Source organism: Lithobates pipiens, unplaced genomic scaffold, assembly GCF_037356315.1.
Source record: "Lithobates pipiens isolate NorthernLeopardFrog02 unplaced genomic scaffold, aLitPip1_a1.2 Scaffold_22, whole genome shotgun sequence".
Lineage (NCBI taxonomy): Eukaryota > Metazoa > Chordata > Amphibia > Anura > Ranidae > Lithobates > Lithobates pipiens.
In genome coordinates this window covers 67,124,384-67,412,741 of record NW_027507784.1, presented here as the reverse complement: position 1 = coordinate 67,412,741, position 288,358 = coordinate 67,124,384, and the positions used below count along the sequence as shown (strand labels likewise).

Below are 288,358 nucleotides of genomic sequence, written 5' to 3'. Positions count from 1 at the left end.
CCCTTCTTAGGGTCTTTTGGGGCAGCGGCAGCTTCCTAAGTTGGGGCATCAGTTCTGCAGGCAGGCAAAGCTGGTCTCTGAAGACAGGCTCTGACGGGACAGGTCCTGCCTCTGGGTGCTCCTGCGCAGCTCTGCCTTCTATACTAGGTAAGGAATCTGCTATGATTACAGGTTTATTTCAGCATAAATTTGGTCTATATATATATACATATATATATAAAAATATAATAATTAAGGAGATATTTAGGGTTAGAGTTGGGGATATATATGAAACTATACATAGGTTTGGATATATATATATATCATGTGCTGTATGTGTTCATGTATATGTGTATATAGCTATACATATATTTAGATTCTGGGGATAGGAGGCGGTTGTTGGGGAATATGTGTTTAGTCGGATTTATAAAGTTAAATGATGAATTATTTTGAGGCTTCATCTTTCCTCTGTCTGTTCTTTTAGAGCCTATTCAGTCGCCTTTTCCACCCTCACTTGCCTTCACAATTATGAGCCAGCCGCCGCTTGACCAAGACCCTCACGTTTCTTAGGTAAGGGCAAGTATATATATATATATATATATATATATATATATATATATATATATATAAAGGAATTGGACCAAAAGAGTGCCTTGTGCTGTTACTCTTGTTTCAGCCCTATACACCAGAGTACATCTAATCAGACTTCAGGCCATCAAAGTGGACGCTCACGTTCTAGTTCAAGACACAGTCGTTCGACTAGCTCCCATCATCAGTCGAAAGGAAAGTCATCTTCCAAAAGACATCGGTCTAGCAGCCCGTCCAGACAAGAGATTAAAGAATGCAGGGCATGTGGTGCAACCCCTTTACCAGATAAACGGATCTGCAAAAACTGCTTGCAGGGGTATGCGAGCCAGGAGAGGGCCGAGGTTGGACAAGTCACAGACCTCATCAACAGAGTAGTCACGGACTCTTTAGCTGAACTAATGCAGGCAAACTCCTCTCTGCAGGATGCTTCCAGCAGCCAGTTACAGTCTTCGGAATTGACCACTCCTGGCCCGTCTTCTGCAGCCCTAGCAGGCGCCACTTCAAACCCACCTCCCCTAGCAGGAGACAGGGGCGACTTGGAGGATTCAATTGATTAATTGGATCCCTCTGGCTTCAATTTTTCGCTAGTGCAACCTTTTGTCTTGGCGGTCAAGCAAGCCATTGGTTGGGAAGAAGTAGAAGAGCCCCCCAAAAAAGCAAAGACCCTTTTTCCATTTCTGAAGAAAAAACAAAACTTTTTCCCCTTTTTGGAGGAATTGAAAGAGCTAGTGGAGGGAGAATGGATTAGGATGGACAAACGTTTCTCCTTGAATAGGCTACAGAAGTTATACCCTCTGGCGGATTCAGAAGCAGTTCTCCTGGACACTCCTCCGGTAGTTGACGCTGCGGTAGTGCGGCTAGCAAAAAAACAGCACCCTTCCTATGGAGGATTCGGCATCCTTTAAAGATCCACTGGATAGGAGCATAGATGCTGACCTGAAAAAAGCCTATCAGTTGGCCGGGGGAGCCTGCAGGCCGGCGGTTGCCTTAACTCCAGTCTCTAATGCAGTCAAGGTGTAGACAGAAAATATTTAGGTAGCCATTTGGGAGGATGTACCGAAAGACGATATCATAAAAGCTTTGGATGAGCTCAAATTATCGGCGGATTTCATTGGAGAGGCTGCAATAGACTCCATGAGATATTCAGCCAGAGCGATGTTTCACACAGTCATGGCCAAGAGAGCATTGTGGCTGAAGCTGTGGGCGACTGACGCGGCTGATGCGGCATCCAAACAAAATTGGTGTAAAATCCCGTTCGACGGGAAGGCTCTCTTCGGGGAGAGGCTGGAGAAGGTGATCTCGAGAGTGACTGGAAGGAAATCGGGGTTACTTCCCCAGGATAGAAGAGTAAGGCGCTCTCGAGTGGTGTCATCCAAAATTTCAGTGGTCCAGAAATAAGAATTTCAACAACTTCCGGCAAAATAGGGACTCCAAGAAGAGTTGGAGAAGCACTCAGGCCACATTTTTGAAGGCGAGTAAGCAGAGAAGTCTCCCCAGCACCCAGGAGGGAGCAAAGTCCTTTTGACAAAAGGCCATCCCCACCAGTAGGGGCCAGGTTGAAGAAGTTTGCAGAAATCTGGTTACACAGATGCAGGGACCTGTGGGTGGTATCTACGGTCAGGTTATGACATTTTTGGACGTTTCAAAAACGGCCCCCACCAGACTCATTCAGTCAAACAAGGATTCCAACTTCGCCTCAAAAGGCGGAAGCTCTGCAAAGTTACCTTCAACTCCTACTCGTGTAACAGGCGGTGATACCAGTCCCTCCCTCCAAAAGATTCACAGGATTCTACTCTCCTCTCTTTCTTACCCCCAAAAAGAGTGGAGAGTGGAGACCGGTAGTGGATCTAAAGAGGTCAAATCGATTTATTCAGTTGGAATCTTTCAAGATGGAATTGTTACAGATGATCATCCAGACAGTTCAACCAGGAGACTGGATGATCTCGGTAGATTTGCAAGATGCGTATTTCCATGTACCCGTTCTGCTAGCCTTCCAAAAGTTTTTGAGAGTAGCAGTAGGATCAAAACACATCCAATTTCAGTGCCTTCCTTTTTGGTCTGTGTACATCGCCAAGGATATTCTTGAAAGTTTTAATCGCAGTTCTGGCACCGCTCAGGGAAAAAGGACTTTGAGTTTTCCATTTTTTGGACGACATCCTACTGCTAGCATACAGTCCAGATCAACTGGTGGAACACAAGCAGATTCTTCTATCCACCCTGAAAGAGTTTGGGTGGTTGATAAACACAGAAAAGAGTTTCCTGACTCCGACGCAAGTAATGGTTTATCTGGGTGCACTCTTCGACACCAGGGCAGGTACATTGCGCCTTCCCCCCCAGAAAGTGACGGCGATCGCCCAGAAGATGTGCCACGTGAGAACACTCTCTCACCTGTCAGTGTCAAATTGCTTAAGTCTGATAGGGACCATGTCAGCTTGTATACCGATGGTACCCTGATTCCATTGGCATTTGAGGACTTTTCAATGGGGCTTTTTGACACAATGGAAGAAGTCACTATATCAAAGGATAGCGATATCGACATCCATGAAGAGGGGCCTTTTGTGGTGGTCGAAAGAAGACATCATCTCAAGGTCTCATCTCCTACGGTGTCCCTCTTGGACCATTATTACCACCGATGCAAGCGTGAAGGGGTGGGGGGCACACTGCGGTCACCTGGAGGTACAAGGAAGATAGGATATCCCCACGGAGGGAATAGTCTCCAATGTCCTGGAGCTGGGGGCAGTTTATTTGGCACTGGTAAATCTGAAAGAATATCTACTGCAGAAACAGGTGCTAGTCCATCTGGACAACAGAGCAGCGGTAGCGTAAATACAACGACAGGGGGAACCCACAGATTCATGTTGTTGAGAGAAGTAGAGCCTATTATGTTGTGGGCAGAGAGGAATTTGGTGGATTTGAAGGCAGTCTATCTCCCGGGCCATCTGAATCAACAGGCGGATCATCTGGATCATCTATCTCACTGTTTTCAAGACAGCAACGATTGGCCTGTACATCCGGCAGTGTTCAGGTGGACCATGAATTTACAGAAGCCTCCAGAAATAGACCTGTTCACCTCTCCAACGAACGTGAAGTTGCCAAGATTCCTATCCCGCCTACCTCACCCCAGGGCAGAGGTGGTAGATGCCCTATCGAGCCCATGGCACTGCAAGACGGCATATGCATTACCTCCCAGACCCTTGATTACGAAGTTTCTGCTCAGATTAACGAGGGAACCAGTCAGGGTAGTGGCAATTCTTCTCTATTGGCCGAGGAGGCCATGGTTCCCGTGGGTGATGAGCCTCAGCTTATGCCCTCTGTTCAAGCTGCTCTCACAAGGAAAGTTTTTCAATCCAGCCCCACACAAGCTGAACCTACATGCCTGGATCTTGAACGGGAGAAATTCCAACCCCTAGGATGTTCGGCAAATGTAATGTCAACTCTATTAAAGGCTAGAAAGCCCTCTACAAATTACATTTATTCGAAGATATGGGATAAGTTCAAACAGTTTGCAGAACACAGACAGTCAGACCCAACTATGCCGTCCACCACAGTAATCTTAGAATTCTTACAATCAGGCTTGGACCTGAGACTCAGCCTAAGTTCACTAAAGGTCCAGGTGGCAGCAATTTTGGCGAGTACCCAGAAAAGATAGGCAGAGGATGCACTCATTGTACAGTTTTTCAAGGCAGTCAAGAAGATTTGTCCACCGCTAAAATGGTCCTTTCCGGCCTGGGATCTACCTCTAGTTCTAGAAGGTCTAATGGCTCAACTATTTATTCCATTAGATACCGCTTCACTTTGGAACCTGACCCTTAAAACTGTTTTCTTAGTAGCAATAACTTCAGGAAGAAGAGCCTCAGAATCGCAAGCTTTGGGGGCAGAAAAGGAACTCATAACCTTTTTCCCCAGACAGAGTAGAGCTATGGACAGTGCAAGGATTTATCCCTAAAGTTTCATCCCGTGCCACTTTCTCTGAAGCCTGGGCACTGCCAACTTTTACAGACCCACACTCTGGGGCACTACAAGAGTTGGACATTTCAAAAGTTTTAACACGTTACTTACAGGTCACAAGCCCCTTTAGAGCTTCCAATAGGCTATTTATACTACCATGGGGTAGGAATAAGGGGAAGGAAGCCACATCTATCGCTTTTTGGATCTCTAAATTAATTCAAAAGGTGTATAGGACGAGAGGGTTGGATCCGCCGGCGGTTAGAGCCCATTCTACAAGAGCAGTCTCATCTTCATGGGCGGCAAGGGCATGCGTATCCTTGGAAACTATTTGCAAAGCAGCCTCATGGACGTCTCCAAATACATTCATGCGTCATTACAGAATTGACCCAGGAGCACTCACTTCGGGGAGTTTGGAAGGACAATTGAGTCAGCTCTTGCATTTCCTTAAATAAAAGTTTTCCTTTGAAGCATTACCCACCCTTGTCTTAGCGATTTATTGTATCACTGGTATGCTGCCATGGAGGCACCAGGAAAATGGAAAATTGTTTCATACTTACCGTAATTTTCCTTTCCTGGTGCCTATCCATGGCAGCATACATGCCCTACCTTGGTATTCAATATAATTGGAGAATGCTAGGGGGGATATGGTGTTCATTTTTATAAGCTATTAACTATCCTGAAGGGAGGACTCCGGGGCTGAGTTATCACTGGTATGCTGCCATGGATAGGCACCAGGAAAGGAAAATTACAGTACGTATGAAACAATTTTCCATTTTATTAGCTTCTCTTAAATATTTTAATTTGATGTTTTCTTTATTAGATTTTTAAAATATTTTATTCCATTTTTTTTTATGTTTTCCTTATTTGATATTATTTTTTATTATAATATTATTTTTCATTTTTATTTGACATTATTTTATTTTTATTTGATGTTATTTCCATTTGTATTTAACTATTTTTAAATACAGGATTTAAAACAGAAAGGGAAACATGATTATTTTAATCTTCATCCCTTCATATAATAGAAAATGACTCACAAAAAGGAAAACTCTGTCTAACAAATGATATTGATTTTTTTTTAATGTTTTTCTTATTTAATATTATATTTATATTGAGGTTATTTTTGTAAAATTTTTATGTGTTTTTATATGTTCATTTTATGTTAATTTTTATATTTGTATTTGATTTTTTATGTCTTCCTTCTTTGGTATTATATTTATATTGAGGTTATTATTATTTTTTAATTTTTATTTGATGTTTTTAAAATATTTTTTATTTGATGTTTTTTTTTATAATTGTATTTTTTTTAATGTTTAACTTATTTGATTATATTAGTTATTTTATTTATTTTTTAACAAAAGTGATATTAATTTTTATTATATTGATGTTATTATTTTTCATTTTATGTTATTATTATTTTTTTATGTTATTTCTATTTGTGTTTTTTTTTTTTAAATATAGGATTTAAAATAGAAAGTAAGGCAAACATGATTATTTTAATCTTCATCCCTTTATATAGTACAAAATTACACACCAAAGGAAAGCTCTGTCTAACAAATGATATTGATTTTTAAAAATGTTTTTCTTATTTGATATTATATTTATATTGAGGTTATTTGTTAATATATATATTTTCATTTGATTTATTTTATATAATTGTATTTGATTTTTTAAATGTTTTCCTTATTTGATTATATGATTTATTTTTTTACCAAAAGTTATTTTTCATTATATTGATGTTATTATTTTCATTTTTATTTAAAAAAAATTATTTGACATTATTTTTTTTTAATGTTATTTCCATTTGTGTTTTTTTTTAATATACAGGATTTAAAATAGAAAGTAAGGCAAACCTGATCATTTTAATCTTCATCCCTTATATAGTACAAAATGACACACCAGAGGAAAGCTCTGTCTAACAAATGATATTGATTTTTAAAAATGTTTTTTTTTATTTGATATTATATTTATATTGAGTTTTTTTATATTGAGGTTATTATTATTTTTTTATTCGTTTTTTTTAATATTTTGTATTTGATATTTTTTTTATAATTGTATTTATTTTTTTTAAATGTTTTCCTTATTTGATTATATTATTTTTTTTTAAGAAAAGTGATAATAATTTTTATTATATTGATATTATTATTATTTTTTTACGTTATTTTATTTTTATTTGATGTTATTTCCATTTGTGTTCAATTTTTATTTTCAATATAGGATTTAAAATAGAACGTAAGGCAAACCTGATTATTTTAGTCTTTATCCCTGTATATAGTAGAAAATGACACACCAAAGAAAAGCTCTGTCTAACAAATTATATTGTTTTTTTTTATATTGAGGTTATTTTTTTTTGTGTGACTTTTAAAAACATTTTGATTTGATTTTTTTTATATATATTTGTATTTGATTTTTTTTAAATGTTTTCCTTCTTTGATATTACATTTATGTTAAGGATATTGTTATTTGTTTTATTAGATTTTTTAACATATATTTTATTTGATTTTTTTTAATTGTATTTGATTTTTTTTAAATGTTTTCCTTATTTGATTATATAATTTATTAGATTTTTTAAACAAAAGTGATATTATGTTTTATTATATTGATGGTATTATTATTTTTTCATTTTTATTATAATTTTTTTTATTTGACGTTATTTTATTTAAAAAAATTGTGTTTATATTATTTCCATTTGTGTTTGATTTTTTTAAATATAGAATTTAAAATAGAAAGTAAGGCAAACCTGATTATTTTTTTAATCTTTATCCCTTTATATAGTAAAAAATGACATACCAAAGGAAAGCTCTAACAAATGATATTGATTTTTTTTAAATGTTTTCTTATTTGATATTATATTTATATTGAGGTTTTTTTATGTGTTTTTTTAATATTTTGATTTGATTTTTTTATATTTGTATTTAATTTTTATTTTTAAAATGTCCTTCTTTGATATTATGTTTATATTGAGGTTATTATTTATTTTTTATTTGATTTGTTTTTATATATTTTATTAGATTTTTTTAAATAATTGTAAATAATTTTTTTTTAATGTTTCCCTTATTTGATTATATTATTTTTTTTAACATAAGTGGTAGTACTTTTTATTATATTATTTTTTAATTTTTAATCTTTATAGTAGAAAATGACACACCAAAGGAAAGCTCTAACAAATATTGATTTTTAAAAATGTTTTTCTTCTTTGATATTATATTTATCTTGAGGTTTTTTTTAAGTGTTTTTTTTTATATTTTGATTTGATGATTTTTTTTTATATTTGTATTTGATTTTTTTTTTATGTTTTCCTTCTTTGATATTATGTTTATATTGAGGTTATTATTATTATTTTTTTGTTTGATTTGTTTTTATATATTTTATTTGATTTTTTTAAATAATTGTAATTGATTTTTTTTAAATGTTTTCCTTATTTGATTATATATATATATATATATATATATATATATATATATATATATATATATATATATATATATATATATTTTAACAAAAAAGATATTAATCTTTATTATAGTGATGTTATTATCATTTTTATTCAAATATTTTTCTTTGACGTTATTTCATTTTTTTAATTTGTGTTTATGTTATTTCCATTTGTGTTTGTTTTTTTTTTAAATATACAATTTAAAATAGAAAGTAAGGCAAACCTGATTATTTTTTAATCTTCATCCCTTTATATAGTAGAAAATGACACACCAAAGGAAAGCACTGTCTAACAAATGATATTGATTTTTAAAAATGTTTTTCTTATTTGATATTATATTTATATTGAGGTGTTTTTTTATGTGTTTTTTTTAATATTTTGATTAGATTTTTTTTATATTTGTATTAGATTTTTTTTAATGTTTTCCTTCTTTGATATTATATTTATTATTTTTTTTACTTGTTTTTATATTTTTTAATCATTGTGATTGTTTTTTTTAATGATTTCCTTATTTGATTATATTACTATTTTTTTAACATAAATGATATTCATTTTGATTATATTATTTTTTAATTTTTATTAAAAAAATGTATTTGACGTTATTTTTGTTCATGTTTTTTTCCATTTGTGTTTGATTTTTTTAAGATAGAATTTAAAATAGAAAGTAAGGCAAACCTGATTATTTTTTAATATATTTATATAGTATAAAATGACACACCAAAGGAAAGCTCTGCTTAACAAATGATATTTATTTTTAATAATGTTTTTCTTATTTGATATTATATTTATATTGAGGTCTTTTTATGTTTTTTTTTTTATATTTTGATTTGATTTTTTTTTATATTTATATTTGATTTTTTTAAACGTTTTCCTTCTTTGATAATATATATATATATATATATATATTTTTTTTTTTTATTTGTTTCTATATATTATTTTTTTTTTTTTTATAATTGTGATTGATTTTTTTTATGATTTCCTTATTTGATTATATATATGTATTTTTAACATAAATGATATTTATTTTTATTATATTATTTTTTCATTTTTATTCAAATTTTTTTATTTGACGCTATTTTTGTTCATGTTTTTTTTCATTTGTGTTTGATTTTTTGTTAAATAGAATTTAAAATAGAAAGTAAGGCGAACCTGATTGTTTTTTAATCTTTATATAGTATAAAATGACACACCAAAGGAAAGCTTCTGTCTAACAAATCATAGGAATAGAATGTTGACATGGAGGAGTAATAGTCAGTGAAAGTAATGAAGGGAAGGGGTGTGTGTGTGAAGAGCAGGCAGGCAGCGAAGGGGTTAATATGAGTCCATAACATAAATACAATGTATCTGGTGACAGGGAATCCGAGGCGCGCTCCCGGGGATGAAGAGAACCTGTCCCGCCCTGTTTACAGGAAGACGAGAAACGTTCTTGGGAGAAAAGGGAAGGAGGAGGCGCGCTTCCGCGTCCCCCCGGGCGCACACACACACACGCGCACTCCCCTCAGCGGCGCGCTCCCGCCTCCTCCTCCTGCTGCGCGCGCACCCTCCCCCTGTGCCGCCGCTCGCGGAGGCTGCTGGGATCGCTCGCTGCCTTGGTAATGTCCGCCATGTTTGCCATGGCGCAGGGAGCGGATCGAGCCAACAAAAGCCGGATCTAGGCACGACCAACCGCCGCCCGGAGCGCCTTTATCCGCCCCTCAGCGCGCCCGGGGGCCCCATGAACCGGCAGGGGGATACAGACCGCGGATTGGGGGGGTCCTGCTGACCGACAATTTTAAGGGTTTTTTTTTTTTTATATATTTTTTTTTATTCCTCGGGCCCCCCCCCCCTCTCCGGCCACCATGAGTAAACTGTCCTTCCGAGCGCGGGCCCTGGATGCTACCAAGCCGCTGCCCATCTACCGGGGCAAGGACATGCCCGACCTCAATGACTGCGTGTCCATTAACCGGGCCGTGCCGCAGATGCCCACGGGGATGGAGAAGGAGGAGGAATCGGTAGGTAATCCCTTTGTCAGACATGGGCTATTCACGAAGGGACTTACGCCGGCCGGGCTGCGTAGGGCGCGCTGTGCGCTGCTCGGCCTACGTCACGCAGGGGAGGTGGACGGCGTAGTTGGCGGGAGCCGCCATGCTGTGGCGTGCGAGACCTACGTCACCGTGGAGCGGAGAGGCCGGCGTGAGCGTAAGCCGCGCTGTGAATAGCAAGTGTGCGCAGCTCAGCCCGGCGTGTTTGATAACAAGTGGAGAGCGGCATGGCTGCCTGTCAGTGTCTGTGGATGGATTGATGGAGTGTGTGTGTGCGCTCAGGAAATCTCAGCGATCTCATGGAGGAGAGGCCTTTACTACAGCTGGAGAGTGCAGCTCTGCATGGCAGCCAATCAGATTCTCACTTCAACTTCTTCTAATAAACTTTGACAGTAAATCCTGGACGCTGATTGGCTACCATGCAGCAGATGTTGCACTCTTCAGCTTTAATAAATTGGCTTATTATTATTGTTTTGATGTGTTTATGTTTTATGCTTAGGAGGTGGTTGTTGTTGTGTACCTACTAGTCTGTATAGACTACTGCATAATTGCAAGGATGCTAAAGCTGGACTTATTATTTTATTATTATACTACATGATTTATATTGTACCAACAAGTTTTTCTCAGCGCTATATACTATATTATCTGATTGGAAAATCTCCATAAAGCGGTATTAAACCCAAAACCAAGAATGTAATATATTGCAGCTTACCAATCATTCGCTCTGGTGGCTGCATTAGTTTTCTTTGGCTTTTTTTTTTTTTAATCTAGCACTCTGGAGGAATGAGCACAGGAAGGCACAGCATCCTTGTCAGTCTGGGAGGAGGGAATTGTTAGATGTAGTAGCAGATTTAACCACTCTCACTGACCAGGCCTTTTTTGGTTCTTTTCGTTTTCCAGGTTTAAATATTATTTATATATAATTTTTTTTTTTTTTTTATAACAGCGACCCTAGGGAATAAAATGGCAATCGTCACAATATTTTTTTATGTTGTATTTGAATAGCAGTTTTGAAGGTGTTTTTTTTTTTTTTTTTTTTTTTTTTTTTTTTTTTTTTTGTGGGGCGGAAAAAATACACTTTAACAAATTTAACCTTACTTTCATACAATAAGAATCAGTTCACACCATAGAAATGCAGTCTGGATGTATTCCATGCTTGTTTTTCATGCGGTCCAGTGCCTTTATTTATTTTTTCTACACTCTTTCTTAACCTTTATATAAGCACATGTGCGTTCTGGTTCATATTTTTTTTTTTTTTTTATGCGTTTTACAGCAGTTCAGGAAAAATGCGACGTGTTCTTTTTGTATTTTTTATTTTTTTTCCCCACAGAACTGCAAGCACTAGTGTGAACTGTGCCATTGAAAAGCATATAACCTACTTTCCAAATGCACTGCATGTGGTGTGAACTGTTCCTAAGCCCCAGAGATCAAATGCCTGACACTTCTCTCCTACATGTAAAAATCCTGTGTTTTAGTTATTTTTTTTATTAGCAAATTACTCGGAACCCCCCCAAACATATATATATATATATATATATATATATATATATATATATATATATATATATATATATATATATATATATATATATATATATATATATATATATATATATATTAGTTTTATTATATATCTTTTTCTTTTTGCAGAGACCCTAGAGCAGTGATGGTGAACCTTGGCACCCCAGATGTTTTGGAACTACATTTTCCATGATGCTCCACTACACTGCAGAGTGCAAGAGCATTGCAGGAAATGTAGTTCCTAAACATCTGGGGTGCCAAGGTTCGCCATCACCGCCCTAGAGAATAAAACGGAGATTGTTGCATTTTTTTTTTTTTTATGTCGCACAATATTTGTGCAGCGATTTTTGCAAACACAATTTTTGTTTTTTTTTGGAGGGGGGGGGGGAATAAAAAACAAAACAAATGCAATATATACCTCAATATTTTTTATGTAAAATGTGGAAGGTGATGTTTCGCTGAGTAAATGGATATCTTACATGCCACATTTTTTTAAATTGCGCACGCTTAGGGAATGGCAACGAACTACGGTAATCTCTATAGACTGCACTTTAAATGCCTTTGCAGGTTAGCCAGGGTGGGTTTGATTTAAATCACTAGAGTTAAGACTTGTTTTAAATCCATAATTTTAAAGAGCAACTGTCATCTCTGTCCCACAGTGGTTCCTCCTCTGACCCGCTGTTGACTCTCCGACAGTCCCATTCACTTTAATGGGACGGCTGGTGATGCGACAGTGACACAACAAGGTGAAGGATGTGGTGGCAGCAGGTGAGTGGATGCCCGCTAACAGGCGCTGCCATGATGGGTCTGAAATGACAGGTGCTCTTTAAAACGTAAGGACTTATTCTTGCTGGTAGTTAGAATTTTTAATATTTGCAAACAAAATGAAGGTTTCCTATTTGGAATAAGAAGCTGTCGGGTTAGTAAAACAGCGATATCAGAACCGATTCAATCATACAGTTTGTAGTGCACATAGATTTGCAAAACAATGGGAATATTCCTGAACTTTGTTTTATCTCACAGTTACTGTGAAAATTGTGTGAATGCAACAATGCAGTGCATGTTATCTCGGCTTGCAGAGCTTGGATTCATTGAATGAGTTTACCAAAAAATGTAAATATTGCAGAATATACAGCTTCATGCTACATAACTAAGCTCAATTTCATGCTGTATAAACAAAATATATGAATGTATCATCCTAAATAGAAAACTATCTTTAGAAAGCAAAAGCATTTTATTACAATACATTTGACAAAAAAATAAAAAATCTGATTTAACTCAAAATATATGCTGCTATTATTATTTATATATATATATATATATATATATATATATATATATATATATATATATATATATATATATATATATATATATTTTTTAGAATTGCTCACGTTCACAGCGATGCATCATTTGTGGTTTAAATATCGTTCATATATGCGTTCGCTTCTGCACGGAGGGATGGGCATGGGTTTCCCTTTTATTTTTTTTCAGTGTCGCATATATACTTTTTTTTATTTATTCCAAAGCATGTAAATGTCCCTTGTAAGAGAAATAAGGCTGACCCCCGATCTCTAATTTTACCTCCTATAAAAGCAAGAGTTCCTTCCCCCCCCCCCCTTTACTTTTTTAAGCAAAAGATTAAAAAAAAAAAAAAAGTTTACTTCCAGCTTGGTCCAGAAGTGATTGGTTGCTCTGGTCCTCCAAGGCCATAGAGGCGATCAAAGAGGATCTACTCTTTGATCGCCTCTGAAACTAGCTGGCGGCACCATCAGATTGTTTCTCGGGTGAACCAGTTCCTTACTGTGCATGTGCGAAGCATGTTGCACTCTGATTGGGGAACTCGGCCAGAAGTGGGAGTGGTTACCTGTCAAAACCAGATAAACATTCCCCCGCCCCCCCCCAAAAGGTGCCAAGTGGCAGTGAAGGGATGGTGGGAGCCAGACAAGCGGAGCTTCCTCTTTTGGTTGGATCTTCACTTTAAGAATTGGTGAGCTGCAATATAATGTTTGCTTTTTGGATTAATACCACTTGAAGGTGACCATACAATGTGATTCCACGTTCTCTTTTAAGGCCAGTTCACGCCAAATCACAGGGCCGAGGCCCACATTCCTGTGCTATCCCCTGCAGTGTGGATCTGGAAGCCCATTCTTTTTGAAGGGATTCAAATTGCATTGGAACGCATAAAAAAAAAATCATTGAATGCACTACTTTTGAAAGCACCATGCAATCTTGTGCCTACAGTCGCACTGCATTTGCAATCTGCGTTTGGGTTGCCGTTAATGTACTGGCACCCACAGCCTTTTGCAAAGACAGTGCGTTTTGAACATATTATGGGAAACTCGCAAAATGTGCCTTTGCCGCTCCGTGTTCTGGTGTGAAGTGGACCCCAATATCTACTATCAAGTATGCAGTGCAAAGACCTGTCTGATTTCATGGATCAAGGAGCAGCAAACACCTTTTGGACAGCAGCATTGTCTGTCTGGGGGGAGGGGAATGTTGGCTGTACTAGAAGATTTAGGCTGGGTTCACACTATTGCAAATTGGATGTGGCTTTCCTCGCATTCAATTCGCGTGTCAGGAGATTGGGACCGGCTCTCTGTTAGCAAATTACTCAAAACCCTCCAAATTATATATATCGGGGTACATCATTAATTCGGCGCATAGTGCCGCGCTCATGACTCCTGTGTGTGGCGACATTGCAGCTCAGCCATTCAAACGGCCGTAGCGCATGAACCCGGAATGATGACCAGGTGAGGATGGAAGAAGCCCTGTCAGTAGTGACCATCACAAGTAAGTCTGGCATAATGTCCGAATATGCGATGCATACTACCACATTATAGCTTTGACCTGCAGGGGAACAATATTTTATTCATTTTTTTTTCTTCCTCGGCACGTTCTCTTTCGGGCTCCATGCACACTGGAGCTCAGCCGTTTTATGGAGTTTGGGCTTTTTTTTTTTTCTAACAGCCCATAAACTCCACTCTATATTGTCCTATGTGTCCATGCACACATAGACGCTTTTTAGCTTTTCTCTGAATGCCATAAAATCGTGTTCAAAGTGCCGTTTTTTTCTGACTACAAAAAAAGCTAAAAACCGATTCAGTGTTCTATTTTTTTTGAATGCATTGTGGGATTTTTGTGTCCTTTGTGTGTTTTTTTATTAAAAAGGTCCATAAATGCTAACGTTAATAAATGCGCATAAACGCTAGCAAAAAGCGTTGTTAAAAGCGCGTTTTTCTGCCAGCAATCTGACATCCATAAAAAAACTTTTTTTTTTTTGAGCTTCAGTGTGCATGGAGACTTAGACAGTTAGTTTTTGTTCCTTTTGGGATAAAGATTTCACATGAATAAATAACAGCTCATTATTAGCACTCTTGTTTGTGGTAAATGGTTTGTCCCATGCATGTAATCTGATACATTCTGCAGGCTTGTTCTGTTGAGAAATAAGACTTGCTGGCCGGATCAGTAGGTGAAAATAAAGTCAAGAAATCCTACAAAAGAAGTGAATACAGCCATCGCATCCAAGAATTGATGAGCTGCAATCGAATAAAGATTTGCTTTTGGATTTAATACTGCGTTAAGATTTACCAAAACTATGTGATTGGAGGACGCATCGGAACAATCTATTCAGTTTGTATCACATCGGGCAGCTCCTTGCACTATATATTAGATCTAAGGTCCAGTTCACACCAGAACACGGTGTAGGAAAGGGGCGTTCCATGAGCGCTTTCCCCACACAGCGTTCAAATCACACTTCCTATACTGCAGGGACCAGTACATTAACGGCAACCCAAATGCAGATTGCAAAAGCAGTGCGTTTTGCAGGCACCAGATCTGATGGTACCACAGCACCATGCAGCTTGTTGGGGCACATTTTTCATAAGTAGTGCATGAAATACTTTTTGTGCATTCCAATGCAACTTGCATCACATGCACACACTGCCAGGGAACACGCACAGGAACGTGGACCGTATTCATGTGTTTTTTGGGTGTGATCTTCCCCTAAAGGAGATTGTACAGTCAAATAGTTTGGTCACCTTAAAGTGGTATTAAACCCAAAAGCAAACCCTCATTATATTGCAGCTTACCAATTTTTAGATTTGACGGCTGCATTTGTTTTCTTACTTAGGCTTTCTTTCCTCCTTTATTTTTTTTCCACTTGGTGATCTAGCCAGTAAGTCTGTTTTTTTTCAACAGAGTAAGCTGTCCTGCAGATGTAGCAGTTAGGGGGTTGAGAGACACTTCTCACTGACAAGGATGCTTACAATGATTAGCGTTATTCCCCCCCCCCCTCCCCCATTACTGATGGTGCTACTGAAAAAGAGAAAAGGCTAGAAAAAAAACATATGCAGCCACCAGATCTAGGGATCAGTAAGCTGCAATATATTCAATTTTTGGGGATTTAAATTGGGCAGGTCCTTGCACTACATAGTTGAAGGTAGATGTAAAGGAGAGTGTACAAATTGTATAGTATGTGGTACAGTACATTTACCAAAACTATTTCACTACATAGTTGATGGTAGATAGTATACAGTCACCGTATAATCAACTTTAGATTTACCAAAACTGTGTGAAATGAGGACCCACCTAATCTGCCCAAATAATTTATAAACAATAATTTTTAATTTTATCTAAAACAATTTTTTTTCTTTATTTATTTTTTTAATTCATTTTATTGCTATCACAAGAGATCAACAACATCATGGGCCATGACGGGTCCTCCCTATGAAGAGATCTGGGCTCGATTAGACCCCCAAATCTCTTCCCCCTTTGCCTCCATTGTAGCCGATGAGACACAGATTGGTCTGATCGACTGCTAAGAGGCAGGTAAACAGAGAGGCGGAGCCAAAAAGTGACAAAATTCTCATTGTTTCCAGGATCACAGAGAGGGAGGAACAATGTCGCTTCCTTTCTCTATATGCTGTGCAGCTGTTGGCGCCAGTCAGAGCGCTCCCGAACACTGCAATCGGATGGCAGAGCCCGGGAAAGTTGGCGGCATAAAGGGGAGAGGAGGGGGCAGACCACATTCTGCCACGCGCAGAAGTGATCGAGTGGCTCTACAGCCACTGCAAACCGAGGATGTCATATGATGGCTTTTGATAGGCAAGTGGTTAAAACAAGTAAATTTGTTTGGAAACTAGAGCGGCACGATTGTTAAAAAATCGCAATCTCGTTTCAAGTTAAAATCAGTATTTTTCTGTTAGAAAATTATTTGGAACCTCCAAACATTATAATATATTTTTCTAGCAGAGACCCTGAAGAATAAGATGGCGGTTGTTGCAATATTTTTTTATTACACAGTATTTGCGCAGAGGTCTTTCAAACGCTTTTATTTTGGGGGGGAAAAAATACACTTCAATGTATTAAAAAAATTAAAATGTGAAAGATGTTACACTGAGGATCGTGATCTTAATTCTAAACCAAATAAAATTGTGATTCTCATTTTTAGCCAGAATCGTGCAGCTCTATAGGAAAGTATATCTATTTAATAATGGCAGCAGCATAGGGACTCAGAATAGTCCATGTTGATTGAGAGAGTGAAGTTGCACTTTTAAAAATAAAATGTAAACATAAAGAAGAACAGCTTCCCTTTCTTTAGCCACTTAGGTCCCAGAGCTCTTTAGAATTTCTTTGTTTACATGTATAAAAATTTATTTTAGGCCTGAAGATTACATAAACCCCCCCAAACACTAGTTTCTGAAAACCGACACCCAAGAGAATAAGTTTTTATGGTTTTATTTATTTTATGTTTTCTTTTATTAAAGTGTTACTAAACCCACAACAGTAAAATCAGTCTGTATATGCAGTAAAACATGCTTGTTATACTCACTGTGGAACCTAAGAGGTTAATCCTACACATTGTGTAAAAAGGCTGTTTGATCCTGTCTTCTCTGATCCTCCTTTTTACTGTCCCCAAGCCATCCGCTGATAAGACAGAGCCTTTGGAATCACTCTGCAAATGCTCAGTTTGGTGTGTATTGCTAGAGGGGTTCCCCCCCCCCCCCCCATGTGATCAGCACTGTCCAGACAGTCAGGGGTCATGCAGCCTCATAGGACAATCATGGTAGAATGAAAACTCGTCCTACTACAAGCTTACTACTGAAACTATTGCACTTCCATGTTCTGTGGGGGATCAGATATAGTGAATGCAGGGTCCTGGGTTTAGTAACACTTTAAGATGAGGTTGCACCAATTATTGAGTTCCCGATGTGTCAAGTCTTAAAATTGTGCACTCCCGTGAAACGGCAGAAAAATTTGGTATCTTATATTTTCGATAGGCGCTGCTTTAAAGCCCCTGCAGATCATCAGTTTAGAGTTGAAAATGAATAACAACAGGCCTAGAAAACCAATTTTTTTTTTTTTTATTCTTTAGAAATTTTGCAGTCGTGGTGATTTACTTGGTAATGGGTTTCTCATTAAGGAGACATTGGAGGGGGCTTAAAGACCCTTGATGTCTCGCTAGCCCTCCAACGAATGGAGCATAGATTGCGTTTTTTAGCTTTTTCCTTAGCCAGTAATGCCGTGTACACATAACCAGACTTTCAACAGACTTCCGACGGACCTAACTAACAGACTTAGCCACACACAATCGCACCAAAGTACGACTGGACTCGAATAAGGAAGTTCATAGCCAATAGCTGCCCTAGCGTCGGTTTTCGTCTGTTGGACCAGCATACAGACGAACAGATTTTTTGACCGCACTGTAGTCCGTCAGAAAGATTTGAAACATGTTCTAAATCTAAAGTCCATCTGATTTTTCAACAGCAAAGGTCCGATGAAGCCCACACATGATCGCCTTGTCCGATGGATTCGTTCCGTCGGACCTTTGCTGTCAAAGTCCGGCCGTGTGTACACGGCATAAGTGATCCAGGTGACCTGGAAGTGATATTGTACACGTGGCTTCCGGGTCAGTAACGGGATCAGCGAATGGACGTCCGCTGGTCTCCCTCCCCTCTAAGTAGCGGTACCCAGCATGCCGGTCCTGAGTCTGCCAATGGGTGCGCAAGGCCTGGGATCCTTGGTGGGGTGATGCCCTGTTGTGGAAGTGTTTGGACCACTTGATCACTCCCCCTGAAAGCAAGACAGCAGTCAGTTTAGCAAACTTGCACGACTGGCCTCCTGTAGCAGCCAGGAGTGTTTTTAAAAGCCCCCTTACCCCATGATCACTTTAAAAAAAGCACTGGGACTGAAGTGATTAAGATGGGCATACACTATAAAGACTGTACATTCTCCTTTCATTTACCTAAACTCTGTAATACGAGGACAAGCCTACGCAATACATTCAATTGGTATCAAATCCGACATGTCCTTATACTACATAGTTGATGGTAGATTTAAAAGAGATTGTATCGTCCACTTGGATGCGATGGCTGCACTTTTCTTTTCTTCTTTTTTTTTTTTGAAACATATTTTTATTGAAAGTTTACACAAAAAAGTTCAGTAGGTTGGTTGACATTATTCATGATCATGACAACAGAAAAGAGAACATTCGAGTGACCTAACAGGTCAAGATGACATACAGTTTAGTCGTTAATAAGGGGGGAAAAAGAAAAGAGAAAAAAAAAGGGGGAAAGGGAGGGGGGGAATGGTACCCAGGGAGGGGCATACCCTCCTACAGCTAGGATTATGTAACCCAGTGAGAGAGACAAGCATTGGTAAGCGTGAAACCCTTACGTAGAAACAAAAACATGCGTACCCTTTAGGTATAATATCTTTTTTTTTTTTTTTTCTCCTTTTTTTTTTTTCCTGATGATTCTGCCAGGAACTTCCTGTTCTGGGGGATCAGCTGTACTGTATCTATGAGGAAGCAGCATTGTCACCAGGGTGGATAAAAATCGATTGTTTTTTATCATTTATTTTAATAATAATGCTTTTGGATTGTAAAGCTATTTAAAGGGGTTGTAAACCCTCATGTTTTTTCACCTTAATGCATCCTATGCATTAAGGTGAGAACTTGTGGCAGAGACTGGCCCCCCCCCCATTTTACTTACCTGAGACCTGTATTTCCCTAGGCGGAGACACGCTGGCCCTCTCTGCACAGGGTCCCGGTTCTTGATTGGATCGATTGATAGCGCAGCTGTCGGTGCCCGCTGCTGTCAATCAAATCCAATGACGTGGGGCCGAGTCTGGCATTCGTGTCTATGGATGCCGAATGCTGGACTTGGGAGCGTGCCCACAAGGTAACCCCACCCCCGGGAGAGTGCTTTTCCTAGGGGGTTATCTGGCAAAGAGGAGTTGCCGAGGGACCCCAGAAATTGAGGATCAGGGCCACTATGTGCAAAATGAGTGGAGTCCACAGTGGAGGCAAGTATGACCTGTTTACGATCACTTTGTTACATTAATAATTTTCTTTTATTCAGCATGAAATGGAGCTTAGTTGTGTAGCATGAAGTGGTATATTCTGTAATATTTACATTTTTGGTAAACTCCATTCAATGAATTAAAGCTCTGCAAGCTGAGATAACATGCACTGCATTGATGCATTCACACAATTTCACAGTAACCACGAGATAAAACAAAGTTCAGGAATATTCCTTTATCCCATTGTTTTGCAAATCTATGTACACTACAAACTGTGTGATTGAATAGGAAACCTTCATTTTGTTTGCAAATATTAAAGATTCTAACTACCAGCAGGAATAAGTCCTTACATTTTAAAGCTCACCTGTCCTTTCAAATCCATCATGGCAGCGCCTGTTAACGGGCATTCACTCGCCTGTCACTGCCGCATCACCAGTCATCCCATTAAAGTGAATGGGACTGTTGGTGAGTCAACAGCGGGTCAGAGGAGGAGCCACTGTGGGACAGAGATGACAGTTACTCTTTAAAAATTATGATTTAAATCAATCCCTTTTTTTTTTTTTTTTTTTTTTTTACCAGTGATTTAAATTAAAATGCACCCTGATTGTCACCCAAAGAAGGGAGTGTGTTAGGATTATATGATGATCTCGCCTCCGTAAGTAATATAGGGGGCAATATTAACTGAACTGTTCAGAGGAAATTACCAAGAATTCTGTCTGGATGAACACTTTTTTATATATATATATATATATATCTATCTGTAGAGGTCGACCGATATATCGGCCGATATTTGCCGTTTTTTAATTAATCGGCCGATTTGTGCTGATAAAAAGCCGATTTAGAACTACAGCGGGACTTTGAAATGACTTCTGTAGAAGTCAGTGTAAGTTGACTGAGTTGTCATAGAAACACTTTCCTCCTCTCTGGGCAGACTGCCAAGAAAAGAACAAAATGATACAATGTTTACACTTCTGAATGAATGAAGTCATCTCAGTGTGTAGAAGTTCTCAGTTTAACCATTTAAAGACTAAGGGTCCTTTCACACGGGGCGGATCAGTTCTGATCCGCCCCGTGGATATCCGTTTGCTCAGCGGGGATCACTCCGCCGATCCCCGCTGAGCAGGGAGATGACAGCTCCGTCTCTGCACACTGCGCAGGGACGGACCTGTCACAGCGCCGCTCTCCCCTATGGGAGATCGGATGACGACGGACCGCAGTGCCCGTCGTCATCCGATCCGATCCACAGACGGATGGAAAAATAGCTTTTTCCTCCGTTACACTTTTTCGGAGCGGGTCGGATGTCAGCGGACATGTCACCGCTGACATCCGACGCTCCATAGAGCTCTATGGAGCACCCGTTCAGGTCCGCCTGAAAAACTGACAGGCGGGCCTGAACGGGACGTCAGTGTGAAAGGACCCTAAATCTTTTCTGACACTTGTTGCTTACAAGTAAAAATCCTGTATTTTCTGCCAGAAAATCACTTAGACCCCCCAAAAACTATATATATATTTTTTAGCAGAGATCCTAGGGAATAAAATAGCGGTTGTTGCAATATTTTATGTCACACGGCATTTGCACAGAGGTCTTTCAAATGCATTTTTTGGGGAAAAAAATACACTATTTAAAAAATAAAAATAAAATAAAAACAGTAAAGTTAACCCATTTTTTTTTTTTTTTTTTTTTTTTTGTCCAAAAGTTTTGACCACCTGTTTTTATTTAATATATAGGTTTTTTTTTTTTTTTATCTAAATCATACATACAAGTAAACTGATTGGAGGTTTTTTTTGTTTAATAAATGTTTAAATGTAAGATATTTTCTGTATCACTTATGAAGACTGCTTTCACACTGGAGCGGGCAGGCGTTGATGGTAAAACGCACGTTTTAGCGGCTCTTTACCATAATTTTAGCGGTGCTATTTGGCTGCTAGTGGGGCACATATAACCCAGCTAGTGGCCAAGGAAGAGGTTAAATGCGCCCATGAAGCACCGCTGCCAAATCGCATTGCATGTGCTTCGGCAGTGGTGCCCATTCATATCAATGGGCAGGAGTGGTGGAGGAGCGGTATACACCACTCCAAACGTGCTGCTTGCAGGACTTTTTTTTTTTTTTTTTTTTTAAGATCCTGCCAGCGCATCGCCTCAGTGTGAAAGCACTCTGGCTCCCCTGCAGTCTGTGTGAAAGACATTTTGCAGGCACTTTACAGGCGCTATTTTTAGCCCAAAAGCGCCTGAAAAACGCCCCAGTGCTAAAGGTGTGTTAGATCAAGGGGGATTAAAAATAAATAAATAAAATAAAATCGGCCTAACATATCGGCCCCAAAAAATCGGCATCATATATCGGCTATCGGCCGCCATGATTTCTAAATATCGGCATCGGCCAGAGAAAAACCCATATCGGTCGACCTCTAATTATCTGGCAAAATATATATATATATATTTGTTTTGCTGTTCCCTACTGAGCATGCGCGAGTCGCGCTGCGCGTCTCTGCTGGTCCCCGCTGTGTCCTGGGAACTGTTTCCCAGAACACAACTGGGGGGGGGCAAGGCATCTGCGGGGGGTCTTGTCCTGGAAGTGGGTACAGATACCTGGATCATCCAGGTAACTGCCCCACCCTCCCCCCTGAAAGGTGCCGATTGTGGCACCGGAGGGGGGGAGGGATCAGATCAGATGAGCGGAACTTCCACTTCAGGGGTGGAGGACCGCTTGAAGGGATAATTCTTCTTTTTTTTTTTTTTTTTTTTTTCTTTTTTTTTATTGTGGGGAACCCCCAGGTCATCAGAACTCGTGTCCTTATTGGAAGATTTTCCCTCTTACTTTTCTGGGGACAGCCCAAAATTTGGGATTTACTTTAGTTTCGCTTTCAGTGATTAACAGGACAAATGGGGGATCATTTAATAATATAGCGTCAGGCAGTACTGGGCACTATTGCTAATAATGGCGTCCATTTTAGCCAATTAAAAGTTCAACAGGCGAATGAAAAAGAGAGAGCACTATTAGCGGCGAAAAAATAGTTTGTAAATTTGAAATCGGTGCTAATTACAATTCCGCGTATATGCAAATGCCAATTTCTACTAAATTATTATTATTATATAGCACTGCACTGTAACCATGATCCATGTATGTGAAAGAAACATTTTGATGTGGGATGTGCTCTACCTCGTGTGCATCTATTCATGTATATTGCAGTTAGTATTCCTAGTGTTTTTTTTGGTTTTTTCTTTCTCCTACTTTTGCTAATGAATGCAGTTATGAGTGATTATTACATGGTAATGTCTGCTATTCTGTAATGTTACATTATATATAGCAGGTTATTTACTAAAGGAAAATCCACTTTGCACTGCAACCCCATAGGCTTCTCTCCCTCTCTCCCTCTCTCCCTCTCTCCCTCTCTCCCTCTCTCCCTCTCTCCCTCTCTCCCTCTCTCCCTCTCTCCCTCTCTCCCTCTCTCCCTCTCTCCCTCTCTCCCTCTCTCCCTCTCTCCCTCTCTCCCTCTCTCCCTCTATAGACTAGCATGGAGCGCCCGTACAGGCACACCTAAGGGGTCGTAGTGTTAGAATATCCACAGACGGCAGTTTAAAACCTGACAGGCATTCTAATCCATCTCCAATCTTTTTTTTTTTTGTTTTACTTTAATGTTTTTATAGTTTAATATTTAGATTTGCTTTCCTCTCATACACAGAACAATCATTTTTTGCCTTGTGGAATATAATAGTAATTTTTGTTTCAGTTTTCAGAGGCTCCTTCACACTATCCTGCATTATGAAATGCTCCATTGTTTAGGACGGTGCGAATCATTGTTGACTTTTTTTTTTTTTTTGTTTACTTTTAAATCCAAGTCGCAAAATGACACTTCATTCAGGTCTTTGTATGGCAGCTTGTTGTGACTTGTGCGAAGTTGCACTACATGATAATGTAGACCTCATTTCAGCATTCTAGTGTTATTGGTGCACTAAGAAGACAATTGTTTTTGTTTTGTGCTTTTGTGTTGAGCCTGCGTTGCTTGATTGCAGATCAAAACCGACACATGGTGTGAACAAACCCGAAAGTTTTTTTTTTTTTATAGCGAGTGGTAATATCTTATGCGAATCAGCAACCATGCATACACCCGGGGAAGTGCAGAAGCTGTTTTGTGTTTTTGTATATGACCATTGCAATGTTTTCTAAAAGGTTTGTTTTAATGGTGCAACGAAATGTAAATTTGGTTCAGAAAATTCAGGATGCACTTGCCCTAAGCTGAAATTGATATTTTTATAAATGATCATATTTGACCTTTTAATTAATATCGTGAATTTAAATGTGAATTTATCGGCACCTTTTTGAAACTGGTATATTTGGCATTTTCAAATGCTGTTTGCATATTTGGCATCACCTCCCCATTGAAGAACACACAAACAAAGCATCCGTTGCGTTTTTTTTTTTTTTTTTTTTTTTTTTTTTTTTTTAGTCTATCTATGAAATGGAAATGAAAAAGGAAATTTTGGTACCGAAAATGCAGACTACATTTGGCTGAAACCCGAAACTTGACAGAATTTTTTTTTTTTTTTTAATTAATATCATGAATTTAAATTATTTTTGTATTTTATTGTTGGCCTTTATCGACACCTTTAGCAAAAGAAAAGCTGAAGAAAAATGCATCCCTTTTAAAGTCTTTGTCTTCACCGCACCAAAAACGCACAGCCTTGATGAAATGCATTGAAAACGCATCAACAACGCACCCGTGTTAGGTTTTTGATACAGTTTTAAGTCACATGACCTATGAAATGCACAGAAAAATCACGTGCGTTTTCTGTGCCTTTATCGGCCAAATGTCAAAAACACAATTTTTGGCTGCTGAGATTTTGGTGCATCTCTACTATGAAAAACGCACCATAAGCAAGGTAAAATTGCGGCAGAATTGTGTTTTCAGCAGCCATTATCTGCGTGGTGGTGGTGTGTGTGTGGTTTTTTTTTTTTTTTTTTTTTTTTTTTTTTTTTATCCCCTTTCGGCACAATGCCGAAAACCCTATTTTTGACCGCTGAAATTTCGGTGCATCACCAGTTTGTTTACAAACACTTTATAGACCGGCTTGGTGTTCCAAATTATAAAGGCACTAATATGTGGAGAGGAGCCATGTGAAAACCTTCTGGTATGGGTGGAGGGGGGAAGCACATCATTCTTTGCATTGCAGTTTTTATTAGGCCTCATTCATACAGGGCTGACACCCATAGAATGTGTACAAGCAGCTTCAGCTGTTTGGGATGAGCGGCTGTGTCCATCACCTATTTCCCATTTGTACAGGTCAGTGGCCTTGAAAACAGACTCTCTCAGCTGCATGGCTGTCAAATTGGGACATGAGGCTGTGTCCGTGCAGCCGCTGCATCTCTGTAGACATGAATGATCTGCCTGCATGCACCATGTGGTGCCCGATGCTGGCACTAAACATGGCACTCATTTATGGTCCATTGGTACAAGCACCTTCCTGAATGGGCTCTTTAGAGTGGCAATAACAGTCTTATGTTAGAATATGAATATTTAGTTCTGAATTGATAGAATTGGGCAGATTAGTAGAAGGTTGATTTTTTTTTTTTTTTTTTTTTTTTTTTTTTTTGCATAAGGTTAAAAGGTCACCTGCATTTTATTTATTATTATTATTATTATTCAGGATTTATATATCGCTAACAGTTTGCGCATCGCTTTACAACATGGGAGCAGACAGTACACTTACAATACAAATCGATACAGGAGGGATCAGAGGGCCCTGCTCATTAGAATTCTTCTAGATTGCAAGCTCTTTCATTTGCTGCCCACTCAACTCATTGACCTTTATACACTAGACGCATATACTGGGAAAAAAAGAGAAATGTGAGATCAGGCAGTTGTCAGAGCGGAAACCATCATGTTTAGGTTATTCTGAGACTCCCCCCAGACTCATGCTGAAGCGTAAGGGTCCTTTTTCGCAGGCGGTGTGCCCCGCAGACTCCGCTTTGCCCAGCGGGTGGATCGCTCCACTGAGCAGGCGGATGACAGATCCATTTCTGCTCACTGTGCTCAGACGGACCTGTCCGTCCCGCCTTCCTTTATGGGAAGATCGCATGAAAACTGACCGCTTGTCTGTTTATAATCCGATATACCAGATGGATGGAAAATAGGGTCTGGATTTCCTGAACCGGATCGGATAGCGGCCGGTGTCGGTGGACCGCTGACATCCACCACTCTATAGAGGTGAATGGTGCACCCAGTCATGTCTGCCTGAAAAACTGACAGGCGGACCTGATTGGAAAGCCTGTGTGAAAAGGCTCTAATGCCGCATACACATGGCCGGACTTTTCGACAGCATTTTCTGGCGGACAACTTGATCGTTTGTGGGCTCCATTGGACCTTTGCTGTCCAAAAATCTGACGGACTTTAGAAATAGAACATGTTTCAAATTTTTCCGCTGGAACTCCACCGGGCCCAGTTCCTATGGAGAAATCCACTCGTCTGTATGCTAGTCCGATGGATGAAAACTGACGCTAGGGCAGCTATTGGCTACTGGCTATGAACTTCCTTATTGTAGTCCGGTCGTACGTCATCGCGTTCAAATCCGTCGGACTTTGGTGTGATTGTGTGTGGCCAAGTCTGTTCATTCGGAAAGTCAGTCTGAACTCCGCTGAAAGACCGTCAGACCTAGTCTGCCGGGAAGGCCGGACGTGTTTACGCGGCATTAGGCCTCATTGATGCTTGCAGTATATTTGGTAGTAGTGAGATCCTGCATATAATGTGTGTAGGCATGTAACGCTGCGTACCTACAGTAGAGCGGCACGGTTATGGATAAAATGAGAATCGTGCTTTTTATTTAGTTCTTCTTTTACTCGCCATTACCGATGCCTACTGCAACTTTTTTTTGTTCATACTTCAGCTGTCAGGATTGGTACAAAGCATTAAAAACAAATTTTACACATTCAATTTTAAATAAAATAAAAAAGTTAATCGTTTTATAAAATAATAATGAATGGAAAAGGAGAATAAGGGGTTAATAAGGCTGATTAATAATAATGGGTTAAGGGGGTTATACAGAGTAACAATTTTAATGTATGTATGTGTGTGATTTTTTATTTTTATTTTTAATTTTTTTGACAGCTGTGAGCAGGGGAACTGCTCTGCACTTTTTACATGAGTCCTTGAAATGCTGGATCAAGATTGTGTGTGTGTGTGTGTGGGGGGGGGGGGGGCGGCTTGAATCGAGACCACAAAGTTTTAACAATACATTGTGCAGCTCCAACATACATGGACCCCTTTAGCTGCTGCTAAAGGCCAGAATGTAAATGCCAACAGCGTGTAGCCAGTGGTACCCACTGATTTACACACTATTGATGTTTACCCGTCGGCCCGGAGTGTGCAGAATGACCTAGGCCAATTCTTAATGACTTATTCAGAGCTGACATTTAAACCTCAATAGTGTGTAATCAGCGGAGGCGCAGCAGCTGGCTACCCATTGTTGATGTTTACTTGTCTGTCCTAAGCAGCAGAGGCTGCCAATAGAGTTCATGTACGCCTGTAAACATTGGCACCAATGTGTGTACAGTGTAACGTATGGTCCGACTACCGCCATGGACGCAGCTTTGTTCTATTATTTATTTTTACATTTTCTGAATGTAAAATTACATTGCCAGATGTAGACGTGTTTAATAGGTCTATAGCCTTCTATATTGCTACACAGAGAACTATAAACCGCATAGAAGATTATACGCTCTACGCAGCATTTTTGATTCCTGTTTGAAGGAGCCTTTAGATGTAAGCCTTTAAACAAAGCTAAAGATAGTGTAAATCTTCTGTACATTTGCCTATAGTTATAGATTTTATAATTGGTCACATTTGGCCTTTTTATATAGGATTTGGATTATTTTATCTTGAATGATAGGAGTGCAGGCTTACTTGTGACAAGTGTATAACTCCAAGACCACATTCACACCTGAGCGTTTTGTAGCTTGAAGCCTGAAGCTACAAAACGCTAGAGGAGGGAAAAAAAAATCTATTATTCTCAATGGAGATGGTTCACATCTCCACTCCATGTCGCCTGAAGCCGAACGCCTGAAGCTCAAACAAGTTCTGGACCCTTTTTTGTCGCTCGAATTGAGCAGAGTTGGGTGTTTTCTTCTTTTAACATTGGTGACCTTTTGCCCTGCACAAAATCGTGGTAAAAAACGCTGCAAATCGCGTTAAATTCACGCGATTTTCTGCTTGAGAACGCTATGCTCAGGTGTGAATGCAGCCCAAATGTAGCCTTAAGCCTGGTACACACGATGCCATTATCTGACGAATGATCGTCCAGTTTTGTTTTTTTGCATGCTAGTCTCCATATCACAAATTCTCGTACAACTGAATAAAAAAATTGGAACTGATGTAATATATTTGTATTGTATTTTTAGACGCAAATTGTACTGATTAAAGGAAAGTCGTATGTTTTGGTATCGTATGAGCAAAAATGTTTTGTGGTTGTCTCTGGATCATTTCGAAGAACTGTTGTGATCGGCTCTTGAAAGCTTGTGTGCTAATGATCAGATTATTGTACGATCACTTCAAATGTGGTATTTTTCATGCAATTTTCTGTTCCTGTATATTAGGCTTTTACTTCTGTTTGTTTGAGCCTGACGCTGTAGCTTGAGTGTAAAGTTTACCCGAGGCCTGTGTCAGCTGCCTGTCATCGCACACCCAGAAGATGGGAGACAATGGGATTGATTTACTAAAGTAGCCTCCTTTGCACATGATTGGGTATGGAAAGTGAACAGACTCGCTTTATTTACCAACATTAAAGGATAAGTTCATCTTTTTTGGAACATGTTGCACCCATATTGTAACAGTGTACGTGCTCCCCAGAACCCCCCCCCCCCCCCCCCCTGTCAGATGTGAGAAAAAAAAAAAAAAAACACGGCAGGGCTCCGCCTGTCCGGCCTTGTCGGTCATCCATGGAGTTCTGTGAACGTGAAAACTACAAAGCCTTTGCTGCTTTTGATTTGTAGTTCTCAATGAACTACCAGGGCACTGTTGAGCACTCTAGTTCATTGAGTTTTCCTGGCACTGTGTAACTGCTTGCCCTTTTAAGGGAAGGTGCAGACAGCTTACATAGCACCTGTGATCTGTTGATCATGGGTGCAATGCTATGCAGGCTTCTAGCAAAAAAAAAAAAAGATAAAAAAATTTATATATATATATATATATATATATATATATATATATATATATATATATATATATATATATATATATATATATATAATTTTTTATCTTTACCATGGTGAATTTATCCTTGAGCCCTGGTTCACACTGATGCTATGCGGGAAACGTGACGAATCCTGTGCATTTCCTTCACCGCATTAGTCGCACGGTGTCCATGCTATCTGTTGTGGATGTTGATGTTAAATTAACAACACTGCAAAACCACTCGCCAAATGCATTGTAATTGCCAAAATCGGTTCACATGGATGTGGACACCCATGCCATCCGATTTAATTTTATTTTTTTGTGCAGGAGGGATAAAAAAAGACTATACAAAATGTTTAGCTAAAATTGCACTGCACAGACCTCGCGTGTGATCCTAGATTTAAGGGTACTTGCACAGAGTACTGATGTATGAACATCAGACATTCCTGGCAGCAAAGAATGCAAGGATTGGCTGTGTAGCACTTGCACATATTTGTGCATGAATGTGTACACATGTATAAAAGTTCTTTAGCTTTATTCAAGGGAGTGTGGCGTATTTGTGCATAGTTGCATACACTTGTGTGTACAGACACACTGAAAACCATGGCCTGCATTTACATTCTTTTTTGGCACTTTTTGTTTACAAGTTTAAATCTATTTTTTTGCTAGAAAATTGCTTAGAACTCCCAAATGTTGTGTAGTGATGAAGAACCTTGGAACCCCAGATGTTTTGGAACTATGTTTCCATAATGCTCATGCACTTTGCAGTGTAGGTGAGCATCATGGGAAATGTAGTTCCAAAACATCTTGCCAAGGTTTGCCATCACTGCCCTAGGGAATAAAATGGCGATTGTTGCAATTTATTATGTCTCATACAGTATTTGTGCAGCGGTATTGCAAACGCAACTTTAAAAAAAAAAAAAAAAAAAAAACATACATTTTTTAATGAATGGGGGGAAAAAATGAATAAAAAAAAGTTACTCCAGTTTTTTGTATAATGTGAAACATGTTATGCTTAGTAAATACCTAACATTTTACGCTTTAAATTTTGCGCACGCTTGTGGAATGGCAAAAAACTACGGTACTCCATAGGCAACACTTTGAAAAACGGACTTTCTTGAATTCAAAAATAAGAAAACCGTGTGTGTGTGTGTGTGTGTGTGTGTGTGTGTGTATATATAAATTCTGAGTAATTTGCTATTAAAAATAAAAAATACAGGATTTTTACATGTAGGAGAGAAGTGTCAGGCATTTGATCTCTGGGTCTTAGGGACAGTCGCACCACATGCAATGCAGGGCATTTGGAAAGTAGGTTATATGCTTTTCAATGGCACAGTTCACACTAGTGCTTGCAGTTCCAGGAAAAAAAAAAAAACATGTTGCATTTTTACTAAACCGATGTAAAACGCATCAAAAATGAACCATGTGCTTTATATAAGGTTAAGAAAGGGAGTGTAGAAAAAAATAAATAAGGCACTGGACCGCATCAAAGACATGGAAGAAAAGCATGGAATACATCCAGACTGCGTTTCTATGGTGTGAACGTCGAGTAAATTGATACCCAACATGTCATGCTTCAAAATTGCACCCATTTGTGGCATATTGACCAACTTTGATCATTAAAAATTTCTGCAGGTTACCAGTTAGAGGAGTACTTGTGCACTCGCTCAAACGATCACGACGATACTTCACATGTGTGGTTTGAACACTGTTTACATATGTGGGCATGACTTGTCTATGCGTTCACTCCTGCGCGTGAGCATGGAGGGACGGGAGCTTAAATTTTTATTTTATACTATCCCTTTAAAAAAGAAAGTGTGCCACTGCCATCATTCCATCTCTTGACACGGATTGTCTCTGCCACTACCAACGACTCGGGTAAGCGGCGGAGACATAACATGGTGGTAGGGGGTGGGCACCTCTCCCGTCACCGATCAAAGTGATCTTGCAGCAAATCTGCCACGAAGACCATTTTTATTTGAAAGCGGACCATCCGCCGTTTAAGTATATGTCAGGGTTATGGCAGTTATCTTCTACCATAACAACGGTATTCAGTGTCAAATTACCAATTTTGTATAATGACAGAATGCGTTCCGGAAGTGGTTAGAGGCAGTAAACCGCTGCCTCTTTCTGTCCTACAAAGTAAAGGCAAAATGTGCTAGTATGCATTGCATACTAGCACATGTGAAACTTGCCTTCAAACAAAGCCCTTGTTGTAACCGCTCAAGGCCGCATCTATCTCCGCCCATCTTCCTTCCGGGTCCGTGGACTCTGGCCATGTGACTGGCTGGAGCCGCGTGACATCACTCCCACGCAGGAACCCCCAGGCACGACACAGGGCCCTGCATGGGTGGCCGTTCCTTTAGAGCACATGTGCTGATGACGTCATTGGCTGCATATACAGTAAATATCTCCTAAACTGCGCACGCTTAGGGGATATTTACAGTACCTATAGGTAAAACCAATAATCGATGGAAGTTTACTTCCCCTATCAGTAATGTGTTAAATCTCTGTGCTTGGGTTCAGCTGCATAATGTAACAAATTATTTGTCATAGACAAGTGCTATATTTGTATCATTTTGACGTTGTCATAATATTGCCCATATTTAAAGTTGTTGTAAACCCTTCCATATACCCAGCGAAGTGACACACAAACTAAACCAATCCTCCTGTACTTTTTAAAAAAAATTTCCGCAGTCCTCTCCCCTCTACAGCCATTTGAAGTGCTGCCTTTATAAAGCTTGTCTGAGAGTTTAGACAAAAAAAGGAGCAGAGAGTTGAAGTTACACAAACCGAAATGACACTTTTGGGGTTATTTACAAAAGGCAAATCCACTTTGCACTTGGAAGTGCAGTCGCTGTAGATCTGCTGGTTTTATCATCCAGTTGTGTGCAAGCTAAAATACAGTTGTTCATTTTCCATGCATGTCCCCCTAAGATCTACAGCAACTGCACTTGTAGTGCAAAGTGGATTTGCCTTTTGTAAATAACCCCCATTGTGCTCTTAAAGAGGAAGTAAACCCTGATGAGTTTACTTCCTCTTTGATTCCCTGCAAAGGTAAAGCATAGTGGACTACATAGTAGTCCATTATGTGTCACTTACCTGACACAGGAGCCAGCAAAGTCGCCGCTGTGCCCTGTAGTCTAGAGCATCCATATTCTCGGTGGGTCTCGCCGCTCCGCCGCTGTCATTCGGCGAAGCCGCAATGACGTCACTCCCGTGCATGCGCACGGCACTTGCGGCATATCGCCATTGACAGCGGCGCACTCAGTGCGCCTGCGCGCCGCCGTCTGCGGTGCATGCGCCGTAGACAGCAGTGCCTGTCTTTTGGCAAATATCTCCTAAACCGTGTAGGTTTAGGAGATATTCCTTGGGCCTACAGGTAAACCTTAATCTAGGCATACCTGTAGGTCAAAGTTGGTTGTAAGGGTTTACAACCACTTTAAATGAGACAAGTGCACACTATAGAGCAGCCATTCTCAACCGGGGTTCCTTCAGAGGTGGCTAGGGGTTCCTTGAGCTGTGGCTTATTTATCTCCTGTTTGATGGTGCCTACATAGATCTGAGCCAATGCCACTTGGAGGAGACAGTGGTATGACATCAATGATCTTTAGAACTCGGTAAGGGGGTATTCTTACCACCACTGTAAAAAAGGGCATTCTTCTCACTGAACACCAAATTAAGGGGCATTGTTCCCACTAACCCCCAATGAATGGGTTTTATTAGGGGTTCTCTGAGACCTGAAAATTATTTTAAGGGTTCCCGGGGTGTAAAAAGGTTGAGAGTCTGCTATAGAGGGATCTGCTTTGTTCATATTTCATGTCTGAGGTTTATATCCACTATAACATATTTCAAATGCTTTCTATACTTTTTGCTGCATTAGAACTTGAGCCATGTACTGCGTGTTTATGTAAAATATAAGGTGTTTGGAATGAGATGTTTGTAGGAGTTTCAGATCTTATTCTGTGTTGGTAACAAATGTCATGGGGGTTTATTTACTAAAGCCAAATCCACTTTGCACTGAAAGTGCACTTGGAAGTAAAGTTGCTGTGGGGGGGGGGGGGGGGGGAGAGAGAAACAGCATGATTTGGATGATTAAAATCTGCAGAGCTTCCATTAACTTCAGATCTACCCCTCAGATTTAGAGTGACTGCACTTCCAAGTGCCCTTGCAGTGCAAAGTGGGTTTACCTTTTGTAAATAACCCCCGTTATTTTCACTGTCAGGTCTGCCTGTTTTCATGTTGGAGATGAGACTTGTCTCCTGCATTGAGCGGTGTGAGGACCAGTGCTGGCTGCACTCATGCCGTGTGTTTTTATCCCTCACGTGTACGCCTGGGAGTGTGTCTGTCTCTCCTGTGTGTAATGGTACATGAGTAGTGACTGAACCCAGATACATTTCCTGAATGAATTCTAGCTCCGCCTCAGCAAGCCGTTATTGGTTAGGCAAGATTGTTTCTGTCACTGGTGATCCCGCCTTGTTATGTGACATAATCTGAGTTGATTGGCTTACGGCACAGTTTCCTTTCTTGCAGACTAGCTGGAGATCATTTTACTCTGTGTCAGCATGGGATCTCACATCAAAGCAAAGTGTGTGTGTGTGTGTGTGTGTGTGTGTGTGCGCGCCAATGCGTAGCTGCTAATCCATATCTCATCGGTTGCCACATTGATGGATTGTGTAAATAAAGACAACACACAGTTTGTGTGTGTGTGTGTGTGTTTGTTTTTTTTCTTTTAAATAATGTAATGAGGATTTTCAAAACGCGTTTGTAGCTGGACTGTCTGCCCTCATTTTGTAAAGCGCTGTGCAAAATGTTGGCGCTATATAAAGCCTGTATTATGATAATAATCATGATAATGTAGCTGGTACAGTTAAAACATGATTGCAGATGTTATAAAGTACTGCACAGACCAGTCTCTTGGTGAATACGTTTTACATGCTTTTTCCAAAAGCTTATATTCTACACCGTACAGCATTTTTATTGAGTTTTATGTTTCTAGAATATATAAATGAAGCCAATTCTGTGTTTTCATAGCTTAGTGAATTCTACTTATTTCTAAAGGTGAAACCTGATTGATATCTGTCCTCATTATTTTTTATTATTATATATATTTTTTCTTCATAAGTCTGCATTCTTTAAATAGCATCAAGCTGCATCTTGTTGCCTTATGTTTGGAGTTGTGAATAATTTATGTGCCGGTCTAGTGAAAAGGCTTCTTACAAAGAGAATGAGTCTACACACCAATTACTCTATGCAGGGACACACTATAAATACATCTTTGTTTACATAACAAAAGGATTATGGATTGCAGTTGCTGGAAAATGTTGGCATCATACACTGGGTGCTGTACAGAGCCTTGAAACCTTATGCGTCTGACTCTTGTTTTGATGAGTGTGTCATATTAATGGTGCTTTGAATGTAGTGTCTCTTCAGCTTGTAAAGTGATATTTTTGGAGCACTTTTATTTTATTTTTTTTGTTCCTCTTCTGATTAAAGGGGTTGTAAACCCTCCCTGGTTTTTCACCTTAAGGCCGGGTTCACACTGCTGCGGGGGGAGATCCGGATGTGATTCGCACCACACTGCAGTGCAAATCGCATCCGATCTCCGTAGCGATGCGAGTTCAGCCATACAGATAGTATGGCTGAATTCACATCGCTCCCGCAGCAAACTCGCACGGGACCCTTTTTTTGGTCCGCAACAGAATCGGATCGCATGGGTGTTCATACCATGCGATCCGATTCCTGTGCGAGTCGGCAGATCGCACTGCGATATGCGGACGGATCTGGGGGTGTCATTAACATATCATCGACACTCCCAGCCATTCTCATAGGGCAGTGTGAACTGCCGGCGGGAGTAATGCGATGCGGGAAAACGCCGCGGATTCGCGGCGTTCCCGCATCGCTGTGGTGTGAACCCAGCCTTATGTATGTGAAAAACCTTCTGTCATGCAGCTACCCTCCATTTTTTTACTTACCTGAGCCTGTAATTACCATGATGGTAATGATCACACCAGCTCCAGCTGGTGTCTCTTGCCCTGATTGGATAGATTGATAGCAGCGCAGCCATTGGATCCTGCTTCTGTTAATCAAATACATTGACATGGGCATCGGGCGCAGAGCCCAGTCTTGCTTTTTATTGTCTACGAACGCAGCAGTAGGACACAGGAACGTGCCTGTACAAGTGTCCGCAAAGGAGAGCGCTTCTCCAGGGCATTCTAGAAGAGGAGGAGCCAGGCGCACCGCGGAGGGACTCAAGAAGAGGAGGCTCAGGGCCACTCTGTGCATAACCAACTGCACAGCGGAGGTAAGTATGACATGTTTTTTTTTTTTTAAAGGGGGGGGGGTGAACCTTTACAAACCCTTTAAGGTGGAAAATGTTCTGTGATGCTGCAGCTCCCCATTTTACTTACCTGAACGCTGTCATCATCTGGCCGGGAATGTGCATACCAGCTCTTACTGGTGTCTCATGCCCTGATTGGAAAGGTTGATAGCTGCGCAGCCATTGGCTCCCGCTGCTGTCAGTCAAATCCAAGGCCGAGTCCTACATTCTTGCATTCTATGTGAATGGACACAGATGTAGGACTTGGGAGCTCGTCTGCACGAGTGTCCACCAAGGAGGAGCGCTTCTCTGACATGGACACTTTATTTAAAAAAAACAAAGCTTTTACAGTCCCTCTGTAATCTGTGTACAGATGAAGGTTCCAGATCTAATTTTATTTATTTTTTATGAGTCACACTTTAGCACTTGGTTGAGTCATGATATCCTTTTCCCTACTGCGGTTAAATTGCATGCTTTTTGTAGCGCAAACACGGTTTGAATTAAAGAGCAACTCCAGGTTGCAGTTGAAAGGAGTCAAACATCTGATACTAATTCTATCCAGTAATCACTGCAGCTGTGTTAAAGGAGTTATAAAGGCAGAAGGTTTTTTTTTTTCATCTTAAAGGGGTTGTAAACACTCACCTTAATGCATCCTATGTTTCTACTTCTCCCTTCAGCAGCATCATGGACATTCAAGTTTCTAAGATGATCTGATTGGCTGTGAGAGGTTTTGTTAGCATTAAAGCATAAAGCTGAACAAAGATGGTGTTTGGTTCTCTTTCTCCTGTTCAGCCAGCAGGCTGTATGAGGGGGAGGGGGGACACAAATTCCTCCCATCCACAAGTAAGGTGGAAGGAGGAAATCCTCCCACCACCCCCACCGGGGCATAGTTTTCTGACAGCAGCTGCTTGCCTTTTAACTCCTTAACCCCTTGAACTGCCACAGCTTTGTGCATCAAGCATGGTTGTGACACGCTCCCATTCCTTTGAATGGGTTGTTAATGGGCGATACTTCCTGCTGAATGCTACAGCAGGTATAATTTTTTGCCACACCGGTATAGTCCATAGCGTATGTACTCCCCACTTCCTCTGACAGCATAAGGTAGAACAATTTGGGGGAGGGGGTGCTAAAATGCAGCTCATGGTTTTTAGCCCCCCCAAGCACAAATGTATATGAGGTTGAAGCTGCTGATGCACCTTGCACTTCCTCTGACATAATCAGATGTAGCTGGCAGCTTGCACTGTCCGAGCAAAGGGAAGGAGGGTCCAATGGGTTGTTTACATGCTTAATGAAACTAGATGTCCCCTGATGACTCATTGAAAAATGTAGTGATGACATTTCTGCAAGCGCTTTTCTTCTGTCACTGACCCCATAGCTGTAATCTCTTCCCCCCCCCCATCACCAGCAGGATTTGTTTCCTTGTAGGTGGAACTAACTAAGCTATAAGAAGCCATCCCACCCATGTGCATTTACATCTTGAATGATTGATTGGTGTGTGGTTTTTTTTTTTTTTTTTTCTTGCTCTTTGTCCTGCTATTTCTTTTCCCTTTTTTCCTTCTCCCTTTCCTTAAACTTAAACAGATTTATACTTGCTTTGTGCAATGGAATTGCACAGAGCAGCCTCAAACCTCCTCTTCTCGGGTCCCCCGCTGGTGCTCCTGGCTCCTCCCACTTCTCGGTGTACCACCATAAGAAGCCGCTTCCCATTATGGCACACCTGCGGCCTCAATCCCAAGCTGTGCTGCATTGTCTGTTTATGAGCAAAGTCAAAGAGTGTGGAGAAGACGGCTACTATACACTGTGTGCACAATTATTAGGAAAGTTGTATTTTTGAGTATTAATTTCATTATTGAACAATTACAGTTCTTTAGATCAACCCAAAATGTTAATAAACCTCAAACCTGAATATTTAAGAAGGTTAAAGTGAGGTTTTGGCTTTCTTAGGCCTCATGCACACGAGACGCAGATGAAACCTCTGTCAAAAAAAAAGCTGAAACGCGCGTTTAGAAACGCGCGTTTTGCCGCGTTTGCATGTCGCGTTTAGACGCGTTTAGACGCGTTTAGACGCGTTTGCGTTTAGACGCGTTTATAAAGATAACATCATGTAGACCCTCCCCAAGCTCTCAAAGCATTTTTTTTAACTATTTCTGCTATTTTGATCAGAGTGAGCAGCAGCAGCATAGAGAGCAGTTGTACACTTGCATTTGCCGTGTCACTTGCCACGGCACCTGCCACAAGTTGTGGATTGTCCACTTGCCACGTCACTTGCCACAAGTTGGGGATTGTCCACTTGCCACATCACCTGCCACGTCACCTGCCACAAATTGTGGATTGTCCACTTGCCACGTCACTTGCCACATCACCTGCCACGAGATGTGGATTGTCCACTTTCCACGTCATCTGCCATGCCACCTGCCACAAGCTGTGGATTGTCCACTTGCCACGTCACCAGCCACATCACCTGCCACAAGTTGTGGATTGTCTACTTGCCGCGTCACTTGCCACATCACCTGCCACGTCACTTGCCACATCACCTGCCACAAGTTGTGGATTGTTCACTTGCCACGTCACCTGCCACGTCACCTGCCACAAGTTTTGGATTGTCCACTTGCCATGTCACTTGCCACGTCAGCTGCCACGTCACTTGCCACGAGATGTGGATTGTCCACTTTCCACGTCATCTGCCATGCCACCTGCCACAAGCTGTGGATTGTCCACTTGACACGTCACCAGCCACATCACCTGCCACAAGTTGTGGATTGTCCACTTGCCACGTGACTTGCCACATCACCTGCCACGTCACTTGCCACATCACCTGCCACAAGTTGTGGATTGTCTACTTGCCGCGTCACTTGCCACTTCACCTGTCACGTCACTTGCCACGTCACCTGCCACAAGTTGTGGATTGTTCACTTGCCACGTCACCTGCCACATCACCTGCCACAAGTTGTGGATTGTCCACTTGCCACGTCACTTGCCACAAGCTGTGGATTGTCCACTTGCCACATCACTTGCCACGTCACCTGCCACGTCACTTGCCACGTCACCTGCCACAAGTTTTGGATTGTCCACTTGCCACGTCAGCTGCCACATCACTTGCCACGTCACTTGCCACATCACCTGCCACGTCACCTGCCACAAGTTGTGGATTGTCCACTTGCCACATCACCTGCCACGTCACTTGCCACAAGATGTGGATTGTCCACTTGTCACATCACCTGCCACATCACTTGCCACATAACCTGCCACAAGTTGTGGATTGTCCACTTGCCACGTCACTTGCCACAAGATGTGGATTGTCCACTTTCCACGTCACCTGCCATGCCATCTGCCACAAGTTGTGGATTGTCCACTTACCACGTCACCAGCCACATCACCTGCCACAAGTTGTGGATCGTCCACTTGCCACGTCCCTTGCCACGTCCCCTGCCACGTCACCTGCCACAAGTGGATTGTCCACTTGCCACGTCACTTGCCACGTCACCTGCCACAAGTTATGGATTGTCCACTTGCCACGTCACATGCCAGTCACCTGCCACAAGTTGTTGATTTTCCACTTGCCACGTCACCTGCCAAGTCACTTGCCGCGTCACCTGCCACAAGTTGTGGATTGTCCACTTGCCACGTCACTTGCCACGTCACCTGCCACAAGTTATGGATTGTCCACTTGCCACGTCACATGCCAGTCACCTGCCACAAGTTGTTGATTTTCCACTTGCCACGTCACCTGCCAAGTCACTTGCCGCGTCACCTGCCACAAGTTGTGGATTGTCTACTTGCCGCGTCACTTGCCACTTCACCTGTCACGTCCCCTGCCACGTCACCTGCCACAAGTGGATTGTCCACTTGCCACGTCACTTGCCACGTCACCTGCCACAAGTTATGGATTGTCCACTTGCCACGTCACATGCCAGTCACCTGCCACAAGTTGTTGATTTTCCACTTGCCGCGTCACCTGCCAAGTCACTTGCCGCGTCACCTGCCAGGTCACTTGCCACGTCACCTGCCACAAGTTGTCTATTGTCCACTTTCCACGTCACTTGCCACTTCACCTGCCACGTCACTTGCCACAAGTTGTGGATTGTCCACTTGCCACATCACTTGCCACCTGCCATGTCACTTGCCACAAGTTGTGGATTGTCCACTTGCCACGTCACTTGCCACAAGTTGTGGATTGTCCACTTGCAATTGCAATTGTTTAAAATATTTTTCTAATGGTTTTTCATCATTTGCAATCATTTTTGAGATTTTTAATGTAAAAAAAAAGGTCACCTTTAAAAACGCATATAAACGCAAACGCGGCTAAACGCGGTTGCCGCGTTCAGCCGCGTTTAGCCGCGTTTAGCCCCGTTTTGCGTCTGAAACGCAGAAATTTTTGTCTCTGAACGCATTTTTTTGCTTCTGGAAAAACGTGATTAAACGCAACTGCATATAAACGCAAAAAAACGAGACTGTGTGCATGGACACATAGGATAACATTGAATGAGTTCAGGTGCAGTTGAAAAAACTGTCCAACTGCATCTGAACGCGCGTTTAACTGCGTCTCGTGTGCATGAGGCCTTAGGAGAATATCTGTGTGCAGAATTATTACGCAACTAAATGAAATCTGTTTAACCACTTCCAGCCCAAGGACGTCGTATGATATCTTTTGACTTTCAGTGGGAATATATGAATGGTGCTTGCAGCTACAGGCATCATCCAGATATCGTCTTTTACAGCTGGCGATTCTGTGCACCGTAAGAACAATCGTAGTGCCAGTTCAGGTGCTTCTACCAGCTCGCCTGTGCAATCAGCAAAACGGAGACCCAATCAGCCGCTGGACGTTGATCATAGAGCTTTCCTGTGATTGGATGGTCCCCATATCTGACCTTCAGAGGCCGGCGGAAGTAAACAATGCTGAGGGCTCGACTCGGCTCTCAGCTGTCACGCACCATTGCTATTACAAGGGATGTTTACATTCCTTGTAATAGGAATAAAAGTGTAAAAAAAAAAAAAAAATCCCCCACACACAGAAGCCAACGCATATGCAAATTGCGCCCACATATGTAAACGCCGTTCAAATCACACATGTGAGATATCGCTACGTGCTTTAGAGTGAGAGCAACAATTCTAGCCCAAGACCTCCTCTGTAACTAAACGGGTAACCTGTAAAAAAAGAAATAAAAACATCACCTATGGAGATTTTTTTAAGTACCAATGTTTGGCGCCATTCCACAAGTGTGTGCAATTTTAAAGTGTGACATGTTGGGTATCTATTTACTTAGTGTAACATCATCTTCTTCTTTTTATTTTTTTATTTATTTATTTTTTCTTCCCCTCCAAATAAAAAGTTTGAAAAATTGTTGCTCAAATACTGTGACCATAAAAACAGTGGAGTGCAAGCGATGAAGCATTGTTCTGCAACAATATCATGGTGGTCTTGAAAGATGTAGACTCTTTCCTGTACCACTGCTTGAAGAAAGTGTCTTCTAAATGCTGTCAGTAGGTTTGGGAGCTAATTTTTAGTCCATCTTTAACCCAAAAAACGTCCAGCTAGCTCATCTTTAATACCCGCACCCCACCTCCACCTTGCTAGCTTCTGAGTCAAAGTGGAGCTCTGTGCCCGTTACTGATCCAGCCACAGGCCCATCCATCTGCTCTGCCAAGAGTCGCTTTCATCTCATTAATGGTCCATAAAACTTTTGAAAAATCTGATTTCTTGTCCCAGACTTGATGTTTCAACTTATGTGTCTTGTTTTGTGGTGGTCTGGTTTTAGCCTTCGTTACCATGTCTCTGAACACCTGGTACTTCTGGGCCCTCCAAGTAGGTTGCAGTGTCTGTCTGCTGCAATTTCACATTCCTGCTATAAGTCGCTGATCGCTGGCATTACTAGTAAAAAAAAAAAAAAAAAAAAATTCCATAAAAATTTCCCATAGTTTGTAGATTCTATAACTTTTGCACAAATTAATCAATGTATGCTTATTGGGATTTTATTTACCAAAAATATGTAGCGGAATACATATTGGCTTAAATTGATGACGATTTTTACTTTTTTTTTTTTTTATTTAATGTCCTTTTCAGGGCTGGGTTTACGCCCCAAAATTGCACTCCAAATCCGTTCCAGATGTGTTTCTGCATGAGCGTTTTCATTATACTAGGACATCAATTCTATTTAGGTACAGCGTCGCATGACCGCACAATTGTCATTTTAAAGGAACACAGTGCCCTATTGCAAAAAAGGCCTGCTCATGAAGGTGGTAAACCTTTCCGGTGGTTAATTCTTCTCACATCTGTGGCAGGATGTTTGCGTCTCTTCTTCCTTCTTCTGGGCACAATGGTAGAGGTGGACAAATTGGCATACCTGTACGTCTCCTTTAAGAGCCGGGGATAGCGGGTGCGTGCGCCCACTCAATGTGGCCGGTGGACTTGATGTCTCCCGGCGATTGTGTCACGGAGCCTCAGAATGGGGAAGTGCCTATGTAAACAAGGCATTTCCCCGTTCTGGCTTGTTTCATGACAGGGATCAGTGATCGTTGTCATTTGACTTAAAGATCATTCCCCCACAGTTGGCACCACTCCCCAGGACACACTTAACCCCTTCATCACCCCCTAGTGGTTAACCTCTTCACTGCCAGTGTCATTTACACAGTAATCGGTGCATTTTATAGCACTGATGGCTGTATGACTGGTCCCCAAAAAGTGTCTGACATGTCTGCCATAATGTTGCAGTCCTGATTTAAAAATCACAGATCACCAAGTAGGATTTATACCCATCTACCAGGCAGGGGATAATACCTGGAGAGTCATAGATCTTATAGAGGTTGCAAACAGAAATGGGTCAGAGGCACTACTTCTCAGTCTAGATGTGGAAAAAGCCTTTGATAGGCTGAGCTGGCCTTTTCTGTTTGCAACACTCCACTGTGTTGGTATTAAAGGTACATAACTTCGTGCCATTGCTCACCTATTATTATAATAATAATAATACAGGTTTTATATAGCGGCAACAATTTGTGCGGTGCTTTACAGCATGAGGGCAAACATTACCGTTGCTTTACAATTTGGTACAAGAGGAATCAGAGGGCCCTGCTCGTCCCCCTTGGCCCTAGTTCAAACCCAGTTCCTCTCCCAAATTTCCGACTTGCCAATGGGACCCGACAAGGCTGCCCACTTTCCCCTCTCCTATACACCCTATGTAGTATTGAGCCCTTAGCGGCCCATATTAGAAAGAACCCAAACATGCATGGCTTCCTTGCCCGCATCAGGGGTTTTAAGATATCCCTGTTTGCGGACGATGATTTGCTTACCCTCACGCAACCCCACATCTCTCTCCCGAACCTACACATAGAGCTAGATCGATACAGCACCCTCTCAGGATACAAAATTAACAATTCAAAGACACAAGCCCCCCCCCCTTAATATACCCCACCAGACTCTGTCTGCCCTTTCACAGTCGTTCAACTACTCTTGGAAGACTTCTTCCTTAAAATAGCCTTATAGAGAGAGTGTTGTATGTGGGTGTGAAGTGGACCCCAAGGTAACTTCCCCCAATTATACACCTCCACCAGGAACTCCCTGGCCAAGTGGAAATCTATACGGTTATCTCTTTGGCCACCTTGCGACCATAAAGATGACGATTTTACCTAGACTTCTTTATCTCTTTGAGACACTACCCATCCCCAGCCACGTACTTTAAGAATCTTTAGGGAGACCTAATAATAATAATTTTATAAGAGGCATTGGATTGCTAGGTCAGTCTTGTATGCTCCACGTGATCAGGGTGGCCTTGCATTCCCCAACATAGCCAAGTACTATCTAGCAGCTCAACTACGCCCTGCAGCCTCTTGGTGTACCCTTCATGCTTACAATCGATGGACGCAAATTGGGAAGCTGTGGTTGGGCCCCCATCCACCCGAATTCCATGTTATGGAGCTCGGATACTCTGCTTGGCGGGTTACTGGGTCCAATGGCACTTCTACGAACACTATGGCGGCAGGCTAAATCAACATACCCGCTCATGGCCTCCCTGGCCACCTCATTCCTATTTACACCCAATGTTCTGGACAGCTTGACCTCGCACATGTCTCCCTTTTGGATGGATGGAGCCTTATTTCACTATGGTTAATTGGTGGATATCGGAACCAGAACCCTTAGATTCTTTCAGGATGCGACATGCCTTTATGCTTAAGTGGGTGCAGGCCCTGGGTGAGGATATACCCTTGAAGATGTGGCAGCTCATATGGTCACAGGCCTCCAAGAGCTCCATCTGTACGCTCTATAAAGAAAATCGATAAAAGATTTTACTGCACTGGTACCAAACCCAAGACTTGCTCCACTCCATATACCCCCTCTGGTGATTCCCGCTGCTGGTGCTATAATAAAGTAACAGGTGCTATATCATACCTATTGGACCTGCCCTCTAATCATCCCCTGTTGAACGGTGCATTTTTTACTCCGCTCCATCTTTGACTCTTGGGTGCCCTTCAACCCAAAAACATTTCTCCTGGGCCTCCCACCCCCCCTCTTTTTCCAGACTGTCTAAAAAGCTCTTAGCCCAGGTGCTGACGGCAGCGAGATGCTTGGTGGTCCTGAAATGGAAAAGGAGGGAACAAAGTTCAGGAATATTCCTTTATCCCATTGTTTTGCAAATATATGTACACTACAAATTGTGTGATTGAATCGGTTCTGATATCGCTGATTTACTAACCCGACAGCTTATTGTAAATAAAATGGTTTCCCATTTAGAATAAATAAATATTAAAAATTCTAACTACCAGCAAGAATAAGTCCTTACATTTAGAGAGCAGCTGTCATTTCAGACCCATCATGGCAGCGCCTGTTAGCGGGCATCCACTTACCTGCTGCCACCACGTCCTTCACCTTGTTGTGTCGCTGCCACATCACAAGCCGTCCCATTAAAGTGAATGGCACTGTCGGTGAGTTAACAGCGGGTCAGAGGAGGAGATAACTGTTACTCTTTAAAAATATGATTTATTTTACTAGTGATTTAAATCAAATCCTCCCAGATTAAATCCAGTAAGCATTCGAGTTCAGTAGTTAGACAATATGCATAAAAATTATGATTTGGTTAAAATCATCGCCTAATTGTGCACACAGTATAGATGGGCACAGCACTGGATCAAGTGAGGGCTCAAGTAAATATGCTACCTAGAGCTGCACAATTGTTAAAATATCAAGATCTCAATTCAACCCCCCCCCCCCCCCCCCCCATGCTAATAAGCTGTTTCCATCAGTGTAAGGCCCCTTTCACACGGGACGGATCAGTAATGATCCGCTCACCCAGCGGGGATCGCTCCGTTGTCCCCGCTGAGCCGGCGGCGGACAGGGTGGTCTCCGCACACTGTGCAGGGACTGCCCTGTCAGCTCTCCATTCTCCTCTATGGGGATCGGATGAGCACGGACCGTCTGTCCGTGTTCATCCGATCCGCTCTGCAGACGGATAGAAAAATAGGATTTTCCTCCGTCTGCAGAATCGGACAGTAGCGGAGGCTGACGATATCGGGTGTCTGCGGATGTTCATCCGCAGACACCCGCTATCCCATAGGGATGAATGTATGCCCGTATTTCATCCGCAAACGGATGGATGAAATACGGACATATCGTCCGCATGTGTGAAAGGGGCCTAAACCATACAGATCTGAGCTGTCAAACAACATTGTTGCTTTTTTTTAATATATCAACATTCCTAAGTTCTGAGAGATGGAGAAGACATACAATGTAGGTAGATAAGGGCTGTTTAACCACTTAAAGACCAAACCTTTTCTGACATTTGTTGCTTATACATTAATATCCATATTTTTTGCTAAACAATTACTTAGAACCCCCGTGTGTATGTATAAATTTTCTTTTTTTTCTTTTGAAGAGACCCTACAGAATAAAATGGTGGATGTGGCAATATTGCATGTCACACAGTGTTTGCGCAGTGATATTTCAAATGCAATTTTTTTTTATTTTTTTTAGGAAAAAATATACTTCGATAAATTTTTAGAAAAAGCTACACAGTAAAGTTAGCTTTTTTTTTTTTTTTTTTTTTTTTTTTTTTTTTTTTTTTTTTATAAAAATGTGTTAGATGTTAAGCCACGAGAATCGTGATCTTTTATTCTAGGCAAAAAAAATCTTAAATCTAATTTTATCCAGAATCTTGCAGCTTTACTGCTACCCAAACATTTCTTGCCTTAATACAAGGAATGCATTAGGGTTAAATGTTAGGCTTTAGAACCACTTTAACCACTACAGATCCGCGCTATTGCCAAATGACGGCATTAGCGCGGACCTACATTTCCGGGACTACGTCTATTGACGTCGTCCCGGATACGAGCGGCCTGCGCGCCCCCTGAGGGGTGCGCGCGGCGCGCTCTGTGATCGGCGAGTCCGTGAGACTCGCCTGATCACCGATCCGTGCAAGGGGTCGATCCCGACCCCTTATCACGTGATCAGCTGTCAGCCAATGACAGCTGATCATGTGATAGAACGGAGCCGGTAATCGGCTATTATTCCTGACAGCGCGATACAGCAATACAGCTGACCACCTGCCCCCTGCCAGTGCCCACCTGCCCACCGCCGTGCCATCCTGAATAAAAGTCAGTGCCCATAGTGCCCACAGTGCCACCTACAGTGCCACCTACAGTGCCATCCAGCAGTGCCATCCAGCAGTGCCACCCACAGTGCCCACAATCTGCTTCAAAGGTGCTGCGACCCAGTGCCACCCATCAGTGCCCAGCAGTGCCACCTATCAGTGCCACCTATCAGTGCCCATCAGTCCCATCTATCAGTGGTACCTATCAGTGCCCATCCGTGCCACTTATCCGTGCCACCCATCCATGCCATCTTATCTTTGCCCATCAGTGCCGCCTTATCTGTGCCCATCGGTGCCGCCTTAACTATGCCTATCAGTGCCCACCAGTGCAGCCCATCAGTGCCCACCAGTGCAGCCCATCAGTGCCCACCAATGCAGCCCATCAGTGCCCACCAATGCAGCCATCAGTGCCGCCTAATCAGCGCACTTCAATGAAGGAGAAAAATGACCCGTTTGCAAAATTTTATAACAAACTATTAAAACATGATTTTTTATTTTTTTATTTTTTTGCATCTTTTTTTGTTTGTTTAGCAAAAAATAAAACTCCGAGCTGTAACTAAATACCACCAAAAGAAAGCTCTATTTGTGGGAAAAAAATGATAAAAATTTCATTTGGGTACAGTGTTGTATGCCCGCGCAATTGTCATTCAAAGTGCGACAGCGCTGAAAGCTGAAAATTGGTCTGGGACTGAGGGGGGTTTAAGTGCCCAGTAAGCAAGTGGTTAAGGCCTGGTTCACACCTATGCATTTTATTTATTTTTTAGTGCATTTTCAGTTTTGCAAAAACAAACTGCAGTCCATTTACCATGGTTTCCTATGGAATTGGTTCACATCTGTGCATTTTATGGCAAGGGACAGGGACTTTTTTTTTTTTTTTTTTTTTTTTTTTTTTTTTTTCTGGTTTTTGGTTCCATAGATATCAATGGATGAAAAGCATCTATTGAAAAATACAAAATGCACCTGCAATATGCAAACTGCAACCTGCATAGGTGTGACTCGGGCCTTGCTGCTACCAGGTGAGAATTTGGGATAAACCATTTGCCTATTTTCTTGTGATTTGCCCTTCTAAATTATAAAATGTTTTCATGGTTTTAAAAATAATTTGTATTACAAAATGTTGGTTTTATTTGGGTGGTGTATTTTTTCCATTAGCATTGCGCTTATTTGAAAAACAGATATCCACATGTTGTTAAATGAGGATTAATTGTAGATATCTTATCATTTTCCCCACCCTGCTCCAGTACTCCTTCATCACTAAGCCCCTATAAAGTGGAAGGAGTAGGACAGTGATGGGGTTGAACAATGTGTCTGTTAGAAAAGTTTTAAATGTTTATTGTGTGACTATTAGAAAAACAATAGTCCTGAGACTGATTTTTTAAAAAGCTTACTTCTGAGCACATTATTGTATTAACTCATTGTATTGTTTTGTCTTAATTCACTCCATAGTAAGTTGTAGAATCATTAGATTTAACTAAATATGATAGCCTAAGAATGTACAGGAACATGAATAGCCAAAAATAAAGGTACCAGTTCGTACCATGACAACCGTATTTGTTTCCTCAGCCAATAGAAGCATAGAGGTGTGTTAGGAAATTCCCTTGTGATCAGTAAAAAAAACATCAGGTGTTCTGAGAAGCAGGAAAATTTATTTCTGATGTGGCCCACAACAGGGAGACATGCTTACAGCACGAAAGCTGAAGAAAAAGTCCCCACAAAAGAAAGTGTTCCGCCCTCACATATCCCACAAGAATAACATCTCTGTGCTTCTATTGGCTGAGGAAAACATAAATTAAGTTGTCATGGTACGAACTAGTACCTTTATTCAATGAGCTTATGTTTTCCTGTACATTCTTAGGCTATCATATTTAGTTAAATCTAATCATCCTACTTACTATGGAGTTAATTAGGACAAAACAATACAATGAGTTAATACAATAATGTGCTCAGAAGTAAGCTTTTTAACAAATCAGTCTCAGGACTATTGTTTTTCTAATAGTCACACAATAAACATTTAAAACTTTTCTAACAAGGTGTTATTCTTGTTGGGTATGGGGAGGAGTGAGACTTATTCTTTTGTTGAGACTTTTTTCTGCAGCTTGTCCTGTAAGCATGTCTCCCTGTTGTGGGCCACATCAGAAATAAATTGTTTGCTTCTCAATACATCTGGAGTTTTGACTGATCACAAGAGAAGATTCCTAACAGTGTCAGTCTTGCTTTGCGAGTTTGTACTACTTGTAGTAAAACAATTTGTTGGATATTTTAGGAAAGAAAAAGAATGGTAGTGCAGCCTATTTGTGTCTAAATCATAGTTTATTGCACGTAAAGATTTTTCGGTATTACTAAGCACTGTAGTTTTGTTGAACTCGCAGGCCTGCACACTGGCAAGTGACATTCAGGACATCCTGTATTACAAACGCAGGGGCCAGTTGTCTGCTTAGTAGTGTAGTCTGCCCATAGGGGTGAATTGGCAGGGAAAGGAATAGCAAGAAACGGACATTGCCACCACCATTGTCTACCAGAATGGACATAATGTAGACTCAAACTAAACCAGGTCCATTATATGATCAGGTGCCCGCTTAAAGTGGCACTTCACCCATAATAACATAAAAAATAATGTTCTTTATCAAGCAACATGCAGTATATTCCACATTAATAGTTACTCTATCAAAACAAGGGTGTGCTGTAGATGGCCTCCAGCGTTGCTCATGTTCCTTCTTGCTGGAGGCTACCCTTTTGCTTAAGCATATATATATATATATATATATATATATATATATATATATATATATATATATATATATATATATATAATTAATTATAATTTATTTGCACAATGTCAAGAATAAAGAACAGAGGCTATGCTGCTAGCCATTTATTTTTGTTACATATTACATTGCATGGATTGCTTCATGCTGGCCCCTTTTGCAGGTATAGCTATCAGGACTAAATTTTCACTGTAAGCAGAGTGGGTGGGAAAACTGGTCATTCACTACAGTAATCGCTGCCCTGATGCTTTATTCTACACCACTTTCATTCAGGGGGTGAAAAAAAACTATCTTTGCTAAGAGAGAAAGCATTACCAGTGCAACACTGACATGTATGTATTCTGCCCGGAGTTCACTTTTTAAAGTCTATCTAAGCATAATGTAATATATTGAAGCTTTCTGTATAGTAGAGAGGCAGAGCTGTGCACACTACTGATGTAACAATGATGCCTGGTGGGCGGGGAGCGGAGACGAGGGGGTGCTTCGACTGCACAGAGATGTGCAGTGTCTGTAGGAGGAGTTCTGCCCTCTCTGCTGCCAACTGCTGAGACAAGGTGAGAGTAGAAATGAAGGGCTGCTGCAGAAAAACTGCAGAAACTATCATTTCAGGTTATCCTATTCCATGCTTGCAGTGGTCATCCATTTGTCATTGCTAGTTTTTGTTACCATGGTAATGGCTTTGGAAGTGTTGTGGAACGTCTTCTTGGGGGACCCAATGTGCAGACAAGGCCATGCCAGTGGTGTATATAAACTGTTGGGGGGGGGGGGGGGGGTTGTCCAGAGAATTATTCTACTGTTTGTACATGATGCTAAAATAACTTGTGATTTAAAAAAAAAAAATCTATGCATGCATACATATATCCCACGATTATTGCTGTAATTGTTACTTTGCTTTAAGGAAAAAGTTCACCTTGTGTAACATGTTATGAACAGACCTGTCCTTGCACCCCTCTGATCCTCGCTGTGACACCCCTCACTAGCTTTGACAGTTTAAAAGAAAACAAACTCATTCACAGTCCTCTGTGAATGGGAAAACTACAAGTCCCAAGATCCTTTGCTGCTGTCGGCTTGTAGATTTCAATGACCGCTGTGGTAGTTCATTGGGGTCTTCATGTCGGATTGTATCTGCTTGCCCATATAATGTATGGGGCTCACAGATACACGGACAGGTCTGTAGAAGACATGCATGGCACCAGCGAGCTGCTGATTTCTGGTGCAGTGCTTTTAGAGGCTCCAGGAAAAAATAATCACTTTTTTTCTTTTTTTCGTTCTGCAAAATGTTCATCTATTTTTGTTAAAAGGTGAACTTATCCTTTTAACTTGACAAGACCGTACTAGGTTACATGGCTGCATATCTTTGCAACATAAGTCATTGTAATTGATATAATTTAAAAAGTGCCTTTTACCTTTTTCAATCTGCAGCTCTTTCATTTTCTTTAAAATACAAGATGGCTGCCTGGAGGTGTTCTGTATACCGAATGTGTACAGAACGCCCCCCAGGAAACATAATTTCCTGCCTGTGTGATTGGCTCACCGATATAAGTCAGATATTGGGCATCCCCTGCAACAAGTCATTTTTAGTGAGATGCTCCCAATAGGAAATTACGGGGGCCAGTTTACACCATAGAAACTAAGTCCGGATGCTTTTCTGCATGCATGTTTTTGCCGTGTTTTGCAGCATTCCAGTGCAGGAAAAATGCAGCTACTTTTTTGTTACCCATTTATTATATATATATATATATATATATATATATATATATATATATATATATATATATATATATATATATATATATATATTATAATTTATTTTTTTCTGGAACTGCAAGCACTAGGCTATTGACAACCATATAACTTTCCATGCGTGTTTTGATGCAGAAAAAAAACACGCTGGACTGCATGTCGTGTGAACTGGCCCTAAAGGGGTGCATACCTAGCAGCTTTCCTCATTGGTGCCCTGCAGGTGCAGTGTCTGATAATTATGAAACCACTCCCATTAGATTCACTTTCCCACATGGACACTGAGAAATGCACTTTGTTTTCTTTAGAATAACAAAAGGTAGGAATCTGCAACAAAGTGTGTTAAAATCCTTGTAATGTACATAGAGCACCCAGGGGGGAATGTTTTTTTGTTTTATAAAATAAAAATGATTTTGCTCTTTTTTAAATCAAAATCTGCCATAATTGGCACCATTGTGTAGTTAGGGGGACTTTTTTTTTTTTTTTTTTTTTTATGGATGTTCTTTGTCTATTGACCCACAAAAAATTGTATTGAGGACAACTTATTTTTTATTTTATTTTTTCCCCTTTTTATAAAGCTAATGTTTGTCATGTGAGTTTCAGGATTAATTTTTCTTCAGAGCATGTGGAGAAAACCTATTTGTGTCTAGTCTTTGTGTGGGAGTCGAGTTTATCGCTGGCAATTTCCACGCTTTTAATTTCTCCTGTTTTTATTTTTTTTTTATTTTTTATTTTTTCTCAGAGGCTTTGCCAGTGTTTCTCAAGGTGTCGAAAGTGACCGGTGTTTTCTTGTCCTTTTCATTCAGAAAGGAGCACATTCATTGGGTGAATTAGAGTGTTAAATTGAAGCCACCTGTAAGCCACAGTAGTGCACACAAGATGAAATGCTGCAGTGTTTTTAGGGTGTTTATGTACGTTCCTGCATGATTCTTTGCTTTCCATGTAAACATGAAGATGTATGTTACACTTTAAGTAATTGATTAACCTCTTGGCATCCGCGCTATAGCCGATTGACAGCCACAGCGTGGACCTGAATTTCCGGGAGGCCGTCATATGACAGCCTCCCATTTGCACGCCCCCCGCAGGGTGCGCTCTGTGATCACCAAGTCACTGAGACTCGGGTGATCACAGATCCGAGTAAGGGGGCTGATCCAGGCCCCTTACCTCATACGTGATCAGCCTTTAAGGCCCCTTTCACACATGCCTTCAGTTTGTTTCATCAGTTCAGTCATGTTTTTTTTTTTTTCAAAGAAAAAACGTATCCGTTTTTCCTTCAGTTTTTTTACATCCACTTGAGTCAAATTTTTGCTTTACATTAGAGCTGCACAATCCTTGATAAAATGAGAATCCCGATTTCTCGCATACAAAAAGAAAATTGGGCAACCTTTACTGTGAGGTTTTTTTTATTTTTTTTACTGGTTACATGGTTTGGAGAGGAGGTCTAGAATTATTGCTCTCCCTCTAACATTCGTGGCAATACCTCACATGTGTGGTTTGAACACAGTTTTCATGTGTGGGTGGGGTTTAAGTATGCGTTTGCTTCTGCGAGCAAGCACAGGGGCTCTTCATTTTATTTTTTTTTGTTTTTTTTTTTTTTATTATTATTGTTAATTTTACTTTGACATTTACTTGACAATTTGACACTTAAAAAATAAAATAAAAATAAAATTCTAATCACTTTTATTCCTATTGCAAGGAATGTAAACATCCCTTGTAATAGGAATATGGCATGATCTGTCCTCTTTACAGTGAGATATGGGGTCAATAAGACACCGAGGCACACCTCCAGCTCTGAAGCTCTCTTTGGCCCTCTTATGACTCACCCTCCCCCCCCTCTCCTGGCAAACTCTCACGAGAGCTGTGCATGATGTCATAAGCCTAGGCTTATTACCAGGCAAGAAAAATGTTTTACTATCCAAAGTTAAAACAACAAGAGCAGAAGATTTAATAGATGGAAAGATGAAAAAATGACAGGTTTCGCTTTAAGGGGTTAACCACTTCAATACCAGGCACTTGGGCACCTTCCTGCCCAAGCAAATTTTCAGCTTTCAGCGCTGTCGCAATTTGACAATTGTGCAGTCATGCTACCCTATACCCAAACAAATTTTTTACCATTTAGTTCCCACAAATAGAGCTTTCTTTTGGTGCTATTTTGATCACCTCTACGATTTTTTTTTTTTTTTTGTTACTTTTTGTGCAACAAATAAACACTGAAAATTTAGAAAAAACATTTCTTTTGTTTTGTTACATTTTTATGTAAATAAATAACTTTTTGTTCTTGAATGATGGGCACTGATATGGCTGCACAGATGGGCACTGGGTGGCACAGATGTACACTGATGGGTGGCATTGGGCATCACTTATTTGGACCATAATGTTGCCAGACAGTGCCCATTTGTGGGCACTGATTGGCATCTATTGTGAATTTTTTATTTTTTTTTCCCATATATGGATGGCCATTGGGTACATACTTGGCCATCCACATGTTACACCCTTCCCTGGTGGTCCTGGAGGCTTCCCCAGTGGTCCAGTGTGGGCATCCGCAGGGGGTCTGCGCTGATAAACAATCAGCGCAGACCCCCATCCTGTCAGGAGAGCCACCGATCGGTTCTCCTCTATTTGCGTCTGTCAGACATGAGTGAGGGAAAGCAGATCAATGGCCTCCTCCTGTTGTGATTGGACACGGCTGATCACAAGGTAAAGAGCCTCCGCCAGAGGCTCTTTACTGAGATTGGTGTAGCGGTGTCAGGCTGACGCAACGCACCACCGATCGCTGCGATGTGTGCCCCCATGAGCGAGCGGCAGCTGTTATCCTGCCGTACATCATATGACTCCCGGTCAGGATAACTGAACCACCGCCCGCCTGTCATTCTGCTATAGGCCGGTGGGAAGTGGTTAAACTGCCCTCTTCTACAGATCCAAGTTAATTTGTTTGATCTAAGTACCAAGAGATGCGTATTATCTCCATGATCTGTGTCCTTCTTCTTTTTTTATTTTTTATTTATTTATTTATTTATTTTTTTGACAGCTCTGGCCCTGCACTGTTTATAGAAGGGGGGGGGGGGGGGACTGACAATGTCAGGGTGGGCAAGTGATGGAGCCTGTCTGTACAGACTGCCCCCTCACTATATGTACATCTCTTCTCTCCCCTCTCCTTGCACACACTGACCGCTTCAAAAAGGGGCAAAAAAAAAAAGAAACTGGCAATTACACTTGGGCCTCATGTACACTAGTGCTGGTAAATGGACGTTTAGGAGCAGTTGGGTATTTTTTCCAACTGCTCCTGAACTCTCCTCTGTTATCTTATCAGTACATGTACACGGGGTCCTTTAGTCATTTAGAAGGCAGTTGAGTTTAGAGGCATTTTTTGGAACCCAAAAAATGCACTCAGAAGCTGTGTTTGGAGGCATTTCAAACAAGGCTAAACACAGTTACCCGTGTTTTTAGGCGGGTTTTCGTCTAGTAGCGTTTTTTAAGGGAAACCTTTTATTTATTACTTTTGAGCCTGGAAAATGCTAAAAACACACCAAAAACTCAATTATCACTGTATGCAAGCTTGATATCCCCTCATCAGCCAATTATGCTGTACAATACACAACTTGCATTACTTGACACTGAAGTTAAATAGGAATTTCCCTCACCCGTCGAGCATTGAGAATTTAAGCTGATGACCCCCCACATTGACCCTAATGTCTGGCTGTTTGCATGTCTTTATGACCCAACATGTTATAAAGTTTTGCAGCTAGCTAATGAGATTCATACAATTGTCTCTTCCTTCCCCCAGCCTGTAACCCTATATCAATCTGACGTATTATGAGGACTAGACGGGGTCTAACTTTTTCCAAGAGAACGTCAAAGGTGGCAATTGACGTGTGTAAAATTTTAAAAATGTCTCAGGGTAATTACACAGCTGAACATGGATATTAGAAAGTATCCTGTGGACATGCGTTGAGCCATCAATGGATGTGTCCAGTAGTGATGAACTCTGGTCTTCTCACACAATTTTCTACATCTTTGGAGCCTCAGCAAAAGCAACATTAGGCTCATTTCCTCACACATTTCCTCCCACTTGCTCATCATGGGATCCGTATTGACAAACCAACCAAAAAATAGCAGCTACAAGCACGCTGCTTTCTCAGCTGCTACACACACACTGTTCTCTCATAGAATGACTGAAATAGTTGATAAATATTTAGTTTTTAGTGCTTTCTAATCATTTGGGAGGGTCTCCTGAGTTTATCTTTAGCTAAACGAGGCTTTGTAAACCCTGCTAAATTTTGTTTTTTTAAACCTGGTTTACTAGCTGTGATGTTCCAGCGTTCAGAGCGTCCTGTGTACATGGCGCCTAAAAAGCTGACAGTGACGGTCGACGCCGGCAAGTGAGGGAGCCTGTCTGTGCAGACTGCCCCCTCACTGTGTGTGTGTATATGTGTGTGTATATATATATATATATATATATAATACTGCTCTCCTGCATTTCTCTGCAACTACCCCCCCGTGACTGGTTGCCCCTAAAAACAACCAGTGCAAAAAATTGCCATTTGTCAGTTAACATCCATTTTTTTCATCAGTTTTCAAAAGATGGATGTTGCCGGAAGTGGATGAAAATAAATATGATCATCCATTTTCGTCCTTTTTTATTTAGTTTTTTTTTAAATTTTTTCCTATTGGAATGCATTGATGTCCGTTTTTTCATTTCGTCAATGGATGAATGAAAAACAGACAAATGGGCCTAAAGTGTGATTGTCAGAAGACGCCGTACAAAAATCAAGTCCAGTTTTAGTAGTAATGATAGAAATACGAACACAAAAAAAAAAATTAAAGGAAGGTCTTGAGCAATAGGCTGTGTGTGTGTGTGTGTGTGTGTGTGTGTGTGTTTTTGTTTTTTTGTTAATTACTTTTTATTTAATTTTCACGACATACAAACAACAATAACTTGCATAGAGCAGAAACAACCACTAGTTACAGAGTAAACAAACTCGCCAGTATAAAACAACAAAAGGCACAGAAACGCCAAAAACAGCGAGTTAAAAAAAAAAAAAAAAAAAAAAAAAGGGGGGGGGGGGTGGGCCCAAAAGGGCAATAACGCAGCCCTAGCATAGCTTTGCCTAGACAGATGTGTACATTATATTGCTCTTCTGTCGGAGGTGTGTGTCATAGCGATTCAGTGTGGTGAACCCCTGCTCAATACTACAGGAGAACGTTTGCTAATGCGGTCTTGCCACGCCCCCCCCCCCCCCCCCCCCCCCCAACAGGAGAAACTGCAGTCTCTATGTACACGAAGAAAAGGCCGCCCATTGAGAAAATCCTTACATTAGCCCAAGGTTAAGCCCCATACACATTATTAGATATTTTGCAGAATTTTGTCTTCAGATTTACCATAACCATTAAAATATGTGGTCAAACCTTAGGAGTTTCAATTTGTATGCAGTCAGGCAGGCCCTTGCACTACATAATTTTGGTAAATCTGAAGACCACAAACTGCAAGCAATCTAAGTGTATATGGGGCTTTAGCCAGTACTCTTCCCACACTCTAGAAACTTTTTTTTTTTTCCCCTGAACCGTACGCGTTATAATTATATGTACTGTAAGTGGAAGGTAAATCCTGGCAGTGGATGAGGGGATCCTGCTTTTTCTGTGGTAGGGAACCCTCTTGCAGTAAGTGGATCTATTCTGGTCCGTTTCCTTGAACCTTTCCGCTTCATGTTCCGATGTAACCACCTTTTTTTTTTTTTTTTTTTTTTTTTTTCTGCTCTTTCTTTCAATACCATTTGGACAAGGGGATCCCTGCAGATGGGCTGATAAGCCCTGTTTTTATTCCTATGCTGTATTTTGCCAAAAAGTTTAAATAAAAAAAAAAAAAAAACCCCCAAAAAAACGCATTGCAGTATAGCAAACAATGGCCTGGTCACGAAGGGGGGTAAATCTTCTGGAGGTCAAGTGGTTGAATGACAATGTGAATTGTGTATGTAACAGCTGGAGAGTGTCCTAAAGCACATCAGACTGGTGCTGATCAGTAGTGTGGAACAAAAGAAAACTAGCTGTAGTTCTAAATGTGTCTGTGGGCAGCTTGGGGCACCTGCTTTGCTGGAAAAAATAGAAATTTGTGTATCACTTTTTTTTGATAACCAGTTTGATTTGTAACTGCCAGTTATAATATATTAGTAATGTTTACTGGCTCCTGCTAGTATCCAGGTCTGTTATGCTTGTTAATTGCACTGGTTCAGCTGTACATTGACATCTCTGTTGGTACTGAGCAGTCATTAGCAACCCATGGAGTGCAATCTGGCCGCGTCATACTGCACACTTGAATGGGATTAGATTTGAAAGCTGAACTACCAGCACACAACTCCATTCACAGCTGTAACGTGTGAGAGTTATTTTACTTGCCAAAGATTGTGTTCTGGTCCGTTTTATTTCTGAGGTTTGCACTGCACTACCAGACATCACAACCAACATGCTGACCTGATTGCAGTTGAATACAACTATGCTTTTCCCCCTTGCCTTCAGCCTATAATTGAACAGTGAAGAAGTGGGAGACTGGGCTCATCTCTTGCTCTGCTCCCTTCTCCTGTCGGTATGTTCCCTGTTAGCACATGATCACTATAGCACATCTAACTGGCTCCTTGCTCTGATGTAAAGGAAATTCTCAGGCCTTGTTCATATGGGGCATATCAATGTGAGAGCAATGTTTACCTGCACAGGTGTTCCATGCATCCCGTCACATTGGTGTCACTTGGGATGAAGTGGCTGTGGACACAGGCGCTGCTCCCAGTTTGACGTCTGTGGGTGCATTACCCTAAATGCGCATTGGTTGCTGTGCACCCACGCAGATGTACAGAGAAAAAGAAAAGCACTTGTTACCACGAGCCGCCGCAGCAGTGTATTTTTTTTTGCCCATAGACTCCTCTTTCACATGGACTGTCTGTTCAGGTCCGCCTGTCTGTGTTTTTTTTTTTTTTTTTTTTTATAGGTGGACCTGAACGGGCGCTCCATAGACCTCTATGGACCATCAGACATCAGTGATGACACGTCAGCTGACATCTGACCCGCTCCAATCCGAAAAAGTGTGACTGAGGGAAAAAAAAAACCTGCTTTTCCATCCATCGTCTGATTGGGTGACAATGGACTCTACGGTCCGTCCTCATATGATCCCCCATAGGGGAGAGCGGCGCTCTGGCAGGTCCGCCCCTGCACAGTGCGGAGACGGACCCTCCTCTTCCTGCTCGGCGGGGATCGATGGAGCGATTCCCCCACTGAACAGAGCGGGCTCCGTACATGGACAGATGCGTGTGAAGGAGTCCTTACATCCCAGTATCCCCCAACACAGCTATGCACGTGTAATCATACATCAGTATTCGTGTTTAGACATGTATAGGCATGTGTTTCAAAATACAGAATTAACATTTTCAAAAAAGGATCTTTTGTGTAAATGCTACTGCCTGCTTTTTACAGTGCCTAGAAAAAGTATTCAAACCCCTTTAAAAATTTTCACATTGTCATGTTACAACCAAAAAACTTTTACAAATATGTGGAAAGGTTTGTGAAATTACTGCGCATACCAATCATATGAAAAGCAGCTAACACTCAAAACAAGGTCAAGGAAATGTATAAAAGCAGTTTCAGGCTGCAAACCATCAAAAATGCAACGTATTATACAGTGCATGAAAACATGTGAAATAAAGTGCTGTATATAGAAAGTACAAAGCCCAATGGTTATGGTGTTACATTGGCCATTATGCCCTGTACACAAGGACATTCCGACAACAAAATCTGTCGGATTTTTCCTAAACTGGTGTTGCATAAACACGGTTGGACAAAGCTGTTGGAAAATCCGATTGTTCGGAACGTGATGATGTTCGTTCATTACGACGGGACTATGTTGAGGCTAGTAGTCAATAGCTTTGGTCTCGTAACTTGATCTGCGCATGCGTGGCACTTTGTCAGATCGGAATTCTCTACAAACGATTGGAAAAAGTCAGATCGGATTTTTTATTTTTTTTTGGAAAATGTTAGATCCTGCTCTCAAATGGATTTTTTTTTCCGATGGAGTCCACACACGATCGGATTTTCCGACAATATAATCCTATCGTCCTATCGGACCTTTTCTGTCTGAATTTCCCACCGTGTACAGGGCATTACAGCTGTTTCATCTCACTTTCAAAAGTATTCCCTTCACGAGTGGATCCATTTTTTATTTTTTATTTTTTTCCTTATTTGGCCTATTTGCCTTCTACAAACTCGCTGTATTGGTGATCTCACACATCACTGGCCATAGCCATTGGACTTTGCACTTTTTCTATATACAGCACTTTATTTCACACGTTTTCATGCACTGTATAAATATGTTGTATTTTTGATGGTTTACAGCGCAACACTGCTTTTATATATTTCCTTGACCGTGTTTGAGTCTTAGCTGTTTTTTATATGATTGGTAAGCGCAGTAATAGCACTCAAACAAGGTCAAGGCAATATATAAAGCACCAGTGTCGCGCTGTAAACCATTAAAGATGCAACATATTTATACAGTGCATGAAAACGTGAAATAAAGTGCTGTATATAAGAAAAAGTGCAAAGTCCAATGGCTATGGCCAGTGATGTGAGATCACCGATGCAGTGAGTTTGTAAAGGCAAATGAGATGTTTACCAAATTTTTTTCCCAAATGAGAGTAAAAAATGGATCTACTCTTGAAGGGAATACTTTTGAAAGTGAGATGAAACGGCTGTATAGGCCCATGTAACACCATAGCCATTGGACTTTGCACTTTTTCTATATAAATCACTTTATTTCACATGATTTCATCCACTGTATAATATGTAGAGCTGCATGATTAATCGTTAAAAAAAAAAAAAGCGATCTTGATTCACCCCCTCTGACAATCTCTTCCGCTGAGAGTAGGCGATTCTTTCATATAAACCAGTGGAGAGATTATCTGCTCACTCAGCTGTCAAAAGAAAGCATCCTGCCAAGTTTAGAACCTGAAACATTGTAACTAACACTTCTTAGATCAAAGGGATACAACTTCGAGTAAACACATAATCTGGGCAGTCTGCCAAGCTTTTAACCACTTAAAGTCTAAATCTTTTTCTGACACTTCTTTCTTAACCGGTTCTCGACCAGCGCACACCGATGTACGTCGGCAGAATGGCACGGGTAGGCATATTGGCGTACAGGTACGTCCAATCTTCAATGCCGCCCTGCCATCCGGACTCCCCGTGAGTCCGGTCGCGGGTCCCGCGGACTCGATCACCGCAGCCATACCCGCGATCATCTCACGGGACGGCTGAATGGAGGAAATGCTGTGTAAACAGTATTTCTCCATTCTGCCTAGCAACTAGTGACGCTGATCTCTGCTCCATGTGATTGGAGCAGAGATCAGTGTTCACTAAATGAAAGCCCAGCCCCCCACAGTTAGTAACACCCCTAGGAAAGCTTAACCCCTACACTGCCACCCACTGGTTAACTCCTTCACTGCCAGTGTCATTTACACAGGAATCGGTGCATTTATATAGCAGTGATTACTGTATAAATGACAATGGTCCCAAAAATGTCCGATGTGTCCGCCACAATGTTGGTCACAATAAAAATCGCTGATCACCACCATTACTAGTTAAAAAAAATAATAAAATAAATAAATTATTAATAAAAATGCTATAAAACTATCCCTATTTTGTAAACGCTATAACTTTTGCGCAAACCAATCAATAATCGCTTATTGCGATTTATTTATTTATTTATATTTTTTTTTTCCCCAAAAATATGCAGAAGAATACGTATTGGCCTAAACTGAGGGGAAAAAAATGTTTGTTTTTATATATATTTTTGGGGGATATTTATTATAACAAAAAGTAAAAAATAATGCGTTTTTTTTTTTTTTTCAAAATTGACGCTCTATTTTTGTTTATAGCGCAAAAAATAAAAACCGCAGAGGTGATCAAATACCAACAAAAGAAAGCTCTATTTGTGGGGGAAAAAAAAACGTCTATTTTATTTGGGAGCCACGTCGCACGACTGCACAATTGTCAGTTAAAGCGATGCAGTGCCGAATCGCAAAAAGTGGTCTGGTCTTTGACCAGCAAAATGGTCCGGCCTGTAAGTGGTTAAGTTAAAATATATATATCTCTCTCTCTCTCTCTCTCTCTCTATATCTATATCTATATCTATATCTATATCTATATCTATATCTATATCTAATGTATGTATATGTGTGTGTGTGTGTATCCATGTCTGCCAGGTTTGTGGTTGTGATATACTCTTTCCATTTTCGGATGATGGATTGAACAGTGAAGATGTTCAAAGCTTGGAATATTTTTTTCTTATATCCTAACCCTGCTTTAAACTTATTCACAACTTTTATCTCTGACCTGTCTGGTGTGTTCATTGGCTTTCATGATGCTGTTTGTTCACTAAGGTTCCCTAACAAACCTCTGAGGGCTGCATAGAACAGCTGTACTTCTGAAGGCAATTGGTTCCACTAGATCAGGGATATGCAATTAGTGGACCTCCAGCTGTTGCAAAACTACAAGTCCCATCATGCCTCTGCCTCTTGGTGTCATGCTGTTGGCTGTCAGAATCTTGCTATGCCTGATGGGACTTTTATTTCTGCAACAGCTGGAGGTCCACTAATTGCATATCCCTGCACTAGATTTTTAGTTAGGAGTATCAGAGTAAAGGGGTCTGTATACAAATGCATTCCACACTTTTCAGATATTTATTTGTAAAAAATTTGAGAAACTTTTATCGTTTTCCTTCCACTTCACAATGATGTGCCACTTGTGTGTGTTGGTCTATCACAGTGATTGGCGAACCTTGGCACCCCAGATGTTTTGGAACTACATTTCCCATGATGCTTTACTACACTGCAGAGTGCATGAGTATCATGGGAAATGTAGTTCCAAAACATCTGGGATGCCAAGGTTCGCCATCACTGGTCTATCACATAAAATCCCACTAAAATACATTCAAGTTTTTGGTTGTAACATGTATGAATGAAATAACAAATGTAGAAAATTTCAAGGGGTATGAATACTTTTTGAAGGCACTGTACAGTCACATAGCGGCATACAGTGTTTTCTGTAGTTTGTCTATGGGCAAAAATTCACTGCAGCTGTGGCTCCCGGGAACATCAAAAAGTGCTTTTTAGCTAATGCCCCATACACACAATGAAAAAATCGTGCTAACGATCGGCCAGTTTCCTCAATGTTTCACAGCAAGTCGGAATTGGGGATAGAAATGTACTAAAAATTCTCGTACGTCCCACAGGCGTGTGTGTGGTGTGTTTGTTGTTTTTTTGTGATTTCTGATCATGCGCAGTCTCTCGTATCATCTGATATTTCTTGTATGAGAATTGTACGAAAATGGTACACATTAACCACATCAATTTCGCCGATAGCGGGGTGCTTTTACCCCCGCTAGCGGCCGAGAAAGGGGTTAAAACCGCCTGCAATAGCATCGTCCTGCCAGTGCACTGCTCCGGTGGGAAAGCCCTCGGGGCTTTCAAATTGGAGACAAAGGAGCAGCAGTTTGAGGGCAGATTGCAGGCTCTATTATTAACGCTATAGCGCCTGCAAAACGCCCTCGAGGTGAAAGGGGTCTAAGAATTGGGTGGTCATGCTACGCTGTACATAAATGGCATTTTTAGCATTTTGTTCGCACAAATAGAGCTTTCTTTTGGTTGTATTTATTCACGACTCCATTTTTTATAAATCCAATAAAATCTAATTTTGTCATAAATTTAAGCCAAAATGTATTCTGCTACATGTTTTTGATAAAAAAAAATAATAAAATCCCGTTGCGTGTATAATTTGGTTTATGTGATCACGGACATATGTACGCAAATGATCATGTACAGTGCCTTGAATATATATATTTATTTTGAAAGCTGAAAATTGGCCTGGGCAGGAAGGGGGCAAAAGTGCCCAGTTGGCAAGTGGTTAAAGTGATTGTAAACGTAAATTTTATTTACAAACATGTCTATACTTACTTTTTCCATCAAATAGGGACAAAAAGCATGGGATTTAAAAAAAATATTTTTTTGGTGGCAGGTTCTCTTTAATAAGACATCTGGGGTCCAAAAAACCCTACATGTCTCCCTGTGCTCCACTAAATGTAATACACATCGCCCGGCACTACATTCTTTCCTGGCCTTGATGGCTGGGGAAACTTAACGGGGACCCGGAAGTGACATCATACACTTCTGGGTCAGTAACAAGAAGCGGAGGAGATCGGCTCCTTCCTCCCCTGTACCCGGAGGCACCCACTAAGCTGGAGAGCCCTCTTTTATATTAGAGGGGACCACTCACTCATGTTTTTTTTAATTTCACATTTCTTGGCTCTTTTATTTTTATTTTTTGGGGGTTTTTAAATAATACCTAATAATCATAAATGCAAAAAGACTCCAAGTAGATTTAAACTTGATTTTTGTTTGCTGTGCAAACGTATGTGAAATATATATTGTGCTGAAGAGTTATAGAAGTCTAAGAGGAAAACCAAAAGGTATATTTTGTTTGAAAAGAGGCTGGTCTGTTTTGGGGCACAGTGGGTGGCATGTTGGCATATTATGATTAACTTTTTTCTTTTTCTGGTTGTTTCTCCTGAAGCAATGAGCCTGAATACACAGTGATGCAGAATGGAGGCATACATGCAACTCCTGTGCTATCCATACACTCATAGATTCTCTACTGGGCAATTATAGGACTGCAAAATCAGATATATACCAAGACCCTACATACAGTTCTTGTTTGTAATGTGACAGAACATGGCGGGAAAGCGGAGCTTCGCCAAGTGATAGTATCTTCGTATTGAGCTGTTCAATAAAGTGTGCGCTGAACAGTAAGAACACGTTCATATCTTTATTGCAAGGTCTTATGTGTTAACACGTTCTCATTGTGATCTGGAGTTACTCCACTTTAGCCATTAGATTCTAACCGACTGTGAATGTTTACAGTGTTTGGAAATATCTCGATAACACATTGATGCATCAGCCCCGGTATTTTCTGTATCTTGGACGATCAAGAATTGACACGCCCGACTAGAGTGTTTTTGAATCGAATCAAAGTGGTTGATTTACCAAAAGCAAATGGGTTGTTTACTTTGCAAGAGAATTTTGCTTCAGACCGTGGTGAATGTAGTGCAGTTTCAATTTGCAAGGGGGAGCAAATAAATGAAAAAAAAAAAAACCTTTTTGCTTGCACGTGATTGGAAGATACAAGTCAGAAGAGCTCCTCCACTAAGCTCTGGGGAAAATTCCTTTGCAAAGTGAACAGTCTACTTGCCCTTTGTAAGTCAATGTATGAAAGCATGTATGTGTATGTAGAGGTTTTCTGTCCTGGCTAGCTGAATTGAGTGTTGGTGACATTTTCTTTCCCTTCTGGTCCTCCTGATGGATGCCATGGAAACTGAAAGCCAGTAAGAATCTCTAGAACGAGGACAGGGACCACAGTAAAACCTTATGGTTCCAACTCTTCCCAGCTTAAAGTAGAGCCCCCCCCCAAAAAATGTATCTTTTTATTTATTTTTATACTCTCCTCAAAATGTTTGTTGCTAAGGGGGGGGGGGGGGTCCCCTCGTAGTCTGCGCCCGGGCTCCTGACGTCGCTTCTCGCACAAGAAGGGAGACTAGCGGGGCTTCGATCCCTCGCATTGCTGGACCCTGGGACAGGTAAGTGTCCGCTCACTAAAAGTCAGCAGCTGCTGACTTTTAAAAAAATTTTTTTTTGTGGGAACCCCACTTTGATACAAAAACTAATGTTCAGGGCTGGAGAACTATTGAAACCACTTCAAAACCAGGGCAATTTAGGTGTGTGTGTGTGTGTGTAAAAAATGTTTTTATTTTTTTTGAGTGTGTTTAAAATTACACTTTGTTGAAAAAAAATAAAAAAGGCCCTGGAGAATAAACTGGTGAGTGATGCCATCTTTTATATCGTATATTTGCAGTTTTGCACAGCAGTTTATCGAGTGCTAATTTTGAGGAAAAAATTATTTTATTTTTAGTGAACACAATAGAATACCCAATTTTTTTCATTTGCACATGCTTGTGGAATGGTGACAAACTTCTGTACAGAAACTTTTCCATGGGCAACTCTTTAAAAGCCTTTACAGGTTACCAGTTTAGCGTTGCACAGGAGGTTTGAATGCTAGCTTACCCTCTGATGTTTGTAACTGTGCCCCACGTGTAGTGTGATTGGAGTGTGGGATCTGTTAGCCCTTGTACACACGGTCGGAGATTTCGACAACCAAATCCGTCGGATTTTGTCCGTCGGATCTCGTCCGAAACAGTTGCATACACACGGTCGAACTAAGTTGTCGAAAAAGCCGATCGTTCAGAACGTGATGACGTAATTTCGTTACGATGGGACTACGTTCAGGCTAGTAGCCAATAGCTTTGATGTAGGAATTTGATCTGAGCATGCGTGGCACTTGGTCCGATCAAAATTCTCTACACATGATCGGAGTATGTCCGATCGAACCAGTTGGTCGGAAAATATTTACAACAATTTGGAAAATTGGGTCCGACGGAATCAGTCCGATACATACCACACACAGTCGGATTATCTGACAACACGGTCCGATAGGACACATTCCGACGGATTCTCCGACCGTGTGTACAAGGGCTAAGAGTTTCACGTATGTGCAGGGGATGGGGATGTTTAAAATTGATTAAAAAAAAAATGTCTTGGTCATTGATGGACACAGGTCTCCATTATTGGCCATAGGGTTTATAGTATCACCTACAGGAGTAGGACACTAGCCAGGAAAAAAAAGCCACCTATGGGAAGTCCCAACTGGTATAAACCACCTCTATGCTATATAGGCCAGTGTTTCTCAACTCTAGTCCTCAAGACGCCCCAACAGGTCATGGTTTTCAGGATTTCCCTCAGATGAAATGGCTGTTGTAATTACTAAGGCAGTGAAACTGATCAAATCACCTGTGCAAAGTAATGGAAATCCTGAAAACAAGACCTGTTGGTTCGCCTTGAGGCCTGGAGTTGAGAAACACTGCTATAGACAAGCCAGTTATTTCTGCCTAGGGTTTCAGGAGTAAGTATCTAGTTCCCTGCTGGGTCCTGTGGTTCCAGAGCCTTGTTTCACAAGGGATGAACCACCTCTCTTGTGATGGCATAAGCTGTGACAGGTCCTGCCCTCCAAAGCAGCCGATAAACCAAACATCTGTTTGGCTGCTTTTTAAGCCATAACGGTGACTTATCCCAGGTGATACACAGATGAAGCAAATCTTCCTGTACCCAAAACTTCCTGTTGTACCCATTTACCCTCTGGGAAGCGTTCTCCCAAGGGGGTTGGATTGCAGGTGTGCTCCTGTGTGATTACAGATGGCGACTAGCCAGCGGGAGCCAATGGCTGCATTGCTATCAGCCAATGAAGAGCCCACAAGAGCTGGGGGAAAGCAACGCGGGATCGCGCCCATTGAGATTCGGGGCTCAGGGGGGCCAGAGAGTGCAAGGTGTTTTTTCACCTTAATGCATAGGATGCATTAAGATGTAAAAACGCAAAGCTTTACAACCCCTTTAAGCTAAAGATAGAAGCGGATTGGTTGCCATGCGCAGGTTCCAGTTATGATAAATTGCCTCCCACTGTATTTTATTTTTTTACTCTATAAAGAAACTTTTTTTTTTTTCTTATAAAAATTAATCCAGCTTATAAAAATACTAGAAGATTGCAAACTGCAGTACTGTTTAAATTTGTGATTGGCCTTCAATGTTGTCACAAGGCACAGTGCCACTCTGTGCCTTTAGCCTGTGGCAATGATGGCGAACCTTGGCACCCCAGATGCTTTAGAACTACATTTCCCATGATGCTCCACTACACTGCAGAGTGCATGAGCATCATGGGAAATGCAGTTCCAAAACATCTGGGGTGCCAAGGTTCGCCATCACTGGCCTATGGTCTTCAGTGTCTGACCGAGGAATCCTAGGCAATGTGCGTCGGGTGCCCACACATCATAAACAATAGGGCGCTTTTAATCGTCTGCTCAGAATAATCATTCCTGGTTGTGGTCATTGTAGTAGAATGGCTAGTAGGTAGATGGTTACGTATCCTAACACTGTCCTCTTCCAGTGCAATAGGCACACATTGGTGCATGGGAAGATGGCTTCCCCCAGTCTGGAATAAACCACATCATTCTGGCAGAACTGGAATATATTTTAAAAAGCAATTGAACTAAATTGAGTGGAAATTCAGGGTTTAAGCCACTTGCAGCGTTTGCTGGAAATTAGCATGCCGTGCATTGATTTTTACTTGCTGCTTGGAATTGTCATTTCATTTTTAGATGAATGGCCTGCCTAGCGTCCCCCAGCCCTGATCTTTGTAAACCTTTGTTTCACCTCTGTGGTGGAGCAGGCGATGCCTCCATCTAAAACACAATATAATGGCAGAATATTGCCTTCCCTGTGCAGTTTGAAAACCCAGATAAAATAACAGATGGACGGTTAATGTGTTAGAGACAAAAACAGTCGTTTAGATTTCATTAAGTCATAAAAACTCTGTGTACATAATTTAAACAGAAATTGTAGGAAGAAATGTTGCTGCCATTGGTGAGCGAGGTGGTGCTGAAATTGCTGGCTGCTCCGAGGCTATCAGGGTGGGGGAGGGAGCGGGTACGTGCCGTGCTTTAAGAGAAGATTATTTAACTGGCTGCCAGACCTGTGTGATGCGGCCTGCTTTTACACGGCTTTCAGAAAATTGCTGTATGTCACATCGGAGACTGCTTGTTTTTTTTCACAGATAAAAATGGGAAATTTTGTTTTAATTTTATATTGCTTTCTTGGTAGTATGTATCCATATAATCGCTCTGTGAGCCCCCCTATGGCTCTCTGGAATTGCTTAATTTAAATAAATATCTATGATGGGAATAGGCTGCTATCGCTGACCTATGAAAATGCCAGTTTTGTTGGCTGCCATGCTGACTGACCTCCAGTACTTGTCCAATGTCAAAACTCATCATTCTCATACTTGGGTCAGTGGACCTGCAAGTGGGTTCAATGAAATAAAAAAAACAAAAAAAACACGGTTGGAATTTTGGTCGGAAAATACTCTGATGGTTTTCCCGACGGAATTTTGCTCAAGCTGTCTTGGATACACACGGTCACACCATATTCCGACCGTCAAGAACGCGGAGACGTACAACACATACGACGGGACTAGAAAAAGGAAGTTCAATACTCAGTAGCCAATAGCTTCCGTCTCCTAGTTGAATCTGAGCATGCGTGAGTTTTTGTGCATCGGAATTGCATACACGCGATCGGAATTTCCGATAGAAAGTTTTTCCGTCAAGAAAAATTGAGAACATGCTCTCAAATTTTTGCTGGTGGAAATTCATAAGCATACACACGGTCACATTTTATGATGAAAAGCTCTCATCTGTCTTTTGCTGGCCGAAATTCCGATCATGTGTACGCGGCATGACAGATCACCGCCGCACCAACATCGCTTGTGTTGGTATGATCACTGTGTGCTGCACACACCGATTTGAAAGTTCATGCCGAACTACCGTGTTTTCAGTCTCCCTCTCTCCGCTTTCCGGAGATTTTCATACTTGCCTCGATGACCAACGAGCTCAGGAACCTATTCAGCGGTTGCTGTGGCTGACCACAGAGGTGGTCTAGCCCAGTGATGGCGAACCTTGGCACCCCAGAGGTTTTGGAACTACGGTTTCCATGATGCTCAACCACCCTGCAGAGTGCATGAGCATCATGGGAAATGTAGTTCCAAAACCAGGTTCACCATCACTGGTCTAGGATTGGAGCGATATCATGACATCCCTTTTTGGTTCTTGTTTCGATGTAAACCATGCCTTTTGATAGCAATAAAAGTGATTAAAGTAGAACTTTAGGCAAAACTTCCTTTTTTTTTTTGTCCTTTTTGATAGAGCAAGATAACCTGTCAGATTCTGTTTTGCCATCTGTGCCTCATTGGGGAGATTTACCTTCACTTCCTGTCCCATTGCCAAACCAGGAAGTCAGAAAAAATCCCTGCAAATTAAGGGAATTCTTTGGTGACCCCCAGGTCTCCAGAACTAGTGTCCCCATTGGAAGATTTATTATTCTGGGCACAATTTTTTATTTTTTTTTATTTTGCTGTCGGTGATAAAAGTAAACAGGACAAATGGGGAGGGAGAATCTCCCTAACAGGGGTGCTGACAGAAATAAAAACTGCCATATGTTCTAATCCATCTCCACTCTATCGAAATACTAAAAATAACGTTTAAAAAAGAAAAGATAAAAGCTCCCACTAAACCATGAACGTTGCAGCAAAAGCAATCATACTAGCACTAGACCTCCTCTGTAAGGGCCGGTTCACACTGCAGGCGAGGCGAGGCGACTCCGACTTGCCTCGCCGCGACCTCAGCGGCAACTTGCAGATGACTTCTGTATAGAAGTCAATGCAAGTCGCCCCGAGGTCGCCCAGAAGTAGTACAGGAACCTTTTTTCTGAGTCTGAGCGACTCGAGTCGCTCCTCTCAGAACGGTTCCATTGTACAGAACGGGGGCGACTTGCGAGAGCGAGGCGAGTCGTGTCGCCTCGCATCGCCCGCTGTGTGAACCGGCACTAACTCTAAACTGGTAACCTGTAAGAAAAGTTGAAAACGACGCCTGTAGAGTTTTTTTTTTTTTTTTTTTTTAGTACCGTAGTTTGGCGCCATTCCACGAACATGTGCAGTTTTAAATCATGACATGTTGGGTATCTATTTACTATTGACTAACATCTTTTATATTTTACCCAAAATGGGGTTATATATTGTGTGTTTTACATTAAAATTCATTAAAGTGTTCCCCCCAAAAAATAACACTTACAAAAAAACTCAAATGCCATGTGACATAAAAAATTGCTATGACCACATTTTTTACTCTATGGTCTCGGCTATAAAAAATATGTATAATGTTGGGGGGTTTTGAGTGATTTTTCTAGCACCAAAAATACAGATCTTTACATGTAGGAGAGAAGTGTCAGAACTGGCCTGGGTGGGAACTGGTTAATGGGGAACACAAGCATTTATATCTCTTGGGCTTAATGTATGAAAGTAAGGTTATGAATTACAATATTGCATGGCTGCCATTCAAATATCTGTTCCCCTTTCACACTTGTGCCACTTGTCCTGCGACTTGGGACTGCACTACTTTTTGGTCCGACTTTGATGCAAGTTACACAGGCATTCCCTGAAATCGCGTGGCTTTGAAGTCTCGGTAGTGTGGAAGAGGCCTTACTGTAACATTTGGATGTCTGTGAGGGCATCCAATACCCAGCATGCTGCAGAACCGTATTCAAGGATGATTGGGGATGGATTTTACAACCGCATCTCTGGACGATAACCATGTACCATGAAATAGCCATAGTAGCCAAGCAAATGGATATCTACTCGTTCAATGGAAGTACTTATACTTGTGATTTACCTTCCTGCAATGTCCAATTAGTTTGACCTGTTAAAGGATGAGTTCCTTTAAAAAAAAAAAAAAAAAAGTGTATTTTTATTTTTTTGTGCATGTAAAAGAATGGACTTTTTTTTTTTTTTTTTTTTTTTCTTGTGAGCCTGCAGAGCATTACACCCACGATCTGCAGATCACAGGTGCAGTTTAAAGGTCCTGCAGACTCTCGGTATAGCTGTCTGCCCATATCTCCCACACAGGCATAACGTTCCTGAAGAGCAGGAAGAATCAATGAACTGCGAGGGCGCTCGCCAATTTAGTTTGTCTTTTCATCCCATTTTCCATTGTAAGGGGAAGGGGTGGGCTCACAAATGTAAACCCATAACATCGGCTGAATGGGGGATAAAAAAAGCAACTAGATTTGGGTTGAATGGAGGTCTCCCATCCCCTCCAGCGATCAAATTCTATTGAACAAACTGATTGAAATGTATCCAGTCCCTTCTGAACCAGCTGAATTTAGAGCAGTCTGTGGCCAGCTTTAGGCCCCTATGAATTTTTTCAGTGTGTTTTCAGTTTTGCAGAAATTAGTCCATTTAACATGGTTTCTTATTGGTCAGGTTTTCCTCTGGTGCATTTTTTGGAAATGGTCGGACTTTTTGGTTGCATAGACTTCCATAGACGTCAATGAAAATGCAGCAGAAACTGTTCAGTGCTTGCGTTCTTGATGCATTTTTGCTGGTACAGAATACACAAGCGCAGAAGGAGGGATTCCTCCAACACTGACTTTGTTGATGGAGGTCGTGCGATGTTGTACCCAAACAATTCTCCCCCCCCCCCCCCCCACAAATAGCGCTTTCGTTTGGTGGTGTTTGATCAACTCTGCGTGTTTGTTTTTTGTTTGCGCTATAAACCAAAAAAACAAAATTTTTGTACTTTTTGCTATAATAAATATCCATGATTTTTATTTTATTTAAAAAAAGCTATTCCCCCCCCCCCCCCCCCCCTCCGTTTAGGCCGATTTATGTATTCTGCTACATATTTTTGGTAATAATCTCAAGCGTATATTGATTGCACAAAAGTTATAGCATCTACAAAATAGAGGAAATATTTATGGCATTTTTATTATTATTATTTATTATTTTTATTTTTTTTACTGGTAATGGCGGTGATCAGCTTTTTTTATTTATTTATTTTTTTTTATTTTTTTTGGGACTGCGACATTATGGCAGACACATCGGACGCTTTTTGGGACCATTGGCACTTATACTGCAATCAGTGCTATAAAAAAATGCACAGATTACTGTGTACTATAATGTCACTCTCAGGGAAGGGGTTAACAGTCGGGGGTGATCAAGGCGTTAACTGTGTATCCTAGGGAGTGATGGGGGAATGGGACTACCTGGGTGAGGAGAGCAATCGTTGTTCATGCTTAGTATGAACAACAGATCGCCCTCCTCACTCCTGACAGCATGGAGAACTGTCTTTTTACATTGACATATCTCTGTGTGAAGCAACCGCCCGGCACCCGTGATCATCATGGCCACCGGGCTGCCCACCGGCTCTGCCTCCGATGGCGCGTGTGCCCCCCCCTACTGGTCAAAAGGCAAACCGACGTACAGCTACGTTGGTTTGCCCAGGGGAGACAACCTGCTGCAGTATAACTGTGGTGGCTGGTCAGGAAGGGGTTAAACTACGGCTTTCTTAACCACTTGACCACTGGGCACTTAAACACCCTTAATAACCAGACCAATTTTCAGCTTTCGGTGCTCTCACATTTTGAATGACAATTACTCAGTCATGCAACACTGGACCTATATGAAATTTTTGTCCTTTTTTTTCACACAAATAGAGCTTTCTTTTGGTGGTATTTAATCACCGCTGGGTTTTTTTTTTTTTTGTGCTATAAAAGAAAAAATACCGAAAATTCTGTAAAAAAAAAAATGAATTTTTCTTTGTTTCTGTTAGAAAATTTAGCAGATTAGTAATTTTTTTTTCTTCATAAATTTTGGCCAAAATTTATACTACTACATATCTTTGGTAAAAATAAGTACAAATTGGTGGATATTATTTGGTCTTTGTGAAAGTTATAGAGTCCACAAGCTATGGTGCCAATATCTGAAAATTGATCACACCTGAAGTACTGACGGCCTATTTCAATTCTTGAGACCCTAACATGCCAGAAAAGTACAAATACCCCCCAAATGACCCCTTTTTGGAAAGAAGACATTCCAAGGTATTTAGTAAGAGGCATGATGAGTTTTTTGAAGTTGTCATTTTTTCCCACAATTCTTTGCAAAATCAAGATTTTTTTTTTACTTTTGTTTTTTTTTCACAAAATTGTCATATTATCAGGTTATTTCTCACACACAGCATATGCATACCACAAATTACACCCCAAAACACATTCTGCTATTACTCCCCAGTACGGCGATACCACATGTGTGAGACTTTTACACAGTGTGGCCACATACAGAGGCCCAACATGCAGGGAGCGCCATCAGGCGTTCTGGAGCACCCAGGACAATTCTGACATTTCTCTCCTACATGTAAAAATCATCATTTATTTGCTAGAAAATTACATAGAATCTCAAAACATTATATATGTTTTTTTAGCAAACACCCTGGAGAATACAATGGTGGTATTTGCGCAGTAATTTTTCGAATGCTTTTTTTTTTGGAAAAAAAACTGTTTTGTGCTTAAAACAAAAAAAAACACAGTAAAGTTAGCCCAATTTTTAGCCCATAATGTGAAAGATGAAGTTACGCTGAGTAAATAGATAACTAATGTCACTCTTCAAAATTGCACACGCTCGTGGAATGGCGCCAAACGTCGCTACTTAAAAATCCCCATAGGCGACGATTTAATTTTTTTTTACTGGTTATATGTTTTGAGTTACTGAGGAGGTCTAGGGCTAGAATTATTGCTCTCGCTCTAACTTTTCGCAGCGATACCTCACATGTGTGGTTTGAACACCGTTTTCATATGTGGGCGGGACTTGCGTATGCGTTCGCTTCTGCATGCGAGCACATGGGGACAGGGGCGCTTTAAATAAAAAAAAAAAAATGTTTTATTGTTCATTTTACTTTATTTTAGTTTGACATTTTTTTCCCCAAAAATAATTTTTTTGATCACTTTTATTCCTATTACAAGGAATGTAAACATCCCTTGTAATAGGAATATGGCATGACAGGTCCTCTTTACAGTGAGATATGGGGTCAATAAGACCCACATCTCACCTCTAAGCTGGGAAGCCTGAAAAAAAAGATTCTGGATTTGATCGTATTCGGTAGAAGCACCGGAGGGCGGCGGGAGGGGGAGGGGTGATGTCTATGGCTGGGTATTGCAGGGTATCACCGACTATGGCTGGGTATCTCAGAGTGTTGGCAGAGTGTTGGCAGAGTGTTGGCAGAGTGTTGGCAGAGTGTTGGCAGAGTGTTGGCAGAGTGTTGGCAGAGTGTTGGCAGAGTGTTGGCAGAGTGTATTGAGAGGTTAAATTCGGTGAGCAGCGATGTGGGCACTGCAGATGCAGCCCACATCGCTGCTGACACCGATCTCTTCCCCCTCCGCTGTACCGATCGGTACAGAGAGGGAGGAACCGGCGTCATAACATGACACCGGCTTGTTTACAAGTGATCACTCCGTCATTTGACGGAGCGATCACGTGGTAAACGGGCGCGATGAGCGGCCGTTTACCGTGATTCGTGATGCGCCGGGTCCACTGGACCCAGCGGTCACGGATGCTCTCGTGCGCGCGCGAGAGCAGAATTCTGGGAGGCCGTTAATTAACGGCCTCTCAGAGTTAAACAACCGCCCTGAAGCCGTTAATCGGCAATGGGCGGTTGTTAAGTGGTTAATATAGCTAAGAATTGAAAAGATGCAATGTGTGTGTGTTTTTTTTTTTTTTTTTTTTTTTTTTAATACTGCTTTAAAACCAGTTAAAGACCGCCCACCGCATATATACTGCGGCAGGGCGGCTCTATTGCTCAAAAAACATACCTGTATGTTGTCCTGCATTAGATACTGTGGGTGTGCGTGTTCCACCCGCTGCACGGCAGGGGAGACAATCCTCCATAGAGAGGCAGATCCCCATTCTGACAGGGAAGTACATTGAAATCTTCTGTTCCTAGTAATCGGGACCAGGGATCTCTGTGTTCTTCCTGTCAGTCCATCCCCCGCACAGTTGCATAACACTTGCGGGGAGCACAGGTAACCCTTTGATCGCCCTTGATGTCAACCCCTTCCCTGCCAGTCTCATTTATTCATTTTATACAGTGATAAGTGCTTCTTTTTTTTTTTTTTTTTTTTTAGCACTGGTCCCCAAAAAGTGTCACCCAGTGTCAAATTTGTCTGCCGCTAAAAATGACTGTTCCCTGCCATTACTAGTAAAAACAATAAAATATAAAATTCCCTAAAGCTATCCCATAGTTTGGTTTGTGCAAAAGTTATAGTTTCTACAATCAATATACGCTTAGGGTCCTTTCACACTGACGTCCCGTTCAGGCCCGCCTGTCAGTTTTTCAGGCGGACCTGAACGGGTGCTCCATAGAGGTCTATGGAGCGTCGGATGTCAGCGGTGACATGTCCGCTGACATCCGACCCGCTCCGATCCGAAAAAGTGTAACGGAGGAAAAAGCTATTTTTCCATCCGTCTGCGGATCGGATCGGATGACGACGGGCACTGCGGTCCGTCGTCATCCGATCTCCCATAGGGGAGAGCGGCGCTGTGACAGGTCCGTCCCTGCGCAGTGTGCAGAGACGGAGCGGTCATCTCCCTGCTCAGCGGGGATCGGCGGAGTGATCCCCGCTGAGCATACGGATATCCACGGGGCGGATCAGAACTGATCCGCCCCGTGTGAAAGGACCCTTATTGTGATATTTTTGGTTAAAAAATAAAAATTAAAAAAATTGTAACAGAATACATTTTTTTTTATTTTTTTTTCAAAATTGTCAGTCTTTTTTTGTTTATAGCGCAAAAAGAAAACCCACAGAGGTAATCAAATGCCACCAAAAGAAAACTCTATTTCTAGAAAAAAAAAGGAAATCCATTTTATTTAGGTACAGCATCGCATGCCCACACAATTGTCAGTTAAAGTAACGCAGTGCCGTATCGCAAAAAATGGCCTGGTCATTAAGGGGGTAAATCTTTCCGAGGCTGATTAAAGTGATACTAATGTGTTACTACTTTTTTTTTTTTTTTTTTAAATGTCTGCTCTGTGCATTGCTTTTTTCCATGTATTGGGGGTTTTTTATTTAATTTTTTTGGATTAATTTCTACTTTATAATTGTGATTTGTTACAATGGATTTTTTTTTTTACTTGCAAATGAGATGGTGGCACAGCAGAGCTTGATTTATGGGAGATTTTAGGCCTGCGCTCCTCGTCATATGATGCCCTCTTCATCGTCATCACTGGTCTTGTTTGTTGGCATGGATGTGATCTGGTTTTTCTACTATTTTTTTTTTTTTTTTTTTTCGATTTTCAAATGTTCAACAGAAAACCAGTCAGCCAGTCATAGCCCTCAATGTTAAATTCTGTGTTTTGTCATTGAGTAAATGTTCTGAGGATCTGTTGCAATGCTTACCTCCTAATATTTAATGTATTTTCTTATTTTCTGTTCCATTTTTTTTTTTTTCCAGAATTGTAGACATATTTGTAGAGATTTTCCATCACCTTTATCTCTCTATATACAGTGAGGAAAGAAAGTATTTGATCCCCCTGCTGATTTTGTATGTTTGCCCACTGACAAAGAAATGATCAGTATATAATTTTAATGGTAGGTTTATTTTAACAGTGAGAGGCAGAATAAAAACAAATATCCAGAAACTCATTTCCAAAAAGTTATACATTGATTTGCGTTTTATTGAGTGAAATAAGTATTTGACCCCTTCGCAAAACATGACTTTGTACTTGGTGGCAAAAACCCTTGTTGGCAATCGGAGGTCAGACGTTTCTTGTAGTTGGCCACCAGGTTTGCACACATCTCAGGAGGGATTTTGCCCCACTCTCCTCTCCAAGTCATTAAGGTTTTCGAGGCTGACGGGTAACTCAAACTTTCACCTCCTTCCACATGTTTTCTATGGTATTAAAGGGATTGTAAAGATAAAAATTTTATTTTTAAAAAATAACAAACGTGTTATACTTACCTCCACTGTGTAGCTCGTTTGGCACAGAGTGGCCCCGAACCTGCTCTTCTGGGGTCCCTCGGTGGCTGTCTCGGCTTCCTCCCTCAGATGCTTCTCACGTTCATGCGAGCTCCCTCACATGGTGAGAAGCATCTGCGAGCGCGCTCCCGTGACACAGCTGGCGGCTATAGCTGCTCGCTGTATCACACGGCCCCGCCCCCCGGCGCTCCGCGTCAGTGGATGTGATTGACAGCAGCGTGAACAATGGCTGCGCTGCTTTCCATCCATCCATTCCAGCCAATCAGCGGCCAGGCTGAACGGTGGAAAGGACGTCTGGGGACGAGCGCGGGACTTTCGAGGGGTGAGGTAAGTAAAACGGGGGAACTGGGGGCGCCAGCACTGTCAGATGTTTTTTCACCTTAATGCATAGAATGCATTAAGGTGAAAAAACATTTACCTTTACAACCCCTTTAAGGTCTGGACACTGGCTAGGCCACTCTAGGACCTTAATGTGCTGCTTCTTGAGCCACTCCTTTGTTGCCTTGGCTGTTTTGGGTCATTGTCATGCTGAAATACTCATCCACATCCCATCTTCAGTGTTCTGGCTGAGGGAAGGAGGTTCTCGCACAAGATTTGATGGTACATGGCCCCGTCCATCGTCCCTTTTTTGATGTGGTGAAGTTGGCCAGTCCCCTTTCCAGAAAAAAACCCCCAAAGCATAATGTTTCCATCTCCATGTTTGACGGTGGGGATGGTGTTCTCCTCGCCCACCCTCATAATCATACCCATCCACATAATCCTAATCATACCCACCACCAACCCTCCTCACACGACGAGTTGAGTTGATGCCAAAGAGCTTGATTTTGGTTTCATCTGACCACAACACTTTCACCCAGTTCTCCTCTGGATCATTCAGGTTTTCATTAGCAAACTTCAGACGGGCCTGTACATGTGCTTTCTTGAGCAGGGGGACCTTGCGGGTGCTGCAGGATTTCTGTACTTCACGGCATTGTGTGTTACCAATTCCTTTCTTGGTGACTAGTCCCAGCTGCCTTGAGATCATTGACTTGATTCTCCAGTAGTTCTGGGCTGATTCCTCACCATTCTCATTATTATGGACTCCCCAAGGTGAGATCCTGTATGGAGCCCCAGACTGAGGGAGATTGACAGTTTATTTTGGGTTTCTCCCATTTGCGAATAATCAAACTGTTGTCACCTCTCACTAAGCTGCTTGGCGATGGTCTCGTAGCCCATTCCAGCCTTGTGTAGGTCTACAATTCTGTCCCTGACATCCTTGGACAGCTCTTTGGTCTTGGCCATGGTGGAGAGATTGGAATCTGATTGCTTCTGTGGCTAGGTGTCTTTTAGGCCGGGTTCACACCGCTGCGATGCGGGAACGCCGCGAATCCGCAGCGTTTTCCCGCATCGCATTACTCCCTCCGGCAGTTCACACTGCCTTATGCGGACGGCTGGGAGTGTCAATGATATGTTAATGACACCCCCAGATCCGTCCGCATATCGCAGTGCGATCTGCCGACTCGCACAGGAATCGGATCGCATGATGTGAACCCCCATGCGATCCGATTCTGTTGCGGACCAAAAAAAGGGTCCTGTGCGAGTTTGCTGCGGGAGCGATGCGAATTCATTCATACTATCTGTATGGCTGAACTCGCATCGCTACGGAGATCGGATGTGATTTGCGGTGCGAATCACATCCGGATCTCCCCCCGCAGCAGTGTGAACCCAGCCTTATACAGATAACCAGCTGAGATTAGGAGCACTCCCTTTAAGACACCTTTTACACTGAAGCAGTTTTCCGGCATTTTAGCACTAGAAATCGCGCCTGAAATCTGCCTCCCATCCTACCCAAATGTGAAAACCTGAGTGCTTTCACACTGCGGTGGTGCTCTTGCGGGACATTAGGAAAACTCCTGCAAGCAGAATCTTTGGAGCGGTGTATACACCGATCCCAAATTGCCCTGCCCATTGAAATAAATGGGCAGCTCTTCCAAAGTGCTTGAAAACCGATTCGGAAGCACAGCAACACAGGCGCTTTTAACCTCTTTGGTCGCTGGCGGGGGTTAAAAGCACCCCAGGAGCATCCGAAAAGCGCTGCTTAAACGGTGCTAAATCGCTACTAAAACGGACAGCGCTTTATCGCTAACTCACAGGTGGCCACAGTGTGAAAGGGCTCTTAAGTGTTCATAATCGCAACTCATTACCTGTATAGAAGACACCTGGGAGCCAGAAATCTTGCTGATTTGATGAGGGATCAAATACTACTTTCACTCATTAAAATGCAAATGGTTGCTAAGTAGGTGAGGTTGAAAAAAAAGACGCGTCCATCCAGTTCAACCTATGTGTATGCGTTTTGTTCACGTAAAAATCAATGTAACTTTTTTTATTTTTTTTTATGCGTTTTTTTTGGATATTTTTTGTTCGGTCTCTCACTGTTAAAATAACTCTACCATTAAAATTGCGCGTGTGTGTGTGTAATCTCTCAAGGAGGTGATTTGCCCTCCCTCAGGGCTGTATGGATAAGATGTGATCTGTTAGTAGGCACAGAGAAGAACAACAATGCACAATCGCTGTGTAAATGTAATGAGATAATATGGCTGCCCTTATACAAATCTGCAATCCTAGAACTTTAGGTTGATAAGATACAGATAACCTTTTTGCACTTGATTTTGAATTCTAGGTGGAAAATGCATTTAGTCTGTAGTTATGACTAACAAGCATAACACTACTGCTAAAGGATAAGTGCCCTTGAAATCAAAGTACTTTCAAAAAATTGCCCCCTTTTCCTTACTCAGACTATCAAAGGGACGAAGGGCAAAACGGATACATGCACTTTCTTTTCAAGCTCATACTTTAAATCCAGCAAATGCTTCCAAGGCTACCAATGTTTGGTGCTGCATAGCCCAAGGCCTCATTTAGACGTGCAGTTGCAGGGTAGTAAAAATACACAGTTGAGCGTCATTTTACCACCCCTTAAAGTGATATTAAAGCCTTGTTTTAAAAAGAAAAGGAAAAAAGCAGCTTGATATGGGGGCACCCAAACAGGCTCGCTCCCAAGCCACGGCTCTGTATGTCAATTCGCAGGCAAGGCTCTCGTGGACAACGCTGGATCAAGACGGGGCTCATGTAAGTGTTCATAGAATGCATAAAGGTAAAAAACCTTGTGCCTTTTACAACCACTTTAGGCTGCAATAGGCTGTGGACAGGGTGTTTTTTTTGTGTTTTTTTTTTGTTTTGTTTTTTAATAAAGTATTCTGAATCTGAATTACATGTTATGGTAATGATGCTTCACGCCACTGGCAAAAATTACCCAACATATATAGTGCCACCCAGCTAAAGCGTTTCATGCCAACATCAGTGCTTAGTTATAGACATGTAGCGCCACCTATTTGCAAGAACAGGGAAATGCTGTAAATGCTGTGTGCATTGCATGGGGTTGCGGCATGTTTGGCAGCCAAAATGGGGTTAAAATGGGCAGCGAGGAGCCGTTGCATCACCACCTTACTGCCTGTCGGTTGTTTCTGAAAAGCAGTCTAAACGAGGATCACACTTTAGAGGAGATTTATGGATTTATGGCGGGGCCGTACATGGATTGAAATTCCTCTAATTCAGCATGGACTGAATGAATGTCTATTCATGTATGGGTAGGCTGGTTGTATAGAAGTTGATCCACTGATCTGTTGATCCACCAATAGACTTCTGTTCTACCAGCCCGTCAGGTTTATCCCAAATGATCTGTGCCAGCCGCACTGATCAGTGTATTGTGATGGCAGGGAAATCTTGCTGTCAAAACACCATAGCAAAGTGGGAGTGATTTCCCCCATTGACCTAAAATGTGCAGATGAGGGGTGGGGGGGGAGGGAATTGGATCGGATCTTTTTTTTTTTTTTTTTTTTTTTTTTTTTATTATTTTATTTATTCTTAATTTGACCCACTGCTTACACAAAAAAAATTACCGCGTTTCCCCAAAAATAAGAAAGGGTCTTGTATTAATTTTGGCTACAAAAAACACACTAGGGATTATTTTCAGGGGGTGTCTTATTTATTTATGGTAGGTACAATAATCTACATTTATTCAAATACAGTCATGTCTTCATGATGATCTTAAATTGGGTGTAATCCTACAGAAGAAAAAAAAATAAAATATCCTGATCCTTTAAAAGCATGAAAAACTACACAATGCTTGTGCTGTGTCATTTTACTTTCTGTTCTAAAAAAAAAAAAACCTGGAATGAAAAAAAAAAATGTGTTTAAAAAAAAAAAAAAGTTCCTGTGTCCCCCCCTGTCTTCTCTCCCTGTCAGCTCAGGAGTCGGCATTATGACATTCTGTAATCCCAAAAAAAAACCGTCATTTTAAAATGTATGTAATTCGTTTTATAAAAATATTATATAGTGTGTCCTTTTTTGTAACTTTATTGTAGAAAATGCCTCATTAACAGCACCGCTGAGCTCTCGTGTTACCCGCCGGAGCACTGCAGAGGAGGGGCCGCTGACGTCAGCCGAGAGGAAAAGCTCTCCGGCGGGTCATGTGAGCGCCCAGCGGCACTTTCTACAATTAAGTTAAAAAAGGAGACACACTACACATTATATCATCTTTTTACATGAATGGTCTACATGTTTTTACAACGACTTTAACTAGGGTTATATTGCGGCTATTACCAAAAATAACAATAGGGCTTATTTTCAGGGAAACTGGGTATATGGCCAGCTGGTCAAAAAGAAAATTGCTCTTTTTTTTTCTCTCCCCTATCGACAGTTGATGGAGGAATCCCTCCTGCAGAGATAGTGGATTTTGCCAGTGGGGAGGCTTCCCTGCCAGCAGAACACTGATTTGCGTTGCCGGCTATAGCCGGTGGCACTAGTCATTTAGGAAAAACCTGACAGGTTAGTTTTACACAAATCAATCGATTGACTTGTGTACAACCAGGGTTGCCCATACGTGGATCACAATTTGTCCGGTCCATGCTGAACTGACTGACTTTTTATCCCAGAGGCTGGCTTTAGATGTGTTTCTAAATCTACCCTAACTGTTAGGGGTGCAACGGATCGTCACCGATCCATGATCCAAGCGGGTCAGCCCGCTCGGATCAGCACACGCCACGATCCGCGGAGTGCTCCGCGGTCTTCGCCTTAGGAAAGGCCGCGGCTTCGGCCTAGTTCCGGCGCGGTGGCCGCCTTGGTGCACCCGTCACAGTTTACAATGTGATCGCTCCGTCAAATGACAGAGCGATCACCTGTTTAAAAAAACGGCATCATGATGGCGCCGGTTCCTCTCTCCCCTCTGTACAGATCTGTACAGTGGGGAGGGGGGGAGAAATCGGATGGCAGCAGTGCTGTGGGCTGCATCTGTAGTGCCCACAGTGCTGCTCTGTGACAATTGCAGTCACAGCCATCCCTCCATACTCTGCTAATACTCTGCCAATAATCTGCAATACTCTGCCATACTGTGCCAATACTCTGCCAATATTACAGTGGGGGAGATTGTGGATATTACAGTGGGGACTATATGGTGGTGGAATTTTCACAGGTTTTTGCAAATTCAATTATTTGCTGATCCGAAAAATGATCCGATCTGTGACTCTGATCTGAGGAACGATCCGATCCGTGAGTTTTTTGATCCATTGCACCCCTACTAACTGTGCATCTAAATATCAAAGGAGGTTTCCAAAAATGTGGTGAACATGCATGTTTATGAATATAAAGCAGGAAAAGGGAGAGCAGAGACCAGCTGATTTCTAAGGTAAATGACAGCAGTCCTACAGGAAAATCTAACACCATTGCTGATCTTTTCCCCAGAGTAGGTTGAGCTGAGTTATAGGTCAGGGACTGCCTACAGACATGCACTCGATGTCTTATCTGACTGTAATCAGCTGAATTGGGTACAGATCTTCATTCTTCATTATAGAAACCCATGGAAATGTAAGAACTGGGTATTTAAAAAGCTATTAGTGAATGCTGTACTGTGGGAGTGTGGCTAGCTTTTTTACATATGAATGTTGAGTGGCAACATTGAGCATATAAATATACTGCAGTTTGCTAATGGTTTGAATGGCACCTTAAACATCTTTCAATTTCTTTTGCAGGAACATCATTTACAACGAGCTATCTCTGCACAACAGGTTTTTAGAGAAAAGAAAGAAAGCATGGTTATTCCCGTTCCTGAGGCTGAGAGCAATGTCCACTACTACAGTCGCCTGTACAAAGGAGAATTTAAACAGCCCAAGCAGTTCATTCACATTCAACGTAAGTGTGTGCGTTTAGACCGCTGGCGTGTCCTCCTTGTCAAGATTCCAGTTATCACACAGGCTGCATCTGTTGCTTCAATTGGACAAACCACCTGCTCTTTCCTACAGGAAGCCAACTTTCAACACACTCGCTAAACGTGGCCCTGTTTATAATTGCTCTTCTAGTCTAGCCTTTTTGAACATAGGCCTTGGTATCCTCAATTTCCCTGAAATAAGTCATTTCTAATTCAGTCCAGGGTGGGTTGCATAATGAATTACATGTGTGTGTGTGTGTGTCTCTATATATATATATATATATATATATATATATATATATATATATATATATATATATATATATATATATATATATATATATATATATATATATATATATATATATATATATATATATATATATATATATATATATATATATATACACATACACATACACATATATATACATACACATATACATATATACATATACACATATACATATACACATATACATATACACATATACATATACACATATACACATATACATACACATATACACACACACACACACACGTAATGTGTAACATGGCAATAGAGGCAGATAAACGGGGACCTGACAGAGGACTGAGCGGCAGAGGATCAGCATTGCTGGAGAAACCAGCAGATGTCACATGTGGTGTGCAGGAGGTGAGCAGGGCCTGGGGAGAGAAAAGTAACCCCCCCAGCACTGCCGATTCACATCACTAGGGTTGGTGTTACCTGGTGCGGTAAAACATGGTGTCACCCCCAACCCCCGGGGAATGGATGAGGATGGGAGCGGGGGGATGGATGGAGCCGGGATGGGATCAGGGGATGGATGGAGCCATGATGGCATCAGGTCAGGAGATGGATAGAGCTGGGATGTGAAAAGGGGAATGGATGGGGCTGGAATTGGATTAGGGTGGTAGATGGAGAGAAATGGGGGGGGGGGGGTGGTGGATGGGATCGGAGTGGTAGTTGGGGATGGGATTTGGAGGGAGGGTGAATGTATGAAGATGGAATGGGATCTTTGATTGGGGGGGGGGGGGGTTAGAGGATATGTGCTAGGGGGTGCTTTAGGAGGGGAGAGGAATTGTGCTGGGGGTGTCAAACTTGGAATCTTCCCCCCCTCCTTCTAGCACAAATCCTCTCTAACCCAAAACAAAGCACCCTTCTACCACATCCTCTAACCCCCACCCCCCCTCCTCCCTAAAATGTACTCCTGGCAGCATAATTGTTACCTACACAGGCCGCCCTAACCCCCCCCCCCATTCACAATGTCTAATTGACGCAGATGCTGTAACGCGCTTTTCCCTCCTCGGCTCTTCCTCCCGGTCTGTTTACCTGTCATGTCAGAGCCGAGGCGGCGGCTATAATCCATTGTGCAGTGAGTGCAGCCAGCGGGGAGAGGAATGCGATTATGGCATGTGAAGGTGTGTGGAACTACTACTATCAGACCTTGGACACCCTACCTGTCTGGCTCTGCCTCGGTCCCTCCCCGCACATTAGGGAAGGAGGAAGAGGAAGGAGCTGCTGCACTCTTCTCAATGCGGCGCCAGTGTCAGACTGGGTTTGGTGTCACCTGGGTGCGGGCTGCACCCCCCATAGCGATGCCACTGATTACTACTCTATCTTGCCACAGAGTTTTGCCACAACACTAGTGATGAACCTTTGTTTCCAGACCCTGGGCAGTTCTGTAACCAACCTAGAATATACTATATAGTCTAATGATGTAATATCTTTTTTAGATGTACCAAATCTATTTAGTAGGACGACTCCCCTAAACAGTCAATTCAGTTTGTATCAAATCGCCCTTGCAGTACATAGTTCATGGTAGATCTAAGAAAGATTGCACAATAACATTGTATGGTCACCTTTAGAAATAAGAGGACGTTCATCTATTAATACCAGACCAAGTGTTGTGCCAGATACAAAAATCTACATCTGAGGACATACTGTGCGTATGATGCCAGATGCAAGTGTGGGGGGGGGGGGGGGGGGAGGGTGTATGGGGGGGGGTTACACACGCATTTACTGATCATTATGCAAGAACTTTTGTGCTAGGAAAAAACGTGTGTAATACAGTAAGTAAAGTTTTTACGCACGTGTGAAATGTAGCCTTAGCGTTTCTCTATGCAAACTAGTAACATATCGTAGTTTTCGTAAGTCAGTCATAAATATAAAAAAAAAAACTGTCAATATATTTCATTATTTGTCCATCCATGGTAAATTTGTGTTTTTGCTTTGAGTGCCTGGCTGATAATTTCATGTTGGTTTTTTATTTTTTTTATTTTTTATAGCATTTAATCTGGACAATGAGCAGCCAGATTATGATATGGACTCTGAAGATGAGACATTAATTAATCGGCTTAACAGGAAAATGGAACTCAAACCACTGCAGTTTGAAATTATGATTGATCGGCTGGAAAAGGCAAGCTCCAATCAGGTATGTGTGTTCTCTCTGTGCAACATATTGATTGGGACAGTATGGATTTGTCCTTTTGTTAGAATTTCCGGGGCTTGACAAATCTCAGTAGTTGGTAAAGACTCACTAAAAAAAGATGCAGCTGGTACCTAAAGCTTTGGGGTGGCAATGTTGTATTGTGGTAACATGCGATTCAGTGAACAGCAGCACACACTCACCCACAATCCATGGTGATTTGGGGTACAATTTTATTTAGAATCTCCTGATCCAGCCAAGGTCACAAAAGAATGGCTGCTAGTCAATTATAGACTGCAGTCTTGTAGACCTGCAGTCAAATATAGTGGATTGGCATATATAAAGTATGCTAAACTGCACATAGAAATTTTTATTTTATTTTTTTACCGTCCAGTGATTACAGCTTACTAGTATTGGATGTGATGGCTCAATTTGTTTATCCAGTCTAAGAACATTGTTACATGTACAAAAAATACCTGTTGGTATTGTCAGAAATCCAGTATGCTTGTAACTTCCTTTGCACAAAACGGAAATCTCAAACAATGTTCCCAGTTTTCCTCATTATCTGGTAATGAAGATGGAGAGGGGAAGGTGATTGTAGTCCAAATCAAGAGCACAGCCTTGGGCGACAGTGCTGCTTCCCAGTACATACAATACAGCAAGTGAGCTTTGTCACCCTAGGATAGAAAGTGTCACTGGAAGGATCGCCAGATAAAAATAAAGGGAAGGGAGCCTGAAAAAAAGCAACTAATGAAGCCACCAAATCTAAAGGATAGATAGATATATCTATCTATATCTAATACTCTTTTGGGTTTAAATACACAGAGATGCACCTGAAGTTCGGCGGCCAAAAATGGTGTTTTTGGCATATTGCAGATAGAGAAAAAGGTGTTTGATTGTGCCGAAAAAGCATGTGATATTTACTGCGCTTATGATGTGTTTTTCATAGGTCATGTGACTCAAAAAACGCATCAAAAACGTAACAGATACGTTTATGTGTTCTTACTGCGTTTTTCAATTCATTTCAACGGCGGGGTGTGTTTTTTTTTTTTCATTTATTTTTTCCAGAAGCGCAGCGAACCAGTGTGAAGACATACGTAGAATTTTAAAGGGGTGCGTTTTTATTGGTTTTTTTTTTTGTTTGTTTTTTTTTTTTCTCCCTTGAGCTTTTTCTTGCGCTAAAGGTGCCGATAATGGCCAACCAATAAATTCATATTAATTTAAATTTATAATATTCACTACAAAGTTTAATATAATACAATTTTACACACACACTATTTTACTCTAAAAACTGTCATTTTTCGGTTTTGGCAAAGGTGCATCCTGAATTTTCGGTTGCAGCACCAAAATTTCTATTCGTTGCACTTCTAAAATACACTTTAAGAACATGGCTACCAACAGAAAAGTACACTGCATGCAATTTAGCATGCATGAACCAGGAAAAGTCTAGGTAAAATAGCTTACAGAGTTAACGGCAAGAAACTTTTTAGTAAATTTTTGTTTTGAACATAAAAAAATGTTTTCATTACCTGCAAACTGGAAATTTTACAACTTGAGATTGGACCTTTTACATGTTTCAAAGCAAATTGCCTCTAAGGTTCTACTTTCAAAAGCATTAATATGCTTGAGCAGAAGTCAGACTGTTCTGGTGGTTTGTAGGATTGTAACCACCTCCTGCATTTTCAGGATTAGGATGGAGCTCTGGACCCCCCAAACATAAAGGAGATCAGGAATACATTTAAAGACTGCTGAATTGTGGCACCACTCCCCCTGGTCCTGGGAGAATCGGCTTGTATTTAGTAAAAGGATGATCTTGTCAAACCATAGAGGTCCAGATAAACATTTTAAAAGCCTGTCAACTTTTTTTTTTCTTTTTTTTTTCTTTTGAGAAATTTAAAATTTCTTATCTGGATCAGTAATTATGGCTCCACAATTTCATCCTTTCGCTCAATACAAGCATAATTGCATTTAGACATACACTGCTTCCATTAAAATCTAATGGACTAAAAAATGTTTGTGCATAATTGGTCAGAGTATATATGAAAGAACTTGCACCCCGTAGTAACAAAAAGTGATTTTCTATATTGCAGCTTGTCACTCTTCAGGAAGCAAAGTTGCTGCTAAACGAAGATGATTACCTTATCAAATCTGTGTATGACTACTGGGTAAGAAAACGGAAAAACTGCAGGGGGCCCTCCCTCATTCCCCAAATCAAACAAGAGAAACGTGACGGATCTACTAACAGCGATCCGTATGTCGCATTCCGGCGTAGAACTGAGAAGATGCAAACTCGAAAGGTAATCACTTGATACCCTCTATTTAAAATGGTTTATGTTAATGCTTTTCTGCCAAAAAAAAGCATACAAAGCCCATTAGGCCAAAAAAAAAAAACTTTCTCCTGGCAGTATTTTTTCTGTACACCCATGATTCATTCCCAACTGCTGTAAGCTACTGATAATAGAATCAGGGGCTGTCCAGGGCATACTTGCACATTAAGTCAAGAGCCCACCCACCACATTTGCAAAAGCAGTAAAAATAGGTAATATTATATAAAATATAATTGCAATAGACTGCAATGCAAGAAGCCAAACTTTTTTTCTTTAACCCTTTGTTGGGGAAGTGTTTAAATCTAGTTTATAACTGATGAGATCTGTGAGAACTAAATGGTTTTTTCAGTGTTGGAATGATCAGACAAAATGCCATTTTTTTTTTTTTTTACATGTTTTTATGCTATGCAAAAAAGAACATGGAGCAAATATAAAGTGTTTCCCAACTTTGGCTAAAAAAATGGAAATACAGTTAAAAAGGCAGCGTAACAGTTTATTTTTTATATTTTTTTATTTACAAATGCCCATTCAAAATGAGCATCCATGAGAGTTTAATCAGAAAATCCAAAGCTGCCTGTATGCTTGATAGCAGCAGATCTGTAACTGACAAAGCCAATTGTGCTAGGAGAGAGGAGGAGTCTAATGCTAACACATTTTCTAGCATTCATATCTATTTTGCAAGTTAAAGCAATTATTTTTTTATTAAAATTTTAAACAATATACGTGCCTGCTCTGTGCACAGAGCAGCCCCTATCCTGCTTTTCTGGGGTCCTCCCACAGGCGCTCCAGGTCCCTCCTTTTTTGGTGTGAGTCCCCATGGAAAACCACCTTCCATAGGGGGCGCTTGTGTGTGCTCTATTGACACAGACCATGTGACTTGGCCCTGTCTCGTCTTCCCCCCCCCCCCCTCCCCCCAAAATTCCTTTGTCACATTATTTGATTTACAATCGTATCTGCACAGGGAGAAGGGAGACTGCGGCGGGAGCGACTGCTCTTGTGCATGTCGCTGCTCAGGTAAGAATAAGTGGGTGGGTGCAGAACAGAAGGTTGTTTACCTTAATGCATTAATGTAAACATCCTTGGGGCTGTAGAACCACTTTTTGTACATTAGCCGCTAGAAAGCAAATTTCCTGGTTTTTAGTCGCCACCTACTGGCATGCGAACTTTTTATCTGTAGTATGTGTTCGGAAAGAAATCACAAATTGCTTTCTTGTTCCTGAACCCAATACTATACAACGCAATCATCCATTGGTATTGTACTTAACCAGAAGATTGCTGCTTTTTTTTGTGCCTGCATATTTTCTTTTCTAACAAATAGGCTGTAGGTTTAAAACCTGGCCTTTGTCCCTTATGACCAGTTAAAGTGTTTTTTAACTGTTTGTTGACCCAGTCCGGTGGGGTTTACAACCACTTTAAAAAAACTTTACGACCACTTTTTGCTACTGTAAGTCTATAATTAGGCTTACCTGTAGCTACACTCACTGGCGCTCTGAAGCAAAAGCACATATGTGCCGTTGCTTCAGCTAGGCTATGCCGTTACCGGCGGCTGCCGCCGCGTGCATTCATGGGAGTGACGTCATCACGGCTCCGGCCAATCACTGTCCCGGAGCCCGTGATACCCGGAAGTAACTCTGGGAGCGATGCTGGCCGCCGGAGTGGAGTAAGAGGACGGATGCCGGGGGTTCGATCTCAGTTAGGTAATTCATAATGATCGGGTGTGCTATGCATACTATCTCATTATACCTTTTGTCTTGCAGGTTGTTTTTTTTTTTTTTTTTTTTTTTTTTCTCTAGGGTTTACAACCACTTTGACTTAAGTAATTTCTTTGTCTAGTCTGAAACTTATTGGTCCCTTTACTGTCAAGAATCATGGAGAGACACATGGTAATTTTGCCATCTTTATAGCTGATGGCGAATGTACAGAAGACAACTGGTTAAAAAAAAAAAGAGGGTTGAGGGAATACACCATGATACATTCACGTATTTCTCCCAGTTTTATACACTGCTCTGTGAATAGATTCAACCATCGTTTCTACAGTAACTCAAACTATGAAGTAGAAGAGCTATGAACACATACAGTATTTCATTAAACTAATTTCCAGTATTCCATTTTAAACATGTCTTTTCCTGAAACTTCTCTAGAATCGTAAGAATGATGAAGCATCTTACGAGAAGATGTTGAAGTTACGAAGGGAGTTTAGCCGAGCCATAACCATTTTAGAAATGATCAAACGAAGAGAAAAGACGAAGCGGGAATTACTGCATTTAACGTTGGAAGTTGTGGAGAAGAGGTGAGATGCTTCATATTGTTTTCTGTCGGCGTACGTTTTTCTTGGTTAGTTGTGGCTAAGATAAGAGGGCCATTTATAATGTACCTGTCAAACAGTAACCTTTAGGATTCAGTTCCTTTAACACCAGATCTTTCTTGTAAAATGTAATTTGTAGAGGTGCTTGTGCAGCACTATGGTAATGAATATTAACCCCTTCACAGGTAAGGGTAAAACAAATCTTGATGCCGAAGCACAATTTTGCAACTTTTACGTGTTATATACTTATATTTTTCTAATTTGGCTCTATATTTCTTGTTGCTCCTGTAACCTTCCACCAAAGAAGAACCCAAAATAAATTTTCCTGACGTTTGCAGCGATAACACACGTGTGTATGTTGTTATTATTGGTTTGTACCCGTGGTACCTAAAACGTACTGATGCTAATTTTTAAAACAATCCTGCCCAAATTTACTGACCGTGACCTTTTGACCCAAACACTAACCCTGGCAGTGACCTAGATCAAGGCTTGATCTAGGTATTTTTTTTTTAATTTTTTTATTTTTTTTATTCAATCATTTTATTTGTACACTTTTTTTTTTTTTTCCTCTGCAAGTAGTGAGAGATGCAATGGGGTTATTTACTAAAGGCAAATCCACTTTGCACTGCACGGGGATATGCAAGGAGAATAAAAAACAGCACTTTAGCTTGCACATTATTGGATGATAAAAGCAGCAGAGCTTCCACTAATTTCAGATCTACCCCTTAGATTTAGAGCGACTGCACTTCCAAGTGCACTTGCAGTGCAAAGTGGATTTTCCTTTAGTAAATAACCCCCAATGCATCTTTCCTCTCCGTTCACAGAGAGAAACACAGGGGGGCGAGCTTCACAGTGACTGATCACTGTGCTAGCCAATCAGAGGCTACCACATCGATCAGGTGACCCGGAATGAGGAGTTTCAGGGTCCAATCATTAGTACAGGGCCTGGGACTCTTGGTGAGACCTTGGTCTCTGTGCTGAAAGTGCACTGTGCAGGAAGGTACGCAAATATACAGTCCTATGCCAAAAAGCCCAGTGCAGTGGGGCCACATATCTGTGTTATGTTTGTGTCAAGGGGTTAAAATTATGTATCGTTAATCTGTAGACTGCCACTTAAAGCCAGCTGATTGTGGCATGCTAGGATGAAGGGGCTTGGAAAGTGCTGCTAGGCAATTTATAGGGAAAATGGTGTGAAAGTCTTGATCCAGCTTCAATTAGTTAAAAGTATCAGAGTAAGGGAATCAAAAGGTGCCTGCTTTACAGGGTGAACATTGCCAGAAGTATAGGATGCGCTATGGTGGTGTGAGTGAAATTTTTAGAAAAGGACCCAGTTGGGGAGAATAAAGTTACCATAATTTGAACCGTTCTGAGAGCAGCCCATTTTCTACACTTGATTTTGATTAGTGGTAGGCATGGTTTTTGCACAGCTTAAAGTAATAGTATATGGGCTCTCTTCTGCTTTAAAAGCCTTTCTTTTAAAATTAGTTTTTACTCCTTTCTTTCTCATAAAGGTATAATTTGGGTGACTTTGGTGGTGAAATATTGAATGAAATTAAAATTCCGAAAATTGAGAAGGAAGCCCATCCCATTCCGACATTACTACACAATGGGAACCATCATAGAGTTCCAGAATGCAAAGCAAAGGTATTGTATATAATGCTACTTTGGAGCCTTCCTGATTATTCTAAGTATGTGCTTAAATCTGGATTTTGGTAAAATATGTTGCGGCTGTCAAATTAGGTGATGGTGTAACAGAATTTCTTCCTACACTCCGCTTTAGTGCTTCTGTCATATACCACTTCCTCCAGTCTGAATATAGATATTAGATATTGCTGCATATTACAACCAGGCACTAGGCAGGACTCGTTTGGCTGCAAAGCTGGAACATGAACTGTTTATTTGAACAGAGGCACACAGATATACACTTAGGACAATCCCCCCTCCTCTGCAAAATCGCACAGTACGGGGTAGACTTTACCCCCACCAGTAGCGTGACACAGGTGTATTCAAACTTCTCATCAGTAGACTGATACAGCCACACCTCAAACGATACAGTAAAGTCTTATATATATAAATATTCCAGTGCAGTTGTACAGGGAGTCTGGTGCAGATCAGACTGGGGTTCTCGGTCACCCTGTGCCCCTAATAGATGCATGGTGACATGCACATAGGAGGGGCCGGGGGAGCTGGACAAAGATTCCGGTGATCTCCAAGGTAAGTTGGGTTCCACAAGCCCCCTGCCCAAAGTAACTCCTGTCACAGTCGGCTGACCAGAATATAACTTAAATGTGGTGAGACTATCATTTTTAAACTACTTCTTCTATTTATTTATTTTGTTCTGTTTTATGATACAATTATTTGTAGTCTTTTCAAACTGGTCCACGGTATAACCACCTTACAGCCTTTTCTGCTTCATGTGCTACAATAGATTACCATGTCTACCTGCCACAGTCAGTTTGGGGATACTATTGTTCATTTTAATTTTCTTTGTTGCACCATACATTGGCAATGTAAACATAAATACTAGTTTTCCCCCTATTTTCTTTGCATATTCTGCTTCTCTCCATCACTTGCTTCATAGCATGAAGTCCCTGTTTATTAGGCATTTCCTTTTTACCAAAGCCTTTTAGACAATAACCTCTTGCCAGCCGAACAGTGAAGATTCTGCAGAATCTGCTGCCTCCTGGGAGTGTGATTCCTGACTCTCCAGTATGCTTAATTGTTCCATCCATGGGTCCTTACATGGGTCAGAAACTGAATCACAGCACAACAGGGGAAGAGACTGTAAACGCTCTGGAAATATCAAATTCTGTAGGATTTTTCAGCTCCTTTTTTTTTTTTTTTTTTTTTTTTTTTTTTACTCACTATTGCAGTGGTGTGTATAGGCAGGATAGGTGTGTTTTTAAATGTCTTTGTTAGGGGTCATTTTATTTTAGTTTTATTGTAACCTTGTCACTTTTTATGCCTGTTGTGTTTTTTAATTACACTAATTGTCTTGTTCCCTGGTGCACAACCTGCGGCCCTTGGGGCCCATTCAGACTGTTTGTGATTAACCTACACACAGGTTTTTACTCGGGCTAGTGATGAAAACATATTCTTTAGATTAGTGGTTCTCAACTACTGTCCTCAGTACCTAAAAACGGGCTAGATTTTAAGTATTACCTTGGGGGAGATGCAGACCAGAATACTGCAATCACTGAGCAGCAAATTATATCACCTGTGATGTATTTCAGTTATCTTGCAAACCTGGCCTGTTTGTGGGTCCTGAGTTGAGAACCACTGCTTTAGATTGTCTTGTGTTTTTGTTATTTTAGTCTAAAAAAACAACAACAAAATAACACACAAGACAATCTAAAGCAGTGGTTCTCAACTCCTGTCTTCAGGACCCACGAACAGGCCAGGTTTGCAAGATAACTGAAATACATCACAGGTGATATCAGAGCCAATATTCTCATAGACATTGCTGGATTGAGAGGGGGCTCATGTGAGTGTTAGGGTGCTGCTGTGCACAGAAGGTTTTTTTTTTTACATAGAATGTTTGAAGGTAAAAAGTAGTAGTAGCTGTTCCTCCCTTTTTATTTTTTTACTTCATCTTTGCCCATGTTTTGAGGCATGCCTGCAGTCTGTCTTGTAGCCGCCTGTAGTTTTGACCATCTCCTGTTACCTGTCCACAGTCCCTGAAGGCTTGCTATAGGATTACACTCACAGAATATTCTGTGCAGACCCTTGGTGAGGTGCTTTCTAAGTATTATTATTGTGTGTTGCAGAATATTCATCACCCATCTGTCAAAGAAGAAACGTTGGATATTATCCGGCTAAAAAAGAAGTACCCAAAGAAGCCAAAAGCAGAATTGGTTGTGACACCTCTGCCCCAGCCCACCTCAGAGCCATTGCCAGTAATTAACAAGAGCGATCTCAAACAATATGACTTCCACAGCTCTGACGATGAAGAGTTTCCACAGGTTCGTCTTGCAGCGGGATTATCATCAAGGAACCACTGGGGTCTCAGAAGAGGAGTACCATTTTATAATGCCTTGTTTATCCTCTCCAGGTACCTTCACCGGTGTCTGAGGTGGAGGAAGATGATGACCCCGATGGCCCCTTTGCCTTCAGGAGAAGAACTGGATGCCAGTATTATGCAGTAAGACTAGATATTGTGCTGGTTTTTAAGCGTTTCTCATGTGAAAACAATACTTGGATGCTCATAGGTTTCATTCTTGAATTAAAGTTTGTCCATAGGCTACATTTGGAATGACACTGTTTGCTCATTTGGTTTCCCAGCTTGGGATCCCTGTCATCATAAACCTAATATCTAATGTATACATTTATATCCTTAGACAGTGTTCAATTTGTTGTCCTCCTTTTAGTTCATCTTGTGTAGGTATTTGTCTCTATTTTCTCAATGTTGTTTCAGTGATTTACACCTACTGGCCTGACTAGTGGTCTAGTCACACCCCTTATATTTGTAAACCTGAATGAGACCTACAGTGATCAATCTAAGCACAATTTTTGTATTTCACAGATCATAATATTTTTTTATTTTTTAATGGAGGGCAAAAGAGAAAACCACATAATGACATGGGAGTGAGCCTTCAAAGAAATATTACATGGCTCCTAGCCTGGCTGCCTGCCAGAATTCTAAGCCCTCATGCCTTCCATGGAGGGGAAAAAAAAAATCATAAAAATATTTCCAAAAAAGTATGCATAGAAAAGAATCTAAACTGGAGACGGGAGGAGTAGATTAAAAAAAAAAAGAGGTGGGGGAGAAGAGCATGCACCAGGGAAAGAAAATCTGAGACTTGCAGATTACCAGTGGTAGACCTGAGTATGGCTGCCATACATTAGAATTCCTGCTGAACTGGCCGAGATGCGAACCACCAATGGACAGGCTGAATGTATCAAGCTGATTGATCAACTTTGGTACTACCAGCCTGCCAGATTCGCTTGCGATTATCGCAAGAGGCTGCTCTAGCTGCTAGTGATAATCCCTGTCTTTTCCCAACGGGGCTGGCTGCCCCTCGTGGGGAAGACTATTGCTGATTCCGGTCACCATTGCCTATGTTGATGAGGGAATCGTGCAAATTTCTTTCCTGCAGCCTGTGTTTGCAGGAAAATAACTTTCAAATGTATGGCCAGCCTAAGACATAAGTGCCCTATGCTGAGGCCTCTTGGTCAGCCCCTTGAGAAATAAAAAAAAAAAAAATTTTTTAAGTTGCATAAACATTTTGTTAATTGGGGATTCTAATAAAAATGCTTTACCACCTATGATTAAAAAGATAATGGAATCCTGGTGCATACAATAGCAAGACTGGAATGTGAAGTTTTTTCCTTGTTGAGTTTAAGGTATCCATAGGCTTCAGATGGCTGTCATAGGATCCTGAATAAACTCCTCCCCTGACTGGGTATGAACGTGTATACTTGTGTGCCTGTTTTGTACTGGGCAAAGAAGCCTGATGGCACCTTATTGTCAGAATAATGGATATTGTCTTGAACAATCCATTCTGAGGACCGGAATATTTAAAAAATAAAATAATAATTGGGTGTGATAACAGACATTGTATTATTACCTGAACCAGCCATTTAAAATCACCTGCACTTTGTGGGGACTTTCTTTTTATGCATTAGGGCAGTGTCAGTATTTTCACGTTCAAATATTTTTTTTCATTCTAAAAAAATAAATACAGAAAGTACAGATAAAGGAACGATTTGAAGAAAAAAAAAAAGACAAAGTGGATGCTCAAGGACATTTCAATGCAGTGGTGATGCAGCACCTAAGATGGGATGAAGTATCACAAAGCTTGAGTTAGATGCACCATAACTATGAATAGATGCTAATTGGGAAGAAAATCTTACAAACGCATAAAAAAAACATGACACTATATGTCGGTGATGGTGAACCTTGGCACCCCTGATTTTTTGGAACTACATTTCTCGTGATGCTCAGCTACACTGCAGAGTGCATGAGCGTCCAAAACATCTGGGGTTCCAAGGTTCGTCATCACTGCTGTGTTTTCAAGCAATGTCTGTATTTTCATAAACCCAGTCTGCATTAGAATAAATGAAACGGTGGATGGAACAAATAAATTTTTTTAAAGATTAAGTATTTGCGCCAGTTATCTTTCTATGGAAAAGGGTCCTGCTGTAAGGCCGAGTAAGATGGAAATCATTTTCAGTTTTGACAATGCAGTGCAAGTTCAACATTTTCTTAAACTGTTTTGTGTTTTATAGCCACGATTGGACCAAATGGACGATACTTCAGAAAACACAGATCTGTCATCATTGGCTAGACTTCGATATAGGCATTGCCTCACCACTCTCACAATCCCCCGAAGATGTATAGGGTTCGCAAGGAGACGGCTTGGCCGAGGTGGAAGGTACATGATTTAATAATACTTTCCTTTTTTTTATTTTTATTTTTTGTTTCCTAGTACCATGCATAATTCCAGATTTTGCCATCACAATTTATTTTTTGTTTTTCTCCCAACGTTAAAGCATCAAACAATATTAAACCTTATCTGCTGGTTAAGCACTTGAGCTTGAGACAATTTTTTCTATTTGCCACTTTTTTTTTTTTTTTTTTTTGTGGCTTTTGATCAATGATTTTATTTTTGTGATCTATGAAAAAATTTTTTATTAGGGCTGGGAAAAATATTGTTTTAAATCTTGAATCGATTTGAGAGGTCAAATCGATTCAAAATTTAAGCAAATCGATTTTTTTTGTTTGTTTTTAAACCACCTCGCCAGTCGCAGCGGGTGTCAGCGGGGGAGGCTTGCGAGCAGGCAGAGTATGGTTACATCACTTTGCTTGTGCGGGTTGCCTGTCCACGATACATTGCGGGCGGTCCGCAAGTGGTTAATGAGTTCGTTTTTTTGTTTGTTTTTTACCTAGTTTGGTGTTTTAATCTTTCGTTGATTACAGACCATGGAGTAATTTGTTCCCTTCTTTTGATTTCAGGGTTATAATGGACAGACTATCCACACCCCATGACCCCATCCTAACGCAGTTGGACCCGGAAATGTTGTCTAGTTATTCAAGCTCTTCCCAAGTTGCACAGCCCCCTCCCGATTACTCACGGACCAATGCTTCCGATAGACATTGTGAAAACAGACTGTCTCTATCTGAGATCCTAAGCAATATTCGGTCGCGTCGACTGCAGTGTTTCCAGCCAAGGCGAATACCTTTTCCAGACAATGATAGTGAAGAATGTACCTCAAGGATAGTAGGACATGCTGTGAGCATTAAACGAGCCACTTTACTGAACACCAGCAAGAACGGACTGACAGGTACAGCTGTGGCTGAGTGTTTGTCGGTATTTGAGACGCCTGTATCATGAGCTGTGCTTTACAGTGGTCCCTATACAGGTGCATTTAGCCATCCATATTTTTAATAGTTTGCAATGATTCATTACATAGGACTATGGAATGATCTGGGAAGCATGTTTCACTTTTTTTTTTATCATAAGTGATCATGTATTTTATTGAATGTTGTCTTTAGAATTTGCACACATTTTTTTTTTTTTTTATATTTGATCAGAATTGCGATCAATGTAAAAAGCAATTAATGTTTTTTTTTTTTTTTTGTAAATTAGGCTTAGACTAATATATTAATACAAATGGTACAAAGTAAATATATTCACATCCGGGTGCACTCGCCAGAGCATAACTGACCTCTATAAGTCAAACGTGCAAGTAAATAAGATTTATACATCCGTTCTAAGCTGCTCTGAGCCTCCTCCAGCAACTCAGCTTTGTCAAAGAAACTTTCTTTGAGCTTGGTAACAGATGCTGGCACCTTCCATTCTGCTACTCTCAGCCTGTACAAGTATTGCTCTATACCACTTCCTGAGATCAGGTAATTGTTGGACTGTTACAAAGGAATAAGGGAGAAAACTAAATTTGCAATAATTTAAAACCTGAAGGCTTTATGCATATTGGATTAGCAGCAAGGATGGGAAGTGTTATCTCATAATGGGCGGAGGGAACCACGTATTCGTCTAAGGCTCGCCAGTCCCTAAATGTCTTGCAGGAAAATTTTATGGTTCAGATGTTGGACGCACCAACTAGAAATAAAGCATTACTGGATCTACTGATTACAGATGTGTAAATACTGGGCAATTTAGGAAACGGAAACCGCAGGTCAATTGGCTTCAGTATAAATCACACAAATAGGAAACATAAGGGGAATACAAAGACACTGAATTTCAAAAGAGCCAACTTCCCTAAACTCCGAACCTTGTTAGAAGGCATGATTGGGGAAAAAATCTTAGGAACAAAGAACATGGAGGAGAGAGATGGGTTTTCTTTAATAGCATATTAAGGGCATTAGCCAATGCATCTCATTGGGTAATAAATTTAAACGACCAAACAAAAGCCCTGGATGGCTTAACTCCAATGTAAAAATGCATATAAAAAAAAAAAAAAGGTTGAGGGATCATCATCAGTATTCAGACTTTATAAGGGTTCAATCAGGGTGGCTAAGATAGAACATGAAAGACACATAGCGGAGGAGAGCAAAAAAAAAATCCCAAGAAATTCTTTAAGTATGTAAACTATAAAAAAAAGAGGACAGGCTGTATTGAGCCCCATAAAGAATGAGGAAGAACATCTGGTTACAAAGGATAGGGGGCTGGAGAAGGTATTGAATTTATTCTTCTCCCCAGTCTTCACGCGGGAATCAGGGGGGCTTCAGTAACCAAAACTGCAGTGTTTATCCTCATGACCCATCACAGGAAGCACCTCCACAGATAGAATCATGCCGCCATTCTGTCAGAATTGGTAACCCGCCCGATTAGTTAAAGGGGTTGTAAACCCTCGTATTTTTTCACCTTCATGCATCCTATACATGAAGGTGAAAAAACACCTGGCAGTGACCAGCCTCCCCCAATTTTACTTTCCTGAGCCCTGGAACTTCACGTGGCGGGGACACGCTGTCCCTCTGCCTGGGGTTCTCAGCTCTTGATTGGATAGATTGATAGCAGCACAGCCATTTGGCTCCCGCTGCTGTTAATCAAATTCATTAACACGGAGGGCGGGACCGAGTCATATATTCGGCTATGGATGCCAAATGATGGACTCTGAAGCGTGCCCACAAGGTAACCCCCCAGGAGTGTGCTTCTCGAGGGGGTTATCTGATGTGGGGAGGAGCCACGGGAGCCGCCGGGGGACCCCCGAAGATGGTGTTCGGGGCCACTCTGCGCAAAACGAGCTGCACAGAGTGGCCCGTCGAGAGAGAGAGAGATATATCTCTCTATCCCTCTACCTCTATCTCTCATATATAGCTATCTCTATCTCTCATATATATCTATCTCTATCTCTCATATATATCTATCTCTATCTCTCATATATATCTATATTATATTATATATATATATATATATATATATATATATATATATATATATATATATATATATATATATATAATTTATTTTTATTTTTTTTAAATAATCAAAGCTTTATAATCACTTTAGCGGACGTGACGTTCTGTTAGCTGCGTATGCGTTCCACCACTGCCATGTATGCTAATCTAACAGAACACTACCCTTCAATGTGAACTATAAGGTCCTGAGTAGCTGTAATTATCTCTACAAAAAAAAAATGCTGGGTGCGCAGAACACCTTAGAAAATCTGTGCTATTCAGCCCTGTGCTTACAATTCACCAATGAAATAAAAAGGATGATTTGTTATTGTCAACTTATTTTGTTTCTCCTCCATCCTCCTCCAGTTACGGGAGGCATCACAGAGGAACAGTTCCAGACTCATCAACAGCAGTTGGTGCAAATGCAAAGACAGCAGTTGGCTCAGCTACAACAGAAACAGCAGTCCCAGCAGTCGTCGCAGCAGATACATCCAAAAGCACAGGTACCGTACATTGTAATTTACAAGTAGTCTGCCTGCGTAAGGTTGCAGCATACAAAGCTTTTGCTTTGTAAATAGTCAGATGAGTGAACATTTCTCAGATTACCATAACTTGAAAATCTAACTGTTTAGGTGAAAATAAGGCTTTAAATGAGTGGTTCTCAACTCCTGTCTTCAGGACCCACTAAGGCCCCATTCACACCTGAGCGTTTTGTAGCTTGAAGCCTGAAGCTACAAAATGCTGGAGGGAAAAAATCTATTATTCTCAATGGAGATGGTTCACATCTCCACTCCATGTCGCCTGAAGCTCAAACAAGTTCTGGACCCTTTTTTGTCACTCAAATCGGGCAGATTTGGGCATTTTCTTCTTTTTACATTCAATACAATAGATAGTGCTATGCTAATAAAGTGGCAAGTGTCTAATATATCAAAAATAAATTAAATCAAGGAATATATTATATTAAATTATCCCAGAAGAAGTACAACGTATTTATGTGCTTTCCGCAATCTGGCCGCAACAACCAAAAGTGCAGAGTGCTAATTGAAATTAGCACTCTGCACTTTTGGTTGTTGTAGCCAGATCTGCACTTTTGGTTGTTGTGGCCAGATTGCGGAAAGCACACCATATGTTGTACTTTTCCTGGGATAATTTAATATAATATATTTCTTGATTTAATTTTATTTTTGATATATTAGACACTTGGCACTTTATTATTGAAGCTAGGGCAGCACTATATATTGTATTATATTTATTTTTGGTTGGCTGGCCTGTTTTGAGTGCTTGAAGCTGTTTTCTTTCTTTTATTATTTTTTGTATTTAATATTTCTCTATTCATTTCTTGCGCTTGAGTATTTTTTTTTTTTTTTTTTTATATTGGTGACCTTTTTGCCCTGCACAAAATCGTGGTAAAAACGCTGCAAAATTGTGCGATTTTTTTTTTTTTTTTTTTTTTCTGCCTGAAAGCGCTACATTCAGGTGTGAATGGGGCCCAACAGGTCAGGTTTGCAAGATAACCGAAATACATCACAGGTGATATCATTTTGCTGCTCAGTGATTTGCAGTATTCTAGTCTGCATCTCCCCAAGGTAATACTTAAAATCTGGCCTGTTAGTGGGTCCTGAGGACAGGAGTTGAGAACCACTGCTTTAGACTTAAAATTCAAAAAGCTAGATGTTTTGTTTGTTTTGTTCTCAATTTTCAGTGTTCTTTTCAAGTCCAAAAACTACCTGTTGCAGAATTTCATGTGAAACGAGCATGTCTTTTGCCACAGTGTCTTGCTAGTGGCAGATATTGAACATGTTACTGCAAATATGTTGTCGCTCGTTTTGGCTTTCTATAAAGTCTGCCCTGTAGAATTTATTCCTAGCACTTAATGTAGGCTGCCAAATTGTTGGTGGAATTGCAACTCAGGCAGTGTGTAGAGCTAATAGAATGTTTTAATGGTCGCACTGCAATCAACACCTGTTGGGTTTAGTGTGGTGAGGTTCAGTATGTTCTGCAGGTGATGAGGTGGGCATTCTCATCTTTTGACTGTTCATCGATGAGCTCACTACTTTTCCAGAAGACTCAATGTGATAACTGGAATCCTAGGTACCCACCACTATGAACTCCTTCCTCCCTCACTTCCCATACTCTCCTGTCTCTTTGCAGCCTGGTTGTTTTTCCCTTTAGTCCCTGTTCATATAGGCTACTAGCTGTGTGCCCAGTAGCACTATGTCCAGCTGTATCCCAATGTGACATGTGGGTGCAGGTCCCCGTATTCACCCAGTGTGCTTTTGGGGTCCCACGGCCACTCGTCCCCTTTGACAAGACCATAATGGGACATGGGCACAGGTATGCACGCAACACCTGTGCATCCCCCTGCTGGTAAGACATCTCTGCACACGGCATGCAGCTAATTACCCTTTAATCCAAACTCGCTGGGTTTTTTTTCTCTCTTTTTTCTTCTACTGTATTTAAAGGCTAGATTGTTGGAGAGAGTGACTCCTCCCATCTTCACAAGGCTGGTTGTAGACTCCTCTTACCTTATTTACTGGGTTATCTTCATGACTCATGTCACTTCTGGGTTCTTGCAGCCAGCCTACAATGAGTCTCTATGGCTCGAAGCCTCTTTGGATGTGACTTGAGTATCCCACAAAGCTGGGTGCTTCAGTGCCGTAAAAAAGGATTTATACCCCCTTATCATTTTCCACATTTTGTCATGTTACAAACAAAAACTTAAATGTATTTTATTGGGATTTTATGTGATAGACCAACACAAAATGGCACATAATTGTGAAGTGGAAGGAAAATGATAAATGGTTTTCAACATTTTTTTTTTTTATTTTTTTTACAAATATGTGAAAAGTGTGTCGTGCATTTGTATTCAGCCCCCTGAGTCAATGCTTTGTAGAACCCCCTTTCATTGCAATTACAGCTGCAAGCCTTTTTGGGGATGTCTCTACCAGCTTTGCACATCTACAGAGTGACATTTTTTGCCAATTCTTCTTTGCAAAATAGCCCAAGCTCTGTCAGATTGGATGAAGCGCGTCTGTGAACAGCAATTTTCAAGTCTTGCCACAGTCTCTCTGGCTTTAGGTCTGCACTTTGACTTGGCCATTCTAACACATGAATATGCTTTGATCTAAAACATTCCATTGTAACTCTGACTGTATGTTTAGGGTTGTTGTCATGCTGCAAGGTGAACCTCTTCCCCAGTCTCAAGTCTTTTGCAGACTCTTAACAGGTTTTCTTTTTAGGATTGCCTTGTATTTGGCTCCATACATCTTCCCATCAACTCTGACCAGCTTCCCTGTCCTTACTGAAGAAAAGAATCCCCACAACATGATGCTGCCACCACCGTGTTTCACGGTGGGGATGGTGTGTTCAGGGTGATTTGCAGTGTTTGTTTTCTGCCACACATAGCGTTTTGCTTTTAGGCCAAAAAATAACATATTGGTCTCATCTGACCAGAGCACCTTCTTCCACATGTTTGCTGTGTCCCCCACATGGCTTTTTCGCAAACTGAAAAATACTTCTTATGGCTTTCTTTCAACAATGACTTTCTTCTTGACACTCTTCCATTAAGACCAGATTTGTGGAGAGCACAACTAATAGTTGTCCTGTGGACAGATTCTCCCACCTGAGCTGTGGATCTCTGCAGCTCCTCCAGAGTTACCATGGACCTCTTGGCTGCTTCTCTGATTAATAGTCTCCTTGACAGCCTGTCGGTTTAGGTGGACCTACCATTTATTGGTAGGTTTGCAGTTGTGCCATACTCTTTCCATTTTTCGGATGATGGATTGAACAGTGCTCTGTGACATGCTCAAAGCTTGGGATTTTTTTTTTCTTATAACCTAACCCTGCTTTAAACTTCTCCAACTTTATCCCTGAACTGTCTGGTGTGTTTCCTGGCTTTCATGAAGCTGTTTGTTCACTAAAGTTCTCTAACAAACCACTGAGGGCTTCACAGAACAGCTGCATTTATACTGAGATTAAATTACACATATGTGGACTCTATTTACTAATTAGGTGACTTCTGAAGGCAATTGGTTCCACTAGATTTTAGTTAGGGCTTTAGGAGTAAAGGGGGCTGAATATACAAATGCATAATAAAATAAATACAAATGCACGCCACACTCTTCAGATATTTATTTGTAAAACAAAAAATTTGAAAACCATTCATCATTTTCCTTCCACTTCACAATTATGTGCAACTTTGTTGGTCTATCACATAAAATCCCGATAAAATACATTTACGTTTTTGGTTGTAACATGACAAAATGTGGAAAATTTCAAGGGGTATGAATACTTGTTCAAGGCACTGTATTTGCTGGGTATGGGTATTTACAAAAAAAGCTTTTTTTTTTTTTTTTTTTTTTTTTTTTTTTTTTTTTTGGAAGAAAACATAGGGTGGCACAGTGGTGTAGTGGGTAGCGCTCTCGCCTAGCAGTAAAAAGGGTTACTGGTTTGAATCCCAACCACGACACTACCTGCCTGGAGTTTGCATGTTCTCCCTGTGCCTGTGTGGGTTTCCTCCCACTCTACAAAGACATGCTGGTAGATTAATTGGCTTCTGTCTAAATTGGCCCTAGTATATGAATGTGAGTTAGGGACCCTAGATTGTAAGCTCCTAGAGGGTAAGGACTGATGTGAATGTACCATGTATATGTAAAGCGCTGCATAAATTGGCGGCACTATACAAGTACCTTAAATAATAATTTATATGAATGTAGAAAGAGGGTAAAGGTCCACTTAGTGTTTTGTTAGCCCAGCATTTCATATTCCTGATCTGTGCCAGCTGTACCATGTATACCTTGTATGAAAAAAGTATCCTGTTCTTTTTTGTATTTTGTATTGCTTCCTATGTGTGAAATCCCTGGTGATCTTGCCAGTCCCTCTGCTTTCCTATTAAAAACTGACCACGCTAAGCTAAACTATGCTGGGAACACAGCCTACTTTTCTCCAATGATCAGATGTGTCCCAAATGTTTTGCCTTTCATTTCAGTTTTAGGGTTGTTTTACAAGGTGATAATTTACAATCACTTTATGGCTCTCCCTGTTACAAGATTGTGCCTGTACGGCCTTCATTAGGCCTCTTGCACACGATCTGTATTTTCACACGTATGCATCTGCACAATTTTGCGCGCATAGATTGAAGAATACACTGCGCTTGTTTACATGCCTGTGTGCATAGGCACATTAAAATTAATGGTCTGTAGTTTAGCTCAGTAAAAAATATAAGCTGTACTGAGCTTTTTCAAGCTGCAGTGTGCAAATGGACTCATGCTGTATCCATTTACAGATCACTGAGACCGATGCGCAGTGAGATATTACATGTTAAAAGGTCTAGAGAACTGTTGTGGAGGCTTCTATGGCACCACCTGTAAGACAGAAGTATTACACCAAAGCGTAGCTGTCATTTACTAACTTTGTTTTTACCAGGAAACCACTTTCCTATTGAATTGGAGTTACATTGTGTTTTCTTTTTCAGGGCTCTGGAATTTCTGACTGCATGTCCAAGACACTGGACTCTGCCAGCGCCCATTTTGCTGCATCCGCTGTGGTCCATTCACCAGCGCCAGGCCGCAGTGAAGTGACCAAGGATCAGAGTACAGGCCACAGCAACCTGAACGGTGTTGTCCAACCTCCAGGAGGTATGTTTTTATTCCTTGCTGTTTTATCATGTTTAAAATACCATTTAAAAGCCTTTACTTTAGGTTAACAGGGTGACAGCTTTTTTTGGTCGTAGTAAATTATGTTCAGTTCATAAACCAATTCTCAAGTGGTTGTACAGATACACCATTCTTAAAAGGTTATCTGCCACATTATACTGTTATCCACACAGGTGTGAGAGAACTGCCTCATCTTTAGGGTAATATGTAAGGATGGAAATGTGGGAGCTGCCAATGTTTTCTTTTTTTAACCACTTCAAGACCAGGTCTATTTCTGACATTTGTTGCTTACAAGTTAAGTAGACCGTAGAGAATAAAATGACGCTTGTTGCAATATTTTGTCACACTGTATTTGCACAGAGGTCTTTCAAGCGCAATTTATTTTGGGGGGGGGGGGGGGGAATACATGTCAATGAATTAAAGAAAAACAAAACCATAAAGTTAGCCCAATTTTTTTTGTATAATGTGAAATATTGTTAAGCCGCGTAAATAGATACCGAGCATGTCCTGACTTAAAATTGCACACACTCGTGGAATGTCGACAAACTACGATAATTAATCTCCATAGGCGAGGCTTTAAGCATTTTTAAGGCTTACCTCTTTAGAGTTAGAGGAGGCCTTGTACTAGAATTATTGCTCTCGCTCGAACGATTGTGGCAATACCTCACAAGTGCGATTTGAACACCGTTTACATTTGCGGGCTCAAGTTACATATACATTTTTATTTAGTGTGCGAGCACGGAGGGCTGGGGTGTTTTTAAACTTCTTTCTTTTCTTTTTTTATACTGTCCCTTTAAAAAAATAAATTCCTGATCGCTTTTATTGCTATCACAAGGAATGTAAACATCCCTTGTGACAGTAATAGGCAGTGACAGGTACTCTTTATGGAGACCCCAAACCCCTCCTCTGCACTTCAAAAGTATTCAAAATGCCATAAACAGCATTTTTGAATACTTTGGATTTTTTTAAACTGGCACCGTTGGCTGCCACCTAAACTGGAAGTGAAGTCGCTTCCAGGTTACTACATCAGAGATGCAATCAAAGTCGATTCTGGCTTTGTTCGGGTCTCGAGTCAGCTGGTTGCTCTGGTCTTCCGGTTGCACGGGAGACCCGAGCAGGGAGGAAAGGGGGATGTCCCCTCACCACTGCTTGTAATCGCCAAGCAGCAGCTTAGCCACATCGGTTATAATTACAAGAAAGCCGCCCGTCTGCTCTATTAAAAAAAAAAAAAAAAAACGGTAGCTGCAGGCATCACCCCGGTACAACTACTTCAAGCAAAATGACAAATGGGCACGTGATTTTGCAGGAAGTGGTTTAAGGCACAAACTTTGGGGCATCCTTGTTTTGGCTTCACTACGTGCTGTTTGACCTGGAACCAGCATGCAATGCCTTAGTTTTGGCTTCATTTGCCACATGCTTGTTCTAAGGAAGTAACTCCTGAGGCAGTAAAACGTGATTAAGGTGATTTTCCTCCTGATCTGTATATTCTATTTTGACAGGTGCTGTCACTTTGCCCTGTGTCTTTTTCAAAAACAAGTCACCATTGGTTGGCTCCATATATCTGTTCTTGACCTGGGATGGCTCTCCAGTTTATCTCCTATAGGATCTGTAGTTAAGCATCACACTAGACATAGATGGACAAGGCTTATAAAATCTGGAATAAAAAGGTGAAAGATGGGAAATTAGAGAGGCTTAATCCACATCAATGCTCATTAAACTCAGTGCACTAGTACTGTTGTATAGTCCCACTGGCATTAGAATTCTAAGTTATAATGTTCATACCTCACATCATTGCCAGTCAGAAGACTTGTTGATGTCAAAGATCTAACAGTAACCTTTTTGTGTGTGTGTTTTTTTTTGTTTTTGGCTACCCAGGGAACGCTAAGACGCTGTACTCCACTAACGTGGCGCTATCATCCAGCCCTGGAATCTCTACCGTTCAGCTTGTACGGACAGTCGGACATCCCACCACTAACCACTTAATCCCAACCTTATGCACAAGTACACCCCAGACCCTTCCTATGAGTAATTCCTGCCTAACGAACACCGTTCACCTCAACAACGTCAGTGTTGTGTCACCTGTCAATGTGCATATCAACACAAGGACTTCTGCTCCATCTCCCACAGCCTTAAAACTCGCCACAGTCGCTGCCAGCATGGACCGGGTGCCAAAGGTTACTCCAAGCAGTGCCATCAGCAGCATAGCCAGGTGTGTATTGGATCAATAAGTTGACACTCGTTTATGTTGCTGTTGAGGCTTCCGCTTTATTTTCTGTGTTGTGTAGGATTTAGAAGTGTGTGTGTGTGTGTGTGTGTGTGTGTGTGTGTGTGTGTGTGTGTGTGTGTGTGTGTGTGTGTGTGTGAATTTCAAACCTGCCAAAATATTAGTCTTACTGTTTAGCCACTCTTGTAATTGTCACACTCCTGACACACTGTATAGACCATGTTCCCAGCCTTGAGCTGTGCAGCTTCATTTGTCGCCTCCTCAGTTGCTCCCTGCTATAGGACTGTAGATGCTTCCTGTGTTGTCCCCTCCGGTAAACTTGCCTTGTCATTCACCCAGTCACTGTTGCTCACACTGTTAATATTGCTACTTACCAATTGATTTCTGGTCTGCATTGGACCGGGAGAAATTGGAGTGACCCTGTCACTTTCAAAAGAAGCCTGTGCTGTAAAGGAAAATCGGTGTCTGCAAATCCTGCCACTTTTCTGCTCCCCGGTCGCTGCAGGTGTTGGATATTTCTGGGTGTGTCAAATACCCGATTTCAAGCTCTACTTTCCATTTTGATTCTTTAGCTTTCATGGTCTTTAGTTCACGTTTAAAGCTGATCTCCATTCGCTCATTTCACTAAGGCTCGGTTCAAATATATGTAAATTGACTTCTTTTTGCACAGCATCCGATTCGCATGAATAACACTGATTTCCATTGAAGCTGTTCATATATCTGCAGTGCATCCAGTGTGAATTTAAAGTGTCCTGTGCGTTTTCTGAGCACTGTGGTGCAGTTCAGTTGCGAATTCCAGGCTCATTGAGTTTTATGGGAACGCTTCTGAATCATGTGTGTTCAGTTGTATTCAGGATTTAGTTCAGGATTTCAGCACTGATTGCTGTCCTACTACAGGAGTTGACACCCTTTATCTACTGTGTATTGGCCAGCACTGAAAACGCAGCTGTGACAAAAATCTGTTCCTGAGCCTTGCAAATTCACATCAAAACACACCTGAACAAATGTTTATTTGCTGTGAATACAATTCACACTGGACATGTGTGATCCCAGCCGAACAGTTGTAGTGGCTGTGTGCACTTCAGAACTGCATGGAGCCTCAACTACATTCTGTATATAATGCTGTGCTCCAGGATAGGAACTTCTCACCCTGCTCCTGGAACAAAATCGAGTTGGACAGAGCACTGCTTACCCATTCACAGGAAGCTGTTTTCAATGAATGAATACAAGGCTTTTAATTGGCTGAAGAAGAGATTAAGACATACTTCATTCAGAAAATACAAAGTTTCTTGTGAATGGCTGCAAAGCACTCAGCCTGACTTGACTTTGTTTCGGGAGCAGGACAGGAAGTTCTTGTCCCACTTTCAGAACTCAGCACTGTATAAATGGTATGTAGCCCCGGCTACAAACATTATACAGCATTCACTGGTGCTGCATTTACTGGTGAAGCAAATAATTAGTTTTGAACCAGTTTTGAACTATTTAAAACTCCATTATAACCTGGAAATCAGCTTTAAAGTGAAAAAAATTAAAATAAAAAGTGAAGTGATTGCTGCAGATAGCAGAGGAAGGGGATAGCAGACAGAAATGACACTTGGTGCTCTGGATTAAGACAAGTACAAACTATAGAGGGATATGCTTTGTTCATATTTCATGTCTGAGGTTTATAACCACTTAAGGGAATTGGCTTCTGTAATCTAGGCCCCAGTCAGGAAAACGACAACGTCAAAAATTGACGCTCTTTTTTTTTTTTTCTCAAACAAATAGAGCTTTCTTTTGGTGGTATTTGATCACCCCTGCAGTTTTAATTTTTTGCGCTATAAACAAAAAAACACATTATTTTTTACATTTTGCTATAATAAATATCCCCCAAAAATATATATATAAAAAAAAAAATATATATATTTTTCCTCAGTTTAGGCCGATACATATTCTTCTACATGTTTTTGGTATAAAAAAAGCAATAAGCAATTTATTGATTGGTTTGCGCAAAAGTTATAGCGTTTACTAAATAGAGGATAGTTTTATGGCCTTTTTATTTTTTTTACTAGTAATGGCGGCGATCAGCGATTTTTTTTTTTTTTAATTTCATAATCTTTATTCATTTTCAACATACTTTTACATAATAAAAGCAAAAAAAGCATTCTCTATAGCATGTGTAGCACTTATTTCACCTTTACAAATACAGTAATACTTTAGTGAGTAATAAAAAAACCTTTAGAAAACATTCCTATCCATGATGTGTCAATATTTCTTCTATCTAACCCCTCTTTTCGCTCGTTGCTCATATAGTCCTCCTTCCCCTCCTACTTCCTCTCTCTCTACCCAGCTTTCACCTCTCCCATACCTCATTCTGGGTATCTCATTCTATCCAGCCAGGGTTTCCACATCTTTTTAAATTCTTTAAAATTTCCTCTTCTCAAATATATCACCCTCTCTTTCCATATTGTCTCCATAGTTGCTGTCTGCCAGTCCACTACTGAAGGAGCATTTTTTGCTTGCCACCTTTGAGCTAACAATCTTCTTGCCTGAAACAAACATCTCAGTATTGCTTTATTGGTATGTCGCGATCTCCCTATTGCTTCACCCAGACCCAGCACACATATCCTGGGATCACCTCTGATCGTTACACCAAATGTTTCATTCAAGGTGGTAACAATCTCTGACCAGTAACGAAACAATTTTGGGCATCGCCAGAACATGTGAGCTAGGTCTCCAGACTCTTGACATCTAGGGCACCTATCATCTGCTCTACGTCCAAAGCTGAACAGTCTTTTTGGCGTATAATAGGCCCTATGCAGCAGCATTAAGTGTGACATCTTCTGGGCGGGCGAAACTGAGATTGAGTAACCATCCTCCAATATTTTCCTCCACTGTTCATCCGTGAATGTTCCCAACTCCTCCTCCCATTTCCTTCTGCATTTAAACCCTTCTGGGCTTCCTATACTTCCTTCACATATAACTGGATATACATCCGCTATAAATCCTTTTGTCCTCACTGGGGCCTTTAATCTGGTAAAAATAGGGGAGCTATTCCACACAGGACCTTGCCTATTAAATTGTTTCCCTAGGGCGTGTCTGATTTGAAGGTATTTATAAAATGATTGTTTGGGTATATCAAACTCTGATCTTAAAGCACTAAATGTTTTTAATATTTTCCCTGTATATAACTGGGCCAACCTATCTATCCCTTTAACTTCCCAGTCTTTATATACCCCTATTTCTTCCATTTCCTGCAGGTTCCGGTTGTCCCACAATGGGGTGTACTGAGTTAAGCCTCCCAGGCCTTTAATCGCCTTAACTGCCTTCCACACCTTTACTACTAGTTTTATTGTGGGTATTTTTTTTTTGGGAAATGAATTTGCCTCCAGAGCTTCTACCATATTCTTATGGGGTGTCTCCGTTAATATTAAGGCCTTATTAATTCCTCCACCCATCTCCTCACTCATGTCCAGGTGTTGTAATTGCGCAGCTAAAAAATAGCTCCTTGGATGTGGAACTGCCATTCCACCTTTTCTTGTAGGTAATTGCAAGGTTTGTAGAGCTATCCTGGATACTCCCCCTTTCCATATAAGTTCTCGGAATAGTACCTCTATTTTCCTAAACCACATTATGTCTACCCAAATCGGAGAGTTATGTAACACATACAACAACTGAGGCATCCATACCATTTTAATCAAGTTACATCTCCCTGCATTCGATAATGGGAGTCTTTTCCAGATTTCGATTTTCTTCTTGAATTTAGCTATTAATGGAACCAAATTATCATTTATATATTTATTAGGATCTTTTTGTATGTGTATCCCCAGGTATTTCATGCGCTCCACAACTTCCAGCTGCGCGCCTGTCCCTGGGCTTTGGGCCCTACTTTTATCCAATGGCATAAGAACTGATTTTTCCCAGTTTATCTCCAGGCCAGAGAACCTCCCGAAATCTGAAATAAGTTTCATCCCTTGTCTGAGGGACTGCTCTGTGTCCCCCAGAAAGAGGAGAATATCGTCCGCATATAGCGCTATCCTCTCTTCCCTCGTCCTCCTTTGAAAACCGACCATATTCCTACTGGATCTAATTGCAATAGCTAATGGTTCTATTGCTAGGGCAAAGATCAGGGGTGACAAAGGGCACCCCTGTCTTGTCCCCCTCTCTAGAAAAATCCTATCTGAATATTCATTATTGACCCTAATTCTAGCACTAGGGCCGTTATACAGAGTTTTTACCCATGCAATAAGATTAGGGCCAAACCCAAATTCCCTCAGTACCCGCCAGATATAGGGCCATTCTAAACTATCGAAGGCTTTGATTACATCTAAAGCCATTATTGCCTTATTGCCATCATTCTCTATAGGTACCTGCATATTAAGATATAGTCTTCTTATGTTTGTGCTTGTAGTTCTGCCCGGGATGAAACCTGTTTGGTCGGGATGTATCAGCCTGGAAATAATTTTATTCAATCTAATGGCTAATACTTTGGCTAATATTTTAGCATCCGCACAGAGAAGGGAAATGGGTCGATAGGACTGTGTTTCCAATGGGTCCTTCCCCTCCTTGTGTAAGACTATTATTGTTGCCTCAGTCATTGAAGTTGGCAATCTCCCCTCTTTTTTTGCCCAGTTAAATACTTTCAGGAGCTCTGGAAGCAATATTTTACTGTAATATTTATAGGTTTCCAAAGGAAGACCATCTGGCCCTGGGGATTTCTTATTGGCCATTGCTGCTACTGCGCACTGGATTTCCTCAATTGTTAATGGGGCTTCCATTATCTCATTCTCCTCCTTTGTTAGGGAAGGCATTTTGATATTCGAAAAGAACCTATCCATATCCTCGCCAACCTCTGTCCCCCGTGAAGAATACAGTTTGGCATAGAATACCCTAAAGGTATCAGTAATCACTGAGCTCTGTGCTGATATTTCTCCTTTCTCAGTCCTTATTACTGGGACAGTGGATGGCGAGGAGTTACTTCTTACAATCTGTGCCAACATCTTTCCTACTTTTTCCCCTTCCCCATATTCCACTTGTTTCTGGAACAGTTTTTTATTCTCTATTTTCCTAATAACCACTGCCTTGTGTTCCCGTTGTTTCTCTAACCATGTTTTTTTTTTCTCTGGGGTGGGGTTTTCTATATAGGCTCTCTCTGCTATTACTAGATCCCTTTCAACCCTATTCTCCCATTCATTAGATGTTTTCTTAACATTCGCTACCTGTTGGATAAGAATACCCCTAAGATAGGCCTTCAATGCATCCCATATTACTCCAATCTCTGCAGACCCGCTGTTAAACTCCACAAACTCTGCCACACTGAACAGCACCCTCTCGGGGTCCCCAATTAGCTCAAACCACACTGGATTCATATTCCATACTCTTGGGGGCTTTATCCCTCCTAGATTTACCGAAACTGTCACTAGCGAGTGATCTGACACCCCTCTAGGTTGATAAACTATTTCCTTTACTACACGGCTTGCCTCCTCATTCCCAAGGACTAAATCTATCCTTGAGAGTGAGGAGTATGAGCTTGAGAAACATGAATATTGTAACTGGTCCGGGTTACGCTTTCTCCATATATCAGACAGGCCCCCCTCCAGCAAAAATCGAGACAGCCGGGTTTCAGCCTCCGTTTGCATATATATTCCTGGTGGAAACCTATCCTGGCTTTTATTTATAACCTCATTAAAGTCTCCCATTACTATAACAGGAATCCCCGATTTGTCCGCTATAAATTCCATCAAATAATATAAAACTTCCATTTTAAATGGGGGAGGAATGTAAACATTTGCAAAAACATACTCCTGATTTTCAATTACACAGTGTAAAAAGATAAACCGCCCTTCTTTATCTATATTGATCTGCCGACAGGAGAACGCCACCTCTCTCCTTACCAACACGGCCACTCCCCTCGAGTAAGAGGTGTGGACTGAATGGTACTGGACTTGAAATTTCCTACTCTGAGTTTTTAATATAGTTTCTTTACTTAAGTGTGTCTCCTGTAGGCAGATCAATCCTACTCCACACTTTTCCAAGGTGTCGAACACTACTGCTCTCTTTACAGAGGCTCCCAGCCCTCGGACATTCCAAGAGCCAATATTCAAAACTCTGGACTGCATAACTCTAGGAAGTGTGGAAAAAGGAAAAAGAAGAGCGAAAAAAGAGTAAAACCTGAAGGCTCAAAATTAACATTTAAATTGCTTGAATTCCCTGACGTTGAGCAGAAATAATCCCTGCTTCTCCCTCTATAGTTCATGCCGAAGAGGCGAATGCAATGGGGGGATGTAAAAAGAATAGTGCAATCCCACTTAGTGAGTACTTTAATAAAGCTATACCATCTTTTATACTCCCTAGTGTCATCCCTTCTCAGTTTCCTCTTGTGAACGTGAGATCCAAACCTTCTATCTACACACACCATTACCCCGTATTTACTCATTACTTTTAAATTAACATCTATGACTGTGCAAGTATTACCTATTTCCTTTTCCTGAATTTTGTATGCTTCCATCTTCCCTGTTCCCTCCCCCCTACCCTCTCCATACCTTTCTAGGTTACCCCTAGGGGTTTTTACCGTGACCACTACACTCCCACACATACCCTCATGCTCCCCCCTCCCCACTCCTTCTCTCATGCTTCCATCCCCGCCCACCTCCCACTCCCCCCCAATACTCAACAACCCCCCCTTTTGACCCTCCCCTTCCTCAAGCATAAATTCTTACTATATTGTGTGTCATTCTCTGCACCCTGACTTTAGTGTATCATCTTCCCTTACTTCATTTACAGTGCACCCATTACATCCCCCCTTCGCTAATCTTCCCCTCTCCCGATAAAAGAGGGAGGGGAAAGGGAAGAAAGAAAAAAAAAAAAGGAAAAAAAAAAAAGAAAAGAAAGGATAAATGAAGTGAAAAGGGGGTCATACACATGCATATATAAAAAAGAAAAACACATCATTTCTTCAATAACTGATCTCCCTTCTCCTGCATCCATGCTTCTACCCTTGCCGGCGTATCAAAAAATAAAGTCTCTCCCAATGCTACTACCCGTAACCTTGACGGATAGAGCAGAGCATATGTAATGTCCAATTTCTGGAGTCTACGCTTGACTTCTATAAACTCAGCTCTGCGCTTCTGCAAATCAGGGGAAAAGTCAGAGTAAAACGAGATTTTAGCGCCCTTGTAGCTGACACTCCCCATCTCCCTGGCCCTCCGAAGCAAAACAACCTTATCCCGGAAGTTCAAAAATTTGATTAGTACAGATCTAGGCTGACCCCCCCGATGCATAATTCTAGGCGGCACTCTATGTGCCCTTTCAATAGCAAATTGTTGGGAGAAAGACTCTCTGCCAAACATTTCAACAAGCCATTTTTCCAGAAACTCAGCTGTGTCAGAGCCTTCACACTTCTCGGGGAGGCCTACCAGTCTTATATTGTCCCTGCGGAGTCTGTTTTCCAATTCATCCAGTTTCCCTTCATATTTGCCCATCTGTATTTTTAAATCTTTGACCTCTTGATTTAATGGATACACCTCATCTTCAATCTGAGAAATTCTACCTTCTGCTGCTGTTAATCTGTCAACCGTTAACTGAAGTTCCTGCCGTATAAAGGCCAGCTCTTCTTTAATACTTCTTGTTTGATCGCATAGCTCCAATAACGATTGTTTGCAAACGTTAACAGCCCCAAGGACCTCCTTCAGCGTCGGCTCTTCTTCACCATTTATTGGGTGTACCAGCATGGGATCTGACTCTGATCTTCCAATTGCACCCGTATTTTTGTTATTTATTTGTTTTACGCCTGTTTGTGACAGTTGCCCTTGACTCTTTCTATCCGTTGGAGGTTTTACTAGACTCCCCTGTCCCCCCTTGGTTGGCGTATTATCGGGAGTATGAGCATGGGCATATTTTTCCAACTTGGCCGCAGCAGCTATCCCAGCTGTTGTTGCAGTGAACTGGGGATCTTTTTCTTTATCTTTTTCTTTGGCAGATCTCAAAGATTGCGCCCCCACATTTTCCTGCCTGACATGCTCCTCCCCCCTCCTCCTTGCAGACATCGTTCAGATCCGTAAGTGTCCCCGGGAAGAAAAAAAAAAAAATTAACGTTTTTTGAAGGGGGGTAAATTTCCCTAGGCCAAGGCAAAAAAAAAGGAGGAGAGGTCGGCTTCAGCTACTCCGCAGTCGGTCCAGAACTTTAAACATGAGTGGATTTGATTTGAACTAATTTCTTAAAGGGAAAGCAGCAGCAGGAGCTATTTTTTCCAGTATATGTATTTATATATTTCTTTCTTACTGCAACACTTTCCCCAAGGATAATACAGCGTTCACAACAACTCCCCTCTTATTTCTCCTTTAAATCAACTCAAACGGGGCAATGATGGGGGGGATCTGGCTTGAAATAAAACGTCTCTCCACAGTCACTGCATAACAATATATAATATATCTATGCCTTTAAATTTCTTCGCTGGGTTTAGCTGGCTTTTACCTGGAAGTGGCTGTGCCTCCTCCCCAGTCTCAGTGATGTGGCTCCTCTCTCGAGCGGATCTCACGGGATTTCACCTTCAGGGGCTGAGCTGAGAGATCTCCCCTCCGTTCACCCTCCTCCACACACCGCCGGTGCTCAAAAGATCCCACCGCTCCGCCACACACTGCCTCTCCCGACCGTCACCAACCACTGCTGGGCACCACAGGTCTCCCCAGCACACCGAGCCAGAGCCTTCTCGTTAGGGAGATCAAACGGGGATGTCACAGGCGCCGCTGATACCAGCTCCCGTCAGCGTGCAGTGAGAGCACACATCTCTCTCACACTCACTCCTCACACACCGCCGCCATCACCATCCGGTCACGCCCCCCCGCGATCAGCGATTTTTAGCATGACTGCGACATTATGGCGGACACATCAGACATTTTTGGGACCATTGTCATTTAATCAGCAATTGGTGCTATACAAATGCACTGATTCCTGTGTAAATTAGGCTGGCAGTAAAAGGGTTAACCACTAGGTGGCAGTGTAGGGGTTAAGTGTGTCCTAGGGGCATGTTTCTAACTGGGGGGGGGGGGGGGGGGCGTGGCTGTGTATGACACGTCGCTGATCTTTGCTCCCATCACATCTAGGCAGAACGGGGAGATGCTTGTTTACATTAGCATCTCCCAGTTCTTCCTCCCCGTTCTTCCTCGCAGCGGTGATAGTCAGCGGGACCCGCAGTCTGACTCACGGAGGTTCTGGCTGGTGGCTGCGTGCATGTGATGGCACAGCGGCAAATTTGAAGGGATGTACCTGTACGCCCATTTGCCTGTCTGTGCCATTCTGCCGACGTACATCGGCGTGCACCAGTCGGCAAGTGGTTAAATGACTCAGATCATCAAACTAATTTTATTATTACAAAAAGATAACCCGAGTAAATACAAAATGCAATTTTTTAAATGATGGTTTCATTTATTAAGGCAAAAAAGCTGTCCAAACCTGCCTGGCTTTATGTGAAAAAGTAATTGCCCCCTAAACCAAATAACTGGTTGTGACGACAACTGCAATCAAGCATTTGCGATAACTGGCAATGAGTCACATTGCTGTGGAGCCCATCCCAGGCCGGCCACGCCTTGGAAGGTTCCCCACTGTTCCAAGTTATCTCCATTTGTGGATAATGGCTCTCCCCGTGGTCCACTGGAGTTCCAAAGCCTTAAAAATGGCTTTGAAACCTTTCCTAGACCGATACATGTACATTACTTTGTTTCTAATCTGTTCTTGAATTTTTTTTAGATTGTGGCATGATGTGTGGCTTTTTGTGATCTGTTAGCGTGCTTCACTTTGTCAGACAATTTCTATTTATGTGACTTCTTGATTCAACTGGCATTTATCAGGCCTTGGTGTGGCAAGTGAAATTTAACTCGGCTTTCCAAAAAATTTGTGGCTACTCACAGTTCATTCATGATTCAGCATTGGAGGGGGCAATTACTTTTTCACATAGGGCCAGGCAGGTTTGAACAGCTTTTTTTCCCTTTTAATAAATGAAATAATTAAACTGCATTTTGTATTTACTTGGGTTATCTTCGTAAAATAAAATTTGTTTGATCTGAATCATTTTAAGTGTGAGAAACCATGTAAAAAAAAAAAAAAAAAAAATCAGGGGGCAAATACTTTTTTTTTTTTTTTTACACAACTGTATGTATGTGTGTGGGTTTATTTAATAAAAATCTAAATAAATGTTAACTTTATTGAAGATAGATATCAGCTTTACGTGGCATTTTATATAGCTTCTTTGTCCTTCTGAATGTCAAGAATGCAAAGACCTCTGTGGTAATAACCATTCTATTTATTTTTCATTTTTTTTCTTTTTTCAGAGAGAACCACGAGCCGGAAAGGTTGGGTTTGAATGGAATTGCAGACACAACAGTAGCAATGGAGGTGACATAACTTCAAAGCATGGACTTTGCCTGACTGTTCAGGCTTTACCTTTCCACCGAAAATGCAAAGCGCTATTCTCTGCGGATCAGAGCGCGCTAACATGGACCTAACCACAGACTGTGTATGGGACATCTTCCCATTCCACTCTATGTATATTTTGTAAAATTGGATAAAATCACTACCTTGTAAAATAGTTTATTTGTATCATCCATATTATTTCTGTTACTTGAATAGTTGATATTCATCATCATGCTTTTGCACTTGAATTTGCAACTGAATGGATATAAAAAAAAGAAAAAACAAATCTTTAATGGGATCATGAGCATGAAATGGGGTCCTGCATCACTTGTTTTAACTATTTATTTTGCCATGTTTACATTTTGTATCTTGTACAAATAAATCCAACTTTGTGTCTGAAGCAAACGTCAAAGTGGGGCCATTTCCTGTACACAGAGGAGCTGCCGTTTGTTTTTTTGTTTATTTGTTTTATTTTGTTTTTTTGTTTGTGACTAAGCCAATAGCCACCCCGTCAGCTCATGCATTGGTGATGTCACCTGTCTCTAGTGAACTGATTGGTAGCTTACCTCTTATTGGCTCAGCCTGCAAAATGGCCGCTTCTTGCTGTGTATAGCTAAGCGGCCCAGCTTAAACCTTCATAGCTAGGAAAAAAAAAAACCCTCTTGTAATTTTTTTCTAAAACTACATGTAAAGTTTTCACTTACATTTTTTTTAAAAAAAATTATTTGACATTCCCAACCCCCCCTCATACCCTTTTTTTATTTGTAATACTCAGCACTTCATTGTCAGATACAAAGTTTGAGGCAAAAATAGTATTTTCAATTACCGGGGGGGAGGGGGATTAATGCATACAAAATATAATGTAGACACTCGCTCTTTTCCATATATTTTGAATGTACATTTCTATTTATAATTCCAGTTTATAAGAGTAACAAAGTCTATTGAAGGAAAGAAACATTTGGCACCTCAGCTGCATAGATATTTCCATTTTATCTTAAAGAAACGCCTATTTTATTCCTCCCTCAGACTTTAATGAAGGATTCTGGTGAGCACTGTATGGATATGAAATGTTTGGTACATTAGTATAAATTGTAACAAAATTGGTGTCAGTAGTTTTGTGTATGTATATGGGCATGAAGAGAAGCCATAAAGAAGAATCAAAGTGAGAAATGAATTGATCACACCCGAAAATAAGCATCGTATCCAGCACAGAAATATAATACTAACTTGATGATGATCTGAGTCAAACCCTTTTAGCCGACTCCAAAGTTGCGTGATTTTCATTGTAGCCCAACTTTGAAGTGACTCTGAGACTTTTACACTCTCTGGCATTGAAGTTGTGTCAAAGTTGCATCAAAATAGTGCTGGAACCTTTTCTGAAGTCACAGCGACTTCAGTGGTGTCAATTGGAATGGTTCTCATAGAGATGCATGGCATTCCACATGTCCTGTGGCTTGGGGTCTCGAAAGTCGCATCCTAAGACTCCGTTCACACTGCTGCAACTTGGAATCCGACTTGTGAGACCCCAAGTCCCAGGACATGTGAAATCCAATGTTTAGTCAGTGAGGGTTTAATTAGCACTACTGAAGGGGTTTCAACTTTAGAAAAAGTTCCTGTACTACTTCTTGAAGGCGACTTCTATCCGACTTGTGCCCAGAGACTTTAAAGTGTTACTAAACGCAAAACAGTTATATCAGTCTGTATTTGCAGTAAAGCATGCTTGTTGTACTCACCATGGAACCTAAGGAGTTAATCCTCTGCATTGTGTAAAAAGGCTGTTTTGATCCAGTCTTCTCTGATTCTCCCGAATTCCATCTCCTGATAGTACAGAGTCTAGGGGACAAGCTGCACTTTGGTGTGTGTGGCTGGAGAGTTTTTTTTTTTTTTTCTTGGGCGAGTGCATGTGATCAGCACAGTGCAGACAGAGGGTCAGGGGTCCTGCAGCCTCATAGGACAATCGGAGGAGAATGAAAACTCCTACAAACTTTAACTAGATACTGATAGACGTCACAAGGCTGCTCTAACTGATGAGAAAAGGTATTTAGCAATTTATATTTACAAAAACTATTGCATTTCCATGTACTGTGGGAGACCAGATATAGTGAATGCAGGCTCCTGGGTTTAGTAACACTTTAATGAAAGTCGGATCCTCCTCTATATTGATGTGATTTGGATCTGTCATTACAGGAAGATTACCCAGGCAGTGCATGGCATCTTCCTGTATGCGGTTATCTATGCATACTTGCAAAAGACAAAGTCTTGCCTACAAAGTAGTACTCGACTCTCATAAAGATCCCCCGTAAGTCACAAAACTTTCAGCCTCCCAAGCCCCAGTGAACTCCTGAGCACGACTTTGTCACTACAGGGTCACATTGAAATGAAGCCCAGCCTGTAGAGAAAAAATAAAAATAACAAATTTAGATATTGATCTATATGATCAGTGACTCAAAATACTGGAACAAGAGTAACCCCCCAAAGCACACTTTTTTTTTATAAATAGGATGGTTTTTATGCATACAGTGCTTCTGTGTTTGGTCACTGCTTCTCGTTATGCTGAGCAGTCCTGAGCCATATAAAAAAACAAACTATGCTGCAACAGAAGCTTATGATTTTTGGTTCTATTCTTTCTGCTTGAGGAAAAGTTGTAAACCTACACACAGGTATTTATGAAGGTGCCAAGGTCAACAGTACATGTGGAGAAGCAACATAACCCTTACCAACCCCCCAAAGTTACTAGGTCATGTTTCATTTCACAACGTCACAGCTTTTATTCTTATTACGAGCCCTCTTTGGTGCCAAATGGGGAGAGGACAGTGTTATCCTGTACTACAAGGCAAGTAGTAATGGGTATGAAATAGTCTGGTTTTCAACACTTGGACACTTTATTAATGTTAGTGACTTCTGTCCCCCCCCCCCCCCCCCCTCTTTTTTTTTTTTTTTTTTTTTTTTTTTTTAAACGGTTCCTGTAAATGAGAAGTGTAGCGCTCATTATTCAAATGTTTGCAGCAGTAGTTCAGACAGGTTTCCCAGTTACTTGTTCTTGATAAGTTAAAATTGCAGGGAAATAAATTGCATAAAACAAAGGTGTCCCTTGCGCAAATGTATTTTTTACTCTATGGAAGAAGGCAAGCTGTATCGAAACAATTCTTCAAATCATTTGGATTACATTGAGCCTTGTTTTTAAAGTAGAGTCTCTTGTGTATATAGCAGTCAACTGAAGTCCTCTGGGTTAGAGAATACAAGAAAGAATTGCAATGCTATTGGTACTACTCAACATAACACAGATGTATACAAAGTACCGTATATACTCTAGTATAAGCCGAGTTTTTCAACATATTTTTTTTGTGCTGAAAATGCCCCCCTCAGCTTATATTCTAGTTGTGCTGGTGCTGTGATATATTCAGTCTAGTTGGCTGCCATGCAGTGTACCAAAGTGATGTGATAGGCTGAACACCGACTCGCTGCTGGGAAACTGAGTCTGTGTTCCGTCAAGGAGGTGGGGCTTTGGTACACTGCATGGCTGCCGACTAGACTAACTACATCACAGCACCGGGAGATAAGGCTGCAGATTGGGACAGCGGCGCCGCCGGGAGATCATAATGCTGGCACAACGGCGATCAAGTGAGGCGTGCAGATGGGCATTGTTGACCCTTTTTTCCACTTACAGTAGCTGCTGCGGTCTCACCCTAGGCTTATCCTCGAGTCAATAAGTTTTCCCAGTTTTTTGTGGTAAAAGTAGGTGCCTTGGCTTATACTTGAGTATATATGGGAATTGTGGGTTGTTTGTTTTTTTTCGTCCCTCCTGCCAAACAATTGCACTTTCTTGTGCATTTTTATAAAATATATTTTTTTTTTTTTTTTTTTTTTTTTCCTTTAAGGTTCTTGCAGACACAAATGTGCAATAGCAGGTGGTCTTTCTTGTATGTGCATTCAAAATTCACATGTGATTTTTCAGAATGTTTTGGGAATACTGCATTAAATCAATTTTAAAATGCCATCTGGAGCCACTGCTCTGGAGAGCAGGCCCATTAGTTACAATGCAAATTCCTTCCAATGTGAATTCCTGTGCTATTTACAGGTAACCTGCACACTTGTGACGTAAGCTGTTACACCACTACAGCTCACCAAAAATAAATTTCATCCTATCTTGTATAATGTGAGATTACTGTCATTGTTATGGTATAGAATTGGAGCAACTAACTTTATATATAATCTCACAAAAGTGGGTACACCCCCTCACATTTTTGTAAATATTGCATCTTTTCATGTGACAACACTGAAGAAATTACACTTTACATTGTAGCAAAGTAGTGAGTGTAAAGCTTGTATAACAGTATAAATTTGCTGTCCCCTCAAAATAACTCAACACACAGCCATTAATGTCGAAACCGCTGGCAACAACAGTGAGTACACCCCTAAGTGAAAATGTCCAAATTGAGCCCAAAGTTTCAATATTTTCTGTGGCCACCATTATTTTCCAGCACTGCCTTATCCCTCTTGGGCATGGAGTTCACCAGAGCTTCATAGGTTGTCACTGGAGTCCTCTTCCACGATAACATCATGGAGCTGGGGGGATGCTGGAGACCTTGCGCTGCTCCTCCTTCCGTTTGAGGATGCTCTATAGGGTTTAGGTCTGGAGACATGCTTGGCCAGTCCATCACCTTTACCCTCAGCTTCTTTAGCAAGGCAGTGGTCATCTTGGAGGTCTGTTTGGGGTCGTTATCATGTTGGAATACTGCCCTGCGGCCCAGTCTCCAAAGAGAGGGGATCATGCTCTGCTTCAGTGTGTCACGGTACACGTTGGCATTCATGGTTCCCTCAATGAACTGTAGCTCCCCAGTGCTGGCAGCACTCATGCAGCCTCAGACCATGACACTCCCACCACCATGCCTGACTGTAGGCAAGACACACTTGTTTTTGTTCTCCTCACCTGGTTGCTGCCACACACGCTTGACACCATCTAAACTAAATAAGTTTATCTTGGTTTCATCAGACCACAGGACATGGTTCATGTCCTTAGTCTGCTTGTCTTCAGCAAACTGTTTGCGTCTTTCTTGTACATCATCTTTAGAAGAGGCTTACTTCTGGGACCGCAGCCATGCAGACCAATTTGATGCAGTGTGCGGCGTATGGTCTGAGCACTGACAGGCTGACCCGCCACCTTTTCAACCTCTGCACCAATGCTGGCAGCACTCATACCTCTATTGCCCAAAGACAACCTCTGAATATGACGCTGAGCACGTGCAATCAACTTCTTTGGTCGAGCATGGCGAGGCCTGTTCTGAGTGGAACCTGTCCTGTTAAACCACTATATGGTCTTGGCCACCTTGCTGCAGCTCAGTTACAGGGTCTTGCCAATCTTCTTATAGCATAAGCAATCTTTATGTAGAGCAACAATTTATTTTTATTTTTTTCAGTTCTTTGTCATGCTGAACTTCCAGGGACTAGTATGAGAGTGATAACGCCACATTTAAGACCTGCTACCCATTCACACCTCTGAGAGCTTGTGTTATTTGCTAGTGTCATGACATCGGGGAGGGAAAATGGCTACGTGGGCCAAATTTGGACATTTTCACTTAGGGGTGTACTCACTTTTGCTGCCAGTGGTTTAGACATTAATGGCTGTGTGTTGAGTTATTTTGAGGGGACAGCAAATTCACACTGTTATACAAGCTGTACACTCACTACTTTACATTATAGCATAGTGAAATTTCTTCAGTGTTGACACCTGAAAAGATATAATAAAATATTTACAAAAATGTGAGGGGTGTACTCACTGTTGTAAGGGGGTGTGTGTGTGTATTATATATATATATATATATATATATATAATCTCTCTAAATACATAGTTAAATATGTAATGTCTGGTGTCAATGGACAGATTCAGTGTGTTTGACAGTTAGGCTGCTTTCACACTGGGGCGGTATTCAGGCGTTACAGCGCTAAAAATAGCGCCTGAAAAAAACCGACCCCTTTCACTCCAGTGTGAAAGCCGGAGGGCTTTCACACTGGAGCGGTGCGCTGGCAGGACAGTGAAAAAAAGTCCTGCTAGCCGCATCTTTGGAGCGGTGAAGGAAGCGGTGTAGGAAGCGGTGTATTCACCGCTCCTAAACCGCTCCTACCCATTGAAATCAATGGGACAGCGTGGCAATACCGCCGGCAAAGCGGCTCTTGGTGGGTGGTTTTAACCCTTTTTCGGCCGCTAGCGGGGGTTAAAACCACCCCGCTAGCGCCCGCAGACCACCGCTAAAACGATGGTAAAGCGCCGCTAAAAATAGCGGCGCTTTACCATTTATCATTTATAGGACACGGCTATATGGTATTACTGAACACAGTTGCCTGCAAGAGAAATGAATGCAAGGCATGTAATAACTAATGGTCTGACTTGAAGGCTAAAACCCCTCACAGCTCTGCTCAGTTACTCCTAGTACCCTCAGAAGACTGGATGTCTTGTTCCTTCCTCCCTGATAGAATTTTTGTGTTTATTGGAATATTTTCTACTATCAACTACTGCTGGCAGCTTTATGTCAGATATTGTAAATTCTGGAAGTCTCTACGGTCAGCCAAGGAGCACTGGTAGATTTATGCTGAATCTGTTAAATCCTGGAAGTCTTTTCATTCCACTGAGCTCAAGTTTTCCATATTGGGGCTCTCTCTGCAATGGCCCTTCATTCCCAGCACTGACAACCCCGTCTCTGTTCCAGAGAACTCTACATTGTCGGATGATTTACATCTATACTATTTTACCAAAAGTATTGGGAAGCCTACCTTTACACACACATGAACTGTAATGACATCCCAGTCTTAGGCTGCTTTCACACTGGGGCGGTATTCAGGCGTTACAGCGCTAAAAATAGCGCCTGTGTAACGCCTGAAAAAAACCGGCCCCTTTAACTCCAGTGTGAAAGCCGGAGGGCTTTCACACTGGAGCGATGCGCTGGCAGGACGGTGAAAAAAGTCCTGCTAGCCGCATCTTTGCAGCGGTGAAGGAGCGGTGTATTCACCGCTCCTACCCATTGAAATCAATGGGACACCGCGGCAATACCGCCGGCAGCGGCGCTTTGCGGGCGGGTTTAACCCCTTTTCGGCCGCTAGCGGAGGTTAAAACCACCCCGCTAGCGCCCGCACACCGCCGCTAAAACGACGGTAAAGCGCAGACGCTGCTCCCGCCCCAGTGTGAAAGCAGCCTTAGGCTTGATTCACACCTATGCACTTTTAGTGCTTTTTGCATTTTGCGGAATTGCACTACAGTCCATTTACCATGGTTTCCTATGGAACACATTCTGTAGAACAAATCTGCAAAATGCAAAAAGCACTAAAAATGCATAGGTGTAAATCCAGCCTTAGTCCGTAGGGTTCAATATTGAGTTGGCCCACCCTTTGCAGCTATAACAGCTTAATTTCTTCTGGGAAGGCTGTCCACAAGGTTTAGGAGTGTGCCTATAGGAATATTTGACCATTCTTCCAGAAGTGCATTTATAAGGTCAGGCACTGATGTGGATGAGAATGTCTATCTCTGCTCTAATTCATCCCAAAGGTGTTCTATCATTCCTTACAATGACACCATCATTGGTGTCATTGGGAGCAATAGTGCTCATTGTTGGTGCCAATGCAAAGAATTCTGCCTTATTGTTGGTGTCAGTGGGAGGAATAGCGCCCCATTAGTGGTGTTAGAGACAGGAATTATGCCCCATTGTTGGAGTCATTGTACCTCAGGGGCTGAATAAGGGTAAGCAAAGGGCCACATCTGGCCCTAGGTCTGCAGTTTGGAGACCACTGCACTAAGGCAATGCATATGTGCTGCAGAAATAAGTGCACTCTTGTGACCCAGAAGAGTATGGCCAAAACCAAAAAAACGCTGGCCACGCTTCTCCTTTAACCACTTCCTACCCGCAGGACATCATATGATGTCCTGCCAGTGGCAGAACTATCAGGGTCGCAGCAGTCACACTTGCAACTGGGCCCTGGAGTCCTGCCACTTCAGGGGGCCCGCGGGCCCCTCCCAACCACGTGAGGAGCCCACCTGTCCATGCTTGCTGTGCTACTGAGGACTGCCTGTCTGTTCGATCTGTTGCGGGGGGTGGCTTTCAACTGCGGAGGGGACAGAAGGCAGAGCTGAGACTTTGGACTGCGCCACCTATCCAGAGAGAATGTAGGGAGGCGGGACGGACACAGAAAAAGAAAGTCAGCTGACACCAATCGAGTGAAGGGGGAGGAGCGCTCCCCTCTGCCACGCAAGAAGTTCCCATGAGTCAAAGGCATCCCTGGAGGCACAGCAGAATTCTGAGAGGGAATTGATTGATTGACCTAAGTAAGCGTATTGCCAGTTCAATCGATCCCAACCTCCGCCACCTCTGCCTCTTGCTGATCCCACACCACCACTACCGCAGAGCTCATCCCTACCCCCCACCACTAACTGAGGTCATGGGGGGGGGATAGGGATGAGATCGGTGGTGGTGGTGTGGGATCAGCAAGAAGCAGAGGTGTTGGTTGGAGAGGAAAGCACTGCCACTGACATCCCCCCCCCCCCCCTCAACACCACTGATCCCATTCCCCCATCCCCACCAGCACTGCCACTGATCCCATCTCGCTGTCATGATTTCTCACATCGGGGCACTAAAGTTTCTAGTTATGCCTCTGTGTCCTGTGCTTTGAGTGGGTATATCTGAATGATGCCTGCAAGAATCCCCCTCCAGTGCGTCTGCCCGAGCTGGAGAAGGAATCTGCCTGTGACGGAAGTTCACCATAGAGAATACCGAGGAACAGATAGTCCCCAGCAGTCTCTATGACTCTCGGAAGCCTGGCAGTGGTAAACACTGCTAATGCACTCGGCTGGAAAGCCTAAATCTTTTTTTTTTTTTTTTTTTTTTTTTAGGTATCTATTCACTCGGCGTAACATCATCTTTCACATTATACAAAAAAAATTGGGCTAATTTTGTGGGGGGTTTTTTTTGTTTTGAATTCATTTTAGAAGAAAAAGTGTTTAAAAAATTTCTGAGCAAATACCTACAGTGTTAAATAAAAAGTTGTAATGATTGCCATTTTATTCCCTAGCGTCTCTCCTATCTATCTATCTATCTATCTATCTATCTATTTATTTATTTTATATAAATGTTTGGGGGCGCTGTAATTATTTTTTTTTTCTAGAAAATTACAAAATTTTTACATTTTTAGGGATAGAGTGCCAGAATTGGCCCAGATGAGACCTGTGTGATTCGCAATTTTCAGATCGTACAAAACAAATGCCTTTAAAATACATTTGGCATAACTACATCAGTATCACCAGCAAAGCAGCTTCATTCTAATCCCATTAAAGAAGATGAGAATATGTGCTGCATTTCAGCATTTCATCAATTGCCACATCACACATGTTAATTTTAGATTACGAACAATAGTTTACAAGACCGAACTTGTAGTTGTTGTTCCTTGACTCCGATCATGCGCGTTTGTACTTTTGACTTTTGAGTGATGGATTTCTGTATTGACCATTTCGAAAATCAGACGTAGAGTTCACATCCGGCAAAAATTTTATAGCCTGCACATCCAGCTTTTGTCTGACAAAATTTTCGTTATTTTTAAAATGATTAACTCTATCCGCTGATACCAACAATTGTGGAAGGGTGTTCCACATCCTTATCCCTTTAACATTTAATAAAAAAAAATAAAAAACAACACTCAGTTTAAGGTTAAACCACTTCTAGTCCATATGCCCATTGTAGGCGCTTATTCACAGAGCACTTTGTTTCTTTTTTTAATGAACACAAGGCATTATCTGATTGGACAAGGTGGAGATTGTGACATCACTGCCAGGGCTGGATATAGCCTGTCTGATGTGGGGGTGCAGTAAAATAATGTTGGGGGGGGGGGGGGCAGAGGATACAAGTTCAGCAAGGCAGTGTATAGGGGATCAGTAGGGCCAGAGGATAGGGTTCGCAGTTTACAGGGCAGAGTACAGAGGCCATTCGTTTGTAAGACAGGGTGCAGCAGGGCAGAGGACAGGGAGTCAGCTGGGCAGTGTGAAGGGGGTCAGCAGGGGTGTGTACAAGAGTCAGTAGACACGTGTACAGGGTTTTAGCAGGACAGGGGTCAGCTGGGTGGAGAGCAGAAGTTATCAAGGCAAAAGACAGGGGTCAGCAGGGCAGAGGAGAAGAGCCTGCAGAGCAGTATACAGGAGTGAAATAGGCAGAGGACAGGGGTCGGTATGGCGGAGAAGAGGGGTCAGAAGAACAGTGTACAGTGGTCAACAGAACCGAGGACAGGAGGGCAGTGTACAATTAACAGCAAGGTGGAGGACATGGTGTCAGTAGGGCAGAGTACAGGGGATCAAATGCTCCCCATCCCCCCTGTTGGGCAAAATCCCCCCACCACGTTCTAGCATGCACAAATAGTACAAACCCCTTCAATCATCCCTGCTAGCAAACACCTCCCCAATTACCCTCCCCAGCAACCCCTAGATCCAGCCATAATCACCACGCCTGCTCTCCACCTCGTTTAATTAGGAAACTCCTTTAATGTATGGTGACAGTGGCAAGTGAGTGAATTACCCCCACCCCGTGGTCAGTGTCTAGTGTGGCAGCCGCTGGCATAGGACCTAAAAGATCACATCTGTAATAGTATCAACTACTACAGTGACTTCCAGTTTCTAAGGTATAAGACATGCATAATTACATTGTGCCAAGCTGGACCAATGCAAGTATGCAATACAGATAATTCCTCGAGCTGTAAGGATGGAAACAGCTTTCCTTTATATTTGATTTTTTTTTCTTTTGCTGTTTAAATTTACTGATAGATCTGCTTGTTGGTTTTTACACTTTGACACTGCAACATTTTATATCAGACTTTTATAAATCTGAGAAATAAAAATAAGCAATATTTTATGGCAAAACAAAAAGCATTTTTCCCATCTGTATAGATCACAGCTCTTCATATAGGAGCGATATTGTGTTTTGCCTGAAGTTCCCGGATAAGCCTTTGGGGATGAGACTGCCGGATTCGGTGCCTGGGCTGGGATAGTCTGTGCAGCAGTTTTATTTTAGGGTATTAATCTGAGTCAGATCAAAATGCACTTAAAGGATGAATGACATGTGGCTGTCTTACAGTACTGCGCTGCAAAATATATTTCACTAAGCCAGAGAGGATTATGTTATAAACAATGAAATCACTGGCAGAAAACACCCGTGTCAGAGTTTACCGCTTCTACAAAAGCCACAGGAGCACACGTTATACCGCAGGCTTTACAGGTGACTGGAGCAAAATACTTTTTTTTTTTTTTTTAAAACATACCTCCTCTGTGCAAGGACGGTCCCGGTCCTCCTTTTCTGGGGTGTCCCGGCGGCGCTCCTGGCTCTTCCTCTTCATCAGATGCCCCCCATGGAGAGACGCTTTCCATGGGGGTACCCGTGCGGCCTCGCTCCCGAGTCCTGCTGCTGTGTCCATTGACACAGACAGCAGGACTCGGCCCGACTCCCGTGTCACTGAATTTGATTGACAGCAGTGGGAGTCAATGGCTCCTGCTGCTATCAATCTATCCAATGAGGACTCGAGACAGCGCCTGGAGCTGTTGGGCTCCTGCTCGTCGCTGGAACAATTGGGTTCAGGTGAGAAAAATAGAATGCGTTAAGGTGAAAAACCTTGAGGGTTTACAATTCCTTTAACCACTTACCAACCAGGCCAATCTGATATTTCTCTGTGATGTAAAAATCATATTTTTTTTTTGCTAGAAAATTACATAGAACCCCCCAAACATTATCTATGGCTTTTTTAGCAGAGATCCTATAGAATACAATGGCGGAATTATTCCCTCCCCTTCCCCTCCTATATACCTTTTATGTTCTTCCCTTACTATATAATACTTACTATAAAAATACTTTAGAAGTTATGGTCAAAACTTTAAAATCATATATTTTCTTTTAGACATATTTATATTTTCTTGGGATTAAAATGTTTAAAACTCAGCTATAAGAATGTTTTCAAATTCTAAAATATATAAGGCCATTTATTGTCATTCCCACGGGAATATCTTGAAATTCTTCTTTGCTTTGTATCATCCGTACTTCAATATGTCTACTTTTTATTTCTGGTATCACATAATTTGTCTTATATTCTGTACATGTAATTTATTTTAACATAAAATACAATTTTTTGAACGAGAATACAATGGCGGTCATTGCAACTTTTTATCTCGCACAATATTTGTGCAGCAATTTTTCAAACGCCTTTTTTTTTTTGGAAAAAAAACTTGTGCTTTAAAAAAAAAAAAACAGTAAAGTTAGCCCATTTTTTTTGCATAATGTGAAATGTGAAGTTACGCCGAGTAAATAGATACCTAACATTTCATGCTTCAAAATTGCACACGATTGTGGAATGGCGCCGAACTTCGGTACTTAAAAATCCTCATATGCAACGCTTTAACATTTTTTACTGGTTACATATTTTGAGTTACAGAGGAGGTCTAGGTTGTTTGTTTGAATGCAGAGGCCAGGCGTGACATCATAACATTGCACCCGGCCTCCGACGTTCTTAGAGACTCCATCTGGTCCGCTGGAAATCTCTATGGTAAACATCCAGGGCCGGCGGATCTGTTCTCTGACTCAATCGATCGCAGCGGTGAGTAGGTAGAAGCACTGGAGGGCGGCGGAAGGGGGGGGGGGCACGTCTCCTCTCGCCGCCCGTAAGAACAATGGTGTAGGGAATCGCCGGCTGAAAAAGCCGATATCTGAATGATGCCCGTTGCTGCAGGCATCATTCAGATATCCCCGTACAAAGCCCAGGAAGCAAAGCATAATGTGCTAGTGTAAAAGACTTATCTTGAAATGAAGCCTTTCAGCGGCTCGCTGTCACTGCTGCAGAGGCTTCCATCTTCACCCGGTCTTCCTTCCAGGTTGCAGCTGCTTGAATAGCTGAGCTGTGATGACATCAGTAAACTCTGTTTACTATGCTTCAGTTTGTGAATGAACAGGAAGCCTCACAGCACAGAGCACTTCCCATTCATTCACTGTCTAGTGCAGCTGAGCCTGCAGAGAAAGTCACTAGGGAATCTCAGGACAAATAGAGAGGACAAATCTACCTATCAGGGGCTCAAACAGCAATAACAACCTGACAGAGGTTAAATCCCTCTCCAATCAGGCTGTGGGCTTCGGGGTATCTACCTACATATATAGTGGTGGCTTAGGCCCTTTTGGCAGGATATCAGCGCTCAGGTAAAGGTTATACTGCACATAGATATGAATGACTCCCCACTGGAATTTCTACTTCATGTGCCATCCGTGCCTCTTACCATATACCATAAATCAGTTTTGCCACATGTTTTAAATGCTGCCAGGCGCTTGATTCCAGTACATTGAAAGTTGCCCCATGTTCCTGGAAGATCTGACTGAATTCGACTGGTTAATAATATCATGGTAGCCGAGGAATGGATGGCAGAGTCCAAGGATAGATATGAAAAATTTTATAGTATCTGGGCCACCTAGATACATTACAACTCTAATACGTCATCAGAGCCACAGCCAACTACCTCTAGATTCTTTATGCCGTGGTTGGTAGTACCAGAGACCTAAATGGTAACGTTCTTATGTCATAGCTCCCAGCTGTCCCTGATTTCGGGGGACTATCCCTGATTTGGAGCAATGTCCCTCTGTCCCTCTTTCTTCCTCATTTGTCCCTCATTTTGGTCTGATCTATATAGTTGTATATAAAATGCACTTTTTATCTTTCAAAAAGTGTTTCCCAGTGCTAAACCTTTCATCCAAATTCTAAATTGCTGCATTTTTAAATTTCAAAAGCCAATATAAAGGAATAGTAGTGGTAAAAAAAAGCACTAGTGGGTTTAACTAATTATTTTTAGGTTAATTCTCCTTTAACGGGGCATGACAGGGGGCGTGGCCTATGCCTGCATGCTTTTGCTAGTAGGTGTCCCTCATTCCCATCTCAAAAAGTTGGGAGTTATGCTTATGTAATTCAGTTAGAGGCAGAGGCCTGCATGTTATGGACCCCCAAAATATTTGTTTTAGCACTATTCATAAATCTAGATAAAATGCTAGGGGTTTCTTCCCCTGTTTTCAGTGTTTATAGGGCCCTTGCCCTCTACTGCCTGTTTTTTCTCATCTCTATTACCTTTTCTTGCCTTCTCCTTACATCTTCTATATCCCATTTCCCCCTTCACTCCTTTCCCCATGCCATAGTCGGCACACGACGTCTAGAGTTACTCATGGGTACGTAACCCTGATATGGTACTATGGCTTTATTCCCCCGCCCCCCCCCCCCCATGTTATATGATTTAGAAAAGTTGGAATCATCTGCTGCTTATGTCTGTATGTACCAAAGGCTTTTCTGAATCTAATATTGCAGACCAGAAAAACATGGTTCACTACCCTTTGCTATATGTCGCGCCCCCCCCCCTTTTTTCTATCTATTGTATGTCAAACCTTTCTTTTTAAAAACTGAAATAAAGATTATATATATATATATATATATATATATATATATATATATATATATATATATATATACACACACAGGGCAGGACTTAGGGTGGTGGGGGCCCCTGGGCTTGAATCATTTTCGGGCCCTACCTTCTATAAATTATCGGATTTATCGGCGTATAACACGCACCCGAAGTTTAGGAGGGGATTTTAAGGAAAAAAAACTTTTAGGAGGGAAGTTTAAGGAAAAAAACTTACATTTAAATGCCCATCAATGCAGCCTTATCAGTGTCCATCTGCAGCCTTGCCCATCCATCTGCAGCCTTGTCCAGTGTCATTTGCAGCCTTGTCAGTGAAGCCTTGTCATTTGCAGCCTTGCCCCAGTGTCATTTGCAGCCTTGTCATTTGTAGCCTTTGTCATTGCAGTCTTGAAGTTTAAAAATGGCGTCACCGTGATACATCTCGGCAGCTCTCGGGTCCTCTTGGCGGCTCTTGGGTCCTGTCGAAGTCCACGAGCGGCGCAGAGAGTATCCGAGTGTACTCGGCTTGGCTCACGTTCACGCCCAGTCCCTGTGTTATGTCCATCATAGTGCCTTGACTGGGCATGACTGTGAGTGGAGCTGAGCCGAGTACACTCGGCTATGTATCTCAGCGGGGCCCCCTATTTGGCCCAGTCAAGCCCAATGGTAAGTCCTGCCCTGTATATATATATATATATATATATATATATATATATATAAAAATGCCTCTCCAATCCGTTGAAAAGTTAAAAAAATTAAATAAAAAAATAATAAATCACCTTTAATTATAATTTAACCGCTTGCCCACCTCCCTATAGTATTTTTGCTGCTACAGGGCAGGCGCTCTGTGCAGAATCAAGTATATATACGCAATTCTGCACTTCCAGGTAGGGGGCCGCACGCATGCTGCCAGTGCACAGCTTTAGCAGATGCCGATCAGCGGGTGCCGGCCAATGGATTTCGGCCGACATACGCCGATCAGCGAGGAGACACGCTGGGTGGAGTTCTGCATAAGTAAAACAAGGTAGAGCTCTGTTCTGTCACAGGGGATGTGCTAGATTTTGTTTCCCTGCAAAGCAAGGAATAAAATCCAGCATGTCCCTTAGTGAAAGCAGCACACTGTACACACAACACTGGTTAGGCACACGGTTAACGCTTTTAACACCCTAGATGTTTAACCCCTTCCCAGTCAGTGTCATTAGTACAGTGACAGTGCATGTTTTTAGCATTGATCGCTGTATTAGTATCACTGGTTCCCACAAAGTGTCAGTGTCTGATTGTCTGCCTCAATATTGCAGACCCGCTATAAGTCGCTGATCGCCACCATTACCAGTATTAAAAAAAATTCCAGTATATACTGTATGCCATAGTTTGTAGACGCTATAACTTTTGCACAGACCAATCAATATGCGCTTATTGGGATTTTTTTTTTTTTTTTTTTTACCAAAAATATGTAGCAGAACACATATTGGCCCAAATTTATGAAACAAAGTTGATTTTTTTATTGGATATGTTTTATAGCAGAAAGTAAAAAATATTTTTTTTTTTCTTCAAATTTTTATTTTTTTTTGTTTATAGCGCAAAAAAAAAAAATAATAATAGTGGTGGTCTAATACCACCAAATGGAAGCTCTATTTGAGGGGAAAAAATTATATCAATTTAATTCATGTACAGCGTTGCATGTCCGTGCAATTGTCAGTTAAAATAACGCAGTGCCATATAGCAAAAGAAAATGGCCTGGTCATGAGGGGGGTAAATCTTTCGGAGGTCAAGTGGTTATACTTTAATACTCACCAATACTTACGAATACTGCTGTCTGAGCCACTTATGTCCACTGTAATTAAGAGAATCTCCCTCTTCAAAGTCTGACACCTCCTCCAGTAGTGATGGATATCTAGTCCCCCCCCCCCCCCCCGGACCTATGCTTCGGCCCGCCAGCCCATATATCACTAAAGGACACAGTAATGATGTAAGAGATTATGGATGGAACCACAGAGCGCAGCAGGTGACACTCCCAAAAGTGTTGGATTTTAAAGTGTTACTAAACCCACAACAGTAAAATGAGTCTTTATATGCAGTGAAACATGCTTGTTATACTCACTATGGAGCCTAAGGGGTTAATTCTGCTCATTGTGAAAAAAGGGTTGTTTGATCCTGTCTTCTCTAATCCACCCCTTCTTCCACAGTCCTTAGCCCATCTTCTGATCAAACAGAGCCTTGGAGGCACTCTGCACATGCTCAGTTTTGTGTGTGTTGCTAGAGAGCTTTTTTTATTTTTATATTTATTGGGAGAGTGCAATCAGCACTGTCCAGACAGAGGGTCAGGGGTCTTGCAGCCTCATAGGACAATCAGAGGAGAATGAAAATTCCTACAATCTTTAACCAGACACTGATAGAGGTCATGAGTGATCTAACTGCTGACAGGAAAAGGTATTTATATTTACTAAAATAATTGCATTTCCGTATACTGTGGGAGAGCAGATATAGTGAATGCAGGCTCCTGGGTTTAGTAACACTTTAACTGCTTGCCGCCCGCCCCGCTATCAAATGACGGTGGGGCGGTGCGGCTCTCGTTCTGGGATGCCGTCTTATGACGGCATCTCAGAACAGCCGCTCTAGTGCGCCGCGGGGGCGTGCAGATCGACGATTGTGGCTGCACCACGCTGCTGAACACGCCGCGACCCTGATCTCTGTAAAGAGCCGAGTCCGTGGCTCTTTAACCATGTGATCAGCTGTGTCCAATCACAGCCGGTCACATGTAAACATGAAGATGCCGGTAATTAGCGCTCCTCGCATTACACTGACAGAGTGTGTGGCGAGGAGAGCCGATCAGCGGCATCTCCTCTCAGGGGACATCTAGGGATGTAATCAGGGCACTGATCCTCAGTGCCCTAATTAAAATATAGTGCCAACTGTGCCAGCAATCAGTGCTCACCACTCCCCACAAGTGCCACCAATCAGTGCCCATTAGCAATGCCAGTCTGTGCTGACTATCAGTGCTGTCGATCCATGCCCGTCAGTGTTGCCCATCACTGCCACCCATCAGTACGGCCTATCCATGCCACCTATCAGTGCCTATCAGGGCCACATATCAGTGCCCATAAGTGCGGTATATTATTGCCTCCTCATCAGTACCACCTAATCAGTGCCCATAAGTGCCACCTCATCAGTGACCATAAGTGCTACCTCATCAGTGACCATAAGTGCTACCTCATCAATGTGAAAAAAGGAAAAAAATCGCGCTACAAAATATAAATTAAAAAATACAAATCCCGTTAGTGCTGCAGTTCTATTATATACCAAAAATTATATACGTGTAAACATGACCCAAAAAGAACCGCTCTTTCCTAAAATTTACCCTAGTGTATACTATACACCTCCCATATGAGATTAATATCCCCACCGGGAAACTGTGTGTATAAACCAAACAGTGAATACAATGCAATGTCATATAATAAATGTGACATAAAATATCCCAAAATACAAAATTTCAATCGTGAGTTGCATATATATATATATATATATATATATATATATATATATATATATATATATATATAAGAGAACCTATATGCAAAAATTGTGATGACACATATGCATAAACAAAATTTGTGATAAAACATATATATGAACAATCAGAAACGTCCTCAATTTAAATATATCCTTATGTGATAGTCCTCAAAATAAATCCATGTATGAAGTGAAAGATGCAAAACACCACGTGTTGATTCTAGTGTTTGAAAAGGTTAACCCTCTGCTTCATGTTCCACGCCGTGAGGCTTACTGCAGTGTACCACCACCAAGAATCAAGATTGGCTCCTTACCAGATGTCACTAAATAGTACACTTTAAGAAATCAGGCCAGGCTATGTGTACTCCTCAATCCTCCAAAACTCCGCCCTCCTCCAAGGATCACAGTTCAGAAGGACTCCTCTTGCAGTGACAGGTGCTACCCAAGTCGCCCCGAGTCTGGCTGTCACCCTACCTGACTTAACTGACTTCCTGATACTACCTGCGACTATCGGGATAGTCGCAGGTAGTATCAGGAAGTCAGTTAAGTCAGTTAAGGTAGGGTGACTCGGGGCGACGTGGGTAGCACCTGTCACTGCAAGAGGAGTCCTTCTGAACTGTGATCCTTGGAGGAGGGCGGAGTTTTGGAGGATTGAGGAGTACACATAGCCTGGCCTGATTTCTTAAAGTGTATTATTTAGTGACATCTGGTAAGGAGCCAATCTTGATTCTTGGTGGTGGTGCACTGCAGTAAGCCTCACGGCGTGGAACATGAAGCAGAGGGTTAACCTTTTCAAACACTAGAATCAACACGTGGTGTTTTGCATCTTTCACTTCATACATGGATTTATTTTGAGGACTATCACATAAGGATATATTTAAATTGAGGACGTTTCTGATTATTCATATATATATGTTTTATCACAAATTTTGTTTATGCATATGTGTCATCACAATTTTTGCATATAGGTTCTCTTATATATATATATATATATATATATATGCAACTCACAATTGAAATTTTGTATTTTGGGATATTTTATGTCACATTTATTATATGACATTGCATTGTATTCACTGTTTGGTTTATACACACAGTTTCCCGGTGGGGATATTAATCTCATATGGGAGGTGTATACACTAGGGTAAATTTTAGGAAAGCGTGGTTCTTTTTGGGTCATGGCTACCTCATCAATGCCCACCAGTTCAGCCTATCAGTGCCCATCAGTGTTGCCTCATCAGCGCACATCAGTGAAGGAGAAAAATTACTTAGTTACAAAATTTACTAACAGAAACTAAGTAAAAAAAATTAAGAAAAAACATTTTTGGTCTCTTTTTTTTTTTGTTAGTATAAAATAAAAAAAACAGCAGTGATTTGTGTGACGAAAAATGTGTTTGGGTACAGAGTGTAACATGACCGTGCAATTGCCATTCAAAGTGCGACAGCGCTGAAAGCTGAAAAATGGCCTGGGCAGGAAGGGGGTGTAAGTGCCTGGTAGGCAAGCGGTTAAAGAAAGAAAATATGTTGAGTGCCTTTGCTGAGACTGTTTCAATCCTTTATGAATCATGGACCTATAACAAGTTTTTGCATCAGTAGTTTAGACTTCACTAGCTGCATGATTGCTTAGGGTCAGTTAGTTACTCATAAGTACCAAGGCCAGAGTCAGCCAAGGAACTAGTATTTTTTTAGAAGGAGGTCAGCAATAGCAATCTTCTTTATTTTTCTCATTACAGGATCCCGGCAGAGTACACTTCTGGCCACTAGAGGGGGCAGTTTACAAGCCATTAGCTGCAGGCTAGTGATAGGTTTGTCTGTTCTATGGTAAAGTATGAGGACATCCCTCCAAAAATCAGTACCTGACCTCACAAATGCTCTTTTGTCTCAATGGGCGCAAATGTCCACAAATGCCCCAAATTATTGTGGAAAGCCTTCCTAGAAGAGGCCTCCTAGAAGGGTGGAGGCTGTTGGAGCTGCAAAGGAGAGGAGGAAAGGGGGTCACTACTACATATTAAAGCAGATTTTAACTGTATCTGAGCGCCTCAAACTGAAAGCGTCATATAATTCATTTTTTAATACTCAGATCAAGCTCACCCATCCATCCATGTCTCCATGCTTTATTTTGCTGAAAAATCCCTTTAGAAAAAACACCCCCTTAGCGTTTCTAGCCGTGGTCATTTTGAGTAAGGGCAGATGATTCATTTAGCACCCCCCTACTTGCTATGGGGGCAGATGTGCAGGCTCACTGCCGAGCTGGGGTGTGTGTATCCATACACACACACACACACACACACACACACACACACACACACACACACACACACACACACACACACACACACACACACACACACACACTGCAGCTCAGCCCTGCCCCTATTCCCTCCTCATTGGATTTGATTGACAGCAACAGGAGCCAATGGCTCCCACTGCTATCAGCAAAGCCTGTGAGACCAGTTAGAGGGGAGATAAGACCTGCAGCCAGGCACATCACTGGATCAATACAGGACTTAAGTAAATGATAGGTGAAGGGAAGGAGGGGACAAGGTTTTTTACCTTAAAGCAGAGCTTCACCCAAGGGGGGGGGGGAGCGGGTACCTGTTTTGTAAAGTTTGGAGAGACCCGTGGTTTACATCCTTAACCACTTGCGTACTGAGCACTTAAACCCCCTTCCTGCCCAGACAAATTTTCAGCTTTCAAAGCCGTCAGTCTTTGTATGACAAGTGCGCGGTTATGGTACACTGTACCCAAATTACATTTTTATAATTTTTTTCCCACAAATAGAACTTTTGGGGGTATTTAATCACTGCTGGGTTTTTTATTTTTTGCTGAGAAAACGAAAAAAGATCGAAAATTTTGAAAAAACAAAACAGTTTTATAGCTTGTTATAAAATTTTGCAAACAGGTCATTTGGGCACTGATTAGCAGCACTCATGGGCATTGATAGGTGGCACTGGTGGGCGATGGTAGGTGGCACCGGCATGTGGCACGGGTAGGCACATATACTTGGGGTATGTCTCACCCTCTTTGGGGTCGCTGTCCCTCTGACAAAAGCCGGTGATCGGCTTTTTTGTTTATGCTCACGCTGTCAGCGCGAGCAGAAAAAAAGCTGACAGGTACCAGCGAGGTCTCCCGGAAGTTCAGCCCCTCGGAAGTTCGGCCCCCCTCCTCCGTACCCCGCCGCCAGGCAATTCACAAAGCGCAATGCGCTTTGCGCATGTGCAGCAGGGAACTGCCTATGAAGCCGCAAGGCTTCACTGCCAGTTTCCCTTACAAGGAATGGCAGCGGCAGCACCACAGAGCCGTTTGAGTAATCGGCTGGGGTGCCGACATCGTGGGACGAGTGGACAGGCAAGTGTCCTAATATTATTTACATACATGGGGCAGGGCACATTACAAGGGAGTACTGCATATTACATGAGAGCAGGGAACGTTACTTGGGATCAGGGAAAATTGTATGGGTGCAGCACACATTACATGGAAAAAGGGCTCAATACATGGAGCATATAGCAGGGCTCAATACATGGAGCATATAGCAGGGCTCAATACATGGGGCCAAAATCAGGGCACATTACAGTTGCAGTGGTTTCCTTTTCATGCAGAGCTAGGCAGGGAAGCAGCTGTGATCAATCCCCTTCAGGTGTGCTGTTCCCCACCGGTCCCTCCTCCACCCTGTCCATCCCAGGTGATGTCACATACAAGCACCTGGGATGGATAGGAGGGGAGGAGAGACCGGTGGGGAACATCTCTCCACAGCCACTTCCCTGCCTAGCTCTGCATGTGTGTGCAGCAGGGATACTATCTACCTGTCAGCTGCCTGAGACTGACAGGTAGATTGCGGCGGAACGCTTGGTTGAGAAACCCTGCTGTATACTGTATTTTTTACAATTTTTTTTTGTTGCATAGATCAATTCTAGTAGTGCAGCCAAGTATGTTGGATGGCCATAGCAAGTATTTGTGTAACTGTTACTATGGTTTACAACAGTGGTCTCCAAACTGTGGCCCACTGTCAGCGCGAGCAGAAAAAAAGCCGATTACCGATATTTTGTTTACATCACATGATCAGCCGTCATTGGCCGGGATCGTCCCCTTACTCTGATCTGTGATCAGCTGAGTCTCATTGATTTGGTGATCACAGAGCACACTGTGTGCACCCCGCAGGGGGCACGCAGGCAGCTCATGCACGGAAGGACATCTATTGATGGCCTCTCAGCAACTAAGGTCTGCGCTGTAGCCATAATTCGGCTATAGCGCGGATGGGAATCGGTTATATGTTACATGATTTAGTGTATCTAAATCGAAGAACAAAAATTGATAGCATTATTAGATGGTTACCACATTCGTTTTCTTTTTTCACTCTTTTTTTTTTCTTTAATTTAACCTGGTGATTCTGCCATTGCCATAGTTCCAGCCCTTGGGTGGCCACTGTACTGAGCAGCATTGTCATCCTAGGACACCTCTTAACAGGGCTGCTATTTGAAATCATGGGGCCCCATACAGCCTACCTGACAGCCATCCACAGCTGAACGTGACTGAGGACATAGATTTATCAGTCCCTTTCTCTGCAGCCTCAGCAGCACAGATGAATGAATAGTAAGTGCTCTGTGGCTTTCAGCTCATTCACAAACTGAAGCATAGTAAACACAGTTTACGGTGCTTCCGCAACGAATGGACACAGGAGTGATTGGTACCGATCGCTCACTGTGTTCCTTCAGGAAAGGAAGGGGCCAGTAAATTACATATTTACCAGCCCCTTCCCCCGCTCTCTATCCTGAAACAACCCCCTGTGTGCCTGCAGCAGCTGCCAGTTGGAGAGGAGAGAAACCGCAAGGGCTACCAGGGAAAGGGGCACACAGGGGGGACCAGACTGCAAATGGAAGGAGCACATGTGCTAGGACCAATCCCCCTTCAGTGCAGCCAGAGGGACAAAGATGCAGAGAATCTGGCAGAGCTGCAGGGGGAGGCAGGAGAGAATCAATGTCTGCAATAAAACAGAACAGCCAGCCCTCCTACTCAGCAGATGCCCAGGGCCCCCTTTTGAATGGATGGTGCCCAGGCCCAGTACAGGAGGGCTGGCTGTACTGCCTTATCAGCGGTCCTGCCTCAAAACGCACTAAAGAAAGAGAACATGGCTCAGCAGCTCTTACAATCTCTAGTCGTCATCATGTTTCTGTAACAAAGATAACTGCAGTTCCTTTTCCCTGTCGTAATCATTGTCTTAGGAAAGTCTGCTGAATTATCATCCCCTCCAGAATGAGATCACTCACTAATTCACTCCTAATTTCTGTATAATGATTTCCGGAGCTGTGTCTGTGTCCTGCACCATATGAGCTCTGTCCTCGCTGATGTATGTTATGGCTGCGGTTATAGAGGAGGCAGGGTCAGGCCGTCTCTGTTTGCTTTGATGGGTCACAATTGCCAACATTAATTTAAACTCTAATGGATCAATGGAAGACTGAATAGATTCCAAGACTGGAGAACGGCCATGAGTATAACGGCTTGTGTATGCCAACAAATACACTCAGGGAAATGTGACTTGTCCAGAGAGGACAGTGAGTTACAGAATACACTGTTATAGGTTCAGATTTTATGCAGCTTGTTCATTCTAAGCCCTTGTACACGCGGTCGGAGATTCCGACAACCAAATCCGTCGGATTTTGTCCGAAGGATCTTGTCCGAAACTGTTGCATACACACGGTCGGACAAAGTTGTCGGAAAATTCGATCTTTCAGAACGTGATGACGTAATTTCGTTACGATGGGACTACGTTCAGGCTAGTAGCCAATAGCTTTGATGTAGGAATTTGATCTGAGCATGCGTGGCACTTTGTCCGATCGGAATTCTCTACACATGATCGGAGTATGTCCGATCGGAGCAGTTTGTCGGAAAATATTTCCAGCAAGTTGGAAAAGTTGGTCCGTCGGATATTCCGACGGAAACAATCCGATGCATACCACACACAGTCAGAATATCTGACAAAATGGTCCGATAGGACACATTCCGTCGGAATCTCCGACCGTGTGTACAAGGGCTTACACCAAGACCGATGGAACAGTTGTTGATTCCTGGTCTGTTGTTGAATCAGAGAGATCAATGAAAACAGAAAATTGTATCAAATACTTACCACCATTTTCCTTTCCTGGCACCAACATGGCAACATACATGTGGATCAGTGCTGGGAAAGGAAAATTATGGTAAGTATTTGATACAATTTTCTGCTTTCCTTGATCTCTCTGACTCAGCACCAGACCAGGAAAGATCAATCTGAAAAGCAGATCTCTCTACCTGAGGGGTTTTACTTCCTCTTTTTTTTACTGAAAAAAATAAAAGCATAATGGGCTAGTATACATGGCATACTAGCCCATTATGTGCCACTTACTAGACTTGTGCACAACAGAAAATTTTGTTAAGTTTTGGTTTGTTGTTATTCGTAAAATACATAATTTAGTTCTGTTATATTCGTTATGTTACGTTAATACGTTTTTGGGAAAATTATTTATTTCTGTAGAGTGTCCATATTCGTTATACTGAATCTCGAATATGTCAAATTAATTTGTTATATGCGCTATAATTTTGTTCGTATTAGTTGAAATTCGATATTTATGTATGTATGTATTTGTGATAATGATTCGTAGTTTGAAAAGTCGTTTATTGAATCTTTTAACACACACAGTGACAATATCAAATACAATACAACACCCTTCTCACTCAGTTCTAAGCAATGCATTTTGCCAGTAATCCAACCTCCAGCACAAAATTAATCAGCTCATTGGACTGTAAGATTTACTTTGAGTTGACGTTTTGTTTCATTAGATCTTTAACTAATTACCAAATCATGTTGAATTCATTCCTATCCGCTATAATTTCTTTTGTATTAGTTGAAATTTGATATCTATGTGCGTATATTGATTTGTGATAACGAGTAGTTTGGAAAGTCGTTTGTTTATTGAATCTATTAAAACACAATGACAATATCTCTTCTCCTCTGTTCAAATACAATACAACACCCTTCTCACTCAGTTCTCAGGAATGCACTTTGCCAGTAATCCAACATCCAGCACAAAATTAATCAGCTGATTGGACTGTAAGATTTACTTTGAGTTGACCTTTTGTTTCATTAGATCTTTAACGAATTGGCGAATCATATCAAATTCATTCGCTATATCTGATTTCTTTCGTATTACTTGAAATTTGTTAATTTTTTTTTTCGGACATTCGGATGCATGCGACTGTCCAAAAGATACAAAATTCGGCCGAATTTCGATTTGTTACGGAACGAATTGCACAAGCCTACCACTTACCGGCAAACAAAGCCCACAATGTCCTCGCTGGTGGTTGCATCCTTCTTCGCCCCTCTTCCTTCCGGGGGGCATGGAATTCCAGCTCTGTGACTGACCGGAGTCACGTGACATCACTCACGGCATTTGCGCAGGAGCCAACGGTCATGACACGGAACTTTCTTTAGTGTGCATGACGTACGCGCAAGACTATATAGTAAATATCTTCTAAACAGCAAAGGGTTCAGGTGATATTTCCAGTACCTACAGGTAAGCCTTATTATGGGCATACCTGTAGGTAAAAGTGGTGTGTAATCCCTTGTACACACGGTCGGACATTCCGACAACAAAATCCGTTGGATTTTTTCCAATGGATTTTGTCCAAAAGTGGTGTTGCATACACACGGTCGGACGTCATTACAACGCTTCCTGACGACGTCATTACGACGAAACGTACGTCGAGGCGCATTCCGGTCACATCGCTTTTGGTCCGAACGATTGGTTCCCGAGATCCAGGGGGTGGAACGCATGCCAATTCAAGCAGCGGAAGCGGCACAGCTAGGTTCCAATTCACCCGGTCTGATCCATTTGATCCCTCTAGTGCCGAGGTTATGGCACTTTTAAAGTAAGAGGCCATTTGGCTGTTTTTGTTTTTATGTTATTTTAAATAAAACTTTATTATGCCAGGGTCCGGTTCTCTGTATATTTTTTCTTGAGTAAACGTGGATTGAAATAATATCACTGGTACACCTAAGCAGAAGTTTCTCCATCAAGGTTGGCAGTTCCGTAAACCTGCTAAAGCTTCACCTGACCTTACTTTTTAAATAAAGGGGTCAAGGTGAGTTGGTGAGTAGGCTACTTAACATAATTTCACTGGGTGCTGTGGTTGTCCATTTTTCTGAAGCGGTGACGGGATAAAGGATTTACACCTACTCCAGTTTCACTATTTTCTATGGACAATTTGTTTATTTGTTTTATACGTTCACGTTTTTTTTGAGCTGAATACTTATATGTATTTAATGTATATTGTAGTATGTAATGAATAATAAGATACTTACGGTATTAAGCATTAGAGCACTTTATTGTTACTATTTTATTGTAGCGTCCCCTTTACCATTTCACAACTCACAATTTACAAAGTCAAGTTCCTTTGCACTTTTGAGAGGAACAGCTTATATACTTATTCACATATTTGTAGTCCAAGAGCAGGGTATTCCAAATTATTTGTTTTTTTCTACCAAGATTATAGCTGCCCCGCCTCTCTAGTACCTTTTCAGTGTGTGTATGTGTGTTTGTGTGTATACTGTGTGGCCCCGTAATCTATTGCCTGGGGGCCCCATAATCTCCTATTGCCCGGGGGCCCCATGAGTTGTCAGTCCGCCCCTGACTCCATCTCACTCTTTATAATCAGTTACAGCAAAGTTTTATTTTCCTTTTGGTATAAAAGGTTTTATATGAATAATTAAAAGCGGATTATTTTAATCACCCCTGTCAGAGGTAAGTGGATGGTCTCATACATGTAAGCTGATACATACTGCTGAATCAGCAGATGAAAATAGAAGAAAGAAAGCCTACAAAGAAAACGAATGCAGCCATCACATCTAAGAATTGGTAAAAATTATGAGCTGAAATTTAGCTTCCACCATAAACAGACAATGCTGCTGTCCATAGGATAACCCTGTGCTACTTCATCCAGAGTGGGGGCACTTTAATACAGGGGATGTGTTACTAACCAGATTACCAGGTAAAAACACAAGGGAAAAGCCTTAAAAGAAAACAAATGCAGCCATTACATCTACTGATCAGTAAGCTGTAATATAATCCATTTTTCGATTTGGGTTTAATTTAAACCACTCACTACCAGTGTCATTTTTACAGTAATGAATGAATGAATGAAATACTTGTATAGCGCACAGAATCGTCTCTAGGCGCTGTGGCGAGCTTTTGATCATCTGCTAAAAGAGGAAGGTCTTGAGTTTTTTCCTAAAAGCCAGGTGATTTTCTTCCAGGCGAATGTTGATTGGTAGAGCATTCCATAGCCAAGGACCTTGGACAGCGAATCTCCGATCATCCTTGGATTTATACCGGGCTTTGGGCACAAGGAGGAGGTTTTCGTTGGCTGATCGAAGACTGCGGTTTGGTGTGTAATGATTTATTTTCTCCATTAGGTATTGCGGAGCTTCTCTATTCACGCATTTGTGGGTGAGGCAAAGGGTCTTGAACGTGATCCGATTTTTTACGGTTAGCCAATGTAAGCTCCTCAGTGAAGGAGAGATGGATTCCCAGGTTTTTTTTCCTGTTATCAGCCTTGCCGCCGTGTTTTGGATCAGTTGTAATCGCGCAAGTTGATATTGTGGTAATCCTATGTAAAGCGAGTTTGCGTAGTCCAGTCGTGAATTAAAGCGGAGGTCCACCCTAAAATGGACCTCCGCTCATCGGAATCCCCCCCCCCTCCGGCGCCACAATCGGCACCTTTCAGGGGGGAGGGGGGTGCAGTTACCTGGATAATCCAGGTAACTGCACCCACTTCCGGGCTAGCTCTCTGCGGAACGGGGCGTACGTTACGCCCGGTTCCGCAAGCGCCCGCCCCCTTCAGCAAGTGCCCCGCTGCCTGCTGGGAAACACACAGCTCCCAGAGGCAGCGGGGACCGTCCGGATTGCGCCGCGCGGCTCGCGCATGCGCAGTAGGGAACCGGGAAATGAAGCCGAAAGGCTCCATTTCCTGATTCCCATACCCAAGATGGCGGCGGGACCCGGCAGCCGAGCGAGCGATCGGCTTCGGGTGCCGACATCGCGGGCGCGCTGGACAGGTAAGTGTCACTATTTAAAAGTCAGCAGCTGCAGTATTTGTAGCTGCTGGCTTTTAAAAAAAAAAAAAAAAACGCGGAGTCCCGGTGGACTCCCGCTTTAATGATTGTTCCAACTACCACTGCTTTGTCATTCTTTGGGATAAAAGGGATGAGTCTGCGAAGCATGCGCAGCAGATGGTGAGATCGACTGACTACAGATCCTATTTGCGCATCCATTGACATTTGTGCGTCTAAAATAACCCCGAGACTCTTGGCTTTGGTCTTTGGGGAGATAGTCTGCCCAAAGACGGTTGGTGGAGACCAGGAGGTTTTGGTTGCGGGCTTATGATTTGGGTAAGATAAGAAGCTCTGTCTTTGATTCCTTCAGCTGGAGGGAGTTAGTGGTCATCCAGTCTTCTATTGGTTTGAGGCAGTTTTCAAGTTGTTGTTGGTGATCTTTTTTCCATTGATCCGGAAATAAAGTTGCATGTCGTCAGCGTAAGAGTGGAAGCAGAGATCTGAGCATCTTATGATTTGAAGGAGTGGGCGAATGTAAATGTTGAAGAGAACGGGTGATAAAGGAGAGCCTTGAGGGACTCCGCAGGTGACTGCCCGAGTTTCGGAGAGGAATTTTCCTAGTTTCACTGTCTGTGACCGATTTCCTAGGAAGGACGCAAACCATTGGAGATCTATGTCTTGGACTCCGGCTACTTCTGTGAGTCGGACGAGTAGAGTATTGTGATCTACTGTATCAAACGCTGCACTTAGGTCTAGCAGTACGAGGAGACACGGTTGCCATGTATAGCACTGATCGCTGTATAAATGTGAATGGTCCCAAAATGGAGTCAAACGTGTGCGATGTGTCCTCCATAATGTCACAGTTACGATAAAAATTAGCTGATCGCTGCCATTACTAGTAAAAAAAAAAAATGATTAATGCCATAAAACTGTCCCCTATTTTGTAGACGATATAACTTGTGTGCAAACCAATCAATAAACGCTTATTGCGATTTATTTATTTTTTTTATCAAAAATATGTAGAAGAATATATATCAGTCTAAAATGAGGAAAAAAACTTTTTTTATATTTTTTGGGGGGATATTTATTATAGCAAAAAACATAGCTTTTTTTCAAAATTGTCGCTATTTTTTTGTTTATAAAAAATAAAAACCGCAGAAGTGATCAAATACCATCAAAAGAAATCTATATTTATGGGGAAAAAAGGACATCAATTTTGTTTGGGAGCAACGTCGTGCGACCGCGCATTTGCCAGTTAAAGCGACGCAGTGCCAAATCGCAAAAAGTGCTTTGGTCTTTGAGCAGCCAAATGGTCCGGTGCTGAAGTGGTTAAATGTCCATAGGCTAAATTTTCAAAAATTACACACAATAATAACATCCTTTTTGTTTGAAAAAGTGACAGTTATTTTTAGCTGAGACCACTGAGATTTGAAAAATAACTGCCGCTTGGCTAAAATTAAGCCTTGTGTTCCAGCTTGGTGCAGTGAGCCTAATATGTGTTCATGTATAATCAGAGATTCTGTGTATATAGGGGAGACTCTAATCCAGGTATATAGTGCTGATCCCAGTTGTGTATAGGAATCCCTTATCTCATATATACACTATAGATCATTATGGTTTCTTACCTGATGTGTCTTCTGTTGCTTTTTCAACAATCTTTTTGGGTTTGGGTTTGAAAAACCTTCTGATGTTGTGCCCAGCTGCCCTAATACCTTGCACAATTCTGCTACCAATACCCCTTTTCCGGGCAGCTACATTGGGCTGTGCTTCATGTTGTAAAGCAGGCTGGAGATCCTCGGGGGAGGATTTCCTTTTCTGCTCTGTAGATTCCTCTTTTATGACCAGAAGATATATCTTATTTCTGTTATGGAATCGCTTCATTATAATCTAATATTAAACGCTACAAATCGCAAGAGCTTCACAAATCGCTTCTTCTCTGTACGAGAGTCAGTAGATTTCTGGTGGTAGTTGGTCTGCCTGCAGCAGCTGGTGACCTCACAGGCAAAACAAAGCTCACTATGACATAGTAAATAAGTCACATGACCATCTAGGTTCACAGAGGGTTTTATTTTTGTGTCTTGTTTTTTTGACGTGTAAATTTTGAAATGCACATTTTTGAAAAAAAAATTTATTTGAAAAAAACTAAACAAAAGCCCATCTTATGGACCAGAAAATAATGTAAATATAAAGTGCTATTTGTAAGTGTCGGCGGCGATACCAATGGGATTTATGATTACAGCTCAGTAAAGTACTACATACTCATTGATGGAGAATCATGAGATCTATACAGTAGAATTATAACTGATTTATTGATTTATTTATTGATTTGCACAACTTCTTGTTATTTTGCACATACAATATTCTGCAAAAGTTTTGGGCAGGTGTGGAAAAATGCTGTAAATGAAGAATGCTTTCAGATACAGAAGGGTTAATGGTTTATTTCTTTATCAATTAACAAAATGGAAAGTAAATGAATAGAAGAGAAATCCAAATCAATTCAGTATTTGGTGTGACCACCCTTTGCCTTCAAAACCATCAATTCTTCTAGGTACACTTGCACACAGTTTTTTAAGGAACTCAGCAGGTAGGTTGTTCCAAACATCTTTGAGAACTAACCACAGATCTTCTGTAGATGTAGGCTGCCTCAAATCCTTCTGTCTCTTCATGTCTTCCCAGACAGACTCCATGATGTTGAGATCAGGGCTCTGTGTGGGCCGAACCATCACTTCCAGGACTCCTTGTTCTTCGTTACACTGAAGATAGTTCTTAAAGTGGTTCTAAAGTCAGAAGGTATTTTTATTTTATGCATTAAGGTAAAAAAAAAAACTTCTGTGTGCAGCAGGCTCCCTCAGCTCCTCTAATACTTAATAAAACAAAGAAAGCCACTCCAGATAATTGCAAGACAAAGGCATAATGAGCTAGTATGCATCGTATGCTAGCTCGTTATGAAATACTTACCTTAGAATAATGCCCTGGATCAACCCCGGCACACCATTCACATGGCCGACATGTTTCATGCGCAGATGATGTCGATGGCAGCATATATATAGTAAATATCTCCTAAACGGTGCAAGTTAAGTTATATTTACAATACCTACAGGTAAGCCTTATTATAGGCTTACCTGTAGGTACAATTAAAAAGGAAGACTTTACTTCCTCTTTAATCCCCACACGCTAGTGTGGTGCTAGCCCTGCTTGCATGGTGTGTAGCATAGGCAAGTTTCACGCAAATGTTAGCACTTAGTCATGAGGTAATGACTAAGCGCTAACATTTATGTGAAATGCGTCTATCTCTTTGTCCCCTGCTCCATCTGTTAACCACCTGTCACATGAAGCATCAATAAAAAGGATTTTTGGAAGTGCAGCCACCCGGAATCACTTTCTTTATTCCCCTAATACGTACCCGAGCTTCATATCAATCCAGAAAAGTTGCATGAGAGTCTCTGCTGAGACAGCAGCTGAGTGCCATTGGCTCCCTCTAGTGTCAATCAGAGTCAGTAATAAGAGATAATGTCGGCTCCACACTGCCAGGAGACGCCCACTGGTGGACACCAGTACTGCGGCCCAAAGATCAGACAGTGCCACCAGCAGGTGAAACCTTTCCTGACAGTTCCAGACTGCCAGGAGACACCCACTGGTGGACACCAGTACTGCAAGCCAAAGGTCTGACAGCAACACCAGCAGGTGAAACCTTTCCTGACACACTCATTATTGTACCACTCTCCAGCCCTTCCCCCAGAAAACTGCCTCCTGCTTCAGCCCAATATTTCTTATTGTGAATCATCAGTGCAGCGCACCTGCTGACATTTTTCTGCACCACAATTCCTATTTGTTCCTAATTGTTGTGCTATGTTTTCCACCTCCCTCTTGTGTTTTACATACAGGTGAAGTTATGCCTGGACTGCCCATAGGGCACACCGGGCAGTTTCCCGTTGGGCCAGGGACACGTGTCCTAACAAGAGCGGCCTGTTAATGACCAGTGTCAGGTCACCTTGAGGCCAGGTGACAAATGCACACCGTAGGGATCAGGAGTGCACAGCAAGGTTGTGGACCCTACAGCTGACTGCTGCAGATGGGGGTCAAGGTGATAAGGAAGGCAGAACACCAAGACGGATCCCACCGGGGTTAGAGTGTAAGATTCCCTGGGGCGCGGAGTCTAAGAGCCAGCAGGTGTTCACCAGAGCCTCTAGTGGTGAGAATGGACTGGGCTGCAAGTGGCTCCAGGTCATGACCCCCAGGGTCCCCCAGCTCACACCCACATTAGGCAACAGGAGGATAGGGATAGTGAGGGATAAAGCCAAGGTCGGGGCCACAAGCAGACAGGAATAGTCAGGGACACGCCAAAAGGTCAGGATCACAGGCAAACAGGGATAATCAAGGACACGCCAAAGTAGGTAATGGAACAACAGAAGAGCACATGGCAGGTAACAGGAAGCTAAACACACAAAGGTTGATTAGCAGGGTTGGCCTGCAGTGCACAGGTTAATATAGAGTTCTCTGATAGGAGCTAGGGTGGAGCCATGCCAGAGGATGGATTACAAAAGCAGTCAGGTGAGGGTCGGCTGGTCTCTAGAGATGAACACATGGAGACAGGTAAGCAGACGAACTCTATTGCATAACCATGACAGTACCCCCCCTCTTACGAGGCCTCCCCCTTCCCCGCCTGGGACCAGGTTTAGAGGGGAACTTCAAATGAAACTTCCTCAACAGACGAGGTGCAAAGACCTTGGAAGCCGAAATCCACGACCTCTGCTCGGGACCAAAACCTTTCCAGTGCACGAGGTACTGGAGAATGCCATTACAGAGTTGGGAATCCAAAATTTGGCTAACCTCGTACACCTGATCATTCTCAGAGACCGGTGCTATGGTAGAGAGAGGACGAGAGAACTTATTGAGGACTAAAGGCTTCAGAAGGTCAACATGGAAGGAGTTAGAGATTTTGAGGCTTTTGGGAATCTGGAGCTTGAAACAAACCGGATTCAGTTTAGGAATTATGGTGTACGGACCAATGAATCTTGGGGCAAATTTGAGAGAAGGAACCCGGAGTTTGATGTTCCTGGTGGAGAGCCAGACTTCGTCTCCTGGCTGAAGAGAAGGTGGCTTACGCCTGCAACGGTCAGCAAAACTCTTGAATTTGTTGGCTGCTTTCTGGAGGGAATCATGAACGTCAGCCCACATGGAATTGAATGATTCCTGAACAGTAGCCAAAGCTGGAATGTCAGAAGAACAAGTCATAGGAAGAGGGAGTTGAGGATGTCTTCCATAAACAGTGACAAAGGGTGTTTTCTGAGAACTGACGTTGACATGATTATTGTGGGAGAACTCAGCCCATGGTAATAGTGATGCCCAATCATCATGATGGGCTGAGACCAAGGTACTGAGAAAGACCTCCAACTCCTGATTAACTCTCTCAGTCTGGCCATTGGATTGGGGATGATAAGAAGAGGTAAAATCCAAGGTAATGCCGAGGGTTTTGCAAAAGGCTCTCCAAAAACGGGAAGTAAACTACACACCCCTGTCCGAAACAACATGAGAAGGAACACCATGAAGGCAGAAAATCTGAAAAAAAGTGGACAAAAGTGGAAACCAAGGCAGGGGCAGAAGGGAGATCAGGAAGAGGAACAAAATGAGCCATCTTGGAGAACCGATCGATTACTACCCAAATGGCCGTATTATTCTCCGACAGTGGAAGATCAGTGATAAAATCCATGGCGATATGAGACCAGGGCTCCTTAGAAATGGGCAAGGGCATGAGAAAACCAGCAGGGGCTTGAGTGGAAGATTTAGACTGAGCACAGATGTGACAAGCCTTAAGGTAGTCTATAACATCCGAGCGGAGATTAGGCCACCAGTAGTGACGACTGATGAGCAGGAAGGATCGGAGGAACCCAGCATGACCTGATACCTTGGAATCATGTCCCCAACGAAGGATCTTAGCTCTTAGCTCCGTGGGAACAAAGGTCTTGCCAGGAGGAATTTTTGATTCCAGGGTGGTAGAATGGGCAACAATGCATGAGGTATAAATGATCGGCTCAGGATCAGGGTTGGACTCCTTGTCCAAAGTGTCAAATGACCTAGAGAGCGCATCAGCTCGACCGTTGCAGGAACCAGGTTTGTACGTAATCGTGAATTTAAAACAGGAAAAGAAGAGACTCCACCTGGCCTGTCTGGGGTTCAGATGTTTAGCATTCTGTAGGTACTGTAAATTCTTATGATCTGTAAAAATCGTTATGGAGTGAGGGGAACCTTCCAAGAGATGATGCCACTCCTCCAACGCCAATTTAATTGCGAGAAGTTCCCGATCACCAATGGCATAATTTCTCTCTGCCTGAGAATTTTTTTTGGAGAAGAACGCACATGGTTGACGTTTCTTCTCAAAGAACTGAAGAAGCACAGCTCCCACCCCCATTGAAGAAGCGTCTACTTCAATAAAAAATGGGTCCCCAGGTTTTGGTCTCCTCAAGAGAGGTCCAGAGACAAAGGCCTGTGTCAGGTACTCACCAAAGCCGAAGTGCTGAGAGCGGCTTCCCTTGCAGCTGGGTGCACAGTACCCCCGAGGGTGGAACAGTGGGTACAGGGCACAGAGAGGCACGGGTTGCCAGCAGGTGACTGGAATGCAGCAGGTCTACTGAAGGAAGAGATGCCCGTGCAGAAGATCTTGGAACTGGTAGAAGTAAACGCCTGCCAGGGGTTCCAACACCTGGAGTGAAGGCCGAGGGTCAAACACAGGTACAGTCCGTGAGACAGAGGATATTCCGGAGACAGACCGATGGTCAAACACAGGTATCAGTCCGTGAGATAAAGGATATTCCAGAGGCAGGCCGAGGGTCAAGCACAGGTATCAGTCCGTGAGATAAAGGATATTCCAGAGGCAGGCCGTGGGTCAAGCACAGGTATCAGTCCGTGAGCCAGCAAGGCTAAGTGCAGAAGGTCCGTTTAAACTAGCTAGGGGTCAGATCAGGAGAGAATCAGAGTGGTCTTCAAACAAGCCGGGTCACAACAGGAAGTGGTCAACAGGAACAGGAAACAGGAACACAGGTGAGCTGAGGAGACAAACCAGCAAAGACACAGAGCACATTGATGCCTTTTATAGGACTGTCAGGCCAATCAGGTAAGGCCCATAGCCGTGTGCATAGGTTTGCACATGCGTGTACGACATTATATCGTATGACGCATATGCATGCGTCGTTGTGCAGCTCTTCCCCGCAGGCGCACGGGGAAGTGCCGACGTTGAAGTCTGGTGATTCTCTGACAGCCATTTTCATATAGTGAAACGCAGAGACAGCCTCGGGAGGCCAGTCTTTGGCATTCGCACCCTTCTTGGTCAAAGCGATAATAGGCGTGGCAATGGAAGAGTAATTCCTTATGAACTTCCTACAATAATTTGTGAAGCCAAGAAAGCGCTGTGTGGCCTTGAGGCTAGCGGGAAGGGGCCAGTTGGTAATGGCTGAAACCTTTCCGGGATCCATGCGAAGACCCGCACTAGAAACAAAACATCCCAGAAACAGGACCTCAGAACATTCAAAGGAACATTTCTCCATCTTGGCATAGAGATTGTTCTCTCTAAGGCGCTGAAGTACATGGTTTCTGTGAGCAGGCAGATTTTCGGAAAATATGAGAATATCATCCAGATAGATGACAACAAACTGGTACAGTAGATCCCTGAATATTTCATTGACAAAGTTCTGGAACACGGCTGGAGCATTACACAAACCAAAAGGCATAACCAGGTATTCGTAATGCCCGTCCCTAGTGTTAAACTGGGTCTTCCATTTGTCACCTTCCCGTATTCGAATGAGATTGTATGCACCTCTGAGATCCAACTTAGTGAAAATGGAAGCCCCCTTCAACCTGTCGAATAGCTCAGATATTAGAGGTAAGGGGTATCGGTTTTTGATAGTCACTGCGTTTAAACCTCTATAGTCTATGCAGGGTCTGAGGGTACCATCCTTTTTGGCAACGAAAAAGAACCCTGCTCCTGCAGGCGATGAGGATTTCTGGATCAAACCTCTCTCCAGATTCTCGGCGACATACTCAGACATGGCCTGGGTCTCTGGAATGGACAGAGGGTAGGTACGACCCCTGGGCAGGGTTGCTCCAGGGACAAGGTCAATAGCACAGTCAAAAGATCTGTGGGGAGGAAGCCCCTCAGCAGACTTCTTACAGAACACATCCCGGAAATTGCTGTATGCCACGGGAAGATCAGACGATACGGATGTGGTAGCAATGGGAAGTTTCCCCTTGGGGGTCACCTTGAGAAGACAGTATGAGAAACATGAAGGACCCCAAGCCAGGATCTGCCCAGAGACCCAGTCCACATGTGGCGAGTGGAGCTGTAGCCAAGGAAGGCCCAATACAATGGGGGTAGAGGCCTTGGATAGGATGAGGAAGGAGATCCACTCCTGGTGGAGTATCCCTACTGACATCCTAATAGGTAGCGTCTGGAAGCAGTTCTCCAGTCCATAAAATTGCCGGCAGCCCCGGAGTCCAGATATGCTAGGACCGATTGGGGAGAAGTGCCTACATGGAGGAACACCGGAAGAAGAAGACGAGAAGGTGATGTTTCTGGGTCCAATACTCCACCATCCAAATGTATTAGACCCGAGAGTTTCCCGGACGAAGCGAGCAGGAGTCATGAAAATGACCCTTGCCCCCACAATAAAGACACAAGCCCAGAGTTCTGCGTCTAGCACGTTCTTCGGGGGTTAGTCTGGTCTGGCCCAGCTGCATGGGTTCCTCAGCAGACAGAGGATGCTCCACAGGGCGACAGGAAAAAAGTTCAGGCTGACTAGGACCTAGGGGGTGCTGGCATCTTTTTTCTAAGGACCTTTCCTGGAAATGAATGTCAATCTGATTGCATAAGGAAATTACATCGTCCAGACCGGCGGGGATAGCTCTTCCTGTTAATTCATCCTTCACTCGGTCAGAGAGGCCATGTAAAAAGGTTGTGACCAGGGCCTCATTGTTCCAGCTCAATTCAGCTGTGAGGATACGGAACTGAAGTGCATATTGTCCCACTAAACAAGATTCTTGGCAAAGGCGTAAAAGGGCACTAGCCTCAGAAGAAACCCGAGCTGGCTCCTCGAAGATATTATGAAAGAGCTTCAAGAAGTTGGACAGGCTGGAAACTACCGGATCATTTTTATCTCACAGGGGAGCAGCCCAGGCTAAAGCTTCACCGAAGAGGAGGGAAATGATATAGGCTACCTTTGCCCGATCAGAAAGTTTTGAGGCTGGAGCTCAAAATGAATGTTGCATTGGCTGAGGAAGCCCCTGCAGGCCTTGGAGTCCCAGAGAAACAGGACAAAGCTGGCAGTAATAATGAATGCGTGGATGAGACTGGTGCGATAGGTGGAGTTGCTGACTGTACTTGAGGCTGCAGGTTCGGGGTTCCCAAGGAAGCCTGTAGCTGCTCGAATCGGGAAGCCAGATCTTGAAGGAGTAGCATCACCTGAGTCTGATTAGATTTCTGGGTCTCGAGCCTCCAAACTATGCCCTGCAAAGGATCGACTGCAGGAAGCGGCACATCAGCCGGGTCCATGGCTGATCAAAATGTCAGGTCACCTTGAGGCCACGTGACAGATGCACACCGTAGGGATCAGGAGTGCACCGCAAGGTTGTGGACCCTACGGCTGACTGCTGCGGACGGGGGTCAAGGTGATAAGGAAGGCAGGGCCGCCAGAACACCAAGATGGATCCCACCGGGGTTAGAGCGTAAGATTCCCTGGGGCGTGGAGTCTAAGAGCCAGTGAAGACAGACTGGGCTGCAACTGGCTATCGGTCGTGACCCCCAGGGTCCCCCAGCTCACACCCACGGTAGGCAACAGGAGGATAGGGATAGTGAGGGATAAAGCCAAGGTCGGGCCACAAGCAGACAGGAATAGTCAGGGACACGCCAAAAGGTCAGGATCAAAGGCAAACAGGGATAGTCAAGGACACGCCAAAGTCGGTAACGGAACAACAGAAGAGCACACGGCAGGTAACAGGAAGCTACACACACACAAAGGTTGATTAGCAGGGTTGGCCTGCAGTGCACAGGTTAATATAGAGTTCTCTGATAGGAGCTAGGGTGGAGCCATGCAAGAGGATGGATTACAAAAGCAGTCAGGTGAGGGTTGGCTGGTCTCTAGAGAGGAACACATGGAGACAGGTAAGCAGACGAACTCTATTGCATAACCATGACAACCAGGCAGCAAAGAGAGATGTAAGCCGCGACTGTGGTCCGGACAGGGCTAACACAGAACGTTATCACTGCTCACCTCCTTCTATGCGGCCATGCCTGTGTCTCCTCTCCTGGAGATCTGCATAGAGAGCGGGAGTCTTTTCATATTAAAGAGGAACTGCAGTCCGCTCACATAATTTGTAATAAATTTGTAATAAAAACATCTTTGTCATTCTGAATCTTCCCTCCAACCACTTTGCATATTATTTTATATATTCTGTGATTCTGTACTTGCCAAATATGCTGCAGAAATCTCCCTCCACCGAGTCTGTGGGCAGCTGAAGCTGCTGCCTGTTTACTTCCTGGATTTCAACAGACACACAGAGGCACACCTCCAGCTCTGCAGCCCTGCAGCTCTCATTGGCCCTCTTATGACTCATCCCCACTCCCTTCCTGGCAAACTCGGGAGTGAAAGCTGTGCATGATGTCACAAGCCTAGGCTTTTTACCAGACAGGAAACAGGAAGTGGGCTTTATAATGTATTTACTGGCAGAAAAAAAATGTTTTACTATCCAAAGTTAAAACAACATGGGCAGAAGATTTAATAGATGGACAGATGAAAAAAATTACTGAAGTTTCACTTTAACAAACGAGTATTCAACCACTTGTTAATATGATCCAGATTTGCATCTCCACCCGCCCCCTGCCTTGTTGATTGGATGACATTGTTGGCAGAGTAGGAGACCCTGGAGAATCCTGCCTCTGCCCTGCTAAAGGTAGGACTGTACAGGGGAGGCAGAGAGTAAAAGGGGGCATTGTGATTAAAAAGAGAAAGGGGTGGCTTGACTGCAAGGGGCACTTTGATGGGGGGGGGGGTCCATAAAGACAGGGATGAGCGAGTTTGGGGTGGAGGAACTTGACTGGTCTGCACAGAGTCCTAAGCTCAACCTGATAGAACACCTTTGGGATGAATCACAGTCCCAGCATGCCCCGGGACTTGACGTCATAAGGGGCATGGTCACAGTGTGACATCACCCGGTGACCATGCCCCATGCCTATATAAGTTGTTATGCACATCGCGCAAGTCATTACAGCAGGAGAGAGCGTCGTGTCAACATCGGAAGAAGAGAGAAAAGGGAAGAAGGACAGAGAAGACCGGGCCACCGCTAGTAAAGAGCTGAAAGAAGATAGCGGAGGAGCCCGGCAGAAGGACCGGAGAGAGCGGAGAAGAACCGGAGAGCTTGATGGAGTCGGAAGAGACCACCGAATTCGGAAGAAGACCATCGGGGCTGCCTAATAGATTACTTTAAAAACCTGTGTAGTGTGTTTTTTTTATTGACTCTTTTTCCTCAGGTGAATGGTTAGGGGTATGATGTACCCCATACTCATTTAGATCGGGTGGGGGGCCGGAATCTGGGGGCCCCTTTATTAAAGGGGCTCCTGGATTTCGATAAGCCCCCCGCCGCAGACCCCAACAACCAATGGCCAGGGTTGTCGGGAAGAGGCCCTTGTCCTCATCAACATGGGGATAAGGTGCTTTTGGGTGGGGGGGCCGCAGGGCGCCCCCCTTCCCCAAAGCACCCACCCCCCATGTTGAGGGCACGCGGTTTGGTACGGTTCAGGAGGGGTTGCTTGCTCGTCCCCACCCCCTTTCCTGACTGGCCGGGCTACATGCTTGGATAAGGGTCTGGTATGGATTTTGGGGGACCTCCACACTGTTTTTTCGATGTAGGGGGTTCCCCTTAAAATCCATACCAGACCTAAGGGTTTAGTAAGCCAGTCCACCACCTCCTCTGCGTGCTGTGGCTGGGTATTCACTAAACAGAGGAAATGATGCCCTGCCTGAGGACTGACCACCACGTCCACCTTTGTTGCCGGCCCCCTTACAGTGCCAAGGAAATGTCTGCCTCTCTTTGTTGTCCTCCCAGACATTATTGGAAGGGAGGGGGCGGTGCTTATAAGCAAATGTAAAAAAGAAGTTGAAATCTCTACGTGGATGCACTTTAATCAATGTAAAGAGGTGTTTGGTGCACTTTAATTTTAGTACTGACACTAAACAGACACACTCCACGGATACACTATAATATACTGCAATATAATGCGCCAAACTGACAGTGGTGCACAGAACTATATGGCTTTAAACTGGCAGTAACGCACACAAAAGTAAATGCCGTTAAACTGGCAGTAACGCACACAAAAGTAAATGCCGTTAAACTGGCAGTAACGCACACATAACTATATGGCGTTAAACTGGCAGTAACGCACACAGAACTATATGGCGTTAAACTGGCAGTAATGGACACAGAAGTAAATGGTGTTAAACTGGCAGTAACGCACAAAACTATATGGCGCTAAACTGTCAGTAATCCACGCAGAACTATATGGCATTTGTGAGTCATTGCCCGATCTCTGCAGCTGCACATTGGGGCAATGTCTCACTGTCTGTGATTAGCACAGCTCTGCGCCTACTTCCTGGCAGGCTCAGGACGTGGACCATGCAAACACGCCTGAGCTCATCCCTACTGCTGTCCTGCAAATCCACTGATCCAGGTCATACATTAAGCGGTTATGGATGCCGAATGCTGGACTTGGGAACGTGCCCGCAAGGTAACCCCCTCAGGAGAGCGCTTCTCCTAGGGGGTTATCTGATGTGGGAAGGAGCCCCGACCCCAGAAGACAAGGTTTGTTATTTAAAAAAAAAAAAAAGAAAAAACCCTTTCAATCACTTTAAGCCCCTGTACACACGGTCGGACATTCTGCCAACCAAATCCGTTGGATTTTGTCCGACGGATTGTGTCCAAAACTGTTGCATACACACAGTCGGACCAAGTTGTCGGAAAATCCGATCATTCAGAACGTGATAATGTTATTTAGTTACGATGGGACTATGTTCAGGCTAGTAGCCAATAGCTTTGGTCTAGGAATTTGATCTGAGCATGCGTGGCACTTGGTCCGATCAAATTTCTCTACACATGATCGGAGTATGTCCGATCGAACCAGTTGGTCGGAAAATATTTCCAACATGTTGGAAAATTGGGTCCGACGGATATTCCGACGGAATCAGTCCGATGCATACCACACACAGTCGGATTATCTGACAACACGGTCCGATAGGACTATCCGACGGATTCTCCGACCGTGTGTACAAGGGCTAAGAGTTTCAATTTGTGTGCAATCAGGCAGGCCCTTGCACTACATGGTTTTGGTAAATCTGAAGACAAAAATCTGCAGAAAATCTAATAATGTGTATGGGGTCTCAGGCTCTAATCATGGGCTTCTAAAAAAAAAAAAAAAAAAACTCCCATTTGAATCCATGCGTCCCGAGACCTGCATTTATATTAGGATGGATGGATTGGGGGGCCCGATAGTGGACATTCACAGACAGATGCAAAAATGATGGATTTTATGAACTGTTTGTAAATTTACTGACAGTTGGCACCCCTTTCCCGGGGCTCTCTCAGGCCCCCATAGCCCTGGTGATAACCTGCACACAGGGGGTGGGGAGAAAACGTATAATTCTCGCCTAGGTGAGAAACACGGAAGTGCTGCTTTTCAGTACTAATACATTAATTCGTTTAAAAAAGTAAAAAAAAAAAATTATCCAATTTTAAAGGGTGAAGTCCACTTGTACAATACATACTTGAATGAATTTATTTTAGTTTCCCTTTAAGTCTCATGCGATCATCATTGTCTAGTAGTGACACTATAGGTGGGGAATTCTGTACATGGATTTCTATCCAGGATCCTGCCCACCCCCTGCACCTGCCAGCCCTGCCTCCAGACTACAAGTCCCAGCATGCCCTGCGGCAGGCAGACAAGGAGGGGGAGGCCGGGGAGCGTGCTCAGGGAGGGGCCCGGTGATGCAGTGAAGTGACAAAGCTGGCAGGAGAAGGTGGATGGTGGTGCTGATGATGCAGGATGGCCGGGCTGATCTCCGGGAGGGACGCCCTGTGATTGCCCCCATGTAGTGTCCGGGCTTGCGGCTGTGATCGGGCTGATTGATCGGGGACCCCCCTCCCCCCTTCCTATTGTACTCCTTCTATTGATGAGCTGAGCTGTGACCCCCCCAGAAAGATGGCAGACCCCGCTGAATGCAGCATCAAGGTGATGTGCCGCTTCCGGCCTCTCAACACCGCCGAGATCCAGAGAGGGGACAAGTTCATCCCGGTCTTCAAGGGGGATGACACCATCGTCATCGGGGTGAGTCCTGGGGGGATCTATAGGTGTCCATCATAGACCTCTGTGTGTGATCTATAGGTGTCCATCATATATCTGTGTGTGATCTATAGGTGTCCATCATATATCTGTGTGTAATCTATAGGTGCCCACCATAAACCTCTGGGTGTGTGATCTATAGGTGCCCACCATAGACCCTGGGTGTGTGTGTGATCTATAGGTGTCCTATATCTGTGTGTAATCTATATATCTATCCATCATAGATCTGTGTACACCATGGAAATGTTGATCCATATTTGTTCCCATAGACCTGTGTGTACATAGATATGATGGTATTTGTTCAATAGACTTGACAGTTGGCTCTGGGGAGGAGGAGGAGGAGGATGATGGGATCTATGTATATTCATCATAGATCTCTGTGTGTGTAATCTATATGTATCCAACATAGATCTGTGTACATCACGGAAATGTGGATCCATATTTGTTTATCATAGACCTGTGTGTACATGGATATGGTGTCTGTGGTCTATGGAGGTGACAGTTGGCTCTGGGGAGGAGGAGGAGGAGGATGGGATCTATATGTATATATCACAGATCTGTTTACTGTACACCATGGATATGAGTGATTTTTAGATTTGTGTGTACATGGATGTGTATGATGGTGTCTGGCCTAGAGGTGACAGTTGGCTCAGAGAAGGAGGGGATCTATAGGTGTCCATCAGATCTGTGTGTGTGTCCTATATACATCGTGTGTGTGTGAAAATCACAAGGATATGTGTGTATGTATTATTAATAATAATAATATCTCCCTGCATCTCTGCAATGGATGTGTCTTTATGTGAATCTGCTCACCTGTATACAAATATCCCCAACTATTGCTTCCATATGGTCATGCTACACAATGTATCAGTGATGTGTGTTATCGAGGTTATAGAAAAAATGTATACATTTGTATCTATTAGTCTATATTTCCGTCCAGGCCATTTGTATATACATTGCTTATCTTGTGTAGATGTCTCTCTATATCCCCGACAATTGCTTCTATGTAGTCATGCTGCATCTCTGACTGTAGAAGTAATGTGTCTGTCTGGTTATAGAACCCCATTATATGAATGTATCTTTACATTTGTCACATCCTTCCAGGCCATCAGTGAATATATAGCTGATCTTCTATGTCTCTCTATATACCTGACTATAGAATCCATATAGTCACGCTGCACCTGTGCATGTATCAGTGAACTGTATAGGGAGACGTATGCTGCTCTATATCTTCTGTTTTTATATCTATTTATATATTCTTTCTATGAACTTATCACATCCCTCCAAGCCATGTTTAAAAATATAGCTGATTGTATATATTTGGTACCCGACAATTGCTTCCATATGGCCAGGCTACATTTGTGAATATATCAGGGGTGTTTGTGTATTAGGAGGTTATAGGACACGAGTAGATGCACTACACAGTATATCATTCATCTATTATTATTTTTTTATTTTTTATTTTTTTTGTGTATTGAGAGGGAAATCTATCTTTCTATGCAATCATCCTGTTTCTCCAGACATTATGTGACCCTGCAGCTGGTGTATTTATCAATTTGTCATACTACACCCCTGTATAGGTGGTCGATGTGAGTGTTCATAGAGGATTTGGGGTATATAGGTGTGTGTGTGTGTGTGTGTGTGTGTGTGTGTGTGTGTGTGTGTGTAAAGAAGATACAAGGAGTTGTTTCTCAGGTGAGGGCAATGCATAGACTGATTGAGATATAGATATACACACACACGCACAATATCTGTGATCAGCCTGTCTATAAGTCTATCAGGGGACAGACTGTCATTCTATTTTTTTTTACAGCAGACGTGTGAATGTATATATGTCTCTCATTTCATACATGGATGGATGGGTGATAAATCTCCTGGCTCCCATGTATGATGTGTGATGTACAGAGGAGGACTATGAATCATCATTGCTGTTTATTCTCCTTTGTAGGGTGGATGATGATCTGTACCATTAGAGGAGGATGGGGGTAGTCGGTGCATCTGCTGGGAGGGGGAAGGGTGGAGGGGTCTCTGGATTATATAAAGGGTGGGGGGCATTTGCTTGGTCTGCAGATGGATTTTTCTGGGTAGAGGGATAACCTGTAGATTGATGTGTGTAAGGGGGGGATTGTTTGGGAGGGGTCCTCTTGCATCATCAGAAAGCAACCCCCCCCCCCCCCCCCCCCCCAAGGTGGCTGCTAGTCTTCCTCTGAGTCCGATCTGATCATGTGACTGCAGCCTCCACATGGGTGCCGCACGAGCTGGTGTTGAACATTAACCCTTTCTTCTCCCAGCCATTGCTATTCATATGCCATGTGCTTTGTATAAGCGGGAGATCCTTCATCCTGTGTACTAGGAGAGCTCAGATCGTGTACAGTACAGGGTGAGAATGGAGAGTCCGGGGATCATCATCATCATCACCTGCAGGCAGCATGGGGGGATTCTGGCTGATTCTGTGCTGCATCCTCAGGGATGACGTCATACAGGCCGGCGTCTGCGCACTGGAGCTCCTGCATTGGCCCGGCTGGCAGTTGTTGTAGTTGGGTGGATGGATGATGCTGGGATGGAATCTTCACCTAGCTCAGCACAGCACAGCGCACACCCCCGGTTCATTGTTCCCAGGAATGAATTATTCAGTGGGCCTGTTCCTGGTGACATTGACAGTCTGCTGCTGTCATTCTCCATACCTCCTGCCTGTCATCTGTATGATGAGCGTATAATCAGGGCTCCCCCTATCACAGATTAATCTGCACTATAGAAAAAAATGAAAAATAATCTTTTTTTTTTTTTATAGGGACTTGGATGCAACTGTGACCATCCACAAACACACTTCTCAAAATGATATTAAACCATCTTTTATTTTTTTTTTATTTTTTTAAGTGGCCGAAAAGGCTAAAGCGTTTTTTTTTTTTTTTTCTCTCTTAAAGTGCCATTAAAGGCATTTAAAAAGCATGTCTCAGTAGTTTTTGCATTAAAAAATGACAAATGTGCAGTGGTTTTGCACAGAGCAGCCCTGATCCTCCTCTTCTCCAGTACCCCGTTGGTGCTCCTGCCAAGTGCCCCCAGAACAAGCAGCTTGCTCTGGGGGCACAAAAGCAGACTCACTCCTCTGCATGTCTATTGGCGCACAGAGCTGCAGTTTGGCCCCACCTCCTCTCTCTCTCTCTCCTCCATTGGATCACTGGCAGTGATTGACAGCAGCAAGAGCCAATGGTTCCTGCAGCTGTCTCTGCCAATACGGAGGGAGAGCTTCCACATTTTGATATTTAGAAAATTTTCCAAAAGCCTGTAAAAACCACTGCTTGCAGTCCGGGTTTTGAATCGTGTGTCTGGGTTTCAGACTGCCTGAAACCTGGACGCAATATTCAGAATGGACTGTGGCTCACCAAGTACCACAACCTCCGAGTGCATAGGTGTGTGCTGTGCATGGACCCCATTGCGTCACGCAGATAGGAAAGGGGTCTCTGTCTACCCACCCAGGTGCATTAAGGTGAAAAACCTTGAGGCTTTACAATCACTTTAAAGCACAGCTGACTGGTGGTTATGGGAGACAGCATTGTATTTGCACTTTTAGGCTACATTCACACTGGCAATTAGGAATCTTCTGATTCTTGCTGCAGCTGTGAATAGTTATGTGTGGCCATTGGCCCCATTCACTGTAATGACAGGTTGTCGGCTGTCAGCGGCTTTTTATTTTTTATGGTAATGTGCTAGAGATGGAAGAAGCTTCAGGGTGATTAATGCCTACCAAAAACAAACCTCAACCCAAAACATTTTGCTGCTCTTACTTTGTCAATTGCCTTTCTGTAATGATTTTTTTATATAGCTTGGTTGTTGGTGGTTTCATCTACGGCTGTATTCTGAGCTGATGAGATTGCCAGCTTCAGCAGATCTTGCCGATGATTTTTACAAAAATTTAATGAAAGTGCTTTGTTGTGGCTACATAACTGACCACAGGGCCAGTTCACACCATAGAAACATCTGCATTCCAGATGCCTTTCTGCATGTGCGTTTTTGATGCTTTCCAGTGCATTTTTATGCAGTCCGGTGCATTTTTTTTCTCTTTTTTTTTTTTTCTTAACCTTAAATAAGCACATTTGTGTTTCAGTGCATTTTTGATGCGTTTTACTGTGTTCTAGTGCTGGAAAAATGCAGCATGTTCTACTTTTTTGTTCTGGAACTGTAATGCTCTGGTATGAACTATGCCATTGAAAGCCATATAACCTACTTTCCATGCATTTTTGATGCAGAAAAAATGCACTGGACTGCATGTGGTGTAAACTAAATTCCTATAAACACAAGTCCAGTAAACTGAGGAAAAATACCTGAGACTGCCTTCTAATCAAGTTAAACCTCACTATGGCTCCTCACTCCCCTCGTCCGCACCGCCATCTTTAAAAAACATAGCGCATGCGCAGATGTGCTGAATGGCTCTGCTGAGTATTTGTAACCTAGTAGAGACCCGCAACATGTCTGTGCATGTATTGGTGATCCCAAAGCATGCTAGGGGTGCTGACATTAATCGTTGAATCGATGCATCTCGATTCAGGTGTCCCTGATGCGGCATTGATGCATACGACCGGAAAATCTATTGCCGGGTGCTGTCATCCCGACTTGCCGCGATCCGGGCGTATTGTTAAAATTATTGTGTTTTAATAAATGCTGTGTTACAATGAATGAAGTGACCCCCCCCATGTGCTTTAAAAAAAAAAAAAAAATGGAACTTTTTACCGAATTTTACAGTACAATACATCCCGCTTATGTGACTGCCCGGCCCGCCTCTCTCCTCACGTCTCGTGTCTCTCCTGAGTCCTGACGTCAGCAGGGAATTCTCAGCCCCGCCTGCTTACTGTAGCTATTAGATCAGAAGAGAGGCGGGGCTGGGAATTCCCCTCTGATGCGAGGAGAGACATGGGAGGAGAAGAGGCGGGCCAGGCAGTCACATGAGCCGCATGTATTGTACTGACATTCGATATGAAGTTCCATATTTTTTTAAAAAGCACATACAGCAGGGCACTTCATTCATTGTAACACGCCATTTATTAAAACGGTAATTTTAACAGTAAGTAGAGTACAAATGTTGGAAAGTAGCAATATGGGTAGGTGACAATAGCAAGAAAAAAGGCAAATGTGTTCTTACACCTCATGCTCCATACTGACAGTTCCCTGGGCTTTCCCATTTGCACATTCCACTGTTAACTCCTAGTGTGCTGGAAGGTGCAAACAGGAAAGCCAAGGAATTGTCAGCACCAGTGGTGGCCCGTGCATGGGGGGGGGGGTTAGTGAAGTGGTGGCTGCATATACTGGGCACAGTGGCTGCATTTGATGGGGGAGGTTCAGTATTTCTAAGTTTGTTTGCGCACCCCCCCCCCCAAAAAAAAAATTGAGCATCAGCTGCCACTGGTCAGCACAGAGATGGTACAGGGAACTTCACTGTTTGTCAGCTGTAGATTGTAATCCCTCCTGACCTCCGATGAGCAGTGTGTGTTGATGCCTGTAACCCTGTAGTGCACCGGATTAGTGCACTTTAGTGAGGTTTTTTAATTCAAAGCGGAGTTCCAGTCCTTTTAATAAAAAAAAAAAAAGTCAGCAGCTACAAAAAAAACCTCTTCTGACTTTGAATAAAAAGACACTCGCCTGTCCCGCCATACAGCGACGTGGCCACCCAGACCCTCGCTTCTCTCCCCCGCCTGTCCATGGCGCTGGCAATACTACTGTGCGCATTTTGGCTGTGACAGCTTGCAGAGTCACAGCCGGGTGCGCATGTCTCGCTGTGCTGTCCTGTATAGCTAATCTTTTGAGACCTGTGATGTGTTGCAGAAGATTGCAGGGTGGCCCAATCAGAAGTCGGAGCTCGCCGGTAATCGTGATGCATCGTGGAATCGAATCATTGACCAGATAATCGGAATCGAATCATGAGACCAATGAAGATGCGCACCCCTAGAGCATGCACTGACATGATTGTTGAGACTTTCAAATCCTCTGACCACTTTCCAAGCACCCTATTGGCCACGGAATTCACCCAGCTTATCAAACAATCAATAGAGAGGGTCAGAGTGTTGGAAGGGGCAGGGCCACGCTTGACTTTCCAGAAAATTGTGAAATATATTTGTAAAAATCAATCGGCTGATGAACTCCTGGATAAAATGACAGTTTTAACATATAATTTAACCTCTGTTCGTGTACTTTCCCATAGCATGCTTTGTGCGGCCTGATTTGGACAGGTTCTATTTAAAAGGATAGTTCACCTTTACAAAAAACTACCTCTGCAGATCAGGGATGTTTGCAGATTAAAACAAAATGTGCAGCTCTGACTAAAAATGAATAATACCCTTGCTATAGGTGTAGGCATTTTACATACCTTATGAAGCCTGACTGAAATACTCCCAGGACATTGCTAAGTGAGGCCTAGTCATCACTGCTCACCATCACAGGAGTTCTGTGTCTTCCCACTCCTTGCTCCTGTGATGGTGGAGGATGACTAGGCCTCACTTGGCAACGTCCTGGGAGTTTTCCAGTCAGGCTTCATAAGGTATATAAATGGCCTACACCTAAAACAAAGGGAATTATTCAACTTTAGTCAGTTGCACAGTTTGTTTTTATCTGCATAGACAGTTTTGTGGTAAATGTGGACTGTCCCTTTTTTTTTTTTTTTTTTTTAAACTGTAATGATTGATAATTTGGAGGGGGTAAGGGACCATAACATCTTATGATCAATGCCAGATCCTGGGGCTCTAGGAATCATGCTGTCCTAGACTCAATGAGATTGTAGAATGATCACCTTGGATCACCAAAGCCAGAAGGAAACAACCTGTAAGTTGACCAGTTTCACAATACTGCTGCAACATTCTGAAAATGCCACACAAAGACACTAAATACATTGAGCAATATCAAGAGAATAGGTGGGTTGCCTTTACCTATTTTTGTAAAGTTGGAACCTTAAATTTGAAAGCATGAATATTTGCTGTTAAAACAGAACTTGAACCTCTTATCAGCATTGATTATTGATAATCATTATGCTGGTAGCGTTAGTAAATAGAAAAATGAAAAAGAGTAAAGTGCCTGTGCTATGGTGTATACTAATAATGGTTAATAACTGAATTAAAACAATACACTGCTAACGTGTAAGATAAAAAAAACCCTAATAGTGACACAAAATGATTATGCTCAGCGCTGCTTCAAAATATACAGATAAATATATACAATAATAAATGAAAGTGCTGTGTACTATTTTTTTTTTTTTTTTTTTTTTTTTTTTTTTTTACTTTTATTTTATATAAACATAAATAACGAGAGTACCAAAATGGCGACTGCAATACATGGTATATTAATAAACATGGAGTACCAATATGGCGGCTAACAACTTCCTGTTTAAACAGGAAAGTTAGTAGAAATGAATAAGGAGTACCAATATGGCGGCTGATATACCTCCGGTGGAAGCAGGAAGTATAATTACATACCTAGTAGTTAATAGGTTTGGGTGTAGTGGGTGGAACTTTTAAATGCATAAAAGGCAGCCAGTCATGAGCGTCCCTAGTTTCTGAAGATGCCCAGTGGGAGGGGTGATGCGCATCAAGCAGGGAGGGACCTGATATACAAAGTTCAGTGACGGCTGGCAGCATGCCAAGGCAGGGATTTTTTTTTAAATTCTACCTGTATGCATTTCTTTGTGGTTTTACCAGTAAATCTTAGCAATATTACGCTATGTGCACCTCTCGCTTCATTGGTACTTATAATATATATCATTGTAATGGAGACCTGGCCATAGGTGTGGATTAAAGATATAGATATATATATATATATATATATATATATATATATATATATATATATATATATATATATATATATATATATATATATATATATATATATTTTTTATTTTTTTTTCTTCATTACATCGGTTGTTCTCTGGCTTAGGCCAGGGGCCTTCAAACTTGTAAACAAAGGACCAGTTTTTAGAGGGGCCAGACTGTGGCTACTGGGCTTAGAAAATGTTCTGGCATCAGTAACCATGCCCCATAATTGGTGTCCGTGGGAGGAATAGTACCCCATTATTGGTGTCAGGCAGAGAAAATATGCCCCATCATTGGTGTCAGTGGGAAGAATAGGGTCCCATCGTTTTATTTTTATTTTTTTAACACATTGTGTGGGGTTACTATAGTATAGCAGCTTTTTAAAAAAAAAATAAAAAAATTTCAGTTACTTTACAGCACAGAAGAGTAACTTTTCAACAGGTTTGTTCTAGGTTTGTAACTAAAGACAGACAGACATAGCCATGTAATCATCAGGTGCACTATACAGTGCCTTAAAGTATTCATACCCCTTGAAATTTTCCACATTTTGTCACGTTCCAACCAAAAACATAAATTTATTTTAAGATCGACCAACACAAAGTGGCACATACAGTAAGGGAAAAAAGTATTTGGTCCCCTGCTGATTTTGTACAATTGCCCACTGACAAAGAAATCAGTCTAACTTTTATGGTAGGTTTATTTTAACAGCGAGAGACAGAATAACAAACATCCAGAAAACGCATTTCAAAAAAGTTATATAATTGATTTGCCTAAACCTACACGGTTTAGGAGATATTTGCTGAAAGACAGGCACTGCTGCTTGCGCCGTAGACCGGGGCGTGCATGCGCACTGAGCGCGCCGCTGTCAACGGTGATATGCCGTGAGTGGCAGCTCCCGTGCGCAAGCGCGGGAGTGATGTCATCGCGGCTTCGCCGAATGACAGCGGCAGAGCAGCGAGACCCACCGAGAAGATGGACACTCCAGACTACAGGGGACAGTGGTGACTTCGCTGGCTCCTGTGTCAGGTAAGTGACACATAATGGACTACTATGTGATGCATAGTAGTCCATTATGCTTTACCTTTGCAGGGAATCGAAGAGGAAGTAAACCCATTAGGGTTTACTTCCTCTTTAACAACGATAGGCTCTAATAGGCGTCAAAGGTGACCTGCGAGCGCCTGCCCCACCGAGACAGGGTAAGTGTCGGGCAGGCAGGAGTGGGGGGTGCACAGTGGCAGCGTTCGATGGGCCCAGTGAGGCTGCAATTGATGGGTTTTCAGTTTGTTTGCGCCCCCTCCAAAAATTTTGCGCACCAGCCGCCACTGCTTCACCTTCCGTTTGAGGATGTCCCACAGATGCTCAATACGGTTTAGGTCTGAAGACATGCTTGGCCAGTCCATTACCTTTTACCCTCAGCTTCTTTAGCGAGGCAGTGGTCATCTTGGAGGTGTGTTTGGGGTCGTTATCATGTTGGAATACTGCCCTGCGGCCCAGTCTCCAAAGGGAGGGGATCATTACACTGTTATAGAAGCTGTACACTCACTACTTTTACATTGTAGCAAAGTTGTAATTTCTTCAAGAGGAAGTAAAGGCACTTAAAAAAAAAAAAATGTAACCTGCAAGGCAAAGGCATAATGAGCTAGTATGGATAGCATACTAGCTCATTATGAATAACTTACCTGAGAACGAAGCCCCCCGAAGCGGTCCTCCGTCTTCATGTTCGCCACTGCCATGTATCCTGGAGTGACTTCTGGGTCTCCCTGCTCCGGCTGTGATTCGCCGGAGCCGCAATGACGTCACTCCCGCGCATGTGCACGGGAGCCTACATGAGCGGCATATCGCCGCGATCTGCGGCCTGCCCAGTGCGCATGCGCCGTAGACAGCAGTGGCTGTCTTTTTTTTGTAGATATCTCCTTAACCGTATAACCTTGCCTGTTGTGAGCAGTCTAACCTGAGCCCGTGGGCTCTTCAAATGTTTTTTTTTTTTTTTTTGCCCTCTTTTGCTGCCTTGTTTAAACATCGTATCAAAGTTCCAGCGCCTCTTGGATGACCCCCCCCCCCCCCCCCTTCTTTTTTTTTTTTAATTTTTTTATTTTTTTCTTCTTTCATTGACCTCTTTTGTTGACGCCGGCAACAGGTTTTAGGGACCATGTAACTTCTGTAACTGTAACTATTGAGAGAGGGGCTTTACACACACATTGTCACTTTACCCTGAATTGGTAAAGTGCCAGTGTCTCCTATGTAATGTATAGCGTGTGAATAACTAACAGTTGCAATGCATTGTTGGGTTTAAAGTGGTTTCAAAGCCTAAACATTTTTATTTTATTTTTTACCTTAATGCATTCCCTACATTAAGGTAAAAAATGTTTAAGTAGCAATATTGTCCCCTCGCACCCCCCTTATGCTTACCTGAGCCCTCACACTTGATCCGGCGCTGTGCCCATTTGTAGCGGCCTTGTCTCCTCCCTGCTTTCACAGGCTTTACTGAGGCAGTGCCAACCAGTGGCCAATGTCCATGGACACAGACCGCATTGAGCCCACACATGTGTCCACATAGAAAGCCGCTTGCTATGGGGGTAGTCAGAAGAGAGGGGGCCAGCAGCACTGGCAGGGGACCCAAGAAGAGGTTCAGGGCCACTCTGTGCAATTCCATATATAAGTCTTTACAATCACTTTAATGTCAGATTTAGCTATGGCTCATCTTAGCCAGTGAAAGAGGCCTAGACTTTACTCAAATCATCTAGCAAGTTCTTTCATCCTATAGTACAACTTACCTGCCGTAGGGGAGGGGGGGTGAACATTCTGGCCATCTACCCTCTCTTCAATAAGAAAAGAGAAGGCTTGGACCACTCGCGCACACATTTTCCAGCAAGGTCTCCGAGACTGAAATCAAGGGTGCCTCTTTCTTTGTGCCCTTTTTATCACCCCCCTGGCATATCCCTAAATTGCCTAAATCTTAACTTGGCTTTAAACAGACCTGTCTATTTGTGGCCACTCTAGGAGGGAAATGGTATGAATAAGGTAAGAGGATAATTGCAAATGAACGGAATCGAAGTAGAAAGTAAATTGGGGAAGTACTGGAAGGACATTTTAGAAAATGTCTTGCATAATCTTTCCTTTGAAAGGTCATTACAAACAGCAGTGAGATTTTTGGCTGTAGGTGGAGCTTGGTAGACTTGATCAGCGCCTGGCATCTTATACCCCACCAAAGAGATCTACCAACCATAATTTCCTATCTGTTCATGTCCACATGGGAACATTTTGGGTGTTCTGCTCACCTTTTTATGTTTTCCAGCGTCTCTTATTTTCTTCATAATAGAAATGCATTCAAAAAGTTGGTGGGAACATCTCATAATGGCCATGATAGATAGGAGACCCAGGAACTTGTAGTGTAGAGGTCTCTAATACAGTTCCCAAGAAATACAGTAGGTGTAAGCAGGGCCTGACCGAGGGGTAAGATGGGTTGCAGGTTCTGTTTATTTTTTTTATTTTTTATTTTTTTCCCTGAAGTACCGTAGTTCACAATCCATGGTGGAGTCACAAATTGACCCTTTTGCCTTAGGGTTTAAAGAACCTTGTCCTGGCACTGGATATAAGAAATGGTGGTTTAACTCTGTAGCACAGCTATTCTCACTTAGGGTTCCTCCAGAGGTTGCCAGGTTTTTTTTTTTTTGAGCTGTGGGTGATTGCCCTTTCACCTGATGGTGTCTGCCTAATTTTGGGACCACCTAGCAGAGCCAGCAGCATGACACCAACAGCCTGTTTAGCTCTCTAAGGGGGGCATTCTGATAACGACTGTAAAGGGAATATTCTTTTCACTGACCATCAATGTAAGGGACATTATTTTCTCTGACTCCAATTTTTTTTTTTTTTTTTTTTTTTTTAGATGAATTAAACATGAAATGAGACATGGACATTTATATCGAGTGTTCCTCTGGGGTGTGTAAAAATAAAAAAATAAAAAAAAAGTTGAGAGGCTGGTCTAGTTCTGCAGGGATGAATATTTAAATAGTGAGCTCAGGATGGTTGTCTCCAGTATCTAGGTGTGGAGTACCTTTTTTATGCTGATCATTTCCTGCATGACTTTAGCTGCTTATATCCATATCTTGAAGTGCAAAGGGCTTTGCTGTTGTCAGCATTTCTCCTGTAGATGCTTTGTCTGTATGAGCGATGTGGCTGGGTCAGATTAGTGTCACACAATGGGAACATTCTGGTACTTAGAGCTCCACACAACTCATTTTTGTTCTGTTCTGTTGATTTGATACTTTTTTGTTTTTGTATCATTTACAGCAAGGGAAGCCCTATGTCTTCGATAAAGTATTGCCTCCAAATACCAGCCAAGAGCAAGTTTACAATGCCTGTGCTAGACAGATTGTCAAAGGTAAGTGGAGACATTGTGGAGTTCTGTGAAAAGCCATAGCTAATTTGTGTCTGCACGCAGTAGTGCTGGTTTGTTCTATTGTATCTATGAAAGGACCACTAAAAGGTTGATTTATAAAGAATATGAATAACCAGTTGCCCAGTCCAAAGTGCATGCACCTTTGTTATGTGTGAATGGGGCAAAAAAAAAGGCCAAAACAAATGTAAATTGGGCTATTTCTTGTGCTGTTTGAATGTAAATCATTGATTTATAATGGGAAAATACCACTTTTGGCCTCTAGATGGGGTAAAGTATAATTTGAATTTCTAATAATACTCCATATAGTGGCTAATGCTGTATTTTCCATTAAAATTATTTCTGTTTGAACAGCACAGGATATAGCCTAATCCACTAAATTTTTTAATCCAATTAAGCAGGCACTGCATATTTGGTCGATCTAAAGGAGATTGTACAATCATATTGTATCGTGTGTGTGTGTGTGTGTGTGTGGGGTAAGCTATACGGACACCTTGTACAAGGACTGTGCAGTCATATTGTAATCAACCTTAGCTATACCAAAACAATGTAAGATGAATTCTTACCTAATCTATCTACTCAATTGGTTTCCAATAAGGCAGGCTCTTGCACTACATAGTTGTTTGTACAAGCTCCTTCAGATCTAGCATCAGATTGTAACGCGTTTGTGTGTGGTGAACTTAACACAAGTTGGCACCAAGCTGCCAGCATGGAGAATTGGCTGGTTAGTAGATCTTCTGCACTTTACTTAGCAGATACATGACCCATTCAGCAGAAACCTTTACATGGGTAAATGTTTTCCATGCTAATATTGGTTGTGATCTAACACGGTGGCTGCTAAACTGTGGCCCGGGGCCTTGATGTGAGCACTTTGCATAGCTTTATCTGGCCCTTGGGACCCTATTAACTCACCAAGACCCCATTCCTGCCACTGACGCCCAGCGGTGTGCCGCCATTCCTGCCACTGACGCCCAGCGGTGTGCCGCCATTCCTGCCACTGACGCCCAGCGGTGTGCCGCCATTCCTGCCACTGACGCCCAGCGGTGTGCCGCCATTCCTGCCACTGACGCCCAGCGGTGTGCCGCCATTCCTGCCACTGACGCCCAGCGGTGTGCCGCCATTCCTGCCACTGACGCCCAGCGGTGTGCCACCATTCCTGCCACTGACGCCCAGCGGTGTGCCGCCATTCCTGCCACTGACACCCACATCATACAAAATAATAAAATGAAAATTGTATTGGGGTGTTCCTTAAAGTGGACCTTCACTCAAATGTGAACATGTGGCTAATCCTACTTCCCAACCCAAACACATTTGACTTTGGTCATGCAGCCTCCCTGGAGAAGGTGGGAGCAGATGACCGTCAAAATAACAAATCTCACTGTGCCACGTGACTGGGCATTTGTGCAGTGGGGAGCTGGCTGTGATGGATTCCTGTGGAAGTCACATCCAGCTCCCAAATGCATGATGGCGGCACCAGGGACCTGCACAGCTGGGAGAAGCGCCTGTGGGAAGACTGTGCTAAACTCCCCTTTAAACTCTAGCACTTTTTGAATATTGGCTTCCCTTTACGAAAAAAAAAAAAAATTATATAATATTGCTCCATAACACTCGCCCTTTCTTAATTCCCTGTATTGATCTGCAGGGAGATGTAATGTTCTTTGTAGACTCATTAATAGATTCAAAGGATTTGCAGCCATTCCCTCCTCCCCCAGCACAGAGCACTTAGAATGGAGCCCGGTATCCAGGCAAGTCAATCCCTAGAGCCTGAATGCAGATAACCTCCTATGACAGCCACACCAGCACAAAAAAAAAAACAGATTCTATTTCCTTCGTGTTAACAGGCAACGTAGCGCATTAATCCGAAGATTAGCAGTATTATCTTTTATAAAGATGTGTACCAGGCACAGCATTCACTGGTAATAAGACCTCATAGAAAGGTAGGGGATCCACGATGGCAGCATGAAACTAGATGACCGTTTTATAGAAGAATGCAAAACTATAACAAATCAAAGATGACAATAATAGAAAATATTCTGCAAAAGTAAGGATACAGCTTAACTAAATCTGTAATAAAAAAAAAAATGCATAACTGGAGTGGGGCAGGGATGGTTCCCTGTAAAACTGGCCATAAACAAAGCAAAATTTGAGCCAAGGGTGGCCCAGTCTGCATGCTCTCATCTGACATCCTTTGATCTGAAAATTGAAGGAGCCAGGTGAGAAAATTATCAGCAGAACAGACTTCATCCTTTGGGATGCAGCCACTGTTTGGGTATACTGACAGCCACGGGTGACGGCTGTCGGAATACAGTAGCTCTCGGGAGACATTTGTCTATTCTCATGCTGTTTAGCATGGATAGGGGAGTTCAGAGATTTCTCTCCTTCAGCCCCTGAAAGTGAAATATTAGAGTATGGCCAGCTCAAGATCAGAGATGTTGGATGGGGGGGGGGGGGGGGGGGGGGGTGGGTCGGATAGTCTCTGAATGCTCTAAACAAAAAAAAAAACACTTTACTGTCCCTTTTTAGACTTTAAGGGGCCTGACTATGGCCAGTGGGGGGTAGGAAATGCCCTGGCATTTGGTGATCAGTGGGATTAATGTTGGCGCGCTGTTGTCGTCGGGGGCGGGAATGTTGGCGCGCTGTTGGGGGCGGGAATGGCGGCACAATGTTGGCGTCGGGGGCGGGAATGTTGGCGTCGGGGGCGGGAATGGCGGCACGCTGTCGGGGGCGGGAATGGCGGCATGCTGTTGGCGTCGGTGGCAGGAATGACCGCACGCTAACCACTTCCCGTCCCTTAGGCCATCTATGCAGATGAGCTGCGTGTACACGTGGACTGCGAGTACCTGTGTATTAAGTATTTAGTGTCAGGAATCTAGTTAATTTGGACAGGTATACTGCTGTGCAAAATGTAAGTACATTGTTTCCATGGAAGCCCAGGTTCTGAACCTAGGGAAGCAACTGTCAGCACTGAAAAGACCCACCAATACTAAAGGAGAGCTGGGAACGTACCCGGCAGGGACCAGCACAGGGCCGGGTGGAGACAGAGGTGCAGGCACTAGAAAAGAGTAAATGGGTGAGTCAGGGAGGGTAGAGGGGAAAGTTGCGTGAAAGTGAGTTGCTATCTAGATAAAGGAAGGCCCGTATACGTGGTGTATCTGGATTTTGCAAAAGCATTTGACGCAGTTCCCCATAAATGTTTACTGTACAAAGCAAGGTCCGTTGGCATGGACCGTAGGGTGTGTACATGAATTGAAAACTGGCTACAAGGGGGTAGTTCAGAGGGTAGTGATAAATGGGGAGTACTCGGAATGGTCAGGGGTGGAAAGTGGGGTCCCCGAGGGTTCTATCCTGGGACCAATCCTATTTACTTTGTTCATAAACAGCCTAGAGGATGGAATAAGCAGTTCGATCTCTGTATTTGCGTATGATACTAAGCTAAGTAGAGCAATAACTTCTCTGCAAATGAATGGGGTGGGCAGCTACATGGAAAATGAGGTTTAACGTGGAAGAATTTTAAATAATGCATTTGGGTGGCAAAAATATGAATGCAATCTACTCACTGGGGGGGGGGGGGGGGACCTCTAGGGGAATCTAATCCAAGCTGCTGCTAACAAAGGTTACAGAATATTGGCATGCATTTAAAAGGGGATTCATTCCAGAGATCAAGCGATAATTATCCCTCTCTACAAGACTCTGGTCCGGCCGCACCTGGAGTATGCTGTCCAGTTCTGGGCACCGGAAGGTTGTGCTAGAAATGGAGCGAGTACAAAGAAGGGCAACAAAACGAATAAAAGGACTGGAGGACATTAGTTACGAGGAAAGGTTATGAACGCTGAACTTTTTCTCCCTGGAGAAGAGATGCTTCTCCAGAGCGTCTCTTCTCTTTATCCCCCATAATAGAGATAAAACGTTTCCACTGAGTTTAGGTTTAACCTTAAACTACATAGAGGGTTCTTTACTGTAAGAGCGGCAAGGATGTGGAAATCCCTTCCACAGGCAGTGGTTTCACTGGGGAGCATCTCTAGTTTAAAAAGCACCTGAACGACCGCAACATACAGGGATATACAATGTAATACTGACATAAAATCACACACATAGGCTGGACTTGTGTCCCTTTTTTTTATTTTTATTTTTTTCAACCTCACCTACTATGTAACTATAAACGACCAAAGGTTGAGGTGAAACTATAACTGTAGCTAATGCATCGTTTTTGTGTGTGGTTTTATTTTTAATTATTTTTTTTATTTTTTCAGCTACTGATTTTCTTTGCTGTAAAAGTAATCTGAGTGGCCATACAACTGCTGGATTACTTTTTTACAGGCAGTGGAAGGCTTGTGAAAGCAACGGATCAAACTAATCTCCATTTGATCAAATCTCTTGGAGGCCAGAGGAGAGATCTGGGGTCTAATAGTCCCCAGATCTCACCATAAAGAGGACCTGTCACTGCCAATGCTACCATATCACAAGGATGTTGATCACCCCATGCGATAGCTATTATGTTGATTTAAAAAAATAAAGTACAGTATTAAACAATAATAAAATGATCATTGCCTATGTTTTTTTTTTTTTTTAAGTACCATAATTTTTGGACTGTTCCACAGATGTACACCATTTTTTAAAGTGTGACATGTTTGGTATCTATTTACAAGTGTGCAAATATCGTGTGACATAAATATATGCAACACCCACCAATTTATTCTCTAGGTCCTCTGTCTAAAAAAAAAAGTGTTTTGTGTTTTCTAAGTAGTTCTCTTGCAAAAAATGCTGATTTCTATATGTAGAAGATGAATGTCCGAACTGGCTAACACCGGAAGTGAGGAAAAATCTTCACAGCAGCTATGTAGAACAAGAAGTTCAATAGCAGGTCAAATGCACGTCTCAGTTCTGAATGACTTCCAAAGTGCCTGAAACTGACATCAACACCGGCCCTGGGGGGCTCTGCTCAGTCTAGTTATTGGAATTTCCCACTCGGGTCATCTACTGCTCAACTGTTTTAGTGCCATTGCAGAGAAGGTCCTAAGCCACCAGTGATGGGAGTTTGCAGAGTTCTCTATAATGTAGCCCAGTCTTTCTGTGGGATCCCAGTTTGCCGTGTGGCTGTCCTCTCAACCCATTTCTTTCCAGATGGGGAAACAGAAGGTCCAGGTCATAGCAATGCCTTGGGCGTCATCAGGACATGCATTGTCAAACTCTTTGCCATTATGTTATAAAGTTCCAATTCATTATATTGGTAATACTCTGAACATTATCTAGATTTTTTTTTTTTTATGTGTTTTTGTGTAATAGTAGTGTGGTGCTGGATTCTGCCCACTGCAGTGACATTAGTACATTCTTTGTGCACTTCATGCTTTAGCCTTTTCATGTATCTGAGCAACTGATTTAAGGACCAGTGTGGACGGCCTTTGTTCTTTTCAGAACACTTTTTTTTTTTTCTGTCGCTCTCTCCAACACAAGTTTATGGGACCACAAAAAGAGTTAACAGAACCTGCAGTGAATTCCGAATTCTCTCAGTTGTTTCTCAGAACTGATGTCAAAAGCTTACTGCATTTGTCCATTTGAAGACCATCTACATGGGCCCCAAAAGTAAATCTCCAGCCAAAACCCAGAGCTTGGTATGCTAGATCCTCCGTGGTTTTTACTGCTGTGTCCCCATTAGGAAAATGTTGCAACTTTCCTGGTGTGGAGATACAACCGTAACTAAAGTGACACGCCTCCATATTAGAAGAAATCTTCTCTACTGCTGTGTGTGGCACGTGTTTTATTTATTTTTTATTCTACGGCAGGGCTGAATTGATGCTGTTTTGCAAAGGATCAAAATGTGAAACTGGCAGAGAGCTAAGCAATAGTATTCATTCTTGCACTGTTTTTTTTTTTTTTTTTTTTGCTCACCCTTGCTTTCTTTCTCTCGCTCTCTCCTCGCCTCTCCCCGTTTGCTTGCCCTCTCGCCTCTCCCCGTTTGCTTGCCCTCTCGCCTCTCCCCGTTTGCTTGCCCTCTCGCCTCTCCCCGTTTGCTTGCCCTCTCGCCTCTCCCCGTTTGCTTGCCCTCTCGCCTCTCCCCGTTTGCTTGCCCTCTCGCCTCTCCCCGTTTGCTTGCCCTCTCGCCTCTCCCCGTTTGCTTGCCCTCTCGCCTCTCCCCGTTTGCTTGCCCTCTCGCCTCTCCCCGTTTGCTTGCCCTCTCGCCTCTCCCCGTTTTTTTTTGCTTGCCCTCTCGCCTCGCCTCTCCCTGTTTTTTTTGCTTGCCCTCTCGCCTCTCCCCGTTTTTGCTTGCCCTCCCTTTTCATGCTCTCTGCACTCTTGTCGTTCAGTCTTGTGGTAGTATCTTCTGTCATACATGTAATCATAAATATGTTTTCGTGTTTGGATAAGGGTGTCTTCTTAAAAAGAAAACTGCACATCTTTCCTTCGTCTGGTTTCAGAATGTCACCTTTTTTCTAGAATGATCTTTACTCAGGATAATTAAAGCAATTTAACCACATAGAAATCCTTTCCAGATTTTCAGCACTTTAATGCATTCTGTTATCAAAATCATCTTCTGGTTCGAAATTGGTTGCCAGCAATTACAGGCCCTGCCAACAGTCATTGGTAATCACAGATCGACTTCCCCCTGTTTTTTATTTCTCCATGATTGACGTTCTGCTCAACCAGAAGCAGTCTCTCTCTCTCGCTCTTGCAGCAGCACAGAATGATAAATACATGGCGGCTTGCTGGTGTCAGGAGCTAGGGAGGTTGCTGCAGGAAGGCGTTTGTGAGGAGGAGGTAGGAGTCTGCATATAAATGTTTCATTATAGATTCCCACATAAAAATGACAAAAAGAGAAACGTGAATTGGAGGCCAGGGAATAGGTGGCTGTAAGCATCTGTTTTATACATGTGATGCTGTCAACAGGAATGGAAAAGTTGAATGTAACTTTTTTTTGTTCTTTCAGCATTGATTAGTACGTAAAAAAAAAATAAAAAAATAAAATAAAAATCTAAAAATTTAAAAAACCTCTTTAGGGCCAGCGTTGATGAGCTTTGGCTTTGTGTTGATGGCATCAGTTTGAGACGCTTCTGAAAGCCAGAATTTGACACGTGTATTTGACCTGCAGCTGACTTCCTTCTGAATTGCTTTTTACCTGCTTCAAGCAGTTTTTGCATTCCCACAGACTTGTATGAGAATGCAAAACTCGCTTGAAGCAAACAAAGTCCACCAGCAATGGCTCCTAAAGTTGCCTTTTTCTAAGGCTTGGTACGCATGGCTTGTTGGGGGGGCTGTGCCTGGGCTTGGTGATTGCCCCTTCAGGAATGAACTCTATAGTGAGAGGCAGAAGAGGGCTGGAGGTTTCCCCACTGGGCAACTATTAATAAGATATGTTAGGCTGAGTGGAGATACAGTGGGTATAGAAAAGAATCACCCCCCAGCTTGAAATGAAGACGGATGCAGTTTTTGTTTTATCCAGCTGTATTTACTAACACCACACCACTACACCAACATGTCAGAAAAAAATGTAAAAAAAAAAAATTTAAAACCGAATCCGAGTTGGAAAAAGGATCACCCCCTTATGTCAGTATTTAGCTGGACCACATTTTGCTTTTAATTATAGCCTTTAGCCTGTTGGGATATGTGTCTACTAACTTTGCACATCTAGACTTTGCATTATTTTCCCACTCTTCTTTGCAGAACTGTTCAAGTTTAGTTAAATTTGATGGTGACTGTTTTGTGGACTGCAGTCTTCAAGTCATCCCAAAGATTTCCAATGGGATTTAAGTCTGAGCTCTGACTAAATCCTGCAAAGGCATTCACCTTTTTCTCCTTCAACCACTATGTGCTCATTTTTTGCTGTGTGCTTTGGGTCATTGTCATGTTGGAAGGTAAACCTTCTTCCCATTGACAACTTTCTGGCAGAGGGCAGCAGAATTTCATCAAGAATTTTGATGGTATTTGGTATGCTGCCCCATTCATTTGTCTTCTATCCTGACAAGTGCTCCAGTCCCTGCTGCAGAGAAACACCCCCCATAACAGGATATTACCACCTCCATGCTTTACTGTAAGAATGGTGTTATTTCATTTCAGGCTGCAAAGCAACAAACTTTGATTATTTTAAAGGGAGGTGATTCTTTTCTACAGTGTACTTTACCAGTCACACTGATTAGAGTGAGACCTGTGGTCAGTGACGCATGCTGGGCATTTTATAGCTTTCTGTCCCCCAGTAATCCCAACATCTGGCAGAGGGAGGTTTTTCAAGGACCTACATCCTTTGTAGCTTAACGCTGTCATGTGACCGAAAATCAAAACCCTGCAAGGGAAGTTGATGTTGACCAATGTGAAAAGGTGTTCTAGTAAATGATGTCCTTTAGGAACACCCACCTTCACCATGCCAACCAGTCAGTGAGGCAATGCACAGGGTTCCCAAGCACACCTTCAAGCTAACTAGCAGAAAAACTTAATCAATCTGTTTCAACTGCTCAGATTAAAAATGGAGGTCTTGGTTGCAAAAAAAACACGTGGAACCCACATTGCCACATCAAGGCACCCTTTTTATAGAGTTTGATCCCTAATTCCAAACACTCCACATTCCCAGCTATGGGACATGCATATATAGCAATGCAGAAGCAGAGGACAGGCCTATTTGGAGGGAGCTCCTTTGTCCTTAAAGGTAAGACCATACACCAGATGCCTAGATCTTGCCTTTGGAAAGCAGCTGAAGACTTCAAGTGCATGCCTGCGCCAAATAATAATAATAAAAAAAAAAAGATGGAGGCCACTTTGATCTGCTTTTTTTTTATTTTTTTTTAAAACAATACAAAGGGGGTTTCCAGCAGCTGTGCAGGCTAGCCAGCTAAAAAATAAAAGCAACTTAAATTACGTTTTTTTTTTTTTTTTTTTTTCCCTTGCATACATTTGGAAGCCACACTACCACATCAAGCACCTCAATAGAGTGTGGTCCCTAACTCTAAACTATCAGTTTCCAATTATGGGACATATAGAGCAATTCACACAGTAAGCTCACCTGGAGGCAGCCCCCTTTTTCATTGAAGGCACAGCACACCACCTTTAAGGTCGCCAGAACTAGTGTCCCCATTTGGAAGATTTTTCCTCTCTTTTTCTGGGGACCGCCCAAAATTTGGGGATTTTCTTTTACATTCAATGATGGTAAATAGGACAAATTGAGAGGATGAATCTTCCTAAAGGGAACACAGCAATAAAAACTGTCAGGTGCTCCATTCTGTCCAACACTAAAGGAAAAAAGTTTTTTGCCTTAAGTTATACTTTAACCACTGGGCACTTAAACACCCTTAATAACCAGACCAATTTTCAGCTTTTGGTGCTCTCACATTTTGAATGACAATTACTCATACAACACTGTACCCATATGAAATTTTTGTCCTTTTTTTTCACACAAATAGAGCTTTCTTTTGGTGGTATTTAATCACCTCTCGGTTTTTTATTTTTTGTGCTATAAAAGAAAAAAGACCGAAAATTCTGTAAAAAAAAAAAAAAATTTTTTCTTCGTTTCTGTTATAAAATTGAGCAGATTAGTAATTTTTCTTCATAAATTTTGGCCAAAATTTATACCACTACATATCTTTGGTAAAAATAAGTACAAATTGGTAGATATTATTTGGTCTTTGTGAAAGTTATAGAGTCCACAAGCTATGGTGCTAATATCTGAAAATTGATCACACCTGAAGTACTGACGGCCTATTTCAATTCTTGAGACCCTAACGTGCCATAAAATTACAAATGCCCCCCAAATGACCCCTTTTTGGAAAGAAGACAGTCCAAGGTATTTAGTAAGAGGCATGATGAGTTTTTTGAAGTTGTAATTTTTTTCCCACAATTCTTTGCATAATCAAGTTTTTTTTTTTTTTTTTCCCCCCACAAAATTGTCCATATTATCAGTTCATTTCTCACACACAGCATATGCATACCACAAATTACACCCCAAAACACATTTTGCTATTACTCCTGAGTATGGCGATACCACATGTGTGAGATTTTTATGCAGGGAGCGTCATCAGGCGTTCTGGAGCACCCAGGATAATTCTGACATTTCTCTCCTACATGTAAAAATCATCATTTATTTGCTAGAAAATTACATAGAACCCCAAAACATTATATATATTTTTTTACCAAAGACCCTAGAGAATACAATGGTGGTCGTTGCAAATTTTTCTCACAGCAATTTTTCGAACGAGTTTTTCTTGGGGGAAAAAAACTGTTTGCTGCTTAAAAAAAACAAAAACAAAAAAAAACCAGTAAAGTTAGCCCAATTTTTGCATAAAGTGAAAGATGAAGTTATGCTGAGTAAATGGATACCTAACATGTCACCCTTCAAAATTGCACATGCCCGTGGAATGGCGCCAAACGTCGCTACTTAAAAATCCCCATAGGCGACGCTTTAATTTTTTTTTTTATTGGTTAAATGTTTTGAGTTACAGAGGAGGTCTAGGGCTAGAATTATTGCTCTCGCTCTAACGTTCATGGCGATACCTCACATGTGTGGTTTGAACACCGTTTTCATATGTGGGCGGGGCTTACGTATGCGTTCACTTCTGCATGCGAGCACATGGGGACAGGGGCACTTTAAATTTTTTATTTTTTTTATTGTTCATTTTACTTTATTTTAGTTACATTTTTTTTCCCCAAAAATACATTTTTAATCACTTTTATTCCTATTACAAGGAATGTAAACATCCCTTGTAATAGGAATATGGGATGACAGGTCCTCTTTACAGTGATATATGGGGTCAATAAGACCCCACATCTCACCTCTAGGCTGGGAAGCCTGAAATAAAAATAAAATAAAAAATAAAGATTCTGGCTTTGATCGTATTGGCGAGTTGGTAGAAGCACCGGAGGATGGCGAGGGGGGGGGGCGTCTATGGCTGGGTATTGCAGGGAATCACCGAGTATGGCTGGGTATCTCCGTGTATGGCTGGGTATTGCAGGGCATCTCCAAGTATGGCAATTTATGGCGGGGCATTGCAGAGTATTGGCGGGCATTGCAGAGTATTGCCAGGGTATGGATGGGTTAAATTCGGTGAGCAGCGATGCGGGCACTGCAGATGCAGCCCACAGCGCTGCTGACACCGATCTTTCCCCTCCGCTGTACCAATTGGCACAGAGAGGGGGAGGGAGGAACCGGCGTCATAACATGACGCTGATTTGTTTACAAGTGATCACTCTGTCATTTGACGGAGCGATCATGTGGTAAACGGCCGTGATGAGCCGACGTTTACCGTGATCCGTAGACCCGGCGGTCATGGATGCTCTCGTGTGTAATTAACGGCCTCTCAGAGTTAAACGACCGTCCTGAAGCCGTTAACAGCCGCCCATAGCCGATTAAGTGGTTAAAGTATAACTAAAGGCACTTTTTTTTTTTTTTTTTTGGATAGGGTAGAGATAGATTTGAACACCTGTCAGTTTTTATTGTGGTCTTTGTCCCCATTAAGGAGATTCCCCCTCTCTATTTCTCCTATTTACCATTATCCTTAAAAGATAAATAAAATTACAATTGTGAGTTGTCCCCAGAAAAGTAATAGAGGGGGAATTTTCCAATTGGGACACTAGTTCTGGTGACCTGGGGATTCCCAAGGAATTCTCTTAATTTGCAGGGATTTCCTCATTTCCTGTTTGGCTATGGGACAGGAAGTGAAGCAATCTCTGCAATGGGACACAGATGGTGGAAAAAAAATAAAAAATCCTATGGGTTACTGCCCTCCCTTGCTGTATCAAAAATGGGGAGGGGGGGGGGGGGAAATTGCCTATAGTTCTACTTTAACAGATTCTCGACCGGCTCACGCAGATGTACTATGGCAGAATGGCTCCCCTGGGTAAAACCCTGTATGGGTGCATCCTTCTTCTGCTTTTAGGCCACCAGAGGGCGCACGCCGGCTGCGTGCATCAGGGGACTCTATGTGCATGGCCGGCGGGCACGAGCGCCAGCACGGGTCTTTGTGTGTGTAAACTCACAAATCCCTGTGCTGTCTGGGAAGAAGCCTATCGTTTGTTCCTACTAAGTAGGAAAAATTATATGTCTCCTCCTAGTCACTCCCATCCCCACAGTTAACCCCTTGATCACCCCCTAGTGTTAACCCCTTCCCTGCCAGTGACATTTACACAGCAATTGGTGCACTGATTTCTGTATAATTGTATAATCTGTATAATTGTCAATGGTCCCAAAAAAGTATCAAGTGTCTGATCTGTCTGTTGCGATGTCGCAAAAGAAAAATAATAATAATGCCATAAAAATTCCATTAAATCTTTCCCATCGTTTTGTAGATGCTATAACTTTTGCACAAACCAATCAATTTACACTTATTGCGATTTTGTTTTGCCAAAAATATGTAGAAGAATAAATATTGGCCTAAACTGATGAAGAAATTTTGTTTTTTTAAAAATTGGGATATTTATTATAGCAAAAAAAGTAAGAAAAAATATATATTTTCAAAATGTTTTTTTTTTTTTGTTTTAAAGCGGGAAAAATAACCAAAGAGCTGATAAAATACATTTATAAATTTTGTTTTGGCTACAGTGTCGAACGACTGCATAATTGTCCGTTTAAAGCGACGCAGTGCCAAATTGTAAAGAGCTTTGGTCAAGAAGGGGGTAAAATCTTCCAGGGTTGAAGTGGTTAAGCAATGACAAGACGAGACAAACCCTGGGCGGGATCACTGTTTATTTCTGTGTTCAATTTTTTGCAGCCAGCTGTAAATGTACACTCGTTAGCTAAGGAATTGCATTTTTCCTCTTCAACTAGCAGAACTATCGTAATCTGCCTTTGTATTAGGTTACTACAAACCAGGTGAAAGCTGAAATTGCGCTTCCAGTTGGAGTGGCTACTCTGCAGGGAGAAGTACCTGAAGTTACTTTAGTACTCTTACAAGAGGGGGAGAACCTGAAACGTTGCACCTATTAATGTGCTGATTTTCATTGGTGGTCCTAAGGGAGACAGTAGGTGAACATCACCAGGGAACTTCATTCCAAGCCACGGAAAATGGTGACCCCTCAATATTCGACACATCCCTGCGACACATATGGGGTGAAAGATCTGAAGTGTATGGCCATCTGTAGACTAACTGTTTGGCTAGATGTTTGCATTAGTCTCTACTCCTACAAAGTCAAAAATTTAAATCACTGGGGGATTATAGGTGACACATCTGTTGGTTTATTGATCTTTACTTGAACTGTATTGGTGTGTGTGTGTGTGTGTGTGTGTGTGTGTGTGTGTGTGTGTGTGTGTGTGTGTGTGTGTGTGTGTATATATATTTTTTTCTGTTTAATCTATTCAGGTTTTTTTTTTTTTCTTCTTTTTAAGATGTTTTGGATGGATACAATGGAACCATTTTTGCGTACGGACAGACCGCTTCTGGAAAGACTCACACAATGGAGGTAATACAATGGAATCATCACGGTCCTGTGAATTCTGTGATGTTAGTTGCTGTTGAACCGTGGTTGGCTAGTTGTTTGGTCTTTTATCCCACTGATGATGCATGTGGCAGTCTCTCAGCAGGCCCCTGTATACACAGGCCCTTTAATTTTAAAACTGAAAAGCATTAGCTTGGCTCTAAGATATGCCCCAGTGGAAGACGTGCCCTGGCACACGGTCAGATATAAAAGAAGTATGGACTTTTTTTTTTTTTTTTTTTTGCAGATTCATACTTGCCTAGGTGGATGCATAATCGATCTGATGATGCATCTGTTCACCACCGGCTCTAACAATGAGAGCCGAGCAATCAAACACCGCTGATCGCTCAGTTCTCAGAGCTCCCTGAGCAGAGAGCTGGTGAAAGTCTTACATTTTTTTTTTTTTAAAGACTTTACAGAGAATACATTTAAAAGAAAACATGGGAGGCATAATGTGTTTTTTATTGTAACTTGTGCTATGTATCAAACCCAGCGCTGTCTAAACAAAGTGATTTCCCATATAAGGGTAATGCAACACTTCAACTGAAACCTCAAATCTTAATTGGACTTAAAACAATTTAAGTAATTAGTTCATCAGTAAAGTTCATAGATGACGACAGTGCTAATTCGTACAGTCTTCACAGTGCAAAATCAAATAAAAAAAACTGGGAGACCCGTACACAAATAACACTTTTGTCAGTGAAAAAAACAAAAAACATTTGTTGTAAACGGTGATTTTTACTTTAGCATAGTGCAGTGTTTCCTGGCTGCGTCTACCTGCTGCCTTGAGTTGCTCCTATAAAGTGTTATCAAACTCCCAGTAACTAATTGTGTAATATATAGCAGCATACCTCTTGAACTTCTGTTGCTGTCCCCTTTCCCTTTGCAACACAGGCTTGTACCAAAATGTATGCCCCAGTTATTTCCCTCAATTGGGTGGCTATGCTGCCATGACTAGCTTTTCAATATGGGCCTGGCATAAGAGAACTTGTTACATGTACTCTGATCACGGCATCTGGTTGTTTCATTAGGAGGAAAACTTTGCGCCCCCCCCCAATGTGGTCAATCAGGGAAGTGCTGCAAGGGTGGCATAGGCTGTTCAAAGCAGGCAAATATACCGTAATTCCGCGTACACACGATCAGACTATGCAGTGGACTCAGTCCGAACGAGCAGACTTGCCCACACACGACCACACTTTTGCAGGAGGAAAATCTGCCGGACTTTTGGCGGAGGTCCACTGGACTTTTGAAATGAACGGACTTGCCCACACACGGAGAAAAGTCTGTTCATTTTGAACGTGACTCCAGGTAGACGGGACTAGCAAAGGAAGTCATTGTTGCCGCCTCCATCGGGGAGATTGACGCCTCGCGAGCCCCGTCGCCTGGTATGGATTTAAAGGGGAACCCCTACGCCGAAAAAGCGGTGTGGGGGTCACCCCAAAGTCCATACCAGACCCTTATCCGAGCACGCAGCCCGGCCAGTCAGAAAAGGGGGTGGGGACGAGCTCCCCCACCCCCTTCTGAACCGTACCAGGCCACGTGCCCGCAACATGGGGGGTGGGTGTTTTGGGGAATGGGGGGGCCCTGCTGCCCCCCCACCCCAAAGCACCTTGTCCCCATGTTGATGAGGGCAAGGGCCTCTTCCGGACAACCCTGGCCATTGGTTGTCGGGGGGGCTGTGGGCAGGGGGCTTATTGGAATCCGGGAGTTCCCTTTTAATAAGGGGGCCCTCAGATCCCGGCCCCCCACCCTATGTGAATGAGTATGGGGTACAATGTACCCCTACTCATTCACCTTGGGGGAAAAAAAGTGTAAATAAACACACAACACAGGTTTTTAAAGTACTTTATTAGACAGCTCCGGGTGTCTTCTTCTGTCTTCTGGGGTCTACTCGCTGGGCTCCTCCGCTATCTTCTGCTCTTTTACTAGCGGAGGAGTACGGCTTTCTCCTTCGCCGCCCGGGGGTCTTCTTCCCACTTCGGGGGTCTTGTCCCGCTCTTCACTTCTTCTGCCGGGCCTCCGCTTTCTTCTTCCAGCTCTTTTACTAGCGTTGGCCCGGTCTTGTCACTGTCGCCGCCATTTCTGCTGCACTATTGGCATGGTTATATCGCTTGGTCCTCTCCATAAAATTAAGCACAAATTTTTGATAAAGTATAACTATAGGCAACACTTCTTTCTTTCTTTCTTTCTTTCTTTCTTTCTTTCTTTCTTTCTTTCTTTCTTTCTTTCTTTCTTTCTTTCTCAGAATAAGGGAGGGTTATAGCCAGACAGGAAGTGAGAGGACATCTATGCAAATGAATGGAATCCATTGCCGCCCCCCCCCCCCCCCGGCCCTTAGAGCTAGTGTCCCCACTCGAAGCAAGGGGTGGGTCATATTTAAATTAGAGGGTGCACAAGTTTAGTCAGGCCTAGGACAACACAAAACCTAAATACACTACTGCACCTGTCCACAGAATCTTTGCTCAATTCACACTTCACCGTCATGGGAAAGACTGTCAAAAGACGTCGGGGACAAGATTGTAGGGAAAGGGATCGTCGCTGCAGGTTGAAAAATGGTGGATATAGAACTCTCCTTGGATCTGGAACACCAGGTGCCGGCTAAGCATATAGCAACATGAGGCAAAAAGTTCTGCACAGTTACACTCTGGAATATAGCCTTTATTAGTAAAAAGTCCAACAGATACAAGCCACATCAAAAAATGGGACAAACAAGCTGACGCATTTAACAGTGCTTAATCATACAAGATTAAGCAAGATTGTAGACCTGCACAAGGCTGGAATGGACTACAAGAACTTCATCAAGAAGCTTGATGAGAAGGAGACATCTGTTAGAGCGATTATTCACAAATGGAAGAAATACACAATAGCAGTCACTTTACCTCGGTCTGGAGCTCCATGCAAGATTTTGCCTCATGGGGTAAGGATGATCATGAGAAAAGTAAGCGGTCAGCCCATAACTACACAGGAGGAGCTTGTGAATGATCTCAAGGCAGTTGGGACCACAGTCGCCAAACAAACCATTGGAAACGGAATACGACGCCATGGATAGAAATCCTGCAGTGCCCACAAGGTCCCCCTCCTCAAGAAGGCACATGTACAGGCCCATCTGAAGTTTGCTCATGAACATCTAAATGATTCAGAGAACGATTGGGAGAAAGTGCTGTGGTCAGATGAGATCAAAATTGAGCTTTTGGCATTAACTCGGCTCGCTGTGTTTTGGAGGAAGAAAAATGCTGACTATGACCCTAAGAACACCATTCCTACAGTCGAGCACCAAGGTGGAAACCTTATGCTTTAGGGCTGTTTCTCTGTTAAAGATGCAGGCCGACTTTGCCCTATTGAGGGGTCAATGGATGGGGCCATGTATTTGTAAAATCTTGGAAGAGAACAACCTTCCCTCAGCCAGAACACTGAAGATGGGTCGTGCCAAGAGACGGCCAAGAAACCTTAGGGATTTAGAGAAGATCTGTAAAGTGGACCAAAATCCCTCCTAAGTATGCAAACCTGGTAACCAACTGCAAGAAACGTCTTACCTCTGTGCTCGCCAACAAGGGTTTCTCCTCCAACTACTAAGTCATGTTTTGCTTGGGGATCAAATACTTTTTTTACTCACTGAACTGCGACTCAATTTTAAAGCTTTTATATCATGTGTGTGTTCTGGAATTTTGGTTAATATTCTGTCTCAATCATTTAAAATACACCTATGATAAAAATGTATAAACCCTTAATTTCTTTGAAAGTGAGAAAATTTACAAAATCTACAGGGGATCAAATAATTTAATTTAAGAGAGGGTAGGTTTTGCGCTATGGAGACAAAAGATATTAAGACAAAGGCCAAAAATTTGTTAAATCGCATATAAGGGAAGGGAGGCTGCCACTACCAAAAAGTACCAGCCTAATAGGTTGGAAAGAACTAGAAATATCAAGGTGGTAGTTATGGCGCTCTCCTATCACAGTGCAAAAATCGCATACTACTTATGAGTTGAAAATTATTCCAGCCTTCTCAAAGTGCTAATGTTGCTACTCTTGTGTGTTAAATCACAGTGCAAAAAAATATCTGCAAATTACAAAAAATTTTGAAAAAAAAAAACATATGATAAAATAAAATACAAATTAATGGAATTAACGACTGTGTGCAATCAAAAGTGCTATAGTGCTATAGTGCAAAAATACGTGCATATGGAGCCCATCAAGCTTATATCATCTTTACACAATAAAACATTTCAAAAAACATAAAATAAAAATCCATATGAAATTTTTTGAAGGAAAAATCCAGAAAAACAGAAAAAAAACAAAACCAAAAATCGTCAGGAAACGTGTTTTTTTTTTTTTTTTTTTTTTTTCAGAAGAATTCCACAAAAGTTCAATAAAAGTGACTTGTGCTCAGTGCCTGGTGTATTCTGAATCGCAACCGGTGCGTTTTCCGTGCGTAGAGCAAATTGCCGCACTCACCAGCTCCCCTGCCCCTAAATTAATTTCCCCACTGTATATGCATAGTTACATTGGTCCAAACTGGAACAACATGTAAAATGTCCATACTTGGCATTCTCCTTTGTTTTATACTACCTAAAGGATAACTAAGCTTTCAAAAGTATAGTTATTCTTTTGCCTACTCCGTGACCTAAACTAAAGCCCCTCTCCACTGCCACTGATGTGTACTTCCCTGTATTGGGTGACTATGTATGACCTGCAGACATTTTCCCCACTCCATAATACTCTTCCTCCCGGGTACACCTCTGCAGGAGAACCCCACAGACTTCCATGGAACCAATATAGGTGCTGCTTGGGAGAAGGCCTCAGAAGTTTATGTAGAGGCACATAAGGGAGAAATTACACGTTTCCTTTTACCAACAGAATTGGAGAAAAATGAACATATAAAGAATATAAAAATGCTATTCTGAGACATCTTGAAAAGCTTGTGCATATGACCACACTGGATGTAACAGTCATGTAAGTAATTGTCTGCCATCTTTTGTTCTCAGGGAAAGCTGCATGATCATCAGCTCATGGGAATCATTCCAAGAATTGCCCGGGACATATTTGATCATATTTATTCGATGGATGAAAACTTAGAATTCCATATAAAGGTAAGGAAGGTGTTCGTGCAGGCAACTCGGTGTGTCGATAATGAGGGTTTATAGTGTATTTTCTTACGCAAGTCTTATTCAAATGTAAAATGAAATAAAATAAATGCATACACTGTTGATGCACTATCCTCCCCTGACCCCCTATATATGTATATGTATGTGTATGTGTATGTGTATGTGTGTGTATGTATAGATGTATGTGTGTAAAATTTTTTTTTTTTTTTTTATCACCTGTAATGTATTGTCCCCTGTCTGTGTGCATGTTCTCATGGCTGGCAGTGATTGGCTGAATCCTACAAGAACTGCAGCAGTGCTTTCATGCTGAACGATCAATTTATTGCGTTTTTGAGGTAGAATATTTTTTTTATTAGGGAAGGTTCTAAGCCCCTGTCAGGTTTTCTTTCCATCTGTGTACCATTGTAGAGATTTACCTTCACTTCCTGTCCAATAAAACAGGAAGTGAGAGGATATTCTGAAAAATTAAAGGTATACCTTGGGAACCACAAGATCACCAGAACTAGAGTCTTGATTGGAAGATTTTCCCCTCTATTCCTGTTGTGGGGACAATACCACAAGATCACCAGAACTAGAGTCCTGATTGGAAGATTTCCCCTCTATTCCTGTTGTGGGGACAATACAAATATTCGGGTTTTCTTTTACTTTCAGTGATAGTAAACAGGACAAATAGAGGGTGAATCTCCTTAACTGGAGTACAGACGGCAAGAAAAACTGACAGGTGTTCTATTGCCTCTCCACTCTATCCACAAAAAAAAAAGTTTTGCCTTAGTTATACTTTTATACAAATAAAGATTGTTGCGCTGACTCAAAAAATAAAAATAAAATAAACAAAATAGCAGCTCGCACTATATTGAAAGCTAAAAAATTATATATATATATATATATATTATACACACACACTTAAAGTAACACATTCATGTGTAGACGTCCAAAACAGGTACTGAAAGTTCAGTGAATCCACAACAGATCTCCCTCCACCTCATTCAGCAGAGATAAGGATAGTAGGGGTCCCATCACCATCACCCAACTTGACAGACCCTTACCATCAGTGCAACGATAATGCACAAATAGAAAAACCACTCTGCTACACTACTCCTCACAAGCAGTACACTGGAACCAGAAATCCCTCCAATCATGAACAGATATTTAGATTCCCATGCAGTTCAGCAGTCATGTGGATAGAGAAAAATAACAACGCTCATTGCGCAAATCTCTTAAACGATGCCCAATTTATTAAGGGAAAAACTATTCCACTCACATTTAAGTTGCTTAAAGTGGTTGTAAACCCTTAATCTAGGCTTACCTTTAGGTCCAAGAAATATCTCCTAAACCTATACGGTTTAGGAGATATTTGCCCGAAGACGGGCACCGCTGTCTACGGCGCATGCACCCTAGACAGCGGCGCGCAGGCGCACTGAGCGCGGCATCTTCAATGATGGAGATGCCGCATGTGTCGCAGCTTCGCCGAATGACAGCGGCGGAGCTGCGGGACCCCACCGAGAAGATGGATGCGCCGGACTACAGGGGACAGCGGTGAGTTCGCTGGCTCCTCTGTCAGGTAAGTGACACATAATGGACTACTATGCGATGCATAGTAGTCCATTATGCTTTACCTTTGCAGGGAATGAAAGAGGAAGTAAACCCATCAGGGTTTACTTCCTCTTTAAAACAGGCAAACAACTGAGGCGTCCAGCGCTTCAGTGATAGTCGCTGTAGTGCAGTCTGTCCAGGTCCCACGTTAAGCCAGGCTTAATTTTTTTTATTTTTTTTATGTAGCATCTGAAGGGCCCATTGTTATCTGTTATTAGGATGGAAGGATTTTTTTTTTAGTACAATGTGTAATAAACCTAATAAAAATATAAACACTTAAATTATTATACAGCCTGTTTGATAACTGTCTGTTTTCAGTGCTTAATTCACCGTCCTTGATGAGAATAAAATACAAATTTTGATGCACAATTTATGTGAGATTTAATGTATTGCATTGGTCAGGTTAAGATTTAATTTCCTTATCTAGCTGCTGAATTCAACTTTTTTTTATTTATTTTTTTTATTTTTTTTCCCCTCTGGTAGGTCTCCTACTTTGAAATTTATATGGACAAAATTCGGGATTTACTGGATGGTAAGACATTTTTCTGTACAGATTTCAGTCAAGTAATAAAAAAGAGTGGGGGGCTATTCCTCCACTTCTGGTCCCCTTTCACAGCTCCAACCAGGCACTCCCCTCCAGACATCTGAGCTCAGACCTATTCCACTACTATTGCGGGGAGAGCGACTAAAGCAGGGATATGCAATTAGCGGACCTCCAGCTGTTGCAAAACTACAAGTCCCATCATGCTCTGCTCTGGGTGTCATGCTTGTGGCTGTCAGAGTCTTGCTATGCCTCATGGGACTTGTAGTTCAGCAACAGCTGGAGGTCCGCTAATTGCATATCCCTGGACTAAAGTATTAGCTTCTGGGTTGTTTTTATGAATGACAGGGATGGTCTGCAGCTGATGTCATTCACAACATCAAGCTGGCACCGATTACTGTAGTCCCTCTCCCTGCAGAGCTCTGTAGTATTTCTTCCATGTTTTTCCTTATTGCAGGGGTCCCCAAACTTTTCAATATGAGGGCTACATTGTATATTTTATAAGTCGTTGACCAAAAAAAAACTCATCATGGCTCCCCCTTACAACATCTGACTCCCAAGCAGAGATCCCCTTACATCAGGGACAACCTTGAGCCCCCCCTTATATCTGGACTAAGGAGGCTCCCACCCCCCCCCCCCCCAAATTGGCATGAGACCTCCGCTCAGTGGATGGGCATCCCCATGAGACCTCCGCTCAGTGGATATATATATCTCTAGCTATATAGAGATGGATCTCTCTCTCTCTCTCTCTCTCTCTATTTCAGTTTCCCTTAGGAGTCCCCACTTACATACGGGTTAACAGTTTCTCCTTGCATCAGAAGTGCAGACCATAGGTAGCCTTTCGTCCACACTGAGGATATGCCATTGAACCTAACCAAGGGCTGGATAAAATCTTGTAGTAGGCTGGATGTGACCCTCAGGCCATAGTTTGGAGACCCCTGCCTTCATGTAAAAGGTAGAGAAGAGGAGGCATGGGGCTGCAGATTAGATGGCACATTTAAAAGGTGGGTGTTCTTGAGCTAAACCTTTACTTTAAGGCACACAGCATTCAGGGGATATATATATGAGTATGTGTTTTTAAAGGTTTTCAAAGCATTCAAAAAAGGAATACAAACATGGGGTTATGTGCCGCCTGCCTCCCAAGTGTACCAGAATACCTGAATTCTGTGTCCCTTTAATGAACAAAAATATACAGCTACATTTATTGGCTTTTAAATAGGAAGCAGACTTTTTTTTAATGTAATAATCAACCATGGCTTTCTTCATGTGCATATAATTTCCAAATATACACAAACATTATATACTTACTTTAAATTTGTCCAAATCTTATTTAATGTCTTTTGGGGTTTCTGTTCCATATTTTTTAAGACTTGAATTTTCTGCTGCATTTCCTTTCTCTCATTCTCTGCAGTCTCCAAAACAAACTTAGCGGTACATGAAGATAAAAACAGAGTTCCCTATGTGAAGGTATAGCATGTTACAATATAATTACATAAAATGTAGTGTATTCTTTTTTGTGTGCATGTATTTTTTCCAAAGGGAGCATCCTGAACTTTACCACCATTTGCCATTGAAGGGAAATTCATTTGAGTTTGCTAGTTACCACATTTAAACCTTTTTTTTTTAAAGGCTTTTTTTCCCCTTTTATGTACTTCCTTTGCATCCTTAAAGCTGAATTAAGCCTGATTTTGAAAACTTGTGAGCAGGAAAGATTTTTATTGCAGAAGAGACACACTATACCTCTGCTGCAATAAAGTTTTACCTTCCTGCTTACAAGATGCTTTAGAATATACACAGAGCTCCCTTATGCACACCTTGGTACAAGCAGGCCTACTAATAAGGGGGTAGCACCTGCCCTCCTGAACGGGGCGGCGCCAAGGCCTCATAAGTTCAACGGGGGAGCCCAGAGCAACAGGAGTGGGTGCAATTGCTGGAATTAATCCCACTGTGTTTACAATGCTTCATTTGTGAATAAATGGGGCGCCTCTGTACAGAGTGCTTCCTGATCACTCGCACTGCAACTGAGGCTACAGAGAAAGGATTAAGGAATCTGTGTCCTCAGTCTTTCTCTGTCTCAAAAGTGAGACGGGTGTCTTTTTACGTCCCTGATAGATATTTCACCAACCCTTACAGGGCTGTTTAAAAAATGTAAAAAAAATGAAATAAAAATTAAGGGCTCATTCTCGGGTGTTCTGGTTGCATGAATGAGCAGTTGGTGCATGTGGCTGGAGCCGCCTGTTAGGCTTGGTTCACACTACCTGTCAGCTATGCTGTACAGGGCCACATGATTTCTAACAGCAGCACTGGGTACTGAGATGTATTTGCTTCCATGTGCAGTGTGGGTGTTGCGTCATCCTGGCCCAGCCAATAAAGATATCTGAAGATGCCGGGGAGGGAACCTGTGGAGAGTATTGAAGGGTTTGGTCCTGTTTTAAGCCTGCTGTAAAGCCATTTTAGGTTGATATCCTCATTTTATAGAGCTAGTGCTCCCAAAAGTTCTTCAGCGGAAGAGGCTGATTGTTAAACCGTCTTACAGTGTATCTCCCTGGGACTTTATTGGGGACATATATCTGCGCTTGATTTTCCAGGCATGCACGCCTACTGGGCACTATGCTGAGATATTATAGGTCTTATCCCTTTGCATTGCAGTAATGCTTGTTCATGGGACGTATTAACCACAGAGCACCACAGTGCCATTCATTTTGCCTGGCGCTTCAATGCACACCTGTGAACCATCTGTGTGTTGCATTTTGGAATAGGCAGCTTGCTGCAGTGCATGTCAATGTGTGACAAAACGCACAATGTGCATACAGGAACTCACATTTATTTATATCATTTGTTCACAGGAGCCTGGAAAGCATTGTACTCACAATCATTGTATTGCGGGTGCATGATGAGGCTTCTGCAGACTCTTCTCCAGCTACCTACCCATACCGTGGTATTTTCTTTCCAATGAAGAGCTGGAGGACATGTTGATGGATTACAAGGGGTACTAAAATTGTAGAGTGCAAAATCTGGTGCAGCTCTAGAAACTAGTCCACTTCTAGGTTTTAGTCCTGGTTCACACTGCCGCGACTTGTCATGTGACTTGAGAGTTTAAAGTCGAATGGCAAGTCGCACCTGATTAACTGCAATGGAACCGTTCTAATCGGTGCGACTCAAGTCTCACAGACTTTGAAAGGTTCTTGCACTACTTTTTGGTGCGACTTTGGCACCACTTTCAATGACTTCTGTCAAAAGTCGTTTGCAAGCCACGGTGAAATCACACTGGGATGTCTGATTCAAAGTCATGTGACTTTGAAGCTGCGGCAGTGTGAACTGGGGCTTATTCTCAGCTTAATTGAACAAGCTGAAGTTAGACGCTGATTGGTTACCATGCTCAGCTGCACCAGATTCAGCTCCAGTTTATTAAATCTCTCCCTAAGTGCGGGGATCTCTGCACTTGTGTTCCATTGAACTACAGGTCCATCTGTTGTGGTGGTAGATGGTGACTTATAGCTTATTCATTCACAGAAGGTGACTTCTATGGGGGTAAAAGTGTTCTTGGGCTAAAGGGGGGGGGGGGGGCTGCATGACCCACTTGCACCCTAGATATGAGTGTAAAGTTGTGCAAAAGATGGTGTTAGTCTTTAAGAGACTACTAACCAGGGGCTGCTTACTAAGCCCCACCTATAACTAAAATACCACTTTGGGTAGACCAAGCCTTAAATGTAATGTATGGAGTGTGTGCTCCAAATAATAAACATTCTCTGTTTCCGATGAATGTAATTCAGATTAGAAGATATTATTCAATCTGAATTGAAAAATTCAGACTTTGTTCTAATTGGAAATTGATCTGATTGTTTTGTATTTTTGCATGTGTTCTGTTAGGGCTGTACGGAGAGGTTTGTATCCAGCCCTGAGGAGGTGATGGATGTTATCGATGACGGAAAGGCGAATAGACATGTTGCTGTTACGAGTAAGTCACCATAAAAATAAAAATAAATTAAACTGGTGTGAATAATAATAATAACAATAATAATAATAATAAAAAAATTTAAGGTAATTCTCCTCCACTTTAAAGTTACTAAACTCACAACAGTAAAATCAGTCTGTATATGCAATAAAGCATGCTTGTTATACTCGCTGTGGAATCTAAGGGGTTAATGCACTGCATTGTGTACAAAGGGCTGTTTGATCCTGTCTTCTCTGATCCTCCCCTTCTTTTACTGTCCCCAATCCATCTCCTGATGGTACAGAGCCTTGGGGGCACTCTGCACATGCTCAGTTAGGTGTGTATTGCTAGAGGGTTTTTTTGTTTTTGGTTTCTTGGGAGGGTGCATGTGATCACCACAGGGCCAATCAGCACTGTCCAGACAGAGGGTCAGGGGTCCTGTAGCCTCATAGGAAAATCGAGGGAGGATCAACTCCACCCACAAGCTTTAATCAGACACTGATAGAAGTCAAAAGACTGTACTTTATTTTACAGGTGAATGGGTAGGGGTACATTGTACCCCATACTCATTCACATAGGGTGGGGGGCCAGTATCCGGGGGCCCCCTTATTAAAGGGGGCTCCCGGATTCCGATAAGCCCCTCGCCCACAGACCCCGACAACCAACGGCCAGGGTTGTCGGGAAGAGGCCCTTGTCCTCATCAACATGGGGACAAGGTGCTTTGGGGTGGGGGGATTGCGCGACCCCCCCCCCCTTCCCCAAGGCACCCCCCATGTTGAGGGCACGTGGCCTGGTACGGCTCAGGAGGGGGGGGGGGCGATCGCTCACCCCCCCCCTTTCCTGGCCGGCCAGGTAGCATGCTCGGGCAAGGGTCTGATGTGGACCTAGGGGGGGCCCCCACACCGATTTTTTTTTTTTTTTTTTTTTTTTTTTTTTTTTTTTTTTTTTTTTTTCGGCGTTGGGGTTCCCCTTTAAGTCCATACCAGGTGGCAGGGCCTGCGACGTCTCCTTCGCGGGCCCCGCCTACCTGGAGACCCGCTCTAATGAGCGGACTTTTCTCCGGGCGGGAAAAGTCCGCTCATTTCAAAAGTACGGAGGACTGGTATACACACGGCCGGATTGTCCGCCGAAATGCGAGTCCGGCGGGAAGATTGGAGTGCAAAACTACTTTCTAAGTCCGCCGTACTTTCGGGTCAAAAAAGTATGCCGGAGGCTACACACGGGGGGATTTATGCCGCGTACACACGATCAAACAATCGGGTGGAAAAGTCCGGCAAACTCAAGTCCGCCGGACTTTTCCACCCGATTGTTTGATCGTGTGTACGCGGCATAAAACACACAGATGTGAAGCATGCCTTAGATTTTGCCAGCGTTGTTAGGCGTGTATGGAGGAGTCTGTTAGATTTTGCAGGCTGCATAAAAGAGATCTGTGATGGCCAGATTTACTAGCCAACGAGATGACAAAATGAGGCTGTTCACTTTGCAAGGGATTTTTCCTGAGAGCCTAGTGAATATGGCAACATTTCACTTTGTAAATACCAGTCACATGCAAGGAAAAGAATAAAAAACGCATTTTTGTTTGCACACAGGTGGGTGATAGAAGTCAGCGGAGCTTCGCCTCATTCATTGAGCTCTGAAGAAAATTCCCATGCAAAGTGCAACTTCCCCTGCAAAGTAAACAATCTAAATGCCAGAGCACCTTGTATTTTTGGTGCACCATGATTCTATAGAAATGCATGCATAATGTGAAAGGTACTTTGCATTATCATCCAGCTCTTGCATAGTTTCATAGTTAGTAAGGTTGAATAAAGACACCAGTCCATCCAGTTCAACCTGAGTGAGTGTCTACCCCTATCCCTGTACATTTCACACTCACATTGGTCCCTACCCTCAAGGAGCCCACAACAGGAGCCTTACATTTATTTAATCTTACAAGTTTGTTTCTAAAGTAAATTTGATGTGACTTTTGCATGCCTCCCTGTTTTGAGTAATTGTATTCAATCCAAAGATTGGGGTACAGTATTTTTTCTCTGCACTCAGTTCCTGCTTAATAACCGTTGAGATACGAGATCAGCCACACAGGTAGTGCATTGTTTTCAATCAGTTGGCTGACTCAGACTTGCTTTGTAAAGCACAAACCAATGCAAAGGAGGAGGCAGACTGTGTATTTGTACTGAGAAAATGTAGCTGCCCCCCATGTAGTTACAGTCACAAATTGTATATAAAAACAATACAATTGATATGATTACTTGCATCGATCTCATTTTATACCGAAATGCCTTATCTTTTTTTTTTTTTTTTTTTTTAATATTCCTCTTTTGTGGGTTTTGTCTCCATCTGATATGAATCCCCTTTGCTGTTTTTGTCCTATGCAGACATGAATGAACACAGTTCCAGAAGTCACAGTATTTTTTTAATCAATATAAAACAAGAAAATATTGAGACTGAGAAGAAGCTTTGTGGGAAACTGTACCTTGTAGATCTGGCAGGAAGTGAAAAGGTGAGAACATTAATTTTGCTCTGCTTTGGAAATCCTCCTTGGTGGGGTTTGATTGGGTTTTATATAGTATTCTTTTTGCAAAATTAATTTCTGAGCTTAAAGTAGAACTATGGGCATTTTTTATTTTGTTTTTTTTGTTTTCCATTTTGGATAGAGCAAGGGAGGATAGTAACCTGTCGGATTTATTTTTGCCACCTATGTCCCATTGTGAATATTTACTTTAATTTACTGTTCCATAGCCAAACAGGAAGTGTGAGGAAATCCTTGAAATCCAGGTCACCAGGTCTAGTGTCCCCATTGGAACATTTCCCCTCTATTATGTTTCTGGGGACAGCCCAAAGTTTTGTGATTTTCTTTTATTTTCAATGATAATGGTGAACAGGACACACAGGGGTTCATTTACTAAAGGCAAATCCACTTTGCACTACAAGTACACTTGGAAGTGCAGTCGCTGTAGATCTGAAGGGAATATGCAAGGAAAATAAAAATCAGCATTTTTGCTTGTACATGATTGGATGATAAAATCGGCGGAGCTTCGCCCTCAGTTTCGGAGCTTCCCCCTCAGTTTCGGATCTACGGTGACTGCACCTTAAAGTGCATTTGTAGTGCAAAGTGGATTTGCCTTTAGTAAATCAAGCCCATAGAGAAGTTGAGTCTCCTTTTAATGGAGGCATAGACAGCAATAAAATCTGACAGGTGTTCTAATCTCTCTACTCTGTCAAACTAAAAAAAAGTTTTTCCTTTTTGTTATACTTTAGTTCTTTCTTCCACCTACTGGAGTATCCACTGCATGTATGTTTTACTTTGTATACTACAGAATACATACCCTTATGCAGGGCCAGGACAAGGGGTGGGCAGATGGGGAACCGCCCTGGGCACGGTGGTCACCAAAAGCTAAAGATCAGTGCCTTGCAACCACTGGGTTGCTGCTTCATGTCTGTTCTGACAGCTAGGGATGAGTTCTGTAGTCCTGTCCTAGGAGGACAACCCCGCTGTTCCATAGATGCAGTACACCCTAGGGCAGAAAGTGTTGGTGGCTGGATCACCAGGAGAGAATAAAGGGGAAAACAAATGCATACAACCACCAATTCTAAAAACTGCAATATATTAAATTTTTGTTGTTGGGTTTAGATACGCTATTTATAAGCTAGCCTTGCACCATTAAAATTCTTTGGTTTTCAGACGGTTCACTCTGTTTTCTACTAGTTGAAGGGGTCAAACTGATACTGGCGGAAAAGTAAACGGGATGGAAAATAATTTTAGACTGAAATTCTAATAGTGAATGTGGTTTTCGTGTGTGTGTGTGTGTGTGTGTGTATATATAATTTAATATTGTATGTGTGTGTATATATAATTTAATATTGTATGTGTGTGTGTATCAGATGTGTCAGTTTTGTTGTATAGAATGTGAAATGTCGAGCATTATTCTGATGATCACCATTGGCGACCTGTGTCAGTACATTTCTGCTGATCCTTTCATGTTTCCATCAGGTCAGCAAAACTGGAGCTGAGGGAGCAGTTCTGGATGAAGCAAAAAACATCAATAAGTCTTTATCAGCCTTGGGCAATGTAATCTCAGCCTTGGCTGAGGGAACGGTGAGTAACCTGAACCTGCCGCCTAGTTATTGGTGCGATAAATCTCTCCAGCGCATCCTAATGACAGTCATTTTTTCATATGAAATAACAGGCTGTTCAGATCTACCTGTAGTAACTGTGTGTAGTAGTATTGGATGAACATTTGACACCCGTTTTAAAATCGATACATACGTTACAACCTGTACAATCTCCTTTAAGTCTACCAATAAGTATGTAGCTCAAGGGCCTGCTTGATTTGATACAAATTGATTGGGCAGTTTAGGTAGGTCCTGTTTTACATAGTTTTGGTAGGTCTAAAGCTGATTGTATGATCAAGTGAGATTGTAACATGTATGTTGAGCCCTTGCTGGAAATAATGAAGTATAACCACTTGACTTCTGGAAGATATTACCCCTTTCATGACCAGGGTGGTTTTTGCTATTCTGTACTGTGTTACTTTAACTGGTAATTGCGTGGTCATGCTTAAAATTGCCTGGTGTACGCAAACAAAATTTATGTATAGTTTTTACACAAATAGAGCTTTCTTTGATAGTTAATCTCCACTGGGTTTTTTATTTTTTCATTATATAAACAAAGAAATAACCCTGAATCTTGAGAAGTTTTTTGCTTTCTGCTATAAAACATTTCCAATAAAAAAAAAAAATCAAATAAAATGTCTTCATTAAGTGTATGTTGATTGGTTATGTGATTGTGTAAGTTATAGCATCTACAAATGAGAGTGTGTGTGTGTGTGTGTGTGTGTGTGTGTGTGTGTGTGTGTAATGGGATTTTTTTTTTTTTTTTTTTTTTATATATATATATATATTTTTTTTATACTAGTAATGACTGTGATAGTGCAGCGTACAATCTGACATTAACTGACACTGGGTGGGAACTGCCTGACCTTCACCCCCGCTTTAAGAATGCACAGATCAGTGCAGCAGCCAAGAGCAATTTAACAGATCGGTAGGTCTGACAGGTACATTGAGTGCTCATGCACACGGACGTTTTAAAAAACTGGCTGCAAAGCTAGCTCCGATGCCTGGAAAAATTGTTGTTAAAAACGTGATTTTTACCGCGTTTTGCATTGGCGTTTTTGCGCGTTTTTTAGCGTTAGCGTTAAGTAGCTTTTTTTAAGAAACACATCTCTTGGCTATAGGACTCAGAAAACAAAGAAAATATGTTGCGCGTTTGTGCGCGTTTTTGTGCGTTTTCCCGCGATTCGCGTTTTTACAGCTCTAGCTCCACGCCACGGAACGCACTGGTCCTGGGTTTTTTTTACAGCTTAAAAACGCCTATGCCATTTGCAGCTCAAAAACGTCTAGGTGGGCATGAAGCCATAGACTAACATGGACAGCCGTTTTTAAGCTGCAAAAAAAGCTCAAAAAAACGGCTGTAAAAACGTCCGTGTGCATGAGGCCTAAATCTGAACCTAGGACAGTAGAGGCAGCTTATTCCTTGATCAGGCACCACCTTCTGCAGCTTCACCTGCACAGTGGAGCATGACAATGATGTTGCACGTAATTAAAAATTGGCTACATTCCCATCCAAAAGTGAGAAAACATGCTGTATTTGACTGCAAGGAATTATAGGAATTGTCCTTTTTGCCTTTTCGTACAGTTGGAGTACCTTACTGGGTACTGTTAAATGTTTTTTTTTATATAGTACATTTTTAACTTAAAATCAGATGCCTCACTTGGATGGGTAATTAAGACTGAAATACTTCAAGATTCCCTTTAGTACCGGCCTGTAGGTCTAGATCAGGGGTCTCCAAACTGCGGCCCGAGGGCCAGATGTGGCCCTTTGCTAGCCTTTATCCAGCCCCTGGGGCACTATTCCTCCCACTGACACCAAAAGTGGGGCACCATTTCTTCCACTGATTAACTATGATTGGCTACTATTCCTCCAACTAATGGGCACTACGCCTACTCCTATTGACCACCAACCCTGAGGCCATATTTACTCTCACTGATGCCGGGCCCGCGACACTTTCTGCCCACGCTGGCCACAATTTGGCCCTCCTAAAGTGTGAAGGACTATAAACTAGCCCTTTGTTTGAAAAGTTTGGAGACCCCTGGTCTAGACCATAAGCAAACTGTGAGGATCATAGTTCAAATTAGTTGATTCTCTTCACTAGAGATCCTGTGATCAAATACCCAGGCATTAGCAAATGCACAAGCACTGAAGAAAAACTGAAGCTGCATTTTCTCTAGGAAAGTAATGGCACTGCACTAACATTTAAAGGGCAAAAATGTAGAAACCTGTTACAAGACCATTTTATGATACAGTTCATAGAGGGCCCAACTAAGAATGGTGCTCTTCTGGACCTGGTAATCTCAAACCATGCGGAGCTTATGACTAATGTTCATATAAAAGAAAATCTGGATAGCAGTGACCATAACCTGATTTCATTTAATGTCAGCTGTAAGCAATAAGCACACACTGAAAACATTGAAACCCTTAATATAAATTTGGTGAAACCAGGGAAGGGGAAAAAAAGGGGGGGATTTTTCAACGGTGCTAGATATAATGCAAAATAAACAGAAAATACTAAAAATTCATAATAATTTATTAATGTACATTAAAAAACACCATAACATCTCATATAGTACACAGAAATATAGAAAACAGTATACGCATTGCTAGTCGTCAAGAGGAATCCCAGATGACAGGCTGACAGCACTTGTTCCCAACATGTTTCGCAATGTGTTACAAGTGTGTTACAAAAAGCAAATTATCATCTTATGTTAATTTGCTTTTTGTAACACACTTTGTCTGGTGTATATTAACTAACGCTTTATTAAATTTATTGTTAGTCGCACATTTCCCCTGAGGAAGCTCATTGCGAAACATGTTGGGAACAAGTGCTGTCAGCCTGTCATCTGGGATTCCTCTTGACGATTAGCAATGCGTATACTGTTTTCTATACTTCTGTGTACTATATGAGATGTTATGGTGTTTTTTAATGTACATTAATAAATTATTATGAATTTTTAGTATTTTCTGTTTATTTTGCATTATATCTAGCACCGTTGAAAAATCCCCCCTTTTTTCCTTTTCCCCCCCCCCCTTTTTTCCCTTCCCTGGTTTCACCAAATTTATATATAGTAGGGGATGAGGTGCCTACCTTTTTAGGGTGTCGGCAAGTGATTTGGACCAAAAAATTTTCTATTGAAACCCTTAACTTTAGGAGAGTAAATTTTTTCCAAGGATGAGGGAAGCTCTCCAAGACTTGAACCGGGAGGGAATATTGGAGTAGACGAACACAGAAATGGGAATTCTTCAAAAAAACTGTATGAAAACACTGCATAATCCTATTGCCATGGGCAATAAGTTTAAAGGGGTTGTAAACCCTCGTGTTTTTTCACCTTAATGCATCCTTGCATTAAGGTGAAAAAATTTTGTCACTGAGCAGCCCCCCAGTTGAACTCATCTGAGCCCGTTTTGTTCCCACGCAGGAGATGCGCACACCCTCTATGGCCGTGGTCTCGGCTCTTGATTGGATAGATTGATAGCAGCACAGACATTGGCTCCCACTGCTGTCAATCAAATCCAATGATGCAAGCGCGGGGGGTGGGCCTGAGTCCAGCTTTCTGTGTCTGTGGACGCAAAAGCTGGACTCGGGAGCCCGCCCGCACAAGTACCCCCAAGGAGAGTGCTTCTCCTAGGTGGTTTCCTGATGCAGGCAGGAGCTACTAGTGACACTAGGGGACCCCAGAACAGGAGGATCGGGCCACTCTGTTCAAAACTAATTGCACAGTGGAGGTAAGTATGACATGGTGGGCTTTTTTTTATTTATTTTTTAAACACGACTGTTTAGTAACCCTTTAAAAGGCTAGAAAAACTGTGGCTCACGGCCAAAGTTTAAAAAAATAAAAAATCTATAGATGAGAGCTTCTAGAAAATATAAGAAGAAAGGAACACTATCATCTTTAAATGTTACAAAGAATATAACCGAATATGTGAAAAGAAAATCAAGGCCGCTAATTTTATTAAATACTTTCTTCAAATCTGTGTATACAAAGGAACATGGGGGAAGTCATGTCCATAATGCTTTTTTTTTTTTTATTGACACAGCCCCAAATGATCCACAATCGCTCAATATGGTTCAGAATTATTTAGACAGAATAAAGGTGGATTTAAAGCACCTGGACCAGATGGCATACCCCCACGGATCCTAAAAGAATTGAGCTCTCATTTCAAAGCCTTTATTTCTAAAAACTTTTTAATGACTGGGATAGTACCACTGGATTGATGTAATGGACCCCTTTTTATTTTCCATCTAAGAATGACCCTTCAAAGAAAGTTAAAAATGGTGCCAATGCCAACCTTTTAAAAACCCTGCTGTCTGGTTTTAGTTCCCCAGTCACAGACTTAAAACAAGCATGCAGCTAGTGTAGTCAGAATTCCGGATCTGTGATGGGGAATAAAATGAATGACCGCATGCAGTATTTGTTCCTTTATTTTTTCCTATAGAAATCCCATGTACCATACAGGGACAGCAAAATGACCAGAATACTCCAGGACTCTCTCGGAGGAAACTGTCGAACAACTATCATTATCTGCTGTTCTCCATCCATCTTCAATGACGCTGAGACAAAGTCCACTCTTATGTTTGGCCAACGGTAAGCATTCTTCCTCTTGACCTTGCTGAGAACCTTGATATCTACGGAATCCATCTTGGTTTTACTTATATTTGGTTGTAGGGCTAAGACCATTAAGAACACCGTATCTGTCAATTTGGAGCTCACTGCCGAGGAGTGGAAGAAGAAATATGAAAAAGAGAAGGATAAAAACAAAACGCTCAAGAATATCATTCAGCACCTGGAGATTGAGCTAAACAGATGGAGGAGTGGTAAGGAAATGACTTACAAATGATCTTCTCATGCAGCGGAACTAGAATAGACACTCTAGCAGGGCCACTTTGGCCAAATTGTGATTTTGTGTGAATAGGAGAAGTTAAGGGTATATAAAAAAAAAAATATAAAAAAAAAAAAAACACCTGTCCCACTTTTGCATAAGACAGTACTGCACAATCATACTGGAGTGCTGGACAGGAGAGCCAGCTATCAGGCAGCTGGGTGGATCCTGACAATCTAGCTGGGATCCTTCTAGAGCCTGAAGCGGCACTGTCACATCAGCTGAGCAAAAGTAAGTACAATCCAAGAACCAAAAGAAAAGTATGGCCATACTCTTCTTTTAAAGGATCTTTAATCCTTGCGCTTAGTTGAACATCAGATTCCCTGTACCTCCCTCATTTCCTCCTTCATTCTTACTGTAAGCAATAAAAAGTGCTGCTTGTGATTGGAAGGCTCATTGTCACACCTTACATTACCAATGTATTGGGTGTTGTGCAATTTTTTTTCCTGCAACCATGGGTGAGAGTGTTAACAGGGGAATCCCTTCCATGGAGACACTGTTCTCCCAGTGGGATGCAGGGGGAGCCGCCCCTGCTGGTAGAACACTGATTATTGTTAACCAGAGTTGAACAATCGATCAGCTTGGGTACATTCAGCCTGCCCATACAGGGTTCGAATCTCAGACGGTTCCTGCTGAAGCGGCTTAGATTCTTTGGCCAGCTAAATTATAATTTTTGTCGCAGCCTCAAACTGAGGCCTCGCATTGTGCTTCCCATCATTCCTCAAATCATTTTAATGGAATCGAGAAGAGAAGACACTCTGCCTTCTGATTCCTCTAAAGCATTTAGTTCTCTCCTTCTGGGTCAATGACTCTGACTAACCCCTGGTAGGTGGGGGACATGAAACCTGCCAGGAGGGGGAGTCACCTCTACTTCCAATAAAATCTGATAAACTACAAATGGTGCAGTGTGCGGCTTCATTGTTTGATATCATACTAGTATTATAAAGTGCTGCGTAAGCTGTTGGCGCTATATAAATCCTGTATTATTATTATTATTATTATTATTATTATTATTATAGTAGGTGACAGGAGAAAGGCATAGAGAATGAGAGCACCACTGGTGACAGCTTGGCTGTAGACTGATGCGTGAGCTGTCTCTGGGGATGTTTTAGTATGGTTTTTAGGTGTGCAGTGGGCTTTAAATGGCTCATGAGAGTTATGGAAGCTACTTTTAACTATCCTGGACCTATCAAAATCTCACTAGATATTGTAATCAATGTGGTCTGTTGTCAGATACCTGCTTTATACCCACATATTGTCAAGTGAGCTCTGGGTTGTTTAGAGGACCCTATTCCTATCAAACTACAAAGCTATATTTCCTATGTTTTGGCATTGTGCACTATGCACACCACTATTAAAGCTGAATTCCAGAAATTCAGCAACCTTTCAAAAAGTGCAGATATGCTATGAGTCAAGTCCAATTAGGTGCAGGTCACCTCTGGGACTTATCTATATTACTTATGTGTCACGCTTATTGCACTCATTCTTCTGGCTATGAGAGAAAAGAAACATACAGAGCAGCTATGTCCGCCCCTCCCCTGTTCTGCCCATTCACAGAAGCCTTTGTATTTTGTGAATGAGTTCACATAATACAAAGGCTTCTGTGAATAGTCAGGGGGAGGGGCGGGCATAGCAATTAGTGACTCTGCTCTTGAAGGAACTGAGACCACAGTGAGCAGCATCAGAGCTCCATAAGTTATCCTCTTGGGGCACAATAAATCTGTTTATAAGAACTGTGCATTTACCAGGAGCTATAGGAATGCTAGACTATTTCCACTACCATCCCACCACTGTTGAGCGCAGGAAATTTTAGTTTGACTGATAAACAACCTGTCAGATGTGAGAAATAGAGCCAAGTCTATGAGGTGGCAGACATCTCAATGGACTTAAGGTCTGTCTGCTTTCCAAGCAATCGTGTGATAATCTGATTGTTAGTACACCACTTTCATCCAATATTATCCAAAGGGACGAACGCGGATATTTTTCTTCCTGCAATGGAGACTAGTATGCAAAGAAAAACAAATGATTATTCGTCTAATAATCTCATTGTGTGTACCAGGCTTAACTTCTGGTATACCTGCAGTTTTTACAAAGTCGCTGAATTATTGGATTGGTTGCTAGGAGTGGCTTAGAGGGGGCATCACAGGGCTTAGAATGTTGCTCTCTTAAAGTGGAGTGAAACGCTGCTAGATTTTTAAAATGAATGAACCCCCCCCCCCCCCCAGGAGCTTTATGCCATAATGGACTAGTGTGCACCACATATTGGCACAATTATGGCAGACTTGCTTGTCAAACAGTGCCCTCCAGGGAGCGCTGTTAGCACTCCAGTTGGCCATGGGCACCTCCATCTTCTCTTGGCCTTCTTTCTGGGGTCACTCTGTTCAGCCACTCAAAAAGCCAGACCACAATAATGTCCCTCCCACCCATGTGCATGGCAGTGACATCATCACGGCACAGAGCGGTGCCATAAATCTACATTGAGCTGTGCATGCGGGGCCCAGTGTATATTGCCGCCAACAGGCAGGGAGATGCATTGTTGACAGAAAAGACCTATAGGTTATTTTTATTTATTTTTTTTTCTCATAAAAACCTTGCCTTTCAGCTGCTTTTATAACTTTTAGGCCCCTTTTACACAGGACGGATCACTAATGATCTGCCCCGTGATGATCCGCTTGCTCAGCGGGGATCGCTCCGTTGTCCCCGCTGAGCCGGCGGCGGACAGGGCGGTCTCGGCACACTGTGCAGGGACCGCCCTGTCAGCTCTCCGCTCTCCTCTATAGGGGATTGGATGAGCACGGACCGTCTGTCCGTGTTCATCCGATCTGCTCTGCAGACGGATAGAAAAATAGGATTTTCCTCCGTCTGCAGAATCGGACAATAGCGGAGGCAGACGATAGCGGGTGTCTGCGGATGTTCATCTGCAGACACCCGCTATCCCATAGGAATGCATGTATGTCCGTATTTCATCCGCAAACGGATGGATGAAATACGGACATAATGTCCGCATGTGTGAAAGGGGCCTTATTTCGATTCAACTTTTAAAGGTAGTTATTTTTATTTTTTAGTGTCTTTAGTTATTAGTGTCTAATGCAATTTGATGGCAAAATCCATTAAGCCAAAATCACTCCGTTCATCCCTAATATTTTAGTATTTAAAATGTTCTGTTTTATTTATTTGTTATTTTTTGCAAATTGACTCTGTTACACTTAGAAAAAAAAAAAGAACCTGAAATATATACAAATGCATGCTCCTGTTTTGCATGATGCGTTCTCTGTAGATGACGGTGCAGCATAATGATGAAGTGCCTTAAACACTGAGTAGTTCCCTGTCTTGGCTGTGTGCTCTTCTTCTTCTTTCATGTATTCTGGCTTTTAGATATCCCTGGGGCTTCACTGACTGCACAGCGCTGAATGTATTTTTGATTAGAGCCATGACGTTGCCATGGTGACGGCGGCTGGCAGGTCCTCCAGGTTGCCGAGTTTATGGCTCACAAATGTGATTACAAGTTCAATAGCGACTTTATTTATCGTGCTGTACAGCAGTTCTCTGATGAACATGAGTGAATTTCCTAGATGTAGTTATCTGCATCTGAACACTGAGAAATGGTGCTGTCGGTGGCTGCGGAGTGCTGGCAGGTTAAGCCCATAGAGAATTCTTTCGTATAAAGGGATCACTAAAACCAAAATAAAGTCATATTGGCTACACATGTTTTCCTATATACAGAAGTGGCTTGTATGTAATGTAAGATACTTTACATTGCAGCCGAATGTACTGTTGGCAACCATGTAAGACTGGGGTGTCCAACCTTTTTGACATTTCTGTTCCACATTGGAAGAAGAGGAATTGCCTTGGGCTACACATAAAATACACAAACAATGAGTATAGCTGATGAGCAGAAAGTCTGGCAGATCACAAATTAATGATCAGTAATAAAAAACTTTTTTGTAATATGTTTCGTTATAAAAATAAAAGAAGGCAACATAAGACTAGAGTGATATTTTGACACTGTTTTTGATAAACTAACACATCCATATCTGGTTCAATGGATGTAGTAGCAATTCTCAATGAATGCTCAAGGTGCAGGTATTTTAAAAGAAAAATGGTCTGTTGTCACCTCCATCCCAATATTATACATAAAAACATAGAAAATTGCCCTGGGACTTTATGAGGTGAGTGTGGTTAGCCAAATAACATACCAGAAGTAAACTCAATGTAAAGTTTATTGCAAAATGTCATGTGTACCTAAACATGGATAAATGCCAAACCTTATTAGATATTTTGGTTCTAATTTTGCCCTTTGTGACAGAGGCGTAACTAGAACTTTCAGGGCCCCAGTGGCAGAAACCATGAAGGGCCCTCCTGGCTCCCAATCGGGACCCTTCCCACTGATCCCAGTGGCCCTTTAGTCCCATTGTGGGACCCTTTTATTACGGTCCAGCAGCTGTCTTTAGGTCTCGTAATGGTGGCGTAATGCCAGAGCCCAGTTTTTTTGTTTTATTTATTTTTTTCTTGTTCAGTAATTTTATTGAGGTTTAACACAGTTAAAGATGATTTTTAATGTTTTTTTGTTTGTTTTTATTTTTTACCATTTTTATTTTATTTTTGTTACAATTTTTTATATTTTTTTAATTATTTTTAGGACCCTCGTTGGGGAGTCTTTGGTGAAATATCAGGAGTGCAAACATATCCCTGATGTCTCACTTTCGCAACAGGGACTGAGGACAGATTCAATAGTCACTTTCTCTGCTGCTCTGCTTCACAGAATGAATGAACAGGAATAGCTCTGTACAGAGCTTCCTGTTCATTCACAAACTTAGAGGGAGTCCGCTGGGAGTCCGTGTTTTTTATTTTATTTTTTTAAAGCCAGCAGCTACAAATACTGCAGCTGCTGACTTTTAAAATAGTGACACTTACCTGCCCAGCGTGCCCGCGATGTCGGCACCCGAAGCCGATCTCTCGATCGTCTCTCGGGTGCTGCCGCTGCCATCTTGGGTATGGGAATCAGGAAGTGGAGCCTTTCGGCTTCATTTCCCGGTTCCCTACTGCGCATGCGCGAGTCGCGCTGCGCAATAAGGATGGACCCGCTGCCTCTGGGATCTGTGTGTTTCCCAGCAGGCAGCGGGGGACTTTCGGAAAGGGGTGTAATCTACGCCCCTTTCCGCAGAGAGCTATCCCGGAAGTGGGTGCAGATACCTGTACTGTACAGGTACCTGCACCCCCCCTCCCCCTGAAAGGTGCCAATTGTGGCGCCGGAGGGGGGAGGATTCCAATGAGCGGAAGGTCCACTTTAGGGTGGACCTCTGCTTTAAGTATAGTAAACACCGTTTACTATGCCCCAGCTATGAATGTATAACAAAATAAAATAAACAGAGTCCGTCATCGGTATTGATCAATGACTCTATTAAGACAAGGAAGTGGCTGGGAAATGACACATTTACCGGCTCCTCCCCCGCTTTCCATCCTGACAAATCCTCAGCAGCAGCCGGTGGGAGGGGAAAACCTGGCCGCGCTGTTGGGGGGGGGGGGGGGTAAGGTACAAGGGGGGGCCGGGGAAGCACACAAGGGCCCAGGGCTGCAGGACAGGGATAAGGAGGTGGCAGGCGTGGCGTGTAGAGGAACCGGTGCCCTTAATTTCACTCCTGGATACGCCTGAATAAGAGGGTGGAGGGAGGGGGTGATGGCATGTAGAGGAACGAATCCCTCCATGAAGCTGCTAAATGCCTGTTTTTCTTCCTCCTTCCCCCCCACAGACATTCAACGGCTACATGGAGGGATCAGTTCCTCTACATTCCGCCGTCCTCCCCACCCTTCCAGCCAAGCATACAGTGGGCCCTTGGCACATAGGACCAGGTCACAATGGTGACCCCTGTACTTGACTAAATGTAAAAACGAAAAAATTACGAATAGGCAGGCTTTTGTCTAGTCTTTTGACATGTAGGGGTTGATTTGCTAAAACTGGAGAGTGCAAAATCTGGTGCAGCTGTGCATGGTAACCAATCAGCTTCTTCAATTAAGCTTAGTCCAATAAAACCTGATTGGTTTCTATGTAGAACTGCACCAGATTTTGCACTCTCCAGGTTTAGTAAATAAACCCCATAAAACGGGGCTTGACAAATTTTGCTTTGAATCTTTGTTCGTTTAAAAAAATAAAATAAAAGCTTTATTTTCAACAACAAAAATTACTTTTTTTTTCCATTCACATAAAGGAGTCTAGAAATAAATATCATGGGCATTTAACTTATGAAGATCATGAATATGTTCTGATGTGACGCACCAGCTGTTTTATGCAATGTGTCGGTTTTCTGTTCAGCACATAAAATGGCAGAATAAAATAAGCTATAAATTCCTTATACTTACCCTGCAGATCCCATGAGTCGGGCAATTTATAAGAAATTTATGGCTTTTATTTTATTTCAAAATTGGGCAGCTGTCTTGTTCAGTTACATTGCTACTAAATGAGATGGCTTTCTCACAGTTTATCCCTTTAAAACTGTATGTTGGAGCTAAAATGTTTAATATGTGTTTATCACGTGTAAGATGCTGTATGAGCTAAACTCTGCTCACCTCCTTGCTTGTCTCCAGCACCATGCGCGGGGACTAGCAGGGAGGAGGAGAGGTGAACCACGATGCACACGGATTGGCTAATGCCCAAGGTAAGGGAAGTGTGGGAAAACCTTTCTGCGCCGCAGCAGCCGATCTACTGGTGGAAAGAGCTGAGTATACACGGAGGTGCTGTTATTTGAAGCTCTGCTTCAGGTAAACAGCAGAGCTAAAGGGTGTTTTTTTTTTTTTTTGTTAAAACTAACTCTGCTGCCTGGTACCCAGAACTGCATGTCCGGGGTGTGTCGGGCAATACGAATTGCTGCTGCCTGGTACAAACAGTGAATGGGCTGACAAAAGGCGTCAGGATGAAATTTTGACATTGCCATGGAGACCCAGGCGCCAGGATGAAATTTCGAAATTTCCATGGACCCCTGGCACCTGGGATTTGTCAAGCCCTGCCATAGTGTCTCTTCTGCAATTAAATGCTTACTGACTTGTTCACAATCCTCTGCGGAATGTACGCTGGACTGTGCAAGTGCAACTGTTTACTTTCTGGCACACTGCTTGTGTGCCAAAATGACTGCATTCTTGCGCATGAGTGGGAGTGACTTTATCCTGTGCTGAAGAGCGGCACCTGGAAGGATCCAGGGAGAAGATGCAGGAGCTGACAAGGGACCTCGCAGGTGTCGGACAGTTGGAACTAAAAGTGATTGATCATTTAGTTCGGCTTTTGTTAAAAGGCTTTGGACTTGTGTTGATGACATCAGATTGAGATACTCCTGAGATCATTCAGAATTAGTTCACAAGTGCATTTCACTTACAGGTTGACCTCCTGCTGACTTGGATTTGACTGGCTTCAAATGGGGTTTACTTGCCCAAAGGCTTTTATGGAGATACTTTAGACCGTTTTTAGTTAGAACTCTAAGAGACAACTAAAGACGAAACTGGTGGGGGAGAGGAATTTTCTACTTTGAGGAAATGCTGTGGCAGGATCGCTCAAATGCTGCCAGCCAATTGAAAGAAGTTTGGTTATTTGGCATGCAATTTCTGTTTTTAAAGTTTAGATTGGCTGATCCTCCCTTTTGAGCCTGGTGATTGTTAAATGGAGCACAGTTACATGAGGGTTGGCAATGCCTACACTGAGCTTACCGTGAGTGGATTGCTGCAGTGAGGTGGCTAGGGACCACATATTGGGTAGTATACCTTGCTGTCTGAATGGGCTATCGGCAGACTGTCATTTTGCACTAAATAGGCAACATAACATCTCTCTAAAGCCAAATGATTGATGCACCATAGAGTTGCATTTAAAGAAACAACATCCATAACACCAAACTACAGGGAGAAAAATAAAATAAAAATTATCCCTTGCAGGTGGGCTGTGCCCCTCAATACTCGGGTTAATAGCTTGTTTTGTCCAGGGGAGAGTAGAAACTGTTTTACTTACCTCATCCTCCGCTCCCCCGGCAGTCAGTGTTCTGCCACTATCTGGCGTTCTCTGCATTCCCACTTTCAGATCAGGGCTTTGGTCTTGATGATGTCCTCCTACACAGGTGGAGCGTGGTGGCATGGAAGTTGGGAGGTGTAAAGGATCTGGTAGAAATGTTTTTCTTGTTCCCCCCAGACCTAAATGAGCAATTAACCCTTCCAGTGCAGTCCCTGCTCTACTGCAATGGATAGTTTTTTTTTATTTATTTTTTATTTGCTCAGAGTTGGACTTTAAGTGCCTAACTCAGATTAAATAGGCAGATCAGAGACATCAGAGACATCAGTAAAAAGTCAGAAGTCTAGGTTTGATGGCTCAAAGTATTGAAGCAAGATGGTTAACATGACAGCCAGGCAGCTTTCATTTGCAAAATTATTGAACACATTGCCTTCATGAGCAGAAATGTATAGCATCCATTTAAGAGCCATATCATATTAGGCTGACTTCAGCAGAGAGAAGTCTGATTGGGTGTTGTGGGTTAGTGCGCTTAACCACTTTCAGACCGGACCATTTTGCTGGTCAATGACCAGAGGTCTTTTTACAATTTGGCACTGCGCTGCTTTAACTGGTAATTGCGCGGTCATGCAATGTTGTACCCAAACAAAATTTGCGTCCTTTTTTTCCCACAAATAGAGCTTTCTTTTAAAGGTATTTGACTGACTCTGCGATTTTTTTTTATTTTTTGCGATATAAACGTAAAAAGACCGCAAATTTTGAAAAAAAATGATATTTTCTACTTTTTGTTATTAGAAAAATCCAATAAACTCAATTTTAGTCATACATTTAGGCCAAAATGTATTCAGCCACATGTCTTTGGTAAAAAAAAAGTCAATAACTGTATATTTATTGGTTTGCGCAAAAGTTGTCACATCTACAAACTAAGGTAAGTTTTCTGGAATTTACGCAGATTTTAGTTTGACTGCCTATCTCATTTCTTGAGGTGCTAAAATGGCAGGGCAGTACAAAACCCCCCCCAAATGACCCCATTTTGGAAAGTAGATATCCTAAGGAAATTGATATGGCATGTTGAGCCCATTGAATATTTTATTTTTTTGCCTCAAGCGATTGAATAATGACAAAAAAAAATGTTTTTTTTTTTTTATTTACACAAAGTTGTCACTAAATGATATATTGCTCACACATGCCATGGTTATATGTGGAATTGTACCCCAAAATACATTCTGCTGCTTCTCCTGAGTAGGGGGATACCACATGTGGTTGACTTTTTGGAAGCCTAGCCGCGTACGGGGCCCCGAAAGCCAAGCACCGCCTTCAGGATTTCTAAGGGCATACATTTGTAATTTCACTCCTCACTACCTATCACAGTTTTGAAGGCCATAAAATGCCAATATGGCACAAAACCCCCACAAATGACCCCATTTTAGAAAGTAGACACCCCAAGCTATTTGCTGAGAGGCATGTTGAGTCCATGGAATATTTTATATTTGGCACAAGTTGCGGGAAAATTACAAACTTTTATTTATTTTTATTTTTCACAAAGTTGTCACTAAATGATATATTGCTCACACATGCTATGGGCATATGTGAAATGACACCCCAAAATAAGTTCTGCTGCTTCTCCTGAGTACGGGGATACCACATATGTGGGACTTTTTGGGAGCCTAGCCGCGTACGGGGCCCCGAAAACCAAGCACCGCCTTCAGGCTTTCTAAGGGCGTTACAGTTTTGAAGGCCATAAAATGCCAAGATGGCACAAACCCCCCCCCCCCCCCCAAATGACCCCATTTTGGAAAGTAGACACCCCTAAATTTAGGGGTACACTAGTGAGACTAGGTAATAAATGGCGGGTGCCCTGAAACTATAAAAAAATAACTAACCAACCAGCGTCACCTGTAACAGTTATATGGTGATCACTGGTGAAAGGGTTAACTAGGGGGCAATCAGGGGGCTTTATGCGGTAGTATATGGGGGTCCCTGGCGCTATAAAAAGCTGCGGCGAATCTAAATACCTGCCTAACTAGCGTCACCTGTGACACTAATACAGCGATCAGAAAAACGATCGCTTATTAGGCTGGGTTCACACTGGAGCGATGCGGGAACGCCACGAATCCGCGGCGGGTTCCCGCATCGCATGCCTCCCGGCGGCAGTTCACACTGCCCTATGCGAACTGCTGGGAGTGCCAGTGAAATGTTAATGACACCCCCAGATCAGTTCGCATATCGCAGTGCGATCTGCAAACTTGGATCGCATGGTGTGAACACCCAATGCGATCCGATTCTGCTGCGGGCCAAAAAAAGGGTCCCGTGCGAATTTGCGGCGGGTGCGGCGCGAATTCAGCCATACCATCTGTATGGCTGAACTCGAATTGCACAGAGATCGGATGTGATTTGCACTGCAGTGCGGTGCGAATCACATCCGTTCTCATAAACCGCTGCAATGTGAACCCAGCCTTAGTGACACTGGCGACGGGGGGTGATCACGGGGTTAAACCTTTATTGGGGGGGTTAGGGGGGTACATTAGAACTAAAGGGGGCTAACCCTAACTGCCCTAACAGTTATTACAGTCACAAATGACACCAATGCAAAAAAAAAAAAAATGCAATTGGTGTCACTGTGACTGGGGGGGCAGGGGTAATTGGGGGGGTGAAGGGGGGGGTGTGAGTGTGCCTGGCATGTTCTACTGTGTAGTGTCGTGTTGGTGCAACTCACCGATCCTCTCTCCTCGGTGCCGGAACGAAAAATACCGACACGGAGGAGAGATTACATCACTTCCTCTGCCTGTGTTTATATTACAGGAGAGGAAGTGATGCAATGCTTCACTTCCATTCGTCGGGAGCGATCGCGAGGGGGTGGCCATGAATGAATGGCCGCCCCCTCATCCCGGATCGCTCCTGCACGGATACCGACCACCGCTGGCACCGGAGGGGGGGCCCCCCACCCGCGGGAAGGCAGGGACGTACAGGTACGCCCATATGCCTGCCCGTGCCATTCTGTCGACGTATATCGTCGTGCGGCGGTCGGCAAGTGGTTAAAGTGCATCTCCTTTTTTTTTTTTTGTGTGTGTGTGTACATACATACATGCATGCATGCATACATACATACATACATACATACATACATACATACATACATACTACATGTGTGTGTATATATAAAATTTAGTTTTAATTTTTTTTTTTTTTTTTTTTTTTTTTTTTTAGAGTAGGTAAAGGTTAAATTCCCGATCAGCTTTTGGTGTCTGGTTGTGTCACTGCTGAAAGAATTTCCTAACTTCCTGTGCTGGTAATAGTTATTCCCAGCACAGGAAGTGAGGAATTCTGATGAATAAGGCTTTGTCATCTGCACTGGGAAAGGGAACCAATGTGATGTTATATCTTCTAGTATGCTTCAGTCCTTGTGATGCAAAAATAAGACCTTTTTTATATTTTTGTATTAGGTGAGGCTGTGCCACTGGACGAACAAACAAGTTCTAAGGATCAAAAGAGCTTTGAGCCATGTGACAACACGCCGATAATTGACAACCTGTCCCCAGCCACTGCCTGCATCTCTTCAGAGGAGAAGAAGAAATTTGAAGAGGAGATTGCCAGCTTCTACCGGCAGCTGGATGACAAGGTAGAGTCTGGTATTTGATAGTCTTGGATGTATATGGAACACAGATGAAATAAACAAAATTAAAGTTTTACTTGTAGTCTACTTTAAAACAGATGTATGGCCAAAGCTCTTTTGATCAGGTAAACAATGCTGCTTTTCAATCCCCTAGATGTAAATGAGAATTTAACCCTTATGGTGTGGGGAACAACCCCCCTGCAAGAGAAGATGTTTACTTCCCCAGAGTTGCGCTTTAAAGTGGTTGTAAACCATTACAAACCACTTTGACCTACAGGTAAGCCTGGATTAAGGCTTACCTGCAGGTCCAAGAAATATCTCCTAAACCTATTCGGTTTAGGAGATATTTACCTGAAGACAGCCAACGCTGTCTACGGCGCATGCACCGTAGACAGCGGAGCGCAGGCGCACTGGGTAAGCCGCAGATCGTGGCGATATGCCGCGAGTGTCGGCTCCCGTGCGCATGCGCGGGAGTGACTTCATCGCTGCTCCGGCGAATCACAGCGCCGGAGCAGCGAGACCCACCAAGAAGATGGACGCTTGGAACTACAGGGGACAGCGGTGACTTTGCTGGCTCCTATGTCAGGTAAGTGACACATAATGGACTACTATGCGATGCATAGTAGTCCATTATGCTTTACCTTTGCAGGTAATCAAAGAGGAAGTAAACCCATTAGGGTTTACTTCCTCTTTAAAGGTTCTTCTGAAATTTTCTGACACTTCAACTCCATACAGTGCATCCAGAAAGAATTCACATCGCTGCACGTTTTGTTATGTTAAGCCTTATTCCAAAATGGATTAAATTCATTATTTTCCTCCAAATTCTACAAACGATACCCTATAATGACAACGTGAAAAAAAGTTTGTTTGAAATCTTTGGAAATGTATTAAAAATAAAGGAAAAAAAATTACATGCGCGTAAGCGTTCAGCCTTTTCCCAATACTTTATTGAAGCACCTTTGGCACCAATTACAGCCAGTCAATTTGAGTATATTACAAGCTTGGCACACTTAGGCCGCGTACACACGCGGGGGCTGTTCGCCCAACTTTGTTCGCTGAACAGTGTTTCAGCGGACAGTCCGCTCGTGTGTGGGCTTTCAGCGGACAGTTTCAGCAAACAGTCCGCTGAACAAGGTTTTTTGGAAATTCCGAAAAACTGTCCGCTGAAACTTTGTTTCAGCGAACAGTCCCCTCGTGTGTAGGCTTGTTCGTCAAACTAAGTTCCGCGCATGCTCAGAAAGGATTTACACGCCGAAGTTTGCATTGCAGTGTATAGGACGTCGTTTTCTAGTCCCGTCGTACGTGCTGTACACGTCATCGTGCACGGTTTCAGCAAACTGTTCGTTCGTCGTGTGTGGCCATGTCCGTCCATGCTAATTTTGAGCGGACTGTTTGCTGAAACTGTTTGACGGACAAAGTTGAGCGAACAGTCCCCGCGTGTGTACGCGGCCTTACACTTATTTGGGCAGTTTCTCCCATTCTTCTTTGCAGGGCCTCTCCAAGCTTCATCAGGTTGGATGGGGAGTGTTAGTGCATGGCCATTTCCAGATCTCTCCAGATATGTTTAATCAGATTCAAATCTGGGCTCTGGCTGGGCCACTCAAGGACATTCAGAGTTGTCCTATAGCAACTCGTTTGTTATCTTGGCTGCGTGCTTAGGGTCGTTGTCCTGTTGGAAGATGAACCTTCACCCCAGTCTGATGTCCAGAGTGCTCTGGAGAAGGTTTTCATCAAGGATGTCTCTGTACATTGCTGAATTCATCTTTCCCTTGATCCTGGCTAGTCTCCCAGTTCCTGCCGCTGAAAAACATTCCCACAACATGATTCTGCCACCACCATGCTTCACTGTAGGGATGGTATTGGCCAGGTGATGAGCGGTGCCTGGTTTTATCCAGACCTGACGCTTGCCATTCAGGCCAAGGTGTTCAATCTTTGTTTCATCAGACCAGAGAATTTTGTTTCTCATGGTCTGAGTCTTTCAGGTGCCTTTTTGGCAAACTCCAGGTGGGCTGTCATGTGCCTTTTTACTGAGTAGCAGCTTCCGTCTGGATACTTTACCATACAGGTAAAATCAAGGGGCATATACCGCGCTAAGAATGAAGTTAAATGAAGACGCACACATTTAGTGAAGAAAAAGCTGCGACACATCAACCAAAGATATCTTTGCAAGAAAAAATTGTATAAAGGGAAAAGGTTGCGCTAATTAAGAAAATGTTAGATTCTCCAAAAAAATAAATCTTAAATTAATATATATGTGCAAAGTCTAATGTGCAAAATCGCATATCTTAAATAAATCTTGACTGAAATAGAAATCAATAAAATTAAACGACAGTTATAAATGAAAAAATGTCCACATAAATCCATATAGTGCAAAATGAATAAATTGATTAACTTTATTGCTATGTGCAAAAATCCACATATGGTGTATATCAAGTCCAATTCCACAAAGAAAAGAGGAAGAGAAAGTTCGGACTGCAAGTTGAAAGATGGTTCTGCCACCACCGAGAGAGTGAAGGGTAGGTCTATCCTTGAGGTGCACACCAAAGAGTAATGGGGGCCCTTACCGGATAAGGTGGACCTCCTATCCATAGCGAGGTCATTAGCGCATGCAGATTGACCCTCTGCAGGGTCTTTGCACCAATCTGGAATGTGCATACTTCCAAAATTCTTCCTCGCTTGTAACGTCTATGTTCCGTCCACTGTACAGAGAAGATTGCTTCCTGATAGAGAGCTCTACATGCCTGAAGTGGCTGTGGGGAATTTGGCATTCAGAGATGTGTCCAAAAAGCCACATGCTAGGATCCCGCGACGGGAAGCTTCAGAATTGCCAGGAACGGGGGAAAAAAACACCCCCCAACAGACTAGCAGGATCCTCCCCCGTTGTGGTGCGCTGATCAGTGAACACCTGGTGGCACACGGGAACCTTACCCGATTTTCCCCCCCTCCACCGGGAACTATCTTAATACCAATTATGGTATTGAGCTGGCTCCCTGGGGGGACCTGGTAGGGTTCCTGTGTGACACCGGATGTTCACTGATTGGCACACCACCGCGGGGAGGATCCTGCTCCAATCTGTTGGGGTTTTTTTTCCCCTGTTCCTAGCAATTCTGTTGCTTACCGTTGAGGGATACTAATGTGTGGGTTTTTTTTTTTTGGGACACCTCTGAGTGCCCAATTCCCCTCCCCCTGCAGCCACTTCAGGCATGTAGAGCTCTCTATCAGGAAGCCATCTCCTCTGTACAGTGGGCAGAACATAGACGTTACGAGCGAGGAGGAATTTTGGCCGTACGCACATTCCAGATTGGTGCAAAGACCCTGCAGAGGGTTATATCTGCATGCGCTAACGACCTCGCTACGGATAGGAGGTCCACCTTATCTGGTAAGGGTCCCCATTACTCTTTGGTGTGCACCTCAAGGATAGACCTACTCTTCAATCTCTTGGTGGCGGCAGAACCATCTTTCTAATTGCATTCCAAACTTTCTCCTCCTCTTTTCATTGTGGAATTGGACTTGATATACACCATATGTGGATTTTTGCACATAGCAATTAATTTAATCATTTTATTAATTTTGCACTATATGGATTTGTGGACATTTTTTTTTTTATTATATTGTCTAATTTTATTGATTTATATTTTACTCAAGATTTATTTAAGCTATGTGATTTTGCACATATATGTTAATTTAAGATATATATATAGATATAGATATAGATATATAAATTTTTATTTTATTTTTTGGGGGGGGGGAATCTAACATTTTTCTCAGCGCGACCTTTTTCCTTTATACACTTTACCATACAGGCCTGATTGGTGGAGTGCTGCAGAGATGGTTGTTCTTCTGGAAGGTTCTCCTCTCTCCACAGAGAAACACTGGAGCTCAGTCAGAGTGACCATTGGGTTCTTTGTCACCTCCCTGTCTAAGGCCCTTCTCCGATGGCTCAGTTTGGCTGGACGGCCCGCTCTAGGAAGACTCCTGGTGGTTCCAAACTGCTTCCATTTATAGATGATGGCGGCCACTGTGCTCATTGGGGCCTTCAATGCTGCAGAAATTTTTCTGACCTGCACTGTTAACTGCGGAACCTTTATAGACAGCTGTGTGTGCCTTTCCAAATCATGTCCAATCAACTGAATTTACCACAGGTGGACTCCACTCAAGTTGTAGAAACATCTCAGGTCGGGTTCACATTGGTACGACAAATGCTTCGACATTGGGAGCTCATGGTGTGTGAAAATCAATGTTTCCCTATGGGAGCCGTCTTAACTGGTTCGAAACAAGAAGGTCCGAGTTTGAAAATGTTCCCTGTACTACTTTGTTCTGACTTTGATCCTACTTCAGCCCATTGTATATCACTAAAGTCAGATCGCCGTCTTAACTGATCCGACTTTGGCATGTGACTTGTACTCTGATGATCTTGAAGGGTAACTGCACGCCAAACTTAAAAAATAAATGGCATTGGTCCCCCCAAAATCCACACCAGTCCCTTATCCGAGCACACAGCCTGACAGGTCAGGAAAGGGGGTGGGGACGAGCAAGCACCCACACCCCCCCACAAACCATACCAGGGCGCATGCCCTCAACATGGGGGGGCCTCCTGCGCCCCCCCCACCCCAAAGCACCTTATCCCTATGTTGATGAGGCCATGGGCCTCTTCCTGACAACCCTGGCTGTTTGGTTGTTGGGGTCTGTGGTTAGGGGCTTATCGGAATCTGGAAGCCCCCTTTTAACAAGGAGGTCAAGGATGATTAGTGGAAACAGCATGCACCTAAGCTCAATTTTGAGCGTCATGGCAAAGGCTGTGAATACTTCTGTACATGGGATTTTTTTAAATTTGCAAAGATTTCAAACAAACTTCTTTCATGTTGTCATTATGGGGTATTGTTTGTAGAATTTTGAGGAAAATAAAATGATGAATTTTATCCATTTTGATTAAACATGTATTGTTTATTGAACATCATTGCAGAGAGTACAATCACAGTGGCAAACACCGAACAATCAAAAGGTGTTGTGTCATAACCATAACAGTAAATAAAGAAACATTTCTCCGTTTGTAGTAGACAGTATGGATCACAGCCAAGCAAAGTCATAGCACAGACATGTCATTTACTTCAACATTACATCAAAGTTCCTGATTACACGTGGCAGCCTCTTGCAACCATCTATCCCAAATTTTATTGTATTTAGCTGGGCATCCCCTATTTTTATATATGAATTTTTTATATGGGAGCGTAAAATTAACTTCCCGTTTCCAGTCCTCCACCCTGGGCGGAAGTGGTCTCATCCACTGTCTAGCTATCACTTTTCGAGCAGAAAACAAGGTTTCCTGCAGGAAAGTTTTGGTAAATTTATCCAATACTTCGGGAAATGTAATTTTATCCATTTTGGAATAGGACTGTAACCTAACAATGTGGAAAAAGCGAAGCGCTGTTGATACTTTCCGGGTGCACTGTATGAGATGACATCTGTTTCTTGCCATTTGCAATACTCCAGCAAAGTTTTAAATCCTCCCAATAAATAAGGGCAATGTATTCATATGTTTGTTTTTACTGTGTATTTACTATCTAAATACTTATTATTATAATAATACTAGAAATGTAGCACATTTTAGCTGTATTAATTTTCAAGGTTTTGGGGTTTACTGACACTTTTTTATAATTGGTGGTAATGATGGTACGCTTCATCATAATTATGTGTTTTACTGCTCTTTGTGTGTATTGTGTGCAGAGATTTGCAGAGTACATTAATTAAAGTGCTACCATCTTTATCATCGAGATCTATAGTGATCACTTGTAACTGTAATTAGCAGAACCGCTAATTAAATGAGATGTGAAATTTGTTCTAACTATGCAGATGTCTTATTAAGGAGACTTGAATGTGTGCCATGTTCTTTGGGAATATGTTCTTCACATAAAGTTCCTTCCATACAAAAATATTTGTTATAGATGAAATTAGCCAGTTGTCCTGGCTGCTTATGCAACTTGGGGAACCCTCGAGGTTGTCTGCCTGTCATAGTTCTTCGCTAAATTGGGGTCTCCTCCTTGTAGCTGAAAATAGGATATTATTGGGTGGTCTCAGTCCTCATCTTACATTCTAACTTGAGTTGGCCATACATGGATCAAAATCCAGACAGTTCGGCAGGGAACTGACGAATTTCAAACCATGTATGGGCAGGCTGATTGTACCAACTTGGATACAACCAGCATGTTGGATTTTTCCACATAAGTTCCTCTCAGCGGTTATAGCCGCTAGCAGTATTTCTTGCATTTAGAAATTAATGCCCCCCTCACTGACTGTTTGTTTATGGGGGGGAAATCGAGTTATTTTTTTTTTTCCTTTCCTGAAACTCGTGACTACAGGAAAGAAAATCACACCATCTATGGCCGACTTTACTGTAGTTTTGTACAAAAGCACAATCGAAAGTTGTACAAGTCTGTATTGGCGTTTTTAATCAAACTATAAATGTATTTCCCAGCACACTTAGGACGGCCATAGACTGTGAATTTCTTTCCTGCAACCACGGGTTGCAGGAAAGAAATTTGCACGATTCCCCCCTATCGGACAGTACTGACAGAGGAATCCCTCCTGCCAAGCAATTATCCTCTCCCGTTGAGGAGGGTGGGGGAAGCCGTCCTGCCGGGAGAAGTCAGTGATTATTGCTAGCGGCTATAGCAGCCACTTGCGATAATCGCAAGCGAATCTGGCAGGATGGTTGTACCCAAGTTTATTGATTGATCAACATGGTACATGCAGCCTGGTTAATGGTTATAATCTCGCCCAGTTCTTGCTGAACCGGCTGAGATTTGAACCATCTATGGCTGGCCTTACCAGCTAGCCAGCAAAAAACAATTAAATTACGCTGTCTAACAATTTTGATTAGAAACAGAGGATTTAGTTGCACAACACTTCCACACTGTATATGTTGACACACTGCTTGGTCAAGGCTTCTGTGTATAATTGGGTCCTAGCTCTAGTCTAAAGCTGGCCATGGATGGAATGAATCTTGGCTGGTCCCTGCTGAACATCTATCGATCAACTTCAGTACAACCACTCTGTCTGACTTTTTTCATGCAATCACTGCCAGCATCTATAGCCATCAGCAGTGACCATTGTGTTCTGCTTGCAGGTAAGGCTCCCCACCTGCAGAACACCATAGCACTGTAGGAGGGGATACCTTAATCAACACTGTGTTGAGGGAATCAAGCTATTTTCTTTTCTTCCACCCGTGGTTGAAGGAAAGAAAATTGCAATAACCTATGGGCTGCTTTAGGGAGTATATATTGCAATGGATAAATTAGGGGTGGGTATACCGTTGGGTTTTCTCTGAGCTTCTGGTGTGTGCCTGCACCTTTAACCCCTTCACGCCAACCGCACCCCAATTTGCTGCCCCACTGGACTGGGCTTTTTCTGTGGGGCTGCTGACCGGGGTAAAAAAAAGTCACCGCCCCCACCTATAACTGGTCTTCACAGCAAGGAGCACTGGAAGGGCAAACGAATGTAAAATAAAACCAAATAATTTCCAAACTCAACCTACCAAACAGCCTGCGACCGACCAAATTAACCTGACTAACAGTATACATTAAAAACAGGGGTTTTGTTGCACACATTTACAAATACATTCATAAGCTGCAGGTCATGGCAAGGCATCGGGGTCTCACCGAGAGCCCTGGGCCCGTTCTAATGATTGGGACCTGGGACGACAGCTTCTAGGTAACCCGATTGCTGTGATAGCCAATCAGAGGCTATCACAGTGATCAGTTACTGTGAAGTCAACCTCGTGTTTTCTGTCTCTGATACTGAACCAGAAAGATACATTGTATCATTCCCTATGTATGTATATGATATATATATATATATATATATATATATATATATATATATATATATATATAATCTCTATTATAAAATTTAATATATCATTTTTTTATTTTTTTTAATCTCTAGAGCAAGGTTTGATCTAGGTCAGTGCCAGGGTTAATATCAGGGGTCAGTATTTATTTTTCTTTCTCTCTTCTCTCATCTCTATGGGATAGTGGACATTAGCGGAAGATCCGCTAAGCTCCGTTTTTTTATGACGGAAGAAAACCTTATGCGTTATAGGATGACTTTTGTGGTTGTACTTATGTGTGTCATAGCTGTTTGTTGAATTTTTCCAAAATTCAATAAACTTTACTGTTTAAAAAAAATTTAAATTGCAAGAATTTGAGGAAAAGTAGTTGCCATTGATCTCTTACTTTATTATAATTACAGCTTTCAGTGAAAGTAAATAATGGAAAATGTCATCTGTATAATAGGCCCTCCTTTCAAATATTTTTTTAAATATTAACACCTGGCTCTCTAAACAAAATCTCTAAAAATCTGTTTCACAATTTCATCGGGTTAAGTTATTTTTATTTTTTTGGTTGTTTGAGAAGAGTGCATGCTTACAGAGTATTGACATAAGATTCAGTGGAAAAAGGTAGCATATACTGGAGAGCTCATACAGCTCTACATATGTTACACAAGCACAGTATTCTGATCTATAATTGCATGTGTTCTAACTTTCTGGGTATGTTATAAGGAGAAGTTGGTCAACAACTGGTGTGCTCGAAATGAGAGTCATTCAGCCGTCTCATTGCACGTGGCTGAATTCTCTAACCAAGTGTCCCAAATCTTCCCATATTTGGCCGGGCAGCCCCTGTGGGCATAGAGTTCTTTTTTTGTAGGGTAAAACACTGTTAACTGCAGATATCTATTCCTGGAGTGTCAGTGTCGCCCTGAGCCAGTTGCACGCTATGAGCAATCTGGCTGTAAATGGTGTTTCTTGTAAGGATATAACCTAAAATTTGTCCACGTCTGGGTACACTCCCAGTAGGCCTTGTATAGGGCATAACGCGCGGGGGGGGGGGGGGGGCACCCATCTCATCGTGTATAAATTTCACTATGTGGGACCAGTAGTCTTAATGGGCATGACCAAATGAGATTGAATAAGTTTCTGGAGGGGCTACCGCATCTGGGGCACAGTGTGCTATGGTTGGGTCTGTATATGGTCAAACGCAGGGGGGTCAGATAAGATCTTTGCATGATGTAAAGTTGTGTGAGGAGGTCTGAGTTTGGTAGAGACCTTTTTGAGTCTGGCCTAGTTATACTTAGAATGTCCAGTTGTTTTAGGTTAGGTAGGTTATCTCTAAACTGGGTCTGTAGGGCGTGATGGAGCTGGAGGTAGCGAAAGAGTTGGGAAGATTGCATTCACCCTTAAGTTGTTGAATGGCTTCAATGTAGTATCACCATATACATCTGTTAGGCTCATCACACCCTGGTTAATCCAAAGATTGTAGTCTGGTACCATTAATTCTTTTAGGTCTGGATTGTCCCAGAGGGGTGTCTGTGAGTGCGTAGGAGGGGTTTTCAGTCTGCGTCTCACTGCTTCCCAAATTTTACAATGATTGTATAGTAGTCCCTTTCAGTTTCCCAACACCCAGGGATCCGCCGGATCTCTGAAGAGAATTTGGAAGGGGTGGATATGTATGTGGGTGTACGGGGAGCATACGAGGGCCAGATAATGTTCTTTATCATTTATCTAGGTAGAAAAAGTGGGACAATTGCGCTGCTAAATGGTATAAATTAAAGTCAGGTAGTGCTATGCCCCCTAAGTCAGTGGGGTTCTTCAGCACTTGACACGACAGTTTGTGTTGGGTCTTGCCCCCACTCAAAGGAGTTAAGAATGGCTTCTATGGATTTGAAGATTCTAAGTGGTAAGTAAACTGGAGCATGCCACAGTTTATAAGGGAACTTGGGAATTAGGACCATTTTGATTAAGTTTACGTGGGCGATTACACCCAGGGGCAGTTTGCCCCATGTCTGCGTCTTGGTTTTCAGGGTTACGAACAAGGGCTCTATGTTAAGCTTGGCATATTCATCTAGGGAGAGAGTAATTGTTATACCTAGATATTTCATTTAACTGACATGAATAAGGGGGAGGAGGCCTGGATTTCTGTAAGGGCTCTGTTGATGGGAAGGACCTGGGATTTGTCCCAATTTATTTATCAGCCCAGAGTATTTACCAAATCTTTGTATTCCTTCCAGGGATGTTAAGGAGGGGCAGGAGTCTCTATCAAGTGCCCTCATTGCATACCCTTGATTCCCGGGTGTGATCTTAGTGACGATACCAGGGGTTCAACTGCTAGCTCATATAACGGGGGGGAGGAGACATCCCCTGACGTGTGCCCCTGGAGAGGAGGGAGGTGTCAGAGACCCTCCCATTGACCAGCACCCTGGGGCTAGTCTTTTGGTAGAGGAGTTGGGTCCAAACCTTGCCAGACATTCCCAGGGGTAATCCCACTCTACGGAATCGAATGTCTTTAAAGACACAATGACTCTGGATCCAATCCGGTCATGTTTGGCCTGTAGATTCATATATAATCTGTGTTTCTTGCTGGCATAAACCCAGTCTGATCAGGGTGAGGATTACCTTGTTCAGTCGCAGCGCCAGGACTTTGGTCAAGATCTTGATATCTAGTTGGAGAAGGGATATTGGGCGAAATGATTTGGGGAGTTCTAGATTTTTGCCTGGTTTTGGGTATGAGTACTATAAAGGCTTCACACATTGATTTAGGTAAGGACCCGGATTCAAACATATGGGAGAATAGTTTGTGTAGTCTGTAGGATAAACTGGTATAAGGGGCAGCGGGTATGTTCAGGGGGAAGGTGATGTAGTGTGGATATTCTGGAGGAGAAAAGCCGACATGTGGAGTCATGGGTGGTAGAGGGCAGAGGGTAAGAGGCACAGTACCTTGTGGGACAGTCCGTGGCATCTGGATAGGTTGGGTGTTCAGTGTCACCCATCACAGCAAGGACCAGGCACGAAGTGTTGTGTGGCTGTGTCTTGATTGGGTGCCGATCTGTCTTCCAGCCAGGCGAAGACGGCTTCTGGTGTGTCAAAAAAGTGCGCTCTGTCTTCTCCCACGATGCGGAGTCTGGCGGGGGAACAGCATGGCGTATGAGTAATGCCGGATCCTTAGTTGTCGCATGCAATAAATGTCCGGGGGGGGGGGGGTGCCCACCCTGGGGAGGGGGCCTGGCAGCCAGCCTGTGGGCTCTCTCCTCAACAAACGATGTGGAGAACTCAGATCTCCCGAATGTGGATATGAGCAGGTAACGTAGGGGGATCAGGCAGCCCCACAAACCGCTGATTACACCTGCGAAGCCTGTTTTCCATGTCGTCTTCCTTGGCTAATACTGTGTTGAGATGATGTTGGAGCCATTCAGATGCAACCTGCAATGGCTGCACCTCATCCTCCACGTGGTTGATGTGGGTTTCTGTCTGTGACCTGGTCTGAGTTTCGGTAGGTCTTGGCGTATCAGGGACACCGGTTTTAACCTCCTCGATTTTGCAGGTTAAGGTGCTCTTGCAGTCTGATATTGCCTCCAGCACTTGTGCGGTGTCCTCCACGGCCGAGTCCACATGTGGAGGTGTGTTGGCACCATTTTCTCCCGGGGCCCCCTTCTTTTTAAGTCGGTATTTTGTTCAACTTCGCAATCGAGTCTGTCGCTTTTTTAGGTGGTGACATGGTCACTGATGGTGTGAGAGGTCAAAGGCTGTGTTTGTGGGATATGAGAAGCGATATTATCCCCAGGATTTGCAGTGACAGAGTTTAGGCAAGCAGAGCTCCTGATCAGCACTCCTCACATCATGCCGGTTCAGGCCATGTCCCCGGATTTTTTAATATTGGTATAGAAAAGAATGCAGCAACAGTAGGGGCAGAGAGGCAAATGCAAAAAAATTATTAGAACCATTAATTGGAGCAGAAGTGACACTGCATGTGACATCACAAACCATAAGGCACATGAAACTGTACATAGTTAACTAAAATCGAGCTTGGGAGAAGCTCCATTGGTAACACTACATCATGAGGGCGTATGCTCTGATGGGGGAAGTAGAAGGAATGGGAAAAATATATGTAAACGGTGCTAGCAGAAAATATATTAATCTGAACATTTTAAAGACCTAATAATTAAGGCCATGTGAATTTACAAACACAGAATACACACAATAAAGTTCTTAGTGCTCATATAATACATTAAATGAAGTGCAACAGTGCTCCAAACTTGCAAGGTGTAAGGTGCCACTTTCCCCCTTCAGTGACCCCACTCGCCAAAAATATTGGACCCTCAACTTTGCAGTCTGGGGTCAAACGGCTGTGATCTAATGATGTGGGGTGTAAGGGATGGTTGCTCAGACTCTTCCAGAAGGATTTTGTTCATATCAGAGAGGATTTGCCACACTCAAACAAAGATGGTGGCAGCAAGCCATGTGCTCACATCTTTAGCCTTATGACTTATTTTGGTTTTTTTTCCTGCAGGATGATGAAATTAACCAGCAGAGTCAGCTGACTGAGACGTTGAAGCAACAAATGCTTGATCAAGATGAGGTAAGTTACTATCAAATACAAACACTTAAAGGTTGCTCGTCCATTGCTACACGTAGATGATACCTTTTTAGTTTTGAAGGCCGTGTAATTGTACTAAAATCTCTATTCCATGTAGTTAATTTATTCAATAGAGAACGGGGTGTATTGGCATATTCATTGGGACAAGGTTTAGATTGTATGCATTTTATTTATTTCAGGTACCGTACTTGTATAGCATCATCAATTTACGCAGCTCTTTACGTAGATATTGTACATTCTCATCAGTCCTTCGCCTCAAGGGACTTACAGTCTAAAGGTCCCTAACATAATTTCATACATACTAGAGCCAATTAACCTACCAGCATTTCTTTGGCATGTGGGAGGAAACTGGAGTACTCCCTCTTAGAATGTCATGGTTGTGAGGGGCAAGGCCTATGCGGGGGCTGAGGCTAGTTGCTCTATGGATCATGGTAAGGGTTTGTGATGATTCTGAGTTCAGTTGATAATGGACTGTTTGCATAGACCATAGAATACCACAAATCCAGGTATTAGGTTTTGGTAGTTGCCACTATAGCCAGTGTTCAGTTTGTGTGACTAGCACTTGAAGTTACATGGTCAGTAGTGGGCAAGGATCTGGGTGTATTTACACTTCATTAGGGGTAGACAAATTTAATAAGGATTTCAGGAGCCAGCCTGCCCCGGGTAGAAGTCAGCAGAGATTTTTTATTTATTTTTTTGGAACCAGTTCCATTGACCACAACTAGAAAGAACCTGAGGTGCCAGCTTTAATTAAGAAGCATTGGCTACTGGAATTTGTCCAGCCCTGCTCTACTTCTTTCCTTTTTCTCATTGCCATGTCCTTTTACGTCATGAGTTTCTTCTTCCATCCTAAGCTCCTGGCATCAACTCGCAGAGATTATGAGAAAATCCAGGAGGAGCTGACTCGGCTACAGATTGAGAATGATGCTGCCAAGGATGAAGTGAAGGAGGTTCTTCAAGCCTTGGAGGAACTGGCTGTCAATTATGACCAGAAGTCTCAAGAAGTGGAGGACAAGACCAAAGCCAATGAGCAGCTGACTGATGAGCTGGCGCAGAAAACTGTAAGAAATCTGCTTTTTTTTTTTTTTTTTTTTTTTTTTTTTTTTTTTATATTCCATCATTCAATACTTGGTATATCCACATGCTCTTTGACAGGTAGCATGTTGGTGTGCAGCCTGAAAGTTATTTTATTTGGTAAAATGCATTCATTTTTATTATGGCACTCCATGCATTCATTGTTAGAACTTCTATTGTGCAAAGCTGGTAAGATTTTATGGGGAGCACAAAAGTAAAGAATTCAAGTATTATGGAATATCTAAAGAAGGATCTAATCTCCTAAAATTGGTGTAAACTATCTTTGTTCAGAGCTCCTCTTTAAAGTGTTTATAGAGCCAAAATATATATATTTTTTTTTTCAAGAAAAAGTTTCTGGGGAGGGCCACCCTCTTTGTCCTGGTGACCATTGTCGCTGAGACAGAACATGATGGGAAATCCAATGCCGCGTACACACGACCGGGCTTTCCGTCAGAAAAGGTCAGACGGAATCATTCTGTCTGATATTACGATTGTGTGTGGGCTTCATAGGACTTTTTTCTTCAAAAATTCAAATGGACCTAGAAAAAGAACATGTTTCAAATCTGTCCAACGGAATCAATTTCTATCGGGAAAACCATTAGTCTGTATGCTGGTCCGACGGAACAAATACGACGCAAGGGCAGCTATGGGCTACTGGCTATTGAACTTCCTTTTCTAGTTCCGTGGTACGTCATCACGTTCAAAACGAACAGACTTTGGTCCGATCGTGTGTGTGCAAGTCCGTTCGGGCGGAACTCCGTTGGGAAGACCATAGGACCTTTTCTGCCAGAAAGCCCGGTCGTGTAGGCGGCATTACTGTTTTTTTGAGTAGTAACCAGAACAAGAGGTCGGAAATCTTCTGTTGGCGACTGTCTGAGGAGATTACCCCTCACTTTGTAGAGATTTCCTCTTGCTTCCTGTTGCGTCTTCACAACAGGAAGCAAAAAAATCTTCCTAATGGGACACAAACCACAAAAGTAATAACATGACGGGTTTCAACCCTTCCCTACCCCTTCCAATGCTAAAAAGTTTTGGCTATATACATACACCTCATACCCACAAAATAAGAATAGCTTATCTCCCTTGCAACAGTTACTTCATCTTGATAGCAAGCTAATGCCTGGTACACCCATTCAGTTTTTCTTTAATTCATCCAAGTGGGCTGAACAAAAAAAAAAACGCTGTACTAATGAAGTGATGTTAGTGCAGGGATCTCTCCCCCTGTGCCTTTGTGTTCTTACAGGGGGGCTGCCCTCCAGGCTGTACACACGAAATAGGGCTTGCAGCTATTGGCTGCAAGCACTGATTGGATGTTGGTTTTCCAGCATGTCACTTTGGTAAAAGCTGGTACTTAGACTGGCTTCTGTCCAGAAGGACAGCTGTACACATGGTCTGAAATTCAGCCAGTTTGCTGAACCGGCCAATACTCAGACCAGGTGTATGTTTCTAATACATGTGGTAATAAAGGCTGAAGTTTTAACCTGCAAGTGTCTTCCCTAGTTCCTCCCTTCCCTTTTCATTAACATGCTAATGACATTAAAAAAAAAAAAAAAAAAAAATGATCCAGTGTTGTTACTGGGTGGTGTGAGGGGGGTCAGGGTGCTGTACATCCCAGCACCCTGCCTCAATACTCCTTTCGAGAACCCTCAGTCCCAGGGCTGTAGATAATTATTTTTTCCTCGTACCCAGTTAGACGTTCAGGGGTCTGCCATATGCAGAGTGCAGGGTTCAGGGTGTGCTACATTTAAGCTGAAAATGTAGTCTCAAGGTTTTATGTTGGGAGCTCACTGCACTGCATACTTCGTGCAACCTGGCACCAAGGTATACATGCACATCTCCGTGTTCCCTCTAAAGAATATTGCAAACAGACAATAATGCTGGTTTCAGAAGACAGCGAGCCTGTCTTTTTTTTTAAAATAAGGACAAAGAGCCTACCTGCTCCTCCTTCCTATTTACCATATTTATTTATTTGTATATTTTTGTTCCACAAATAAAAGCAACTTATTATTGTGCATGCAGACTGTTTGTATTGCAGTAATAAAATCTGAATTTTATGGCCAGCATTATACAGAGTAATATCAAGATTTTAAATAGGGAACCTTTCAGGATGGAAATATGGATGTCATAATTCATGGTGCAATTTTCTGTACTGTCATCCTTTTTACTACTTAATGAGGCACTAACCCAGAACCAGTAAAGCAGACCGTACATTACTTTTTTTGGTTAACCAGTGGGTTGAATAAAAAAAGTGCTGATTCCACCATGAAGGTGAATTGGGAATCACTCCTCCTGTGATATTTTTTATTTATTTTTTTCCCCAGCGGGGAGTCTTCACTGCAATCAGAACACCATGATCAGTGTTGCCAGCTATAAACGGCGGCACTGGTTGTGTTCTAGTAGCGGGGAAGGCTTCTGTACAACCAGGGTGCACATACATGGATTAAAATCCGGCCAGTCCTTGCAGAACCAGCCAAAATTTTGATCCGTGTATGCAGTGCCAGGACAAGGTCATCCAGCGGCCAGGGCAAAGATAGGTGAATTTCACTATCCCCAGCACCACACATCAGGGGTCCCTGGTTAAGTCCGCCCTTTACATCGTGTCCCCATACTCCAAAGTTGTTGCCTTTCCCCCTTGTACTGGAAAATCTGTACTCACAGCCTGTCCTTCCTCTCCCCAGTCATATGACAAGTCACATGACAGGGGAACAGAGGAAGGACACAGTCCACTAGCCTTACTCTGCTGAGACTGAGGACAGTTCTGTCTCAATGCTGGCTCCTTTCTGCCCTATGCAGGCTGGAGGGAGGAGAAAGACAAATCCTCCTTCCAGCTGCAGAGATCGGCCACTGCTCCTTCTGACAGGAGTGACACTGCAGTTACACTCCTGCCTGTAAGGAGTGGGACGAGCAGTCAATTCAACAGTGCTTCCCCCCCCCCCCCCCCCCCCTCAACACAGTGCCTGGGCAGGTGCCCAGTCGCCCCCTATTCCTGGCACTGTATGTATGGCCAGCTTAAGTACATCCATTGTCCTAGTATATACTAGTTCAATCACAGTGGCTTGGTAGCTGGTGAAATAAAAGGATGAGCATGATAGCCCCAGGGGAATTGCTATAATTCAGATTGAAGCATAGGCACACTGCAAATGTGACCATGATGTCAACACTAAAGTTAATCATACTTGGTGTACCAGCACCGCTCCTGGGCAATAATTTACTGAATGATTCAGCCCAGCTCATCCTGCACCTTTGAAAGAAATCTTACGCTGGCTCCATGCCATACTGCTATATATACAGTACATGGCACTGAATTAAGCCACCATAAAAGATAAACCTGTCGCTGCATCTAGTGTAGAGGTGCAGGTCACAACTCTGAACATTTTTAAAATTTTTCATTGCTGGGATAGCTGTGTCATTTTTTTTATTTTTTTCCTGATTGAATAAAAATTTCAGTCATTTGGGATCTGCTGATAAAAATCTAGGTTTATAAAAGGTCAGCAATGTGACCTGCATGAAAGAAAATTGTCTCCAGCGATAAATTGGGTTTCTCTTATCCGCTTTGCAGCCTCTATTAAGATGTTTCCCCATTTATAACAAGCCTTTTGTTATCTGGATGTATTACAGCTCCTCTCAGAACATTGTAATGTGATATGTTCAAGAGATGCTTTAGTATATTAAACCATTTAATCTTTCTGTAAGATGCGCTTTGGTTGTGCGTGTTTTATCCTTGTCCTTGTTCTGAGAAGTCATAGGAAAGTCTTTTGGTAGAAGGTGTAGATTAAATCCAAGGACGGGGCTAGCTGAAGAGAATGGTTTTATATTCATGGGATGGTGTAGTGAGGTTGGTATTTTGTCTTGTGTGCTTTGGGTTTTTTTTTTTTTTTTTTTATATATAGATTGTCGATCTACAACCTATAATCGCAGGTCTACTCAGGGGTCTACTTCTAGCCAAAAGACATTGGAGCTTGGCCTGGAATATTGGACATGGCCTCTCTTGACTTTCTGTAGAAGAAATTGGCCGCACACCACCAAAAGCTTGAAGTAAAATCATTTTCGCATGTGCTAAACATAGAACGGATACAACAGGATGGTAGGTAGATGCGTTTCACACAAATCCAATGTGGATTCTTGTGAAATGCATCTACCTACCATCCTGTCTGTGTGGTACATGTGAATAAACTATTTTACTGCATTCAAGCTTTCAGTGGTGTACGGCAGTCTATAGCTGTATTTCTTAGTGGCAAGCTGGGCCTGTACCCATACTGGATGGCTGACCAATGATTTCACCTGAGCGGTGTGGACATTATCAGGCCGCGTACACACGCGGGGACTGTTCGTTCAACTTTGTCCGTCAAACAGTTTCAGCGAACAGTCCGCTCAAAATTAGCATGGACGGACTTGCCCACACACGACGAACGAACAGTTTGCTGAAACCGTGCATGATGACGTGAACGGCACGTACAACGGGACGGAAAATACGACGTCCTATACACTGCATTACAACTTTCGGCGTGTAAATCCTTTCTGAGCATGCGCGGAACTTAGTTTGACGAACAAGCCTACACACGAGGGGACTGTTCGCTGAAACCAAGTTTCAGCGGACAGTTTTTCGGAATTTCCGAAAAACTTTGTTCAGCAGACTGTTCGCTGAAACTGTCCGCTGAAAGCCCACACACAGGCGGACTGTCCGCCGAAACACTGTTCAGCGGACAAAGTTGGGCGAACAGTCCCCGCGTGTGTACGCGGCCTTCCACTTGACTTTCTCCCAGAGTACAATTGTTGGTTGTGTTTTTGTTTGTTTTTTGTTTGTTTTTTTCCTACTAATCTAAAACCTAGTACACATGGGCCAAATCTTGGGCAGCATCAGCCTGTTCACTAGAAAACAGCCGACGTGCGGCCCACGTGTCATTTCAACAGAAGCCGGGCGTACTGTCAAAGGGGCGTGGCTGAAAAAAGGTCTCCGGACCGGAGTGTTCTGGCAGTGAGGGCTGTCCCCCTGTTATAACACAAAAGAAGGTAGGTGATAGAGATGAGATTTTTGTCAGAACAGGTAAATTTAGACAGGCCTAGCTGTAAGCCAACTTTTGATCTGTGTGGGCTGGGAGTGGCTCAGAGTAGGCTGGTGACTCACAGATAACAACATCATCTTTTGGGTTACTTCCCTCTGGCTTCTATATGATTCTGGAAGAGAGGAGGGGAAGAGGTGGAGCTATCTGAGGTGTCTTGGGCAGCCCTGACCAATCCCCAACCAGAATTGGCAGGGGACAGGCCTCCTTGATATACCCAGGGTCAGCCCAGCTGGGGAGGGGTTGTCAGTTGGAAGAAGCTGGAGATGGAGCACTAGGTTGTTGGGGCCTTTTGAGGGACTCCCCAGTCTGGGGGGGGGGGGGGGGTGTGACCTTGGGCCTGAGGGGTTCGGTGAAAGTCTGAGCCTTTCTGAGTAACAAAGAAGCATCTGGACAGGAGGCACAGAGGGGCAGAGAGACAACGGGAGCTGGTGCTGCCAGGCGAGGGGTCCACCGGAGTGCAGCCAGGAGGGCTGGTGAGTGACAGGCACAATTGGGAGAGCTGGGGAGGCATTCTGGAGCGAACTGGAAGTGTGCAGTCTGGAATGGATGTAGAGCCAGCCGGAGAAACTTTGGTGTCATAGGCAGTGGAGTTGGGCAGCTGCAGCCAGGAGGGCTGGCAGGGCCTGAACAGGACTGGCTGGGAGCAGTGGTCCACCAAAGGTCTGCTATCACTAAAAGACTTGTCCTGTCTTATTGATATATAAAAGGGGCCTGAGGTTTCTGCCTGCATATGCCAGTTGCTAAGGCCCGACTGAGTCCTGCTGATCATTCAATTGATTCTACTATTGATTCTGGGAATCCCATAATTTTTCCTTACCCTATCCAAGTTAAATTCCTTCATGTTGGCTTCACACTTGACTTCCAGCAGTGCACACACAGGAGGAGAGGGTGGGGGGGGGGGGGGGGGGAGCGGAGCAGATCACCTCACTGATCTTATATAAGTCCTATTGCTAAACTTAAATTTTTTGAAGTTGTGTTAAAAACAATTGGGTACTGTCTGCGACCTTTTTTTTTTTTTTTGCACTAACCTCCAAATTTTCAGGACAAGCTTTTGGGGTGTACCCTCTTCAAGCAAACAGACCTTGAAGGGGTTAAACCCTTAAAGCTTGTCCTAAAAAATTGGATGTTTGTGCAATTAAAGTATCACACAGAGGGTACTCCAATGTTCTTGTAAAAAATGCACTAATATGGCTACTGTAACCTCAAGTTATTGTATTCAAATGGTAAACAGGACAAATTGAGAGGACAAATCTTCCTAATGAGGGCACAGACCGGCAATAAAAACTGACAGGTGTTCTGATCCATGTTCACCTCGTCCAAAACTAAAATAAATGTTTTGCATTTAGTTGTACTTTAAGGTTTGTAGTCATGTAGCAGACGAAAAAGTGGGCATTGGTAAAAATGCATTGATCCAGGTTGCTTTTATTTGTTGAATTCTGTCACCGTGTTTCAGAGGTTCTAAATGGCCCCTTCATCTGGGCTTGGGAATGCAGAAAAGGACTGAGGTTTAAACCATTGTAATTGGGATGTTTGGAGAAAACAAAAATTGCTGATTGCCATCCCTGCTGGGAGAACACAGTGATTGTTGCTAGCAGCTGGAACAGTCGCTAGAAATAATCACATGTAAAATCCAGCAGGCTGTTTGTACCCAAGCTGATCGATCGATCAGCTTGTGTACATTCAGCCTGCCTATACATGGTTCGAAATCTCGGGTTCCTGCTGAACTGGCCAAGAAACAAACATAAAATTCACATAAAAGTACAGTACTTGTTTTGCGCTTGTATATCTGCATAACCATTAACCCCGCAATTCTAATCTAATTTTTACAGACCAGCTTTATTGCAACACAGCGGGAACTTCATCAACTGCAGGAACTCAGCAGCCACCAGAAGAAGAGAGCCACTGAGATTCTCAACCTGTTGCTGAAGGACCTGGGAGAGATTGGAGGCATTATTGGCACAAATGATGTGAAAACTGTAAGACTTCATAGTGTTTTCTTACCCAATACCTTTTTTATTTATTTATATTTATTTTTTATTTTTTTACAGCTAGATGCAATGCCATATTCATGGGGAGTAAGCTTGACGGCACACTCCAGCCAAATTAGAAAATTGTCAATTTTAGGATTTTATTAGTGTCAGCCCATCCATTAGGGGCGCCTAGACGGCGCCTCCTCTCCACGCCACCCCCTATATGCGATAGATAGATTCACGCTTAAGGATAGGGGCGACCGCACTGGAAGATGCCCGCATCAGCTCCGCACTCCATAAAGACCCAACCGCTGCTCTCACCACCCGCATCCAGGGTAAGGTCTGACCGGCAGACAGCGGATGGGTTTGCTGGGGCCATCAACCACCCACCCCCTCTCCCTTAAAGAAACCCGACCAGCCGCCACTGGGTTTTATACATAGGAGATAACATCCTAAAAAACTTAGTTTAGTTGTTCAACTGCCAGACCTCACTGCTGGAATATGTGACGTGCATATCCCAGTAGGCACAGCGGGCATAATGCACATCATTCGCCTAGGCAGGTGACATGAGTGAGGGGCAGGAAAGATCTTTTTTTCTTCAGGGGGTAAATCACAAAAAGTGTGCTCTGTGCATAGAGGGGAGGAGGGAACTTCACTCAATTTTGCAGAGGGTGTCAAAATGCAGCCGCTCCAGCGTAGGATGCCACTTGAAGATGACATGCAAGTGGCATTATGTAATGCAGTGTAACAATGTATTCTTGCATTGTATTTACTATTTTTCATGTAGATCAAAAGTATGTTCTTTCACTTTATCTTCTGTAGAATTCTCACATAGCCTGATCTGCATGAGTTGTTTCTTTTCTTCTTTTATCCCCCCTTGCAAGGCTTTATTGTCTGTGTACTGACCACTCTCAGCCTCTCTACTCCTCCCTTGCCTGGAATTTTATCTATGCTTTGCATTGGCTGAAAAAAGAAAATCTAGCACTATAATTATGTCCTAAAATGGGAACTTAAATGAAAGAAGCTTTTTTATTCCAGCCTATAGTAACTGCATTTTGTGCTTAATGCACACTGGGTCTTTAGTGCATGAGATTCCAGCAGACAGTTTGTGTTCTGGACATTTGTTCCTGGGCACATACTGCCCTAAACCCTGGTACCACTTTGTGCACTGTCCAGCCCCGTCCAGCTGCAACAGGCTGCTGGCAGATACACCTGTGCCTTCCACCCACACCTAAACACCAGAGTCTCATGAACCTTAGCTAAAGGCCCAGTGTGCATGAGGCCTAACAAGGTCAATAAAAACCTAACGTGATTTTTTTATTTTATTTTTTGTGTAACTGACTATTGAAATGAAAATGTATATTTATACATTTTTGATATAATCTTTCCATATGCACATGTGCAGCTGGCAGATGTGAATGGTGTGATCGAGGAGGAGTTCACCATGGCTCGTCTGTATATTAGTAAGATGAAATCTGAAGTAAAGTCTCTGGTCAATCGCAGCAAACAGCTGGAAACCGCCCAGATCGAGGCAAACCGCAAGATAAACGCAACAGAGAAGGAGCTTGCAGCCTGCCAGCTGCTCAGTTCACAGGTCAGTATTCAAGCTTTAGATCTGGGGACAGTTGTCTGATTATCTTATAGATTATAGAAGAGAAAAAAAAAAAATTTCTGGTTATTGCTAATAATAGGAACATTGTGCTTGTTCTATATACTTGAGACAATGTTAGCCATTACAGACAACGGGTATACTGTTATATGTGGGGCGCAGGGACTCATACAAGGTTTTAAAATGTTTTTAATTCTGTTTTGTCTAAAATAAAGTAATGTGGGTTTTTTTTATATTCAGAAGAAACATTTTTCGTATTTATTTCCGTGAAGCTCTATTTATGTGCTAAGTGTTGGTTTAGAGAGAACTTGGTAGTGTCATTTCAGGTCTATATTGTCTATATTGTTTAATACACCCAACATGAATGGGATTATTAAAGTGGAAGACGAGCCAAAGTGTAACTGTTGGTAAAATTGTTCCCTTCCCCCTCATACTGCCTATTCTGCCTTACCCTTTATTAAAAAAAGTGTACTTTCCTAGTTTGAATCCACTCCAGTTTGGTCATGTGATCCCATAGCTCCGCCTTCCCTGTGTCAGTGAGTGGCTACTGCAGGTGGGAGCCTTGACAACGCCTGGGCTATGGGAGAGTATGGGGAATGTCACCGCTCCCAGAATTCCCTGTTTTCAAATGTTTCCTAAGGCTGACCTACAGGATCACCTGACCTTAATTATACAGAACGTGTGTGTATATGTATAATATAATATAATATATATATATATATATATATATATATATATATATATATATATATATATATATATAATATATTTGGGCTTTTCTTCCACTGTGTGGAAGGCTATGTTAAATTTTGGCTACCCCCAGGGGTCTCAAGAGTTTCTTGCATGTACTGTATACTTGTAAGCGTATATAAATAGTGCTACTCATTCAGTCTCATTTTCTGCTTATTGCAGCATGAAGCAAAGATCAGATCATTGACTGACTACATGCAGAATATGGAACAGCGCCGCAGGCAGCTTGAAGAAACCCAAGATTCTCTCAATGAGGAGCTTGCAAAGCTGCATGCTCAGGGTAACCGTTGGATCAGCAGGCTTTGGGACATTGAGGTTCAGGGATCTCCAAATCCAAAATACAGCCTGCAGGGAGGCTCGGAGAGGGACATAATTGTGCGTGGGGGGGGGGGGGCTCTTAGTGGGGGAAACAAATGGGGGGGGGGGCGGTGGACTGTTATGCGGACACTAATTTGCAGGGAGACTCGGATGGGGCCACAAATGTGGGGGTGTTCTGATGGGCACACTGATTTGCTTGGAGACTCTAGGTGATGGGGGGGGGGGGGGGGACACGCATGTATGGAGACTCTGATAGGGGCACAGATATACGGGAAGACTCTGGTGGAGACTAAATGTACAGAGGGGATATGACGGGAACAAAGATGTTGACACTGGAGTTTTAGCCCTGCTGTTTGAGGCTCTGGTGTTTTTAGATGGAGGAGGATACAGGTACGCCATCCAGCTGCACTGCTGCAGCCTGTCAAATTCTGTTCTATTCTGATGCTTCAGATTCATTTATGAATATGTGTAAAATATATGCTGTGGTCCTCGAAGTGAAAAGTTTGAAGACCCCTGTTATTCTCTGGAATCAGGTCAATTAATGCTGCTTCCTTCAGCTATTGGTGTATGCAGAGTGTTCATGGATTTGTCTAATAAATGCACTTTCAAATTGAGAACTTGTCCACTTGTTGAAAGTCTTCCCCATTTCTATTAGCTTTAGCAAAGCCAAGAGAGAAAATCTTCTTTGTATTCCTCTATAGCAGGGGACTCCAAACTTCCTAAACAAAGGACCAGTTTATTGCCCTTAAGAATTTAGGGGGGGGGGGCGAACGGTGACCAGCAGGAGAGGAGATTTTCCTGGCATCAGTGGGAGTAATCGCCACATTTGGTATTAGGGGGAGGAATAGTGCCCCATTACTGGTATCACTAGAAGAAAGTGCCCCATTATTTGTGTCAGTTGGCAGAATAGTGTTTTGTATCAGTTGGAGGAATAGTGCCCCAATGGCTGGTTAAAGGCAAGCAAAGGGCCACATCCAGCCCCAGGGCCGCAGTTTGGAGACAATTGATCAATAGTAATGGGCATTTTCAACCAGTGCTGGGTCTCTTCACTTCATTCTTGTTTAATTCCACCTTGCTTCCATCTTGCACATGCATTAGCTCCCCATGTGCCTGTGCTGTACATTCATAGTCTGTGTACTGTCACTCGCCAATGATCTGCCAACTTTATGTTTGGACACAGTCAAGTGGCGGCCCATTTTGTTTCCCAATCCAGTTAAGAAACATCGTCTTAGACTAGACCAGAAAGAGGCACTATTATATTCTTTCTTTACTTGTTGGGCCTCCTATGCCTATCTTTGGGAGGAGGCTACAAGGAAAAAAAGGGGAGAAGTTCTCCAACCACCCAAGGCATAATCTGAGGCCTGAGGTCCAAAATGAATATGATTTCATCCAGTGCTGCAGGGGGAATAGCTGCATAACGTCTAGATATGTTTATATTAATACTACCAATCTATAAAGTATTTTATACATTTTAGGGAACAAATTTAGAATTTTGCAGGGTAGTGACAGCTTTTCCCTTTTTCTAAAGCTTCTGAATTTACATTATTTTATCCGTGGAACAAATTTTGTTCTCCCATGGACCACTAAAACCCTGCAGCTCTCCAATGGATAGAGATGTAGGTGGAAAGTACTGGGGGGGGGGGGGGGTGGGGGGGGGGGGTGTCAGCAGTTCAGTCATCTCCTACAGGTTGCCTCCTGAGATGATCCTTTATCAACTCAAACCAGAAAAATTGTTTATTCATAATGTAACAAGACAAATTTACTTCTTCACAGAGAGAATGCATGAAGTCTCCTTTAAGGACAAAGAGAAGGAACATTTAACTAGACTACAGGATGCAGAGGAGATGAAGGTAAATCTTGAATATCTCATTCTGGACAGTCACAGCTGATAAGATATATGCAGGCCCGGCACTCCTGAAGTTTACAGTTCTCGATAATCTGTGGGTCCAAGCAAAACTGATAAGTTAGTCAAACTTCTGGATTTTTCACATTCACCTCAACCTGGTAAATTAGGGGGGCAAGCATGTACTGATTAGAAATGAGCTCCAGTGTGTTTGGATGCTCTTCCGAGCCCATGTAGCCAAACCCGCCAGTAAGGTATCATCTATAATGGACCACTTATTTGTAGTGGGTACATTCCTCACCATGCATCCAAACGTATACATGCGGCTTCAGGGTGGGAAACGCCTTGGCTGCATATTACTGACCCATTACAGGTGACTGCTTCCTGGTGGGCTTGGCAATGTGCGTTTGTAAGCACATCCGAACATGCCCGAACACATCCCTAGTACTGATTTTTAGCGAATTCAAGAATGCACGTAAAGTGATCTAATCAAATATAAATCTCATACCAGAGAACTACCTTTTGCGCTATCAATTTTGATTGATTGAAGGCAGGATTTTGACTATTTTGTTTCTACGTGTGTGTGAGAGAAGAACAAGAACTGATAGATTAAATCCCTTGTTTTGAGTGATTGTTTACTTTTATGACCATATTTTTCATCAATATTTTCACCTGATTGCAAAGTGTGTAACGATGTAACCATGTGTTGCATCATTTAATATTTTACTTGATGATGAATGATGAATTTGTACTCCATCTAGGTCAAGCAAGGCCTCTATATAATGGTATAAATTTACACCGCTGTGTGCCCCTTTCCTCTGTAGCTCTTCTGGCTTCTCTCCTCTCCCGCCGGCAGCTGCTACGGGCACACGGGGATGTTTCAGGAGAGCGGGGGAAGAGGCAGATAAATGTGTCATTTACTGGCCCCTTCCTTTCCTGAATTAACACAATGAGTGATCACTCCTGTGTCCATTCATCACTGAAGCAAAGTAAACTGTGAGCAGGAAGCCTCCGAGCACTTACTATTCATTCCATTCATCTGAGCTGCTGAGGCTGGAGACAAAGGGACTTTGAAATTTATATTCTCAGTCACTCAGGCTGGGGGTGTGGGCCCTGTCAGGTAGGCTGTATGTGGCCCTGTGATTTCAAACAGCAGCCCTGCATTGATGGATACACAGTCTGTGTAGTTAGCAGGGGAGAAAATGTGGGCCGGAGGCCAAAACCATAAGTTGGCCATTGAGCTGATGTGTAGCAACATCCTGGGTCCTTCTGAGCCCCACTGGTTTCTCCCTCTGACCTCGACATCATTGGAAGTGAGTGGTGACATGGAATTCGGCAGGAGGAACCAGTGTGGAGATGTGGAGGATGCAGAAGATTGACATGACCGGTAACGTCTGTTGCGGGAGACCATTTCTCAGCTATGGAGTGGCGTTCAGCAGCAAGGGTGGCAGGAAAGGGTACGTATGTCTGCTCTTTATCTTTTTTTATTTTCTTAGAAATCATACTATAGTGACAGGGTTACTTTAATGCCCCCAAGCAGTTCATCCTCTTGGCACCCCAATCCCTAGGACATTGTTTTGTATCTTTTTAGCAGATTTGTAATGTATACTAACCAAGTCAGAATTGGTCTAAGTCCGGTAAACTTAAATTTTTGCACTTCTCAGTCATTGCGCCGCCTTTTAAGTAATGTTTTTTTTATGTAATAGAAAACTCTGGAACAACAGATGGAGGGTCACAGAGAAGCTCACCAGAAGCAGCTGTCTCGTCTGAGAGATGAGATTGAAGAGAAGCAAAAAGAGATCGATGAGCTCAAAGAGTAAGTCTCAAAATTCCTTTTCAGCTTCACTCCATCAAGTTGATTTGCTAAAGGCAAAGAGGCTGTTCACTTTGCAAAGAAAGTTGCAAAGGAATTTTCCCAGAGCTTAGCAAATGTGGTGTAATTTCACTTTGCAAAGAATACCCAATCACGTGCAAGGAAAACAAAAAAATGCATTTCTCATGCATGCGATTTGGATGATGGAAGTCTCAAGAGCTTCACCTTCACTAAGCTTCACTAAATTTCCTTGACACTCCCCTTGCAAAATGAACAGCCTATTTGCCTTTAGTAAATTAAACCCCGATACCTCTATTTTTATTCAATTTGAATTTACCACTTCATAGCATTGTCATGACTCGGCTCGCCCCTTATGTTTATCAGGAATATAAAAGCCAGGGCTCTGTGGAACAACCGGGTTCCTTCAGAGGTTGCTGTGGTTCTTTGACAAACTATAATGTAGCCAACCATGTTGAGGAAATTTTTCCACTGTCAATCAACAGTGCCCCTTGTCCTACTGACCATAAATGTAAGGGAGGCTCTAATCCGTGTAGGGGACATGTTGTTAATCGTCACTAATGTTATAGAGTTGCCTTCTCCACGGACTGCCAATGTAAAACTGCATTACAATTTTCACTGTCTGCTTTTCTTTTCTTATTATTATATATTGTCTTTGGTTGTATCTACAACTTGCTAATCATTCTAATTGACTGTGAATTGCAGTGACAGTATTTTTGTTTAGCAAGTGTTCCTTGTGCCCTAAAAATTTACTTTAAGGATTCCTTTTGGGGTGAAATGTTTGAAAGCGGCTGATCTAGGTCATTGTGTAATTTTTAATATTCAATAACTGAAGAAATGTAAAATGGGTTAAAACAGGCATGAATATAGCATTTGCTTATCTATTTACTAATGCTAGCAGCATAAGGATTAAACATGGTCAATGTTGATTGAGAGCGTGAAGTTCCACTTTAAGGCACTTGCTGACTGCAAAGTCTCTGCTACTGTAAAATAAGGGTAGAGGAGTTGTGATTTTAGTGCCTCTTGTGTGAACTTTGAATTTCTCCACAATGCCTATACCTAGAGGGGTAAGTGAAGGCTTATTTTAAAATGCGTTTACTGAATGCTTAGCATGTGTAGATACTTTAATGTGCAAAGTCTGGTTACAGGTTAATTTTAAAATCTCGATTGAGAAATGCTCTTTTAATGAACTGAACTCAACACAAATTTTATGCTGTGGCTGAGCCATAAGTTACCTGCTTTATGACATATCACATTGTTTGCATAGATATTCTTCATAGGGTTGACATTTTATGTAACTTGACTATATGAATGTTGGCGTTTCCAAAGAGGCTTTAAAGGGGCAGATAACTGGCTGGATCAAAATAAATTACCCTACTATTCTGTTCAACATGGACTTAGTTTCTCATAATTTGGCATCTTAATTCACCTATGCAAACTGTTATGTTTTTCTTGTATCAAAAAGGGCCAGTCTTCCCAAAAATGCTATTGTAGTTGTATGTGGAAGCTAGTAAGATCTGCCTGCCATAATCCCTGACTACAGTGCTGGGACAAGGTCATCCAGCGTCCAGAGCAAAGATGCCAAACTGTGCACCCCTCCCCATTCACGATGTGCAAGCTTAGGGGACCTACACCCAGCAATCACTTGCTTATCAAAATCACTGCCGCTATAACTACTCCTGTCAGCCTTTTAAGAGAAGGAAGGTGCCCCCATCCCTACAGTAAACCATGGCACCCAGGGCAGCCCCCAACGCCCCCCGCCCACCCCTTGTCCCACCTCACACCCTTGTCCCAGCCCTGCCTGACTGTATCTTTTGAACAGGGAGTTATAGGTTTCCCCACCCACCTTTTTATCATTCCGCTCTTCCCGTTACATTCTCTAATATTATAAGATATGTAAGATATGTAAAACAACCAACGGGGAGAATAGTGACCCCCCCACAATAGACGTGGCAGATCTGGAAACTTGGGGCAGAGCTCTTACCAGCGATGAAAGAAATGCCACTGGTTTAAATCTCCATCTACAACCCACTAAACTATTACATTTGGAAGGACTGATCCTTTTAATAAACACCGGTGTCAAGCGAAAGCATTCTTGGACAGACTGTTGGCTAAAGTTTGAAAAATCTGCCTCCTAGTATTTTGCCTTAATTTAAGTACAGTATATCCAATACTGATAAGTTCTAGAGTTGTTCATGAAAAAAGATTTGATGCATGTATAACCTTGTAATGCATTTACTGTCTACTTATGAAGTGATTTTTTTTTTCCATGCAGCCTCAATCAGAAGCTTCAGCTACAGAAGGACAAACTGACATCAGACTATGAGAAGCTGAAGGCTGAGGACGAGCAGAGACAGATGGAGCTGGAGAAACATGCGTATGTGGCCTTGTGTCAGATTTGATGTTTGTTTCTCATTCATGTAACTCTTTTAAAACGCACATTAAAGCTGAACCCTTATGGTAAAGAACAGATAAAAACACAAATCTGACCATAAACCTTTTATAACAAATATGTGTCAAAATGGGGAAGGCGTAGATCATGGTTGCTCAACTCTTGTCCTCAAAGGACAAGTGGTAGAAGAATAAACTTTATCATTTTGTATGCTGGAGAGGGGGTTTAAAGTGGCTCTGTCACAAAAATTAAAACTTAAGACTAGAGTATAAGCCAAGACTTTTATATTTGCCTGTACGGGGGCCCATTGGTGCTCTTGCAGTGCAGAGCTGCTCACAGTTGGCCTTTGCCGCCAAACAAAATGATCTTGTACAATAAGTAAACTCGACATTGTAGAAGTATCCCGTCCCCCAGTGCACGGTTATTTATTGGCAAGGCCAGCTCTTATGTAGCTGAGAACAGAGGGGGAATGTGATCAGTTATATAAAAAGTGTTCGTAGTGTGTGTATGTGGTGTTTTACAAAGTGAGGGTTTGCATATACTTTAAGCAAGAACTAAACTTCTGGTAGTATGGAATAAATTTGTTTATTTTTGTTTTTTAGGCTTCTTAATGAGAAGAGGGAGCAATCTCGTGAAGATCTTAAAGGCTTGGAGGAAACTGTGGTATGTTACCTTTCTACTGCACTATGTGTGTATACCCCCACTGTTCAAAATATTTAAAGGAACGCTTTGATATCACATCGGATCTCAATGGGGTAATATATCATGCTAGATATCTATACTGATATGGACTGGATAAATTGTCAGGCACAAAAGCAAGCCACAACGTTTGATGGAAATGACAATGATCAACCTACAGAGGGCTGAATTCAAAGACTCCATGAAAATCTGTGAAAAAATTATGCAGCAGGCTAGTCCATTCAGCTGAAATTTCTTTGCAACAACTCAAAATGGTACTCCGTAGTTTGTATGCCCCCCCCCCCTACATGCTTGTATGCATGCCTGACAATGTTGGGGCATGCTCCTAATGAGACGGGTGGTGCCCTGGGGTATTTCCTTCCAGATCTGAACCAGGGCATCGCTGAGCTGCTGAACAGACTGAGGTGCAACCTGTTGACATCGGCTGGACTGAAACATAATGTGCCAGAGGTGTTCTATTGGATTTGGGTCAGGTGAGCTTGGGGGCAATTCAGTGGTAGTAATTCCTTCATCCTCCAGGAACTGGCTGCATACTCTCGCCACTTGAGGCCGGGCATTGTCGTGCACCAGGAGGAACCTAGGATCCATTGTTCCAGCATAGGGTCTGACAATGGGTCCAAGGATTTCATCCCAATACCGAATGGCAGTCAGGGTGCCATTTTCGAGCCTGTAGAGGTCTGTGCATCCCTCCATGGATATGCCTTCCCAGACCATCACTGACCCACCACCAAGCCAGTCATGCTGAATGATGTTATGGGCAGCATAAAGTTCTCCACGGCTGGTCAGAGACATTCACACCAGTGGCCTGCTGGAGGTCATTTTGTAGGGCTTTGGCAGTGCTCGTTCTGATTCTCCTTGCACAAAGGAGATGATTTAGATCCTGCTGATGGGTTAAGGACCTTCTACGACCCTGCCCAGGTCTCCTAGGGTAACTGCCTGTCTCTTGGACTCTCCTCCATGCTATTGAGACTGTGCTGGGAGACACAGCCAACCTTTTGGTAATGGCATGTATTGATGTTTCTGTTTTAGAGGTTGTCTCATTGTTGCCCATCTATTGCACCTACTGTTAATTTCATTAACACCAAAGCAGCTGAAACAGATTAAAAACACCCTCTGCTACTTAACTGACCAGATCAATATCCCAGGAGTTTAACTGACTTGATTCTATACTCTGATTTAAAAAGTGTTCCTTCCATTTTTTTGGAGCTATGTGTGTGTGTATATGTGTATATGTGTGTGTGTGTGTATGTGTATGTATGTGTGTGTGTGTGTGTGTGTGTGTGTGTGTGTGTATATATATATATGTATATGTGTGTGTGTATATATGTATATATATATATATATATATATATATATATATATATATATATATATATATATATATATATATATATATATATATATATATATATATATAAATAAATATATTATTGTGTGCATGTATCTTACAAAAGTGAGTACACCCCTCACATTTTTGTGAATATTTTATTGTTGTATACTATAATCAAGGGCAGGGCAGTTTTCTAACATAATGACCCCAAACACTCCTCCAAGACGGCCACTGACTTGCTAAAGAAGCTGAGGGTAAAGGTGATGGCCTGGCCAAGAATGACTCCAGACCTAAACCCTATTGCGCCTCTGTGGGGCATCCTCAAAAGGTAGGTGGAGGACCGCAAGGTCTCTAAAATCCACCAGCTCTGTGATGTCATCATGGAGGAGTGGAAGAGGACTCCAGTGGCAACCTGTGAAGCTCTGGTGAACTCCATGCCCAAGAGGGTTAAGGCAGTGCTGGAAAATAATGGTGGCCACACACAATATTGACACTTTGGGCCCAATTTGGACATTTTCCCTTAGGGGTCTCACTCTTACATTACAAACCAGTGGTTTAGACATTAATGGCTGTGTGTTGAGTTATTTTGAGGGGGACAGCAAATTGACACTGTTATACAAGCTGTACACTCACTACTTTACATTGTAGCAAAGTGTCATTTCTTCAGTGTTGTCACATGAAGATGTAATAAAATATTTACAATGTGAGGGGTGTACTGTGTATATGTGTGTGTGTGTGTGTGTGTGTGTGTGTGTATATATATATATGTATATGTGTATATATATATATATATATATATATATATATATATATGTATATGTGTGTATATATATATATATATATATATATATATATATTATAATATACATTTTTTATTAACGTAACTTCTATAAAAATGTGCTCTTTCTGCAGGCCAGAGAACTCCAGACTTTACACAACCTGCGCAGGCTTTTCGTTCAGGATCTCACCACTAGAGTGAAGAAGGTAGGAGTTTGATGCTTTCTGGTTGTAAGTAGTTGGCGAATGACAACACTTCGGAGGGGCACATAAACATCAATATCTATTTTACATATGTTGCAAAATGTAATCATTGATGCTGTTTGCAGTGGTAGTAATAATGATGATAATCCCTTGTATTCCTATATGTAATAAAGATAACAAATTGTCAACTTTAGATCAGATTTCAGGTTATCGAGTAAAAGGAGGTAAACTGAGGCTTGGATTACCTTTCCAGAGTCTCTTATTTCCTGGGTATGCAGAGCAAGAGAGCGGGGCCACAGCAGCCTTAGGTTTTCCGGGCTCCCAAGGCCCTCCTGAAGGTATCTGGAGGTTCATTGTTGTGACCTCTTTGGTCTGTAACATGAGAATCTTTAATGCAGGTCACTAGTATGATTTAAATAATAAAATGGAGCTACTCTAAATTAGAAAATGTTAACCATAAATTAATACAACACAAAAAAATGCAAATGTGCATAAACCTTGGAATTACTCCTAACACCACAAATGAATATTTTAGATTAGTCCATAAATCATAGCCACACATGTGAAATTTTGGTGTGACGTGTGAAAACGCCACAAACTTGTGCTCCTTCACCACATAAAATGCGTGCTTACAAGAGGCAAGCTAAAATGGGCTAGCGGCTGTTAACCCCCGCCAGGGCCTTGATCCAAAGTGGTGCTGACGGCTCCCAAATGCTTGATATAATGAAGCAGGAACACACAGCAAGCAGCCAAGGGGGACTCGATCATTCAATGGTCTCGATTGAGGACCAGAAGGTAATCCAAAATAAAGAGGAGACATAGTAAGAGATACATTTGCAAGGATTTTAAAAGCCGACCAGCAAGCGAACACCCATCCACTAAGGTACACAGCGCCATGATGTTAGCACGCCACTCCTCCTGACATGCGTTTCGTCACACTGACTATGTATTTTGTCACTTGGTGTGGTATTTTTTCCATATTTATGATTTAAATTACACTTTAAAGTAAACTGCCAAGAAACCTATTCCGCCAAAAATTACCAAAGGAAGGCTTTTAATTTGTGCCTCCTTTGGTTTCTGGATACACCACTTAGAAGGCACACATTTTGAAACGTTTTGGCTTTGTATCGGGACATGAAGGCTGCTTGACAAGTCCTTGTTTTATGTTCTAGACCGCATTCTAGCTATTACACACCATACTATTTCACGGTGTAACTGTGAACTTTCCTCACCAACAATTTGGAACTTTTGCTCACTTGAAGGTTATATTAACTCCATCCAGCTTTCGCGCATAAATAGTTCTGTAGTTCTCTATGGAAAGGGCGGAAAGAAAACTTTTTTTTGTCTTTTTTTTTAACCCGTCGTTCCCCTTTTTATTCTATCCTCTTGGTTTCAGAGCGTGGAGCTGGACAGCGATGATGGAGGCGGCAGTGCTGCTCAGAAACAGAAGATTTCCTTTTTGGAGAACAACCTTGAGCAGCTGACAAAAGTTCACAAACAGGTGAGACATGGGATTTGCAGATTTCATATTTTACGTGTGTAATTGATTAGACCATTGAAACATACATAAGACAACTGTGTGTTTGCAAAAAAAACATGGCATCAGGCAAATCATGGGCTGCACACAAAGGATGAGAAACCACAATGGGTAAAGTCTCTGCAAAACATTCGCTCTTCTTTGATCCTCTGGGGTAAATGGAGTAATCGCCCAGGAGCCCATCCCTGCTCAGTAATAGTGTCAAAGGAAAGAAAAAGCACTGCACACAGATGACATCACAGTACTTGAGACCAGGTTATTCAGGTAACCAGGATGTGGACAGAGTTGCTCATGTCTCTATGCTTTATTTCAGCCCTTTTCAACCAGGGTGCCTCCATGGTTTAAGGGTGCCTTGGCAACATGCCTAAAAATTGCTCAAAGATTGTATACAAGCCAGCAGGTGGACCAAGCATGCCTTTTAATTACACAAAGCCACAGGTTTTCATTGTGCACCATTACAACCTTCTAGGTGCTGAAGCCCTAACAACCAATGACCTCATCAGGTGGTAAGGAGGACATTGGGCACCTGCACAGCATCCTTATTTGTCACCACTGGGGTCATATCTGCTGAGTGAGGGAGAGAAACACAGGAGGGAGACATGCATTGGCATACTAGTCATTGCTAGTATGCAAAGATGTATTTTGCCATGAAAGAATAAATCAACACCACCGTTGGATGTCCTACATGTGTTTGTTGCTGCATTATGTAAAACTGTAAAGGCCTGTATACACGGTACGAAAAAAATGGATGTAATAAATTTGCACGACGAGTTGTCTGCCAATTTTTGGACCGTTAGTGTCGTGCTTTCGACAGCTGATTCCGATTTTTATTTTTTTTTGTCAGACAAAAGCTGGATGTGCAGACAAATTTTTGGCGGCTGTGAACTCATCTTCTGATTTTCGTTTAATTAGTAGGGTTTTCGTACAAAAAAAATTGTAAGAGCAACACTACGCATGCTCATAAATGAAAAAACATACAAAAGTATTCAACAGATGATGTCACTTCTGAAGTTGTATTCTGTTGTACGAAAACTTTCATGTTTGTGAGTAACCTCTTCACATTCGACATGAGACTAGCATGCCACAAAAATCAGATGTTTGGTCGTCCGAAAAGTTTAATTTTATATAATTTTAGACTGGGGTGCCTCAAGATTGTGCAGAATTTTAAAGGGGGCATTGACTGGGGAAAAAAGTTGAGACTCTGCTTTTTGTTGAGAAATCACTTTGACAAAAAAAAACAGCATTTCTAGCTGAGGCCATCTTGAGTAAGGGCATATGATTCATATAGCGTTTAATTCCTGGAATGTATCTGCCCTTTGTCCAGGCATTGAGACAGGAGATTGTGCTTAGCTGAGAAAGCTCCTCCTACAGATTAAAAGGGGGGGGGGGGAATGCAGATGAAGATTTATGGGATGTATGACCTAGTTTTGGCCTAGGCCAGAAACCAGGAAGCAATTAAAAAAAGCAGCATAAAAGGGCCTTTCAGGTCAGGTCCACCTGTCGGATTTTAAGACGCACCTGTTGGGACCCTGGAGCTGCGGATGTCAGCTGACACCTGATGCCATCTGATCCTGCCCACAAAATCCAGATGGATGGTGGTCATTTTCCGTCTGGCAGATACGATGAAAACTGACGGGCGGTCTGTTCCCATCCCGATTTTCCCATAAAGGAGGGTGGGACTGTGTCCGGGTCCACTCTACACAGTGAGCAGACAGGGACCTGTCATCCGCCTGCTCGCTGGGTATCAGTGGAGCGATCCCCCGCTGAGCAAGTGGAAATCCACAAGTCGAAAAGGTGCCCGTGTGAAAGGAGCCTAAGGATTAAAAATAATTCATGCTGATTGAAAGAGTTTGGTTCTCCTTTGAAGTGAGCATACACTTGCAATATATACATGGAGGGGACACACAATTTTCTATGTGCCCTGTTCTTGGTATACTTGTGGCTGATGTGCCTTGCCTAGAAATGCAGCTTGTCTGCATTTTTACACAGTGCAACCCATGCCACCGCATGTCAACACATAGAGGTAAATTAAATATTTTGTGACATTTCAATGAAGCGTAAATTAAAAGAAAAAAAAAAAGTAGCCAGTGTAATGCTTTGTAACAGTACATTTCACCACCCTACCCACATGTTGTACTGCAGCCTAATGCCCATCTACAGGTGTGAATGAGTATCTAATAAAGTAACAGTAGATGCGTTGTAGTCTCTGCTCCTAAGCAGGGCTTTTTATTTTAGACATTCTAGATAGTTGACAGGTTTGTACATGTGCCATATGGTAGATTTACTATATTATTTGCAGTAGCCCCATGTTTCTATTATTGCTAAAATAGTAATGGGGAAAACCAAATAGTTTTTGCTTCATACATCAAGTTTCAGTTTTGAAATCTTTTGTGTAACAGTTTTCTGACCTTTTTATCCTCTTTGGATGAATCTGCTTTGCAGCTGGTTCGCGATAATGCAGATCTGCGCTGTGAGCTTCCGAAACTGGAGAAACGTCTTCGTGCTACAGCTGAAAGGGTCAAAGCTTTGGAGGGTGCATTGAAGGAAGCCAAAGAGAATGCAATGCGAGACCGCAAGAGATACCAGCAGGAGGTTGACCGCATTAAGGAAGCTGTGAGAGCAAAGAACATGGCCAGAAGAGTCCATTCTGCCCAAATTGGTGAGACAAAGTGAAATGATTACCGAGCCTAAGTCATCAGAACAAGTGTATGGTGACCTATAGTAAGCAGTCCTATCTATTTCACGTTTCCAGAGTAGGTAGGAAAGTAGACCGTTTAGATTTGGATAGAGTAGGGAAGGATTAGAACCTCTGGCAGGTTTTGAAAATGTAAGAAAACAATTACCGATGGTAACAGTCCAGAGTTTTTTGTTTTTTGTGTTACTGAATACTCAGTGGGTTAAGCTATCAAATATATTTCGGGAGTTCAAACACCCCCCTTCATCAGGGCTACTACACTGATAAAATAATTTAAACACACAGAAATTTATAGGTATGAAAAAAATTGTAATGACTTCATATTATAAAGAATAAATTTTACAGAAAAAAAGGCCGTCTTTTAAACATAAAAACTCTATATAGAGAAATATTGCTATTACACTGTTAACATACAGTGGGGTAATGGTAATAGAGTGTCCATTTTATTTATTTATTTTATTTTATTTTATATTTTTAAAAACCGTGCAATCGAACATGCATAATCATAAGCTTGATTGTTGGTAAAAGCCATGTATTTTCCATTTTTTTTTCTTGTTATAGGCTTTTGTTAATGTATGTTCCACTTCACTGTTTTTAAAAAACAAAATGTGATAATTAAGCATTGACCCCATTGCATGTTTTAACAGTGTGATTGTAATTGTTCTCTATATTTTATCAAAAGAACATTTTTGTGTTTTTATATAAAAAAAAATATATATTTTCTTGAGTCATGATCACCTGTATTCCTGCAAGGTGTGGATATTGTATCAGATGGCGCCCTCTGGTGGATGTATGCAGGAAGTTTTTTACCCACAGGCTGAGAGCGTGGGATAAAGTGACAATCTCCTCTTCTGTTTGACATCCAATACAGACATGTTGTTGGTATAAGATAGGCGTGCTGCATTCCTGGTCTGACCAGCCAGAAGGGTTGCTAAATTGTGATCTGTTTTTTTTTTTTTTTTTTTTTTTTTTTCTTTGCAGCTAAGCCAATTCGCGCCGGACATTACCATCCAGCAGCTTCTCCGACAGCCATGCACGCTGTCCGAGGTGGAAGTGGAGCCATGCATTCTTCAGCTTATTACCACAACACAAAATAATTGACAAGTGAGTATATACAAAGAGAATTTCACACTGATGCGTTTTTACCCAAGCCCTTTCAATTCTCATTGAAAGGAATAGAAAACATGGCAAAAAGACATCACAACGCACCAGTGTCCTTATTTGGTAAATTTTTTTAGTCATCTGTCTAAGTTTCACATATGCATTTCCCAGAAAACCCACATGAAACGCATCAAAAACATGGCAAAAATGCATATGTGTTTTTGCAACGAAACGGTGTGAAAGGAGCCTAAACGGTATTATGAGCCATCACTTTGGTCAAAGTTGCATAAGAGTCGCATTACCTTGCTAGGTAAATATAAAGGACCTAGCCACCCTCATGTCATTGGAGTTTATGGGAAGGCTAAATGAGAGTATAGGCAATTTTATTCCCACTTCGTTTTTCTGTTTCTCCCTATACAAATTAATAAAATATAATGTAGCTAAGGTCCAGGATAGCTAAAAGGAGCTCCCTTTTTATGGCTACTGAGTAACCCTCAGGAGCCATTTAAAGCCCATTGCATCCTTGGTGACGAAACATTTTCCTATTAGAACTAAAGGTGATTTATTTTTGTTTTGAAGAGAGTAAGCGAGGGTCATAACACATGTCAGGGTTTTTTTGCCCTCTGTCATAGCTCCCAACTGTCCCTGATTTCGAAGGACTGTCCCTGATTTGGAGCAATGTCCCTCTGTCCCTCATTCCGCCTCATTTGTCCCTCATTTTAGTCTGATCTATATAGATGTTTTTAAAATGCACTTTTTATCTATCAAAAAGTGTTTTCCAGCACTAAACCTTTCATCTTATTTTTATAAATTGCTGCATTTGTAAATTCCAAAAGCCAATATAAAGGAATAGCAGTGGTGAAAAAGCAATTGTGGATTTAACCAATCTTGTGTTTTTTTTTTTTTTTTTTTTGTTTTTTTTTTTGTTTTTTGTACAATTCTCCTTTAAGGGGGGGTGGCAGAGGGTGTCTCCTATGCCTGCATACTTTTGCTGATAGGTGTCCCTTATTCCCATCTCAAAAAGCTGGGAGGTATGCCCTCTGTGTCCTATTGGGGAGATTTCCCTCTACTTTCTGTGCCATTCCCAAAAACGGAAGTGTGATAAAATCCCCATTGGTAGATTTCCCCTTTATTCCTGTTCCTGTGATAACCCAAAATTTTGAATTTTCACTGTTAGCGGTAAACAGGACAAATCGAGAGGGTGAAGCCCCCTAAAGGGACCACAGGCAGCGACAAAATGCTGGCACGTGTTCCAATCCCTCTCCACTCTACCCAAAACGTACAAAGATTTTTATTTTTTATTTTATTTTTTTCAAATTGAAGCAACAGTATACAAATAATCAAATAAAATAAAGGAAAATTGAGTAACCAAAGGAAATCCACACACAGGGAGAACATGCAAACTCCGTACAGGTAGTGTCCTTTAGAATGAATGCCCCCCCCCCCCTTGTTCTTTCTTGAAAATACTAGTTCTCTGACTGTTATGTGGCTTCAGTCCCATGATTTGAAACCAGTATGGAAATGAGTTGTGACATTCCTGATCCTGTGCACTTGCTCCATGCATTACAATCGGACAACTAGTGTTTTCAGTGTTCTATGTAGTTTTCTTGAACCTGTAAGTGGGAATGGATAGTTAGGACAGAGGAGAGGTGTAATCCTTTTAGGCCCCTTTCACACTGAGGCGCTTTGTAGTCGCTAAAGTGCTAAAAATAGCGCCTGCAAAGCGCCTTGAAAGAGCCGCTCAGTGCACTCCAATGTGAAAGCACTGAGGGTTTTCACACTGGAGCGGTGCGCTTGTAGGGCTGTCAAAAAAGTCCTGCAAGCCGCATCTTTGGAGCGCTGTCGGAGCCATGTATATACCGCTCCCAAAGCACCCCTTCCCATTAAAAACAATGGGGCAGCGCTCCAAACCCTCCTGCAAAGCGCAGCGGTGCTTTGCGGGCGGGTTTAACCCTTTTTCGGCCGCTAGCGGGGGTTAAAACTGCCCCACTAGCGCCTGATCAGCAGCGCTAAAACGACAAAGCGCCGCTAAATATAGCGGCGCTTTACCGCCAGCGAGCTGAGCACCCCAGTGTGAAAGGGGCCTTAGTAAGCTCCATGAGCAAGACCTTCCTATTTCTTCTGTATTGAACTGCATTGTAATTGTACTGTCTCACTTTTAAGTTGTAAAGCGCTGCTCAAACTGTGGGTGCTATATAAATCCTGTATAATATCCTAATTAACTACTTGCCACCCGCAACATAGCAATATGACGTTGGCAAAGTGGTTGCGATATCCTGACCAGATGACGTTGCCAGGATATCAAGCCGCTGTGTGGCTTTCAGTGTCACATATGTGTACCCATCGGTGTCCCCTATCAGTGACCGTCGGTGCAGCCCCATCAGTGAAGGAGAAAATGTACTTATTTACAAAAAAACAACAAAAAAACAAAAAAAAAAACGATTTTTCACCAAAATTTTCAGTTTTTTTTTTTTTTTTTTTCTACTTGTTTAGCAGAAAATAAAAATCCCAGAGGTTATCGAATACCACCAAAAGAAAGCTCTATTTGGTGGAACAAAATTATAAAAATTTAGTTTGGGTACAATGTAGCATGACCGTGCAATTGTCTGTCATTCAAAGTACGACAGGGCTGAAAATTGGTCTGGGCAGGAAGTGTATAAATGCCCGGTATTGAAGTGGTTAAAACCCTGGTGTGTAGTTGTATTTTGCAGCACATATCTGTGTTGGTTTTTAGACTTCATGCAGCTCTCCCTATTTGTTGAGGCTTGTATCAAAACCGTCTCATAGGCTATCCAATATCATTTGTGTAAGCAACATCTGCAAAATGCAGGAAAATGACATTTTATATGATTGCTGGAAGGGATTTTTGATCTTCTTTCTGGGCTTTCCGCTAAACCCAAATACGGATTTATTTCATGTTTGAAAGCATAAAAACTGTAGTCCTCAGGAGTGAGTGTGCCTCTCATAACAAGCTTGGTCCCTCTGGTGTAATAGGAAAAGATTCACTTCCCCAGCATCTGTATAGACATGCAAGAGCAAGGCTCCTTGTGTGCAGATAATGGCTGGGGATGCCTGCAATTTGCATTCAAACCCTATACAGACATTTTCATTGTTGCAGGGAAAAATCATAGCTAAAACAAATATGCTTGAACTCAAATCCTATTTAAAAAAATAAATATAATATATATATTATTTTTTATTATTTAAATGGAAACTAAACTGTAAGTGGGTTTCAAAATGTATCAACGGGAAGCTAAAGTTGACAATGTAAAGCCTTTTTTTATATTTCTAAATGCAGCTTTCCTTTGATAGAATTTGTAATCTAATTTATAATTTTTCTAGTGGTCAATTTGTTTTGAGCCTCTAAGGTTTAGGCTAGCGGTGTGGTTTTGGGTATTTTTTTTTTTTATTTTTTTTTTTATTCCAGTTGGCTCCAGATCATCAGCATACCTTAATCCACCACATTTGGATATTTTCTTGAATTGTAGCTTTCCATAGATATACATTTTAGGAAATGAAGTTTAATGACATTTTAATTTACTTTTTAAAGCTGTAGCATTTATTATCATTTTTTTGTTAATGCAAAATTGTTTCTGAAGGGTCCTCTAGATGTCAGCTCTAACTGAATGAAATTCTTGCTAATGCACTTTTTTTTAATTTTTTTTTTATTCATTTATTGTTATTTAAGACCATTCTCATGTACACAAATAGGCCTGTTGCAGCAGGCGCCTGTTAAATTTCAGGCAAGTTTTCACAACTTAAAAAGACCAAAACTGCAGTGAGTGGGGAAAAAGGTCTGGGGGTCGATAAGTGGAGGCAGATAAGGCAAAGCAGAAGGCTTGAGAAGTTGAGGTTGGGATGGGGAGGAAATGTTTTTTAACCTAGTTTTGTTGCTTTAGCGCTGCTGGTCTTCTGCAGCCTGTTTACAATTACTTCATGTCTTGCCTGCCATTTCTCGGGGTGGGTTTTCTAATGGTGACAATAGTGGACTAATAGTGGAGCTACAGTGCTCAGCATAAATGAGTACATCCCAACAGATTTGTCAGAAAACCTTTTACTTTCCTTTCAGAATCAACATTTTCTATGGGACACTATTCTACTCCCACCAATGCGGGCCATTGATTGCAACCAACCTTTGTTAACTTTCACACACAAAGTATTTTTCTTAACAAATTCATTCAAGACCATGTTGCAAAAATGAATACACCCCAATGAAAGTCTTAGGCTCGGTTCACGCTTGTGCGATGCGGGAACCCTGCAAATCAACTGTGGGTTCCCGCATCACACCCAAATCGCATGGCAGCTCACACTGCACTATGCGAACTACTGGGAGTGTCAATACAATGTTAACCCCCCTAGCGGTAATCCCGAGTCTGACTCTGGTTGGGAATTTTCTAGCAGGAGCGGTAACCCCGAGCCAGACTCGGGTTTGCACCGCTGGATGCAGGGGAGGACACAGTGAGACTTACCTTGTCCCCTGGATCCAGCGATGTCCCCATGCGCTGTGTGATCGAGCTGTCCTCCGCTCGATTCACAGTGCCTAATGCCGCCGAGCTCCGTTCCCTGCGACGTTACGACGCACGGGAGGGGAGAACGGCGGCAAATTCAAAAAAGTAAAAACACACAAAACACACACAGCACTGTAATCTTACAGATTACAGTGCTGTATTAAAAATTACACACCCCCTTTGTCCCTAGTGGTCTGTGCAGTGCCCTGCATGCACTTTTATATTATAAATACAGTTTTTTCTGCCTGGAATTTGGAGATTGTCCATAGCAACCAAAAAGTGTACCTTTTTCAGTGTTTTAGGATTTGATTACATTATTGAATAATTTTTATTATTCTTTATTATATTATAAACTTTATCATACCTGGGATGTCTGCTAGACTCTGGTTTGAAGAGATTTAATAGCGTTATTCCTAAAAATTACAGGACTACAAAATAAAACGCCAGATTTCCATGCAAAATAATTGTACCGCTTTCAGCACCTAATTCCAGACTGAATAATACTGCCGGGGAGGTTAATAACACTCCCAAATCGGCTTGCATATCTCTCTGTGAACTGACAGTTCGAACACCCATGTGATCCGATTCTGATGCGGACCACAAGAGGATCCTGTGCGAGTTTGGTCCGGATGCGATATCGGCCATACTATCTGTATAGTACAGACATTGCATGTGATTTACAGTGCGAATCACATGCGTTCTCGCCGAACACACTGGTTTGAATCGGCACTTGGGAGCAAAGCTAAATTTTAGACCACAAAATTCTAAATAACAAGAATTCAACTACAGGTGAGTCTAATTATTCATTAATCAGGTAACAAAGAAAACCTCTTCCCATTGCATGCTGTCAGCAATGGCACCACATGGAAGAGAAATGTCATAAGGAGAAAGAAAATGTATTTCTTTACACAAGAAAGGTGAAGTCTACAAGAAGATCAGCAAAGCCTTACTTATCAGTCACAATACTGGAGCAAAAGTGATACAAAAATGTAACAAAGATGGAACTGCAACCATCTCACAGACGTCCAGGCCGTCCACGGACATGAACTCCTTGCCCGGAGCCTCTTCTGATCAGAAGGGTTGAAGGAAATCACCATGCAAGTTCACTGCAGTTAGCTAAAGTAGAACGCAAAACTGGGGAGATTGTTTCTCGTGATACAATACGACATACACTACAGAGACATGGCATGAAAGAAGCTACTAAAGCTCATGCACAAAAAAAGCCCACCTAGAATTTGCCAGGGCCCATGCTAAAAAAGAACAAGACTACTGGGGCTCTGTACTCTGGAGTGAGGAGACCAAGATAAATGTTTTTGCACCTGATGGCTTCAGAAGTGTATGGTGTCACAAAGCTGAAGAGTACAAAGAAAAATGCATGGTGACTACAGTGAAACATGGTGGTGGAAGTGTCCTCCTGTGGGGCTGAATGAGTGTTGCTGGTGTCAGGGAGCTGCATTTTTTTTTTTTTGATAGTATCATGCATTCAGAGGTACTGCTCTATGTTGAAAGAGATCCTACCATCACTCTGTTCCCATGGTCATCGTGCACTTTTCCAACATGACAATGATTCAAACACATATCTGAGGCCAGTGTTGCATTTCTGACGAACAGGGTGAAAGTGATTCAGTGGCCAAGTATCTCTTCCAGTGGCGGCCCATCCATTAGAGCTGCCCCCCCCCCCCATCTGACCCCTGATCTACTGCCCCCCCCTCCCCCGGCCAATCAGGAAGTGGGTCCTGAAACCCATCACCCGATTGGCTGAAAGGACAGGCGATCCTATTGGATGTCTAGGAGGAGGGAAGAGACGCAAAGGAGGAGATGCCCGCCCTGTCGCCTATAGGAGTGACCGAACACAAGACCCCCAGAGTGACCCGACCGAGCGGGACCGGGGGGGGGGGGGGGGGGGGGTTCACACCAGCTGCCGCTAATGTTTCCTGATCAAAACCCAGCCCAATACCTATGGGGAATTCTGCATAGACAAGTTGAGCATCACTCTCCACCCAGCATCCAGACACTAAAAGAGGTTGTTCTTCTTCAATGGAAAAAGATAGATGTTGCAATGTGTCGCCAACTTGTTCATTCCATCCCTAGAAGACTTGGTGCTGTCCTTAGAAAACATGGAGATCATACAAAATACTAGTTTGTCAAAATTTTGGAAATTGTTCTTGTGTTCATTGAGATATTGATTAAAATTTTACTTTACTTTAAAAAAGGGATGTACTCCATTTATGCAGAGCACTTTATATATTGTGTTGGACTGTAGTCTCCATCATAAGTCTGTGTACCTGGGTTGATGGTGCAGGAGCACAACTGGGAGAGGGGGACAGAGCGTTGTCACCCTAAAACATACTGCTTTAATTACATTAACATGGTAATGCTTAAATATGAATCTAGTGGTTGGGTGTACATATACTTTAACCGTCAAGTGTTCAGTGTGCCGATTTATAAACTGCAGGGTAATAAGTTGTGGCTTATTTACCGCTGAAGTCGGAACCCTGACTAAAAGTGAGGCTTTTTCTAGACAAAGGGGGATTTTATCCATGGTGACTTTAGTACTGAAGTTTTTTATTTTTATTTTTTTCCTTACAGATTAGGAATCCATTGCTAAGCATGTGGTGCCACCAACCTCACGCTCGTACACATGTCGTTGCACCTTTTCTGAGCTCTCTACAATCATAAAACCAGCCCCGACTCGCCTTATTTCAGCTTCATGGAAACCATCAATGTACAGAATCGTTACAAAGAAAATGTACAGAGTCATGTTTATCTCAGCTTGTGTTGTATGGAACATATCCTTTATGGAAATCTAACTACCGCTGCGATATTTGGCGAACAACTGCACCTCCATTTTGGTATTGTCATCGCGTTCCGCTGATTTACCTCCTTTCATAAATTCTCTGGGGTTTGTATTTCCGAACTCCCCAGGAGAGCGGCTGGCTAGGACTCGGTCCATTGCTTTATTACGCGGTACACCCCTCTTCCCCTAGCTGCTGTTTTGTAGTACTGAATAGAAATCAAATTTTTCCATCAACATTTTATTAGGTATTTTACTTGATTAAAACATTTGAGTGTAAGGTAGGCAAGTCTTTAATAAAACCCAGGCTGTGGGGATGCTTGGCATGACTGCAACCTGTTCCAACATGGCTGCCCTCTGGCCAGTTTCACCATTGCTGAATTTACCCTTTCAACAGCTGATTGCAGCAGTCTGACCAAATCGTTTCCTCTCCATCAGCAAAGCTATAAGGCAGTGGGGGCTGTACACTGTACTCTGAAAGTAGGACGAGGGTGGCGGAGATAAAGCAATGAGACTACATCTGCGTATTTGGACCTGGTGTCTCGAAAACCGTACCATTCTAGAAAGGATTCCCATACAACACACAATTACAGCGGATGCATTTTTCAAAGCACATTGCAAAAAGAATTGAATGTATTCAACAGGCCTTTCCTATCAGCCAGAACGGCCACCATCGTGATAAGCTCAGCTCCATTACATTGTATCAAGATGAATTTTTATGCCTTCTTCTAACCCTTATGTGCCAGTTTTAAACCGGTTTTCCTCAAGGATTACTGCCAGCGGGCAGTCCTCAAAACAGAAAATGTATTTCTTTATTCACCAAATCGTATAAGACTGATTTTACTTTTTTTTTTCATTTTTTTTTTTTTTTCATTGCTAGAGATTTAAACTATTTATGAAGAGTAGAGAACGAATCAGCTAACAGGCCTGTAATGTACATTTTATGTGTATACAATATCCCCATGTGTTCTTGTGTGACCATTTTTTTTCCCCCCTTTTTTCTACTTCATTTGTTGTCTTTTTGATGTTTATTTATTCTGCAATAGCAGCCTTATCGCCGCCATTGTTGCTTGACCAGGTTGCCTAAGTCCTGCATTGGGTACCAGAGGAAGTGATGCCGTGAATTATATTTAAGATATGTGCAGTGGAGGTATAGTGTAGAGATAAAATTGTATGGACTTCTCCAATGTGGATAGAATGGACTTTGTTCTTGCAGGGTCTTTACGCAGGACCAACGGGTCTTTGGTCATGATTTGACTACTGCTGGCCTTGCATTGTCATTGCATTCAACAAAATGAACCAACAGTTTTATGAGAGAGGTTCTTTGTTTCCTAATTGATTGGGAAGACCCTCAAACTACACAGTGAATCGGCTTTTATTTGGTCCCAACGTTTGCAGTGAGTGGTCAGTAGTAGGACTCTGCTGAATCCTTGGCCCTTTCTTTGCTCTGTATTTTGCTATAGACAGTATGTGCCCTCTAGTGCTTCAGTCCTCAAGTACCCCCAACCAGTGTTTAATTTTTGTCAATGAAAATAACACTATTTTAGTTGACTAAAATTAAAACCACCCAGATGGCTAAAATAGAACTAAAACGGCAATTTTAAAAAGACTATGGCTAAATCAAAATTTTACGTCAAAATCAACACTGGTTATGTATCACAACAGCTAAATCTGTGTCTGTAGTACGTGTGCAAACCTCAAAGTGGAACTTCAGTAATTTTTTAAACTTTGCATCTATTAACTCTTCTGCCCTTGTCATTTTAACTTTGGATAGTAAAACATTTTTTTTTTCTCTGCCAGTAAATACCTTATACAGCCCACTTCCTGTTTCTTGTCTGGTCATTAGCCCAGGCTTATGACATCATGTTAAGCTCTCTCTCTCCTGAGAGTTTGCCAGGAAGGAAGGGGGGTGAGTCATAAGAGGGCCAATGAGAGATGCAGAGCTGGAGGTGTGCCTCTGTGTAAATCCAGGAAGTGAACAGGCAGCTGCTTCAGCTGCCCACAGTTAAAATGGATGCCGCCAGACTCGGTCAAGGCAGAATTATACAGCATATTTGGAAAGTACTGAATCGCAGTATCTATAAAATAATATTTAAAGTGGTTGCAGGGAAGCTTTAGAATGGCAAAGATGTTTTGATTTCAAATTATGTGAGTAGACTGCAGTTCCTCTTTAATACCATAAATTATAACATGTTTGCTTTTTTTTTTTTTTTTTTACTCCGCATAGGAGTTTGGAAATTTATAGAAAAATGCTTAAATAATACATTACAATTTTAACCCCTTGGTGCTGGCTGTTGGCCCTGTTAAGGAGTTTGCTATGCTGGGAGACAAGGCGGGGCTTACGGTCATGTGACAGCCAATCACGGCAGCTACATGGCTATAAGCCTCACCCTGCTTCCAGGCATAGCAAACCCCTTAAAGGGCAGCGTCAGCCAGCGCCAAGGGTTAAAATTGTAATGCATTATTCACATCACATGTTCAGGGAAAACTCGCGATTGCAAGCAGCGCGGCACGCGCTCTCGGCACAGCACTGTTGGTGCTACTACACACAAATATGCAGCGGCTTGGCGCCAAGGCCCATCAGTCGAGAGGCCACGTATCTGCATGTAGTCGGGGCCGTCAGATTAACTAAGCCCATTCGATTTTAGTCTACTAAAATATGACTAAAAAAATCACATTTTAGTCGAAAGACTATGACTAAAACTGCATCAATATTTGTTGTCAAAATAATACTGCCCCCAACAGGCTATGTTTTTGGGGATTTTCCCTAATAATAAAGCTGTTAAATTGAAGCTCCAGTGCAGGATGAAAGAAAACCTGACAGCCTGACTTGTTGGGTGTACTTGAGGACTGAGGTTAGAAACCAATGCTCTAGTTCAGGGATGTGCAATTTAGCGGACCTCTAGCTGTTGCAAAACTACAAGTCCCATCATGCCTCTGCCTCTGGGTGTAATGCTTGTGGCTGTCAGTCTTGCTATGCCTCATGGGACTTGTAGTTCTGCAAAAGCTGGAGGTCCGCTAATTGCATATCCCTGCTCTAGTAGATTACGCCATAGAAAAATGTGGAGAACCGCCACTAGTTACAGCCATAACTCTCTGTCTGGGGACAGTATTGAAGACCTCATGAGACCATACTATGACCTGATAACCCAGAATGGAGCAATCTTATTTTGATTGTGTTGAGCAGTAATTTCAGCCAGTAAGACTTCAGCCTAGCCATTGGGTCTCCTGGAGGTGGTCTGTGTCATCCATGGCAACTAGATGCTGTTGCACTTGAAGGGCCATTTCACACAAAGGGAATCTTTAAAATGAAGCTGTTATTTGTTCTAATGGAAGTTGCTCCCAGCATTGAAAGAATAATAATGTGCCTTTTAGAAATTTCAAGAAAATTAGGTCTTCTCCTTAACTGCCAATCAGATCTTTATTTGTATTTTCTCTCTGGCCTTGGATAAATGTAATCTACAATCTGATTGGTTGCAGTGAGGCCACCTGTTTTTAATAGATGCTAATTGAACAATGTCCTTGTGCCCCCCTAAGTGTGTCTTGTTGGACAGATGGACTCTGGCTGTATTGTTGCCGTTAACTGATCAGCCAGTCAGATTTTCAGGCACAAAATAAAACCGGTCAGAGGCAAGAGAGCGGCAAGCTCAAAAGAAGCATAATTGCCACTAACTGATCAGATTCTTGCATCATTACCTAGTGCGGTGGCTATGGAGGACATTTTGGGAGACGGCTCTTTCTGCAGACAATTTTGGCCAAGCCCCAGTAAAACTGCTCAATATATAAAAAATGTTCCCCCTGCTTGAATATTTGTTTTTCTACTTTATTTTTATTTTTTTAGTGATATCCACTATGACCAACTCTGCACACTTTTGGTGTTTATAGGGTTAACAAATAATTTTTTTTTTTTTATCATAGGAATTGCTGCTTAGGGCCCAACTCGCATCTATCAAAACCTGAATTATGAGGCCCTTTTGTTTAGGAAGGGGAAAGAACTGTTTTTAGGTGCAGACTTTCTTCCAGCGCGATTTATGACCTTGGTCCCAATTGTCATAATTGCTATAACATTGCAGATATGCGAACCATAATGAATGCTGCTTAGTTATGTGGTCTCTTCACAGATGGGCATTAGATGTGTTCCCTGGGCTTGGTTGGGCAACATTTATCTGGTTCATTTGTTGGCCTTCCTATGATGGAAATGCAAAGGTACCATGCAAGTGCTTCTTCCCTATTGATGTATAGTTAATGCAAAAAAAAGTATGCAAAAAATAAAAAAATATAAACTAATTTAAAAACTTTGGATCCGCTTACATTTTTTTTCTTTTTGTAATGTTGGATACTGGTAAGCTAGGTGCAGTTTATTAAATGTAAAGACTGGATTTTGTCTTAAAAATATTTGCAGGCCCCTTTTTAATATCCCCTTTCTATGGCCCACTTATGCACTTAAGCGGCAAAGGTTAAGACCGGTGCTACCAAGGTTTTTGCGGCAGGTTTCTCGCATAGTACTTAATACCTCTTTTTTTTTTTTTTCTTATTTATTTATTTAGATCTTGCTGTTTATACTTTGCAAACCTTCTTTTTTTCTATTTAATATTCCTAAACCAGTTTTTTTTTTTTTTTTTTTTTTTTTTGTCTTTTGAATCAATTATTTTTTATTTATTTTTTGTTCTTCCACCAATGTTTCCATGTTCATGTTCACTGTTGGAGAATAGAACAAGCTTTTGTAGAGCTGTATATGTTGCATTGTGGCGTGTGTAATGTGTATCTGTATCGTAGCATCCATTTTAGGAGAGAAAAAGAAGTCTAAGTCGATTTTTTTTCTTTCTTTTATTTTTTTCTGATCTGGAAGATTAATTCGAAAACAGACATAACCATAAGAGACTTTTTTTCTTTTGCTTCTGCCAATGGACTGATCTGTTACATACTTCAAAGGGATCTGACGGTGAAGAGTCTTTCCGGAATCCCCCAGGACATGGTCTCCAGCTCTAGCTATGACAGATGTATGATACACTGGCAGATTGCATGGTATTTTATCTAAAAATGTCAAACTACAAAAATAAAATTGAATTACAGTTTATGTCCTGGTTTGAGTAATTTATTTTGGTGAAATTCCTTTCCTGTGTAAATTATAGTGTACTTTTCCTACATGGTAATTCAAAGTAACTTCAGGAAAAAAGTTAATAATTTGTGTTAAATTAATTTACCCTGTAGAAGATCTGTGCATTAAAAGTTGAACTCTGGGTAAAGCTAGAAATGTAAACTGTGCCTATGCCGTGTCCTGAAAAATCTAAATTTTTGCCTTGAATTTCTCCTATAAAATAGCAGTGCATATTCTTGCACCTAGGTACTCCTGTGCTTTGATCCTCAATGCTGTATCTGTAGCATGAGATATAAGGCAGTGGTCTCCACACTGTGACCCCCAAATGCTAGATGCAGCCCTTTGCTTGCATTTATCAGACCCTTGGGGTGCACTATTCCTCCCATTGATAGGAGGCATTATTCTCCTACTGACACTGAGATACTGTTCCTCCCACTGACACCAGCAGGGAGCATAAGTCTTCCCACTGATACAACAGTGGGGCACAAGAATTCCTCCCACTGGCCCCCAGCAGTGGGGCACAAGAATTCCTCCCACTGGCCCCCAGCAATGGGGCACAAGAATTCCTCCCACTGGCCCCCAGCAGTGGGGCACAAGAATTCCTCCCACTGGCCCCCAGCAGTGGGGCACAATAATTCCTCCCACTGGCTCCCAGCAGTGGGGCACAATAATTCCTCCCACTGGCTCCCAGCAGTTGGGCACAAGAATTCCTCCCACTGGCTCCCAGCAGTTGGGCACAAGAATTCCTCCCACTGGCTCCCAGCAGTTGGGCACAAGAATTCCTCCCACTGGCTCCCAGCAGTTGGGCACAAGAATTCCTCCCACTGGCCCCCAGCAGTGGGGCACAAGAATTCCTCCCACTGGCCCCCAGCAGTGGGGCACAAGAATTCCTCCCACTGGCCCCCAGCAGTTGGGCACAAGAATTCCTCCCACTGGCTCCCAGCAGTTGGGCACAAGAATTCCTCCCACTGGCTCCCAGCAGTTGGGCACAAGAATTCCTCCCACTGGCTCCCAGCAGTTGGGCACAAGAATTCCTCCCACTGGCTCCCAGCAGTTGGGCACAAGAATTCCTCCCACTGGCTCCCAGCAGTGGGGCACAAGAATTCCTCCCATTGGCTCCCAGCAGTGGGGCACAAGAATTCCTCCCATTGGCTCCAACAGTTACATAGGTTAAAAAAAAAGACATAAGTCCATATAGTTCAACCTATAGAGGGGGGGGGGGAATAAATAAAAATACACTCCTATACCCACAGTTGATCTAGAGCAGGCATGTCCAAAGTCCGGCCCGCGGGCCAATCGCGGCCCGCAGTCCGGTTTTGAACGGCCCGCCTGGTGTGCTGCGGGATCAGGGCTGTCAAATGAGCCGATCCCCGGCACTGTGTGAAGCTCCGTCGGCTTCAAAAGTGAAAGTAAAGTGCAGAGGAGTGTGCTGTGCTCTCTGCTTCCCCCTACAGTGCAGTACCCGGCTGAATGAGGAAATGGAATGGAAAGGTACTGTACTACAAGCTAGATTCGTTTTAAAAAGGCTTTATTTATGTGTATGTGTGTGTGTGTGTGCATGTGTGTGTGTGTGTGCATGTGTGTCTGTATGTATGTATGTGTGTGCATGTGTGTCTGTATGTGTGCATGTGCATGTCTGTCTGTATGTGTATGTGTGTGCATGTGTGTCTGTATGTGTGCATGTGCATGTCTGTCTGTATGTGTATGTGTGCATGTGTGTCTGTATGTGTGCATGTCTGTCTGTGTGTGTGTGTGTGTGCATGTCTGTCTGTATGTGTGTGTGTGCATGTCTGTATGTATGTATGTATGTGTGTATGTGTGTGCATGTCTGTCTGTATGCATGTGTGTGCATGTGTGTCTGTATGTATGTATGTATGTATGTATGTGTGCATGTGTGTGTGTGCATGTGTATCTGTATGTATGTGTGTCTGTATGTATGTGTGTCTGTGCATGTGTGTGCATGTCTGTATGTATGTGTGTGCATGTGTGTCTATATGTGTGTGTGTGTGTGTGTGCATGTCTGTCTGTATGTGTGTGTATGTGTGTCTGTATGTGCATGTGTGTCTGTGTGTGTGTGCGTGTGTGTGTGTGTCTGTGCATGTATGATTGCATGTGTGTGTGTCCATGTATGTCTGTATGTATGCGTATGTGCATGTGTGTCTGTATGTATGTGCGTGTATGTCTGTCTGTATGTATGTATGTGTGTGCATGTATGTGTGTGCAGCATGTGTGTCTGTATGTATCTGTGTGCATGTATGTGTGTGTGTGTATATGCATGTCTGTATGTGCGTGTATGTATGTGCGTGTATGTCTGTATGTATGTATGTATGTGCCTGTATGTATGTATGTACGTGTGTGCATGTGTCTGTATGTGTGTGTGTGCATGTGTCTGTATGTATGTAAGTATATGCATGTGTCTGTATGTGTATGCATGTGTCTGTATGTGTGTATGTCTGTGTGTATGTGTATGCATGTGTGTTACTTTTAATCCAGACCCCCCCCCCCCCATTCTTGTACCATCAGAACTGCTTTTGTGGTGCTTGTGTGTGTGATAGCAGCCAGGACTGCTGCTCCTCTGAAAAGCAATCCATATACAGATCGCTTTTCAGAGGCATTTGAAAGGTGGTAAAGAGGCATTATGTTGCCTCCTCACCACCTGTTTTAAGCCCGTAAATGTAGCATCACTATACCGCACAGGTAGTTGCAGTGCAGGCCCATTCACCCTGAGCATACCTCCAGCTGCAGCCACAGCATGTGTACACCCCCAGCTGCTCCCTCTGCAGCTAAAGGGGGAGAAGTTGGGGGTGGTAAAAACAGCTTAACCATGTAGTTTTACTGCCCCTCCAATAAGCCCTTGGCTCACATCTGCATGGCTGCATGCTGTGTGTAGGGCAGCCCATGCATTTCAATGGGCTTCCATACCCACAAAAATGCAGGGAAAGAAGTCCCAGAGCTTTTTTTTTTTTTTTATTGCGCTGCACCAAAAGCACCCCATGTTTCCAATGTGTGGGGTACCATTAAGACTTAACGGTACCCCTAAAGAACAGAGCATTCGTCTGTGTGTCGGGCAAACGAGCGCGACAAAGGCACAAGAATTTTTGTTGGGCCAGGTATGAGTGCTCGAATGACCGAATTTTAATGGTTCAAAGAATGTCAGGCAAAATGGTCGGCCCTCACACATGTTCACTTCATCGAATCTGGCCCTCTTTGAAAAAAGTTTGGACACCCCTGATCTAGAGGAAGGGAAAAAAAAAACCCCAGCAAAGCATGATCAAATTTGCTCCAGCAGAGGAAAGAAAATCCTTCCTGATCCCCCAAGAGTCAATACGATATTTCCTTGATCAACTTTACTTATAAATGTTAATATCCAGTTAGAATATGTACATTTAGGAAAGAGACAGTGGGGTATAACAATTCCTCCCACTGGCTCCAACAGTGGAGATTCGGTGATGCCACAACTACTGTTCACTGTTCTCCATGCTAGAGAGCAAGCTGTACCTGAGGACCTGCAGTGTTGGGGTCTCCCTGATTTTTTTTTTTCATCATTTTTTGGAATTGTCCTTGCTCTCTATCCTGCCGCTTCTTTTAAATATTCCCCCACCAGTCATGGGGGAGGAGGGGCAGCTCTGACACGAGGAAGCATAGCTCCGCTCCTCTGCCAAGGTGACTACCTCCATTCAGCAATGAAATGCAGGACAAATCAAGGAAAATGAGAAGCAAAGAGCAAAAGTAATTGTTTTATGTCATAAAAACGATAGCTGCTACCGTCTCATCTCAGAAATTGATGCCCTTTACATTCAGCAGTGGAAGGGAAGTCTGGGCATATACTGTGTGAACTGATGGGTGGAAAGGCACAACCCCCCCTCCACATAAGCAGAGGAACAAAGAAACTTGCAAAGCTGTAGTTTGAATAGACAAGCTCTCTGCCTAAGGATTTCTAAGCTCCCTCCCTGACACAAATTTCCAGCTGCTTTTTATCTTGTGTGTCAGAGAGCTTGTCAGAAGTGGAGCAGCAGAAAGACACGGCACTTAGAGCTTTGGAGAGAGGTAAGTAAACACTACAGATATATTGTATGTGCCCAGATTTCATAAATGGGGTTTACAACTACATAAAGTGGAAAAGATGCCATTTTACTCATTTTATGGTCAACAAATATGCAGGTCAGTGATGGAAACTACGTCTGTACATGTGGGACTCGTGAGACCTGGTTATCGACGCATTTCTGAGAGATTGCTTTCCTTCCTTAGGATTAGACATGCTGGGTCTACTGGTCCTCTCCCAAATGCCTGGAATGAGCCCTTTACATGTTTGTCAGCCATCCTTTGAGAATCTTTATAGAGAAAGGACTTTTATCTTGCACAGCAACTGTGTCATAGAATTAGCCTTGCATTGCAAGGATGTATTAGAGATAAATACTATAAATGGGAAAAAATAAAATAAAAATTACGTTGAAATAAACTATTTACTCTTTTATTAAAAAAGTAAATTTAATAATTTTAGTTCAATAGATTTTTACTAGGTTTTGATATTAAACCGAACAAAACCAGTTGTTACAATAGTTTCCATCAAAGAAGGAAAAATTGCCATAATTTCATCTTGAGTGAAGTCCAATGTAGATAACTTTTCTCTCTGTATTCTATCCACATCTCAGAAAATACAAATAAAAGGATCTAACAAGTCTATTCAAAAACCTTGATTACTAACACAAGATAGCAAATCAAACTGATTATTGAACATTTGAGTTTCAAACCAGTACCCACTGACGGTCACTTGGTAGGCTATGTAAGGGAGGGAGCAGCTAGCTGAGACCTAGTTTTACCATAAAACATTTCCCAAAGGGCCCACCTATTGAGGAATTTGGAGATGTTGCCCTCCTTGTATGCCATAATCTGTTCATAGCCATATATTTCTTCAAGAAGTCTAACAACCGCTCCAAGATTAGGCGCCATTGGAGACTTCCATTTACGCAACAATGTTAAATGTGCTGCAAACATCAATTGCATACTGTAAATATAGTAATGTAAGGATTTTATTTTCCACACTATAGCACATTTTGTGCACTCCTTGCATTATATTAATCCTCATGAAGCCTGAACTTCTAGAGGACAATCGCGAGACCATATTCCAAAAGCTGCACACAAGGGCAGAACAATAGCATGTGACCTAAGGTGCCCACCTGACTGCATCCCCTCCTTGCATTCCCTCCTGGCAAATTTGGATATTGTGTAGGGTGAGTTACCAACCCAGGTGTATGTTTTGCACGATTTCCCAGTGTGTAGAGCATTTTGAAAATGCAAGATTATTTTGAATGTTTTTTGCCACTGTTGGCCAGAATTTGCTTGTGTTTAGGTCAGTTTCCCATTTAGAGGGGGTTTGGGTTTATCAAAAACCAGTAAATTCCAATGAGCTGTAAAAGAAAGATCTCCCTTTCATGTTGGTATTAAGGGAATTCCAATCATTTCAGATGACGCTAGGTAGATGGAGATCAGGGCGTGGTTTATTACGTAGGTAGGGAGCTATTTAGACATGAGTCATCAAGTCTCTCTCTGATAGAGAAAGAGGAGGAAACCCTTTCAAAGGAGTCATTTCCAATTTTTAATGATATCCAATAGCCAAAGGTTTCCCCTCCCATTGTTGAATCACTAATTCTAAAAAAATCCAAAAGGTGGCAAATACATTCATTCTTGGTACTGCATTCTCCAAATATACCATAATATTGCCAAGCTAAAAGATGCTGTAATCATTGAGTACTGAAATGTATCATATAGGCTGGTTATAGATCTAGATGGCAGCATAGAATGTAGACTACTCATATGCATGTCAGCAAATTGTGACGTTCTGTAAATAAACCCTCTATGAAAACATGCCTGCCATAGGGGAAACATATAAAGCCAAAATTTCGGACTTGATACTCCCACTGAAGTCTAATTTTTCCAGGACTTGAGCTTGAAAACCCCAGTATATACGGTCAAAGTCCAGATAGCAAGAATAACACACCATTGTGGCAATGTTGAATTGTAAAGTCTTGTTAACCTACTGCACATTTTCACTGGCAAGTTTACATCTACAGAGCACTTGACGTTCTAGTTGCCACTTTTCCAATTTGTAGCATGAAAATTCTCCAGCAGTAGCAAAGTTGCAGTAGTGAGTCTACAGCATGAAAATTCTGCCACGGTGACCCCTGTGGTGGGATGACTATTGCATAACATAACAACCAGAACTTGCAGCAAACTTGCAGAATGTTTGCAAAGAAAGTTTATCTGGAGTCATGCAAGGTGGACTTGCTGCAATTGTGCAACAAATGTATAAAGCCTGGCAAGTCTACCAGTAGCTTAGCAAGTCATTTTCAAACTTGCAGCTCCATTGGCTGCCACTTAAATAGCAAGCAATCAGCTTCTAACCTCAGCTTGTTCAATTAAGCTTTGGAAATAAAACCTGGACGCTGATTGGTTTCTATGCAGAAGTGCATCTGATTTTGCACTCTTCAGCTTTAGTAAATAAACCCCAATATTGCGGCATCTGTTTGCTCTGATTTCTGTGCGAGCCCCCCTATCGTGGTAACAAAAAAGCCTGATCAGACCATTTTATGTTACGGATTATGGATTTGCTCACTTGTCAAAATGTATCAACCAGAAAAAAAAAAACAATCTGGAGTACGTAAGGTGAACGTGAGGAGTAAAAAGGCAATAGTGCCTGAGTGCTGGCATCTCCAGATGTTGTATAAGTTGGAGGTGTTGATAAAGTGAGCTAATGTAGGTCTATGGAGATGCTTGCAAAATGGATTAGAGATATCTAACAGCTTGTCAGGTACAGCATTAAAATCACTGCAGAGAATAGAAGAACCTTTTGTACATAATTTAAACTTTCTGACACATATTTTTCAAACCAAAAATGTATTTGATGTTCGGTAGGTGTACGTTGACCAGTGTGATTGAACCCACAGATGAGGATAATCTACCCATGTCATCCGTGATGGATGATATACATTTGAAGGCTGGCGTAATTCTTAATCGCTATAGCCATACCTCATGTGGCGCATTTGTAAAAAAGATGTGAGGGGACTGAGCTGCAGCACGGTGGCCAACACCATACAGTGGTTTAACAGGACAGGTTCCACTCAGAACAGGCCTAGCCATGGTTGACCTAAGAAGAGTGCACGTGCTCAGTGTCATATCCAGAAGTTGTCTTTGGGAAATAGACATATGAGTGCTGCCAGCATTGCTGCAGTGGTTGTGTGTGGGGGGGGGGGGGGGGGGGGATGTCAGCCTGTCAGTGCTCAGATCATACGCTGCACACTGCATCAAATTTGGTCTGCATGGCTGTCATTCCAGAAGGAAGCCTCTTCTAAAGAGGATGCACAAGAAAGCCTGCAAACAGTTTGCTGAAGACAAGCAGACTAAGGACATGGATTACTGGAACCATGACCTGTGGTCTGATGAGACCAAGATAAATTTTGGTGTCAAACGTGTGTGGCAGCAAGTACAAAGACAAGTGTCTTGCCTACAGTCAAGCATAGTGGTGGGAGTGTCGTGCTGCATGAGTGTTGCCGGCACTGGGCAGCAAGAGTTCATTGAGGGAACCATGAATGCCAACATGTACTGTGACATACTGAAGCAGAGCATGATCCTCTCCCTTCGGAGACTGGGCCGCAGGGCAGTGTTCCAACAGAACGACCCCAACACACACCTCCAAGAGGACCACTGCCTTCTCAAAGAAGGTAAAGGTGATGGACTGGCCAAGCATGTCTGCAGACCTAAACTCTATTGCGCATCTGTGGGGCATCCTCAAATGGAAGGTGGAGGAGTGTAAGGTTTCTAACATCCACAAACTCTGTGATGTCGTCATGGAGGAGTACAAGAGGACTCCAGTGGCAACCTTTGAAGCTCTGGTGAACTCCATGCCCAAGAGGGTTAAGGCAGTGCTGGAAAATAATGGTGGTCACACAAAATATTGACACTTTGGGCCCAATTTGAACATTTTTACTTAGGGGCTTACTCACTTTTGTTGCCAGCGGTTTAGACATTAATGGCGGTGTGTTGAGTTATTTGGAAAAATGTGAGGGGTGTACTCACTTTTGATATGTAGGTCTGAGTTGTAGATGGCAACATGTTGATTATCAGGTTTATTACTGCTATTATTCTTAACCTTATCTTTAATCTTTAGTTCTGTCCTGTCTAAACTCATTTCCCTAGCATTCTGTGTTAGGAATTCTTCAGGGTCCCCTTCCTGTATGAATTGCTATGTCAGTCTGAATCCTGCATATAATGATTCGCCTTGTAACAGTTTTTACTTTATCTTCTGCGTTGAGTCTTTAGAATGTTACATAACCATCTTTTTTAAATTGCAGTTATCAGACAAAATTAAATTCTTCCTATCTACTGGTTTATAAAATATTTTTCTATGAATAAAAATATATATAGTATGTGATAAGGGGGTGCCAGCCCAAATAAAATGTAATGTGGCGCTGGCCCCGAGAGTAATGCCGCTTACACGCGGCCGGGCTTTCCGGCAGACTAGGTCCAAAGGGATTAGTCCGTTGGCCAATCTGATCGTATGTGGGCTAGTTTAAAAAAAAAATCAGATGGACCTAAAAATGGAACATGTTTCAAATCTATCCGACGGACTCAATTCTGACGGACTAAAATCGGGAAAACCATTTGTCTGTGTGCTGGTCCATCGGACCAGCAATACGACGCAAGGAAAGCTATTGGCTACTGGCTATTGAACTTCCTTGTTTACTACCATTTACGTTATCCCGTTCAAAACGAATGCATCATTCACACAACCTCCCTACACTTTTTCCTATTCCCCTCTACTGGCATATATAGTCTTATAAAGAGGTAGGGCTTTGTTTATTAGAGCCTTCCAGGCCGTGATGGTTGGGGAAAGTAAAGTGACATATTTAACACTGAATTTACTTGACACCTACGCAACTTGGCACTTTGCCTCTGCTCTGGCACTAATGAACCATCTGATCACTATTTTAAAGATATACTCTAAAGCAGTGGTCTCCAAACTCCAGCCCTTTGCTTGCTTTTATCCGGCCCTTGGGGCCATAATTCCCCCCCACTGACACCAATGAAGGGACAGAATTCCTCCCACTAATGCCAATGCTGGAGCACAATTTTTGCCACTGACCCAAACAATGGGGCCTATGACACCAATGAAGGGGCGCAATTCTACTAATATCAATGCTGGGGCACAATTTTTCCCAATGACACCCAATGATGGGACACTATTCCTCTTAATGAGACCAACAATGGGGCTCAATGACATTAACAAAGGGGCACCATTCCCCCAACTAACACCAACGATTTTTTATTTTTTTTCTTTACTGACATCAGGGCCTTCTCTACTCCCAATTATCACATTCTGGCCCCCCCAAAGTCTGAAAGATGGTAAACTGGCCCTTTGTTTAGAAAGTTTGGAGACCCCCGTTCTAAAGGTTTGTCAGGTGTATTTTATCCACTGTAGTTAAATTGTTTATGTAGCGGGGTTGCAGATTTCCCCCCCCCCCCCCCCGGGGACAGCAGATAAGAGAAACGGGCGGGGGGGGGCAATGGAGCGGCTATGCTGTGGGTGAAGCTGCGGGCTCCTCTCCTGCCCGCCACTTGCTCTGTTCCTTCCCTCGATGGAGTCCGCGGGGCTGATGACTGACCACAGCACTGTGAGGAGAGCTGTGGGCTGTCACTGTCACCTTCCCCCACTCGCCTCCCCCTAAGCCCGATCGAAGCTCACACCGCCACAACAGGAGACAGAAGCTGCTCTGCTACAGTAAAACAGAGCATCTGTTAGTGTCTCCTTATTCACCTCCCCTAAAAAAGATGTTGCCCCGAGAAACTGAAATGTAGTACCCAGAGATGGAAAAGTCAGACAGCCTCCAGGGCCCTGTAGAGGGAGCTCTGCACCTTAGAACCTTAATGGGCAAATGCAGTAGCTGATCCTGAACAGGGTAGGCTGGAAAAGCTGTCTAGCTGCTGGGTGATCACCTGAGAGAATGAGCCTAACCAGTGATAACAACGCCCGGTCCCTATGAAACTGGTGTGAGGGGGCAATGAGCCTATTAGGAAGTGCACAGTAGGGAGAAGCTATCAGCTGCAGGATAACAAGTCTCTCTGTGAGATGGATATGCACCCTGAATCGTCCCACACAGTGCTGGGGGGGGGGGGACCCAATGCAATCCCCACAATTGGGATACAGACAGTCAGAGTCACAAGAAAAGTGCAGCCAGGAGGCTGAGGGGAGCCAAGAACAATGTCATCCACACAGTCCGCCACCGTTCAGCCCAGGGATCCTAATCAGCGACCAAATGCCACCCAGCCCAGACACATACCGCTTCAGGGATTGCAACATCTGTCCAGGTCGGCTGCTGCCCAGTATCCTTGTCTATTTTAGCTCCCAGTCATCTTGATTGGCCATCAGGGGGGATCCTGTGCCTTACTACATCGCTAAGAGTGGCAGCAGCCTGAACCAGCATCTGGGATTACCGTTGTGTGATCACACAACATCCATCCTTCTTAACACAGTATAGACACTGCATACAGACACCAGTTTCCCTTTCTAGTGTCACAGGATGCTTGTTTGCAGCTGCCATCTTTAGCAGTTTGTCCTTATGAATCTCTAACAGAATATTCTAGATGATTACTGCGCCACGCATGCTTGTTTAAACCTACTCTTAAATCAAGGGCCCCACCGTTTGCTAGCAGAAGACACTAGTACTCTTCACCCCAGGACCTGTAATACCACGGAACTGTTTGCTGCAACTGTTCAACCCATTTTTTATGTTTATTTCTCAACGATGTTTGGGGCCCAGAAAGAGTGTTAAAAATAGCGCCTGCAAACCACCCTAAAACAGCTGCTCAATTCGCTCCAGTGTGAAGGCCGAGGGCTTTCACAATGGAGAGGGGTGCTGGCAGGGCGCCATAAAAAGTCCTGCCAGCAGCTTCTTTGGAGCGGTGAACTCACCGCTCCTCTCTGTTGACATCAATGGGGCAGCGCTGCTATGCTGCTGGCAAAACACTGCTGCGGCTGCATTTTGGGGGTGGATCTAACCCTTTTTAGGCCTCTAGTGGAGGGTTAAAACCACCCCACTAGTGGCCGACTAGTGCCACTAAAACAGCATTAAAGCAGCGCCACTTTACCGCTGATGCCCAGGGCAGCATAGTGTGAAAGGGCTCTTAAGGCGAGCTCAAGAGTCTTTTTTTTTTTTTCTTGATTTTTGGAGTACAAGACCAGGCTTGGTAGGTCATTAGGGGGAAAGATCAACAGCATGAAACCGACAGTATAGGTCCTATTTAATTTTACCATGACACAGTGCAATTACCTATTCATTTCTGTTATTCAATAAAAAAAAACATTTGTTTCGCTTTCAGAAGGATCATTATAATTTGTGTTGAAAATCACTTTTAAGCCCTTGTCTTTAGTGTAGTAAGACTACTTTCACCTCTATTGAGCACTTTCTTTATCACCCCTGAATGTCATGTTGATTGATGGCTGTGAGTTTACCTAATTTCCCTTTTTCTGGATCACTGGGAACAAGTAAAATGTAACTGTTTCCATGTTAACTCTTCCTGTTTTTCTCCTTCCCTAAACTGCTCTGCTGGACTGTAAAAGTGAACCCGTGTTTAAAGTGTGTTTCCACGTCGCCATTCAAATAGCATAACGTAAAAATAATATAATTAAAAATTATAGCTTACTTTTTTTTGTAGATGCTTAATTCTGGACCCTCCAACAAGTAAAAATTTAAGGTAGTTTTCTTTGTTTATGTTTAGCCACAAATACCCCTATCTGTACTGTATAGGCAGCTCTTTGTTACCAATCATAACTAGTTTTGAAGGCTGTCTATTCTAACAATGGGTTAAAGGTGTAGACGCTGGGCTTCTTGCATTGTATATTAATGAGGACAGACTTGGCAAAGGCTCACTCTAAACCAGGGTATACACGTATTGTAGCAGGAAGCGCAGACATTTTGGTATGTTTGTACCCTTTCAACAAAAGGGCCATTAGGAACATTGGTTGAAAATAGGCACTTGTAGTTTCCACCAGGGACACATATGATGAGTTGACCACAATAAGGAAAGAATTGTCACCATAACCGAAAGTGCCTGAACGATGACCGTCAAAGCAGGATCACCAGGTATTTAAAGCAGTTGTTCACTTTGGGGAAAAAATGAAAAGTCAGCAGCTACAAATCCTGTAGCTGCTGACTTTGAATAAAATTACATTTGCCTGTGCGGGGATCCAGTGCCATCCTTACTCGGGCTAGTTCTTCAGTAGTCTTTGAGTTCCTTGCGCCGGCATCCTAACTACGGGCAGCCGTCTGCCCAATGCACACGAGGGAGCCACACTACGCTTTGTGAATGGTTCCGCAGTCTTCTGGGACATTTGATGTGTCCTAGAAGGCTGCGGGGAAAGGAGAACTTGGATCACCTAGATGATCCAAGCAGAAGCGGGAGAGTGTACCTGTCAAAACTAGGTACCGCTCCGCCCCCCCCCCCCAAAACAAATGACAGATATGGGCGAGAGGGTGGGACTTAAAGCGGAACATCCCATTTTGGGTGAAGTTCTGCTTTAAAGTGTCACTAAATTATATCCTTATTTTTTAAAATGAATTTATACATACTACTACTACTTAATGGCCCTGTAATCAGTTTTTCATGAAATTCTTTCTTATGCCCCGTAAACACAGTCGGACATTTCCGACGGATTTTGTGCCAAACTTGTCTTGCATACACACGGTCGGACAAAGTTGTCGGAAAATCCGATCATTCGGAGTGAGGTGACGTTTGTTGCGTACGACGGGACTACGTAGAGGCTAGTAGCAAATAGCTTTGGTCTCGTAATTTAATCTGAGCATGCATGGCACTTTGTCGGTCAGAATTCGCTACAAACGATCGGAAAAAGTCTGATCGGATTTTGTTGTCGAAAAATTTTAGATCCAGCTCTCAAACTTTTTCCGTCGGGATATCCGACGGAAAAAGTCTGATAGAGCCCACACACAATCGCATTTTCCAACAACATAATCCGATCTGACCTTTTTCCGTCGGAAAATCCGACCGTGTGTACAGGGCATTGGTGTATTTTCTGCCACCTTCCAACATCCTCTCTGAGATGCTGAACCTCTACTTTTACCACTCACTTTTGTTTGTTTGAAACAAGCAGTGCACATTAGTTGCAATCATGTGCACTGCTCTATGAACACTACACATTCCCTTGTCCGTAATCCATTTCAAGAGTGAGAAAGAGAGAATGGCTACACTCTTCCTTACAGAAGGACCATGGAGAATGAACGTAGCCACCCTTTAACAGGAAAAAAAAAAAAAGGAATTTGGAATTTGGAGGAGGCAGAGAGCAATAGAAGGTACTTTTGAGTTAAGAATACATACAGCACCTTGAAAAAGCATTCATACCCCTTGAAATTTTCCATATTTTGTCATGTTGCAACCAAAAATGTTTTTTATTAGGATTTTATGCAATAGACCAACACAAAGTGGAACATAATTGTGAAATGGAAGGAAAATGGTTTTCCAATTTTTTTTTACAAATTAATATCTAAAAAGTGTGGTGTGCATTTGTATTCAGACCCCTTTACTCTGATACCTCTAACTAAAACTTCTCATGGAACCAATTGCCTTCAGTAGTCACTTAATTAGTATATAGAATCCCCAGAGCCACCCCCTGTGTCGAAGTCGGAGGTGATGAAACGCGTCGGCCATGGGTACACGGCAACGCTGAGATGGTGACTCCAAGTGCACAAAGGAAGCTATGAGGAGATCGCAACACTTAGTCACCTGGCTTGTTTGCAATTTTAACAAGGAGATTTTTAATCTTTTTTTGATGAAAGTGCATTACTTTTAATAAACTGATTACCTTAAAGTGGAGTTCCACCCAAAAGTGGAACTCCATCTTTAAGGAGTCCTAACCCCCTGACATGCCACATATGGTATGTCATTTTTTTGGGGGGGGAAGTGGGTATCTAGTTTTGACAGGTACCCAGCTCCCACTTCCACCAGTGCCACCTAGGTGACTCCTCCTTTCCCCCTTGGCAACATCATAGCTGCTTCAGAGATGTGTGTCAATAGAGAGCCAGTCACAATCTCCTGACATGTGCATTGGATGCGAAGAAACGCGCATCCAATTCGCAATAGAGTGAACCAAGTTTGAAATTACATTTCTATGGTAAAGTGCATGTGATTTTAGTTATTGGGTTTAGTTCTATTTTAAGGGAACATTTTTTTTTTCTCTTTAGGAGGGTGCCCGCCAGCTAGAGGAGCGCCTGAGCTTCCTTCCCTGCCCCCCCTTCCTGATGCTGTATGTGAGCAGAGAACAGCAGCTTTGGGCGGTGTGTGTCTACGTTCTCCATTCCCTGTTTACCCTCCTTTCTCCTGGCAGTAGCAATGAGTCTGTGAGAAAGGAGAGCATAGCTGCTCCTTCCCGCTTCCTCTTTGAAAGAATGGCCACAGTGGATCATGGGACATGCAGTTCTGCAAGTGAATGGGGGCTGTGAACTGACTACCCAGACTGCCTTGCAAACAGGGGAGGAGAGCAGTAGAGTTTTCCCGGGCAATTATCCAGAGTTCCGGGAGACGGTGTGCATTGTGTCCATACAGGCATAGGACTGAGCCACCAAGAGCCTCTCGTGTTGATAAATGTGGGGTACAGACCTGCTGCTCCTACCTGTCTGTGCTAGCATTCAGAGAAACCGAACTTGTGAGAGAATGAGGATTCTGCCACATGTTCTTTCACTGTTCTGCGACCAGTGGTGGAGAGGCCTGTTGATGTGTGAGTGCCTACACTGATCGTGAGGACTGGGGTCACTGGAGACAACAGACTGCCAAGCGCTTTGGATCAGATTCATTGTATACTAGGAGGGGTGAGCGGAAGCAACTGTGCCTATTCTAGTACTGTCAGCAGTTACTGCCTTTGGGGACTACCCTTACTTATCCACCCAACAGTCATCCACTGCATAAAGTTTAAAGAGGCAATAACGTGCACTACCGTACAGATGCGCCCCAACTTTACCCAGCTTAATTTGTTAATCAAGCGCCAGGTACTTTACAGCCATCCCCAGGGGTACCCCTCTCAGGAAAGTGTACAGCCACCTACTCTTAAAGGTGCTTGCGCAGAGTGCAGGGATACTTTTTGAATAGTCATTGCCAAAAGTTACAATGAGACATTTCTTGTGTCATTCATGCTTTTCACGTTTGATGTACTTGTCAATGTATGCCAGTTTAATGTGGTTTAGCCTTATTGCAGTTAAAGTCAATAGCCATAGTTGAGACTAGCATTCCGAGGGGACAGAGCAGTTTACAGAGTTGTGGCAGAACCAATCATACCAAGCTGTGGGGGTAAGAGCTACATCCCAAAAATGAATAAATAGAATATGACCCAAAAATATAGTGCCAGTTATTATTTTTTTAACGCGTCCTGTACTGACAACAATGTGTTCAGCAATATATTAGTGTAATGGTACAACTGATGAAAAAAATGAAACTGCTTTAAAGCAGCCCTTTTCTGTCTGGCCAACATTTGCATGATTCCTGGTAAATACTGATCTATATATGAATTCACTCCAGTCCATAATTCGGGGATGACGGGGTCATGTGGGCCAGAAAAATGCAGCTTTCCGTGCATAGCTTTGTGGCAGGCCTGGATATTTTATATCAGAAGAAGTAGGCCCCACGTCACTGCTTTCCTCTACTCTTGTCTCCTGTTTCCTCTTGTCAGTGGCTCAAGTTACCTCCATGATGCGTCATCAGTGTGACTATCAGGCTGGTTATAGCCCCAGAAAGATCAAGTACCGGTACAAAGGGCGAGGGGCCATTTCTCAAATGTCATTATATCTCTACAAATCACAATTGTTACTTATGTAACTGACGTCTCTTTCAGGCTAGCATACATTCTATTAGTTCCAGCAGTTTTGCCTTCAATAATTTTGCTTTTTTTAGATCGAAACCAAGAATAAAAATAATATATTGCAGCTTTCCTTTGATGTGGTGTTAATTTTGGTAAAGTGTTTCCTATATAAAACCGGACTGTTATATCCACGTAATCATTTAATTGAATAGACACCTTTATGGTTATCCCATTTTTTTCATTGTATCTCCTCCTTTAGATGGCCCCTGCCTTTAGTTTCTTTATCGCCCATTTCACCCTCTTTGATTTTTGGTCCATGGTTTCTAGGGTGTTTGTCTTTGACTCATGCAGCACCAGATCTAATATACGGTATTTATCGGCATATAACATGTGCCGACGTATAACACGCACCCCAATTTAAGAGGGAAGTTTCAGGAAAAAAAAAGATTTTTTCAAATAAACCACTTTGAAGCAAAATAATGGTCAGTGCCAATCAGTGCAGCCTGATTAGTGCCCATCTGCAGCCTCAATGCAGCCTGATGCCCATCTGCAGCCACAATGTAGCCTCTGTGCCCATCTGCAGCCTGATCTGTGCCCACCCAATGCAGCCCGATGCCTATCTGCAGCCTCTGTGCCCATCCAATGCAGCCTGATGCCTATCTGCAGCCTTCACCATTTCTCATGCAGTGCAGGAAATCAGGAGGAGGACGAGCGCTGCTGGAATCACTGAGCCGTCATCTTCTGTTTATAGTACTCGGCTCTCACACACACATGTCCTGCCTCCGCCATCGCCATTGGACCAGCTCCTGTGATTGACAGAACACTGGTCCAATGCCGGTGGCGGAGGCGGGAGGTGTGTGTGAGAGCCGAGTACTGTAAACAGAAAATGACGGCTCGGTGATTCTAGCGGCGCTCGTGAACTAGACATGACGGCTTAGTTATTCCGGTGGCGCTCATCCCCCTCATTCTCCGAGGTATGCTATCGGTATATAACATGCACCCCTGATTTTCCCCCTATTTTCAGGGGTAAAAGTGGGTGTTATACGCCCATAAATATGGTACCTTATGCCATGTTCTCAATATCCAAGTATATGTTTCATGTTATGATTTCCATGATTCATTTAAACATTTTGAATTCACTATTAACATATGTATATGTATTCCTAGTTCTAAAAGGTCTCTCGAGGAAGTGATATGCCACAAAACATGGACCAATGGCATCTCTTCTCTAGATTCCTGCAGGACCAATGGCATCTCTTCTCTAGATTCCTGCAGGCACAAAACCTATTATTATCTGGATGTCACACCACTTCCTCAAACTTAATCTATCCAAAACCAAATGTATAATTTTTTCCTCCACTACGTGCCCCTTCCCCTGATCTCTCTGTCAAAATCAGTGGCCATCCTCGCATGCCAAGGTCCTAGGTGTAGTCCTGGACTCTGAACTCTCCTGTACAAATCTTGCTGCCGCAACCTCCGTAACATCTCCAAAATACGTCCCTTTCTAACCAATGACACAACAAAGCTCCTAATTCACTCTCTGGTCATCTCTCGCCTGCTGCAACTTCCTTCTTATTGGCTTACCTCTACATAGTCTATCCCCCCTTCAATCCATCATCAATGCTGCTGCCAGACTCATCCACCTTACCAATCGCTCTGTGTCTGCTACTCCTCTCTCTGTCAATCCCTCCACTGGCTCCCGCTCACCCTACAAATTGAATTCAAAATACTAATAACAACTTACAAAGCCATCCACAACTCTGCCCCCAGTTAAATCACTAACCTAGTCTCAAAATACCAACCAAATCGTTCCCTTCATTCCTCCCAAGACCTCCTGGTCTCTAGCTCCCTCGTCACCTCCTCCTTTGCTCGCCTCCAGGACTTTTCCAGAGCCTCTCCAATCCTATGGAACTTCCTACCCCAATCTGTCCAATTATCTCCTACTCAGCTCACCCCCCACAGTTATTACCTATTGTTTCAATTGATCATCCCTTCTAGATTGTAAGCTCTAATGAGAAGTGTCCTATGATTCCTCCTGTATTGAATTGTATTGTAAGTGTACTGTCTGCCCTCATATTGTAAAGCGCTGTGCAAACTGTTGGCGCTATATAAATCCTGTATAATAATAATAATAAATTATTATGTTTTATTGTAAAGGTATCTGATCGGTTAGGATTTTAATATTTATTATTATTATATAGGATTTATATAGCGCCAACAGTTAGTGCAGCCCTTTACAACATGAGGGCAGACAGTACAGTTACAATACAATTCAATACAAAAGGAATCAGGATTTATTTAAGATCAAACCCAGGGGAACAGCAAATACATTTTAATTTCACTTTTTTTAATCTTATTTTAATGTCTTGTATTCATTAACCACTTTCAGACCGGACCAATTTGCTGGTCAAAGACCAGACCACTTTTTGCGATTCGGCACTGCGTCGCTTTAACTGACAATTGCGCGGTCGTGCGACGTGGCTCCCAAACAAAATTAACGTCCTTTTTTTTCCCACAAATAGAGCTTTCTTTTGGTGGTATTTGATCACCCCTGCGGTTTTTATTTTTTGCGCTATAAACAAAAATAGAGCGATAATTTTGAAAAAAACGCATTATTTTTTACTTTTATAATAATAAATATCCCCCAAAAATATATAAAAAAACATTTTTTTCCCTCAGTTTAGGCCGATACGTATTCTTCTACATATTTTTGGTAAAAAAAATCGCAATAAGCGATTATTGATTGGTTTGCGCAAAAGTTATAGCGTTTACAAAATAGGGATAGTTTTATAGCATTTTTATTAATAATTTTTTATTATTTTTTTTTTTACTAGTAATGGCGGCGATCTGCGATTTTTATTGTGACTGCGACATTGTGGGGGACCCATCGGACATTTTTGACACATTTTTGGGACCATTGTCATTTATACAGTAATCACTGCTATATAAATGCAGTGATTCCTGTGTAAATGACACTGGCAGTGAAAGGGTTAACCAGTGGGTGGCAGTGTAGGGGTTAAGTGTTCCTAGGGGTGTGTTACTAACTGTGGGGGGGGTTGGGCTTTCATTTAGTGTACACTGATCTCTGCTCCAATCACATGGAGCAGAGATCAGCGTCACTAGTTGCTAGGCAGAATAGAAAAATGTTGTTTATACAGCATTTCCTCCATTCGGCCGCTCCGTGAGACGATCGCGGGGATGCCCGCGGCGATCGAGTCCGCGGGTCCCGTGACCGGACTCACGGGGGTCCCGACCAGCGCGGGAGCGCGCCGCCGGCGGCGCGCTCCCGATGGCACGGCGGCAACGAATATTGGACGTACATGTACGCCAATATGCCTGCCCGTGCCATTCTGTCGACGTACATCGTCGTGCGCTGGTCGGGAAGTGGTTAAAATGTCATGCTTTTCTAGTGGTGATGATTACTTTATTGCTGAGAGTTAGTGCCAGTTCACACCACAAAAATGTCCTCCAGATCCTTTCCAGATGTGTTTCTGCATGCGCATTTTCAAATTTCTTTTTTGATGCATTCCAGTACGGTTTTTATGCTTTTTTGATGCGTTTATGGATGCATTTCAGATGCTTTTTCTGGTTTTTCTTTTCCACTGTACTGGGGTTCAGTGTGTTTTTTGATGCATTTTTTTTTTGCTTTTTACGGCGTTCCAGTACAGTTCTGTGCAGGAAAAAAGTAGCATGTTGTACTTTATTTTCTGGAACTGAAAAGCATTGGAACGCACAACCCATATAACCTACTTTCCATGCGCTTTTGATGCAGAAAAAAAAAGCACAGCACTACATGTTGTAAACCTTAGTCATGGAATCTGAGAAAAGCACATATATCTGAAGTGTTTACTTATCTCTCTCCAAAGCTCTAAGGCCTGATTCACACCTATACAGGTTGTAGTTTGCATATTGCAGGTGCATTTTGCGTTTTTCAATACACGCTTTTGTTTCATGGAAGTCTATGAAACGAAAAGCCAGAAAAAGTCCCTGACCTTTCCATAAAACTCACAGATGTGAAACTACATCCATAGGAAACCATGTTAAATGTTTCTGCAAAAATAAAAACTCACAAAAAAATGCATAGGTGTGAATCAGGCCTAAGTGTCATTTCTCTCTGGTGCTTCTTTCCTCTGTTATCAGCATGAGTCACGTCTGAGAAGTTTACCTGACACATGAGATAAATTTGTGTCGGAAGGGGGGGGGGGGAGCTCAGAACGGAGCTTATCTATTTACAACACCGTTCTATTGCTGTGTGGAGGGGGGTGTGTGCGCCTTTCCTCCAATCAGCTCTCACGCGTTGTAACTGCAGTCTCTCTGCCAGTGGCGGCTGGTGCTCAAAAATTTTCGTGGGGCGCAAACTGAAAAAAACCCCCCCATCAATTGCAGCCTCACTGTGCCCATCAAATGCAGCTACTGTGCCCATCAATGGCCGCCACTATGCCCATCAAACGCAGCCACTGTGCCATCAAATGCAGCCACTGTACCCATAAATTGCCACCACTATGCCCATCAAATGCAGCCACTGTGCCATGAAACGCAGCCACTGTACCCATAAATTGCCACCACTGTGCCATCAAGCGCAGCCACTGTAACCATCAATTGCCGCCAGTGTGCCCCATCAATTGCTGCCAGTTTGCCACATCAATTGCCGTCAGTGTGCCCCATCAAGTGCCACAAGTTTTCCCCATCAAATGCTGCCAGTGTCCCCACCCGGCACTTACCTGTCTTGGGTCAGCGCATTCCTCCATGCTCCCTCCGAGTCCTTGATGTCCTCCCGTCCTCTTCTGCTATGATTGGACACCCAATAGGCATCCAATCACAGCGCCTCTCGCTTCATCCAATCAGGTGACAGGTAACCAGACCCGGTGTACCTGATTAACTGAGAGGCGGGTCAGTTCTAGGGAAGCGATTTATTTGATTCCCTAACACAGCACTATGTAAGCAATGAACGCACAGCATTGCGCCCGCTGTTTACCAATTTGGAAGCCTATTAGAGCCCACAGCTCTAATCAGGATGCCTATTATAGCCGACAGCTCTAATCAGGCGCTTCCAAAAACACCCCCCGCCGCTGTGATTCAGATGCCCGACGCCTGACAAGGGAGGGGGGGGACACCTGAATAGGGGGTGGCAGCAGCGACAGTAGATAGATTCATGCAATGCATGAATCTATCTATTGGTGATAGAGCGGTACAGGAGAGAGGGGGCGGCACTCCTGCACCCTCTATGGACGCACCACCACTACTCTCCGCCCCCTTCTATGTGCTGCTGACAAATGAAGAAAGATTTTTAACACGATCTGCATTATTTAAAGGGTGTAGGGAGGAAAAGACAGCAAATATACACGTAAAACTTATGTAGGGAGATTTGTTTCATCTCTGTGTAGCATCTGAGGCTGTTCACTTCACTGGGTATATGTGAGGGTTTACAGCCACTTTAAGCACCATAAAAATCCCATCTTTGCTCTTCTTTTGTGTAGGGGTTGAAAGTGGTTGAACATGTATGGTCGAATGGGCATAGTCCTGTAATTGCAAACCGTTTCCATTTGCTGCAGATATACAAACAATGACACTGATAAATGGCACAAGCCTATACAGTCAGCCTAACCCACTTCATAGCCCCAGGCCGGCTAGGACAATGGAGAAAGCATTGTGCTGTCAGCCAAGAGGTAATTGTCCGTTTCCCTCATTAGTAATTGGAATTACTGTTGGCAAAAAAAATCAGGGTTCATTTACGGTACTAAAGGAGTAAAATAAAGGTAATCCCCTCTAAGCCCCTGTACACACGGTCGGAGATTTCCACAACCAAATCTGTCGGATTTTGCCCGTCGGATTTTGTCCGTCGGATCGTGTCCGAAACTGTTGCATACACACGGTCGGACAAAGTTGGCGAAAAAATCCGATCTTTCAGAACGTGATGACGTAAT

The 288,358-nt window shown here is 42.4% G+C and overlaps 2 protein-coding genes across 2 annotated transcripts; both read left to right on the top strand.

Annotated features, from left to right (window-relative positions):
• The first annotated feature begins 9,508 nt into the window (after nucleotides 1-9,508).
• EPC2 (enhancer of polycomb 2) lies at nucleotides 9,509-117,922 on the top strand. Its single transcript, XM_077447731.1, has 14 exons — nucleotides 9,509-9,942; nucleotides 81,959-82,118; nucleotides 84,424-84,569; nucleotides 86,654-86,860; nucleotides 89,032-89,180; nucleotides 90,707-90,839; nucleotides 92,963-93,157; nucleotides 93,247-93,336; nucleotides 95,424-95,569; nucleotides 96,151-96,479; nucleotides 98,920-99,056; nucleotides 104,027-104,189; nucleotides 106,083-106,416; nucleotides 116,737-117,922. The coding sequence occupies exons 1-14, from the start codon at nucleotides 9,790-9,792 to the stop codon at nucleotides 116,807-116,809; spliced, it is 2,415 nt and encodes an 804-aa protein (XP_077303857.1). The 5' UTR covers nucleotides 9,509-9,789; the 3' UTR covers nucleotides 116,810-117,922.
• Nucleotides 117,923-158,848: 40,926 nt separating this feature from the next.
• Nucleotides 158,849-266,557, top strand: KIF5C (kinesin family member 5C). Its single transcript, XM_077447730.1, has 26 exons — nucleotides 158,849-159,211; nucleotides 171,310-171,400; nucleotides 184,713-184,786; nucleotides 189,784-189,888; nucleotides 191,980-192,028; nucleotides 193,449-193,504; nucleotides 195,908-195,995; nucleotides 198,347-198,471; nucleotides 199,963-200,067; nucleotides 204,523-204,671; nucleotides 204,753-204,901; nucleotides 216,391-216,566; nucleotides 228,899-228,967; nucleotides 229,840-230,046; nucleotides 236,952-237,098; nucleotides 238,498-238,686; nucleotides 239,614-239,731; nucleotides 241,543-241,619; nucleotides 243,319-243,428; nucleotides 245,719-245,820; nucleotides 246,438-246,498; nucleotides 248,777-248,848; nucleotides 250,242-250,346; nucleotides 252,825-253,041; nucleotides 254,059-254,181; nucleotides 261,276-266,557. Exons 1-25 carry the CDS (start codon nucleotides 159,086-159,088, stop codon nucleotides 254,172-254,174), a joined length of 2,883 nt encoding a protein of 960 aa, XP_077303856.1. The 5' UTR covers nucleotides 158,849-159,085; the 3' UTR covers nucleotides 254,175-254,181; nucleotides 261,276-266,557.
• The last annotated feature ends 21,801 nt before the right edge of the window (nucleotides 266,558-288,358 follow it).

What these genes read in the sequence shown, in the direction of transcription:
- EPC2 (XM_077447731.1), top strand. Translation starts at nt 9,790, where the DNA reads ATGAGTAAACTGTCCTTCCGAGCGCGGGCCCTGGATGCTACCAAGCCG. An exon ending in TGGAGAAGGAGGAGGAATCG is followed by an intron (nt 9,943 to 81,958) that starts GTAGGTAATCCC and finishes TTTCTTTTGCAG; the next exon opens with GAACATCATTTACAACGAGC. An exon ending in GCAGTTCATTCACATTCAAC is followed by an intron (nt 82,119 to 84,423) that starts GTAAGTGTGTGC and finishes TATTTTTTATAG; the next exon opens with CATTTAATCTGGACAATGAG.
- KIF5C (XM_077447730.1), top strand. Translation starts at nt 159,086, where the DNA reads ATGGCAGACCCCGCTGAATGCAGCATCAAGGTGATGTGCCGCTTCCGG. An exon ending in CAGCCTTGGCTGAGGGAACG is followed by an intron (nt 200,068 to 204,522) that starts GTGAGTAACCTG and finishes TTTTTCCTATAG; the next exon opens with AAATCCCATGTACCATACAG. An exon ending in ATGAGCTGGCGCAGAAAACT is followed by an intron (nt 230,047 to 236,951) that starts GTAAGAAATCTG and finishes TAATTTTTACAG; the next exon opens with ACCAGCTTTATTGCAACACA.